This window comes from Coregonus clupeaformis, chromosome 11 (assembly GCF_020615455.1).
Source record: "Coregonus clupeaformis isolate EN_2021a chromosome 11, ASM2061545v1, whole genome shotgun sequence".
Lineage (NCBI taxonomy): Eukaryota > Metazoa > Chordata > Actinopteri > Salmoniformes > Salmonidae > Coregonus > Coregonus clupeaformis.
In genome coordinates, this window is record NC_059202.1 from 2384909 (window position 1) to 2661495 (window position 276587).

At 43.2% G+C, this 276587-nt stretch overlaps 3 protein-coding genes across 6 annotated transcripts; 1 reads left to right on the top strand and 2 right to left on the bottom strand.

Annotated features, from left to right (window-relative positions):
• Positions 1–3630: 3630 nt before the first annotated feature.
• LOC121577003 (inositol 1,4,5-trisphosphate receptor type 2) lies at positions 3631–148445 on the bottom strand. 2 transcript variants are annotated; one of them, XM_041890679.1, is made up of 56 exons: positions 148049–148445; positions 123079–123149; positions 118735–118853; positions 118246–118332; positions 117317–117475; positions 115651–115749; positions 112146–112229; positions 111724–111870; positions 111200–111295; positions 109558–109602; positions 105283–105434; positions 105050–105149; positions 104687–104847; positions 102518–102659; positions 101737–101895; positions 101192–101364; positions 100799–100918; positions 100216–100401; positions 99136–99387; positions 98660–98807; positions 98229–98376; positions 96657–96853; positions 95754–95877; positions 95439–95496; positions 94249–94414; positions 93992–94159; positions 93723–93812; positions 93258–93383; positions 92869–92991; positions 92447–92647; positions 91800–92051; positions 91236–91361; positions 88180–88308; positions 87797–87917; positions 87236–87417; positions 85435–85577; positions 85018–85126; positions 66101–66197; positions 64402–64589; positions 63557–63749; positions 58001–58263; positions 56733–56933; positions 47333–47443; positions 46665–46760; positions 46459–46578; positions 45266–45391; positions 44102–44294; positions 43862–43987; positions 37164–37339; positions 35516–35680; positions 34918–35095; positions 27195–27325; positions 26762–26927; positions 23526–23686; positions 9509–9670; positions 3631–6284 (listed from the first exon to the last, which is right to left on the bottom strand). In XM_041890679.1, exons 1-56 carry the CDS (start codon positions 148138–148140, stop codon positions 6201–6203), a joined length of 7992 nt encoding a protein of 2663 aa, XP_041746613.1. In that variant the 5' UTR covers positions 148141–148445; the 3' UTR covers positions 3631–6200. The 2 variants fall into 2 exon arrangements, with proteins under 2 accessions (XP_041746613.1, XP_041746612.1); XM_041890678.1 differs by having other exon boundaries at positions 109549–109602.
• Positions 148446–167667: 19222 nt separating this feature from the next.
• LOC121577001 (pleckstrin homology domain-containing family G member 7) lies at positions 167668–205040 on the top strand. 2 transcript variants are annotated; one of them, XM_041890677.2, is made up of 17 exons: positions 167668–168118; positions 170121–170906; positions 171773–171795; positions 182536–182645; positions 183077–183117; positions 183716–183814; positions 184259–184411; positions 184723–184818; positions 189424–189531; positions 190510–190623; positions 192501–192675; positions 194732–194847; positions 195372–195459; positions 195568–195647; positions 195821–195932; positions 196988–197085; positions 204349–205040. In XM_041890677.2, the coding sequence occupies exons 2-17, from the start codon at positions 170268–170270 to the stop codon at positions 204460–204462; spliced, it is 2166 nt and encodes a 721-aa protein (XP_041746611.1). In that variant the 5' UTR covers positions 167668–168118; positions 170121–170267; the 3' UTR covers positions 204463–205040. The 2 variants fall into 2 exon arrangements, with proteins under 2 accessions (XP_041746611.1, XP_041746610.1); XM_041890676.2 differs by having other exon boundaries at positions 167669–168118; positions 195779–195932; positions 204349–205038.
• Positions 195869–265768, bottom strand: LOC121577000 (early endosome antigen 1). 2 transcript variants are annotated; one of them, XM_041890675.2, is made up of 29 exons: positions 265304–265768; positions 246774–246851; positions 246511–246623; positions 246188–246242; positions 246051–246116; positions 245744–245783; positions 245415–245519; positions 244913–245034; positions 243925–244080; positions 240622–240738; positions 226882–227220; positions 226520–226669; positions 225800–225919; positions 225253–225456; positions 223809–224009; positions 223495–223608; positions 222454–222609; positions 222155–222294; positions 220235–220565; positions 219798–219899; positions 219415–219609; positions 219155–219337; positions 218616–218801; positions 217546–217677; positions 216863–217048; positions 214741–214979; positions 214251–214371; positions 213539–213637; positions 195869–195950 (listed from the first exon to the last, which is right to left on the bottom strand). In XM_041890675.2, the coding sequence occupies exons 1-29, from the start codon at positions 265325–265327 to the stop codon at positions 195921–195923; spliced, it is 4104 nt and encodes a 1367-aa protein (XP_041746609.2). In that variant the 5' UTR covers positions 265328–265768; the 3' UTR covers positions 195869–195920. The 2 variants fall into 2 exon arrangements, with proteins under 2 accessions (XP_041746609.2, XP_041746608.2); XM_041890674.2 differs by lacking the exon at positions 195869–195950 and adding an exon at positions 212940–213063.
• Between the last annotated feature and the right edge of the window lie 10819 nt (positions 265769–276587).

Sequence of the window (276587 nt, forward strand, 5' to 3'; positions counted from 1 at the left end):
GGAGTCAGACTGGTGTATTATTGCATTTACTAACGACTCAGAGTGGAGTCAGACTGGTGTATTATTGCATTTACTAACGACTCAGAGTGGAGTCAGACTGGTGTATTATTGCATTTACTAACGACTCAGAGTGGAGTCAGACTGGTGTATTATTGCATTTACTAACGACTCAGAGTGGAGTCAGACTGGTGCTAAGAGGAGAGGAGAGAAGGCATGTGGAGGCTATCAACAATACCAGTGGCCTCCAGTCATGACTCAAGCAGCCAGGCAAAACCAAAACTGCTGCAACCACTGGGGGAGGGCTGGGCTGGGGAGGGGTAGGTAAAGGGGTACTCAGACGGACAACTGAACTGTGCCATCCGAAGAGGGAAACTATGTTTATATGGCTCATTGGCTCATTTAGCAGGATAGTGTCCCTCCAATAGTGAAGACAGTACGTTAAATCAGTTGTCTAAAGGTTTGGTGTACGTTGTCTTATGCAAAACTAACTTTGGTGGATTGTAAATCACATTTTAGGTGCTGGTAGTGGACAACATTTGCCTTTGACACATCCAGAGACTAGAGCAGCATGAAAAACAGAAGCGTGAAGCAGAATACATGAGGAGAATTAGAACTAATGAGTATTGGGTGGTAATATGGTAATTCCTGTGCATTAGAGATACTATAGTCAAGTCTTTGCAGATAATCCATGAAGAGAAGTGTTTGAGAATGGCGAAATCTGAGTTTTATCGTCAACAGAGGCCTTATTACTGGTGCTTGAGCACTTCACGGCATTTACATGTACATTAGAGAAAGAACTACTGCCGATGTACCTGTGTACATTTTCTTTTCCTTTTAATCATGGTCTCACTTTTACTTTTAATAAATGGTGTTGACTTTTAAGTCCTTAAATCGCAGTTGTATTATTTGTGTTGCATGCAATCTTACCTCAACTATTCTTAAGCCAATCCTGAAATTCTGTTGATGAAAAGTATGTGAATGAATGCGTTTTGCCTGCGAGCTACAGTATCACACTAGCTACCACTGAAGACAGACCGCTTGCGAGGGAAACATAACTATTTGAGCCGGAATCTTTTCATTCTATCACTGGAAGGGATAAGGCTGTACAAACATACACTACAGTAGCGTGTTATCAGATTAAGTGAGAAAGTTAGAGGGCCTGGGCCGTGTTCATTAGGCACCAAACGGAAGAAAACAGGGAGGGACTACCTAGATTTGTCCATTTTCTGTTGAAAAACACTAAAAACTATTTTGCTATGGTGAATATAGCCCTGATGTTTTTGATAGGCTTGAGGGTGTTATGAACTATCCTGTGACAACACTGCATCATTATTCATGACAGCATGACATAGGAAGTCACATGCGGCCCATCACAAGGGGGATGTATTTAAACAAATTACAGTTAAAATAGTTATTTTCCTCCCACAAAATCTGTTTTCCTTCCTTTGAAACCACAAACACCTGCTTGAAATTGCCATAGATCTGCGAGGGGTAAAAACAGAAAGGTATCTGATCTGTTGTCCTGTGCATTTCTTCTGACCCTTTGAGAGAGGAGATGAATGTAGAAGATAAATGAGGTGATCAATTTCTGTATTGGCACTTTATTGGATCAACCTTCACTTAGTGGGAGCAGAACACTTTCAAGTAAGTCAAATTCAATGAAAGTGACATAACCAAAGGTGTGACTAATACGATTCTGTTATAGAGCAGTTTCACTTCAATAATGGCCACCTGCAACTGGCAAAACTCAAACTGTACAAAAAAAAAAAAAGTCTCCAAATTACTTGGGAAACAGAAAAAAAATAGCATTTGGGCAGAACAAAATCACCTATCAGTTGCTCAACATAGCATTTGAAAATACTTGTTTTTCTTTTGTCACACTACAACACTTGCCTCCAAACACAATAAACACAGCATTCAATCATCACCGTCCCAGAGGTGTTTGTGGCATAATGTCCTGTTTATTGTCCTACTACTGTTGGGTGGGTCTGAGTTCACGCTGACTTTGGTCGGGGACTGCCAGTGTCGAGAGATTCAAAGATGTCCGGTGTCCAATTTTGTCTAAGGTTGTGTACATTAGCAAATCACACACAGCTCAAGCGCATGCAACGTGTTGTTCACATGCACAAAACGTGTACTATACAATGTTCACTGTAGAATGGACAACACAACGGAAATACAGTGTACCTGACCCATTCCACTACTAGTGAACTCAGTCATACAGTCATATCAGAGACTAAGAATTCGAAGTCATTCTAATTCCAGCCAGTTCCTCACAATCACAGTGAGTCATAAGAGTACAGTAACACTACATCGACCTGGGGGTGGTAACGCATTACATTACAGCAGTATGTTCTCAGACTCCGAGCAGCACTAGTGGAAAGACCGTAGTTATTCTCTTTCTGATCCTGACACAGCACCTTACACCACTACTAGCTACTAAACAATACATTAGTCCAATGGCAGTTAGGACATGTTCAACAGAAGCAGTAGATGAACTATGGCGGCATCTGCCATGCCATTTTAAGTGTGTGAGAAATGATTGAGGAATATATGGCTGATCATTGGAATATAAGTCATTGGAATATAAAAATAAAGAAAATAAAGAAAGCAGTGGATGTTTGCGTATGAATGCACCATACAGTACCGACAGAGCCAGGGGTGGCATGTCCCATCGCCTCCTCTCTCCTTCCCTCCCCCCTCCTAGTCAGAACATTCCAGATCTGCTGGACTTTCCCCTTTCCTGCCTTGCTCGGTGACAGCTGTGGGCTATTATGGTACCGCGTGCAGCTAATTTTAATGGCTGTGTCACAGAGGCGGCGTGAGAGAATGCAGCCCCGCCAGCGTCAACATTAACAGAACAGAACAGGACCATCTCTGGACATGAGCCCTGTTCATTTAGATCAAATATGGGGGGGCAGGGGGATTAGGTGTCTGGATTATAAAACAACTTGGAAACAATTCAAGCCTTTCATTCATTCATTCATGACCTCGCACGTGTTGTGTTATCCAACTGTACACGGATTCCTTGTCTGTCCTATCACTTTAAACCATTTAATTTGATATGTTTAAATCAGAGAAAATGAGGTCATTTGGAATTAAGGTGAATTTGAGTCACACAGCCATATTTCCAGTCATTCATCTTGATCTTTCCAAAAAGGCTAAAGTAGAACATGACTAAAGATAACGCTGATCCAAAGTCCACATCAGGCTTCTTATGAGTGTTAACTGCTTGTTCTTATCCAGCTAAGCAGATGTTGTAGATATACTGAGCAGAATGGCTGCAGTGTGATGGTTAAAGCATGATGTTTACTGTGAGCATTATTCAATAGCAGATGACCCCAGTATCTGACCATGAGGTGGATTGTGACACTGCCTGATGCCACTGAGCCACTGGTCCTGTTAGGGAGACTAAAGTTCCCATTCTGTGATCACAATCCCTGGCATCTACTGGGTGGCTCTGGAGTCTGGATCAATGTGATTCAATTAGTGTGTGTGTGTGTGTGGCATGAGAGAGTGATAAAATGGTGTGTGTACTGTGTACGTGCTTGAGTGTGTAGGTGGGCCACAATGGTAGGACAAACATTAATTTAACCCCAAGACTGCTGACTAAATACACAGAGACAGTGATCAACTGAAGGCAGACATATCCAGTCTGATCTTATCATAGATTTATTACAATATAACATCTGAACAACATTAAATACACTATCTGTTTAGAGAAAAGTGTCAAAGGGCATTCCCCTCTGGAAAGCATACATACTGTCATGTGATTGTGCAAAATTAAACTTTTACACATGTATTGAATTGCATTCCATGTGACTGAGTGAGATTACTTTACATGGCTGAGTAAAAAAAAAAGAGAGAATGAATACAGTATGAGATTGATTCCCATGGTTGTGTCCCAACCCATATGGAAAAGGTTGCCATTTGTGATGAAGCCCATGATTACAGTATTATGCAACATCTCTATCAACGTGAGTGACTGTATCTGGGTCGTTCCACGAAATGAGTCCCTTTTTCCTCCCTTAGTAGAAATTGTGTACCAATATTGAATTTAAATGCTATAATAAATGAAGTGCCATTTTTATATGAATAAAGACTTGCTAAAGTCAGCATATTGACATGTCCCCTCTGACTTCTAGGACGATTTTAACCCACTTGACCCCAAAATGGCTCTAAGTTGTCGCAATCATTCTAAAGCCCTAGTTATTTTGTTGCTTTGACGAAGTCCTTTCTGAAGATTATTGTTTATTTCAGGTGATTTCGTGATTCATTTTAAAGGTAAAAAACCCTGTCCCTCATTTTAAGGTCAACCCCGTTACGTGAACTGAACTCTCATTTTAATATGGTAATATGATAGTGAAAAAGCAGTTGAGCTGGTTCTACTCTTTTTGATCATTTTCTGGTGTTTTGTGGTGGAAAACCGAGTGGGTCCTGCATAACAAGTGAATCCTGTTACCATAGATAGACAGGATAGAAATGTTTAAACAATTAAAAAACATTTGTGAAGCTTGCATTCAATTGCCCCTCCCTGTATACAACAAGCTTCCATTACTCCTGTCACAAGGGGATTTATGTCTGATTTAAGATAAAATCGTCAACCTTGTTACTTTATTTGGTACTTAATAGGCACTTACTAGTCATTTTTTTATTTAACCTCTTCAGATACGAAAACATGTTTTTTAATTAAGTTGAACATGACAGAATGTTAAAATTAGGTGAAATCAGGTTGTGGTTTTTTTCAGCAAGTTATACTAGCCAAAAGGGACTCATTTCGTGGAACGACTCATCTATCTACTGTATTGGACACAAGCACATTATCTTTAGACAGTTGTGAATACATTCTGTACCAATATAAGACTGACTCACAAGGATTTTCAAGTAAATTCCACAAAGATAATCTGATTATCTTCATATACATATTTTCATTCCGTTATTTATAGACTATGTACAACATTTGTAGAAAGGCACGTAATGAGGTGCAGCGATTGCATTACCACAGATGACACTACTTTGAGAGGAAAGGCAGTAATACTTTACTTGAACTCGGCGCCATAACGCTTCATAACAATGTCTTAAACATGTCGTGAAGCTTCATAGTACTGCAATATGTAAATATATGTGTCATAACATTGTCATAGTATATCCTTGAGAAATGACATATGCTATTAATCTTTACTACATGTTTATGACACAGCTATGAAGCATTATGGCGGCTAATTCAAGTAAAGTGTCACCAAAAAGGCAAAGTAATGTCACCGCCAATCCGTTTCTCCAGTTGTATGTTAACATTTATTTTAAAAAATATTTTTTTTAATTGCAGGACATTGAGAACATTGACTATCACGATCATTATGATTGAGATGATGAAGCAATGTTACCACATAAGGCAGCCACGCGGTAAGTTCATCAATGTTCTATTTCTATTCCACATGTATTATACTCCAGTTACATTAATGAGTTAACAGATCATATTAAAACATATCAAAAGAGAATAAATAGCCTGGTCCCACATCTGTTTGTGCGGTCTTGCCAACTCCTACTATCATTGTCATTGGAGTTGGCAAGACTGCACAAACAGATCTGGGACCAGGCTAGGAAGAAAATACTTCACCTTAAAATTACACGTATACCCTTTCCCAAAAGGGCTATTCAATAATACAAGGAGCAACCCCTCCAAAGTCAAAACAGAGCTGAACAACACCAACCCCCCCAATGTACCAATAGCTGACCTGTGTATAGCCCAGTCTTCATCGGTCTCAGACAGACACAGTGCACTGAGAATACTGAAGGAAGAGTGTGGCTGCCCACAGGGCCACAGTACTTAACCTTTAACCCTCTCCCTTGACCTCCAGGCTGCTGCAGCCTGGCATAGTGACGCATGCCTGGCATCTCATTCAGCCTCACTCATAGAGCAGCAGGACTTATATGGGATGATCAGAATGACTGTGCAGCTTGTGTTGTTCTAAAAGCACAAATCACAGTACTGTTCTATGTGGGAAGGTGATGCTGGGTGAGGAGTCAGGACACTCGCCGGGTGAGTAGTCTGAGGAGCGAGGCACTGATTGCTTTGAGTACAAGGCACTGTTTGAGTAAAGGCTCCATAATAACAGTGTGTGTGTGTGTGTGTGTGAGAGAGTGTGGTTACGGTGTGTCCCTCCAGCAGAGTTCTCTGTGATAAGGGGGCCCCGGGTCCCTCAGTGTGCTGGGATATGGTGGTTGTTGACTCCATGAGTCCCCAGGAAGCCCAGCCTCTGTTTATTCTTCCTCTGTTCTGTCATCTGGGGAGAAGAGAAGGAAAAAATAACTTGTTCAATATAAGCTACAAACAGCATTGCCAGTTTGGGCAATTTTCAATGGAATCAGCCTACAAACAGTCAAGAGTCAGCCCAGGTTACACCTACAGTAATCTCAGAATGCAGAATCAAATCTCGGCCTTACTAGTTTGTGTAAATATTAGGCAATTTGTCGGATAGTTTCTAAACTGAAATGTCCAAATGAGTCCATTTGAGATGATGTCCATCTTTCCAGGATAGCCTTTCACTGTCATTAGTTTACACTTCATAACATTATTATGGGCCTGATATTCATCATTAGTGAGAAGAAACACAATGTACTGGTCGGTATCTGTAATCTCTGTACTGAAGACCTGGCTCAGCTCTCGGTGTTCACACATGGCCGGAAAAAGCCTCTGTCCTTAATTAGCCTCGATTTCCTGTCTGCACAAAGTCATATTTCAGAAACAATTGTCTGACTTGAGACAAGTCCATAACAACCCTCCTAGGTAAACACAGTGTGGTCTGTGATACCATGAACACCAGCACTCTGATTGATGTGCCATGACTCCTGTCCTGTTCCAGCTCTGTTTTTACTGTGAAGTTGTTTTCTCTATCGGAGTATAAGAGGGCTAAGATCACAAACAACATGCAGGAGTTCAATGTTCCAGTTCTGTTTTAACCACGGTTGTTCTTTTCTCTATCTGAAGTGTGACCCTCTATGTGGTTGTCCCACCTAGCAATCGTAAGATGAATGCACTAATTCTAAGCTGCTCTGGATAGGAGCGTCTTCTAAATGATTACAATTTAACATGGGGTGTTGTTCACACAGACATCTAGGCAGCAGAACAGGAACAAACAAGGAGAGGCCTGTGACTGCACGGAGATCACATGCAGGAGAGGCAGGTGATGGTGTAATGATCAGGTGATGGTGGAGTGATGATGATTGGTCAAACTACTTGCTGCATCATGACTAGTCAGCCCAACTGCCACAGGCTCTCTGGGAGGTCAGGGAGGGACATGGCATTGTACACAATTGTAACATCAAGGAAAAGGACAAGTGCATGTGAACTGACAGGAACGATTCACAATGGGAATGAACACCTCCCTTGGCAACTGGACTTCCTGACGGTCCGCCCCCAGGTGGTGAGGGTAGGCAACAACACATCCGCCACGCTGACCCTCAACACGGGGGCCCCTCAGGGGTGCGTGCTTAATCCCCTCCTGTACTCCCTGTTCAACCAAATTTTGCGTGGCCAAGCACGACGCCAACACCATCATTAAGTTTGCTGACGACACAACGGTGGTAGGACTGATCACCGACGACGATGAGACCGCCTACTGAGAGGTCAGTGACCTGGCAGTGTGATGCCAGGACAACAACCTTTCCCTCAAAATCAGCAAGACAAAGGAGCTAATCGTGGACTACAGGAAACGGAGGGCCGAGCACGCTCCCATCCACATCGACGGGGCTGTAGTGGAGCGAGTCGAGAGTTCCTCGGTGTCCACATCACTAAGGAATTAACATGGTCCACACACACCAACACAGTAGTGAAGGCACGACAAAGCCTCTTCCCCCTCAGGAGGCTGAAAATATTTAGCATGGGCCCTCAGAGCCTCAAACAGTTCTACAGCTGCACCATTGACAGCATCTTGACTGGCTGCCTGGTAGGGCAACTGCTTGGCATCCGACCGCAAGGCGCTACAGAGGGTGGTGTGTACGGCACAGTACATCACTGGGGCCGAGCTCCCTGCCATCCAGGACCTCTATACCAGGCGGTGTCAGAAGAAGGCCCTAAAAATTGTCAAAGACTCAAGCCACCAAAGTCACAGACTGTTCTCTCTGCTCCATATAGCACGTGGTACCGATGCACCAAGTCTGGAACCAACAGGACCCTGAAAAGCTTCTACTCCCAAGCCATAAGACTACTAAATAGTTAACCAAATAGCTACCCGGACTATCTGCATTGACCCTCTTTGCACTAACTCTTGACTCATCACATCGACTGTGTACTGGTACCCCGCGTATTTTGGCAAGTTATCATTACTCATTGTGTATTTATTCCTTGTGTTATTATCTTTCTCTCTGCATTGTTGGGAAGGGCCCATAAGTAAGCATTTCACTGTTAGTCTACACCTGTTGTATACGAAGCATTTGACAAATACAATTTGATCTGATGTTTTGAGGGAGTTGAGAGCCTCTTGGTCAAGGAGGAGAGAGATGGCTGTATGGTTGAGGATAGAAACTACAGGGTTGCTGATAAAAATAAAATAAAAATAAATATGTACTGAAATCAAATGTAACTTTGGATAATACACTAAGTTAAAGACAGTGGAAGGCTGGGTGCATAGAACTGGTCCTCAAAGGCCACAGTGGATGTTGGTTTTGACCTTTTAACCCCATAAGGTCGAAGTCCTCGCCCCCACTGAAATCTAATTAACATAATAAAAACATCCCCATACAAATCCGTCAGTTTAAGCGAGAGACATCTGTTTTTTTGCATTGAACGCGTCTCAATCCATCACATATGCGGTGAAAGGTGACAGAGCTAGAGTGGTGTTTGTCAGACCATGAGACATACATCAAATCGTTCTCACAAAATCGTCTGTAGTGTCCGAACGGTTTGGCCTACAAACTATTATCACCCCTCTATGAAAAGATGACTCACGAACACAATGGTGTTCTCCGTTTTGCTCTACGACCCCCACAAGCGTCTTGGGACTCGTCTGAAGTCGGTACAGCCAATCTGCCAACTTCGTCTGTAGCATACAAACAGTTTGGGCTACACACTAATATGACCCCTATGTGGAAAGGTGAGACTCTCACAAACACGTACATTGTTTTGCTCTAGGACGCTAACAGGCCTCACAAGACTCATCTGAAGGTCCCCCGGTACAAGTAAAACAAATTATAATGGAAGTATATATGGAGACTGTTTAGCGACAGAAATAAGGGGTTAAATACATGTAAAAAAATAATTACAAAATCCTGATCTTTCATATATCTCTCAGATATAGGAAAAGACACTTCAGAACAAACTTTGTTTAGATTTAGTTTCCGGGACTATCTGTTGTTCCATGTAGTGAATATGTTATTCAATGCTGACAAGGGACTATATGGATAAGAAGCGCTCATTAAACGTTGAGTGCCACTATGAACGCGACACTTGAGTTGTGCGGCCATGTCTTAGGTGTCTAAACTAATGCCTTGTTCAACAGCAGTGCTGTACCTTCTCCTTTAGCTCGTACAGCTGGGAGGACAGCAGGGACACTAGTTTGACGGTGCCGTCCAGTTTCTCCTGTAGGGAGCGCATCTCATTCTGCTCAGTCTCCCCCTCGCTGCTCACCAGAGACATCGCCCGCATCCGGGGGAACCAGTCCAGGTTCATCTCCTGGAGAGAGAGGGAGGCAGGAAGGAAGCGAGAGAGAGAGAGGAAGAGAGGGTGCGAGGAAGCGAGAGCGAGAGAGAGCGAGAGAGAGGGTGGGAGATTTGATTTCAAAACAACATTGGCACAAATTAAATGTATTTACATAGCAGACTCAATGCCTATTCAATTCGGAAGTGCAACACTGCACAGCATTGTTTACTGAGCTAAAACCAGAGGGAGGGAGAGGGTATGAGAGGGTAAGAGAGCACAGCAAGTTGAGAAACAATGAAAAAGGGAGGGAAAAGCGAATGGGATGGGAGAGAGAGAGGGGGAAAGACAAAGGAAAAGTGTGTGGGAGGGAAGGGGAGGAAAAGGATAGATGAAGACAGACAGAGTGAGGGAGACAGGAACAGAATGTGTGTGTGTGTGTGTGTGTGTGTGTGTGTGTGTGTGTGTGTGTATGTGAGTGAGAGAAAGCCGGGATGGATATATTAAGCAGTACGTCCGAGGGAATTGGTCCAAGTTCCTCACTTTAGAGGAGTGTGATTACTTTTAACCAGGCCTGTTGTCTCCCTGCCAGACACTGCAGTAAGCTGTACAAAGAGCTGCTCACATAAACTGTCTGGGTACTGCAGTAAGCAGTACATTAACAGTATAGCTGCTCAGACAAACTGTCTCCAGATCAGCCTCCAGGAGCTCAAACACAGAAACATTGTTTTTCTAGTGAAGCAGTGAATAAAATGAGTAGGCCTATGGCATTGTTGTAATTGCAGATACGGGGGGCTCACGTGTTAGTCTTTAGTAGACACACTAGACATATTTACTATGCTGAACTGCAACAGAGAGAGCTCACTACCTGCAACAGAGATTACTACCTCAAGTGGCCGTATAGGACAAAATACAGAGGAAAAAACAGACAGAAAAACATGCACCTATAGCAGCATTATATAATGGGCTTAAGATGTGCACGTGTCGGTTTGCCGTGAGATAGATAGATCTCCATCAGCTGATGTTACGTAAGATCTTGTTGCCAGTTTGGCTGAAAAACACTGTTTAAAAGGTGCTGATATATATGGCTGGCACAACGTAGAGGTAGGAAAAGGAGGATTTTATCCCACCGCTTATGTAAAAACTGAGATACTGTATGGGAAAAAGAGGAGAGATCATGAAGAGACAGAAGGTGAGGGAGAGGTAGTGTTTCTTTAAACAGCAGTTTTTCAGTGAGCTCATCTCTCATAACGGCAGGTAGCCTATAGGTTAAGTGCGTTGGGCCAGTAAACGAAAGGTCGCTGGTTCAAATCTGACTAGGTGAAAAATCTGTTGACGTGCCCTTGCGCAAGGCACTTAACCCTAATTTCTTCTGTAAGTCGCTCGGGATAAGAGTGTCTGCTAAATGACAAAAATTTCAAACTTTTTCCCCCCATTGCTCAAATAAAGTTTATAGATATGTTTAAGCAATTGAAACATACAGTATGTAGGCATATAATTTATTCAGCAGTTTCAGCAGCATGAAGTTGAGTGTATAAACTAGTTTCTCTTTTTTATAACAAGGCCCTACTTTGGTCAATTGCAGGTACAAGTCTGACTAGGATGTATTTTGCCAGCAGTGGTCAATACAGTTGACTTGGTCAAAGGAAATGCAGTTGAAACTTTGTTCAGTCTTGACAGTCACTGAGTAAACATTGGAAATGGCAGGGGAGTGATTGCATCATGCATCCATATTAAAGCCTATCCACCAGTGTCAATCAGGCTACTCAGCGACCATGAATATACTGTCACGTCCGAAATTATTGACACCTTTGATAAAGATGAGCAAAAATTACTGTATAAAATAAATAATTAGAATACTGAGCTATATTGTATCCTCAAAAAAAATTGTGAATTATATTGTTGTATACTAACACAATTGCTAAGAGGAAGAGATTTTGTTTAACAAGTAATCTTTTTTTTACTCAAAAAGGTAGGGGTGAAAATTATTGACATCCCTGTTTTCAATACCTTTCAGTATTTCACCTTGCGAGGAAAACAGCACTTAGCCTTTTTCTAAAATGTTTTATGAGTTGGAGCACACATTGGGAGGTATATCTTAGACTGTTCCTCCATACAGAATCCTTCCAGATCCTTGATATAGTTTGTCTGCGCTTATGGACTTCCCTCAACAATTCAAAACACAGGTTTTAAATGGGTTTTAAGACCGGAGACAGATGGCCATTGCAAAATGTTGATTTTGTGGCCAATTAACCATTTTTTTGGGATTTTGATGTGTGCTTGGGATTATTGTCCTCTCCTTTTCCTGTGGTCCACAATCATCTCCTTTGTCTTGATCAAGTTGAGGGAGAGGTTGTTGTCCTGGCACCACACGGCCAGGTCTCTGACCTCCTCCCTATAGGCTGTCTCATCGTTGTCAGTGATCAGGCCTACCACTGTTGTGTCATCGCCAAACTTAATGATGGTGTTGGAGTCGTGCTTGGCCATACAGTCATGAGTGAACAGGGAGTACAGGAGGGGACTGAGCACGCACCCCTGCGGGCCCCCCGTGTTGAGGATCAGCGTGGCGGATGTGTTGTTACCTACCCTTACCACCTGGGGGCGGCCCGTCAGGAAGTCCAGGATCCAGTTGCAGAGGGAAGTGTTCAGTCCCAGGGTCCTTAGCTTAGTGATGAGCTTTGAGGGCTCATCATTAAGCTATTTTAGAAAAAGGCTCAGTACCGTTATCCTCGCAAGGTGAGGTATTACTCCTTTCATTTTGTTATTTTCATACAATATAGCTCAGTATTTGAATTATTTATTGTATAGAGCCATATTTTCTCATCGTTATCAAGGGTGTCAATATTTTCAGACCCCATTGTAGAAGTGTGTTTAGTCACTGAGTGTGAAAGGGGGAGAGAAAGAGAGGAAAGAGGCATTGAGCAACAGCTGAAGTGAGGACAGACCACAGGAGCCTGACACGACACGCTAATTCAGTTAGCCCTGAAGTGGGGCAAAAATTACTTCAAAACAACAGCCCCTTCTTTCAACATACAGAGGGAAAAGAGGGCCACTGTGGGGAACAAATACATTTTCTCATGAACATCTGCAAAAACAACTAGGAACAACTGGTCCTGTTTTAACCCAGACTCAAATGTGACCGATTGATTAAGCATGCCCATTAAATCCAATTAGAAATGAACGAGAAGGGACATAATGTACCCTTTGACTATAGTTTAGTTTAGTTTATTTGGATAGGGACAAGTACAAACACATTGAACAAACAATCGTCCAATGCACTGCAGTACAGTGTTTCTAGCTCACGTTAATTTTCAACACCCTTCCCTAGATGGACTTTAATGGAAGCAAAAGGAAAGAAAGAAATACATAACCAATGTTTAATAAATATATAATAATAATCACATAAAATAACATATCTGTACATTATCATAACTATATCACAAAGCAGATGTCAGTCTACAATTAGATGCACAAAGCAAATCTCATACATATACAGTACCAGTCAAAAGTTTGGACACACCTACTCATTTGAGGGTTTTTCTTAATTTTTGTACTATTTTCTACATTGTAGAATAATAGTGAAGACATCAAAACTATGAAATAACACATATGGAACCATGTGGTAACCAAAAAAGTGTTAAACAAATAAATATATTTTATATTAGAGATTCTTCAAAGTAGACACCCTTTGCCTTGATGACAGCTTTGCACACTCTTGGCATTCTCTCAACCAGCTTCACGAGGTAGTCACCTGGAATGCATTTCAATTAACAGGAGTGCCATGTTAAAAGTTAATTTGTGGAATTTCTTTCCTTCTTAATGCATTTGAGCCAATCAGTTGTGTTGTGACAAGGTAGGGGTGGTATACAGAAGATAGCCCTATTTGGTAAAAGACCAAGTCCATATTATGGCAAGAACAGCTCAAATAAACAAAGAGAAAACAACAGTCCAACATTACTTTAAGACATGAAGGTCAGTCAATCTGGAAAATTTCAAGAACTTTGAACGTTTCTTCAAGTGCAGTCGCAAAAACCATCAAGCGCTATGATGAAACTGGCTCTCATGAGGACCGCCACAGGAAAGGAAGACCCAGAGTTACCTCCGCTGCAGACAATACGTTTATTAGAGTTAACTGCACCTCAGATCGCAGCCCAAATAAATGCTTCAGAGTTCAAGTAACAGACATCAACATCAACTGTTCAGAGGAGACTGCGTGAATCAGGCCTTCATGGTCGAAATGCTGCAAAGAAACCACTACTAAAGGACACCAATAAGAAGAAGAGACTTGCTTGGGCCAAGAAACACGAGCAATGGACATTAGACCGGTGGAAATCTGTCCTTTGGTCTGATGAGTCCAAATGTGAGATTTTTGGTTCCAATCGCCGTGTCTTTGTGAGACGCAGAGTAGGTGAACGGGATGATTTTTATTTATTTTACTAAAATAATAATAATAAAGTATGCACTTACTAACTGTAAGTCGCTCTGGATAAGAGCGTCTGCTAAATGACTAAAATGTAAATGTAATGATCTCCGCATGTGTGGTTCCCACCGTGAAGCATGGAGGAGGTGGTGTGATGGTGCTTTGCTGGTGACACTGTCAGTGATTTATTTAGCATTCAAGGCACACTTAACCAGCATGGCTACCACAGCATTCTGCAGCGATACGCCATCCCATCTGGTTTGCGCTTAGTGGGAATATCATTTGTTTTTCAACAGGACAATGACCCAACACACCTCCAGGCTGTGCAAGGGCTATTTGACCAAGAAGGAGAGTGATGGAGTGCTGCATCAGATGACCTGGCCTCCACAATCACCCGACCTCAACCCAATTGAGATGGTTTGAGATGGTTTGGGATGAGTTGGACCGCATAATGAAGGAAAAGCAGCCAACATGTACTCAGCATATGTGGGAACTCCTTCAAGACTGTTGGAAAAGCATTCCAGGTGAAGCTGGTTGAGAGAATGCCAAGAGTGTGCAAAGCTGTCATCAAGGCAAAGGGTGGCTACTTTGAAGAATCTATAATATAAAATATATTTTGATTTGTTTAACACTTTTTTGGTTACTACATGATTCTATATGTGATATTTCATAGTTTTGATGTCTTCACTATTATTCTACAATGTAGCAAATAGTAAAAATAAAGAAAAACCCTTGAATGAGTAGGTGTGTCCAAACTTTTGACTAATATTTACAACTTGGATGTACAACGGTCTTCAATGGGACTGTTGATAACACACGACTGTCGATAACACACAATTAGGCTAGTATATCTAATTATTCATAGTGAGTGGATACCATCTTAGCCTTCGGTGCAATCAGACCTTGTGGAAAACCATGTTTCAGGAGAGATTATTTTGAACTCAAATTTGTAATGGGGATTGAAGTGAACTTGACTTTGGTGTGTAGTCTAGTCCAGTGGTTCCCAACCAGGGGGTACTTCAGGGGTACTCCGGGCAGAGCAACATTCAGTTGGTAGTACAGTAAGTGAAAAAGGTTGGGAACCACTGGCTAGTCATCAAATGCCTAACATAGCCCAGACCTCAATAATGATAAAAAATATATGTTAAACTTCCCTTCTCGTCACTGAAATAGAGTAAAAGAGTATGACGTCTTGTTGTCTTAGTTCGTTTAACTTACACGTGATTTGAGTCATCTAGAATAACATGAGTAAATGTAATCTAACATTTACAAAACATGTACAGTTCACACACTAACATTTGAGATGTGTGTATGGGCTAGTATAAACAATCACAGCCTACCTCTGATGTAACAAGTCTTTCCCGAAATATCCCCACAGTGTAAACATTAACTTAGGCACAATCACCTGCCAAAACAATAACAGTGTACAGTACGAGGATGAGTCTGGGGTTCAGTACTTCTTCACTGAACCATTCTGACACCACACTACATACTGCATCACTCTCAGTAGCTCTCCAGTGGTTGCCTGTTGGAGAATTGCTGTGAAGCTTTTCACCAGGCACACAACAGAACATGGACAAAGCACACGACTCAGCATGATGGTGACTAGGGGAATAACCATTTTAGGCTTACATTTTTGGGCCTGCAGTCTAGCGGAGAAATCTACACTACTGCAACACAGAGAGAAAAACAGAATGATAGAGACAGTATGAGTGTGTGAGAGTCAGAGAGGCACAGACAAACAGATAAAGGAGAGTTATAGGGACACACTGACACTCTTAAGACCTGTAAAACCTGCTCAGAGGGATGACTAGTTAATGATCAATGACTAAGCTCCAGAGTATGTTTGGCGTATAGTCAGGTCAGGTGTCCTCTGTATGGCCTTTGCTTATTTGGCTAGACACTCTGACATAGCACCACCCGTAGCGTACACGCTATGGATGTGACGAATGGGAATATTCTCTTAATGTTTAAACAGACATTTTTGTATTGGTTTTCCGTAAAAACGCTAAGAAAAATTCATGAAATTCCACAATGCAGATGGTCTACATCGCGCTTACCACAGAGAGAGAGAACATTTTATTATTTATGCTGCTGCTGCTCTTGCTTTTCACAAGAGTGGCGCGTGTAGCTTGTTATTGTCATCCAATCACAAGTCATCAAACCGGCACTAGGCTACAGTCAGAGCTAGAGGCTCCGTGTGGCAAGATATTAAGAGATATCTAGGCTAATCAATGGAAGACAGAAATTATACTTAATAATCTGAATGGAGTTATTTACTGTAGGAAGGGGAAAGAGCACACAGTTAAAGTTACATAGACTCAATTATGTTAGCTAGCTAGCTGGCTAGCTTTAGCTTCTATCGGTTTGATGCAGTCAAGACAGGTACTAGGTAATCAGATGAGATGATAAATAACTAGCAATAAGTTAGCAACCAAGTCGACTTGCTCTGGTAGACTATCTCCCCCTCCCTGCTCCCCTTGTCACTCACAGACACACACCGCATGGCCCCTCCCCTGCTCAGTGTTTGAGCTGCTGCTCTGCATCCCTCTCACTTGTGCATTACAGGTTCAGTAAATAATGTAGCTCCTCCTACTAAAGTTACAGCATTGTTGCATTAGGTATTTGTTTAATTTGTATTTTTCCCTTTTATGATGATGATCAGGATCAGGTAGTTTTGTGATAACTGCACTGCGTTTAAATTGTGGAGAAAAAAAAAACGGTTAGTTAAAACATTTAAACATAATTGGGATTGTTAACGGTCACACCCCTAGTGCACAGGCACATGTGCATACATTTTATCACATGATCCATCCACCTCCATAATCAACCCTAGTGGCCTGTAGTACACTACACTGCTATCAAACTAAGAAAACCAAGCAGCACATGATTGTGTTATCCAGCATCTTGAGAAAGAACACCAATGTTGTTCAATTCATGCAACTCTGCTGGAGACTGTTCAACAGTGCTGCCTTCTGCTTGACTCACCTAGGTAAACACTGACTGACTCAGACAGAAAGAGAGGAGTGTGTATGTGTGTGTGTGTGTGTGAGAGAGCGAGTGTGTACGCGTGTATGCATTTGTGTGTATGCCCCACCAGGACATGTTGACCTATGGCCTCTCTATAGATCACGAGTTCAGAGGCCCATCTCCGCACGTCTTCCCCTCTCCTGTTGCCATCGACAACCGACGAGTGACGGCCACGTTGCTAAGGAATAATTGACTCGTGGCGTGATAATGAGTGTGCGTGTGTGAGCGTGAATGACAGGAGACAGGAGAGCACGTGCCAGGCAGGGCTGAGCTATTAGAGGGCTACTTGAGATGGGTTATGTAACAGAGCTGTGGCTGCAGTGTCTTCAGAAAGTATTCACATCCCTTGGCTTTGTATTAAATATTAAAATGTTGTCACTGGCCTACACACAATACCCCATAACTTCAAAGTATAATTAAGTTTTTCGAAATGTTTACAAATTAATAAAAAATGAATAGCTGAAATTACTTTAGTCAATAAGTATTCATCCCCTTTGTTATGGAAAGCCTAAATAAGTTCAGGAGTAAAAATGTGCTTAACAAGTCACATAATTGTGTGCAGTAATAGTGTTTAACATTATTTTTTATGACTACCTCATCTCTGTACCCCACACATACAATTATCTGTAAGGTCCCTCAGTCGAGCAGTGAATTACAAACCCAGATTCAACCACAAAGACCAGGGAGGTTTTCCAATGCCTCGCAAAGAAGGGCACCCATTGGTAGATTGCTAAAAATAAAAAGCAGACATTGAATATCATGGAGCATGGTGAAGTTATTAATTACACTTTGGATGGTGTATCAATACACCCAGTCATTACAAAGATACAGGCGGTCCTCCTAACTCAGTTGCCGGAGAGGAAGGACATCGCTCAGGGATTTCACCATGAGGCCAATGGTGTTTTTAAACAGTTATATAGTTGAATGGCTGTGATAGGAGAAAACTGAGGATGGATCAACATTGTAGTTACTCCACATTACTAACCTAATTGACAGAGTGAAAAGAAGGAAGTCTGTACAGCAGTGGTCACCAACCTTTTCTGAGTAAAGATCACTTCCATAGTCAAAAAAGCAAGCAGAGATCTACCGCTCAGATTTGTTTTAAAACATGACTTAAAAAAGGTGACAACCTAATAAAAACAGTTCTGTGGGAATGAGGTTTGTGCAGTAGGCAGGCCTAACACATTATTGCAGCATATTGGCTATATGCCTGGCCTGTCAATATTGTTCTTCTCAGACCATATTATATTTCAAAACTTGAGCTTAGATAACAAAATAGATCAGTTGGTGTAGCACCTGCGAGGCAGAGCAGAGTATAAATTGAAATAATTAGCTTTTTTATTTTACTGAACTGATGGTAAACTACATGTGGACACCCTCTCAAATTAGTGGATATGGTTATTTCAGCCACATTCGTTGCTGACAGGTGTAAAAAAATCGAGCACACAGCCATACAATCTCCAAAGAGGTAAAACAAAATAGGTAAAATCGTGACGTCTGCGATGTTCAGGTCGGAAACTCAGGGCTCTAGAAAGATGCCAAAGTTTCAGATTTGGAATTCCGAGTTGGATGACCCTTCAAAACAAATTTTCCCAGTCGGATCTCGTTTTTTTCAGAGTTCCCAGTTGTCTTGAACGCACTGAAGTCGGTAATGTCAGTTTCCATTTGTTTTGAACACTGCCTTAGTCTCAGCGGAGGGAGGGAGAGAGCAGCAGAGGGTCAGCCTCTCGCGGTCACTGCTCTCTCCTTCCTTTCCTCTGGTGAGACTGACCAGAGAGAGGGGACACAGTCTTCCACCTGATTGCAAAACTCAAGTTGCACGGCATCCGCCTCAAGCACAAATTAATGTTGTTCCTATGACCAGAGAAAGTGAAATACTCCTACGATAAAATAGACACGACGAGCTGCTAATAATAATAAAAACGCAGGGCTACTCATTCATTGCAGCTGCAGCGCAAGTGGGAGTAGGTATTTCATGTTTTGTAATAGTGTTGAATAAAAACAGTTTTGACAGTGCTGAATAAAATATTTAACATGAACTCATTCATAAAAACAGCAGCTCTTTGCTGTATTCTTTGACAGTCTCTCTGGTCATGGTTAAAAAAGTTATGAAATCTCACGTAGGCTAGTATCAAACTTGTAGGCACTGTGATTTGAGCTATCAGATTGGCCAGCACAGTAGGCGCACTCGATTTAGCCACAGATCTCCCGGTCCGCCTGGTAGGTGGAGTTTGTCATTTCAGACAAAATAAATGGTTCAAAATGGGAACACTTTGCTTACCCGGTGCGCAGGGCTTCGGAATCAAATGCACCTACCGCCAACAGCGCAAAAAATATATATAAATCGACCGGTTGGTGACCACTCCTGTACAATATTCCAAAACATGCATCCTGTTTGCAACAAGACACTAAAGTAATCCTGCAAATATAATTTGGCTAGGCAATTAACTTTTTGTCCTGAATACAAAGTGTTATGTTTGGGGCAAATCCAATACATTACTGACTACTACTCTCCATATTTTCAAGCATAGTGGTGGCTGCATTATGTTATGGGTATGCCTGTAATCGTTAAGGACTGGGGAGTTTTTCAGGATAAAAAAACCCGGGAATGGAACGAAGCACAGGCAAAATCCTAGAGGAAAACCTTGTTCAGTCTGCTTTCCACTGGACACTGGGAGAGGAATTCACCTTCCAGCAGGACAATAACCTAAAACACAAGGCCAAATCTACACTGGAGTTGCTTACTAAGAAGACAGTGAATGTTCCTTAGTGGCTGAGTTACAGTTTTGACTTAAATCTAATTGAAAATCTATGGCAAGAGCTGAAAATGGTTGTCTAGCAATGATCAACAACCAATTTCACAGAGCTTGAATATTTTTTTTTATGTTGCACAATCCAGGTTTGGAAAGCTCTTAGAGACTTACCAGAAAGACTCACAGCAGTAATCGCTGCCAAAGGTGCTTCTACAAAGTATTGACTCAGAGGTGTGAATACTTACGTAAATGAGATATTTCTGTATTCAATTTCAATATATTAGCTACATTTTCTAAAAACATGTTTTCACATTGTCATTATCGGGTATTGTGTGTAGACGGGTGAGATTTTATTTTAATTTAATCAATTTTGAATTCAGGCTGTAACAACAAAATATGGGGTAAGTCAAGGGGTATGAATACTTTCTGAAGACACTGTACGTGCTGGCTCTGTGCTTGCTGTGATAATCACACACCATTTTTTCTACTTTTGCTCAGGGCCATTTACAGTGCATTCGGAAAGTATTCAGACCCTTTCTCCACATTTTGTTAGGCTACAGCCTTATTCTAAAATTGATGAAATACATTTTTTCCCTCATCAATCTACACACAATACTCCATAACGACAAAGCAAAAACAGGTTTTTATAATTTTTTTGAAAACAGAAATACCTTTGAGACCCTTTGCTATGAGACTCGAAATTGAGCTCAGGTGCATCCTGTTTCCATTGATCATCTTTGAGATGTTTCTACAACTTGATTGGAGTCCACCTGTGGTAAATTCAATTGATTGGAAATGATTTGGAAAGGCACAGACCTGTTTATATAAGGTCCCACAGTTGACAGTGCATGTCAGAGCAAAACCCAAGTCATGAGGTCGAAGAAATTGTCATTAGAGCTCCGAGACAGGATTGTGTCGAAGCACAGATCTGAGGAAGGGTACCAAAAAATTACTGCAACATTGAAGGTCCCCAAGAACACAGTGGCCTCCATCATTCTTAAATGGAAGAAGTTTGGAATCACCAAGACTCTTCCTAAAGCTGGCCGCCCGGCCAAACTCAGCAATCGGGGGAGAAGGGCCTTGGTCACGGAGGTGACCAAAAACCCAATGGTCACTCTGACAGAGCTCCAGAGTTCCTCTGTGGTGATGGCAAAACCTTCCAGAAGGACAACCATCTCCGCAGCACTCCAACAATCAGGTCTTTATGGTAGAGTGGCCAGACGGAAGCCACTCCTCAGTAAAAGGCACATGACAGCCCGCTTGGAGTTTGCCAAAAGGCACCTAAAGGACTCTCAGACCATGAGAAACAAGATTCTCTGGTCTGATGAAACCAATATTGAACTCTTTGGCCTGAATGCAAAGCGTCACGTCTGGAGGAAACCTGGCACCATTCCTACGGTGAAGCATCGTGGTGGCAGCATCATGCTGTGGGGATGTTTTTCAGCGGCGGGGACTGGGAGACTAGTCAGGATCGAGGGAAAGATAAACGGAGCAAAGTACAGAGAGAACTTTGATGAAAACCTGCTCCAGAGCGCTCAGGACCTGAGACTGGGGGCGAAGGTTCACCTTCCAACAGGACAACGACCCTAAGCACATAGCCAAGACAACAGTCTCTGAATGTCCTTGAGTGGCCCAGCCAGAGCCCAGACTTAACCTTATCGAACAACTCTGGAGATACCTGAAAATAGCTGAGACAGGGAGGGAGAGAGGTGGACAGACACTGTGTTAATTAGCTAGTCCACCCATCAGACTGAGTAAGGACTGCTGTGTGCGTGTTCACCTAAAGCAGACTGCAGAGAACACAGTCTGAGCTCCACAATGCACTTTAGTACACGGTCCCATGTAGCTCAGTTGGTAGAGCATGGCGCTTGCAATGCCAGGGTTGTGGGTTCGATTCCCACGGGGGGCCAGTATGAAAATGTATGCACTCACTAACTGTAAGTTGCTCTGGATAAGAGCGTCTGCAAAATGACTAAAATGTAAAATGTAGTGCTGTCTAATACAGCAACTAATGACATGTCAACAGGATATACTTTTAAATACTTACATTTCTCAGAGCTTAATGTACACAGATCTTGATCTTATATTGTTCAGAAGAGATACAGATCTGGGACTGACTATTGTCTATAAATCCAGGTTGTTTTCTGCCAATCACAGTGCTTATAGAGCCAACATCTAAAGAGGTGTAAATCTAAAATTCCTGACTCACCATGACGTCACCATGCACCAGTACCTTAGATTGACTGGCCATCAGAGGATGCATCACCTCTTTAAAACGTGTTAATTACATTCACTCGTCAACTATTTGTTATGCAAATAGTTGTTTGAACCCACCGCAATGATGTTTGAATCCATTAACCTCTTGGCAACAAACTAAAACACCTTCTGGTAAAGCTTTATTTAAAGCATCCAGCTATAATGCTTTATAACGTGTTAAAATCATGTATGAGCTTTTATAATGTCTTATAACAAGATAAATAATATATGTTATGTATCTCTTTGTTTCAACATTTCAACAGATTGAAACTCGCTGGTATTAGTCAGGATCATTACGAGATGATCATAAGGGGGTTAAGACATGGGTATGACAAGTCTAACAAAGCATTATAACTGCATCATAATACCCCATACATAAATGCCTCCTCTGTATGGCTTCTTTTCCAGACAGGTTGCGGCACTTATTACCATACAGTGAGCGGACGTTGCCACCCTTAGTGTATCACAGTACTAAAACCCTAGGGGGGAGAAAGATCAGAGTAGCAGTCAATAGTTTCTGAGAAGTGCACTGTAGCTTTATAACCAAGTCTAAGAAGAGAAAGGGAATGGAAGAGAGGAGAGGGGAGATTGTGATGCTGGGCAGTGGGGAAGAGAGGCTCAGTCATGTTTTGGGGTGTTTTTCTCTCACTCTTTTTTTTTGGCTGAGTCTGCTGCAGAGGCTGAGGATTCACAGTCAGACTGGAACACATTTATACATTTAGCAGATTCTCTTATCCAGAGCAACTTATAGGAGCAATTAGGGTTAAGTACCTTGCTCAAGGGCACATCGGCAGATTTTTCCTGTGTCTGGCTGCTGAGGATGAGGAACGCACACCTTGAGATGCTACGGCTACTGCATACACTGCCAGGACAAACTGTGTGTTTGTGCGAGTGTGTGTGTACTCATAACAGACATGAGATCCTGGTTCGAATCCAGGCTCTGTCGCAGCCGGCCGCGACCGGGAGACTCATGGGCGGCGCACAATTGGCCCAGCGTCGTCCAGGGTAGGGGAGGGAATGGCCGGCAGGGATGTAGCTCAGTTGATAGAGCATGGCGTTTGCAACGCCAGGGTTGTGGATTTGATTCCCACGGGGGGCCAGTATAAAAAAAAAATAAAAAAAAGATGTATTCACTAACTGTAAGTCGCTCTGGATAAGAGCGTCTGCTAAATGACTAAAATGTAAATGTAAAATGTAAATGTAAAACAGCCAGTACTTTTCAAATGGTAATGACAGCAAGGAGTCTGAATTCAACGTTCCAACACTGTTTTCACATTCAACACAGATGAGGTTCAAATATAAAATCCTGACTCATCATTGCATCACCAGTACCTTGGTGATAAAATAGACACACCGTTCTATCATGCAACACAGAGGTGTTGAGGTGAAGACCTGTGTAGAGCATGGAGGAGGTAGCTAACTAAGTACCCACCTTGATCATCTGGGCCACGTAGCTCTCTGGGCCGGTGTACTCCGTGGGGTCCTTCACCCTCACCAGAACCAGGAAGTACAGGTAGTGCCACATGTTGTGTTCCGACGTGATGTGCTCCTCAAAGGACACCGTCTTGTTGTCAAACTTATCCCTCTCCAACCCTGAACGAGGAGAAACAGTACTTATACACTGATACACAAATTCACTTTACCTTTGTTATATCCTGCAGTTTCTTTGGCGTTCTTAATTATATTTTAGAGCCTCTCTATTAGGGGTGTGCTGAGTACTCGGACAAAACAAGTATCGTAACGGATATGGAGAACTTTCCGAATACAATTATGTCAAGTATTTTTTGTAATTATCCGTGATTTGAAAAAAGTAAATTTTCAGCTGACAGCTCAAACAGTGTGAAGTGCTGTGTGCTCTAAACAACTATTGGGTAATTATTCTGTCTGTAAAGAAACGGGCGGCTATTATTTATTCTCGCCCAGGCATTTTTACAGAGCGACAGATCATTACAAAATAAAATGACAAATGTAGATAGTTTATTTTGATTGTACAAATGTTGTGGCATAAGTGTCGGGAGAGAAAAGTTTTGCTCCTCACAAAAGTGAAACAATATATGGTCATTACCTCAACTACCTCAACTAGCCGGTGCCCCCGCACATTGACTCTGCAACGGTACCCCCCTGTATATATAGCCTCCCTACTGTCACTTTATTTTACTTCTGCTCTTTTTTCTCTCAACACTTTTTTTGTTGTTGTTTTATTTTTACTTTAAAAAAAAAAAAAAAATGCACTGTTGGTTAAGTAAGCATTTCACTGTAATGTCTGCACCTGTTGTATTCGGCGCATGTGACCAATAAAATTTGATTTGATTTGATTTGATATGGGGCACGTTAGCCTACATTCATCTAAATCTGTGTCTAGAATAAATGCAGGCAGTAGTAGCCAGCCATGCATTAGGCTATACATATTAGCCTATTTCATTGATCACTGAATAGGAATAAGTAAGTTAATCATGTGCATTTTCACTTGTCGGGGTTGTTTAATAATGTGTGTGAATGAGCGAAGGAACATAACAATGCTCTCTGAGATGAAGTCTGAGTGATAGCGCAGTAATGCGCACTTGAGGTATAGGCTTTAAAACGCACTTCCGGATTTTCCCATCACGAGTAAATCCAAGTGCGAGTATTAAGTGTGATAAACGGATCCGATTATGAATACAAGTATGAGGAGATCGTCACACCCCTACTCTCTATACTGTCTTGTTGTATATCTACAGCACATACTTCATAGTATTGTTCGATATGTACAGGCAGCAAGCACAAAAGCAAATTAGATTTCATTCTAACATTGCAAGACAGTAGAGTGAGTATTGCTATTAAAGTTGCAAGAAATGTACCGTAGAACGTCGCCATTTACTGAATTTGCATCAGGACGATACAAATACCCACACATATTTCGCGCTGAAGGGTAACAAATAATGCGACAGAATTGAAAATTGAAAATACAGTGGGGAGAACAAGTATTTGATACACTGCTGATTTTGCAGGTTTTCCTACTTACAAAGCATGTAGAGGTCTGTCATTTTTATCATAGGTACACTTCAACTGTGAGAGACGGAATCTAAAACAAAAATCCAGAAAATCACATTGTATGATTTTTAAGTAATTAATTTGCATTTTATTGCATGACATAAGTATTTGATCACCTACCAACCAGTAAGAATTCCGGCTCTCACAGACCTGTTAGTTTTTCTTTAAGAAGCCCTCCTGTTCTCCACTCATTACCTGTATTAACTGCACCTTTTTGAACCTGATACCTGTATAAAAAGACACCTGTCCACACACTCAATCAAACAGACTCCAACCTCTCCACAATGGCCAAGACCAGAGAGCTGTGTAAGGACATCAGGGATAAAATTGTAGACCTGCACAAGGCTGGGATGGGCTACAGGACAATAGGCAAGCAGCTTGGTGAGAAGGCAACAACTGTTGGCGCAATTATTAGAAAATGGAAGAAGTTCAAGATGACGGTCAATCACCCTCGGTCTGGGGCTCCATGCAAGATCTCACCTCGTGGGGCATCAATGATCATGAGGAAGGTGAAGGATCAGCCCAGAACTACACGGCAGGACCTGGTCAATGACCTGAAGAGAGCTGGGACCACAGTCTCAAAGAAAACCATTAGTAACACACTACGCCGTCATGGATTAAAATCCTGCAGGTCCCCCTGCTCAAGCCAGCGCATGTCCAGGCCCTTCTGAAGTTTGCCAATGACCATCTGGATGATCCAGAGGAGGAATGGGAGAAGGTCATGTGGTCTGATGAGACAAAAATAGAGATTTTTGGTCTAAACTCCACTCGCCGTGTTTGGAGGAAGAAGAAGGATGAGTACTACCCCAAGAACACCATCCCAACCGTGAAGCATGGAGGTGGAAACATCATTCTTTGGGGATGCTTTTCTGCAAAGGGGACAGGATGACTGCACCGTATTGAGGGGACGATGGATGTGGCCATGTATCGCGAGATCTTGGCCAACAACCTCCTTCCCTCAGTAAGAGCATTGAAGATGGGTCGTGGCTGGGTCTTCCAGCATGACAACGACCCGAAACACACAGCCAGGGCAACTAAGGAGTGGCTCCGTAAGAAGCATCTCAAGGTCCTGGAGTGGCCTAGCCAGTCTCCAGACCTGAACCCAATAGAAAATCTTTGGAGGGAGCTGAAAGTCCGTATTGCCCAGCGACAGCCCCGAAACCTGAAGGATCTGGAGAAGGTCTGTATGGAGGAGTGGGCCAAATTCCCTGCTGCAGTGTGTGCAAACCTGGTCAAGACCTACAGGAAACGTATGATCTCTGTAATTGCAAACAAAGGTTTCTGTACCAAATATTAAGTTCTGCTTTTCTGATGTATCAAATACTTATGTCATGCAATAAAATGCACATTAATTACTTAAAAATCATACAATGTGATTTTCTGATTTTCTGGATTCTCTCACAGTTGAAGTGTACCTATGATAAAAATGACAGACCTCTACATGCTTTGTAAGTAGGAAAACCTGCAAAATCAGCAGTGTATCAAATACTTGTTCTCCCCACTGTATTTTCCTGCTATGTAGTTCCATGTACTATTATGTAGTGCTATGTAGTGCTGTGTAGTGTTATGTGGTGCTCTGTAGTGTTCTATGTAGTGCTACATAGAGTTATGTAGTGCTGTGTAGGGCTGTGAACCCACCACAGATGAAGCAGGTGGTCTTCAGTATCTCCTCCTTCCTCTGCTTCTCGCTCCTCAGGTCGGCGAACGTATCGATGATGACGCCGAAGATAAGGTTGAGGACGATGATGATGACGATGAAGAAGAACAGCAGGTCATACACCACACGGGCCACAAACAGAGGATCCTGGGTAACGAGTGGACCGGTGAGGAACAATGAGAGAGTGATCCTCAGCATCAAAGTATCATCACTATCCACATCATCATCGTCATCCCAATTAATACCATCATTATAATTATAATCATCACCACCAGCATCATAATGAAAAAGAGTTAGCCTTTTGTTTTCTATATTTTTTGTTTAAAAAAAAAGTATATTCACCCCCCCATCCATCAATTACTGACTGACTGGTTCATTGATCAACTGATTGATTGATTGGACCAGGTCACTTACGTCTTTGGAGGGCTTCCTCAGCACGTCTCCCACTCCCCCTCCGTTCCTCAGGCCCTGGTTCAGCACCGTCACGATACACATCAGCAGAGTGTCACACACACGCTCTGTTCCATCGTCCTCCCCCGCCATCACTGGACACACACATCAAAACAACATACATATGTGGAGAGTGTGTGTGTGAGACGCAGCAGAGCAGGCCATTTCCCCCTCCTGCTATTCAATACTGTGCGTTACGTAACTAATGATAGATGTACACATCAAAAGGTGGCAATGTCTTAAATCTACTTGACAATGAGTGGAAAGTGACAATTCAAAAACATCCAGGCAATTTCTTTACCAGTACGTCTATATCGGATTCAGGTTGAAATCCCCTCACAATAGTAGATGTGGGACTTCAACAAAAGCTTGTGCTCACAACACTGGATGAAAGAGTTGGAACACTGAAACATGGGATGATGTGACTCCTCTACGTGACAGAAAAAAATATAAAGAAAAGAGGGGAGGAGGGTTGTAACGAAAACAGCGAGAGAGAGATTGAGAGGGTGAGAAAATAGCCAGAGAAGGAGGGATAGAGATAGAGAGGAGCCGGTGAGGTCACGTGTAGAGGCCCCTGTAGTGCAGGTGATCCATAGACACACACTGGACTAGAGAACACAGATGAGTCATCCACTTTCTCCCTCTCCAGGATTACTGAACACTAAGGACTGAGAACTGCCTCAACTAGCTATGGTCTGAAAGTGCTGAAAGAGCGGTGGACCGGATTCGAACCAATACTGGCAGCGCAGGGTTTCCATTAGGAAAATGTGGCGCCGGACATTTGACCGGTAGCATTTTAATTTACCGGACCCATATGCATTGGTTGCGTAACCTGATTAGGGCGTCCACCCACGGTTCTCAAAATGACAGAAATCACATTTAGTTTATGGTAATGCTCCTTAACAGAACATACAACTCGGATGCAACGGCTTGCATCATTCTTAATTAATTTCGATAAGCAATTTGAAGGTGTTAGAATACATAGGTGGCTCCTCCATAAGGATAGGGAAGCTTTCCCTTAAGTAAATGAAATTAAATTGCCAAAATTATATAGCCTAATTAGCTTACTCCTGTCTATATAGAAATAAATCAAATCAGTCAAAATAGGCTTCTACACCAGAAAGCATGATTTGGCCACACAGGAGCATTAGCTTAACAAAAAAACCTGTGGATTGTTTTAACTCGCATAGACTATAGTCAGAAGGGCCCACAATTTTAGCAGAGCTTGCGGCAAAAACCAAATAGATGATTGTTGAGTTACGACTCAGTGAAAAGCAGAGAGCCAGGCATATCGCAATATTTAAAAATACAAATCTCGAAAAAACAGTTTGGACTCCAATCTGTATTTTAATTATCAAGATTCTTAACTTAATTGAGCGAAAAGTAGTATCTTATTGGCTGGCACCAGCGGAGAACATCGGCCATATCCCTGGTGAGTGCGCATATTCACTGTCTTTATCTTTGGATCTGTGCCACTTTTGTTTGTTTTTGGACAATAATTTCCTCCTCCAGGTTATATGGACGTCATATTGTATGTGTCTTCCCTTTTCGTAGTCCTAATATACAGATCAGACAACGTCGTTTTTATTGATCTGTTTGTCAGTGTCAGAAGAGTAGGCTACCCTGTCATTTTTGTCGTATTAAGAAATATTCTGCTAATGTCTCCAGTCATATAAAGTGTAGTAGAATTGTATGAAATGTGTTTATAAAAGGCCAACATTTTCCTCTGCAAAAAAAAGGAGAAGAAATTAAGGCTATCTGATATAGCCTAGGCCTACCCTAAGCCACTACGACTATCCAATTTAATCATCACATTAGGAATAGTAGACTATCTTACATAAGTCTGCAAATGCGAGGATGCATGGAATGCCTGCCATTATAAACTTGCATTTTTATGGTGAAAATGAGCTTAGCCAAACTTGAAACCCACACGCCGCCTATGTTAGAATAACTGCCCACATTTACTTTTCCTCAGCCAACAAGACGAGTAACGAACAGCAACATCAATAGCCTATGTCAATCTACTATCCCCCAAAGTAGAAAAGTTGACCTATTCTATTGGTCAGCTTGTCGTTTGGTGCAAGAAAGAAATAGCCTATTCCAAACAGACAGTTGTGGGATGATAGATCCAACCAGTAGGCCTAGGCTACAGCGCAGCAATGCACAAGGCAGTAGGCTACGTGTGAATGTTAGTTCCATAACGCAATTAGTGGGAAAACACCATTGTGAAATTTAGAAAGAGGGGAGATTTTAATACGCAACAACTAGCATGGGTTGCTAATCTAACAAGCATGGATTGTGCCTTTGGCTACTGGACAATGAAAGAAAGTTGATTTGAAAACCAATAGAACATGAGAGAAAAAGGCTATTGGTTTCAATGCCATATGGAAGTCTTTATAAAATAACTGCCTGAACGTTTGGTTGGATTTTGCCTAGGCTACTTTGAAGCAAGGTAAGACATGCCTCACAATATGTAGCAAGACGCTCAGGTTTCAAACAAGTAAGGATATGTTTTCAAAACGCATACTGCCTCCAGCTCGTTGCAAAGTGGTGTGTGACGCGGTGTAGCCTGCCTAGTTACCTATGCACTTGAATGGCAAACGGGAAGCACACTTCAATTACCAGCTGAGAAATAAAAAGTCATTTTAAATCGTGGCCATTGTTTTTTTTAATGCAATTGCCTTTAGAATTGTTGCGCAATGATTGGTCTTATTAAAGCACGTTTCACTACAGCAGCAGCTGTATCGGCAGCTCTCACGCTGTATCGGCAGCTCTCACGCTGTATCGGCAGCTCTCACGCTGTATTGGCAGCTCTCACACTATCAGCAGCTCTCACGCTGTATCAGCAGCTCTCACGCTGCATCGACTGGTATTTCAACCAATGAAGGCTAAAAAGCATTATTTTGCAATGGGATTTTTTTTTTTTACTAGCAGACAGAACAATAAAAACACACCCCAGCCCAGCCGGTTACATAAGAGCGCCGCTCTGTGCTGCGCTGCATGGCCACCGCGCCAGATTATGCAACAGGTGCACATGTGCTGGCAAGTTGTCTCTCCCTGACTGCCCGAATGCTGTGCAAGAGGACGCCCACACTCTTGTATGCATGCACTCCCGCTCTGGAAAGCTCACACACATTGCCTAATGGGGAAGTGTGCAACGACACAGGCTATTAATGTTCCACGCACAGATGCATGAACGTATAAGCGTGCACGCACACACAGTCAGTGAACCGAGACAGAGGTTTATCTTAAATCTATAGTCTTGTAAACAATGTTTAGTAAAATAGTGTTTACTAGTCATTACACATAGCTGTTGTGACACAAAGCAAAAAGTCCATCCTACTGCTCAAAGTCTATATTCCTGTCAGTTCCATCTGACAACACTAAAATCTATTCTGTTTACTCTCCAGCCCTATTTCACTATTGATAAGCAGAGAGTCTGTGAAGCGAGAACAGCGGGTAATGATTAAAGGAACCAGCACTCATTTCTGTCATCATGAAGTGCTTTGAGAGGCTAGTTAAGGATCATATAACCTCTACTTTACCGGACACCCTAGACCCACTTTAATTAGCTTACCGCCCCAATAGATCCACAGACGACGCCATCGCACTGCCCTATCCCATCTGGACAAGAGGAATACCTATGTAAGAATGCTGTTCATTGACTATAGCTCAGCATTCAACACCATAGTACCCTCCAAGCTCATCATTAAGCTTGGGTCCCTGGGTCTGAACCCCGCCCTGTACAACTGGGTCCTGGACTTCCTGACAGGCCGCTCCCAGGTGGTGAAGGTAGGAAACAACACTTCCACTTCGCTGATCCTCAACACAGGGGCCCCACAAGGGTGTGTGCTCAGCCCACTCCTGTACTCCCTGTTCACCCATGACTGCGTGGCCACGCACGCCTCCAACTCAATCATCAAGTTTGCAGACGACACACAGTAGTAGGCCTGATTACCAACAATGACGAGACAACCTACAGAGAGGAGGTGACGGCCTTGGGAGTGTGATGCCAGGAAAATAAAACAAAACAAAGGAGATGATCGTGGACTTCAGGATACAACGGAGGGAACACGGCCCTATCCACATCGACGTGACCGCTGTGGAGCAGGTGGAAAGCATCAAGTTCCTTGGTGTACACATCCCAACAGTGCCTCTTCAACCTCAGGAGGCTGAAGAAATGTGGCTTGGTACCTAAAACCCTCACAAACTTTTACAGATGCACAATTGAGAGCATACTGTCGGGCTGTATCACTGCCTGGTACGGCAACTGCACCGCCCGCAACCACAGGGCTCTCTAGTGGGTGGTGCGGTCTGCCCAACGCATCACCGGGAGCAAATTACCTGCCCTCCAGGGCACCTACAGCACCCGATGTCACAAGAAGGCCAAAAAGATCACCAAGGACAACAACCACCTGAGCCACTGCCTGTTCAACCCGCTATCATCCAGAAGGCAAGGTCAGTACAGGTGCATCAAAGCTGGGACTGAGAGACTGAAAAACAGCTTCTATCTCAAGGCCATCAGACTGTTAAATAGCCATCACTAGGCGGCTTCCATCCGATTACATAACCCTGCATCTTAGAGGCTGCTGCCCCATATACAGTGGGGAGAACAAGTATTTGATACACTGCCGATTTTGCAGGTTTTCCTACTTACAAAGCATGTAGAGGTCTGTAATTTTTATCATACGTACACTTCAACTGTGAGAGACGGAATGCAAAACAAAAATCCAAAAAATCACATTGTATGATTTTTAAGTAATTAATTTGCATTTTATTGCATGACATAAGTATTTGATACATCAGAAAAGCAGAACTTAATATTTGGTACAGAAACCTTTGATTGCAATTACAGAGATCATACGTTTCCTGTAGGTCTTGACCAGGTTTGCACACACTGCAGCAGCGATTTTGGCCCACTCCTCCATACAGACCTTCTCCAGATCCTTCAGGTTTTGGGGCTGTCGCTGGGCAATACGGACTTTCAGCTCCCTCCAAAGATTTTCTATTGGGTTCAGGTCTGGAGACTGGCTAGGCCACTCCAGGACCTTGAGATGCTTCTTACGGAGCCACTCCTTAGTTGCCCTGGCTGTGTGTTTCGGGTCGTTGTCATGCTGGAAGATCCAGCCACGACCCATCTTCAATGCTCTTACTGAGGGAAGGAGGTTGTTGGCCAAGATCTCGCGATACATGGCCCCATCCATCCTCCCCTCAATATAGTGCAGTCGTCCTGTCCCCTTTTCAGAAAAGCATCCCCAAAGAATGATGTTTCCACCTCTATGCTTCACGGTTGGGATGGTGTTCTTGGGGTTGTACTCATCCTTCTTCTTCCTCCAAACACGGCGAGTGGAGTTTAGACCAAAAAGCTCAATTTTTGTCTCATCAGACCTTCTCCCATTCCTCCTCTGGATCATCCAGATGGTCATTGGCAAACTTCAGACGGGCCTGGACATGCGCTGGCTTGAGCAGGGGGACCTTGCGTGCGCTGCAGGATTTTAATCCATGACGGCGTAGTGTGTTACTAATGGTTTTCTTTGAGACTGTAGTCCCAGCTCTCTTCAGGTCATTGACCAGGTCCTGCCGTGTAGTTCTGGGCTGATCCCTCACCTTCCTCATGATCATTGATGCCCCACGAGGTGAGATCTTGCATGGATCCCCAGACCGAGGGTGATTGACCGTCATCTTGAACTTCTTACATTTTCTAATAATTGCGTCAACAGTTGTTGCCTTCTCACCAAGCTGCTTGCCTATTGTCCTGTAGCCCATCCCAGCCTTGTGCAGGTCTACAATTTTATCCCTGATATCCTTACACAGCTCTCTGATCTTGGCCATTGTGGAGAGGTTGGAGTCTGTTTGATTGAGTGTGTGGACAAGTGTCTTTTATACAGGTAACGAGTTCAAACAGGTGCAGTTAATACAGGTAATGAGTGGAGAACAGGAGGGCTTCTTAAAGAAAAACTAACAGGTCTGTGATAGCCGGAATTCTTACTGGTTGGTAGGTGATCAAATACTTATGTCATGCAATAAAATGCAAATTAATTACTTAAAAATCATACAATGTGATTTTCTGGATTTTTGTTTTAGATTCCGTCTCTCACAGTTGAAGTGTACCTATGATAAAAATTACAGACCTCTACATGCTTTGTAAGTAGGAAAACTTGCAAAATCGGCAGTGTATCAAATACTTGTTCTCCCCACTGTACATAGACTTGAAATCAATGGCCACTTTAATAATGAACACTAGTCACTCTAGTCACTTTGTATATACTGTATTCTATTCTACTGTATTTTAGTCTATGCCACTCCGACATTGCTCAACCTAATATTTATATATTCCTTAATTCCATTCTTTTACTTTTAGGTTGTGTGTATTGTTGTGAATTGTTAGATATTAGTGCACTGTTGGAGCTAGAAACACAAGCATTTCGCTACTCCCGCAATAACATCTGCTAAACATTTGTATTTGTGACAAATAACATTTGAGTTGATTTGAATTGATCAGTCTCATGCAGTACTGCCCGGTGATAACTACCACCTGGTGATAACTACACAGTGGGCAAAAAGGATTGCACTGACGTCATTAGGACGTCTTTTATTAATTTGTGGACAGGTTGTATACTGGCTGTATAAGGAATTTCTCACAACCGAGGGACACAGAATTTACCTGAATATGACTGAGGCCAGTCAGCCAGTCAGTATTGAAGGGGGCCAGTTAGGTGTGGATGGGGGCAGGGTAGGCCGAATGGGAAGACTATGGGGCCTCAGTCTAGTGTAAAAGGAGTGCTGACACCTCAAATCACTGACATCTCATAGCTTTATGAGTTTGGGGGCAACATCAGAGATCATGGACCTTCTAATTGAGCAGTGACTAGATCAGCGATCAGCAGGACAGGCTGAGGAGGGTGGGGTTCTGCGGGGGAACTGAGAGGGCGACTGAGCAGAGTAAATGGGCAGAGATGCCAAGGTAACCTGCCCAAATGACTATCGCCCCCACAGCACACATCTATAGCCATGAAATGCTTTGAAAGGCTGGTCATAGCGCACATCAACACCATCATCCCAGACACCCTGAACCTACTCCAATTCGCATACCACCCAATAGATCCACAGATGATGAAATCTCTATTGCACTCCACACTGCCCTCACCCACTGCCCACCGGGACAAAAGGAACATCTTTGTAAGAATGCTGTTCATTGACTACAGCTCATCATTCAACACCATAGTCCCCTCCAAGCTCATCACCAAGCTGGGGACCCTTGGACTGAACACCTCCCTCTGCAACTGGATTCTGGACCTCCTGACGGGCCGCCCCTAGGCGGTGAGGGTAGACAACAACACACCCACCACGCTGACCATCAACACAGGGGCCCCTCAGGGTTGTGTGCTTAGTCCTCTCCTGTACTCCCTGTTCACCCACGACTGCGTGGCAGTGCACGACTTCAACACCATCATTAAGATTGCAGACGACAGGATGGTGGTAGGACTGATCACCGATGACTATGAGGCAGCCTATAGGGAGGTGGTCAGAGACCAGGCAGTGAGGTACCAGGACAACAACTTCTCCCTCAACGTCAGCCAGGCGAGGAGCTGATCGAGGACTACAGGAAACAAAGGATGTTCCTCAGTGTCTAGGATAGAGTATAGGGTTCTGGGATGAAGAAGAGAGGGCGTCTATGGGCACCGACCTGACAGACGTTGCACGTCCATGCGGAAGTCGTCCTTGAGGAAGAGGAAGCCCACGATGGAGAAGAGGTAGACAAGGATGAGGGCCAGAACAGCCGTGAGGACGATGGAGCGCCCATTACGCGTCACACTCTTGATCACGTTCAGCAGGGTCTCCTCACGGTTCAGCAGGTCAAAGAGCTAAGGGGCACAGACACACAGTCAGACGCAGACACACATGAACACACACACACACACACAGCTTTAGGAGAGCTGTAGAGGAACCATACATCAAAGCTTCCGATTGGCACCAATAGCAAAAGTAGTCTTTCTGCAACTGTGTCAGAAAATCCTGGTTCAAGGAGGAACAAGGAAACCACAAAGCTAAATGACGTAACCACACAACAACCACCTGCCGTCATCTCACGGCACCAAGAAAGGTCCAGACTTAATCAAGGTCAATGTCAAACACCAATGTTATGTTTTCCGAATAATAATCAAGTACTTTCAAGTTCAATTAATCCACTTTATGGAATTGAATGGATAATATCAAGCCTGGTCTTTACATTTAATGGTGAAGTGCTGCAGAGAAGACCAGACAGAGAGATTGTTTCCACTAACCAGGAAGCTGTAGAAGAACTCGTGGACGAAGAGGCCCAGCATACAGACGATGACATAGCCCACGTGGTAGAGGAAGGGCATGTCCATGACCACCGGCTTGTAGCCCCGCGTGAACGTTCCCTGGTTGCCCACGAAGCTCACCAGGAACACCATCTTATTGAGGAGCTGGAGAGAGGAGAGAGGAGAGGACTGAGCAATGGCTTCAATAGAAGACAATGCTGAAATCACAAGAAAATAGTTGTACACTGTTGGCTTGGGCAGTAAACCATATACAGGGGTATTTGGAAAAAGCGATGGTTTTTCAATACCGTTGAAACTATTTATTTGTTTTCTTTGTTGAATATTTGTAGCTACTTTTTAAGTAAATACCTGCAGTCAACTTGTGCAATACGTTAGGAGATAAAGAACATTGCGTTCTTCATTTCACCTCACATTATTATGAAGCTTACAGTAGTCCCCAGTCACATGGTGTTTGTTTACGAGCACAACGAAGAGAGACCGGAGCCTTGTGAGTCACTCAATGTTGTGCAGCATGCTCGAGGTGATCTAATTACAGTATGGAATTGCCAGCTAGATGACTTATAACTTATAACTATTAAGTTAACTGTCTAAAATGTGCTAAATGCTCTGCAGTTGTGCATTTGGTTTGCTAATTTAGTGGCTAGTTAGCTATCTAGCTAAGTGGTTAGCTTCTTCCAAAATCAACCATTCGCTTGGTAACAGCAGAGAATCCCCTCCTGGATCAAGAGCCTTGCTGGCTAATATTTGTTTTGTGCGTGCAGCAAACTGCGAGTAGCATTTTTGGGTTACTTGTATACTTTAGGTAAGAAACTGCACAAAATGCTCGCAACGCGTTCATCAGCATTTAGTTAGCATTCTCTATGGGATTTTAAATGTACTTGCTAACCTTCGGATTACAGAGTATTTTATTTTTTATTTAACCTTTATTTAACTAGGCAAGTCAGTTAAGAACAAATTATTCTTTACAATGACGGCCTATACCAGCCAAACCCGGACGACGCTGGGCCAATTGTGTGCCGGACTCCCAATCACGGCCGGTTGTGATACAGCCTGGAATCGAACCAGGGGGTCTGTAGTGACGCCTCAAGCACTGAGATGCAGTGCCTTTGACCGTTGCGCCACTCGGGAGCATCAGTGGGGTTTGAAAACAGCGCCCGTTGTGTTCACTACCAAATATCCCAGTATGGCACAAGGTCGGTATGAAGGTATGATAATCTGGATACCACCCAAGCCTAGTACACTGTACATTTACTTAAAAATATCTTGTCCATATTTGACTTTGCTGTACATTTTGCAAACAAATTGCCTCTTGGGAATAATAAAACCTCTATAATATAATCCATTAAAAGGAATTCTTATTTCCTGCTGTAACAGTGCCAAAACCGGGAGCATCACAGCTGTAGAGGGGTTTGGGTTAAGGGGTTGGCGTTAAGTGTCTTGCTCATGGGCACACCGGCAGTAGGTAGGTAGCACATGGGATATTGATGCTAGCAAACCTCCGGCTGCCGGGTCACTGCCACCAGATTTACCCCGTCTGCCCTGGGATTCGAACCTAGTACACTGCCCGCCTCTCTAACATCAAGGATATTTTTGCCCCCTGTGCCCTCGGTAACTCTACTGTACTTACGTTGGCGGCCCCCAGTAGCAACAGGGTGGGGCCGAGGCCCAGTGTGTAGATAGAGCGCAGTATGACAGAGACCAGGAAGGGCCGGACACTCCCTGGTTTGGGAAGGATGAAGAGCATGGTGGTACACACCACCAACGCCACCCACAGCAGGATGGACAGAAAGGGGGGAAGGATGCCTGGGGACGGGTATACAAGCAAATGTCAACAACAACAAAGACAGATTAAGACATTAGAGAGGTGGCATTTGGAGCATTTGGGTTAATGTATTATGCAACAGAGCTGAGTGCTTCATTATAGCCTGGTCCCAGATCTTGCCAGTTGGGGACAAGGCTATAGCTAAGTTGCAACTGCCAACTGGCAAGACAACACAAGCAGATCAGGGACCAGGATAGCACTTAGTTACACTTGGCACAACAGAGAGAGAGAGAATCACAATGGGCAACAGTGTGGAATGTCAAACAATGGACCAAAGGGAAGGCTGGTGATATCCAAACCACTGACCTCGTGCCCCTCTTAAATGCTGTCTCCCTCTTGCCCCCGAGAGATTATTTTTATAAAATGACTGTGAGAAGATCACTTCTGGTGACTTTTTAAAATGGCATTCTACTCCAAAATGCATGAAAATAAAATAATGTTGACACCAACTTAAATATATATAACTGGTGCGCTGTGGGGAGATGAAGAGCAAGTGGTGGCTGTGCACTCGTGGCTCATTCGTGCCACTGCTCTCTCGGTTTGCTACAAATATACATTGTAACTTTTAACTTTGATCTTAAAGGGATATTTAGAGATTTTGGCAATCAAGCAATTTTTCTACTTAACCAGAGTCTGATGAACTCATGGATTCCCTTTTTATGTCTCTGTGTGCAGTTTGAATGAAGTTGAAAGTAGTTTTGTGAGCCATTGCTAACTAGCGTTAGCGCAATGACTGGAAGACTATGGTAACAGCTAGCATGCTGTTGGAAGGTAGTTTCATGAGCCATTGCTAACTAGCATTAGCGCAATGACTGAATGACTATTGACTTCCAGTCATTGTGCTTAAGCTAGTTAGCAATTGCGCTAACGATAGTTAGAAACTTCCTTCAAACTGCATGCAGAGACAAAAATGGTATCCTTGAGTTCATCTGACTCTGGGTAAGTAGGAAAAGGACTTGATTGCCAAAATCTCACAATATCCCTTTAAAAGCGTGTCTTGGCAGAAACACACACACACCAGTTTATTAGGTACACCACCCCTTTCAAGAAAATTGATTGCTCCTTCAGACAGTGAGTCACATGGCCATGGCTTGCTATATAAAGCAGGCAGAGTCATTCAGTGACTGTTCGATTGAACGTTAGAATGTGGAAAACAAGACCTGTGACTTTGAACGTGGTATGATCGTCGGTGCCAGGTGCACCGGTTCCAGTATCTCAGAAAGGGCCGCCTTCCTTGGCTTTTCAGGCACAACAGTGTCTAGGGTTTACTGAGAATGGTATGACAAACAAAAAACATCCAGTCAGCGGCAGTCCTGTTGATGAAAACAGCTTGTTGAAGGAGAATGGCAAGAATCGTGCAAGCTAAAAGGCGGGCCACAAACAGACAATTAACGGCGAAGTACAACAGTGGTGTGCAGAACGGCATCTCAGAGCGCACAACTCATCAATCTTTGTCACAGAATGGCTATTGCTGCGACCATACCGGGTTCCACTCCGATCAGCTAAAAACAAGAATAAGCGGCTCCAGTGGGCCACGTGATCAACAACACTGGACAACTGTAGCCCTGTGTAGCTCAGTTGGTTGAGCATGGCACTTGCAATGCCAGGGTTGTGGGTTCGATTCCCACAGGGGGCCAGTATGAAAAAAATAAATATGTATGCACTCACTAACTGTAAGTCGCTCTGGATAAGAGCGTCTGCTAAATGACTAAAAATGTAAAAATTGAGTGGAAAAACATTGCCTGGTCTGACGAATCCCAGTTCCTGCGGTGTCATGCTGATGGCAGAGTCAGGATTTGGCGTAAGCAAGATGAGTCCATGTGGAGAATGTTTTTCTGGCACACGTTAGATCCCTTTATACCAATTGCGCAATGACTGAACGCCACAGTTTATCTGAACATTGTTGCTGACCAAACCCAATAGAGCATCTTTGGGATGAGATGGAATCGGCTGTTCGGAAAAGGCTGTTCCCATGAGATGGAATAGGCTGTTGTACCTCCATCCAATCTGCAACAACTGCGTGATGCCATTGTGTCAGCATGGACCAACATCCATGTGGAACGTTTCCTACACCTTGTAGAATCCATGCCCTGAAGAATTCAGGCTGTTCTGGTGACAAGGGGGGGTCCGATCCAGTAGGAGATGGGTGTAACTATTAAACTGACCGGTGAGTGTATATGTATGCATGTACAATTGAAGTCGGAAGTTTACATACACTTAGGTTGGAGTCATTAAAACTTGTTTTTCAACCACTCCACAAATTTCTTGTTAACAAACTATAGTTTTGGCAAGTAGGTTAGGACATCTACTGACACAAGTAATTTTTCCAACAATTGTTTACAGACAGATTATTTCACTTATAATTCACTGTATCACAATTCCAGTGGGTCAGAAGTTTACATACACTAAGTTGACTGTGCCTTTAAACAGCTTGGAAAATTCCAGAAAATGATGTCATGGCTTTAGAAGCTTCTGATAGGCTAATTGACATAATTTGAGTCAATTGGAGGTGTACCTGTGGATGTATTTCAAGGCCTACCTTCAAACTCAGAGCCTTTTTGCTTGACATCATGGTAAAATCAAAAGCAATCAGCAAAGACCTCAGCAAAAAAAAAAATTGACCTCCACAAGTCTGGTTCATCCTTGGGAGCTATTTCCAAACGCCTGAAGGTACCCCGTTCATCTGTACAAACAATAGTACGGAAGTATAAACACCATGGGACCGCGCAGCTGTCGTTATGACCATCGTTATGTTTGGAGGAAAAAGGGGGTGCCTTGCAAGCCGAAGAACACATTTTTACATTTACATTTTAGTCATTTAGCAGACGCTCTTATCCAGAGCGACTTACATGAGCAATTAGGGTTAAGTGCCTTGCTCAAGGGCACATCGACAGATTTTTCACCAAGTCGGCTCGGGGATTAGAACCAGCGACCTTTCGGTTACTGGCACAACGCTCTTAACCACTAAGCTACCTGCCACCCAACCGTGAAGCACGGGGGTGGCATCATCATGCTGTGGGGGTGCTTTGCTCCAGGAGGGACTGGTGCACTTCACAAAATAGATGGCATCATGAGGAAGGAAAATTATGTGGCTATATTGAAGCAACATCTCAAGATATCAGTCAGGAAGTTAAAGCTTGGTTGCAAATGGGTCTTCCAAATGGACAATGACCCAAAGCATACTTCCAAAGTTGTGGCAAAATGGCTTAAGGACAACAAAGTCAAGGTATTGGAGTGGCCATCACAAAGCTCTGACCTCAATCCTATAGAAAACATGTGGGCAGAACTGAAAAGGTGTGTGCGAGCAAGGAGGCCTACAAACCTGACTCAGTTACACAAGCTCTGTCAGGAGGAATGGGCCAAAATTCACCCAACTTATTGTGGGAAGCTTGTGGAAGGCTACCGGAAACATTTGACCCAAGTTAAACAATTTAAAGGCAACGCTACCAAATACTAATTGAGTGTATGTAAACTTCTGACCCACTGGGAATGTGATGAAAGAAATAAAAGCTGAAATAAATAATTCTCTCTACTATTATTCTGACATTTCACATTCTTAAAATAAAGTGGTGATCCTAACTGACCTAAGACAGGGAATTTTTACTAGGATTAAATGTCAGGAAATGTGAAAAACTGAGTTTAGATGTATTTGGCTAAGGTGTATGTAAACTTCCGACTTCAACTGTATGTATGTGCGTATGTATGTATGTATGTACAGTGAGGGAAAAAAGTATTTGATCCCTGGCTGATTTTGTACATTTGCCCACTGACAAAGAAATTATCAGTCGATAATTTTAATGGTAGGTTTATTTGAACAGTGAGAGACAGAATAACAACAACAAAATCCAGAAAAACGCATTTCAAAAATGTTATAAATTGATTTGCATTTTAATGAGGGAAATAAGTATTTGACCCCTCTGCAAAACATGACTTAGTACTTGGTGGCAAAACCCTTGTTGGCAATCACAGAGGTCAGACGTTTCTTGTAGTTGGCCACCAGGTTTGCACACATCTCAGGAGGGATTTTGTCCCACTCCTCTTTGCAGATTTTCTCCAAGTCATTAAGGTTTCGAGGCTGACGTTTGGCAACTCGAACCTTCAGCTCCCTCCACAGATTTTCTATGGGATCAAGGTCTGGAGACTGGCTAGGCCACTCCAGGACCTTAATGTGCTTCTTCTTGAGCCACTCCTTTGTTGCCTTGGCCGTGTGTTTTGGGTCATTGTCATGCTGGAATACCCATCCACGACCCATTTTCAATGTCCTGGCTGAGGGAAGGAGGTTCTCACCCAAGATTTGACGGTACATGGCCCCGTCCATCGTCCCTTTGATGCGGTGAAGTTGTCCTGTCCCCTTAGCAGAAAAACACCCCCAAAGCATAATGTTTCCACCTCCATGTTTGACGTGGGGATGGTGTTCTTGGGGTCATAGGCAGCATTCCTCCTCCTCCAAACACGGCGAGTTGAGTTGATGCCAAAGAGCTCCATTTTGGTCTCATCTGACCACAACACTTTCACCCAGTTCTCCTCTGAATCATTCAGATGTTCATTGGCAAACTTCAGACAGCCCTGTATATGTGCTTTCTTGAGCAGGGGGACCATGCGGGCGCTGCAGGATTTCAGTCCTTCACGGCGTAGTGTATTACCAATTGTTTTCTTGGTGACTATGGTCCCAGCTGCCTTGAGATCATTGACAAGATCCTCCCGTGTAGTTCTGGGCTGATTCCTCACCGTTCTCATGATCATTGCAACTCGGCCCCAGGCCGAGGGAGATTGACAGTTATTTTGTGTTTCTTCCATTTGCGAATAATCGCACCAACTGTTGTCACCTTCTCACCAAGCTGCTTGGCGATGGTCTTGTAGCCCATTCCAGCCTTGTGTAGGTCTACAATCTTGTCCTTGACATCCTTGGAGAGCTCTTTGGTCTTGGCCATGGTGGAGAGTTTGGAATCTGATTGATTGATTGCTTCTGTGGACAGGTGTCTTTTATACAGGTAACAAACTGAGATTAGGAGCACTCCCTTTAAGAGTGTGCTCCTAATCTTAGCTAGTTACCTGTATAAAAGACACCTGGGAGCCAGAAATCTTTCTGATTGAGAGGGGGTCAAATACTTATTTCCCTCATTAAAATGCAAATACATTTATAACATTTTTGAAATGCGTTTTTCTGGATGTTTTTGTTGTTATTCTGTCTCTCACTGTTCAAATAAACCTACCATTACAATTATAGACTGATAATTTCTTTGTCAGTGGGCAAACGTACAAAATCAGCAGGGGATCAAATAATTTTTTTCCCCTCACTGTACATACACACACAGAACAAAAATATAAATGCAACATGTAAAGTGTTGGTCCCATGTTTCATGAAATAAAAGATCCCAGAAATCTTCCATACGCACAAAAAGCTTATTTTGTCACACAACACAATGCCACGGTTGTCTCAAGTTTTGAGGGAGCGTGCAATTTGCATGCTGACTGCAGGAATGTCCACCAGAGCTGTTGCCAGAGAACTAAATGTAATTTATCTAACATAAGTCGCCTCCAAAGTAGTTTTATAGAATTTGGCAGTACGTCCAACCGGCCTCACAACCGCAGACCATGTGTAATCACGCCAGCCCTGAACCTCCACATCCGGCTTCTTCACCTGGGGGATCATCCGAGACCAGTCACCCGAACAGCTGATGAAACTGAGGAGTATTTCTGTCTGTAATAAAGCCGTTTTGTGGGGAAAAACGTATTCTGACTGGCTCCCAGGCACACCCATTGCTGCGCCCCTGCCCAATCATGTGAAATCCATAGATTAGGGCCTAATGAATTTATTTCAATTGACGGATTTCCTTATATGAACTGTAACTAAGTAAAATCGTTGAAATTGTTGCATGTTGCGTTTATATTTTCTGTTATGCATGTATGTATGTATGTATGTATGTATGTATGTATACAGTACCAGTCAAAAGTTTGGACACACCTACTCATTCCAGGGTTTTTCTTTATTTGTACTATTTTCTACATTGTAGAATAATAGTGAAGACATCAACACTATGAAATAACACATATGGAATCATGTAGTATCCAAAGAAGTGTTAAACAAATCAAAAAATATATTTGAGATTTGAGATTCTTCAAACAGCCACCCTTTGCCTTGATGACATCTTTGCACACTCTTGGCATTCTTTCAACCAGCTTCATGAGGTAGTCACCTGGAATGCATTTCAATTAACAGGTGTGCCTTCTTAAAAGTTAAAAGTTAATTTGAGAAACACTGGCAACTGTGTGCCCTAATGAATAAGGGCTCCCGAGTGGCGCAGCGGTCTAAGGCACTGCATCTCAGTGCTAGAGGCTGTATCACAATCCGGCCGTGATTGGGAGTCCCATAGGGCGGCGCACAATTTGCCCAACGTCGTCCGGGTTTGGCCGGAGTAGGCCGTCATTATAAATAAGAATTAGTTCTTAACTGACTTGCCTAGTTAAATAAGACCCTGCTGTAGGCCAGTAGGAAATCTCACCTTCATCTTCGTCGTCACCGAAGGGGTAAAAGAGAGCCACGGCCACATTGACCAGTACGGCCAGGTAGAAAGAGATGCTTCCCCACAGAGAGATGTGCCGAGAGAACCAGAACAGAGCCAGGTTATCTGAACAGACACAGGGGACATCTGGTTAATAGCCATATATCACAATAACCCTGGAAATTTCACCTTAGAAAGAGATTCCAGAATCTTTTGTCAGTGTAAAACCTGGTCTCTTACTGCGTATCTTCTTCTGCCAGCGCATCTCGTTGTAGAGGTCGTCGAACTGCGTGAAGAAGTCATTGACCTTGCTGCCTTGGTCGTCCCTCTCGGTGGTGGTGAACACGCGTGTTTTGGACTCCTCTGTCAGGTACTCACAGATGTTGGGCACCGGGAACACTATTTGCTCCATTGTGCGGTCGTGACGCACAATCTGAAGAAAGCACATGATATGATGATACCTCTAAGACTAAGAACAAAAGTAGCTGTACTTTCAGGTAGGCTTGGGTGGTATACCGTATACCAAGGTATTTACTGATGGTATGATTTCAATACCGTCAACAAAAACAAACAAAACACTTTCTTTTAGTTGTTTTGTTTTGGGGTGTTTGCGTGATACACCACTGTTTATAACTAAGTTAACTATCTAAGATGTGCCAAATAAATTATCTCCAGCTCAAGGCTCTAGCTACTGTATGCATTTAGTTTGCTTACTTGCTAGCTATGTGACTCGTTTGAAGATCAAGCTTCTTGGTTTCAGTAGAGACAATCAATCTCCTCCTGGATCAAGATTTAACATTTTAGTAATTTAGCAGACGCTCTTATCCAGAGCGACTTACAGTTATAGTGAGTGCATACATTTTCATACTGATCCCTGCTGCCTACATTTGTTTTGTGCATAAAAACAAAAAAAAATTACTGCTGGTTGTACTGTATGCCCCGGTATGGTAAGGAACAGTATGAAGGTATGAAAATCTGGATACCACCCAACCCTACTTTCAGAGGTAAATCTAATAGCATGTTCTAGCATCAATCGGACAAACAGCAAACTTTCAGACCACAATCACTCAAAGACAGACCACTAGTTATCTGCTGGCATTATCTCAATGAATGCTTGTTACCATTGCATAATAAACCCCTTTGGATTCATTGCTGATTAAGCCACCAAAGAATCAGCTAAATATGATACCCTTAGACCAGGTACAGCATAGCTGTACCTTCAGGGGTATATATTATCTAATAGCCTGTTATAGCATCAACAAAAAATAAATAAATGTAAGGGCAAAACAGGCCTGTAGCTTTCCAGTGGGCAAAACCGGTTGTCATTATGATGTCATTTCAACCAGTTTTCCCTGCTGGGTTGGGACAATGTGATGCGATGACCACTGTCTGGATGAGGCCTACCTCTATCTGAGCGGTGTGGTTAGCATAGTAACCGAGGGCGTCTTCTCCCTCTGGGTCATGGTTCAGCAGTAGCCCCGTCGCTGGCGGCCTCAAGCTCTGTTGCAGGAACTTACTGTGTCTGGCCAGCTGGAACACACATAGTACAGCCAATCAGTCAACACACAGTACTTTCACTATGTATTACAGCTCTGTCAGTGGTCACAAAAGGTGGAAGGGGTGAGTTACCCCATCCATTTGATCATCTGATTTGTTTGTAACTTCGTAACAAATGTCTAGCAAAGTAATATGTATACAGAGTATACCAAACATTAGGAACACCTTCCTAATATTGAGCTGTGCCACCAAGTCTCTGTTATTGACACTGTACTACTTATCCACTCTATCCAATGATGGATTTGGCTGCCTGCCTATTGCTCATTCTGTGGTGATATAGACATCAGTGAGCGAGACAAATTATACAGTTGTCAGCTGTGATGGGGGTGATTCTCAGCTGACTATGTCAGACACAGCAGACGTTCAGAAGTGTGGTGGCTTGTACTGATAAACAGGTAGAAAGAAATGCTTGGGTTGTGTGTGTTATGTGTGTGTATATGAACACTTGAGGCAGGAGTGTGGTATCTATGGTATGTTCATTTGTATATGTGGGGTTATACAATGGGGTGGAGTGTGTGTGTGAACTTCTATATGCGCTCATGTGTGTATGTATTATTTTGGAAGTAGAAACAGCCAGCCCCCAGAGACCTCGTGGTCATGATGAAACCATGGTGGGGCAGAAATACCCTGTCTGTCTGACACTCGGCTCTATTGTGAGTAAAAGACAGAAGTGAAAACACGCTTGACCTAGTCTGTCCTTTCTACAGAGACAGACACACGTCTGTGTGTGTGTTTTCACTATGACTCAACACAGGAACTGAACCATCTATTCCACTGAAAGTCACATCCATGATCACGTACTGAAATTACATAAGACTAGACTATATAACCACACCTACAGACAAGAATCATTAGACTTACCTGGCGGGGCAGTAAGAGTGTGACACATAAGTGAATTACCGTCTATTCTGTGACATTGATGTACTCATTGGGCCCTTTTTAAAGCATGAATATACATGGTTCACAAAATCTCTCCCACACACTCAATTATGTATGTTAAAAGAAACACACACACACACACACACACGTCATGGTGTTACCTGGTGGGCCAGGATGTAGATGTTGTGTCCCACGTCTTTAGGTTTGATCTGGTCTGCTAAAGCGTTCTCCTCAGCCTCACTTTCCAGCCCCTGGGCATATGCCTCCTTCATCACATTCACCTGGAACACACATTGTCAGTACGGTGTGTGTGCTTGTCTTTGTGTGCTTGATGTGTGTGCTTGTGTGTGTGTGTAGAGCCACTCACCAGCTCCATGGGCCTCATCTTGTAAAGGATCTTCTCTGCGTTCTCACTGTCATGGCGACTCTCCATGATGGCCAGCAGCAGCTTGGAGGCGTTGTTCTATCACACAGAGACCATGTCACATTACCATCACATCCTAACCCACTACACAATCATCTATGTTACTGGGAGGAAACAGACTTCAAAACTAGTACTAAAGGAATGAATGAACTGATGGATAGTCCATTACACCTACATGAATATTGTATAGGTATCCTATCCATCCAGTCCATTTCTTGTTAAAAGTCCCATTTGTCCTTGTGTGGTTATGGCCTTACAATGTGATATCCGCTGAGATGTTAGTGAGGGAGGAAATACATTTATTTTTTAAAGAAAGGAGGAAAGAAACAGTGCATTCCTCCCTCACTAACATCTCAGCGGATATCACATTGTAAGGCCATAACCACACAAGGACAAATGGGACTTTTAACAAGAAATGGACTCTCAAATGACTGCCATTGATAGTGATAACTTTGTATGTGAAGTATGAACGGTCAATTTACTGTATATAGGGCTGGATAGGATACCTATACAATATTCATGTAGGTATAAATGAACTATTTATCTGCTGCTTATCAAGCCATTGACTTCCACTGAACACACAAAGGGGTCTCGTATAGAGGCATGCTAACCTTGAGTTCCAGCACCAGGTCCAGTCGATGCTTCCCTAAAGGGTTGACGGGGTTGACTATTAGAGCTATGATGATGTCGATGCCGTTAGACTCGTGCTTGGCTATACAGGACTGGGACAGCAATAGGTTAGTTAGTGAGTGAAAAGCAAACTTTAAAATGAGAACAACTTTCCATTGGAGGTATAATAGTGAAACCAACATTGATTTAAAGAGATAGTTCAAATGACAAAACCCTAGGTACAGTAAGTTGACAATAAGCTTAGAGATTCTTGAAAGTCGGGACAATCCTTGTCCGGCAGGGGATTAAAAAAAAATTTGTGGCATTATTTGAGCTAAAATGTTACATTTAGGGCAATTTTATAAGGGGAAAGATTTGTTTTTAGAATGTTCTAAATATTTTCAATATTATGAGCTTCCATGTCGGCTCTATGACCGGAAATGGCCTTGTCCGAAGCAAATGATCCCAATTTCAAACTCTCCAAATAACGGTTTAAAATTCTAAAATCAGACAATAATTAATATTAACTGAAAAAGGATCTTATGGAGTTTATTGCAATATTCCTCTCTGACTTTAAAGAATATTCCTCTCAAAACTGTGATTCCTAAAAATAAATGTCTGGAGATTGTCAACTCCGTCAGGTTTGTCTAAAATCCTAAATTAAATCAGGAATAAGCAGGGCCAACTATATCATAAGGACCCCTTCTTCATGTCCTGATTACATGAAGTGCAACAAGACTACTCATGGTCTGTAAAGTTTTCTACTTTTGATAGATTTAAACAAACAATATTAAAATCACCATGGGTCACAACCATAAACGGTCAACTCCATCAACCGGGTAGATTAAGATAGGCTGTGAATTTTGGGACAAATATGTTTACCGTATTTTCCGCACTATAAGGCGCACCGGAGTATAAGCCGCAGCAGCTAAATTGAATGATATTGAATGATGTGTACATATATAAGCCGCACTGGACTATAAGCCGCAGGTGTTTTAATGTTTAATTACCATACGTAAGGGTTCGTGCACAGAGGGGATTGTCGGGAAAGAGAAACTGTCTCGCTCTCGTAATGTCTGTCTGTCTTGCTCTCGTTCTGTCTCTCGTTCTGTCTCTCGTTCTGTCTCTCGTTCTGTCTCTCGTACCACTCTCGGTTCCACTTTTACTTTTGTGCGCTACCTGTCTCACTCTTTTCCGGCCTCCAGCTTGTCCTGCTGGAGCCCGCCGCTTAAAGGTGGGGGGCGCGGACCGGTCATAGAGCCCATAGAGTTAAAGTTGGTGGACTGTAACCTGTAAAATCCATAGATTTAGGAGGTCTTCTAGTGGCCGTTAGCTGTAAAAATCCATAGATTAGCCGCACCGTTATATAAACCGCAGGGTCGAAAAATGGGAAAAAAGGCGTGGCTTATAGTCCGAAAATTACGGTATTTTAAATTAGGTTTTACAGTCATAAAGCAACTGAGGAAAGACAAGATTGCTACTTTATATACACCACTTGAATGAAGAAAAATGACATTTTTGTCAACGCCGTTAAACATCAACATCAGATTTTTGTCTAACGTCAATTCCTGGAAGAGTGCTGGAAGATCTGATAGAATGATTGATTTTACTGGGGATTTTAAAATGAATAATTTTCTCCATTTTACAAATGTTTGTATTCGAGGCAAAAATATGTCTGTTTTGAGTATTTGTTGTCAACTCCGTGAGTGGCTTCTCAACTCCATCACTGATGGCTAACCCCCTTAAGATATATTTCCCCCCCAAAAAAACGTTCAATCACTGTTCTGCAACATATGCTTAAACTATTGAAGTATTTGCTGTGCTAGATCTAAGGGATAATGTTTGCTTTAGAAATGTTGTTTTAAGTTCTGAATTTAAAAAAACATGCAAAAATGCTAACGAAATTAGCCCTGGAGCATTATATAGCGCTATAACACAAAACAAAAATAAGTTTGGAGATTTATATAACATATGCTGAACAAAAATATAAACGCAACATGCAACAATTTTAAAGATTTTACTGAGTTACAGATCATAGAAGGAAATCAGTTAATTGAAATAGATTCATTAATTCAAGCCCTTATCTATGGATTTCACATGATTGGGGAGCCAGGCCCAGCCAATCAGAATTAGTTTTTCCCCACAAAAGGGCTTTATTACAGACATAAATACTCCTCAGCAGCACCCCCCTCCTTAGATGATCCCGCAGGTGAAGAAGCCGGATGTGGAGATCCTGGGCTGGCGTGGTTACACGTTGGACGTACTGCCAAATTATCTAAAACGACGATGGAGGCGGCTTATGGTAGAGAAATGAACATTCAATTCTCTGGCAACAACACTGGTGGACATTCCTGCAGTCAGCATGCCAATTGCACACTCCCTCAAAACTTGAGACATCTGTGGCATTGGGTTGTGTGATAACGTGGCCTTTTATTGTCCCCAGCACAAGGCGCACCTGTGTAACGATCATGTTGTTTAATCAGCTTCTTCATATGCCACACCTGTCAGGTGGATGGATTATCTAGGCAAAGGAGAAATGCTCACTAACAGGGATATAAACAAATTGGTGCACAACATTTGAGATAACTAAGCTTTTTGTGCGTATGGTAAATGACTGGTATCTTTTATTTCAGCTCATGAAACATCGGACCAACACCTTACATGTGTTTATATCTTTGTTCAGTATATTTTAATTTTCTAATGTTAGAATTAAACAATCAAGGCCTTTAAATACTTGTTAGGCAATAAATGAACAAATGAAATGCCTTTTATGGAGCCTGACGAAGTTATCATAAATCCAGTTAGTTGCATTATATGATTTATTTATTAGGACATTGTTGCTTTTGACATGGTGTGACAGCTGATACTTTGATCTATCAAAATATACATTTCAAATGTTGTTAATATTAAGAAATATGTTTGTGAGAAAAAAGTAGAGATTGTCCCATCTTTCAAGAATCCCTGAGCTACAACTTCCAAAAAGTGAACTATCCCTTTAAGATGTTTTAGACTCAATTAGACAATACTGTTGTCTGTTTGGCAGGATCGTAGGCTAATAGTGTAACTTCCCAACCCCTTCATAAATTGACATGAACAGCATGATTCACATGTTACTGAACACCCCCACATTTGCTGTACATTCATTTAAATGGTTTACATGGCTACACTTGAACCACAAAATCAACGCACTACCATCAATGTGACATACATCAGGGATTTTTCCTGTGCTGTTGCCAACTGTGAAAGTGCTGATGTATGATTAATGTGAGTGGGAGCTGTATGTGTATCTTATTCAAACATGCATGGCTGTTACTGTCCATGGTTGTCACATCGATGTCATGCTCACGTGTTGGACAGGCCTCCTGACCAAATTTAAACCTTTGGGAAACACTGGTGTAGCATACAGTTATGATCTTGCATGGTATTAATCCAACTCCAAAATAGCAACACTATTCATCATCTTCCATGGTAAAGTGAACACAGCAACCTACATTTTCTGGTGTAAACGGTTGGTGACTCCAAGGGCCTAATTTATAACCGTTGTGTAAATGTAACACTAAATATCTGGGTGTGCCATTGAGATTTATAAACATGGCGCACGCCATACGCATAAATCAGACCTGTTGTAAAACTGTGCGATTGTGAACGAGCATTATAACACCCATCATTCACCTTTTATGGTGACAATAATGCCCTTACTTGCTGTATACCTTGGAAGTATTGACCAAGACAGTATCTAAAGGAAATCGCATTGCATGGCGCACTTGAGAAAATATCTTTGGAGGTGTTAGCAGAATGATTTATTTTGCGGTAACATTTGCTGTATGTGACCGTTTCTGATAAAAATAATTGCAAATTGTTGTGGACCTGTAAACAGATCGTTTGAATGCAATAATGCTTTAACTTTTTCCATTTTCTAAATATGCTGCAATGCCCACGAACTCTGAAACGTTGTCTACTAAGAAGAAAATGAAAACTACAGTAGGCCTACTTACAGTGGTAGCCTACACCAGGGTTTCCCAAACTCTGTCCTCCCCCCCCTACACGCAAAATATAAACTCTCTGTTCACCTGTTAAATTCTACTGTATGTTATAAACCTCGCTCCCTGTCAGGGGAAAATTGCTGGAAATTTAATTTAGCCTATCTAATAGACCCAATTAAATGAGGGATGCACATGGTAATATGTTGTATGGCTACTTCGAGAATATGAACTCATCATGGCCAGAAAAGGTGATGAATTTATTCTGCAATGATACAGTATATACAGTGGGGGAAAAAAAGTATTTAGTCAGCCACCAATTGTGCAAGTTCTCCCACTTAAAAAGATGAGAGAGGCCTGTAATTTTCATCATAGGTACACGTCAACTATGACAGACAAATTGAGAAGAAAAAAATCCAGAAAATCACATTGTAGGATTTTTAATGAATTTATTTGCAAATTATGGTGGAAAATGAGTATTTGGACACCTACAAACAAGCAATATTTCTGGCTCTCACAGACCTGTAACTTCTTCTTTAAGAGGCTCCTCTGTCCTCCACTCGTTACCTGTATTAATGGCACCTGTTTGAACTTGTTATCAGTATAAAAGACACCTGTCCACAACCTCAAACAGTCACACTCCAAACTCCACTATGGCCAAGACCAAAGAGCTGTCAAAGGACACCAGAAACAAAATTGAAGACCTGCACCAGGCTGGGAAGACTGAATCTGCAATAGGTAAGCAGCTTGGTTTGAAGAAATCAACTGTGGGAGCAATTATTAGGAAATGGAAGACATACAAGACCACTGATCTCACCCCGTGGGGTCAAAATGATCACAAGAACGGTGAGCAAAAATCCCAGAACCACACGGGGGGACCTAGTGAATGACCTGCAGAGAGCTGGGACCAAAGTAACAAAGCCTACCATCAGTAACACACTACGCCGCCAGGGACTCAAATCCTGCAGTGCCAGACGTGTCCCCCCTGCTTAAGCCAGTACATGTCCAGGCCCGTCTGAAGTTTGCTAGAGTGCATTTGGATGATCCAGAAGAGGATTGGGAGAATGTCATATGGTCAGATGAAACCAAAATAGAACTTTTTGGTAAAAACTCAACTCGTCGTGTTTGGAGGAAAAAGAATGCTGAGTTGCATCCAAAGAACACCATACCTACTGTGAAGCATGGGGGTGGAAACATCTTGCTTTGGGGCTGTTTTTCTGCAAAGGGACCAGGACGACTGATCCGTGTAAAGGAAAGAATGAATGGGGCCATGTATCGTGAGATTTTCAGTGAAAACCTCCTTCCATCAGCAAGGGCATTGAAGATGAAACGTGGCTGGGTCTTTCAGCATGACAATGATCCCAAACACACCGCCCGGGCAACGAAGGAGTGGCTTCGTAAGAAGCATTTCAAGGTCCTGGAGTGGCCTAGCCAGTCTCCAGATCTCAACCCCATAGAAAATCTTTGGAGGGAGTTGAAAGTCCATGTTGCCCAGCGACAGCCCCAAAACATCACTGCTCTAGAGGAGATCTGCATGGAGGAATGGGCCAAAATACCAGCAACAGTGTGTGAAAACCTTGTGAAGACTTACAGAAAACGTTTGACCTGTGTCATTGCCAACAAAGGGTGTATAACAAAGTATTGAGAAACTTTTGTTATTGACCAAATACTTATTTTCCACCATAATTTGCAAATAAATTCATATAAAATCCTACAATGTGATTTTCTGGAGAAAAAAAATCTCATTTTGTCTGTCATAGTTGACGTGTACCTATGATGAAAATTACAGGCCTCTCTCATCTTTTTAAGTGGGAGAACTTGCACAATTGGTGGCTGACTAAATACTTTTTTTCCCCCACTGTATGTATTATGTTTATAAATGAAATATTGTTTACTGGAGAAATCTGACGTTACAGTATTCAAATGTAGTAGCCTACAAACGTCAATGGAAAAGGTGAACCATCTCTTCTACCATTAAAATGCGCTTTGGATCGAATATAGCAAAATACTTTAAATGGCTTATCAATTTACTACTGTGAAGTGGGACCAATTAAATGAGAGATGGGACGAATGGTAACCTAACTTGTTGTAGGTCTATAGGCTATTTCGAGAGTAGAAAGAAAAGGAGAGGAATTTCTTCTGCAATGGAAATGAAATAAATAATTGGAAACGTATGCCTATTTCTAATTATTTTAGAATGCAAAGATAAAATAAATAGATTTTCGCTCTTCTCACTAATGGCAAATGATTGCATCTTGTTATTATATTTAGCTACCTGTGGCAGCGGTTACAGCCTCGAGTCTTCTTCGGTATGACGCTACAAGCTTGGCAAACCTGTATTTGGGGAGTTTCTCCCATTCTTCTCTGCAGATCCTCTCAAGCTCTGTCAGGTTGGATGGGGAGCGTTGCTACACAGCTATTTTCAGGTCTCTCCAGAGATGTTCGATCGGGTTCAAGTCTGGGCTCTGGCTGGGCCACTCAAGGACATTCAGAGACTTGTCCCGAAGCCACTCCTGTGTTGTCTTGGCTGTGTGCTTAGGGTCATTGTCCTGATGGAAGGTGAACCTTCACCCCAGTCTGAGGTCCTGAGCGGTCTGGAGCAGGTTTTCATCAAGGATCTCTCTGTACTTTGCTCCGTTCAGCTTTCCCTTGATCCTGCCTAGTCTCCCAGTCCCTGCCGCTGAAAAACATACCCACAGCATGATGCTGCCACCACCATGCTTCACCGTAGGGATGGTGCAAGGTTTCCTCCAGACGTGACGCTTGGCATTCAGGCCAAAGAGTTCAATCTTGGTTTCATCAGCGGGCTGTCAAGTGCCTTTTACTGAGGAGTGGCTTCCATCTGGCCACTCTACCATAAAGGCCTGATTGGTGGAGTGCTGCAGAGATGGTTGTCCTTCTGGAAGGTTCTCCCATCTCCACAAAGGTACTCTGGAGCTCTGTCAGAGTGACCATCGGGTTCTTGGTCACCTCCCTGACCAAGGCCCTTCTCCCCCGATTGCTCAGTTTGGCCGGGTGGCCAGCTCTAGGAAGAGTCTTGGTGGTTCCAAACTTCTTCAATTTAAGAATGATGGAGGCCACTGTGTTCTTGGGGACCTTCAATGCTGCAGAAATGTTTTGGTACCCTTCCCCAGATCTGTACCTCGACACAATCCTGTCTCGGAGCTCTACGGACAATTCCTTCGACCTCATGGCTTGGTTTTTGCTCTGACATGCACTGTCAACTGTGGGACCTTATATAGACAGGTGTGTGCCTTTCCAAATCATGTCGAATCAATTGAATTTAGTTGTAGAAACATCTCAAGGATGACCAATGGAAACAGGATGTACCTGAGCTCAATTTCAAGTGTCATAGCAAAGGGTCTGAATACTTACAGTGGGGAAAAAAAGTATTTAGTCAGCCACCAATTGTGCAAGTTCTCCCACTTAAAAAGATGAGAGAGGCCTGTACTTTTCATCATAGGTACACGTAAACTATAACAGACAAATTGAGAAAAGAAATTCCAGAAAATCACATTGTAGGATTTTTTATGAATTTATTTGCAAATTATGGTGGAAAATAAGTATTTGGTCAATAACAAAAGTTTCTCAATACTTTGTTATATACCTTTGTTGGCAATGACACAGGTCAAACGTTTTCTGTAAGTCTTCACAAGGTTTTCACACACTGTTGCTGGTATTTTGGCCCATTCCTCCACTCCTTCGTTGCCCGGCGGTGTGTTTGGGATCATTGTCATGCTGAAAGACCCAGCCACGTTTCATCTTCAATGCCCTTGCTGATGGAAGGAGGTTTTCACTCAAAATCTCACGATACATGGCCCCATTCATTCTTTCCTTTACACGGATCAGTCATCCTGGTCCCTTTGCAGAAAAACAGCCCCAAAGCATGATGTTTCCACCCCCATGCTTCACAGTAGGTATGGTGTTCTTTGGATGCAACTCAGCATTCTTTGTCCTCCAAACACGACTGAGTTGAGTTTTTACCAAAAAGTTCTATTTTGGTTTCATCTGACCATATGACATTCTCCCAATCCTCTTCTGGATCGTCCAAATGCACTCTAGCAAACTTCAGACGGGCCTGGCTTAAGCAGGGGGACACGTCTGGCACTGCAGGATTTGAGTCCCTGGCGGCGTAGTGTGTTACTGATGGTAGGCTTTGTTACTTTGGTCCCAGCTCTCTGCAGGTCATTCACTAGGTCCCCCCGTGTGGTTCTGGGATTTTTGCTCACCGTTCTTGTGATCATTTTGACCCCACGGGGTGAGATCTTGCGTGGAGCCCCAGATCGAGGGAGATTATCAGTGGCCTTGTATGTCTTCCATTTCCTAATAATTGCTCCCACAGTTGATTTCTTCAAACCAAGCTGCTTACCTATTGCAGATTCAGTCTTCCCAGCCTGGTGCAGGTCTACAATTTTGTTTCTGGTGTCCTTTGACAGCTCTTTGGTCTTGGCCGTAGTGGAGTTTGGAGTATGACTGTTTGAGGTTGTGGACAGGTGTATTTTATACTGATAACAAGTTCAAACAGGTGCCATTAATACAGGTAACGAGTGGAGGACAGAGGAGCCTCTTAAAGAAGAAGTTACAGGTCTGTGAGAGCCAGAAATATTGCTTCTTTGTAGGTGACCAAATACTTATTTTCCACCATAATTTGCAAATAAATTCATGAAAAATCCTACAATGTGATTTTCTGGATTTTTTTTTCTCATTTTGTCTGTCATAGTTGACGTGTACCTATGATGAAAATTACAGGCCTCTCTCATCTTTTTAAGTGGGAGAACTTGCACAGTTGGTGGCTGACTAAATACTTTTTTCCCCCACTGTATGTAGATGTGATATTTCTGATTTCTTATTTTAATAAATTTGCTAACAATTCTAAAAACCAGTTTTTGCTTTGTCATTATGGGGTATTGTGTGTAGATTGATGAGGGGAAAAAAACAATTTAATCAATTTTAGAATAAGGCTGTAACGTAACTAAATGTGGAAAAGGGGAAGGGGTCTGAATACTTACCGAATGCGCTGTATATTCAGGCTACAGTACTTTTGTTTTCATGCAATGCAATACTTAAACCACTAGAAACTGTGCGTATGCATAGTCTAAAGTTCGCGGGACGATAAGCACACTCTCCAGTCAAGTTCAGTTTTTATAAATGCAAACTTTTGCGTGAAAACTTGCACACGCATGTTTTGGGGCATATTTTGTGCGTACACAACGTTTATAAATGAGGCCCTAGGACTCCTGTTCAACGTCTTAAACATTAGACAAAGAGGAAATCCTTGTGGTACGAGGGTTACACTATATTGTATAATTTGGGTTTACAAGTTTCAGGCAGGGACACCTCATCACAAGAGTGTGATTCCAAATGACCTACTCTATACTGGCACAGTTTTGGGGTGACCTGGTTGGTAGTGGTGGTCCCCTACCTGGTTCTCGTGGCAGGGTCCCTGGCAGTACTCTGTGATGGTCTCCAGGGTCTGCCGGACCAAGTCCACGTTGCCCTCATTGATGTAGAGTCCCAGCAGGCCCAGGCCTCCAGTGGTGCTGCCACACATGATGTCCAGGAACTGCAGAGTTTCACACACCAGGTTGTAGTTGGTCTTGTTGTTCTGGTTCCGCAGGAAGTTCTGGATTCAGGGAGGAACCAGGAGGGGGAAAAAAGGTGGTTCATATTCATAGGATACTTGCATGATATCCTATCGGAGTGTGAGCACATCTGATCTGGGTTTAAAGCAGGGTGTGTCAACATTTCAGAATAAAAGCTTGAGACATACACTGAGTGTACAAAACATTAAAGAACACCTTCCTAATATTGAGTTGCACCCCCTTTTGCCATCAGAACAGCCTCAATTCGTCAGGGCATGGACTCTACATGGTGTAGAATGCGTTCCACAGGGATGCTGGCCCATGTTGACTCCAATGCTTCCCACAGTTGTGTCAAGTTAGCTGGATGTCCTTTGGGTGGTGGACCATTCTTGATACAGTCGGGAAACTGTTGAGCGTGGAAAAATGCAGCAGTGTTGCAGTTCTTGACACAAACCGGTGCGCCTGGCACCTACTACCATACCCTGTTCAAAGGCACTTAAATATTTTGTCTTGCCCATTCACCCTCTGAATGGCACACATACACAAACCATGTCTCAATTGTCACGAGGCTTAAAAATCCTTCTTTAACCTGTCTCCTCCCCTTCATCTACACTGATTGAAGTGGATTTAGCAAGTGACATCAATAAGGGATCATTGCTTTCACCTGCATTCACCTGGTCAGTATATGTCATGGCAAGAGCAGGTGTTCCAAATATTGTGTATACTCTGTGTGTATTGACAATAATACCCTGTAAACTGGATATAAAACCCAGATGGTTGCATAAACGCTGGATTCCTATCTAGAGGTGGTGCTATGATAGGCTGCCGTAAGATCTCTGTGGCGGTTGTGACTCATAATGGGGATGAGAAGAAAAATTATAATGCTCAACTCATCTCAGAATCGAATCTGTTTCCTCAAATGCAGTAGGACTACCTGCTAATCCCTTTTGAGATGATTCACTTATGATTCACTCATCAGGTGAACATGGTAAACACCATGAAGTTCAGCTTGTGGTCAGAGGAACTATGATCTCTCCATACAGTGCCAATGCTGGTGACAAATCCAATATCCCCTCTGGGGATCAATAAGGTTTATTCAATTCAATACCTGCAGGTCCCTGTTGTGGTTCTCACAGAGCAGCTGCAGGTATCGCAGGATAGGCTTCATGATGGTGATGGACCGGCTCATCTGGGTCTCCTCCTCCCTCTCCTCGGCCACTCCCCCGGGCCCCTCACCGGCCTGGCCCTCCAGCACCTCCAGGTCCGTGTCCCGCTCCTTCCGGAAGGAGACAAAGGCCTTGGAGGTGGCCGAGGACGCCTCCTTCAACTGGCCACGCATGTTGTCTATCATGTGCAGGGAAGAGTCTTTTGCTAGAGGAGGAGGAGGGGGTGGGTCACTGAAAGGTTGCAAAATTCTGGAAACATTCCTAGACATTCACAGGATTTCCAGAAATGTCGAGGATTTCTGCGGACCAGGGTTAAAGGTTGATTTTGAAGTGGAATTACAATTCATGATATGAAAATGTTGCATAATTTTTTCGATTATGTCATCACTTGAATTGCAATACACTTCCTGACCTGATATGGTTATATTGAAATTAAATCGACCCCAACCCTGGAGCTCACTGTGAGCCAATCGAATGTCATCAGTGTTTTTCAATGCTTCCCTCTCAGTGAAACTGATAGCAAACTCATATGAAATCTTATGAAACAAACACTTCTTTGTAATAATTCTGAAATTACCGTAACTGAGTAGTTGGGGTTTTTGGTCAAAACAACTCGTCTGGGTAGAATGGCCCTTTGAAAGACTAGTTTTGGATTTAATGGCGCTGGAGTGGATGGCTGTCGTTTTACATGCTCCTAACCAACTGTGCTATTTTGTTAGTTTTTCGCATTGTTTGTAACTTATTTTTTTAACTTATTGTGTAGATAATGTTGCTGCTACCATCTCTTATGACCGAAAAGAACTTCTGGACATCAGAACAGCGATTACTCACCTCGCACTGAACAAAGATTTTTTCCTCTAACGAGTCCGACGCGAAGGATATACTGCTTTCTCGGGAACGGGCCCAAATCCCCGACATTTGCGTGAAGAAAAGATGGAGAAAAAGGGGGCGGGGTCGGGCTGCCTTCTGAGAATTCGTAGGCGAGTGAGTAAACTTCCACTACCATCCATTCTATTGGCCAACGTGCAATCATTGGAAAACAAAATGGATGATCTACGATCAAGAATATCCTAATAACGGGATATTAAAAACTGTAATATCTTATGTTTCACTGAGTCGTGGCTGAACGACGACATGGATAATATAGAGCTGGCGGGATTTTTCATGCATCAGCAGGACAGAGAATCTGTGTGTGTCTATTTGTCAATAACAGCTGGTGCGCAATGTCTAATGTTAAAGAAGTCTTGAGGTATTGCTCACCTTATGATAAGCTGTAGACCACACGATCTACCAAGCGAGTTCTCATGTATATTATTCGTAGCCGTCTATTTACCACCACAAACCGATGCTGGCGCTAAGACCGCACTCAACGAGCTGTATAAGGCCATAAGCAAACAAGAAAATGCACATTCAGAAGCGGCGCTCCTTGTGGCCGGGGACTTTAATGCACTAATTTCTACCAGCATGTCACGTGCAACCAGATGAGAAGACCACCTTTACTCCACACACAGAAATGCATACAAAGCTCTCCCTCGCCTTTCATTTGGCAAATCTCACCATAATTCTATCCTCCTGATTCCTGTTTACAAGCAAAATCTAAAAGCAGGAAGTACCAGTGACTCGCTCAATATGGAAGTGGTCAGATGACGTGGATGCTACGCTACAGGGCTGTTTTGCTAGCAGAGACTGGAATATGTTCCGGGATTCATCCAATGGCATTGAGGAGTATACCACCTCAGTCGTCGGCTTCATCAATAAGTGCATCGACGACATCGTCCCCACAGTGAACGTACGTACATATCCCAACCAGAAGCCATGGATTACAGGCAACATCCGCATCGAGGCTAGAGTTGCTGCTTTCAAGGAGCGGGACACTAATCCGGACGCTTATAAGAAATCCCGCTACGCCCTCAGACGAACCATCAAACAGGCAAAGTGTCAATACAGCGGCACTGACGCTCGCCGGATGTGGCAGGGCTTGAAAACTATTACGGACTACAAAGCGAAACCCAGCCGCGAGCTGCCCAGTGACGCAAGCCTACCAGACGAGCTAAATGCCTTTTATGCTCGCTTCGAGGCAAGCAACACTGAAGCATGCATGAGAGCACCAGCTGTTCCGGACGACTGTGTGATAACGCTCTCGGAAGCAGATGTGAGCAAGACCTTTAAACAGGTCAACATTCACAAAGCCGCGGGGCCAGACGGATTACCACGACGTGTACTCAAAGCATGCGCGGACCAACTGGCAAGTGTCTTCACTGACATTTTCATCCTCTCCCTGCCCGAGTCTGTACTACCTACATGTTTCAAGCAGACCACCATATTCCCTGTGCCCAAAGAAGCGAAGGTAACCTGCCTAAATGATTACCGCCCCGTAGCACTCACGTCGGTAGCCATGAAGTGCTTTGAAAGGCTGGTCATGGCGCACATCAACAGCATCATCCCGGATACCCTAGACCCACTCTAATTCGCATATCGCCCCAACAGATTCACAGATGACGCAATCTCAATAGCAGTCCACACTGCCCTTTCCCAAATGGACAAAAGGAACACATGTGAGAATGCTGTTCATTGACTACAGCTCAGCATTCAACACCATAGTGCTCACAAAGCTCATCAGTAAGCTAAGTACCATGGGACTAAACACCTCCCTCTGCAACTGGATCCTGGACTTCCTGATGGGCCGCCCCCAGGTGGTAAGGGTAGGCAACAACACGTTTGCCACGCTGATCCTCAACACTGGGGCCCCTCAGGGGTGCATGCTTAGTCCACTCCAGTACTCCATTCACCCACGACTGTGTGGCCAAACACGACTCCAACACCATCATTAAGTTTGCTGACGACACAACAGTGGTAGGCCTGATCACCGACAACGATGAGACAGCCTATAGGGAGGTCAGAGACCTGGCAGTGTGAGCAAGACAAAGGAGCTGATCGTGGACTACAGGAAAAGGCGGGCCGAACAGGCCCCCATTAACATCGACGGGGCTGTAGTGGAGCGGGTTGAGAGTTTCAAGTTCCTTGGTGTCCATATCACCAACAAACTATCATGGTCCAAACACACAAAGACAGTCGTGAAGAGGGCACGACAACACCGTTTCCCCCTCCGGAGACTGAAAAGATTTGGCATGGGTCCCCAGATCCTGAAAAAGTTCTACAGCTTCACCATCGAGAGCATCCTGACCGGTTGCATCACGCCTGGTATGGCAACTGCTCGGCATCTGACCGCAAGGCACTACAGAGGGTAGTGCGTACGGCCCAGTACATCACTGGGGCCAAGCTTCCTGCCATCCAGGACCTATATACTAGGCGTGTCAGAGGAAAGCCCAAAAAACTGTCAAAGACTCCAGTCACCCAAGTCATAGACTGTTGTCTCTGCTACCGCACGGCAAGCGGTACAGGAGCGCCAAGTCTAGGATCAATAGGCTCCTTAACAGCTTCTACCCCCAAGCCACAAGACTGCTGAACAATTAATAAAATGGCCACCCAGACTATTTACATATCAAAAAAAAAATTACACTTCTGTTACCCGCTGTCTATGCATAGTCACTTTACCCCTACCTACATGTACAAATTACCTCGACTAACCTGTACCCCCGCACATTGACTCGGTACCGGTACCACCTGTATATGTCCTCGTTATTGTTATTTTATTGTGTTACTTATTTTTACTTTAGTTTATTTGGTAAATATTTTCTTAACTCTTTCTTGAACTACATTGTTGGTTAAGGGCTTGTAAGTAAGCATTTCACGGTAAGGTCTACACCTTATTTGGCGCATGTGACAAATAAAGTTTGATTTGATGTGACCCCTCACATGGCCCCTGACATGTGACCGCAGGCATGGGGGCGAAACAGGAACAACACAACCACAGAATCACCCCAGACTACTGGGTCAGTGATACTACAGGGGAAATCACACATATTACATTTACTGTAGTCACACTGCTGATTAAATGGGTAAATGACCCTGCCAAGAGGGATCAACTGGGCACCTGGAGTCTGATGTCAGCAAAGAGAGAAATGGAAGCAACCTTTGACCTTATGAGTCCCTTCCTATTGCTATGTAGTCCTGGCTGGAGTTGTAAACCTTTGAAGAACAATGCATATACTACACAGTTTTACTCCTACTGTATATTACAGTATTAAACAATATTACATACTACTCAAATTCACACTCAAGGCCTATTATCTGTATGTCTGCATTGAGAGCCCTTTTCTGATCTCAGTGGCCTAAGCCCCATCGTCTCCATGGAGACTTCTATGGTCATGTTCAGGGCATGATCCTATGACTCAGCAGCTTTGAAACTTAGCTCCCTCTCCACCTCCCACACTCCTCCCTGGTCCCTTGCTATTTAATTCACTCAACCTTCCACACCTCTGATTCTTCAGTCTGTGGAGCGCTGGACAGTGGACATTTTACAATATCTGCTGCTTCACAGACAACATGTCTGGACTTGTTCTCCCATGAAACAAGGGGAAGGCCAGTAAGGAGGGGAAAGACTGCAGCTGAGGAACTAAATAGAGAACAGGTATTGGAACCGAATAAATGTTATTGACCCCCAGAGGGGAAATAGAGTTTTCCACCAAAAGCAGACACAGACAAAACATTCCAGACACACAGGTATACATCAGAACACATAAGTACAGATGCTTAATGGAACCAAGTATGGGGTATGGAGGAGAGGACCATTTAAATCAAATTATTAGTATGGCCAGAGTAGTGTTGTCATGATACCAGAATTTTGACTTCGATATAGACACCAGGCTTAGTATCACAATACTAGACGCCATCACGATACTCGATACCAAAATGATACCACGACAATAAAAATCTAGCCGTATTAGCCAAAGTCACCGAATGGCAATTGATCCAGACAATCTTTTGAGATCAATATCATTACATTTTAGGTAAATATTTCAGAGACAGCCATGTATACATTAATGAATCAACTATACAATCAATTTGACTTTGTTTTTACCGAACTACATAACAACATAATGCTAATCATTTATTTGAATGGTAAATCTCTATTGATTAACTGGGTAAATCAAGATGTAGCCCAGCCCTATTCACAATACAGGTGAATGCATATTCAATAGGAGTGTGTGCATGCATTGAGTTATTGAGCTTGTTTTGGCTGATTTCATGGGGCTATAGATTAAAAACATTTGGGATTTATTTTATTGTACTGATGAAAAACATTTGCATAGAAGAAGCAACCTCTTCTTTTATATAAGTGTGCGCTGCATCTTATTTGACAGAAGTACCGAAAGTAACAAATTCTACTACCAAACTGTTTTTCATGTTCTAGTATCGAAAACGTACCGATGTTTTGGTATACCGTGCAACACTAGGCCAGACCAGGGCAATTTGAAAGTACACTTGTGGGGACACTCAATATGGCCGCCGTCCCACCCATCATGCAACAACGACGACTTGAAAGAGAATGTCAGTTCCAGTCATTCTATTTCTATGGAGACAGAATTAGAACATACGTGTTCTCCTGAGCCGGATGCCACTGTGACTGACGTCGACGTCCTCGTCTCTCTTCCTGCAGGTGCTGACCTCGAACATGTTGACGGACACAGTGGCCCGGATCTCCTGCTGGGCCAGACGCATGCGGTCGTAGAACACCTTGAAGAAGTGCTCCGACTTCTTCTGCTTGTGCAGCTGGTGGTAGAATGAGTTCTGAAGGGGGAAGAAGTGTAATCGACCATTAGATAGAACAGTGGTTCCCAAACTATGGGGCTTTCAAATTACTCTTGAAAGTTGTACTAGTAGAATGCACAAAGTGCAAAATTGGGTAGTGCATCATTAGTTTTCCTCTTGTCATATCAGTCATTGCATAACTTCGAAAGCTTGTCAGAAATGTCCAGATCAACTAGCCCATGTCAGCTAAAGTTTTTTAGCTTGGTTTTTTAACCCGTAGATTTTGTTATAATGTTTGAGTCACTCAAATATGACATGAATACACATAAGACATGGCAAAATGTGTAGAATTGCAGGAAATTAGCTTTAAAAAACGGCAACATTTTCTCTCAGCCAACAAAAGGGGTGTGAACAGTTTGTGTCATGAACTGTGCTTGTGCCCATAGAAATCGACGTGGCGCATGTGCGTGCGTGCGGGGGAGGGGGTGGGATGTTCCTCAATGCTGGAAACAGGTCCTGAGTGAAAAAGTTTGGGAACCCCTCAGATAGAAGATAAACACTGGTATCGGAGTGTGTGTCTGGGTGTGTGTGCACGTTTAACTAAACCATCTGATTGCCGTGAGTGTGCATCCACCCACCTGTGTGTGTGTGAGTGAGTGTGCCCTTCAACCTTCACCTCCTCCCCACCCACCTGTATCTGAGTGTTTCCCCCCTGGAGCAGGGCGTTGCCTAGCAGGATGCTCTCCTCGAACATGCGGTCGTTCTTGGTGCTGACGATAAGGTCTATGACCAGCTCTGAGGCTCCCTCACTGTCTAGCAGACACTGGATATCTACCATGCTGCTGCTCGGCTTGTCAGAGTCCTGCACCAAAGAGCCACCTGCAGATGGACATATAGATCAGACTGATTGGATTGGGGAAATGGCAGGACATGATTTGGAACAGACCTGTGTCATGACTTGCCCTCATGGGCTGAGGATCAAAGATGCCAGCTAGACAAAAGTTTGAACACCCCCTCTCCTGGGGGCCAGTTTAATGACCGGTCGTAAATACCGTGTAGACTTTCTCTTCCTTGCCATGAAGTATTGGGAGAAAGGACCCCTTTGTTAACACAGAGAATCTTCCTGCCAAAACTCCAACATCCATATAATGAATAATGAAACAATATTTCTACCACAAAGATTGTGGGAAATGGTCGGTAGGGACTTAAAGAACAATCATGTCGAATTCGTTACTATGTTGTGATGTCATTAAAGACGGTGGAACAACATAACTATCTCTGTTATCGATATATAACATATATCTTCTAAGAGTTTAATTCGGGAGATTGTAACTCTTTAAACAACTTCTTCCGCGGTGCCCCAAATTCCTAATTAGTTAATTGTTACATTATTAATTTAATCGAGTGACAATTAAACATAGTTAGTTGATTCGATAAATAACAGTCACCATATTAATATGTCACGTCACGACACCTGGGTTCAACTACTATTAGTTATTTGTATTGTTCTTTTATTTTTCTTAAATCCCATTTTAAAACGTGTACATGACACTGCAAAACAATTTCAGTATAGGACTTATCTATTGGGCCGTCTTTGGTAATTGTCCTTTTGGGCACGGCTTCAGCTAAACTACAGTGGAAAACGTGCTTCCAGACCGGAACCCTGAACCTAAAGCAAACGCTAAAAGTGATTGAAAGAATTCAAATATTATTTGAACCCAGGTCTGATTTGGAACCGAGGGTTTGTATGTGTATGTCTTATATCCTCTTATATAGCCCCGTGTAGCTCAGTTGGTAGAGCATGGCGCTTGCAATGCCATGGTTGTGGGTTCGATTCCCACGGGGGGCCAGTATGAAAAAAAAATGTATGCACTCACTAACTGTAAGTCGCTCTGGATAAGAGTGTCTGCTAAATGACTAAAATGTAAAATGTAAATAACTATCAAGAATAAATAATAGCCGATGGTTTTAGCCAATACTGCATGTTATCTGCTCACTCCCTCTGAGTAACAGGGAGTATTGTTAAAGGGAAACTTTGGGATTTTGGAAACGATGCCGTTTATCTACTTCCCCAGTCAGATGAATTTTTATGTCTCTCTGTCCAGTATGAAGGAAGTTAGAGGTAGTTTCTTGAGCCAATGCTAACTACTGTTAGCAAAATCTATGGGTATCTACAGGCCTGCTAGCAGATGACTGATAGTCTATGGGTAACACTAGTTAGCAATTGGGCTAGCACTAGTTACAACTTCCTTCAAACTGCATGCAGAGACATAAAAATTGTATCCACGAGTTCATCTGACTCTGGGGTAGTAGATAAAAGGGCCTCATTACCAAAATCCCGAAGTATCCCTTAAGGTATAGTTGAGGTTTTTCGGGGGCGTGTTCAGTACCTCCAGCTGAGCTGTTCCCGCTCCCAAACTCTGATTTGGAGTGAAGCCTTTGATTTCCAAAGTAGCGAGTGAGGAGAATCTTCCTTAACACGTTTCCCTACGGGAGGAGAGAAATGAAAAAGATTAAATCCAGATCCGACTCTGAACGTGTCTGTTGTACGCCAGACAGAAACACATGCACGCAGACACACACACACTTTCTCTCTCACTATCTGTGTGTAACAGAGAAAAACTAAATTCTCCATACAGCGGGGTTCGCTCAGGTAACATTGTTTTTACTTCCCATCAACACTCGGAGACACCAAAGAAAAACACATTTTCCATGCATTCTTTTTCAGTCACGACACAAAGGTTGCATCTCAAAATGACACCTGTTTACCAGGGCCCATAAGGAAATAGGGTGCCATTTGGAACACAGTCATATATATTCAGTCTTTCTATTTTTATTAAATGGAATCTTTTGCAAAATATATAGAATTATAAAACCATATAGACCATTTTGAGTGTCTCCATGAGGGTGCAGTCCAATTGTCGTGGTCCGAGGGGCCTTGGCCATTCTAGTAAGTCTATTTCTATGGCTTTTACGTCTGGTGAGACGAGATGTCACCCGTTGTTGGCCTTTTCACGTTACACAACTCTGTGGTACATCCTACACATATTCAGTACACTGTGGCTATAGGGTGCCAATACTCAGCTAATGGAGTCATATAATAAGACAACGTCACAAGGGAGATCGTTACATAAGCAACATGGATTGATGTAATTGTTAAAATTACATTCTGAGAAGAAGCGACTCCTTCCACAGAGACAGAGAGAGACAGCGTGGGAGACCGAGAGAGAGAGAGTGGGAGACCGAGAGAGAGAGTGGGAGACCGAGAGAGAGAGAGAGTGGGAGACCGAGAGAGAGAGAGGGGGAGACCGAGAGAGAGCGAGGGAGACCGAGAGAGAGAGAGAGGGAGAGACCGAGAGAGAGAGAGGGAGACCGAGAGAGAGAGAGGGAGACCGAGAGAGAGAGAGAGAGATACCGAGAGAGAGAGAGAGACCGAGAAAGAGAGAGACAGAGAGACAGAGAGAGAGCGAGAGAGACCGAGAGAGAGACCGAGAGAAAGACCGAGAGAGAGCGAGAGAGAAAGACCGAGAGAGAGCGAGAGAGAAAGACAGAGAGAGAGAGAGAGAGAGAGAGAGACCGGAGAGAGAGAGAGAGACCGAGAGAGAGAGAGAGAGACCGAGAGAGAGAGAGAGACACCGAGAGAGAGACCGAGAGAGAGAGAGACCGAGAGAGAGACCGAGAGAGAGAGAGACCGAGAGAGAGACCGAGAGAGAGAGAGACCGAGAGAGACCGAGAGAGACCGAGAGAGACCGAGAGAGAGAGAGACCGAGAGAGAGAGAGACTAGAGAGAGAGAGAGAGAGAGACTGAGAGAGAGAGAGACCGAGAGAGACCGAGAGAGAGAGAGAGAGAGAGAGACCGAGAGAGAGAGAGAGACCGAGAGAGAGAGAGACCGAGAGAGAGAGAGAGAGAGAGACAGAGAGAGAGAGAGAGAGAGAGAGACCGAGAGAGAGAGACCGAGAGAGAGAGAGACCGAGAGAGACCGAGAGAGAGAGAGAGAGAGAGACAGAGAGACCGAGAGAGAGAGAGAGAGAGAGAGCGAGAGAGACCGAGAGAGAGAGAGAGAGAGAGAGAGAGAGAGAGAGACAGAGAGAGACCAGAGAGAGAGAGACCGAGAGAGAGAGAGACCGAGAGAGAGAAGAGACGAGAGCCGAGAGAGAGAGAGACAGAGAGAGAGAGACCGAGAGAGAGAGAGAGAGAGACCGAGAGAGAGAGAGAGAGACCGAGAGAGAGAGAGAGAGAGACCGAGAGAGAGAGAGACCGAGAGAGAGAGAGACCGAGAGAGAGAGAGAGAGAGAGACCGAGAGAGACCGAGAGAGAGAGAGACCGAGAGAGAGAAAGAGAGAGAGACCGAGAGAGAGAAAGAGAGAGAGTGGGAGACCGAGAGAGAGAGAGGGAAAGAAAGAAAGGAAAGAGAGGAAAGAAGGAAATTGAAGCGGAGCTGAAGGTACGGTACACTAGCTACTGATCCTGTGCTTCCCGTGGGAGAATGTGTTACATAACGCCTGGTGGTTGCTGGCTTGGAAATGACAAGGGAAGGCAAACAGAGAGAGTGGGGATGTTCTCTCTTTTTCTCTTCCTCTAGTCTGCCTCGCTGGGGAGAGACGCCCCCACTCGTGACCTTCGCCCTCTCTAGTGCGAGCCACTGAAATAACGACCCCCTCTCTCTGATTGCGCAATACAGTATGTGTGTGACTGAAGTATAAACCAGTCCTGCAGGTAGAATACTTGTAAGCTCTAGATTCCCCCTCCCTTTTTTACCCCCAATATGTATTGGGAGGGTACAGCAAAGGAGGGATTGATAAAGGGAGGGAGGGAGCGATGAACTGACACAGGGGTCAACCCATTTCCATGGCAACCGCCACAGAGGACCACGTCATGACAAACGACAGATCCTTTCTCGCATGGGATACCACAGAGGGGAAAAACGGACAGAGTGCACACCAAAAACACAACAGGATCCATTGGAGTTCCAAAGAAAAGTGAAGTTGAGCTGAAGCCCTTCAAATAAGTATCCTGAGGAGAGGCACGGAGAGGAAAGGAGCAGCCTTCTGGTGGAAAGAGAGCACGTGCAGCTGATGTTCCCTGTCTCAGTAAACACTAACTCATCTGCAGTCAGCAGAGACAGCCGTCTACCTGCACCATCTGGCTAAGAGCTGAGCTGAGCCCTCACACACGCACACACCACACACACCGGCTTGTGCACAAGTGCAGGCACGCACACACACGCGTGAGCACACAGGCTCTCACACAAATACGCGCACACACACACCCTTCATGGACTGCAGGTGATGATTCAGTGAGCCAACTCGGCTCATTCCCACTCAATCAGACATTTATACATATATGCACAGAGTGCAAACTAACACGCCAAGCTGTGTTTTAAGGTAACTCAACAGCAATTAGTTTATTTTTGATTGATTGATTTCCCTTTTTCTAAAAAGGCGATGTCGGTCTCTCGCCACTCTCTCTCACATCCTAAAAGAGAGGGATAGTGCAGCCGGGCTCCCCCTGTCTCTCTCCCTAGCTGCCTCCCCCTCGGGTGATGTGGTCTGCTGGCCAGCTCTGCAGAGGGACGAGGAGAGAGAGCGCACAAGCGATAGAGAGAGAGCGCGAAAGAGAGAGAGCGAGTTGTGCCAGCCTGACTTATTGGTCTGCTGCTGCATGGAGTCTGAAAAATTCCAGTCAGGTGATGTGAGGACAGAGCTAGAGAGTGGGAGCGAGAGAGAGGGAGAGAGAGAGAGGGAGAGAAAGAGCGAGCGAGAGAGGAAGATCTAGCTGTGTGGGCTTTTAAAACGTGCGCAGGCACGCCACACTGCGGATCTGGTTGTCCGAGGTGAGGCTGTGCAGTTCGGGCTGAGCTCCCCTCTCCTCCATGCATGTTTGGGAGGTCTCACCACTCAGGCAGGAGGCTGAGAGTAGAGCCCCAGCCCAGACAGACACAAAGAACCAGGCACTCAGGGGAAGCTAGTGAAAGCTAAGCCTATCAACAGAGCACACTCCCTGGGTCAGACCACGGTCAATTACAGGTGGTACTACTGGGGCCAGCTGGGGAGGGTAAAGTTAGAGAATTTTGGAATAAAACATTGGCTGAAAAGTTTCCAATCTGAGTTCTTGTTTGTGGGAAGTGTGAAAGTCTCACCACAACAGACACTTGAAGTCTCGCCGGCCAGGGCCTGTATTCATAAAGCGTCTCAGAGTACAAGTGCTGATCTAGGATCAGTTTTGCCTTTTAGATAATAATGAATTATATGTGGGACCTTATCCTATACTGAATAAAAACATAAATGCAACATGTAATGTGTTGGTCCAATGTTTCTTGAGCTGAAATAAAAGATCCCAGTAATGTTCCATACCCACACAAAGCTTATTTCTCTCAAATGTTGTGAACAAATTTGTTTACATCCCTATTAGTGAGAATTTCTCCTTTGCCAAGATAATTCATCCACCTGACAGGTGTGGCATATCAAGAAGCTGATTAAACAGCATGATCATTACACAGGTGCACCTTGTGCTGAGGACAATAAAAGGCCACTAAAATGTGCAGTTTTGTCACACAACAAAATGCCACAGATGTCTCAAGTTGAGGGAGCGTGCAATTTGCATGTTGACTGCAGGATTGTCCACCACAGCTGTTGCCAGAGAATTTAATGTAATTTCTCTACCATAAGCCGCCTTCAACGTCATTTTAGAGAATTTGGCAATATGTCCAACCGGCCTCACAACCGCAGACCACAGGTATCCACGCCAGCCCAGGACCTCCAAATCCGGTTTCTTCACCTGAGGGATCGTCTGAGACAAGCCACCCAGACAGCTGATGAAACTGAGGGGTATTTCTGTCTGTAATAAAGCCCTTTTGTGGGGAAAAACATATTCTGATTGGCTGCACCCCTCCCCAGTCATGTGAAATCCATAGATTAGGGCCTAATTAATTTATTTCAATTTACTGATTTCCTTCTATGAACTGTAACTCAGTAACGTTGTTGAAATTGTTGCGTTTATATTTTTGTTCAGTATAGATAAGCACTCCTACTCCGAGACGCTTTATGAATATGGGCCCAACTAATATAGAATCCATTTTTTGATTACATCATAATGAATACGATTTTATGGGTAGGGGGGGGAATCTGATAGTGGAGGGGAAACACTGGTCTAGCGTTACACTAGAATACAATGTTTCCACCTGTGCTCGCATGGCTGAGCAGAAGCAGAGACCGGAAGCAGGGTGGATCTACTTAACTATAATTGGAGGGAAGTCTGTGTGTAACTAGCCCTATGGTATACTGTATCATAGCACTATTCAACAGGTTACTAAAGTATAGGCCATTACTACAATACAACCATGAAAAGCACTGAAACGAAAAGCAGAACATCAGAGGACGTCAATGCCAGATAGAACGTTCGACAGATCGTTTGATTTACCATTATTTCCAATGCTCCATTTCCTAAGTCTTAGATCATCGCAAGTTTACAAAACTCAAATCCGATTCAACTTACTCTAGGCCTACAGTACATATGTACATGCTCCTTATATCCATATGAAATTGGTAAGAAGGAATGTGATCTATCACTGATCTGTCACATTTCATATAACAATTGTTGCCAATGTCCGATACTTTCTGGGTAATGAAAGAGTTAACAGCCAAACGCCACCCTCTCAGCCCAAACACAGAGAGAGAGAGCCTCCTGCCCATCCATATCACCTAGCTGTGAGACGCTGCTTCAAAGACAGGCTTCTTTTCACAAAGGGAGGGAAAATGACTACATGGGAGGAGAAAAATCAATGCACCTAAAATCTCTTCAAGTTGTCTAAGCATGAACACTACAGCAATGCTATAGCAGCTGTTTACTCTCTTTTATTTTCCGTCTCCCTCTCCCTCAGTGTCCCCTGCCTGCACCCCGTTCTATAGCTGCAGTCCTACAGCGCTCCGCTCCCTTCACGTGGCAGATGACACGCCCCCGTTCTCACCCACGCCGTTTTCTGGTAAACAACCCCCCCCCACCCCCCCCCACCCACCCACACACACACCCTGACACCGCATGCATGCAAAAACATTTCTTTATACTGGCTCAAACCCCATTGCCATGCTCCTCTACCACCGTTTTAAATGCTTTCCACCGCAAAGAGGTGCAGTAGCAAAACAACTTAACAGCTGCATGTGAAAGCAATTGGTGAGATTTGTGATTTTCAGGCAAATAGAAGACAAATAGCAGCATGAGCGCATAAACAAGCATTCCTTCAATGGCTGACCCTTTGCCGGCGGGTTCACTTTGGAAGTGGCGCATGTGATTTGCTAAAATTGTTTGATCGGTTCCTGGCACAGCGGTCTGTTTTTGTCAGGAGGACTGTGTGATGTCCAGAGGTTATATGGCAGGGCACCAAGCAGCAAGGCTTGTTTGCCTCTCATGAAACACATCTATTGATAAACACTGTATGAAGGGGGGGGGTCACATGCTTAGGGCTGTTACGGTGACCATATTACCGACAAACCGGCGGTAACAAGTCATGACCGTAGTCAAATTCCAGGTGACCGTTTACCAAACTTGCTAACTGCCTGTTACTCAGCACTCTATTGTCCCTCTAATCACTCTCACATCACTCTCAATGCAAATATGATTGAAAATCAAATCAAAACACTTCATGAGAGCCCATGAGCTCATGTGGCCCAACATTTCTATAGACTATGCAAGAAAACAGAGTTTTGATGTCCTCTATTAAAGAGGACGATCCCTACAGCTTTCTATAGGCTAGGCCTACTATATTTATAGTAAGCTGTTAGCAGACCATGTGCCTCACCCTAATAATCTGGTCTATTTTCCCCTCATATTTTAGCCTACTGTTCTGACTTGGTGGTGCACATGTAGCCTATAACCTGTTTTTGAGAAATGTAATCATCGAATATTGGAAGAGCTTTCATTGTCTGCTTATATGCCCCCTTTATTTATCCTACGGTTCTGACTTGGTGTACAGGGAGAATAATGTACGGCCCATGTTCTGAATTCTGTCGCTGTACATTTCAAAAGTGCTGAACAAATAGTTATATTGACTACGTCTGTCCTAGCTCGCTCATTAATGTCTTAATCGAAATTACGGATTGCCTCTTATCCGCTTGTCGTCCCCTTATGCCATAGTTGTACACAGGAAGCGGCACAGGTCCTAATCCAGGCACTTGTCATCTCCCGTCTGGATTACTGCAACTCGCTGTTGGCTGGGCTCCCTGCCTGTGCCATTAAACCCCTACAACTCATCCAGAATGCCGCAGCCCGTCTGGTGTTCAACCTTCCCAAGTTCTCTCACGTCACCCCGCTCCTCCGCACACTCCACTGGCTTCCAGTTGAAGCTTGCATCTGCTACAAGACCATGGTGCTTGCCTACGGAGCTGTGAGGGGAACGGCACCTCCGTACCTTCAGGCTCTGATCAGTCCCTACACCCAAACGAGGGCATTGCGTTCATCCACCTCTGGCCTGCTGGCCCCCCTACCTCTGTGGAAGCACAGTTCCCGCTCAGCCCAGTCAAAACTGTTCGCTGCTCTGGCACCCCAATGGTGGAACAAGCTCCCTCACGACGCCAGGACAGCGGAGTCACACACCACCTTCCGGAGACACTTGAAACCCCACCTTTTTAAGGAATACCTGGGATAGGATAAAGTAATCCTTCTACCCCCCACAAAAAAAAAAAAAAAAAAAAACATTGTTAAGTGGTTATCCCACTGGCTATAAGGTGAATGCACCAATTTGTAAGTCGCTCTGGATAAGAGCGTCTGCTAAATGACGTAAATGTAAATGTACATCTCAATTGTCAGTAGAAACCACATTTGTTTAAGCAAGTCAGCCATATCAGCTGTTTTTTTTAAAGGCAGTAAATGAGGCTGAATGAACTGTTTCACTGCCAGACAAGGCTCTGCTGATAGCCAGGTGTTGCAGTGGTAAGGTGTTGGGACTGATGTTTGGACAGCTTTATGTAGTCCCTAAAAGTTTGTGGGCACTGTTTGTTACAGTTATAGTGCAATTCATGTATTGGTTAGTGTTGTGTTGTGTAGTGGCTTTGCTGGCATCCATCCCCAAATATTTTTTTCCCACCAAGACTTACATGCTAAAATCGACATATATTTTTTTTCCCTGCCTCTGTTCCGAGACAGGTGCATGATAATGGTCAAATTTTTTTATCAAAAAACTAATTTCACACATATATTATTTAGTATATGTAAAGACACGATTAAATTAAGAATAGTCTGATAGGTGACAATATTATCCCTTGTGAATGATGCCCAGTGTGTGCAGTAAGGAAAGAAAGAGCACATGCATTTTTTTTGCATCTTTTTAAATCATAGTTGCACACCTCATGTAGCCTAGCTCATAAGCCTATGTTTTCATAAGGTTTGTATCACAACTAAAGTGGCCAAATAACTTCTTAAAATTAAGCACATGAATCCGCTTTATAACTGGTGTAGAGCCTAACTAACTGGCATACATAGGCAGTGCGTGAGTTTCTAGTTTGGGGAAGAACATTTTCACCATAAAAATGCACCTTTATAATAAAGCATTATAGGCATAATCGCATTTGTGGTCACTTTTGAGAACAGTCTTGTGAAGAAATAGCCTAAAGGTTTATCAACATTTTAAGCTAAACGTTCTGATCTGTTGCATCAGCCTCATTGCTTTTAACGTTTTTTTTTTTACGTGAGTGGTTGTTTTCATTTGGGATCTATCGCATCCCACAACTGTCCCAGAGTATGTTTGGAATATTTATTTCCTCGCACAGAAGGACAAGTTTAACAATATAATAAGTCAACTTTTGTACTATGGGGGATAGTAGATTGACATAGGCTAGTGCTTTTGCTGTTCGTTAGGCCTACTCATCTTGTTGGCTGATGAAAAGTAAATGTGGACAGGTCTTCTAACATGTTCAATATGCACCTCGGAATTTGATAAGAAGGACATGTGCAGTTGCGTCCCCGATGTGTCTGTCTCCACTTGTAGCCTACTTCAGAGCTGAGATGCCTGTGAGAAGGACCGATCACGTGACGGGTATTGGCTAATAAGAATTGAGATATCTGAGAGAGCCATGTGAGTGAGAGGTGTTTCAGAGCACAGCAGCCGGGATAAGTGAATTATAATTATTATATTCAGCCCAAGGGCACAACGGCCACACAAGGGGGATGCCGCCGGGAAATTCGAGGCCTGGTGAGAATATTATCAAGTGCTTGTCAAATTGTGAATGAGAGACTGATGAAGTGTGTGCAGCCTGCGCAAGAAACGGAGCAGAACATGCCTTTCATGTGACTTTTTTCAAATCATCATTAGAGTCGCATCATGCAGCCTTACAATGTATTAAAAATCTAAACATATATCCCAACGTTTGAATCACAACTAAACTTGCATAAATAACTCTAAGCATATAGGAGGACCTGTTACTTTGTTAACCGCTCAACACAGAATAGCCGCATGTGTGCACTCCCTCAAATCATTCGGAGAAAATATCCTTTCTATTTTATTCAGCTATGTTCAATTGTATTCTTCATACAATAAAATACTATAAAATAATGCCACGGAATTGTAAACAAATCTTGTCTGCTAAATGAACTAGTGTATCCCACAGCCATATGGCATAGCCAGATCAGGGCCTAACATAATGTCTGAGTATACTATCATGTTCTTCTGAAATAAACTACATCTTTCTCTATATATCATGTTTCTTTAGACCGGTCTAAAAAAATAATGGATTTATTGTGATGGTGTAGGCTATATTAAATTGATTTATTATACTTTTTAATATGTAGATGTTCCAAAGGTCAGCATCAGTGGCTTGTAGGCTATGCCTGGAAGCCAGGAGATGCTAAACGTGTTCATGTTAATTAATGGTCAATTACCATGAAACCGGCAGTTATTTGCTTGACAATCACCGGCTGACAAAATGTAATGACCGCTACAGCTCTACACATGCTTGAATGTTGTGTCAACTAGTTAGGTAATGTAATTGTATGTCAATCAGCTGTTTGTCAGCTTTTTTAAAAATGGAATCCACGGCCTGTAATCAAGCGTCTCATAGTAGGAATGCTGATTGTTGCCTTTTAGATCGTAGACCTTTACACTCGTACCCGAATACAGGTTGAAAATGGCAGATTTGGGCACTGATAAGCCCCTACATTGGAACGCAGTAGCTGTACAGTAACATTCTATAATTGACGTCAGAGCTCAGGCTCTGTTCTTCACAGTGCTGTATGGGTTTTGACTGAGAGCCGTCCTGAACTTTGATGTCATACAAGCAAGCCAAACACCCGTGAGTCCAATATGCACTTCACATTTCCGTATCATAAAACTCATGTCATATACAGTGTCAACGTTTATGATCACTATGTTTGATGTACAGTTACAAGATGACATGGCGTCGTACCCTGGGTTGTTCTGAACAGAATGAGCCCGTTTGTCGATTTTGAAGAAAATTTGGCGTTGAACACGCACCTGAATGCACTCGACTCCTTTCTATGCACACCAAAATTACAATCTGTTTCTCTGAACTGCCTTGTGAAAGCCTAACACTGAAGGTCACATTTTATAATTTAGCTAGTCATGTTGGCGATAGAACAACCTTTCAAATGATTCCCACCAGACCCAGATTGGGATTTATAAATGGGACGTTTTTGGATTGCGTAAACAGTAATTGTGTGATGGCAGGGATGCAGGGTTGTGTTCCAAACAAAACAACTACAAGTGTGGTTGCTCTAGTTCCTCAACGGCACAGCTAGGAGAGCTCAAAAATGCACCTTATAGTTGAAGACTCTTCTACGAGTCATGAAAGTGCATTGAAATTACTTAGGAACTGTGCACACTTTGGAGAGGTGTGTGGCCACCTGGAGACACCAGTTTGTCCTATCACTAGAATTTATCAACAAATGCGGCGAAAAGTACAATAAAATGTCAAATAAACATAAAATCAGTGTAATGTTTGGATTCAGCCTTGTCATGTGAACGGTTCTGGCCTCAACTTTGGTCTAATTGTCCCATAATTTCCAAACTGTTTCCTTTAAATTGCTACCATGCTTATGCATTTCATATATTTTCTGTAAGAAACATTTCAATTTAGACCATTACTCTTCAAATTCTTCAAGCTCTGTCAAATTGGTTGTTGATAATATAATAATAATATATGATCATTGCTAGACAACCATTTTCAGGTCTTGCCATAGATTTCCAAGTACATTTAAGTCAAAACTGTAACTCGGCCTCTCAGGAACATTCACGGTCTTATTTGTAAGCAACTCCTGCGTAGATTTGGCCTTGTGTTTTAAGTTATTGTCCTGCTGAAAGGTGAATTCATCTCCCAGCGTCTGGTGGAAAGCAGACTGAACCAGGTTTTCCTCTAGGATTTTGCCTGTACTTAGCTCCATTCCGTATCTTTTTTATCCTGAAAAACTCCCCAGTCGTTAACGATTACAAGCATACCTATAACATGATGCAGCCACCACTATGCTTGAAAATATGGAGACTGGTACTCAGTAAAGTGTTGTATTGGATTTGCCCCAAACATAACACTTTATATTCAGGACAAAAAGTTAATTCCTTTGACACATTTTTTTGCAGTATTACTTTAGTGCCTTGTTACAAACATGACGCATGTTTTGGGATATTTGTATTCTTCGTTTCACTCTGTCAATTAGGTTAGTATTGTGGAGTAACTACAATGTTGTTGATCCATCCTCAGTTTTTAAACTCTGTAACTATCACAGCCATTAAACTCTGTAACTGTTTTAAAAGTCACCATTGGCCTCATGGTGATGTCCCTGAGCGGTTCCCTTCCTATCCCGCAACGGAGTTATGAAGGACGCCTGTATCTTTGTAGTGACTGGGTATATTGATACACCATCCAAAGTGTAATTCATAACTTCACTATGCTCAAAGGGATATTCAATGTCTGCTTTTTTTTCTTCTTTTTTTTCATCTACCAATAGGTGCCCTTCTTTGCAAGGCATTTGAAAACCTCCCTGGTCTTTGTAGTTGGATCTGTGTTTGAAATTCACTGCTCGACTGAGGGACCTTACAGATAATTGTATGTGTGTGGTACAGAGATAAGGTAGTCATTCAAAAATCATGTTAAACACTATTATTGCACATAAAGTGAGTATCATGTGACTTGTTAAGCACATTTTTGCTCCTTAACTTATTTAGGCTTGCTATAACAAAGGAGTTGAATACTTATTGACTCAAGACATTTCAGCTTTTACATTTTATTTTATTTGTTTTTAAAAAGAAAATCGAAAAACATAAATCCACTTTGACATTATGGAGTATTGTGTATAGGCCAGTAAAAAAAAACACTAAATTGAATCCATTTTAAATTCAGACTAACACAACACAATGTGTAAAAAGTCAAGGGATGTGAATACTTTCTGAAGGCACTGTAAGCCAATTCCCACAAGTGTAAAGGGTTAATGAATACGAGTACATGAACCTGATCCTACTGTAGAGCAGCACTCCTACTCTGAGGGAACATACAAGACCCCCTGTGCCCACTGAGTAATGGGTGAGACGGGTAAACACGTGCTAGTCCATCACCATGTAGACCACACACCTCCAGTCACAGGCACAGGACTGATAAAGAACTGAGGAGGAAGAGTAGGTGGAATAGGACCCCAGCCTAAACACACAAGTACACAAAACACATCGACACAAAAGCCCACACACATCTCTGATCCCCCTTGAAAAAAACATCTCAGTCCATCTCCTCTAGAAACTTCACTTAAAAATATGTAGCGTGGGTATGTATGTAGTTCGTAACATTGATGTTGGGCTGCAGGTTTCATGATGGAACACACGAGACAGCAGGACTAGTTTCAAGTTTATTTTGATTTAAAGTGTATTTTACACATTGTCTGGATACAGACTAGGGGCAGTCAGGGGTTAAGGCCTGTCTGGTATCAGTGAGCTGAGCTCACGCTGCCCTGGTTGGCTGCATGTGAATGACAGGATGAGAGGATGAGTGCAGGGATGTAGCTAAGCCATATTCCACTCTCTCACACTGGGAAAACCCCACAGGATGAGCTGAGCCAGCGTAGTGCTGCGTACATGTGGTGTGTGTGTGGGTGTGTGTGTGTGCGTGCGTGCAACTAGCTTAGCGGTGAGAGATGCTGGTAAGCTGTAAAGCTGCTTTGCCTAGGGCGGCTGGTGAGAAACTTGCCAAGAGTGACGGAGAGAGAGCGGAGGGAGGAAAAGGAGGAGTGGGAGAGTGGGAGGGAAAGAGATAGGTTGTGAGAGATTACATAAGAGGCTTTTTCCTTTCCTTTGTCAACAAACACAGGAGCCATGTTTACACACACAGGACACACATGCACACACGTGCATGCACACAGACACACGGGGGAACGTGAGATAATTCCCTCCTTACATGTCCTGGTTGTCATAACCTAAAAGCCGTCGTCTCACATTTATTGCCAATGGCCAGATTGCACAGCAGACAGGTGTTTTCCCTGGTTATGACTTCTGCCCCTGATTAGATACTGTGACATCGTTAAAGAGTAACTCATTAGGTTTTAATATAAAGACACAGGTACTATCATATAGTTATGTTCCTGCACTGCAGTACACATTTTATGAACAATAATTTCAGCAATATTCTAAATCCCAATTGTCAGTTTCACCTGACTACAAAACATTTCAACACATTTTCAACAAAATTGATTGACTGGCTCTAAACTATTTATAAATTACATTATATAATTCCAGAGCATTATCGTCGCTACTACTCATCCCCGTACACAGAACTTGTCCCAAACTCATCCCTGTCCCATGCAGTGCCTTACTCACAGGGAGCAGGCTCTAAACATGAACACTGTCCTCATTATTCCTGACCCAAACAAATTACACTACACTCCAATATGCCAAACAACAGCAATCCTCCTTTGCCTACTGCAGATCCCTCAGTCAGTTCACTGTCTGCCCCTGCCACAAACCCAGAGAGAGAGAGAGAGAGACCCAGAGAGCGAAAGCGAGAGACCCAGAGAGAGAGAGAGAGAGAGACAGAGAGCGAGAGAGACCCAGAGAGAGAGAGAGAAAGAGAGAGACCCAGAGAGAGAGAGAGAGAGAGAGAGAGCCCCAGAGAGAGAGAGAGGGAGAGAGAGACCGAGAGAGAGAGACCCAGAGAGAGAGAGAAAGAGAGAGACCCAGAGAGAGAGAGAAAGAGAGAGACCCAGAGAGAGAGAGAAAGAGAGAGACCCAGAGAGAGAGAGGAGAGAGAGAGAGAGAGAGAGAGAGAGAGACCGAGAGAGAGAGAGACCCAGAGAGAGAGAGAGAGACCGAGAGAGACCCAGAGAGAGAGACCCAGAGAGAGAGATAGAGAGATAGAGACCCAGAGAGAGAGAGAGACCCAGAGAGAGAGATAGAGAGATAGAGACCCAGAGAGAGAGAGAGACCCAGAGAGAAAGAGAGACCCAGAGAGAGAGAGAGAGAGACCCAGAGAGAGAGAGAGAGAGACCCAGAGAGAGAGAGAGAGACCCAGAGAGAGAGAAAGAGAGAGAGACCCAGAGAGAGAGACCCAGAGAGAGAGACCCAGAGAGAGAGACCCAGAGAGAGAGAGAGAGAGAGAGAGAGAGAGAGACCCAGAGAGAGAGAGAGAGAGACTCAGAGAGAGAGAGAGAGAGAGAGAGAGAGAGAGAGAGAGAGATGGCGAGAGAGAAAAAATTGAGGCAGAAGGGCATTGTGATAGAAAGAGAGAGACAAAGCAAGGGAGGGAGAGAGGCTCACACTTGTTTGAGTGAGAGAGAAAGAGAGAGGGAGGGAGGGAGGGAGGGAACGTGACGGTCCGCGTGACGCTGGCTCAGACACTGCAGGCGGTTACGTAAGTGCACCCCCTGCCCCGTCTCCTCATGGACTGAGCAGACGCCGCTCTCCTCCAATCCCTCACACTGTAGCCGCGGCCAGCTTTTTTCCCCTCGGCTCACATGGCTCCTCACATGCTCCCTCCCTCTCTTACTCGTTCTCTCTTCTCCTCCCACTCACTGTGCCCCAGGGGAGCCACCAACCTCTGCTGTCGCTTTTCTCTCTCTCTCACTCTTTCTCTTTCCTCGCTCGCTTCTGTGGAGTGAGACAGCAGCTCCACGCTCAGGGCAACAGGGATATGACACACACACAAAGAATGACAAATACACACTCAAAACACTCACGGAACATGCAAATGGACGCACGCACACACATCATTCTTAGGCTTTTTAAAACATACCAATATCCAATATGTTTTGGCACAATATGTCAATGTCAGTGCTTTTGACTGCATAATTTACCCTGTGAATGATATCATATCAGAGCACAACCTCTGGCATAGCCACGTGTGTATTTGAGTATGATACTGATTGACATTTAGCAACAGGACATGATCTCAATACTATTGCCAGTGCTATTCTTCAAAAGGCAGCACTACTTTTACTGTATGTAAACTCTTCAATGTCTCATCTCCCTATCCTCCTCTAAGACTTGCAGCTGACATGCTTCACTTTACCCTCCAGAGTTGATCACCAGCCCTGGAACTTTCTCTACTTTTCCAACAACCCTCCCCTCATATCACTCCCCCTCTGCCTCCACTCTTTCCCCACCCTCCCAACCCCTCCCCAATTCACTGGCCCATGGTGGAGAGAGAGAGAGAGAGAGACGGGGAGAGAGAGCAGGAGAGAGAGAGAGAGAGAGAGAGAGAGCAGGAGAGAGAGAGAGAGAGAGAGCAGGAGAGAGAGAGAGAGAGAGAGAGAGAGAGAGAGAGAGAGAGAGAGAGAGAGAGAGAGAGAGAGAGAGAGAGAGAGAGAGAGAGAGAGAGAGAGAGAGAGAGAGAGACGGGGAGGGGAGAGGTGCACTCCTGCACCCGCACTCACTGCAGTATTGATTTGTTTGTTCGGCATTTGCCCCCCCCCCCTCCCTCCATCTATCCAACCCTTTCTCCCTCACAGTGTGAGCTTGTCCTCGAGTGCCTCCCTGCCTTACATAAAAGCATGGAGAGGCCCACAGACTACTGATGATGAGGAGTCTGGGCTCAGGGCCCACAGAGAGAGAGAGAGAGAGAGCGAGACAGAGAGAGAGCGAGACTACAGCACTGTGGGCAACAACTGATCTGAGTCAGCCCACCTGGTCCATCATGACAGTGCAATATGAACCAACCAATCTTCAACTTAATTTGCTTTCATCTGTAACTGTAGCCAAATAGCGTGGTTGATACAATACGGTATATTCACATTGCTGCTACACTGGGAAAGTTGTTTATCCTTCTAAAAACGGTAATGACAGCAACACCCAAAGATGAACGCAACAACCAAAGTCATTAGTGTGACACCTACTGTAAGTCTGTGACAATACATCCATTCATGAAAATCTCAGTACACAGTATTTTGTATCGTGGGCTTTGGTATTGGCTACAGAGGGTAGTACGTACGGCCCAGGACCTCTACACCAGGTGGTGTTGGAGGAAGGCCCTGAAAATTGTGAAAGACTCCAGCCACACAAGTCATAGACTGTTCTCTCTGCTACCGCACAGCAAGTGATAACGATGCACAAAGTCTGGAACCAACAGGACCCTCAACAGCTTCTACCCCCAAGCCATAAGACTGCTAAATAGTTAACCAATAGCTACCCAGACTATCTGCATTGACCCCCTTTTGCACCAGCTCTTTTGATTCATCACCTACGCAGCTGCTACTATTTATTATCTATCCCGTTGCCTAGTCACTATACCCCTTTGGGCCAATGGTGACTTTAAAACAGTTACATAGTTTAATGGCTGTGATAGGAGAAAACTGAGGATGGATCAACAACATTGTAGTTACTCCACAATACTAACCTAATTGACAGAGTGCAATGGAAGCCTGAACAAATTAAAAATATTCATGTTTGTAACAAGGCACATAAGTAATGTGGCAAAGCAATTCACATTTTTGTCCTGATTACAAAGTGTTATGTTTGGGGCAAATCCAATAAAAAACATTACTGAGTACCCCTCTCCATATTTTGAAGCATAGTGGTCGCTGCTCATGTTATGGGTACGCTTGTAATCGTTAAGGATTGGTGAGTTTTTCAGGATAAAAAAATTAACGGAATGGAGCTAAGCACAGGCAAAATCCTAGAGGAAAACCTGGTTCAGTCTGCTTTCCACCACACACTGGGAGATGCCAAACACAAGGCCAAATCTACACTGGAGTTGCTTACCATGAAGACGGTGAATGTTCCCGAGTGGCCGAGTTACAGTTTTGACTTAAATCTGCTTGAAAATCTATGGCAAGACTTGAAAATGGTTGTCTAGCAATGATCAATAACCAATTTGACAGAGCTTGAAGAATTTAAAAGAATAATGGGCAACTATTGTACAATCCAGGTGTACAAAGCTCCTAAGAGACTTAACCAGAAAGACTCCGCTGTCATCACTGCCAAAGGTGATTCTAACATGTATTGACTCAAGGGTGTGAATACCTATGTAATCTAGATATTTCTGTATTTAATTTTCAATAAATTTGCAACAATTTCTAAAAACATGTTTTCAGTTTGTCATTATGGGGTATCAATTTAATCCATGTTGAATTCAGACTGTAACACAAAATGTGGAATAAGTCAAGGGGTATGAATACTTTCTGAAGGCACTTTAGTATTCATTTTCTATATCTGTGACCATATTGTCCATGAGTTTCTGGTGGATAGACCATATAGTTCAAGAGAAAATGGCCTAACTAATGAAAATAGCATCTAATCAACAATGGCATTATTTTCAATTAACTCTGCAACTCTTCCAATAATTGACTTTTTTCACAACTGCCACCAGTTTTGCAATTTATAACAAACACATCTATTTTACTAAGTGTGTAAAAAATATATATAAAGGATATTTAATGTTGAAACCCTCATTAAAACACCACCGTTATTCACTAAGTTGATACTGTATTTAGTATAATGTTTATAGCTTTGTTATAAAACATTTTATTGTAAATGTTTTATTTATTTAAATTATTTTATATGTGATAAGCAATGTCCGCTCTAAACTGCGCACGTGCACATTCGCGCACTTCTTCCAGAAGTGCTGCGCAGAAGAAATGCCATACTGCGCAGAAACCCAAGAGATTGAACTTCACTGAGTTCGCCCCATTAGTTTGCACTATATAGATCAACGTTTTTTCTGTGATCGAATCAACATTATATGAGCCCCCTTTTCAATGCAACAAACCAAACCAAAACAAATCTAACTTTGCAAGATTGAGCGCAACGGAGTACAATTCTATTGGGGGGTAACCCACAAGCGGCCTTTCAATCACCCGCAAGTGAATGGCTTTTCAGATCCGTTCAGATCAGAGCGCAGAGCCGCAGGTGTGCACATTTGTTGATATTCTTTACTAGTTAGCGAGTTATTAGCCCAGTTATAGATAAGTATAGGTCAGCAATGGGGAGTTACTGCTTCCTACAAGAGCACAAAACATGTAGGCTACATTTCAATCTGTCTTTGAAAAGCCAGTCAGGTAAAACGCTTATGTCTTAATTAAAGGGGCAGTGTTGTATTCTGAGACCGGCTTGAATATGAAAACAAGCCAATAGGCAGAGTGGTAGTCTTCATTGTCTAATTCTCTGTATGGTAATAATAATACATTTTATTTTGTAAAGTGGTTTCTTGCATCATAAAACAAAATACAATGCAATTTACAGTCACCTATTTTGCCCATGGTGTTACAGGCCAAGTAAAAAATCATGAATTAATGTCAAGCCCTTCATAATGTAAAAACGTTTTTAAAAGTCTCATGCAATGTAGGCCTGCATTGAACACCACATACAGTATATGCTACTGTAGGCTATATCATAGAAATCAAAAGCTATTTCCACGTGAAAATGTTATGGGATTTGCTCCATTGGTTTTGTTGCTCAAATAGCCACAATAGCCTATTAGCTACTGTCTAAAACTGTAAGGGTACAGCCTCAGTGTTCACTGTAAACGTGCACCGGAAGTGGCACAAAATTCTCACAATGTTCAAGTTTCTGCTCACAAGACCTACAATTTGCTCAGTGCCCCCAAAAATGTGAGGGAACATTGGTGATAAGGCCACAAAGCGGGCCAGAGAATTACAGACGCCTGTGATCATCTGAAGTACCCAAAACGGCCACTAGATGTCATATTATAAAATTGCCCCCCAAAATGTGAAAGTTAACAAAATTCTGTCAAGTTTACTGATAAACTTAGAAAGTTTCCAGTAATATACCCTCCCTTTGCAACCCTAGTATTGATACAGTATCCTCCTGTTGTCCTGTACATCCCTAACACCCTGTATGTAACACACCCTTGTTTTGTCCGGTTCAGTACTCACAGGCTCATCGAAGGCCTCCTTCTTGTCCAGCATCTCTCTGAGTGTCTGCAGGATCTTAATGCACAGCTTTTCCTCCTTGTCCATCAGCTTCTTGGTGTGTTTGATCAGTCTGAATGACAAAGGGAAGAGTACAGGCGGAACATCAGTACCATGGCTTTAAGTCATCTAAGCACACCAACAGACGTGTGACCTATGACTTATGACTGGAAAATCGTGAGGACACAAAATATTAAATGAGACAATTTATTTTTGGAAACATTTTGGAAGTCTAAAGTAAAACACGAACCAGAACAATGGACGGCCAAATGCAAACTTTGCACTGGTGTAAATGCTCAGTAAATGCAGCCCATAGATCGTGTTTGTGATGGTGTGTCTGATCAGTGTCTGTGACTGCATCTGTACCTCTGCCACACTCACTTGGACATGAAGGCCCCACTCTCACAGCGCAGTCTGGCAGCCTCTGGGAACAGCAGCTCAGGGCTATGTAGTACATCCACCAACACAGAGAACTCAGCCTGCACCATAGGACTGAACTGCTCCTCTAGACACGCCACCACACCCTGGACACATGACACAATGTATACAATACCTCTGCAGTATAGCGTGTGTGTGTGTGTGTGTTCATGCACGTATACATATGTGTGTGTGTATTCCAGTGGAGGCTTCTCAGAGGAAGGGGAGGATAATAATCCTACGCAGTGAAATATTGTTTAAAACTATACTAAATATATTTACATGTCACCAAATAACTGATTAAAACACACTGTTTTGCAATGACCATCTACAGTAGCCTCAACAGCACCATCTAGAATAGCACAATTGTGTAGCCGGAGAACAGATATTTTCCATCCTCCTCTGGGTACATTGACTTCAATACAAACCTAGGAGGCTCATGGCTCTTACCCCCTTCCATAGACTTACACATTAATTATGACGACTTCCAGAGGACGTCCTCCAACCTATCAGAGCTCTTGCAGTATGAAGTAACATCTTGTCCGTCCAATCAAAGTATCAGAGAATGAATCTAGTACTGAAAGGCTACAGCTAGCTAGCACTGCAGTACTTAAAGTGTGGTGAGACGTTGACTCAGAGAGATAAAGACAATAATTGAACAGTTTTGATTTTGAAAAAACTATTTTCTTCAAAAATGAAGGAGAAGCAGCAGAGAGTGCGAGAGCTAGCTATATTTTGTTGTATTTTTTACCTTCTTAGTTTACCTTTCACTTACTTAGATAATGCAGTTAATTTTGCCTACTCAACCTCTGACTCAAACAGAGAGGAATGCTATTTATGTTAGCTTGCTGGCTAAGGCTATCCAACACTGCAACTCTTCCAAGTCAAGGTAAGCTTTCGTTTTATAGATGTATTGCCACCGGGCCCGCCGGTGTAACTGCTAAACATTTTGCTGTACACTGTACTGCATGATTGTACATATGGATTGGATTGTGGGTTTACGAGTTAGTTCTAGTTTGTTGACTATAAACTTTAAGATGGTAACAACGATGTAGGCTGTGTAGCGGTTAGCGGTCATAGAATGAAGGTTTGGCTTGGAGAGGTTTTTTGCATCTGGTCAGAGACAGCTGTTGTGTTGTGCACTGAAGTCCACAAGCGAAGGGAAAAGGTGAAAGGAGGAGTACGTGTAGATGCGAGAAGGAATTATACAACAAGCAAAGTGATGATGCTGTATGTGGCTGCTATGAAAGTGAACTGTGTGTGCGGGTGATCAGGGGTGTATTCATTCTGCCAATTCTGTTGCAAAACGTTTCTTAAATGGAAGCAAACGGAATGGGGATGGACCTACCTGAATTTGTCCAATAGAAACTCTTGTTTTGAACAAATGATTACACCCCAGATCAGCTGGATGCAGGCAAGAGTGTGCAAGGCGGTATTGAATGTTTCACTGTCTCTGTCACCTTGATCACTCCAATTTGTCTCTCGACCTGTGCACCTACATTATAAACTTTAATTTTTAAGCTAGGTTGTAGCAACCTCATGATGGGTTTTATATAGGGCAAATTCGAGTATGATGTAGTAGCCTAAACCTATGGATGTTCCATTGAACTGGGTGAATGGAATATGAATGACAGTCATCCAATATGCTGTAACAGAAATAAGGCCATGCTCATAAATATACAAAACCGTCCCCCCTAATCTTGAACGGCAAGAACCGCCAGTGGCGTATGTGTGTGCATGCATATTTGTGTGTGTTTGTTATCACCTGCAGCTTCTCGATGATGCTCTTGTAGTCAGGCCCTCCCAGGAGCTCCTTGCGGAGCCGGGTGCGTGCGGAGATCCTCCAGTCCTTGACAGCACGCTCCACCCTGTAGGTGTGGGCCTTCAGAGACAGAGTGTTCACCTGGCTGTCCAGATCCACCGGGATGGCTATGGCACGCGCCTTGGCTGGAGAGGAGACAGGGCGGAGACTTTATAACTAGGAACTGAAGGAGCCTCAAAGTAGGAGTGCTGATATCAGATCAGATTAGCCTTGTAGACCATATTGAATCGCTTTCTGAAGATGGGCCCATATCTCTCCCAGACACACACATTGACACAAGCTGACATGACACCCAATCAACCAACAGAGAAAGGAATATAGGCCTACTTTCTTTCAATATTGCCTGCATACACAGTGGTGGCAGACTAACACATACAGGGTTTATTGGATGAGATTTAAAATACTTGCAATGTCTCCATGTCATTATAAAAATCACTGACGTTTCCAGTCTACCAACCTTAGTCAAGGCCTGTCAAAGTGCAATCATCGGGCTGCGAGACTCACCCACGTCAGCCAGTGTTTTGATGCAGCCCTCGATGTTGTTCTTCTGGGCTGAGCTGATCCAGGTGCAGTTGTAGATCCTGAAGGAGGACTGGAGCAGCTGGATGAAGATGGGCTGGTGGGTCTGACATAGGAGAGAGAGGAGGGGATAAACAGTCACTAAAACACTCCATCAACAAATCCTTCAATTGCACTCAAAACTGTTGTGCAAGCACCTACCAGATGGATAAGCATTTGCCTGAAGTGCCTGAACTGACTGAATTGAAACGCAAATGACCAACTCTGGTCCACTGTCCACTACTCTTAAGTAAATCCAACGTTTGGAAGTGACCTGGGGAAGGTATTTAAATGCCCATGTACAAGGTTAACCTCTCTCCCAGCCGTACCTGCAGGTTGGAGTTGTTGACAGGGAACTGGGAGCTAAAGAAGCCCTTGACGATGGCCATCACTGTCTCCGTCACGTACCTCTCCAAGGGAACGTTGGCATGGTTACGGTCTGTGGTGCTGTTGCACACCTAAAACCATAGATGAGGAGAGGGGGATGTGAAGTCTGTCACTCAGGAGTGAGGGGGGAGAGACTTACCTGGGGTATCTCTCATTTTGTTGTTGTAATATTTTATATGACAAACAAAAACATGCATAGACAAAAACATTAGACAACTTAACATTTACATACATACTGTACATATCCACAAACATTAATGACATCACACTTTCTCAGACCCACATGTTCCCACACCCAATGTTTCTAATGCTTGTAAGACTCAGCCTCATATGACTTCAAATTGTGTTCTGTTGTTTTTGTCTGTAGCCAGATTTTTTTCCGTATTTAAATAATAAAGCATTTGATTCTTCCATTCTCTTAACGTTGGAGTATCATTTCACTTCCAGTATTTAAGTAATAGCTTCTTCATTATAAGTAACGGAAAGAATATTGTCCAACCCATTGGCTAGCGCACTGCACCCCCATATGCCATGTCTTGAAATATGCAGATAGACGGATTAAAAGTCAACTTGAATTGTACAATTTCTGACAGCCAGTTTATTGTAATTGATAGTACTCCCAAAAGGCATTAATTATTGAGTCATTGTTAGTTTTACACTTAAGACATGACTCTGCCATTGTGCTGTAGAATGTGTGAATTTTATCTCTTGTATAATAAAATCTATACATTAGTTTATACAGGATTAGGCGTACATTTTCGTTAATTGTAATTTCGTTCGTTATGTTCCAACACTCCCTCCATTTTTTGCCAATATCAGTTCTTTTTAAGTCTTGTTCCAATAGTTAATATTTTTGAATAAGAGATTGTCAGTTGGATATGCTCTCTGCAGGGTTTGGTATACATCTTACCTATCATATAACTTTATTTTTCCGACTCAAATAGGATTGCCTCAACATCGCTCTGATGTACAAAAGCTTTCAGGTCAACATTTTGTGATATAAAACTTTTAAGTTGCATATATTTGAAAATATCTACATTGGTCATTGCTTTTTAATTTGGTAATGGAAATGATTATACATGTATTTCCTATTACCAAGTCATTTACGGTTTCTATGCCTTTAGGTTTCCATGTGGACCAATTTATCTGTGAATTCTGAAAGCTATCCAAGGATTGTTCCATAGGGTTGTGTTTTTAGGGAATGATATTGGTTCTTGTAGAATCAGTTTCATTTTCTTCCATGTTGTTATAGTGTTGTTAATTATGAAGTTGTTAATGTTCTTAGCTACATCCTTTGAAAACAGACACGTGAAAAGATGATGGGGAAGAGCATGTGCATCTTCAATATTGTTCCTCTTTAGTGCATTTAACAATATGTCACAAGTAATTGCCTTGGGTGGCGAGTTGATACAATTCCAAATCTGGAAGGTTAAAACCACCCTCAGAATAAGGGACAACTTTGCTATTTATTCTAGGAGTTTAGTCTGTTATGGCCGAGTATACTTTTTTTAAGAATGTCTTCGGTGGGGTAATTGGTATTACTGAACTTTGGGAGCCTAAAAGAGGTTTATTCTACCTGTAAGACTTATGAGGAGATTGTTCCATTTAATTAGATCTACATTCATGTTGTTGAGTAATGGGATAAAGTTATCTTTATATATTTGTTGTCACTTATTAAGCATCCTGAGGATTTAATATTTTTTTGTGGTCCACTTAAAGGATTGCTGTAGATCATGAGTTATCCCTTTTCATGTTGCCATAATTTCAGAAGTAGTTCAGAATATATTTTTTACATTTACAAAAAATATTTTAGTCATTTAGCAAACGCTCTTATCCAGAGCGACTTACAGTTAGTGAGTGTATACATTATTTTTAAATTTTTCATACTGGCCCCCCGTGGGAATCGAAACCACAACCCTGGCGTTGCGAACGCCATGCTCTACCAACTGAGCTACATCCCTGCCGGCCATTCCCTCCCCTACATTGGACGACGCTGGGCCAATTGTGCGCCGCCCCATGGGTCTCCCGGTCGCGGCCGGCTACGACAGAGCCTGGATTCGACCCAGGATCTCTAGTGGCACAGCTAGCACTGCGATGCAGTGCCTTAGACCACTGCGCCACTCGGGGGGCATTGAGTTAACAAGGGGGGCATTGAGTTTTCCATATTATTCTGGTGTATAAAGGAGATCGTCATTAAATACGTTTAGTTTACCAATACCTGTTACGTTTGGGTACTGTCTAATTATTTCTGCAAGCGGTTCAATTCCCAGTGCAAACAGGAGGGGGGAGAGAGGACATCCCTGATAATGTATGTGTGTATATTTTTGCTTTAGGACATGATATAATATTTTTATTAAATGTATTATTTCAGCTGGAAAGTTGAATGCTTTCAAAGTGTAGGGACTGATCAGAGCCTGAAGGTAAGGAGGTGCCGTTCCCCTCACAGCTCCGTAGGCAAGCACCATGGTCTTGTAGCAGATGCGAGCTTCAACTGGAAGCCAGTGGAGTGTACGGCGATTGTGTATGTGTGCCATTCAGAGGATGAATGGACAAAACAAAAGATTTAAGTGCCTTTGAATGGGTTATGGTAGTAGTCACAGTCGTAGTAGAAGTAGTAGGTGCCAGGCACACCGGTTTGTGTCAAGAACTGCAACGCCGCTGGGTTTTCCACACTCAACAGCTTCTCGTGTGTATCAAGAATGGTCCACCACCCAAAGGACAACTTGACACAACTGTGGGAAGCATTGGAGTCAACATGGGCAAGCAACCATGTGAAACGCTTTCGACACTTTATAGAGTCCATGCCCGACGAATTTAGGCTATTCTGAGGGCAAAAGGAAGGTGTTCTTAATATTTTGTACACTCAGTGTATATTTTGTGTTCATATCAGTGCAGATGAGGGAGAGGACACAAGGAAACTGAGGAAAAGGAACCGGTTTTGAACTATTGAGACACACCCCTGGTAGTGCTATGAGGAGGACCTTAGTGAGGACGTTACCCGTGCCATGTCCACCAGGAAGTTCTCAAAGAGCTTCCAGATGTGGTGGCTGGTGTAGATCTCCTTCATCTCCACCTCTGTGTCCACGTAGCAGTGGATCACAAAGTTCACGTAGGCTGTCTTCACCTGGGGAGGGAGGCCCAATAGAAACAATGTATTCAGATGAATGGCAGGTGTGAAAGATTACACTGAGGTGAATGAATGCTAAGCTATATCAAGGCTGGCTGTTCTGGAATCAAATGTTATGCATGGGTTTGAATCAACGAAAATAAACCTCTGACCACTCTCTGTATGCAAACAATGGGTGCATGCCAATTATCTATAATGAAATACTATCCTGTATTACTTTCCCTCATCTGCACTGATGCGAAACAGCTGAACAGATTAATTCCAATTCACAGTAAGCGTTTACCAAGCATCATGCCACTTTTACCTATCCTCTGTATATTCAGATTAGTACAGGTGAGGCTGAATACAAGGGTAGTAAATCACATTAGAATACTGAATCACACCACAGCACCCAATAACACAGCCTCTCAATATGACCCATCCCTTCTCCCGTACCTCAGGGATGCAGTCTTCGTGGGTGACCACTTTGACGATGTCGTCGAGGGGCAGCAGGGAGTTACATTTCAGCTCGGTGTAGACGTTCTTGCCCTCGGTGCAGACGGCGAGGAGCTCTACCAGGGTGTTGTGGTAGGCCAGGGCGCCGCTCTCGTCCCCACGCTCCCGCTCGCAGCACATCATCTGGAACAGCACCGGGAAGGAGGAGCGGTCGTTGTAGAACACCAGCACGTCCTCGCCACCGTTCACCAGCTGGGGGTGGGATGGACAGAAAGGGAGACAGACGAGTGGAGGTTAGACAGGGAATACGGGGTACCAATATTGACCATTCGATATGATATTGATAGTTTGCTATTGATATGAGCAAGACATAGTGTGATATTGGTTCATTCTTCCTGTTAACCTAAACTGAGACTCAACATGCAATGACTTCCTGTAACGCCCTCAACCAAGATTCCGACCAACGTCAATGGGAGTGGCAAATTCATTAATTCATCCACAAGGTATTTTCTTTAAGTAGTCACATTTTAAGTCTCTCGTGTTTGAAACATCTCTAGCAAGCCCTGGCTAGTTTGGAGATAACCATGCTATTGCGTTATGTCTCCACAGCAAAGACAGCATCATCATCATCATCATCCCCCTCTCACCTCGGTCATGACCTTGTCCTGGCACTTTTTCACGTACTTCCCGTCGGCCTTGACGATGGTCTGGAGGAACTTGAGGTACTGGACGTGTCGGCCGTGCGTCTCGATGCAGTGGACAAAATGGTGGACCACGCGGTCGCTGATCTCGTTGCACAGGTGGAAGTTGTTCATGAAGATGTGGCGCATGGTCTCAGCCTCCAGGAGCTGGAGAGAGGGAGAAGATGTGTACAGTGAATTCACATCTGGATCTCCAGTAATAGAATGCATTTATTGAGTTGAATAATATTAAGACATGTGAACAAACACGTATGTCCCGTGTATGTGTTTGTGAGTGTGAGTCAGTCCATGCATGCATGCATACAGTGTGTGTGTGTGTGCTCACAGTGTGTGTGTGAATGAGTGTGTGTGTGATCGTGTGAGCGTACCCCTGGTGTAAGGAACAGGTTGAGGTATTTGTGGAGCAGAGCCTGGTTCTGGCTGTTCCCTCTACAGAAGTTCTGCAGGAACACATGGGCCAGTGTCATGATCTCATTCATCTTCTCATCACTCTGGGGACAGACAGGAGTCACAACACTGTTTCACAACTGCATCACCACAAAATCAATCCATACAGACGGTCCAACAAAGCTCCAGGCAGCGTTTATCTATCCAGTCAAGCTTTATCCAGGTAAATTCTGGTTAGTGAGCATGACAAAATCCATGTAAGGCTTTGAGGCGCCTCATTTGAAGCATTTCTTTTATAATCCCAAATGGACTCGGTGTGTTTGACACTTACTGTAATTACTGAAATCTCTAAACGTGATGATGTGCTCACCTTCTCATAAGGTATCTGGAGCAGGTCCAGCACCACAGAGTGAGCCCCCATGTTTTTCAGTAGCCTCTGCTGCTGCACACAACTCTTCTTACTGGGGTAACACAGCTTACTGAGCCGCAGCAGGATCTACTGACCACACACACACAGATCAGACAAACATACAAGCATTTAACGGCTACATAGCAATAAGTCTAAAAAACACTTGATTTTTCAGATGTTACTGAACCTCATTCAATTCAATTCTATGTATCCCCTCAGGAGCATTTAAGAAAGGCAAGTCAGGTTACAAGTCAGGCAAGTCCAGCTCATGTTGGCCACACATTGGCCAGTAATGTGAGGTCTGTAAATTGTCAGTGGGCAATCAATGACCCCAGCATCATGATGTATATTCAAAGACTGCACTGACTGTAATTGATTATGCTGCCAATACCAAACACAGTATAAGGGGACAGAATGGCAGCCCACCTCTTTGACGATGTTGTAGTTGTTGGCTTTGTTGCTGTCTATATGGGGCTTCACATCCCCATCCTGTACTGGACTCAGGATCCCCGCCTCCTGTCAATCACACACCACACAAAAATACATTTGGATTTTTGACTTGGATATCGAGTTAGGATTCAGACCACCCTTAGCCATTAGTCCTCTATGATGTGTGGCCTGTAGGGGGCATACTATACCGTACTGTACTATAGTGTACTGTGCAGTATAGTGTACTGTGCAGTATAGTGTTGTACCTCCATGGTCTGCTCCTTGCCCTGGCTGTCTCCTATGTCCTCACTGCCGTAGCCTCCACTCTTCTCCACCCACAGTTCAGACTTCTCCACAGTCAGCCTGAGCTGGTCCAGGTCGGTCTTGATCTGATTGTAGTTCTCCACATCCTGCTCCGACACCAGCAACTGGACCTGCAGGAGACCACAGCAACACACACAGTGAGATGAGACACACACACAGATCAGGCGGACGCACACGCACGCACCAACTGTGCCTTTACCTGTTTGAAGGCCTGTAGGACCTCGGCTCTCTGGCTGAAGTGTTTGAACATGAGCTGCAGCGAGCCGGACACCAGCGGGGGGTAGTCCTGCATGATGAGGTGGATCAGAACCCTCAGAAAGGTCCTGCCTCCCTCGTCATCCAGCTCCACAGCATTACACTCTGACCTAGAAGTACCAGACACAGGGTTAGACAGAGACAATGTTAGACACAGAACGACGCTCTGAACTGAAAGCACCAGACACAGGGTTAAAATCAAATCCAATTTTTTTTTTTTCGTGCCGAATAGAACGGGTGTAGATTTAACGTGAAATGATTGCTTACGAGCCCTTCCCAATGATGCAGAGTTAAAAAAAGAACAAAACAATTGTAACACAATAGGAATAAAAAACAGGGGTATGAGGTAATTGAGGTATAATGGTGTGTGTGTGCATGTGTGTTGTGTCGGTGTGTGTGTGTTGTGTGTGTGTGTGTGTATATATGTAATGTACAGTGCATTCGGAAAGTATTAAAACGCCTTGACTTTTTCCACATTTTGTTACGTTACAGCCTTATTCTAAAATGTATTAAATCGTCACGACTCCTGTGGCTGTGAGTGGACCATGTTAAGTCCTTAGTGATGTGGACGCCAAGGAATTTGAAGCGCTCGACCAGCTCCACTACAGCCCTGTTGATGTGGATGGGGGCGTGCTCTCCCCTCTTACTCCTGTAGTCCACCATCAGCTCCTTGGTCTTACTGACGTTGAGGTAGAGGTTGTTGTCCTGGCAACACACTGCCAAGTCTCTGACCTCCTCCCTGTAGGCAGTCTCATCACCGTCGGTGATCAGGCCTACCACCGTCGTGTTGTCATGAAACTTGATGATGGTATTGGAGTCGTGCAATGCCCACGCAGTCGTGGGTGAACAGGGAGTACACACACACACACACCTGAGGGGCCCCCGTGTTGAGGGTCACTCCGAAACATTACCCGCCAAACCGCGCTTCTTAACACCCGACCGCTTAACCCGGTAGCCAGCTGCACCAATGTGTCTTAGGAAATACCGTCCAGCTGGCGACCGAAGGTTTTAGACAGACACTGGCACACACATACATATACACTCACAGACAGCACTTTTCTCTGAACTAAAACCACAGTGCACCCTTTTTCTCACACACACACACACAAATGCATATGCACACAGCTTACTTACCTTCCAGCAAACATGGTCTCTGCTTTTGCTGCAATCTCATCAATGTCTGGATCTGAAACTGTGCAAAATATTGTGAAATCACTGAACCCAATTATAGAAAGCCCAATTACAGAAAGTCATTAGTGACTGTGACAGCACAGCGCAAACAACCGATTACAACAGTAATCAACAAACCAGCAGGATTCCCCTCAGGTATTAACTGAAACACTCAAGATTCCCCTAGCCTGGTCCCATTTCGAGCATAGGAGTTGGCAAGACAGTACAAACAGATCTGGGACCAGGCCAAGATGTCCTTATGTAATGGTAGAGCATTACCTGACATTGAGGGGAATTCAGATAATGACATAGAACTGTCCGATAGATTACTGTCCCCAAACTCTTTCTTATAGATGGACAGCAGGTAGGTGATCCTATAGTCCAGTCGCACACTCAGAATGAACTAATGGGAGAACAAGATGGAAGCAGATAAAAGGATCACAATGTTAAATACCTCAAATGTATACAAAGCTAAAATAGGGAAATCAGAGACCTTAAACAGTGGATACCAACTTTTTGTTGTTGCGTTACCACACATGGTATATATCAGGGGCAGGCAACTAGATTCAGCCGTGGGCCGAGTTTTGTCGAAGCGGATGGTCGGGGGGCAGGAACAAAATTATAATAATTTGTACACTGCAAGTAGACCACAACTAAGCCCAAAAATAAATTGCATTTGAAAATAACAATAATGGCATACCTTGATTGCATTGAGTCACGATCACGTCTCTTTTTCTATTTGTGGGAATACTTGGGAACAGATTTCCTAAATGAAACTCATTTCTAGCTGAATTCCTGGTGATTTTTTCAACAAAAAATTATCACTCGCAGGCCAGTTTTGGTCAGCCTGTTGCCGACCCCTGGTATACACCATCCAACTAAATGCTTACTTGCAGGTTCCTTCTCGACAATGCAACAATAAGAAATAATAAAAGTTAAGAATACAAACATAAAGTAAATGGCCCAGTAGAATAGAAAACATTTTAGCATATGTATAATACAGGAAGGAACCATTTATAGTACAATATTGTACCAGAAGTATACAATCAATCACTTCCCCTCAAGTATTCAAAAGCATTGGAGACAGGTATAGAGAATTTGACCACAGCCAGCCTCAAGCCACTACATTACAACAGTTACAGGTAACTGGCCCTCCAGACCACATGGTGGCGCTCCACTCACCTGTAGGATCTCAATGATTTTGAGCTTGGTGTCCATGACCATGACATCCTCGTTGTCGGGCAGACAGAGAGGTTGTTTTCCATCCTGGAGGGACGGGGGCGTGTTCGGGAGGTGGTGAGGCTGGACTTGCCCTCTACTCAGCACCATTTGAGTCATCATCTCCCCCACGCCGTGGATGGTACGCAACACATTGTTCCCTGGAGGACAGCGAGACCATGGAGGTGTTCATTGGGCACCAAACATAAGGAAACAGACTGAAAAAGAGAGGGACTACCTGGCAACATTTTCCATTGTGTGTCCCGTGTAGCTCAGTTAGTAGAGCATGGCGCTTGCAACGCCAGGGTTGCGGGTTCGATTCCCACGGGGGACCAGTATGAAAATGTATGCACTCACTAACTGTAAGTCACGCTGGATAAGAGCGTCTGCTAAATGACTAAAATGTAAATGTAAAAATGTGTCCTAATGAACACAATCTAGGACATACAAGCTCTTTAGACTACAGTAGGTTTCATAAAAAGATGGGGAGCAGAACCCATGTCTCTTAAAGTTGTTTCTGATTGTGATCTGGACACTGTCATCTACACTGAACAAACATATTAACACAACATGTAAAGTGTTGGTCCCATGATTCATGAGCTGAAATAAAAAAATCCCAGACATTTTCCATCCGCACAAAAAGCTTATTTCTCTAAAATGTTGTCCACAAATTTGTTTACATCCCTGTTAGTGAGCGTTTCTCCTTTGCCAAGATAATCCATCCACCTGACATGTGTGGCATATCAAGAAGCTGATTAAACAGCATGATCATTACACAGGTGCACCTTGGGCTGGGACAATAAAAGGCTACTCTAAAATGTGCAGTTTTGTCACACAACACAATGCCACAGATGTCTCAAGTTTTGAGGGAGCGTGAAATTGGCATGTTGACTACAGGAATGTCCCCCACAGCTGTTGCCAGATAATTTAATGTTCATTTCTCTACCATAAGCCGCCTCCAACGTTGTTTTAGAGAATTTTGCAGTACGCCTCAAAACCACAGACCACGTGTAACCACGCCAGTCCAGGACCTCCACATACGGCTTCTTCACCTGCGGTATCATCTTAGGGGGTGTGAGGGGGTCCTGAGAAGAATGTCTGTGTGATAATAGCGTCTGCTAAATGACTAAAATGTTAATGTAAAGCCCTTTTGTGGGGATAAACTCATTCTGATTGGCTGGGCCTGGCTGCCAAGTGGGTGGGCCTATGCCCTCCAAGGCCTACCCACGGCTGCAACCCTGCCCAGTCATGTGAAATCCATAGATTAGGGCCTAATGAATTTATTTCAATTGACTGATGTTCTTATATGAACTGTAACTCAGTAAAATCATTGAAAATGTTGCGTTTATATTTTTGTTCAGTGTACTCATATAACATATCTACTGATGTACCATGTCATATACCTATCTATATTGTATTAATCAATATGAAATGTGCATGCTTAATAAATGTGGTAAACAAATAAATAGTTTTGTGTTTTAATTAGATGTTTTAATCCATTAATTAATTCACTCATTCATTCTCTGTGAGACTGACCTGTCTCGGGGCTCTTGCTGAGCTCGGCCATGTAGGTGAGTGGGTGCTGGACAAAGTCCAGGATGGCCAGCAGGGTGCGCGTGAGACGCAGCAGCTCACTGAAGCTGTAGAAGCCAAAATAAACCAGGTTACGGGCCAGGTGCACCACCTACAAGACAGGAGATGAGAGGGATGAGGATTTCCCCACAGAGACCAGAGTTAGACAACTTGAAAATCAGAAAGTAATCATGTCTATCACCATCTTTGTGATGGGTAGGGTGGTCACCACTGGGTGGGGTGGGAGAACGACTGTTGTAAGAGTTGTATTATTGTGTATGTGGTGTTGTATTGTAAAATGTATTGTGAAAAACACAAAAAAAGAAAGTGAGCATGTCTATATCCATAGTTTGGATTACAACCAATCACACAAATAGTTGTGTACCATCTTTTACCTCCAGAGTCAGTTCATTCTTCTCTTCGTCTCCAAAGGGAAAGGGCTGGCTGACCACGTCCTTGAGGTATTCCTCTACAAACTCCATGGTGGGGGCAAACTTCCTCTTCATCTCCTCTCTGGAGGTGTCAGTGAACTCATACTCATACCTGGGGTGACAGTTATAGAGGATAGTTATGGTATAGCATAGCAACTCTAGTCTTTACATGAGAAACGAATGAACAGAGAAATCACTTGTTCAAGTTGTTTAAAACTGTGAAATAGACCTTCAGCCTAGAAAATCTGACTGCAATGATTCTGTAGAGAAAAGAAAGTGCTGTCGCTACCTACATGCATTAAAAAATGTAGCAAACTGAAGATGCAATTAATCTGCGATGATTCTCTACCCAGAGGTCATTTTCTTTCAGGTGGTGTGCCAGTTACAGATACGTTATTGCCAGATCCACAGATCCCAAAGCCACACATAAACACACTCACTCGTGGATGGTGATCTTGGAGGGGATCTCGGTCCAGAGGCGGGCGTAGCGCACGGCCACCACGGCCTCCTGGGGCTCGCGGTTCACGTGCATGTGCAGCATGAGGCGGCAGAAGGAGGCTCGCAAGTTGTAGGGCAGGTAGTCGTCAAACATGCAGCGCAGGATCAGGTCCACAGGCAGCTGGCTGGACACCTGGTTGATAGCCAAGTACTGGCGGTCCAGACACATCTTGGCAAACAGGTTGAGCTGGTATCTGGAAGGTGGATGGGGGAGATAGAGAGGAAATGGATGGAGAAGAGGTGTCATAGAAATGTAAAAGGAATAGCGCCTGCACACTCATAAGTCCCATAGAAATATGACATACTGTAGTATAGGGATCATCAACTAGATATAGCCTATTTCTACTAGAGTGGATTGTCAGGGGGGCAGAACATAATTACAAATAATTTGTAGACAGCAAATTGACCGCAAAAAGCCCAAACAGATATAATATTTGACTAAAACAATAATTTCACACCTTGCTTTGTATACGATCACATCTCTCTATTATGCGTGGGAATACTTTGGAACAGATTTCCAAAATTAAAAATCACTTGGAGCTGATTTGCTGGTCCAACAATTAAAAAAAAATTTTTGCTCAGAAAACTTGAGGCCAAATAAAATAACCCTGGGCCAAATACGTCCAGCCAGTTGTTGAACTGTGACAGTAAATGTGTTTCAATCAATCAATGGTAAGGAAAAAAGTGGGACTCATTATTTATTCACAATGTAGGAGCTGAAAACGCATACCCAAATGGTTGACAAGGTGGTAGCTCAATTGGTAGAGCATGGCGCTTGTAACGCCAGGGTAGTGGGTTCGATCCCCAGGACCACCCATACGTAAAAATGTATGCGCACATGACTGTAAGTCGCTTTGGATAAAAGAGTCTACTAAATGGCATATTATTATTATTATTATAGACTAGACTAGACTAAAGGACCATGAATACTTGATACATAAATAAATTGGAGAACCAATGTTTCGGCACTTAGTGTCTAATAAAGATTCCCAGAACGCCCTGCTGCAGTAGCTGTCTAGTACCTGTAGTAGGTGATGACGTCGTTGTCCAGCTTGTGGTTGCCCTTGGCGTCCTGGGCCAGGTGGCGGATGGACTTGCCGTGTGGCTCCTTGTGGCTGTCAATCCAGTAGAGCCACACCTCCTCGTCCTCCTCGGTGTCCTCCTGCAGCACGGACGACTGCAGGGTTGTATCCATGTTGGGGATGAGCCTGGGGGGAGGGGGAGAGGGGTGGAAGATGGCCAAAGGAGATGAAGCGCAATACAGAGCATTCTTTCTGCAGCTTGTACTACATGCATAATCTGCCAATTCTCTTCGCTGCTTACATCTGAACACCTTGCCTGGATACTTAGTGCCTACTATGTACTATACTGTACTATATTTGAACTGTGTACAATTCTGCATACACTAGCTAACTGATATTCATCCAAGCTGTCTTTTTATACAGATGTGCCAGCTGAATGTGAATTAGTGTTTAACAGAGTCATGCCCATTGCACAGTAAAAAGACAGGTAACAGTCCCCAATCTGAGAAGCTGATTCTGAACAGACTTCACCTGCACTACAGTGTTAGGTAAAGAGAACAGGGTGTTTGTGTGTGTGACTCACTTGGTCTGGATGAGGATTTCAGCGTTGGCGGGGTTCAGCATGAATTTACAGATGAGCTCCTGTGTCACTGGGATGGCCGTCTTATTGGACACACACAGGTCTGACAGGTAGTCCAGAAACCTGATAGGAAGACAGAGGACAACCAAACTTATTGGACTAAATCTGCTCAAAGACTTTGAACCCAGTACAGTGGCTTTAAAATATCACGCAACCATAGGCAACACAAATATACAGTATTATACTTTTTTTTTTTGGCACATTGTGCGTTATAGCCCCAGTTTGTATATCTAACCCAAACGTTGGGATCATTGTGGATCAAATGTGTTTTGTGTCATATGCATGTTATAATGTGTGTTATGTATAGCACATCCCTCCTCCCTGCTCTGCCCTGACCTGGGCTCTCGGTTGCGTCGCAGCAGATTGACGAAGGTCTCGATCTCCTTGGCTGTGATGTGTTTCTCCAGCAGCTTGCGGTTGTTGTGGAGCAGGGCAGTGATGGTGTCCTCAGCCAGGATCTCGTAACCGATCTGAGACTGCATGATGGAGAACTTCTTGGCTATGTACTCCTGGAGGGCAGAATGAGACCAGTTAATCGCAATCGATACCATCACAGGAATACATATGTTCTAGTGGGATAGCAGGGTTAAGAGCATAGCGTTGGAACTACTAGAATGGGAAAGCACCTCAGACCACAACAATTTGACTTCACCCTCATGGGCATACTTTAAATGACAGACATGGTATTCTATTTCTACTTGAGCTACATTAACCAAAACACAACAAAGGATTTTCATCTCTCACATTCATGTGACTGCATTAACTAATGATGAGTTCTGAGATATGCTAACACAAATCCATACACTAGTATGGTACTATAGTCACTGAATTTATTGACCAAGGAAGGTAGGTTTTGAGGACAACTAGGGAGGACTACTAACCTGATTCTTGCGGTAGTCTTGTTGGGAGTGGCGCAACACTCGGTAGCACAGCCGCAGCATGTACTTAAAGGGAGCGTAGCGCTGGTCCCCCAAGTCCTCCAGCTTCAGCATGGGACCCTCCCCCAGGTCTGTGAACGGGGCCTTCAGAATACCAAAAATCTGGAGACAGACACAGTGTGAGAGAGAAAGAGGCATTTCAGAGGTTACAAGATTATGAAACGATAACTTGTTGATGCCAAAGCAATTGCACCTCAAACGGAGATTTTGTTGATGTTGTCTGTATCCTCCCTAATTCTGATAATGACCACTGCCAGCATCATTAGTGCTAACAATGCTATGACAATGCTATTAGCATAGCCTTTGGCATAATGGACTTGAGTTATTGCTCCCTTTAATTACTGCTATCAGATGGACCGCCTACTCTCTGCACTCTAATCCCCATAAATCACAGTGTAATGACCATGAGGAAGAGAGAGTGGAATTCACCTTCCTCTAGCTTGCGTGCCAGTCTGCTTCTGCATTAGTCAATATGTCTATGACGTCAAAAGAAATCTGCACAGTTGTTGTTCAATTTAACAGCTGTTGTAGATGTAAATCTAAACTGGTCAATGAAGAAAAAGAGATCAAGGTCTGCATGCTTCTCTTTGCCATCATTACCCAATATATTTGTTAAGACAACGACAGACAATACAGGAACTGGCCAAAGCAGAAGCAAGACCAAAGCTAGACTTGTTTAGGTAATATTCTGGGAGAGTGTGTGTGAGTGTATGATTGAGCTGACCTGGGCTAGAATGTTCTGTTCCCTCATTAGTTTCTGCCTCTCTCTGTTTGGGTTGGAGATGACCACAGACAGTACGTCCTGACCGTTGTTGGGGACCTCGCACACAAAGAAGATCAGGTCCTCCAACAGCTTGGTCACAAACCTGGGAAACATGGGCCCGCAAAAGAGCATTGGTACACTTGCTTCAGCAGTCTGAAAGTATGTTTTATGGTAGCAGGAGAAGAACATTGGTGGATATGACAGTAGTACACAGAACAGATTGTCTGTCTGAGAGCCACAGTTGTTGTGGACATAGAGCAGCCACAGGGAATGAGGAAATTAAAACGGAGACTCATTTAAACCTGATTGGATCACATAGTATTCTAAATAAACCAAATACACAATGTAACCCTCGGATGTGTCACTAGGGGGCATACTGTCCCTCCTAAACTGATTGTAGGGCTATCACATGTATTGTACTCAGGAGCTATTTTCAATTGCATTGCTCTGTCTAAAATCGTTACTAGCCGTCAAATAATTGCTTTCTCCGTCCCCATTTTCTTAATTCTCAGATTCTGCTCCATCTCAAAGCAAGGAAGGAGAGGATCCAAAGTCCCTCCCCTCCGACATCCAATGCGCTTTAAGAAAGGCGATTGGCGGAAACAATAAAAGAGGAAGCAAGGATTTGACGTCTAGTAACATTTTCAGACACAGACAGGATGTCTTGGAGCATGGTTGTCCTAGACGGTTAGAATGTGGAGCCTGAAAATGTTTTAGGGGGGTACTTGTCCAATCCATCCAGATTGTATAATGTGTAGATATCTGTAAAGAAACCATATGAGCCTAACTTTTCTCCAAACTGGCACCTACAGTATAACTCGGCTGGGGAAAACAGTGGTAGGCTTTGCGGAAGAGTGTCTTTCGTGCTGTCTACTACAGCTGAGTTATAGGTGCCAGTTTGGAGAAAAGTTAGGCTCATATGGTTTCTTCACAGATATCCACACATTATACAATCTGGATGGACGGACAAGGAGTTACGGATTATAGATATGCCTTCAGTAAAAGGATTATCGTTCTGAGCAGCGTCCTATATAGGGCTAGACTGTTCTGTACCTCCTATCGTTCTGAGCAGCGTCCTATATAGGGCTAGACTGTTCTGTACCTCCTATCATTCTGAGCAGCGTCCTATATAGGGCTAGACTGTTCTGTACCTCCTATCGTTCTGAGCAGCGTCCTATATAGGGCTAGACTGTTCTGTACCTCCTATCATTCTGAGCAGCGTCCTATATAGGGCTAGACTGTTCTGTACCTCCTATCGTTCTGAGCAGCGTCCTATATAGGGCTAGACTGTTCTGTACCTCCTATCATTCTGAGCAGCGTCCTATATAGGGCTAGACTGTTCTGTACCTCCTATCATTCTGAGCAGCGTCCTATATAGGGCTAGACTGTTCTGTACCTCCTATCATTCTGAGCAGCGTCCTATATAGGGCTAGACTGTTCTGTACCTCCTATCATTCTGAGCAGCGTCCTATATAGGGCTAGACTGTTCTGTACCTCCTATCATTCTGAGCAGCGTCCTATATAGGGCTAGACTGTTCTGTACCTCCTATCATTCTGAGCAGCGTCCTATATAGGGCTAGACTGTTCTGTACCTCCTATCGTTCTGAGCAGCGTCCTATATAGGGCTAGACTGTTCTGTACATCCTATCATTCTGAGCAGCGTCCTATATAGGGCTAGACTGTTCTGTACCTCCTATCGTTCTGAGCAGCGTCCATATAGGGCTAGACTGTTCTGTACCTCCTATCGTTCTGAGCAGCGTCCTATATAGGGCTAGACTGTTCTGTACCTCCTATCATTCTGAGCAGCGTCCTATATAGGGCTAGACTGTTCTGTACCTCCTATCATTCTGAGCAGCGTCCTATATAGGGCTAGACTGTTCTGTACCTCCTATCATTCTGAGCAGCGTCCTATATAGGGCTAGACTGTTCTGTACCTCCTATCATTCTGAGCAGCGTCCTATATAGGGCTAGACTGTTCTGTACCTCCTATCGTTCTGAGCAGCGTCCTATATAGGGCTAGACTGTTCTGTACCTCCTATCATTCTGAGCAGCGTCCTATATAGGGCTAGACTGTTCTGTACCTCCTATCGTTCTGAGCAGCGTCCTATATAGGGCTAGACTGTTCTGTACCTCCTATCGTTCTGAGCAATGTTGCCGTTCTGCAGCTGCCTCACGGTCGACTCCAGGACCTTGTTGGCATCGTTAGCAAAGTCCAGGTCTCGGACCTCAGACAGGGGCACAGAGACAATGGCAAATGCCTCCTTGTCCTCCTTCGTAAGGCACGTGCCAATCTGTGTGTAGAGGGCATTCAGTATCAGCCAACAGACTCAAGCACAATCCTTCCAAACTCCACAACAAACCCTATTTCTAATAGTAATTGACAATGGGGAAAAGTTGGGGGGAGGAGTTTGTGACTACGTTGCGATAAGTGAGTTTTGATGCACAAAAAAACAACAATAGTGGAACTTAAAAAGCAGGGGGGTAATGTGGGACCTTGAGCATGACGGGGCGCTCCTCCTCAGTGTCGATGGGAAAGTTGGCGCTAGTCACCCAGGTGTTGGTACACAGGTGTCTCAGTCGTACGTACGAGTTCCTGAGGGAAGGCAAAGTGTGTTTTAAGTGTGTTTATAGTTAATTAGGCTGTAATTGAGATCTCTTCCAAGAGTCCTTTAAAAGTGTTCGAAGTGTTTTAGATATCTTAAGTGTGTTTTAGGGGCCAGTCTGACCTGGGCACCAGACAGTCAACCCTCTGCAGTGTGGTGGCGTCCAGCTCAAACAGAGAGGCGATGTCGTTGCCATGGGGCACAGACACCAGGGTGTAGGCTATCTTCTCTGCAGCCTGACGCTTCCTCTGGGAGTACACTGTATTCATCTCCGTCTGCAGACAGACAGATAACACAGACACACACAAGGAGGAGAATACCAAAGTTCTTACAACTACCATTCTCAATGCTCATATCAATAAGCCTGTGCCACAGATCCATAGCACTGAGAAAAAAAACTATGGCAGCTTACGTAATAACAATGAGACTGTGGATGAGGTTTGGACTGCACTGTGTGGATGCTGCAGACAGATAATCAGACAGTACTGAGAGGGTTAACCGCTGCAGCGCTCTCTGCATGTCAATGGGAAGCAGCTCCTCTGAGCCGCCCCCGTGTCTCCGCACCTCTCCTCCACTCTCCTTTCCTTTCCTCTGGTGACTCACTCCATCCAGCAGCATATAACAGCAGAGCAGACAGCACGTCTGTCTCCCCTCCCTCTCTCACAAGGCACCCCCACACCCAGACTTTATGTAAGGAGCCCCCTGAGCGTCTGAGCCGACTGTGTGCGCGCGCGAGTGCTCCTTGCGGAGGCAGAATACCAATGCAGAAGGTAGCTTTGTGCAGAAAAAAGCTGTCTGGAAATACGTTTTGTACATTGTGTGTGTGTGTGTGTGTTCGCATGTGAGAGTGAGTGAGATAAAGTCTAAAGTGAGCGAGAGAGAGAAGAAAGGAAGAAAGAGAGAGAGTGCACGTGACCAGAAGCATATGTTCTTGCTGGTGAGTGTGAGAGAGGATTGTGTAATAGGAGTTTGAGGTGGTGTGAGAGAACAAGGTGCCCCGGCAGGAGGCCCAGTGTTTGACAGGCACACTCCCTCTACCACTGCAGAGAAACACACACACGCAGAGTTGCTCTCTTAGCAGTAACACACTGTTTGTAGAGGATTCACAGGTCCATTAGCTTTTGATCTACCCTTTATGCAGTATTGTTTGTATTTGATTTTCTAGGAGAGACCATTGTCATGCGTTGTTCAACTGCTCTAAACAATCTATTGAATGACCTTCATTATCATTAAGTAAACATCACACATAGCAGAATACTCATAGACCCCCTTCACTTTTTCCACATTTTGTTACGTTACAGCCTTACTCTAAATTGGATTAAATCTGTTTTTTTTTCCTGATCAATCTAAACACAATACCCCGTAATGACTAAGCAAAAACAGCTATTCAGACCCTTTACTCAGTACTTTGTTGAAGCACCTTTGGCAGCGAATACAGCCTCGAGTCTTCTTGGGTATGACGCTACAAGCTTGGCACACCTGTATTTGAGGAGTTTCTCCCATTCTTCTCTGCAGATCCTCTCAAGCTCTGTCAAGTTGGATTGGGAGCTTCGCTGCACAGCTATTTTCAGGTCTCTCCAGAGATGTTCGATCGGGTTCAAGTCCGGGCTCTGGCTGGGCCACTCAAGGACATTCAGAGATTTGTCCCAATGCCACTGCTGCATTGTCTTGGCTGTGTGCTTACGGTCGTTGTCCTGTTGGAAGGTGAACCTTCACTCCAGTCTCAGGTCCTGAGCGGTCTGGAGCAGGTTATCATCAAGGATCTCTCTGTGTTTTGCTCCGTTCATCTTTCCCTCTATCCTGAATAGTCTCCCAGTCCCTGCTACTGAAAAACATCCCCACAGCATGATGCTGCCACCACCAAGCTTCACCGTAGGGATGGTATTGGCCAGGTGATGAGCGGTGCCTGGTTTCCTCCAGACGTGACACTTGGCATTTAGGCCAAAGAGTTTAATCTTGGTTTCATCAGACCAGAGAATCTTGTTTCTCAAGGTCTGAGAGTCCTTTAGGAGCCTTTTGGCAAACTCCAAGTGGGCTGTCATGTGCCTTTTACTGGAGGAGTGGCTTCCGTCTGGCCACTCTACTATAAAGGCCTGATTGGTGGAGTGCTGCAGAGATGGTTGTCCTTCTGGATACTCTGGAGCTCTGTCAGAGTGACCATCGGGTTCTTGGTCACCTCCCTGACCAAGGCCCTTCTCCCCCGATTGCTCAGTTTGGCCAGGCGGCCAGCTCTATGAAGAGTCTTGGAGGTTCCAAGCTTCTTCCATTTAAGAATGATGGAGGCCACTGTGTTCTTGGGGACCTTCAATGTTGCAGACATTTTTTTGTACCCTTCCACAGATCTGTGCCTCGACACAATCATGTGGCTTGGTTTTTGCTCTGACATGCACTGTCAACTGTGGGACCGACCCGTAGCACTGACGTCTGTAGCCATGAAGTGCTTTGAAAGACTGGTCATGGCTCACATCAACAGCATAATCCCAGAAACCCTAGACCCACTCCAATTTGCATACCGCCCCAACAGATGATGCAATCTCTATCGCACTCCACACTGCCCTTTCCCACCTGGACAAGAGGAACACCTACGTGAGAATGCTATTCATTGACTACAGCTCAGCATTCAACACCATAGTGCCCTCTAAGCTCATCACTAAGCTAAGGATCCTGGGACTAAACACCTCCCTCTGCAACTGGATCCTGGACTTCCTGACGGGCCGCCCCCAGGTGGTAAGGGTAGGTAACAACACATCTGCCACACTGATCCTCAACACGGGGGCCCCTCAGGGGGTGCGTGCTCAGTCCCCCTCCTGTACTCTCTGTTCACCCATGACTGCATGGCCAGGCACGACTCCAACACCATCATTAAGTTTGCCGACGACACAACAGTGGTAGGCCTGATCACCGACAACGATGAGACAGCCTATAGGGGAGGAGGTCAGAGATCTGGCCGTGTGGTGCCAGGACAACAACCTCTCCCTCAACGTGACCAAGACAAAGGAGATGATTGTGGACTACAGGAAAAAAAAGAGGACTGAGCACGCCCCCATTCTCATCGACGGGCTGTAGTGGAACAGGTTGAGAGCTTCAAGTTCCTTGGTGTCCACATCACCAACGAACTATCATGGTCCAAACACACCAAGACAGTCGTGAAGAGGGCACGACAAAGCCTATTCCCCCTCAGGAGACTAAAAAGATTTGGCATGGGTCCTCAGATCCTCAAAAAATTCTACAGCTGCACCATCGAGAGCATCCTGACTGGTTGCATCACCGCCTGGTATGGCAACTGCTTGGCCTCTGACCGCAAGGCACTACAGAGGGTAGTGCGTACGGCCCAGTACATCACTGGGGCAAAGCTCCCTGCCATCCAGGACCTCTATACCAGGCGGTGTCAGAGGAAGGCCCTCAAAATTGTCAAAGACTCCAGCCACCCTAGTCATAGACTGTTCTCTCTGCTACCGCACGGCAAGCGGTACCGGAGTGCCAAGTCTAGGTCCAAAGACTTCTCAACAGCTTCTACCCCCAAGCCATAAGACTCCTGAACAGCTAATCATGGCTACCCGGACTATTTGCACTGCCCCCCACCCCATCCTTTTTACGCTGCTGCTACTCTGTTAAGTATTTATGCATAGTCACTTTAACTCTACCCACATGTACATATTACCTCAACTACCTCAACTAGCCGGTGCCCCCGCACATTGACTATGCAACGGTACCCCCCTGTATATATAGCCTCCCTACTGTCACTTTATTTTACTGTATATATAGCCTCCCTACTGTCACTTTATTTTACTTCTGCTCTTTTTTTCTCAACACTTTTTTGTTGTTGTTTTATTCTTACTTTTTTGTTTAAAATAAATGCACTGTTGGTTAAGGGCTGTAAGTAAGCATTTCACTGTAATGTCTGCACCTGTTGTATTCGGCGCATGTGACCAATAAAATTTGATTTGATTTGATTTTATATAGACAGGTGAGTGTCTTTCCCAATCATGTCCAATCAATTGAATTTACCACAGGTGGACTCCAAACAAGTTGTAGAAACATCTCAAGGATGATCAATGGAAACAGGATGCACCAAAGCTCAATTTCGAGTCTCATAGCAAAGGGTCTGAATACTTATGTAAATAAGGTATTTTTTTATACATTTGCTAAATTTCCTAAAAACCTGTTTTCGCTTTGTCATTATGGGGTATTGTGTGTAGATTAATGAGGGGAAGTTGTTTTATTTAATCAATTTTAGAATAAGGCTGTAACGTAACAAAATGTCAAAAAAATCAAGGGGTCTGAATACTTTCCGAATGCACAGTATACCATGTTAAAATCAGTGGACCTGAGGTCCAGACTAAGGTCCATCAGACAGGAATCTGAAAACATGAATAGTGTATCACTGACCTGACTCACCTCTGTTTTAGAATCCACACTCTCATCCCGGAAATCAGGATTAATCTATAGGAAGAGAAGAAACTCAGACCCACACACACTGCACACCATTGTCTGAGAAACTATTCTAGAAGAACATATTGTTGATTGTGATTAAGTTGACTGATTTGATCAACTTTCTTATCCCCTTTGGGGAATTCTTCTTGCAGTGCTGCACCTGTACAACACAATACAGGACATTGCAGAGAGAGGGCCATAACAATGGGAACACTGCCATCTACAGCACATCTGGAACATCAACATCTGCTCACCTCTCACTACTAGCCTTCTCCCAGATGTATAATGTACATAAACACAGTCTGTAGCTAGAGGCTATTGATATTGACAGGGAGGACCTGATCCTAGATCAGCACCCTCACAGCCTGACCACTGTGAGGACTGACATAAGAGACAGCACAGAGACGGTACAGAGACTGAGTGCTCCATTGTGGTGTGTTGGCATCTCTCAGTTCCATGTAAGGTAGGCATTATTAACCAGTAGTGACAGGATGTTAACCCGAGTTGAAAACACCCATACGCTGGCAATCAGTCAAGTCAGAAAAAAAATCGAACAAGGGTTGGTAATGTCGGTCATTTGAATAATTCCACGTATTTTGTCAAATATCATGTGATGTGATAAGGAAAGCAATGTACAAATATCATGTGATAGGAAAGTAATGTACGTGAACAACATCCTGTATTACTGATGAGTAATTCATGGTTAGTCTTTACGTAGGAAGTATACCTTATACCGGGGTATTTGGAAATAGCCATGGGATGGTTTTTCAATACCGTCAAATCTATTTCTTTAAAGTTTTTTTAATACATTTTAATATTTGTAGCTACTTTTAAATGAAATACCTGCCATCAACTTGTGCAATACATTAGGAGATAAAGAACATTGCGTTCTTCATTTCACTTGTCACATAATTTTTCATTCTGAAGCTTACAGGTAGTCAGTCCCCAGTCACATGGTGTTTGTTTACAAGCACACAGCGACGAGAGACCGGAGCCTTGTGAGTCACTCACTGTTGTGCAGCACGAGTCAGGTGATCTAGTTACAGTATGGAATTCACAACTAAATGTTTGCCAGCTGGATCTCTTATAACTATTAAGTTAACAGTCTAAACTGTGCTAAAAGCTCTGCAGTTGCACATTTAGCTTGCTAATTTAGTAGCTAGTTAGCCATCTATCCAAATGGTTAGCTTCTTCCAAAATCAAACTTTGCTTGGTAACAGCAGAGAATCCCCTCCTGGATCAATAGCCTTGCTGTCTAATATTTGTTTTGTGCGTGCAGCAAACTGTGAGTAGCATTTTTGAGTTAATTGTATAACTTTATGAGCTGGGATGTCTGTCCTGCAAATAGTTCAGGTCAGACTGTATAAGAAAATTCGCAATGCGCTCATGAGCATTCTCTATGGGATTTGACATGTACTTGTTAGCATTGCTAACCTTCGGATTACAGTGGCTCAGTGGGGTTTGAAAAACAGCGACCCTTGTGTTCAGTGCCGGTATTACCGAATATCCAAGATGGCACAAGGTCGGCATAAAGGTGACAATCTGGATACCGCCTAAGCCTGTGTGTGCGAGTGAGCGAGCGAGCGAAGAGAAATTAACAGCCTACCTCTGCTGCCAGGTAGTTCCCAGTGGCCAGGTGTTTGAAACGAAACAGGCTGTTCCACTGGCCGGCACCCCCTCTGCAGGGGTCGTAGTGCACAACCTACAATGGAGAAACACATTTAAAAACACAATAATCATAATCATACCAGAAAGCTCCCACAAAACCACTCACAATGGCCGATAACGGTCATCACTAGTCAGCCAATTCATAACACTACGATGTATGATTTCATGTATTTGTTCAAGAGGAAGACACTCGTTTAAATCTCCCTCTGTGATACTGCCTATTCAAAATAGGTGTTTCTACTCGTCCTACCATATCAAGAGCTAAATTCAGAGCAGACAAAGTACTTCTCGCTCTGTCTCAATTCTATGTCCTAAGTATGCACTTGTTCAATTGTCTTTGTTGATTTAAAGGAAAAGGAATGCTGTAAGAAATATGGTGGAAACTCCCTCCAACCCACACTAATACATGTGTGGGGAGGAGTGCACTTTGGGAGAAATGGGACGCAATCATTGTGCAGGTACCTCTATTTCCCAGAGTGCTTTGGAACTGGTGGCGGAGGTAGCAGACTGTCGCAGGGTAGTCCTGAGGAAGATGTGCTGCTGATTCCTGTACTCGTCACATGTCAGGAACTTCTCCTGCTCGGCGTGGAACAGACGCACCACATCACCCTGACCAAGAGAGAGACGACAGCATGGTTTAGCTGTTTGGGCTAAGGAACTGAAAAGAAACACTTAGATTAAATGAACACATTATTTGAGTGAGCTCTTATAAACTGAGCAAAAATGGTATAATGATGCTATAACCATTTGTAAATCAAACATTTGATGCCTAAATGTGGGTGTGCAAGCAGAGAGCACCAATCAACACACTGTGTATACAACCCTCTGCACAAAAGGTAGGCAGTGATGGGAAGCATTTAGGTAAGATGAAAAAGAACACTCACTCCTTTGAGGACGTCCTCTCTGTAGTCACTGAACTTCATGAACAGAGTGACCTTCCAGCTGGTGTTGCAGTTCACAGCGTTCACCTACAGTTCAACCAAGGAGAGGAGCAGGAAAGACCAACAGACTGTCATGACTACACACATCTTTGCAGAGCCTCAGATACACTATATACACAAAAGTATGTGGACACACCTTCAAATTAGTGGATTTGGCTATTTCAGCCACACCCCTTGCTGACAGGTGTATAAAATCGAGTACACAGCCATGCAATCTCCATAGAAAAACATTGGCAGTAGAATGGCCTTACCGAAGAGCTTTGTGATTTTCAACGTGGCACCGTCATAGGATGCCACCTTTCCAAGAAGTCAGTTCGTCAAATTTCTGCCCTGCTAGAGCTGCTCCGGTCAACTGTAAGTGCTGTTATTGTGAAGTGGAAACGTCTAGGAGCAACAACGGCTCAGCCGCAAAGTGGTAGGCCACACAAGCTCACAGAACGGGACAACCGAGTGCTGAAGCGCGTAGAGCGTAAAAACCGTCTGTCCTCAGTTGCAACACTCACTACCGAGTTCCAAACTGCCTCTGGAAGCAATATCAGCACAAAAGCTGTTTGTCGGGAGCTTCATGAAATGGGTTTCCATGGCCGAGCAGCCGCACACAAGCCTAAGATCACCATGCGCAATGCCATGCGTCGGCTGTAGTGGTGTAAAGCTCGCTACCATTGGAAACGCGTTCTCTGGAGTGATGAATCACGCTTCACCATCTGGCAATCTGACGGACGACTCTGGGTTTGGCAGATGACAGGAGAACGCTACCTACCAACTGTAAAGTTTGGTGGAGGAATAATGGTCTGGGGCTGTTTTTCATGGTTCGGTCTAGGCCACTTAGTTCCAGTGAAGAGAAATCTTAACACTACAACATACAATGACATTCTAGATAATTCTGTGCTTCCAACTTTGTGGCAACAGTTTGGGGAAGGCCATTTCCTGTTTCAGCATGACAATGCCCCAGTGCACAAAGCGAGGTCCATACAGAAATGGTTTGTCAAAATCGATGTGGAAGATCTTGACTGGCCTGCACAGAGCCCTGACCTCAACCCCATCGAACACCTTTGGGATGAATTGGAACGCCGACTGCGAGCCAGGCCTAATCCCCCAACATCAGTGCCCGACCTCACTAATGCTCGTGGCTGAATGGAAGCAAGTCCCCGCAGCAATGTTCCAACATCTAGTGGAAAGCCTTCGCAGAAGAGTGGAGGCTGTTATAGCAGCAAAAGGGGGGACCCACTCCATACTAATGACCATGATTTTTTCGAATGAGATGTTCTACGAGCAGGTATCTACAGTCGTGGTCAAAAGTTTTGAGAATGACACAAGTATTGGTCTTCACAAAGTTTGCTGCTTCAGTGTTTTTAGATATTTTTGTCAGATGTTACTATGGTATACTGAAGTATAATTACAAGCATTCCATAAGTGTCAAAGGCTTTTACTGACTAAGACTAAGTTTATGCAAAGAGTCAATATTTACAGTGTTGACCATTCTTTTTCAAGACCTCTGCAATCCGCCCTGGCATGCTGTCAATTAACTTCTGGGCCACATCCTGACTGATGGCAGCCCATTCTTGCATAATCAATGCTTGGAGTTTGTCCGAATTTGTGGGTTTTTGTTTGTCCACCCGCCTCTTGAGGATGGCCACAAGTTCTCAATGGGATTAAGGCCTGGGGAGTTTCCTGGCCATGGACCCAAAATGTCGATGTTTTGTTTCCCGAGCCACTTAGTTATCACTTTTGCCTTATGGCAAGGTGCTCCATCATGCTGGAAAAGGCATTGGTCGTCACCAAACTGTTCTTGGATGGTTGGGAGAAGTTGCTCTCGGAGGATGTGTTGGTACCATTCTTTATTCATGGCTGTGTTCTTAGGAAACATTGTGAGTGAGCCCACTCCCTTGGCTGATAAGCAACCCCACAAATGAATGGTCTCAGGATGCTTTACTGTTGGCATGACACAGGACTGATGGTAGCGCTCACCTTGTCTTCTCCGGACCAGGTGTTTTACGGATGCCCCAAACAAACGGAAAGGGGATTCATCAGAGAAAATGACTTTACCCCAGTCCTCAGCAGTCCAATCCCTGTACCTTTTGCAGAATATCAGTCTGTCCCTGATGTTTTTCCTGGAGAGAAGTGGCTTCCTCGCTGCCCTTCTTGACTCATACCTGCCTGCTGCCATTCCTGAGCAAGCTCTGCACTGGTGGTGCCCCGATCCCGCAGCTGAATCAACTTTAGGAGACGGTCCTGGCGCTTGCTGGACTTTCTTGGGCACCCTAATGCCTTCTTCACAACAATTGAACCTCTCTCCTTGAAGTTCTTGATGATCCGATAAATGGTTGATTTAGATGCAATCTTACTAGCAGCAATATCCTTGCCTGTGAAGCCCTTTTTGTGCAAAGCAATGATGACGGCATGTGTTTCCTTGCAGGTAACCATGGTTAACAGAGGAAGAACAATGATTTCAAGCACCACCCTCCTTTTAAAGCTACCAGTCTGTTATTCTAACTCAATCAGCATGACAGTGATCTCCAGCCTTGCGTTAACGAGAGAATCACTGACATGATGGCAGCTGGTCCTTTTGTGGCAGGGCTGAAATGCAGTGGAAACGTTTTTGGGGGATTAAGTTCATTTTCATGGCAAAGAGGGATTTGCAATTAATTGCAATTCATCTGATCACTCTTCATGACATTCTGGAGTATATGCATATTGCCATCATCAAAACTGAGGCAGCAGACTTTGTGAAAATTCTCAAAACTTTTGACCACGACTGTACATACTTTGTCATGTAGTGTAGCTGCTGGTCAGCAGGTTTCCCATACCTGCAACTTTGCCAGTTCTGCAACCAGGAAGGGTCTTTTTATGGACAGTGATAGTCGGAAGGTAGAGGGAGAGACAGAGTAGGGGCAGAGGTGGCATTCGTAACCCCGTTACCAGCGGGTATGTGTGGACTGTTGTCTGCAGCGCTACCACTAGACTTAACGTTCTTAATACCAAAAACCAGGCAGGTTTCCAAACGCATGTTATGATACAGTTGATTTAGCAAGTGGTTAGGGTTAGACGTTAGGGTAAGGTTATTGTTAAGGCATGCTAGCGAGTGGTTAAGGTAAGGGTTGGGGGTTAGGGTAAGTTTAGGTATACTAGCAAGTAGTTAAGGTTAGGATAAGGTTAGAAAACAAAGACACGCCTAAACAAAAACATGCCTAGATTCGAATTGCCGCCTGGATTCGAAATTCTGCAACTCGCATCTCATCATACACGCTTAGAAGACAAACCTGCTGACCAGCAGCTTTTTTTGGAGTCTTCAAAAACACAACAATGCAGGAATTGTTGGAGATTGCATGCTGGGACAGATAACATAGCCGTCATCCTTCTGCACCGTTTTGCCATGCATTGTATCCAGTATATTTTTACATAGTCAATCAGTACTATAGCTCTAATCAAACAGTTCAATGGATCTTACCTCCTTGCAGCCGGGGTTGTCTAACAGCTCAATGTTGCTGGCATGGAGAGGCTGCCCTGCGTTCACAGGCATCAGGACCACCTTGTCCCCCACCACCACCTAGGGACCAACCACACAGGTCAGACACTAGCATACACATTATTACAAATAGAGTAAAGTAGAATAAAATATAACACACATATAAATGAGGCAAATCACAGCACAGAGGAATGAGAGGATCTGACACACATCAAACAGCAAAGGTCCACAGTCACACCCTGTCCCATGCAAAGTGTACCATCTATCTAGGGATAAGCATTCCCCACAACAATGCAAGCCAGGGAGATGGGCTTTTTCTGTGTGCCGTTTTAAATAGCAGATGAGCACAAACCATGGTACAATGAAGGAAGTGTAGCCTGTGGGGTGTACACAGCGCATTGACATTCATTTATACAGTAATGTGTTTTAGTAGCGGGAATTGCTGAATGCAGTGTACTGTATGCACCATAGTCTCAAACATCTACATTCAAACTCTACTCTACATTCAAACCACATACATATCATAATAAACAGACTGTAAATAGACTCAACAAAATAACAAGAGAAGAGTTTCACTTAAATGCAGGCAATTCCAATACAATAACTAAGAATCTATATCATTGCTGTAATCTAAATCTCCCAGATCTTGTTAGTCAATAAGAGTTAAGGGAAAAAATTGCAAATTGTAGAAGAGTAGTGGAAATGCCAACACGTACTTCAGTTTTTCAATGCTCATACAAGGCTAGTGCTACCATGCTTTCACAGCAATGCTCATACAAGGCTAGTGCTACCATGCTTTCACAGCAATGCTCATACAAGGCTAGTGCTACCATGCTTTCACAGCAATGCTCATACAAGGCTAGTGCTACCATGCTTTCACAGCAATGCTCATACAAGGCTAGTGCTACCATGCTTTCACAGCAATGCTCATATAAGGCTAGTGCTACCATGCTTTCACAGCAATGCTCATACAAGGCTAGTGCTACCATGCTTTCACAGCAATGCTCATGGCCTAAACACACACACACCATGCACTTCAAACAAGAAGAATACCTTCCACCATAGGATGCTAAAGCAAAGGAAAGGAGACAACCAGTCGAGTTATTTCAGCAGGATGAAGACATTACCTTGACATGGACATAATACCAATGTAATTAAAACAGGACATTTGCAATATTAAGACAGTCCTTAAAGAAAAAAACATCCTCTCACAACTTAAACATCTCAACAATACTGAGGTTCATTATGAGGTTTGGTATGCCATAACATATCTATGGTAAGTAGGGCTAGGAGTTTTTGTTCGGGAAAAACTCCTGGCCCTAGTTATAGGGCATCTTCAAAGCAGTGGCCTGTAGTTACAGTTAGGTCAAGCTCCTTTTCATAAAGAGTCTCAGAGTAAGAGCGCTGATCTAGGATCATGTTTTGCTTTTCAGATCACAATGATTAAGATTATATAGACAGGGAGGACTTACATTTACATTTTAGTCATTTAGCAGACGCTCTTATCCAGAGTGACTTACAGTTAGTGAGTGCATACATTTTTCATACTGGTCCCCCGTGGAAATCGAACCCACAACCCTGGCGTTGCAAGCGCCATGCTCTACCAACTGAGCTACACAGATCCAAGATCAGCACTAAAGGTACCTACATTATCGCCCTCGCTGCGGAGCTTCCAGAAGGGCTGGATGTAGAACCAGGAGCCCTCATTGCCGGCTGGGTCCAGAGACACACGCATGGCGTTCTTCTCCAGCAGCGCCGGCAGACGCTTGTTCACTGTCAGGTACTTGTTACTTTTTATATGCAGAAGCTGAGGTGAAAATAAAATGGAGCCAATTCACTAGGACACTTCATTCACAACACAAGGTCATACACAAGGTCCCTGGTTCAAATCCCACCCCAACACCTAACTCTAATATTTACCAATCACATGTATTTATTGCTAAGAAACAGTTACCGTTAGAATTTGGTTTCTTTATTAAAGTGAGATGTAGGGCTAATTTATTCAATCATCAAACCAATTTGTTATGAGCTCAGAATTTGTCTATACTTTATTTGGAATTGACTTCAAAAGCCTTTTAATTTAGTTTCTGCTTGGTATTAGGGATCAGAACATTACCCAAATTCTATTCTCATCATATAAAAGAGTCTCTTTTCTGGATAGATCATTCAAATTGACTTTAGCTTTAAAGAAGCACACAGAGCACTAAATGAAAAAGCCTCATCTTTTAACAGCCAAATCATGTGGCGAGACTGGAACTGACCAAACCAATTCCTTTGAAATCCTTCAATACGACGGTTTTAAGCAGAGTTAGAGGCCACAAGCCTCATGAAACCACATGGAACAAACCTGCAGTTAACTGAAAATTGGAAATGATACAAGCTTAATTTACTATGTGCCATTCAAAATGTAGTCTGTCAAATCACCTCATTGGCAATGTGAGGCTCTACAGGCCAGACTACAGACAGAAAGGCAGCCTTTTGGTGACCAAGTGAAAACATACACAAGGTTACGGGCACAAAGCAAACAGAGAGATCGTCTCTGATAAGAAAGGGGAGTTGGCTGTAGTTGGCCGTTACCTGGATGACATTACTGTACTTGACCACCTCTCCCAGCAGCTTCTTATTCTCTGTGTCATTTTGCTTCTGTTCCAGTTCTGCTGCATGCTGGGAAATGAAGACAAACATGCTTGAGGCTAACTACATTGTAGTCAGATTGCACAGAATCACAGATCTACAAATCACGTTGCATCACGTTGCATCCCAAATTACTACTTATTATGTGATCAAGATCAGCGAATCTGTGCCTCGCCTTGCTCAAACTGATCCTGTTTGCCTTAAAGCAGTGCTTTTCAATCCAGGTCCTTGGGACCCACAGGGTGTGCAGACTTTTGTTCTAGCCCAGTACTAACATACTTGATTAGACCAATCAACTATAATAATGATCAAGCCCTTGATTAGGTGAATCAATTGTGTTAGTACTAGGATGGATCGAAATCCTGCACACCCTGTGGGTGTCGTGCCCAGGACCGTGAATGAATTACACTAGGACTTGGAGAAAGGTCATACCTGTAACTTCTTGAATAGGTCTCCTTCTGTGTCATTGTTGCCTTGTTTGCCCTGTTTGGCCTTCCAGAACTGCTTCTGAGCTGAGTACCTGTTCATCGGACATACCTTGAACAGGCAGTCTGGAGAGAGAGAGGAAAAGAGAGATGGATAGGGGAGAAAAAGACAAAGAAAGATCAAGAAATAGAAACAGGAAGGGAGGTGAGTGAGCGAGAGTGAGGAATACATACAGTTGAAGTCGGAAGTTTACATACACCTTAGCCAAATACATTGCAACTCTGTTTTTCACAATTCCTGACATTTAATCCTAGTAAAAATTCCCTGTCTTAGGTCAGTTAGGAACACCACTTTATTTTAAGAATGTGAAATGTCAGAATAATGGTAGAGATAATTATTTATTTCAGCTTTTATTTCTTTCATCACATTCCCAGTGGGTCAGAAGTTTACATACACTCAATTAGTATTTGGAAGCATTGCCTTTAAAATTGTTTAACTTGGGTCAAACGTTTCCGGTAGCCTTCCACAAGCTTCCCACATAAAGTTGGGTGAATTTTGGCCCATTCCTCCTGACAGAGCTGGTGTAACTGAGTCCGGTTTGTAGGCCTCCTTACTCGCACACGCTTTTTCAGTTCTGCCCACAAAATGTTCTATAGGATTGAGGTCAGGGCTTTGTGATGGCTACTCCAATACCTTGACTTTGTTGTCCTTAAGCCATTTTGTCACAACTTTGGAAGTATGCTTGGGGTAATTGTCCATTTGGAAAACCCATTTGCAACCAAGCTTTAACTTCCTGACTGATGTCTTGAGATGTTGCTTCAATATATCCACATAATTTTCCTTCCTCATGATGCCATCTATTTTGTGAAGTGCACCAGTCCCTCCTGCAGCAAAGCCCCCCCACAGCATGATGATGCCACCCCCGTGCTTCACGGTTGGGATGGTGTTCTCCGGCTTGCAAGCCACCCCCTTTTTCCTCCAAACATAACGATGGTCATTATGGCCAAACAGTTATATTTTTGTTTCATCAGACCAGAGGACATTTCTCCAAAAAGTACGATCTTTGTCCCCATGTGCAATTGCAAACCGTACTCTGGCTTTTTTATGGCGGTTTTGGAGCAGTGGCTTCTTTCTAGCTGAGCGGTCATTCAGGTTATGTTGATATAGGACTCGTTTTACTGTAGATACTTTTGTACCTGTTTCCTCCAGCATCTTCACAAGTCCTTTGTTGTTGTTCTGGGATTGATTTGCACTTTTCGCACCAAAGTACGTTAATCTCTAGGAGACAGAATGCGTTTCCTTCCTGAGCGGTATGACGGCTGCGTGGTCCCATGGTGTTTATAGTTGCAGATAGTTTTTTGTTTAAAGGCACAGTCAACTTATTGTATGTAAACTTCTGACCCACTGGAATTGTGATACAGTGAATTATAAGTGAAATAATCTGTCTGTAAACAATTGTTGGAAACATTACTTGTGTCATGCACAAAGTAGATGTCCTAACCGACTTGCCAAAACTATAGTTTGTTAACAAGAAATTTGTGGAGTGGTTGAAAAACAAGTTTTAATGACTCCAACCGAAGTGTATGTAAACTTCCGACTTCAACTGTACACATGAATCACACAGACAAACATACTACACTGAACAAAAATATAAAAATGCAACATGAAACAATTTCAAAGATTTTACTGAGTTGCAGTTCATATAAGGAAATCAGTCAAGTGAAATAAATTAATTAAGCCCTAATCTATGGACTTCACATGACTGGGAATACAGATATGCATCTGTTGGTCACAGATACATACAGTATCTCACAAAAGTGAGTACACCCCTCACATTTTTGTAAATATTTGAGTATATCTTTTCATGTGACAACACTGAAGAAATGACACTTTGCTACAATGTAAAGTAGTGAGTGTACAGCTTGTATAACAGTGTAAATTTGCTGTAACCTCAAAATAACTCAACACACAGCCATTAATGTCTAAATCGCTGGCAACAAAAGTGAGTACACCCCTAAGTGAAAATGTCCAAATTGGGCCCAATTAGCCATTTTCCCTCCTCAGTGTCATGTGACTCGTTAGTGTTACAAGGTCTCAGGTGTGAATGGGGAGCAGGTGTGTTAAATTTGGTGTCATCGCTCTCACACTCCCTCATACTGGTCACTGGAAGTTCAACATGGCACCGCATGGCAAAGAACTCTCTGAGGATCTGAAAAAAAGAATTGCTCTACATAAAGATGGCCTGGGCTATAAGAAGATTGCCAAGACCCTGAAACTGAGCTGCAGCACAGTGGCCAAGACCATACAGCGGTTTAACAGGACAGGTTCCACTCAGAACAGGCCTCGCCATGGTCGACCAAAGAAGTTGAGTGCACGTGCTCAGCGTCATATCAAGAGGTTGTCTTTGGGAAATAGACGTATGAGTGCTGCCAGCATTGCTGCAGAGGTTGAAGGGGTGGGGGGGTCAGCCTGTCAGTGCTCAGACCATACGCCGCACACTGCATCAAATTGGTCTGCATAGCTGTTGTCCCAGAAGGAAGCCTCTTCTAAAGATGACGCACAAGAAAGCCCGTAAACAGTTTGCTGAAGACAAGCAGACTAAGGACATGGATTACTGAAACCATGACCTGTGGTCTGATGAGACCAAGATAAACTTATTTGGTTCAGATGGTGTCAAGTGTGTGTGGCGGCAACCAGGTGAGGAGTACAAAGACAAGTGTGTCTTGCCTACAGTCAAGCGTGGTGGTGGGAGTGTCACGGTCTGGGGCTGCATGAGTGCTGCCGGCACTGGGGAGCTACAGTTCATCGAGGGAACCATGAATGCCAACATGTACTGTGACATACTGAAGCAGAGCATGATCCCCTCCCTTCGGCGACTGGGCCGCAGGGCAGTATTCCAACATGATAACGACCCCAAACACACCTCCAAGACGACCACTGCCTTGCTAAGAAAGCTGAGGGTAAAGGTGATGGACTGGCCAAGCATGTCTCCAGACCTAAACCCTATTGAGCATCTGTGGGGCATCCTCAAACGGAAGGTGGAGGAGTGCAATGTCTCTAACATCCACCAGCTCCGTGATCCAGAGCATCCCTAACATACAGAGCATCCCAAACATGCTCAATGGGTGACATGTCTGGTGAGTATTCATGCCATGGACGAACTGGGACTTTTTCAGTTTCCAGGAATTGTGTACAGATCCTTGCGACATGGGGCCGTGCATTATCATGCTGAAACATGAGGTGATGACTGCGAATGAATGGCACGATAATGGGCCTCAGGATCTCGTCACGTTATCTCTGTGCATTCAAATTGCCATCACTAAAATGCAATTGTCTTTGTTGTCCGTAGCTTATGCCTGCCCATACCATAACCCCATCGCCACCATGGGGCACTCTGTTCACAACGTTGACATCAGCAAACCGCTCGCCCACACGACGCCATCTGCCCAGTACAGTTGAAACCGGGGTTCATCTGTGAAGAGCACACTTCTCCAGCATGCCAGTGGCCATTGAAGGTGAGCATTTGCCCATTGAAGTCGGTTATGCCGCCGAACTGCGGTCAGGTCAAGACCCTGGTGAGGACGACGACAACACAGATGAGCTTCCCTGTGACGGTTTCTGACAGTTTGTGCAGAACTTCTTCGGTTGTGCAAACCCACAGTTTCATCAGCTGTCCGGGTGGCTGTTCTCAGAAGATCCTAAAATGCTAAAATAACAACAACAACAAAAAAAAAGATCCTGCACATTTTAGAGTGGCCTTTTATTGTCCCCAGCACAAGGTGCACCTGTGGAATGATCATGCTGTTTAATCAGCTTCTTGATATGCCACACCTGTCAGGTGGATGGATTATCTTGGCAAAAAAATAAATGCTCACTAACAGGGATGTTAACAAATTTGTCCACAACATTTTTGAGAAATAAGCGATTGAAAAACTCTGGGATATTTTATATCAGCTCATAAAACATGGGACCAACACTTTACATGTTGGCAATGTGTCACTTTAACTGTCACTTGAGTCTGTGTGACTGGGTGGGGGTATATACCATGTTTGTGGTTAATGGCTGTTTACTCAATGGGATTCTGTAAAGTCAGTTAAACACTTAAACCTCATCCTGTAAACCACACTGTTAAAACAACATGGAGCTATAGTGGCCTGCTCAGCCTTGGGAGGGTGTTTGTGTGTGTGTGTGTGTGTGGACTGCAGTAACCATGGCATGCTGCACTACTAGACTGCCCCTCACTGCTAACTTGGCAGAAAAGTTGTGAGTTAATTCATTCAAATACAACTATATTAGTAAGGACTCAGGACTCTGTGGCTGGCCAGCTAGTCATTGACTCCTCCCACTCACCTCTGAACTTTTTGGGCGGAATGGCCAGGTCTCCTGCGTCCGGCTGCACCACACACCTGTCATCAACAAGCCTGGGAAGAACACAAAAACATCCTACATCACACACACCATTTCAGTTTTTTTGAAAGAGGTTGATTGTTGGGGCACATTTGGCAGGAGCTTCAGTGACGAAGACTGCTCAACTTGCTGATGTTTCACGATATGCCATGGCCATTTCAGTCACCAGATCTCAACCCAATTGAACACTTATGGGAGATTCTGGAGCAGCGCCAAAACACCAAATGATGGAATATCTCGTGGAAGAATGGCGTCGCATCCCTCCAATAGAGTTCCAGACACTTAGTAGAATCTATGCCAAGGCGCATTGAAGCTGTTCTGGCGGCTCGTGGTGGCCCAACGCCTTATTAAATTAAGACACTATGTTGGTGTTTCCTTTATTTTGTCAGTTACCTGTAGCATGTAAGGAAGAAATCGGCACGCATCGCATGAGATGTGATCATCCTCATTGGATGTCATGTTGAATTCAGAGCATTGCCAGGTTTCATTATTGTGTAACTATAACAGCAGATGGTTACTGTGTTCTACAATGATAACAGGGCCAGTATTCAAAAAGCGTTAGAGCATGTGTGCTGATCTAGTATCAGGTTGACCCCTATTCCATGTAATCATATTAATTCTGATCTAAAAGACAAAACTGATCATAGATCAGCGCTAATACTCTAAGATTCTTCGTGAATACAGGCCCTGGTCTAGTTGAAAAGGAAACAGTGGATTGTGTACATGCTATGGTGGGGCACAGGCTGGTGCGGCCACAGGAAACGCTCGTGGCTTCTGTGTGTGGGTGATAAGGCCTACATGTTGATGTTCCACACCGCATGCCTGGCTTTTATAGTCAATGTCTAAATTTGCTATGTGACTATGCCACCAGCCTCCCACAGCAATTGTTTTGCTGACAATTTACAATAAAAACATATTTAGAAAAATTTATCTTTGACTGTAGAACTACACAATGAAATACTGTCCATCCACACTGAACTAACACACTGCTATGTGTCTGTTTTTACTAAATTCTCACAGGCTTTGAAGCCACAAGATCAACTAAACATGATTCTGTTGGCAGAGAATGTGCCTCTGTTCTTCACTTCCAGCTTTTATATGACCTGGCTACATCCTGTGAAAGACAGTGTGTTATTCTAAAATGTGTCACATCTCATCTTATGCTAGCCTCATCACATATCTGTTTGTGCTCTCTTGCCAACTCCTTTGGTGGTCATTGTCATGCCCTATTGACCATATACAGTGCATTTAGAAAATATTCACACCCCTTGACCTTTTCCACATTTTGTTGTGTTACAGACTGAATTTAAAATAGATTAATTGAGATTGAGTCACTGGCCTCCACACAATATCCCATAACGTCAAAGTGGAATTGTTTTTAGAAATGAAACGCTGAAATGTCTTGAGTCAATAAGTATTCAACCCCTTTGTTCTGGCAAGCCTAAATTAGTTCAGGAGTATAAATGTACTTAACAAGTCACATAATAAGTTGCATGGACTCACTCTGTGGCAGTAATAGTTTAACATGATTTTTGAATGACTACCTAATCTCTGTACCCCACACATACAGATAATTGTAAGGTCCCTCAGTCGAGCAGTGAATTTCAAACACGGATTCAACCACAAATTACAGGGAGGTTTTCCAATGCCTTGCAAAGAAGGACACATTGGTAGATGGGTAAAAAAACAAAACAAAAACAGAGATTGAATATCCCTTTGAGCGTGGTGAAGTTATGAATTACACTTTGGACGGTGTATCAATACATCCAGTCACTACAAAGACACAGACGTCCTTCCTAACTCAGTTGCCGGAGAGAAAGGAAACCGCTCAGGGATTTCACCATGAGACCAATGGCCGTACGTACATACCCCAACCAGAAGCCATGGATTACAGGAAACATCCGCACTGAGCTAAAGGGTAGAGCTGCCGCTTTCAAGGAACGGGACTCTAACCCGGACGCTTATAAGAAATCCCACTATGCCCTCCGACGAACCATCAAACAGGCAAAGAGTCAATACAGGACTAAGATTGAATCGTACTACACTGGCTCTGACGCTCGTCGGATGTGGCAGGGCTTGAAAACTATTACAGACTACAAAGGGAAGCACAGCCGCGAGCTGCCCAGTGACACAAGCCTACCAGACGAGCTAAACCACTTCTATGCTCGCTCGAGGCAAGCAACACTGAAGCATGCATGAGAGCACCAGCTGTTCCGGATGACTATGTGATCACGCTCTCCGTAGCCGATGTGAGTAAGACTTTTAAGCAGGTCAACATTCACAAGGCCGCAGGGCCAGACGGATTACGAGGACGTGTACTCCGAGCATGTGCTGACCAACTGGCAAGTGTCTTCACTGACATTTTCAACATGTCCCTGACTGAGTCTGTAATACCAACATGTTTCAAGCAGACCACCATAGTCCCCGTGCCCAAGAACTCTAAGATAACCTGCCTAAATGACTACCGACCCGTAGCACTGAGGTCTGTAGCCATGAAGTGCTTTGAAAGACTGGTCATGGCTCACATCAACAGCATAATCCCAGAAACCCTAGACCCACTCCAATTTGCATACCGCCCCAACAGATCCACAGATGATGCAATCTCTATTGCACTCCACACTGCCCTTTCCCACCTGGACAAGAGGAACACCTACGTGAGAATGCTATTCATTGACTACAGCTCAGCATTCAACACCATAGTGCCCTCTAAGCTCATCACTAAGCTAAGGATCCTGGGACTAAACACCTCCCTCTGCAACTGGATCCTGGACTTCCTGACGGGCCGCCCCCAGGTGGTAAGGGTAGGTAACAACACATCTGCCACACTGATCCTCAACACGGGGGGCCCCTCAGGGTGCGTGCTCAGTCCCCTCCTGTACTCTCTGTTCACCCATGACTGCATGGCCAGGCACGACTCCAACACCATCATTAAGTTTGCCGACGACACAACAGTGGTAGGCCTGATCACCGACAACGATGAGACAGCCTATAGGGAGGAGGTCAGAGACCTGGCCGTGTGGTGCCAGGACAACAACCTCTCCCTCAACGTGACCAAGACAAAGGAGATGATTGTGGACTACAGGGGAAAAAAAAGAGGACTGAGCACGCCCCCATTCTCATCGACGGGGCTGTAGTGGAACAGGTTGAGAGCTTCAAGTTCCTTGGTGTCCACATCACCAACGAACTATCATGGTCCAAACACACCAAGACAGTCGTGAAGAGGGCACGACAAAGCCTATTCCCCCTCAGGAGACTGAAAAGATTTGGCATGGGTCCTCAGATCCTCAAAAAAATTATACAGCTGCACCATCGAGAGCATCCTGACTGGTTGCATTACCGCCTGGTATGGCAACTGCTTGGCCTCCGACCGCAAGGCACTACAGAGGGTAGTGCGTACGGCCCAGTACATCACTGGGGCCAAGCTTCCTGCCATCCAGGACCTCTATACCAGGCGGTGTCAGAGGAAGGCCCTCAAAATTGTCAAAGACTCCAGCCACCCTAGTCATAGACTGTTCTCTCTGCTACCGCACGGCAAGCGGTACCGGAGTGCCAAGTCTAGGTCCAAAAGACTTCTCAACAGCTTCTACCCCCAAGCCATAAGACTCCTGAACAGCTAATCATGGCTACCCGGACTATTTGCACTGCCCCCCCACCCCATCCTTTTTACACTGCTGCTACTCTGTTAATTATTTATGCATAGTCACTTTAACTCTACCCACATGTACATATTACCTCAACTAGCCGGTGCCCCCGCACATTGACTCTGCAACGGTACCCCCCTGTATATATAGCCTCCCTACAGTTATTTTATTTTACTTCTGCTCTTTTTTTTCTCAACACTTTTTTTGTTGTTGTTTTATTTTTACTTTTTTTGTTAAAAATAAATGCAATGTTGGTTAAGGGCTGTAAGTAAGCATTTCACTGTAATGTCTGCACCTGTTGTATTCGGCGCATGTGACCAATAAAATTTGATTTGATTTGATTTGACTTTAAAACAGTTAGAGTTTAATGGCTGTGATAGGAGAAAACAGAGACTGGAGCAACAACATTGTAGTTACTCCACAATACTAATCGTAATGTGAATAGAAAGAAGCCTGTAAAATATACAAATATTCCAAAACATGCATCCTGTTTGCAATAAGGCTCTAAGGTAAAACTGCAAAAAAAGTGGCAAATAAATTAACTTTATGTCCTGAATACAAAGCGTTACGTTTGGGGAAAATCCAACACAATGTCACGGAGTACCACTTTTCATATTTTCAAGCATGGTGGTGGCTGCATCATGTTATGGGTATGGTTGTCATCAGCAAGGACTAGGATGTTTTTTTAGGATAAAAATTAAACAGAATAGCGCTAAGCACAGGCAAAATCCTATAGGAAAACCTGGTTCAGACTGCTTTCCAACAGACACTGGGAGACAAATTCACCTTTCAGCAGGACAAGAACCTAAAACACAAGGCCAAATACACACTGGTCAAATCAAATCAAATCAAATTTTATTGGTCACATGCGCCGAATACAACAGGTGCAGACATTACAGTGAAATGCTTACTTACAGCCCTTAACCAACAGTGCATTTATTTTAAACAAAAAAAGTAAGAATAAAACAACAACAAAAAAGTGTTGAGAAAAAAAGAGCAGAAGTAAAAATAAAGTGACAGTAGGGAGGCTATATATACAATAGAATAAAGTGACAGTAGGGAGGCTATATATACAGGGGGGTACCGTTGCATAGTCAATGTGCGGGGGCACCGGCTAGTTGAGGTAGTTGAGGTAATATGTACATGTGGGTAGAGTTAAAGTGACTATGCATAAATACTTAACAGAGTAGCAGCAGCGTAAAAAGTATGGGGTGGGGGGCAGTGCAAATAGTCCGGGTAGCCATGATTAGCTGTTCAGGAGTCTTATGGCTTGGGGGTAGAAGCTGTTGAGAAGTCTTTTGGACCTAGACTTGGCACTCCGGTACCGCTTGCCGTGCGGTAGCAGAGAGAACAGTCTATGACTAGGGTGACTGGAGTCTTTGACAATTTTGAGGGCCTTCCTCTGACACCGCCTGGTATAGAGGTCCTGGATGGCAGGGAGCTTTGCCCCTGTGATGTACTGGGCCGTACGCACTACCCTCTGTAGTGCCTTGCGGTCAGAGGCCAAGCAGTTGCCATACCAGGCGGTGATGCAACCAGTCAGGATGCTCTCGATGGTGCAGCTGTAGAATTTTTTGAGGATCTGAGGACCCATGCCAAATCTTTTTAGTCTCCTGAGGGGGAATAGGCTTTGTCGTGCCCTCTTCACGACTGTCTTGGTGTGTTTGGACCATGATAGTTCGTTGGTGATGTGGACACCAAGGAACTTGAAGCTCTCAACCTGTTCCACTACAGCCCCGTCGATGAGAATGGGGGGCGTGCTCAGTCCTCTTTTTTTTTCCTGTAGTCCACAATCATCTCCTTTGTCTTGGTCACGTTGAGGGAGAGGTTGTTGTCCTGGCACCACACGGCCAGATCTCTGACCTCCTCCCTATAGGCTGTCTCATCGTTGTCGGTGATCAGGCCTACCACTGTTGTGTCGTCGGCAAACTTAATGATGGTGTTGGAGTCGTGCCTGGCCATGCAGTCATGGGTGAACAGAGAGTACAGGAGGGGGACTGAGCACGCACCCCTGAGGGGCCCCCGTGTTGAGGATCAGTGTGGCAGATGTGTTGTTACCTACCCTTACCACCTGGGGGCGGCCCGTCAGGAAGTCCAGGATCCAGTTGCAGAGGGAGGTGTTTAGTCCCAGGATCCTTAGCTTAGTGATGAGCTTTGAGGGCACTATGGTGTTGAATGCTGAGCTGTAGTCAATGAATAGCATTCTCACGTAGGTGTTCCTCTTGTCCAGGTGGGAAAGGGCAGTGTGGAGTGCGATAGAGATTGCATCATCTGTGGATCTGTTGGGGCGGTATGCAAATTGGAGTGGGTCTAGGGTTTCTGGGATTATGCTGTTGATGTGAGCCATGACCAGTCTTTCAAAGCACTTCATGGCTACAGACGTCAGTGCCACGGGTCGGTAGTCATTTAGGCAGGTTATCTTAGAGTTCTTGGGCACGGGGACTATGGTGGTCTGCTTGAAACATGTTGGTATTACAGACTCAGTCAGGGACATGTTGAAAATGTCAGTGAAGACACTTGCCAGTTGGTCAGCACATGCTCGGAGTACACGTCCTGGTAATCCGTCTGGCCCTGCGGCCTTGTGAATGTTGACCTGCTTAAAAGTCTTACTCACATCGGCTACGGAGAGCGTGATCACATAGTCGTCCGGAACAGCTGGTGCTCTCATGCATGCTTACCAAGACGACATTGAATGTTCCTGAGTGGCCTAGCTACAGTTTTGATTTAAAAATCGGCTTAAATCTATGGCAAGACTTTCAAATGTCTGTCTAGCAATGATCAACAACCAACTTGACAGAGCTTGATTTTTTAATTGTTTTAATATAATGCAAATATTGCACAATCCAGGGGTGCAAAGCTCTTAAAGACTTACCCAGAAAGACTCACAGCTGTAATCGCTGCCAAAGGTGATTCTAACATGTATTGACTCAGGTGTGTGAATACTTATGTAAATGATATATTTCTGTATTTCATTTTCAATAAATTTGCTAACATTTCTTAAAACATGTTTTCACTTTGACATTATGGGGAATTGTGTAGATGGGTGACAAAAAAACAAAAGTATATTTGATCCATGTTGAATTCAGACTGTAACACAAAATGTGGAATAAGTCAAGGGGTATGAATACTTTCTGATGGCACTGTAGTTGGCATGACAGCTTAAACAGATCTGGGACCAGGCTAACCTTATGCCAGCCTGAGACAAAAACAGAGCCATCAGGCAACGTGAAGTTAAGTTCCACCCGGTATGTGAAAGGAAGCCCAGTGTGAGGCATCCTCTTATTGTGTTGACTCTAGCTCCTCGTGGTCCATTTCATCCTTGGTGTGTGTGTGTGTGTGTGTGTGTGTGTGTGTGTGTGTGTGTGTGTGTGTGTGTGTGTCAATCAATCATCTCTGCTAGTCTGCACTGCTACAGAAATCACCTGCAGATTATTGTATCAAATCACATTTTATTTGTCACCTGCTTCGTAAACGGGTGTAGACTAACAGTGAAAAGCTTACTTACGGGTCCTTTTTCAACAATTCAGAGTTAAAGATAAAAATAACATGGCTATATACAGGGAGTACCAGCACCAAGTAGCTGTGCATGGGTACGAGGTCATTGAAGTAGCTATTTGCATACAGTATAGGTCGGGATAAAGTCACTAGGCAACAGGATAGATAAGACAGTAGCAGCAGCGTATGTGGTGTGTGTGGCGTCAGTTATGTGTGTATGTGTGTGTGTGTGTGTGTGTATGTATGTGTTGGGGTGTCAGTGTAAGTATGTGTGAGTGTGTGGATTAAGTCCAGTGTGTGTGCATAGAGTCAGAGCAAGAGAGTCAGTGCAAAGAAGGGTCAATGCAGGTAGTCCGGATAGCCATTTGATTACCGGTAGCTATTTAGTAGTCCTGTTTAGCAGTCATGGCTTGTGGCGTAGAAATTGTTCAGGGTCCTGTTGGTTCCAGACTTGGTGCACTGATACCGCTTTCCATGCAGTAGGGTGGCTGGAGTCTGACCATTTTTTGGGCCTTCCTCTGACACCGCCTGGTATAGAGGTCCTGGATGGCAGGGAGCTCGGCCCCAGTGATGTACTGGGCCGTACTCACCACCCTCTGTACCGCCTTGCGGTTGGGTGCCTTGCAGTTGCCATACCAAGCGGTGATGCAGCCAGTCAAGATGCTCTTAATGGTGCGGCTTTAGAACTTTTTGAGGATCTGAGGGCCCATGCCAAATCTTTTCAGCCTCCTGAGGGGGAAGAGGCGCTGTCGTGCCCTGCAATGCAACTATCCAATGCAGTTCGATGCCCTTGACCTACAATTGAAAAATATTTACAAATAGCTTATCGTCGTCACCTAGCAAAAGTCTGGGGTGTTTTCATTTTCCGCATGTTACTTCTAGCACACTCAGTAACTTTTGTATCGCTCCTCCTCTGTGAAATCCATATCCTCATTTGACTCCAGATTTGAACACATTCATAGATTTAAGCTCAGCCCCTGATTTAAACAGCAGTGGTGTATTTAGTGATCTGGAACATTCAAAACATAGAGCTTAGACAATTACTTATTCTTTCAGACAGACAATGAAAGAAATATATTGTGTATAACAATCCTGTCAATCTCAACATTCTGCACCCTCCTGAACAGGCCCCTGGCATCTACATGCACTAATAGCCTATGTCATAATCACATTCATCCTAGGGGTGTGAACGTTTAATTACACAAAATTGGGATCGTTAGCGTTAAGAAAAAAATCCCTAACATAAAAACTGTTTTTATGTCACAGTGCAGTTATCACAAAACCTATTATTTGCCGTGTTATAGCCTAACTAGACAATCAGGCTATAAAGGCCTGGGGAAAGTTGTGTAATTTAAATAAAACCAGAGAAGAGGCAAACTTTTGGCTACTTTGGTAAATTTGCAAGACAAGACATCAAGGGTATTATGGTAAACTAAAACAGAAACTAAAAATAATAATGAAAGAAAGATTTAAGTAACTGAAACAAAATAATTTAAAAAACAGTTTGAAAAACTAGAACTACACTGAAACTATTATATTTGACTCCAAAATAAACTAAAATTAAATTTAAAAAACGTAAAAAATAATTTATGTTTTCATGCTACTGAATCTGGCGGGTAAATGCGGCCAGGAGATGGCAATGTTGCAAATAGACCTAGCTTATGCATCACTGTCAGTAGCTATCACTAGCTAACAGGGGAGGGGGAATTGTCTAGGTCGCTAACTTCATTCTTCTTACATGTACTACTAAAGTTAAAACTGTGGCTGTGGAGCCAATTTTCTGGACCCCTCTTCCTGACAGCTAAAGGTCCCGAAGCTTCTGCGCATGTGCAGGATTCTCTACTTTTCGCACAGTCTCTGCTCTACTCATAAAGAACAGGCTACTCTGGCGAATGGGCTTGTTTAATCAAGTTAGATCAAAGCTGAATCAATGTCTGCAAGATCACATTACAGCATTCTACATAACAGACCTGAATATAACAGCACAGTATAACGTTACTGTAAGACAAAACACACCACCTAATTTCTAATGAGATTTCAGGATGATTGTGTGAATTGTCGCATTTTTCTGCCATGTGGCCAAAACTCAACAGAGCGCCACTAGGCAAAATATGTGCTTTGATTGAAACTAAAACACAAGTAGGCTATGCTACAGTTAACACCATCTGCTCCAAAATGCACTCACTGTATACACTCAGTGGCCAGTTAATTAGGTACACCACCCAGTTCATGAAAATGGTTCGCTCCTACAAAGTGAGTCACATGGCCGTGGCTTGCTTTATAAAGCATCCAGTTACTGTTCGATTGAACGTTAGAATGGGCAAACCAAGTGACCTAAGCGACTTTGAGCGTGGTATGATATTCAGTGCCAGGCGCACCTGTTCCAGTATCTCGTAAACGGCTGGCCTCCTGGGCTTTTCACGCACAACCGTGTCTAGGGTTTACCGAGAATGGTGCGATAAACAAAAAACATCCAGTCAGTGGCAGTCCTATGGGCTGAAAATCCGTCTTCTCACTTTAACGTCTGTAGTGTCCGAACAGTTTGGCCTACAAACTATTATGACCCCTCTAGGCCAAATTCAATGTTTCCTCAAATAATATATTTTTTTACAAATTATACCTTAAGGCAGGGTTTCCCAAACTTGGTCCACGGGACCCCAAGGGGTGCACTTTTAGATTTTTGCCCAAGCACTACACAGCTGATTCAAATAATCAACTAATCATCAAGATCTGATCATTTGAATCAGCTGTGTAGTGTTAGGGCAAAAAACGAAACATGCACCCCTTTGGGTCCCGGGAACTGAGTTTGGGAAACGCTGCCTTAAGGGGTTCTAAAATTCTAAATCAAAAAGCCAAACGATCCTTAGTATGACCATCTTAAAACAATTCCACGTTAGCTTAGTAGAACCCCCAACCAGTGATGCCAACTTAGCAATTTTGTTGCTAGATTTAGCAACTTTTCAGACTACCCTGGCAACTTTTTTTTCAAACAGCACCTAGCAACAAATGTAGCTACTTTTAAAAATGTATTTTGAACTTTTAGCAACTTTTGAAAGGTGACTCAAACGCTAAAATGCACACATTTTCCCTCTAAATTACAACAAAACCGATTTTCTCTGTCACACACTCAGTCACAACACACGTGCCTGGCTGAAAAGGTGCATTGTGAGTGACGTCAGCAGCAGGGGCTCAGCTCGTGCACAGGCAGCAGCAGGCCAGCCAAGCAGCACAACAACCTGTAGAGTGCTGGAGAGAGATGCCTAGCGCACACATCATTATTTGAGTTAAGTTGCTTGTTCAATAAGATAGCATATATACCTTGTTATTAGCATGTACCTATAATTGTTGATCAGTTAGGTTGCATGTTAACTACCAATACACAGCTTAAAATTATAATTGTTCAGAATGTGTAGGTTTACTAGTTAATAAGAAAAGTAAATGTAATTGTTCAATAATGTGTAATTGTTCAATAATAAAATGTGTTGTGATTATATTACTTTTGCATATAAAAATATATGTGATAATAAACAAACAAATCTAAACTAACAAATGTCAAATCATATTTGTCGCCGAGATGGCCAGTCAATTTGAGTAACGTTATTGTGTATTCTACGTAATTACGCAGTTTCACGTTATTACGTAATGCTGTCATCACGCAATGACATCACAACGTAATTTAGCAACAAATCGACCTGCCTCTAGCAACTTCCTCTGAAAATTAGTTGGCAACACTGCCTCCAACCCCAGCTTAGACTCCTAAGGATTAAACAGTGGTGTGCAGAACGGCATCTCGGAACGCACAACTCGTCGGTCCTCGTCACGGATGGGCAATTGCAGCAGAAGACCACACCGGGTTCCACTCCTATCAGCTAAAAACAAGAAGTAGCAGCTCCAGGGGCACGCAATCACCAACACTGGACAACTGAGGAACAGAAAAACATTGCCTGGTCCGACGAATCCCGGTTCATGTTGCGTCATGCTGATGGCAGAGTCAGAATTTGGCGTAAGCAGCATGAGTCCATGGCCCCATCCTGCCTGGTGTCAACGGTACAGGCTGGTGGCATAATGGTGTGGGGAATGTTTTCCTGGCACACATTAGGTCCCTTGATACCAATTGAGCACTGTTTCCATTCCCCAAAGAATTAAGGCTGTTCTTGAGGCAAAGCGGAGTACGACCCAGTACTAAAACTGATTGAGATAAAATGGTTGGTATGCAGATGCTGCATTGATGTTTCACCAACAAAATTACTATTCACGATTGACAGGCCACACAAGCTCACAGAACGGGACCGCCGAATGCTGAAGCATGTAGTGTGTAGCGTGTAAAAAACGTCAGTCCTCGGGTTGCAACACTCACTACCGAGTTCCAAACTGCCTCTGAAAGCAACGTCAGCACAATAACTGTTAGTCGGGAGCTTTATTAAATGGGTTTCCATGGCCAAGCAGCCGCACACAAGCCTAAGGTTACCATGCACAATGTCAAGCATCGGCTGGAGTGGTGTAAAGCTCGCCGCCATTGGACTCTGAAGTGATTAATAACGCTTCACCATCTGGCAGTCCGACGGACTAATCTGGGTTTGGCAGATGCCAGGAGAACGCTACCTGCCCGAATGCATAGTGCCAACTGTAAAGTTTGGTGGAGGAGGAATAATGGTCTGGGGCTGTTTTTCATGGTTCGGACTAGGCCCCTTAGTTCCAGTGAAGAGAAATCTTAACGCTACAGCATACAATGACATTCTAGACAATCAGAGCTTCTACTTTGTGGCAACAGTTTAGGGAAGGCCCTTTCCTGTTTCAGCATGACAATGTGCACAAAGCGAGGTCCATACAGAATTGGTTTGTCAAGATCAGTGTGGAAGAACTTGACTGTCCTGCACAGAGCCCTGACCTCAACCCCATCAAACACCTTTGGGATGAATTGGAACGCCGACTGCGAGCCAGGACTAATCGCCCAACATCAGTGCCCGACCTCACTAATGCTCGTGGCTGAATGGAAGCAAGTCCCAGCAGCAATGTTACAACATCTAGTGGAAAGCCTTCCCAGAAGAGTAGAGGCTGTTATAGCAAAGGTGGGACCAACTCCATATTAATGCCCATGATTTTGGAATGAGATGTTTGACGAGCAGGTGTCCACATTCCCCCTCTCTCTCGACCTCTCTCTCTAGACCTCTGAATGCTCCGCTATGAAAAGTCAACTGACATTTACTTGTGGAGGTACTGACCTGTTGCATCCTCTACAACCACTGTGATTATTATTTGACCCTGCTGGTCATCTATGAACATTTGAACATCTTGAAGAACAATCTGGCCACCCCTCTGAGCCTGGTTCCTCTCTAGGTTTCTTCCTAGGTCCCTGCCTTGCTTCTACATCTGCATTGCTTGCTGTTTGGGGTTTTAGGCTGGGTTTCTGTATAAGCACTTTGTGTAAAAAGGGCTTTATAAATCAATTTGATTTGATTTAGTGGGTGTTACTGCCACCCCAAGTGACATCCCAAAAAACAAAACACAAATGGCTCCTACCCTCCCACACATGCTTTCTGTCCCCAACACCAAAACTGAAACTAAATAATATAAAACTAGATATAAATATTTTGATACAACTTCAACTAAATAGAAACTAGCAAATCAGGTCTGAAAACTAACTGAAACGGAACTTCTAATAAAAATAAACTAATAGAAATAAAAAAGAATATAAAAACACAAAACTATAATAACCTTGCAAGACATTGCGAGATACAGATTACAATATGATCACGTTTCTTTCTGCCTGCCTCCTTTCTCTCCCTCGCCTGCTCTTTCTCGTCACTAATGATGCGAGTGTGTGTTCAGTCTTTGGTCTGTTGCGTGTAGAATATCCTAGCCTATTCATTGATGATAGGTCCTGATTTACTGAAGTTGTGAGACATTGCAAGCCAAGAAATCGCAAGATACAGCATTCAATTGCGAGATCCAGCTTTTGATTACCGATAGATATGCTTTGTGCGCGGTTCTGACTGTCTGCCTGGTGGCCGACCTGCCTATACTGTGCCCCTCCCCTCTCGCTAGCTCGCTATGCAAGATGTGAGTGTTCCTGTTCTCGGAAGTACGGAACTAAATCAGTCTCCTCCTTTCCAAAAATACTGAATCTTCTGAGTCCATTCCTAGCGGACTCGAATCTTAACACTCAGAAATGGGAGTCAATGTGCAAGGAATCGAGGAATCAATTATTTTGGAGTCAACTCTCCACCACTACGTCATTGTTGTTAACAGTTGGGAAAATGGCAGCAAAGTCCTGTATGGCCATACTTTGAGAAGTTAAATGAGAAGGTGATGAAATGGAATTGAGGTACAGTAATGGTAGTACAGGTGCAATGCTTAACCCTCTGAAAGGGACGCACCGTTAGACCCAAACCTTTGCTGGCAGCAGTGCAGCTGCATTGTGAATTCACATGGAATTCTATGAATTTCTTTCTTTTAACGGGAAACAGATTTAAAAACAATTGTTGTTTAAATGTTAAGAAATTGTTTTTAATTTGTCACATCCCTAATTTAGCTTAGACACTTTACTGGATTTAATGGATTACACGGACATAGCCATTAATCTACTCTACTAAGGGGAAAATGCAAGGCACGGTCCCTCTGGTTCAGACAAAGCTAGCAGTCCTGTGCAGTGAGTCAGTCAGGCAGTTCCTATTGCTGCCATGGCTCTTGATCATTAAGTCCTAACTGGCTGGCTGTGGCTGTGCATATTTCCTATTCCTCAGCTCCCATATCAAAGTCCCATCTAAATGAGAAACAATAGGATGTCACATCATGTGCTACACCTCAAAACCGGAAGACTCAAGATAAACTAAAGACTACTCAATAGTCTGTTTAGCGCATAAATGAGTAACCTCAAGTTCCCAGAGAGCCTGAGGTCGCATTCATTAGGCACCAAATGGAAGAATTACGAACTGAAACAGGGAGGGACTGCCTGAACCTTGTCCAATAAGAAACCCATTTAAATGTTCCGTTGCAAAATGTTTTGCTAGTGTGCCCTAATGAATAGGCCTACGACTTTGCTCAATTGAAACAGTGGGCCTTTGACCAGTGCCATGACAGCCAGCGCATTTCAAATAGCTGGGTCATATTCATTAGGAACCAAATGGAAGACACCTAAACAGGGTAGGACTACAATAAGAAACACTTTCCAATGCATGACCTAATGAATGCGACCCTGATCCTGGAACTCAGTTTAAAAAAGCATCAGCAGCACATCCAGCTGACAGGATACAGACAATGTAGGCCAATTATCGCTCCATTACACATTATGGCAAGGCAAAAGACCCCAGACCGTGACAAGGCTGAGAAAATCAACAATGTGTGACCACACTGAGATCTTCTGATAGTAAAAAGCTGTAGAATGGCCAAATTACCGCTCAATGAGAGTTTTGCAATCTATCGATAACAGATCTCTGTCATAAGGACACGCTTCAACTGTGCTGGTGATGACATCTGCAATTATAAGACTGACATTACATCCTTACATGTAGGGTCCCGTGTAGCTCAGTTGGTAGAGCATGGCGCTTGCAACGGGGGGCCAGTATGAAAAAAAGGAATGTATGCACTCACTAACTGTAAGTCGCTCTGGATAAGAGTGTCTGCTAAATGACTAAAATGTACACTACAAATCAGATAACATTTAGTGCATGCCCAAGGATGACGTTAACCGCAGTCATTTATGCTATGTAGCTGAAATACTGGTGCATGAACAGTTACCTTATGCGTCCAAATTAGCTAGTGCTACTAAACTAGAATGTGTGGACTTGTTTGGTCTGTTTGCTTGACAATGTCAGCAAGATAAGCACAGCAGCAGAAGACGATTGGACTTAGGCAAAGAATCAGCCTGAGGGGAACTCTTGAGTGTTTGTAAAAGGAGGTGTGAGCTGAGGAGCTTATTTCAAGAAAGAGGTTATACGTTACTATCATGTGTCAATATGGAATTATAGACTTATCAAAGCCAGTCGGGCTGAGGTTGCATGTGACGCATACAGTAATGGCAATGCCAGCCAACATTCATGATACCATTCCTGTGTCTGAAAAAGTTACTAGTCGTCAAACCATTGGTTTCCTCAAATCTTGGATCCTCTCCTGCAATGTGTTTTGAGGGGGAGGTGAGGAATTGGAGGGTACACTATATAGGGTGCCATTAGGGACAGACAATGTTTGAGTTCCTGCCCTAATAGATGCGCAGACGTTGCATGCATCAACTAATGGTTACGTACCATGTCAGACTGTGCAGTCGGGCACCAGATTGCTATAAGATAAGATATGGGGATGGCGTTCCTCTGCTCAGATGTTGCTGACACCTGCCAGATCATACAGCACCTGGATAGGTATTTTACGTATCAACTAACCACATACAGTATTCAGACCCCTTGACTTTTTCCACATTTTGTTACATTACAGCCTTATTCTAAAATTTATTAAATTGTTATTTTTCTTCATCAATCTACACACAATAATACACCATAATGACAAAGCAAAATAGGATTTTATGAATTTTTGCAAATGTATTACAAAACCCCCCCGGAAATATCCCATTTACATAAGTATTCAGACCCTTTTCTCAGTACTTTGTTGAAGCACCTTTGGCAGCAATTACAGCATCGAGTCTTCTTGGGTATGACGCTACAAGCTTGGCACACCTGTATTTAGGGAGTTTCTCCCATTCTTCTCTGCAGATCCTCTCAAGCTCTGTCAGGTTGGATGGGGATCGTTGCTGCACAGCTTTTTTCAGGTCTCTCCAGAGATGTTCAATCAGGTTCAAATTCAGGTTCTGGCTGGGCCACTCAAGGACACTCAATCTTGTCCCGAAGCCACTCCTGCGTTGTCTTGGCTGTGTGCTTAGGGTCGTTGTCTCCCGAGTGGCGCAGTGGTCTAAGGCACTGCATCGCAGTGCTAGCTGTGCCACTAGAGATCCTGGTTCGAGTCCAGGCTCTGTCGCACCCGGCCGCAACCGGGAGACCCATGGGCGGCGCACAATTGGTCCAGCGTCGTCCAAGGTAGGGGAGGGTTTGGCCGGCAGGGATGTGGGTTCATTTCCCACGGGGGGCCAGTATGAAAAAAATAAATAATGTATGCACTCACTAACTATAAGTCGCTCTGGATAAGAGCGTCTGCTAAATGACTAAAATGTAAATGTTGTCCTGTTGGAAGGTGAACATTCACCCCAGTCTGAAGTCCTGAGCGCTCTGGAGCAGGTTTTCATCAAGGATCTCTCTGTACTTTGATCTCTCATCTTTCCCTCGATCCTGAATAGTCTCCCAGTCCCTGCTGCTGAAAAACATCCCCACAGCATGATGCTGCCACCACCATGCTTCACCGTCGGGATGGTGCTAGGTTTCTTCCAGACGTGACGCTTGGCATTAATGGTCTGAGAGTCTTTAGGTGCCTCTTGGTAAACTCCAAGCGGGCTGTCATGTGCCTTTAACTGAGGAGTGGCTTCTGTCTGGTCACTCTTCCATAAGTGCTGCAGAGATGGTTGTCCTTCTGGAAGTTTCTCCCATCTCCACAGAGGAACTCTGGAGCTCTGTCAGAGTGACCATCGGGTTCTTGGTCACCTCCCTGACCAAGGCCCTTCTCCCTCGATTGCTCAGTTTGGCTGGGCAGCCAGCTCTAGGAAGAGTCTTGGTGATTCCAAACTTCTTCCATTTAAGAATGCTGGAGGCCACTGTGTTCTTGGGGACCTTCAATGCTGCAGACATTTTTTGGTACCCTTCCCCAGAGCTGTGCCTCGACACAATCCTGTCTCGGAGCTCTACGGACAATTCCTTCGACCTCATGGCTTGGTTTTTGCTCTGACATGCACTGTCAACTGTGGCACATTATATAAAACAAGTGTGTGCCTTTCCAAATCATGTCCAATCAATTGAATTTACCACAGGTGGACTCCAAACAAATTGTAGAAACATGTCAACAATGATCAATGGAAACAGGATGCACCTGAGCTCAATTTCGAGTCTCAGAGCAAAGTGACTTATGTAAATTGGGTCTTTTTTTTTTTTTTTTTTTTTTATACATTTGCCATTTAATACAAAAATGAAAAGTTCTCGCTTTGCCATTATGGGATATTGTGTGTAGATTGCTGAGGATTTTTATTTATTTAATCCATTTTAGAATACGGCTGTAACGTAACAAATCTGGAAAAGGTTAAGGGGTCTGAATACTTTCCGAAGGCACTGTATGTTGTAGCAATCTGGTGCCCGACTGCACAGTCAACGATGTGGCACGCAACCATTGGTTGATGCATGCAATGTCTGAGCATGGGATGCGACCATGATGTGATTAGCTGACACTATGCCTGGATAGGTTTTTTACGTAAGATCTGGCATGCATCTGCGACATCTAAACAGGAAAACAACCTAAATTATATGATTAGGGCCATGCTTTTTAGTGTGTAAACCAGTATTTCCAGCATTATCCACCATTGTTGCTGCAGGTAGAAAATCCTAGGAAATGTTCTGTAATTGACACAAGCTGTCTCCAATAAATCAATCAATGTCTGGTTGTGTGTGTTTGACGGAGTGGGATCGCCTAAGCCAGGGGAGGCATAGCTCTGCTAATCTTAAAAATCACACAAAACCTATTATTTGGCAGGGAATACTATTTGTAGATCAGTGATTCTACGCCTCACTTTGCTCAAGCTGATCCTCTCCAACGGACTTGGAAGTTGTAGCTAAACATGTGTCAAATAGCAGCAATTAATGGGGAGAGTCAATGGAAGTATATTGTAGTGAATTCCCGACCGGGTATCATTTTCACATTTACATTTTAGTCTCTTATCCAGAGCGACTTACAGTTAGTGAGTGCATACATTATTCTTTTTATATATATATTATTATTTTTTTTACTGGCCCCCCGTGGGAATTGAACCCACAACCCTGGCGTTGCAAACGCCATGCTCAACCAACTGAGCTACATCCCTGCCGGCCATTCCCTCCCCTATCCTGGACGACGCTGGGCCAATTGTGTGCCGCCCCATGGGTCTCCCGGTCGCGGCCGGCTACGACAGAGCCTGGATACGAACCAGGATCTCTAGTGGCACAGCTAGCACTGCAATACAGTGCCTTAGACCACTGCGCCACTCGGGAGAACCCGCTCGTATCGAACCCTCGTTCAGTTTGTGTCAAATACAGAACATTTACTAGGATGTTCTACCTGCAGCAACACTGGCATAGTATGGATAATGCTGGAACAGTCGAAGCACAGTGCCTCCATTTCCGTACCAAAAAGCATGGCCTTACATATGAAATGGTTAGTTGATATGTTACATACAGTGAGGGAAAAAAGTATTTGATCCTCTGCTGATTTTGTACGTTTGCCCACTGACAAAGAAATGATCAGTCTATGATTTTAAATGGTAGGTTTATTTGAACAGTGAGAGACAGAATAACGACAAAAAAAATCCAGAAAAACGCATGTCAAAAATGTTATAAATTGATTTGCATTTTCATGAGGGAAATACAGTGGGGAAAAAAGTATTTAGTCAGACACCAATTGTGCATGTTCTCCCACTTAAAAAGATGAGAGAGGCCTGTAATTTTCATCATAGGTACACGTCAACTATGACAGACAAATTGAGAAAAAGAAATCCAGAAAATCACATTGTAGGATTTTTAATGAATTTATTTGCAAATTATGGTGGAAAATAAGTATTTGGTCACCTACAAACAAGCAAGATTTCTGGCTCTCACAGACCTGTAACTTCTTCTTTAAGAGGCTCCTCTGTCCTCCACTCGTTACCTGTATTAATGGCACCTGTTTTAACTTGTTATCAGTATAAAAGACACCTGTCCACAACTTCAAACAGTCACACACCAAACTCCACTATGGCCAAGACCAAAGAGCTGTCAAAGGACACCAGAAACAAAAATGTAGACCTGCACCAGGCTGGGAAGACTGAATCTGCAATAGGTAAGCAGCTTGGTTTGAAGAAATCAACTGTGGGAGCAATTATTAGGAAATGCAAGACATACAAGACCACTGATAATCTCCCTCGATCTGGGGCTCCACGCAAGTTCTCACCCCGTGGGGTCAAAATGATCACAAGAACGGTGAGCAAAAGTCCCAGAACCACACGGGGGACCTAGTGAATGACCTGCAGAGAGCTGGGACCAAAGTAACAAAGCCTACCATCAGTAACACACTACGCCGCCAGGGACTCAAATCCTGCAGTGCCAGACGTGTCCCCCTGCTTAAGCCAGTACATGTCCAGGCCCGTCTGAAGTTTGCTAGAGTGCATTTGGATGATCCAGAAGAGGATTGGGAGAATGTCATATGGTCAGATGAAACCAAAATATAACTTTTTGGTAAAAACTCAACTCGTCGTGTTTGGAGGACAAAGAATGCTGAGTTGCATCCAAAGAACACCATACCTACTGTGAAGCATGGGGGTGGAAACATCATGCTTTGGGGCTGTTTTTTCTGCAAAGGGACCAGGACGACTGATCCGTGTAAAGGAAATAATGAATGGGGCCATGTATCGTGAGATTTTGAGTGAAAACCTCCTTCCATCAGCAAGGGCATTGAAGATGAAACGTGGCTGGGTCTTTCAGCATGACAATGATCCCAAACACACCACCCGGGCAACGAAGGAGTGGCTTCGTAAGAAGCATTTCAAGGTCCTGGAGTGGCCTAGCCAGTCTCCAAATCTCAATCCCATAGAAAATCTTTGGAGGGAGTTGAAAGTCCGTGTTGCCCAGCGACAGCCCCAAAACATCAATGCTCTAGAGGAGATCTGCATGGAGGAATGGACCAAAATACCAGCAACAGTGTGTGAAAACCTTGTGAAGACTTACAGAAAACGTTTGACCTGTGTCATTGCCAACAAAGGGTATATAACAAAGTATTGAGAAACTTTTGTTATTGACCAAATACTTATTTTCCACCATAATTTGCAAATAAATTCATTAAAAATCCTACAATGTGATTTTCTGGAAAACATTTTCTCATTTTGTCTGTCATAGTTGACGTGTACCTATGATGAAAATTACAGGCCTCTCTCATCTTTTTAAGTGGGAGAACTTACACAATTGGTGGCTGACTAAATACTTTTTTTCCCCACTGTAAGTATTTGACCCCCTCTCAATCAGAAAGATTTCTGGCTCCCAGGTGTCTTTTATACAGGTAACGAGCTGAGATTAGGAGCACACTCTTAAAGGGAGTGCTCCTAATCTCAGTTTGTTAACCTGTATAAAAGACACCTGTCCACAGAAGCAATCAATCAATCAGATTCCAAACTCTCCACCATGGCCAAGACCAAAGAGCTCTCCATGGATGTCAGGGACAAGATTGTAGACCTACACAAGGCTGGAATGGGCTACAAGACCATCGCCAAGCAGCTTGGTGAGAAGGTGACAACAGTTGGTGCGATTATTCGCAAATGGAAGAAACACAAAATAACTGTCAATCTCCCTCGCCCTGGGGCTCCATGCAAGATCTCACCTCGTGGAGTTGCAATGATCATGAGAACGGTGAGGAATCAGCCCAGAACTACACGGGAGGATCTTGTCAATGATCTCAAGGCAGCTGGGACCATAGTCACCAAGAAAACAATTGGTAACACACTACGCCGTGAAGGACTGAAATCCTGCAGCGCCCGCAAGGTCCCCCTGCTCAAGAAAGCACATATACAGGGTCGTCTGAAGTTTGCCAATGAACATCTGAATGATTCAGAGGAGAACTGGGTGAAAGTGTTGTGGTCAGATGAGACCAAAATCGAGCTCTTTGGCTTCAACTCAACTCGCCGTGTTTGGAGGAGGAGGAATGCTGCCTATGACCCCAAGAACACCATCCCCACCGTCAAACATGGAGGTGGAAACATTATGCTTTGGGGGTGTTTTTCTGCTAAGGGGATAGGACAACTTCACCGCATCAAAGGGACGATGGACGGGGCCATGTACCGTCAAATCTTGGGTGAGAACCTCCTTCCCTCAGCCAGGGCATTGGAAATGGGTCGTGGATGGGTATTCCAGCATGACAATGACCCAAAACACAAGGCCAAGGCAACAAAGGAGTGGTTCAAGAAGAAGCACATTAAGGTCCTGGAGTGGCCTAGCCAGTCTCCAGACCTTAATCCCATAGAAAATCGGTGGAGGGAGCTAAAGGTTCGAGTTGCCAAACGTCAGGCTCGAAACCTTAATGACTTGGAGAAGATCTGCAAAGAGGAGTGGGACAAAATCCCTCCTGACTACAAGAAACGTCTGACCTCTGATTGCCAACAAGGGTTTTGCCACCAAGTACTAAGTCATGTTTTGCAGAGGGATCAAATACTTATTTCCCTCATTAAAATGCAAATCAATTTATAACATTTTTGACATGTGTTTTTCTGTTTTTTTTTGTTGTTATTCTGTCTCTCACTGTTCAAATAAACCTACCATTAAAATTATAGACTGATCATGTCCTTATCAGTGGGCAAACGTACAAAATCAGCACGGGAACAAATACTTTTTTCCCCTCACTGTACCTGTCCAGGCTTTGTAAGATAAAGCATGCGCCTGCAATGTAGTCGGGCAGGAACTCTGCCAATGACTTCCTGGGCCTTGAATTAGGCTTATTTTTAGGTGTGTGTAGTGCTGATAAAGCACACCACACAGACCTGGCTGCGTCAGACTGCATTCGTTAATTAATCACTGATTCATTACTGACTTTATGCCTTTCGTTCAAAACAGCAGAGCTCTCTACTATCCACTTTACGTTTAGACATTTTATGGCCCTGACATTTGCATTGAGATGGGCCTTGACCAGTTATCTGACTGCATCGACTTTTCAGTAACACAAAGTAAGTCATGATTCATATTGTTGGCACAGGTCCATTTGTGGCCTTTATAGGCTTCATCTGCCCAGGTTACAAGCCAGTCTGTCCCCATCTAAACATTGGCCCCGTCTCCATTCCTTCCTGCTTGGCATTGCTAATCTGGCATAGTACGATTGGTGAAAGCAATGAGATTTCACTTATCCACTCACTTTACAGATCAGTGGTTATCGCAAGGAAACATTTTGAAGTTACTGGAATGAGGCTGTTGTGTCTCATGAACACAATGGGGTTCCGAGTTACCATCATGATCGTCGACGTCAAGAGAGTGGAATTCAGGAGTGATCCACTGCTCATGCTAGCCTGGAAACCCGACGTTAAATTGCATTGGATTCAACGTCACGCAGAAAGGAGCGTTTGGATCAGGAAAGTTTCCTCTCACGACCTCTACAAACCAGAATGTTGAATAAAATGATATTTTAAAGGCCGTGTGAAGTCAAAAATGGGATTTTCCTGTGTTTTATATACATTTCCACACTGAGGTTGGAATAATACTGTGAAATTGTGAAAATTATGATAATGCCCGTTTAGTGTATGAGCTGTTTGAAAAGACCGGCTGAAATTACAGCCTGTTTTGGTGGGATGGAGCTTTGGCCTGCCTGGTGATGTCACAGCTACTTTTCAGTTATCATTACAGCTACTTTTCAAAGCGAAGATTTCCATCACCTGAAGCATGCGCAGAAGTATGCATGCGTCTCGTGTATGCATTTTCATATTGTGCGCATGCTCCAGTTGATAGAAATCTGAACGTACAACCAGTGCTTTGAAAAGTTGATGTAATCATACTTGTCTGTGGATAGATTGTCTCACATTCCTACCTGCATAAGGACCAACCACACGGACAACCGGTAAAGTTAGTTAAAATATCATTTTATTCAACATTCTGGCTTGTAGAGGTAGTGAAAGGAAACTTTCCTGATCCAAATGCTCATTTATGCCCGACGTTGAATTCAACGTCAGGTTTCCAGGCTCATGCCTGCTTAGCCTCTTTAGAATCCCAGGTAAATACTTGCACACTCGTCTCTAACATGTAGGCTCAGCATTCACAAACAGTCCCATTACAAGTCAGAATGTTAAACTTCATTTCAACTTACTTTACCTGTTGTCCGCCGATTTTGTCCCTATGTCGGAGGTAATCTGATACAAAATATCCACAGGGAAGTGTTATCAACCCGACCTTCAGTACGCTGGTCTGTATATCGTTTGTATTTCCGGTTTTTATTTTCAATACTGATGCAATTCGCACCTGACCAACACTTGCACAATATGGCCAAGCCTAACCGAACAGCACACACTTCCAGCTGATTGCGAGGAAACACGTGTCGGTCGACTACATTCGGCTATTGTTTATATATTGTGCATCACGTGCAATGGGTCAACAGATTGAAAATACAAGCGACAGAACCTACCGGCGCTGCAAAATGTCAGGTAAACAACACTTTCCTGGGGATACCCAATTTCCACCTCATACCGCCAAAATGACCAACAGCATGTACAACCGGTAAAGTGTAAAAAATGTATTCCACATACTGCCTTGTAGAGACTATTGCGTATTTTTTACAGTGACTTCTTTCAGACCGATATCCATGGAGTAACCATGGTAACAGTCTGATGGATAGGCAAATGCCTGCTATGCTTTTGGAGTGGCTGTTTGAAAGCACAGAAAGAGAAAGTAGATAGAGATCGCGAGAGAGCGAAGTGGGTAGGGCAGACTCATTCCACAGAACAAGTGTCTATTCACACCTGCCTGTTCTGGGGCCAAGATGGCAGCGCTTCGAAATTCTCTAAAGTGCTGGAGCCACATTTCAACTTAGCACTATAGTGATTAAAAGAAGAAACTCCTTTGCTGTCTTTCTGGTGCATTGTTGGTATAGGATAATATCAAAGCAGATGTCCATTAGTCAATTATCTTCTGAGAGTCAATATTTGTAGAAAATCTCAGATGGTCCATGGAATTAGCTGTTATTCCTAATAGTAAACTTTCAATGGCTTAAAAAAAAAAAAAAAAGTGTACAATAGTACACCATTTCACAAAGTCCTCTTTAGGCCTGCTCTGGGGTTCAGCAACCAGTACTCCCACACTCAGAGTACAGGCTAGTCACTGATCTTCTGTAATCACAGAAAGCCACGCATTTCCTCTAGACTAGGGTGCACCTGTAGGCATACCTTATTCGACCCTTCACTGTTTGGTAAAACACATGAAAGTACCTCTGTCAATTCTCTGTACATTTGGAAAGGTATTCATTGCCCCATAGTAAAAAATGTGATGAATAAAAAAAAAAAGGAACAGTTCTTGAAAGTTTTCTATCATTGGCCACAATAGTGCATTCAACAACCTAACCATTATTCAAGTTGCATTGGGGACACCCTGGTGAACATATACAAATTCCCAACATTACAGGTCAAGCGAGACATGTTGATCAAACAGGTGTGAGCAATCAAGTGGAATTCTTCAGCTGTCTCACAGTGCGTGTTGTTCTGCCAAAAGAGCCACAACCTTTTGTGAAAACGATTAATACTAGTTTGAGTATGTCATGATTACAGCACGATATTTTCCCAGTAAAACATTTGGCGCCCAAAGACTAATAACGTGTCTGACAGCATGTGTGACTGGACATTACACACGTATTGTTTACACTGGAGAGGTACAGGCCTACTAACATGCAGTTTACTTCATTATAATGCTTTGTATTCCTGTTATATTTGCATAACTGTGCAAGGTTTCTAGGCTGCATTTCCTCCTTGATGGAATCGCTTGTGTTAGGCCTTTTCTTCAACTTCCGACTTTTGAACCCCACACCCACTGACACTGCCATGTGTTACCTACATTGGCTAATTTAATGTATTGGCCAACAAATGAAGCTGTAGGCCTACATGCCATGGTTGTCACATTTTAATAAAACATGGTTTAGATTTACATAATATTTAATTAGAGGGAACATACCCCAATGTACTGATGAAGCCATTGATAGTGCCTTCCGCGTAAAGCGACACAATGTCTCCAATATGAAGAAAACTAGATCTGTTGTCTGACATTTTCGCTTAATTCTGTCCAAAAGTCGGCTTTCCAGGTAAGCAGGACATGCAGTAGTCTTGGTTTGATGAAGTTGTCCGCTTACACGTTACAATGTACCTTGGCAACAAACCTGCGTTTCACTCGTCAAATTGCGAAGACTAACGCCCCAAAACGAGACATGTTTTGCTGTTTTCCCCAGTCCAAATTAGAAAAAGACGACAATGCAAAAACTTTTGAGTTATTATATATTTTTTTCAACTGTCGTTTTAGTTCATGAATCCAACTTCTTCCCGTGTGACAGACAGCATAACGTCCTCTTTTTCACATCAACTTTGGGGGAGGAGACTGGTTCTGTCAGAGTTGCAGATAGAGAGCAGCCAGCCTATCCCGTCTAAAGGGTTACCACTGTCACAAAGTCAAAATTAGCTTTTTGGTCTTCATTTAAGGTCAGGTATAAGATGAGCAGTGTGGTTAGGTTTAAAATAGCATTTTAAGAAGATAAATTGTAGAAATGGGGTTTATGACTTTGTGGCTGTGGTACCTACTGACGATCCGTCTAAAGTAGCCTAGGTTAGGGTGTCTTGAGGTAAAACGCCCCCTGCCAGTAATTTTCACAGAAACCACTGTCACTTGGCTGCCACTACTCTTTTTGTACTCAACAAAACATTTATTAATCTCTCTCATCTCAACTTTTTAAGTCACACCAACAAAACGATTGAGGTAAATGTATGTAATATTTGCCATTTAGAAAATGTTGTGTGTGTGTATATATACACTACTGTTCAAAAGTTTGGGGTCACTTAGAAATGTCCTTGTTTTCGAAAGAAAATCTTTTTTTTTTGTCCATTCAAATAACACCAAATTGATCAGAAATACAGTGTAGACATTTTTTATGTTGTAAATGGCTATTGTAGCTGGAAACGGCTGATTTTTAATGGAATATCTACATAGGCATACAGAGGCCCATTATCAGCAACAATCAGTCCTGTGTTCCAATGGCACGTTGTGTTTGCTAATCCAAGTTTATCATTTTAAAAGGCTAATTGATCATTATAAAAATCATTTTGCAATTATATTAGCCCAGCTGAAAACGGTTGTGCTGATTAAAGAAGCAATAAAACTGGCCTTCTTGAGACTAGTTGAGTATCTGGAGCATCAAATAGTACCCGCAAAACACCAGTCTCAGCATCAACAGTGAAGAGGTGACTCCGGGATGCTGACCTTCTAGGCAGAGTTGCAAAGAAAAAGCCATATCTCAGACTGCCCATCTTAATATTTTATTTTTATTGGCCAGTCTGAGATATGGCTTTTTCTTTGCAACTCTGCCTAGGTCAGCATCCCGGAGCCGCCACTTCACTGTTGACGTTGAGACTGGTGTTTTGCGGGTACTATTTAATGAAGCTGCCAGTTGAGGACCTGTGAGGTGTCTGTTTCTCAAACTAGACACTCTAATGTATTTGTCCTCTTGCTCAGTTTTGCATTGGGGCCTCCCACTCCTCTTTCTATTCTGGTTAGAGCCAGTTTGCGCTGTTCTGTGAAGGGAGTAGTACACAGCGTTGTACAATATCTTCAGTTGCTTGGCAATTTATTGCATGGAATAGCCTTAATTTCTCAGAACAAGAATAGACTGACGAGTTTCAGAAGAAAGTTATTTGTTTCTGGCCATTTTGAGCCTGTAATCGAACCCACAATTGCTGATGCTCCAGATACTCAACTAGTCTCAAGAAGGCCAGTTTTATTGCTTCTTTAATCAGCACAACAGTTTTCAGCTGTGCTAACATAATTGCAAAAGGGTTTTCTAATGATCAATTAGCCTTTTAAAATTATAAACTTGGATTAGCAAACACAACGTGCCATTGGAACACAGGACTGATGGTTGCTTATAATGGGCCTCTGTACGCCTATGTAGATATTCCATAAAAAAATCTGCCGTTTCCAGCTACAATAGCCATTTACAACATTAACAATATCTACACTGTATTTCTGATCAATTTGATGTTATTTTAATGCACAAAAAAATTGCTTTTCTTTCAAAAACAAGGACATTTCTAAGTGACCCCAAACTTTTGAACGGTAGTGTATATATATATATATATATGGAAGTTAGATCTATAAACTTGTATATATACGAGTAGGAGAGCCTAAAGATAACCACTTGTTTAGAGAGAGAAATTGTAATCAGTTTTTTATAGTGATGTGGAGGTATTTAACTGTTGAAAGATAAAACCATCTAGGCATAGTTAATGTTGCTTTATCATTCCCATGTGTAAGCAGATGTGTGTCGATGGAGAGGAAGCTAGCCTGATCCCTCATCAACTCACTTGGCATGAATAGTAAAGTTATTACTCAATCACAACATAAGCAAAAAAGAAGCACCTGGTTTCCTGCCCTCTGAAGAACTGAAGCCCTATTCATTACTGTATGTAGACTAGATAACATTTTCAGTTCTGATTAATTTGTAACTCCGTGTATCTGCTATTTGTGTTTACAGCTAAGACCCCTCATGTTCCCTAATTAAGAGGTGATGACCACTCCACTACCAGTGCCATCTCCTGACATGAACTGATGCCATGTCCCATGTGCCCTCATCCACTGGAGCATTTAATATTTCCTCTCCAAACACTGTGATTAGCCCTGATTAGCCCTTTTTTCTCATTACTGTATGAACAGTAAATAAAATTCACTAACACATTATTACTCATCAATTCGACTTCACACCCTGCTTGATCTTGCCCCATCCCGCTTTTTGACCTCATGTGTGATCCCTCCCCTCTCAACACTGAGCCTGTCTTGCACTACTACATTCCACTGACACTTTTTCCTCTTCATCATCATGAAGGAGTGTCAATTTCAATTGGTCTCTATGTCTATCTCTACAGAATTGAGTGCTTATCTCTCTCGCAGCACTCGGACTGGTCAGACACCAAAGGATATCCTGTACCTGGCAGCAGCTTCCATGGTCAACTTGGACAACCTGATCCCCCAACATCTGTCCATACAGTACCATCTGCTAACTTGTGAAAAATAAAGACCCTTTGTACCTTGTTTTCTGTGTTTCTATGAACATGATACTCATTATGTGAAGAACCTGTTCATTACTGTTTGGTTACATGAGGATGCAACAGACAAACTACAAATGATTACTTTTACAATAACACCAATAGTTTATTCCAGATGTAATACATTCACTATACTTGCTTATACAGTACTCTCAGATGCAGTTATGTGAAGAACCTGTTCACTTAGTTACATGAGGATCATTGATGCAACATTATTTTATTTTTTTAAATTACGATAACATCAATCTTATTCCATTCAATGCATTCATTATACTTACTTATTCAGTCCTCTCAAACTCAGTTCTCCATAATCTTACCTGTACACACTGAGTACAAACATTAGGAACACCTGCTCTTTCCATTACATAGACTGATCAGGTGAAAGTTATGATCCCTTCTTATTGATGTCAACTGTTAAATCCACTTCAATCAGTGTAGATGAAGAGGAGATGACAGGTTAAAGAAGGCATTTCAAGCCTTGAGACATGGATTGGGTATGTGTGCCATTCAGAGGGTGAATGGGCAAGACAAAATATTTAAGTGCATTTAAACGGGAATGGTAGTAGGTGCCATGCGCACCGGTTTGATTGTGTCAAGAACTGCAACGCTGCTGGGTTTTTCACGCTCAACAGTTTCTCGTGTGTATCAAGAATGGTCCACCACCCAAAGGACATCCAGACAACTTGACACAACTGTGGGAAGCATTGGAGTCAACATGGGCCAGCATCCCTGTGGAATGCTTTTGACACCTTGAGTCCATGCCCTGGTGAATTGAGGCTGTTCTGAGGGCAAAAGGGGGTGCAACTCAATATTAGGAAGGTTTCCCTAATGTTTTGTACACTCTGTGTATGTTCATGACATGTTGTAATGCATACCCATTAACACAGAATGTCACAAGACCAGGGTGATTGTCACGCCCTGGCCTTGAAAGGCCGGTGGTCTTTAGTTGGTTTGGTCAGGGCATGAGGATCTATGTTATTATTTCTATGTTTAGATTCTAGATGTGTATTTCTAGGTTTGGCCGGGTGTGATTCCCAATCAGAGGCAGCTGTCGCTCGTTGTCTCTGATTGTGGATCATACTTAAGTAGCCTGTTTGCCTACCTTAGTTGTGGGATCTTGTTCCGTGTGTAGGCTTGTATTTGTATAGCCTGAGGACTTCACGTTACGTTGTTTTTGTATGTTTATTCTAAAAAATAAACATGTTCGCATACCACGCTGCACCTTGGTGTGACCCGTCTCTCAACGATCGTGACAGAAGATCCCACCAAACGGGGACCAAGCAGCGTGGCCAGGAGCAGACATCCTGGACATGGGAGGAGATCCTGGATGGTAAGGGATCTTGGACATGGGAGGAGATCCAGGCTGGGATGGATCGCTGTCCTTGGAAACAGACAGAGGAAGCCCGGGTTAGAGAGGATCAACGGCGACATCAACGAAGCCGGCAGAAGAGGAAGCCCAAGAAGCAGCCCCAAGAAAATGTTGAAGGGGGGCTCACGGGGTGGACGACGAGGCAGCAGGAGGCCGGGAAAGGGCTGACTAGAGAGGAGGTCCTCCAAGACCTGCGGATCGAGAGAGAAGAGCCCCGACCACTGCACCCGGTGGGGGTTCCAGTTGGAGTCCCTACGACCATGGGAACAGGAATGGGAACAGTTTTACACTGAGGAGTCGGAGGATGACGACGACGATGAGTTTCTGTTCCCTAACTCGTGGGGGCTCCCGGAGGAGTCCTCACTGGAGGAGGATTGGGCGCGGAGAGAGAAGGACTGGAACAGTCGTACATATTTAACGCCAGTTCCCAGTCCGGCACGGCCCGTGCCTGCTTCTCGCACCAAGCCAGTGGCGGGTGTTCCCAGACCGGCACGGCCCGTGACTGCTCCCCGCACCAAGCCAGTGATGTTTGTTCCCAGTCCGGCACGGCCGTTCCAGGACAGAAACACGCACCTAAAATGGAGTCAGCAGGTACAGTCGGTCCGTCCGAATCTTGGGAGGAACGTATCAATCAATCAATCAATCAATTTTATTTTATATAGCCCTTCTTACATCAGCTAATATCTCGAAGTGCTGTACAGAAACCCAGCCTAAAACCCCAAACAGCTAGTAATGCAGGTGTAGAAGCACGGTGGCTAGGAAAAACTCCCTAGAAAGGCAAAACCTAGGAAGAAACCTAGAGAGGAACCAGGCTATGAGGGGTGGCCAGTCCTCTTCTGGCTGTGCCGGGTGGAGATTATAACAGAACCATGCCAAGATGTTCAAAAATGTTCATAAGTGACAAGCATGGTCAAATAATAATCAGGAATAAATCTCAGTTGGCTTTTCATAGCCGATCATTAGAGTTTAAAACAGCAGGTCTGGGACAGGTAGGGGTTCCATAACCGCAGGCAGAACAGTTTAAACTGGAATAGCAGCAAGGCCAGGCGGACTGGGGACAGCAAGGAGTCACCACGGCCGGTAGTCCCGACGTATGGTCCTAGGGCTCAGGTCTCTCAGTTGGCTTTTCAACGGCAGGCGAGCAGGATCCAGGCGCTTGGCAGCGCAATGGTGCGCATGGTGAGTACATTGGAGCGACGGGAGAGAGGTGGCGTTTCTACACCTCCTCCAACCACACAACTCACCCGACCTCCAGCGACGGTCCCTTGCAGGGAGCTCCTAAACGTGTCGGTGCCCAGTCTGGGACCAGCAACCAGTCCTATTACAGGGCTGGAATTTTCCTCTGCATCGGTGTCCAGGGTGGGCACGGCGTTTAGTCCTGCTCCAGAGATGGGGATGGATACGGATACGGAAGTTTGCTCCACTCTGGAGCCAGAGCAATCCGCTCCATCGGTGCCTGATCCAGCTCCGGTCGGTTGCTCCACTCCGGAGCTAGAGCAATCAGCTCCACCGGGGTCCAGTCCTGCTCCGGTCAGCGTCTCCACTCCGGAGCCAGAGCAGTCCGCTCCACTGGTGCCTGATCCAGCTCCGGTCAGCGGCTCCATTCCGGAGCCAGAGCAGTCCGCTCCACCGGTGCCAAGTCCAGCTCCGGTCAGCGGCTCCACTCCAGAGCCAGAGCAGTCCACTCCACTGGTGCGTGTATCCAGTCCGGCACAGCCCGTACCTGCTCCCTGCACCATTCCAGTGGTGCGTGTATCCAGTCCAGTACGGCCCGTCCCTGCTCCTCGCACCAAACCGGTGGTACGTGTCGCCAGTCCGGTACCCCCCATACCTGCTCCCCGCACCAGGCCAGTGGTGCGTGTTCCCAGTCCGGCCCGGCGCGGCCCGTTCCTGCTCCTCGCACCAGACCTGTGGTGCGTGTCCCCAGTCCAGTACGGCCCGTCCCTGCTCCTCGCACCAAACCAGTGGTGTGTGTCGCCAGCCCGGTACGCCCCGTACCTGCTCCCCGCACCAAGCCAGTGGTGCGTGTTCCCAGTCCAGTACGCCCCGTCCCTGCTCCTCGCACCAAACCAGTGGTGCGTGTCGCCAGCCCGGTACGCCCCGTACCTGCTCCCCGCACCAAGCCAGTGGTGCGTGTTCCCAGTCCAGTACGGCCCGTCCCTGCTCCTCGCACCAAACCGGTGGTACGTGTCGCCAGCCCGGTACGCCCCGTACCTGCTCCTCGCACCAGACCTGTAGTGCATGTCTCCAGTCCGGCCCGGCCCGTTCCTGCTCCTCGCACCAGACCTGTGGTGCGTGTCTCCAGTCCGGCCGGCCCATTCCTGCTCCTCGCACCAGACCAGTGGTGCGTGTCCCCAGTTCCACCGGTGCCTGGTCCAGCAACAGTCAGCGGCTCCACTCCAGACCCAGAAGTCAGCCCCTCTCCAGGGTCGGGGCCTCCCACACCAGGGTCCAGACAGGGCTTGGTGCATCGTGGGGGGATTGGCCGATCCAGGCCCAGACGTCAGCCCCTCTCCAGGTTCGGGGTCTCCCACACCAGGGTCCAGACAGGGCTTGGTGCATCGCGGGAGGATTGCCGATCCAGGCCCAGACGTCCGCCCCTCTCCAGGTTCGGGGTCTCCCACACCAGGGTCCAGACAGGGCTTGGTGCATCGTGGGAGGATGCAGAGGGGAAGCATCGCGCCGAGGTCCAGACCAGGGGCGCAACGGGGAGGCCGAGAGGAAGAGGTCATCACGCCCAGAGCCGGATCCACCTCCGTGGCTGAAAGCCCACCCGGACCCTCCCCTAATGAGTCAGGTTGGTGCGGCCGGAGTACGCACCTTTGGGGGGGGGGGGGGTACTGTCACGCCCTGGCCTTGAGAGGTCGGTGGTCTTTAGTTGGTTTGGTCAGGGCGTGATGATATGTTATTATTTCTATGTTTAGATTCAAGATGTTTATTTCTAGGTTTGGCCAGGTGTGATTCCCAATCAGAGGCAGCTGTCGCTCGTTGTCTCTGATTGGGGTTCTTATTTAAGTAGCCTGTTTGCCTACCTTAGTTGTGGGATCTTGTTCCGTGTGTAGGCTTGTATTTGTATACGTGACGTTGTTTTGTTGTTGTTCTATAAAATAAACATGTTCGCATACCACGCTGCACCTTGGTCTGACCCGTCCCTCAACGATCGTGACAGAGATCTACCATGCAATGGCATGGTTCTTCTGGAGGCACCTGCCGACATCTGATAAACTATTGAAATAAGTTATGCTGTAATATTGAATGGTAACGCTGATAAAGTATCTCTTACAATGAACTACAAAGTATCCTACACAAACCTGTGGAATCTCCTGGCAGCTGACGTTCTCCACCTCGGTTGGTATTGTCTGACAATGCCCACAGGTACACCTACATAAAGAAAATTAACATCAGACATAAGACAGCATGTCTGTTGCTCACTGTCCACAATTTCTGGTAAGGACACAAAAATTCCAGGCATTATCGTCCTATAACACTGCTGTCCACCAAATGCTAAATTATAATGCTAACATACTGGGATGCTGACGGGAGAGGTTGTGTTTTCTCTAGCAGGAGGTAAGCTTGGCTTCTTATATGGTGTTGAGTAAAGCTTAAACCATGTATTTAGATTGTAGGTAGGTATTGTAGTTAGGTATTATAGGTAGTTTACTCAGGTAGTTATTGAAGGTTATTGTAGGTAATTATTGTAGGTAAGGACTGTATTCGGCGGACTCCGGCGAAGCACGAGGCTAGCCTACCCACTACTTGGACCAACAAAGCTAGCTAGCTAGCGGGTAGCTACCGGTAACTTTTAGCAACTGTGGTTAGCTGTTTCCAATGTTATTTCACGCTTAAGAGTACCTGTAATTGAGCCAGCTAGCTGCCACCTTCAGCTGTTTTTCTAACCTCATTATCATTAACGTTAGGTGGTTGGTAGCTGCTGTACTTAATTTCGGCTACTGATTGCAGTCTGCCAGTTTGGCTTTATACATAGCTTGGGCTTTGTCGAGTAAGGCTTAAACTATGTATTTAGATTGTAGTTAGGTACTATAGGTAGGCATCGTGGGCTGTATATTATTAAGTAGTATAGGTAGGCATCGTGGGCTGTTGTGGGTAGCTGTTGTGTAGTTATTGTAGGTTACTTTTGTATTCGGCGGTGCCGGATGTAGCACAAAGCTAGCTAGCTAACTCACCTCCTGGATTAGCTGGCGAGTTGCTATTAGCAACGGTTGCAACTAAAAACAATATCCTTTTAGCCAGCCACATTCGTTCGCAGCGACGCCGTTTTTCAAACAAAGTCAACACAGTAGCCATTGCTAGCCAGCCAACACTACCAGCAGGCTGTGGTAGCTAAATACAATATCTTTGTGCTAGCTACCCAACGTTTAATCGTTGCTGCGTTATGAAAGGTAAGCTTGGCTTCTTATATGGTGTTGAGTTAAGCTTAAACCATGTATTTAGATTGTAGGTAGGTATTGTAGTTTGGTATTATAGGTAGCTTACTCAGGTAGTTATTGAAGGTTATTGTAGGTAATTATTGTAGGTAAGGACTGTATTCGGCGGACTCCGGCGAAGCACGAGGCTAGCCTACCCACTACTTGGACCAACAAAGCTAGCTAGCTAGCGGGTAGCTACTGGTAACTTTTTGCAACTATGGTTAATTGTTTCCAATGTTATTTCATGCTTAAGAGTACCTGTGATTGAGCCAGCTAGCTGCTACCATTCAGCTGTTTTTCTAACCTCATCCGAGGCATTAACGTTAGGTGGTTGGTAGCTGCTGTACTTAATTACAGCTACTGATAACAGTCTGCTGTAGTTTACAACAATTCTAATTTCTAAAGTGGAAGTTGGGAGAGTTTTACTCGGGTGGTTCAGTGAAACAATTATAGTTTCTGAGGTGGAAGTTGGGAGAGTTATATATATATATTTTTTTTGGTGAGGGAGGCCTGCTCTCTCCTTTCCCTGATGTTTAGTTCATTTCATCCCGATCTCCTCTGCATTATTGTAGCCATCTGCTGCAGCCTGTCAACTATGCCTCTGCCTATCCCTGTTCTCTCCTCTCCGCACAGGCTACACAAACGCCTCACACCGCGTGGCTGCTGCCTCTCTAACCTGGTGGTCCCTGCACGCACCACACACCTGGAGTTCCAGGTCTCAGGCAGCCTCTGGAACTGCCGTTCTGCCGCCAACAAGGCTGACTTCATCCCAGCCTATGCCACCCTCCAGTCCCTCGACTTCCTGGCACTGACGGAAACATGGATTACCACTGAAAACACTGCTACTCCTACTGCTCTCTCCTCGTCTGACCATGTGTTCTCGCATACCCCGAGAGCATCTGGTCAGAGGGGTGGTGGCACAGGAATCCTCATCTCTCCCAAGTGGTCATTCTCAATTTTTCCCCTAACCCATCTGTCTATCTCCTCATTTGAATTCCACGCTGTCACAGTCACTAGCCCATTTAAGCTTAATATCCTTGTCATCTATCGCCCTCCAGGTTCCCTTGGAGAGTTCATCAATGAGCTTGACGCCTTGATAAGTTCCTTTCCTGAGGATGGCTCACCCTTCACAGTCTTGGGGGATTTCAACCTCCCCACGTCTACATTTGACTCATTTCTCTCTGCCTCCTTCTTTCCACTCCTCTCCTCTTTTGACCTCACCCTCTCACCATCCCCCCACTCACAAGGCAGGCAATACGCTTGACTTCATCTTTACTAGATGTTGCTCTTCTACTAATCTCACTGCAACTCCCCTCCATGTCTCCGACCACTACTTTGTATCCTTTTCTCTCTCGCTCTCCTCCAACACTACTCACTCTGCCCCTACACAGATGGTAACGCGCCGCCGCAACCTTCGCTCTCTCTCTCCCACTACTCTCTCCTCTTCCATCCTATCATCTCTTCCCTCTGCTCAATCCTTCTCCCTCCAATCTCCTGATTCTGCCTCCTCAACCCTCCTCTCCTCCCTTTCTGCATCCTTTGACTCCCTGTGTCCCCTATCCTCCCGGCCGGCTCGGTCCTCCCCTCCAGCTCTGTGGCTTGATGACTCATTGCGAGCTCACAGAACAGAGCTCCGGGCAGCTGAGCGGAAATGGAAGAAAACTAAACTCCCTGCCGACCTGGCATCTTTTCACTCCCTCCTCTCTACATTTTCTTCATCTGTTTCTGCTGCTAAGGCCACTTTCTACCACTCTAAATTCCAAGCATCTGCCTCTAACCCTAGGAAGCTCTTTTGCCACATTCTCCTCACTGCTGAATCCTCCCCCCCTCCTCCCTCTCTGTGGATGACTTTGTCAACCACTTTGAAAAAGAAGGTTGACGACATCCGATCCTCGTTTGTTAAGTCTAATGACACTGCTGGTCCTGCTCACACTGCCCTACCCTATGCTTTGACTTCTTTCTCCCCTCTCTCTCCAGATAAAATCTTGCGACTAGTGACTGCAGGCCGCCCAACAACCTGCCCGCTTGACCCCATCCCCTCCTCTCTTCTCCAGACCATCTCCGGTGACCTTCTCCCCTACCTCACCTCGCTGATCAACTCATCCTTGACCGCTGGCCATGTCCCTTCCGTCTTCAAGAGAGCGAGAGTTGCACCCCTTCTCAAAAAACCAACACTCGATCCCACTGATGTCAACAACTACAGACCAGTATCCCTTCTTTCTTTTCTTTCCAAAACTATTGAGCGTGCCGTCTTTAGCCAACTCTCTTGCTATCTCTCTCAGAATGACCTTCTTGATCCAAACCAGTCAGGTTTCAGGACTGGTCATTCAACTGAGACTGCTCTTCTCTGTGTCACGGAGGCTCTCCGCACTGCTAAAGCTAACTCTCTCTCCTCTGCTCTTGTCCTTCTAGACCTGTCTGCTGCCTTTGATACAGTGAACCATCAGATCCTCCTCTCCACCCTCTCCGAGCTGGGCATCTCCGGCGCGGCTCACTCCTGGATTGCGTCCTACCTGACCGGTCGCTCCTACCAAGTGGCGTGGCGAGAAGCTGTCTCCGCACCACGTGCTCTCACCACTGGTGTCCCCCAGGGCTCAGTTCTAGGCCCTCTCCTTTTCTCCCTATACACCAAGTCACTTGGCTCTGTCATATCCTCACATGGCCTCTCCTATCATTGCTACGCTGACGATACACAACTAATCTTCTCCTTTCCCCCTTCTGATAACCAGGTGGCGAATCGCATCTCTGCATGTCTGGCCGACATATCAGTATGGATGACGGATCACCACCTCAAGCTGAACCCTGGCAAGACGGAGCTGCTCTTCCTCCCGGGGAAGGACTGCCCGTTCCATGATCTCGCCATCACGGTTGACAACTCCGTTGTGTCCTCCTCCCAGAGTGCGAAGAGCCTTGGCGTGACCCTGGACAACACCCTGTCGTTCTCCGCCAACATCAAGGCGGTGACCCGATCCTGCAGGTTCATGCTCTACAACATTCGGAGAGTACGACCCTGCCTTACACAGGAAGCGGCACAGGTCCTAATCCAGGCACTTGTCATCTCCCGTCTGGATTACTGCAACTCGCTGTTGGCTGGGCTCCCTGCCTGTGCCATTAAACCCCTACAACTCATCCAGAATGCCGCAGCCCGTCTGGTGTTCAACCTTCCCAAGTTCTCTCACGTCACCCCCCTCCTCCGCACACTCCACTGGCTTCCAGTTGAAGCTCGCATCCGTTACAAGACCATGGTGCTTGCCTATGGAGCAGTGAGGGGAACGGCACCTCCGTACCTTCAGGCTCTGATCAGTCCCTACACCCAGGCGAGGGCATTGCGTTCATCCACCTCTGGCCTGCTGGCTCCCTTCCTCTGCGGAAGCATAGTTCCCGCTCAGCCCAGTCAAAGCTGTTCGCTGCTCTGGCACCCCAATGGTGGAACAAGCTCCCTCACGACGCCAGGACAGCGGAGTCACTCACCACCTTCCGGAGACATTTGAAACCCCACCTCTTTAAGGAACACCTGGGATAGGATAAAGTAATCCTTCTACCCGCCCCCCCAAAAAAAAAATAATTGTAAAGTGGTTATCCCACTGGCTATAGGGGTGAATGCACCAATTTGTAGTCGCTCTGGATAAGAGCGTCTGCTAAATGACGTAAATGTGCCCTTGAGCAAGGCACTTAACCCTAATTGCTCCTGTAAGTCGCTCTGGATAAGAGCGTCTGCTAAATGACTAAAATGTAAATAATCACGTATAGTTTGCTATGGAAAGCATATTCAGACGAAATCATATGTAGCCAAGATGCTAGCTAGCTCGCTATAACGTTAGCTTATTGATTGAGATCTAGTATAGTTTATTTGTTGAGATACAGTATAATGTCCAATCTAACAATTAGCCATCTAACAAGCTAATAGGCATGCATGCTGTTTCAGCTTTCACAATAGCATCACAACAAATGTTCATATGAAGGATTTTTATTTTTTATTTTTATTGTCCACTTGAAGTTTCAGGTGATGTAAAATGTAGCATGCACTGGGATCAAGCTAAGCTAGCTAGCTATAGCCACATTAATGTTACGGGTTGCAACGATTTCCAAATAAATTTACCACTGTGTTACGTACTGCATACCTCTTGGGTTTTGCAATGGCTCATTATCTTCCTCATTAATTTCATGGTCTTGCACAACTGCTGGGCTAATGTTACAGTAGCTTTTTTGATTAAGTAGCCATGTGGTGAGTTTGTTTTGGTTTGCATCAGCCAATTAGAATTAAAAAACATTCATATTTATAATGTTATCCCCACAGCTAGTGTGTTTCCAGGAGAGACTCTGGCTTCAGTAAAAGCAGTTTTAAAAATACTTATTGATGAGTATGTAACAGCTTGATGATACTTCGAGATCATTGTTTATCGAAATCAAGTGGATCTAAAACGGCTGCCGTGAACCTTTAATGAAATAGTAAAATTTAAGATGAGCATGTTTGGGGCAAATGCCCCTATAAGTAACATTTTTAGAAACTTTAGGATTATTTGGACAGGTAGGGCAAAAATGAAAAGAGGGACCTTACATCAAAACCTCATCAGAGTGAGGATATTAATAGTGAGATGTGCAATGCCATTTTGTTTCGATATTTGCTTTATTTAATTAAAATTAGATACCTAGACTTTAGCTTTTAAGAGTGAATTACAAAAAAATTGGATTTTAACACGTTAATCCTCAGGGAGCATTTTGCCAAATAGAGGGGCTGTTTTGTAGTGTTTTGTTGTGTGGCAAAACGCCCCGTTTCAAAGTTTATGTTTTTATCAAATAACAAAAAACTATTAATTATGCCCACTTATTTCCATTCTAAATTTGTTTGCCTAAGGATAGCCAATATGCACATATCTAAATCTTTGAAAACGTAACTTTTTTGTTTCAGAAAATATACATTTTCCTTAAGGGGGCGTTTTCCCCCAACATACCCTACTCATGGGGGGAGCATGGTCATGCATTAATGTAAGTGAACAGTTGCATTCTGAATAGGCCTGTAAACGACCGCAAAGCTAAATATAAAATGTAATTCCTGACAGAATTAAAGATATCCTGCTTCCATGGATTTTGCTTCAAAGTGTGTGTGTGTGTGTGTGTGTGTGTGTGTGTACTGCATCACATGATCCATAAAGATAAAGGTATTGACACTATGTGAGTTGAGTCACACCTAGGCCTACTGTATACTGTATGTATGAGAGGTTGAACTTTGAAGAATTAGGTTTAGAACCATTTATATGTCGTAAAAGTCAAACTCTCTGAAGGATATTTGCCATTGACTATTTAACCTTTAACCTCTTGGTGACCCCTGGTGTTCTCCAGTGAGTCTGGGGTCCATTGGCCAGCTTGCACATTTGGAGATGGAATGTGTTGATCTGTGACCCCTCCCTTTTCTCATTAAGGACTAATCAGGTTCAGGAGAGTGCAATGTAACAGAACCTCCAGATACAAATTATTTGTGTAGAACTAATCTCTAGTAGACAGATGCAAGTAACATAGGATGGTATCGAACATCTGACGCAATTACGCAAAATTGTAGTATGGGTTTCCGAGGTAAGTGTAGAACAGACATGATTGTCTTCCATGTAGAATAAGGAATTGTGTCTGCTCTATTCATTAAATGTATATCTCTTGCAACTGAATACACCTCTGTTCTCTTCACCACTCTGTTCTCATAACTATGTAGAAAGATGATGATGCTGCTGCGGAAAATTATAATGATGATGATGATTATTCTTCAGAACAGTGGTGAATGCATGACAAATACTGAAACCAAAGGATGCCAATATTGACACCAAAGGACGCCATGGGGGCATCACTGATCATTTTAAACCAAACAGCCAGTGGTGACATGGTGATATAATCTAGCCTACATTGCCATCTAGTGTTCAGCAGGCTATAACAACAATCACCTGCTAGTGAGGCAGGGCCAGTATAGAATACATAACTATAGCTATAACAACAATCACTCTCTCTCTCTCTCATACACACACACACACACACACACACACACACAAGCAGGGCCGTGCACAAACATTTGGGGGGCCGTGCACAGGTGCTCAAAATAAAAAAGGGCAGCCTCCCACCCTTTCATAATTCATCATTAAAAACTAATAACATACCAACTGCCTCTGTAGCCAAAATGTCAACATTTATATGCCTATTTATTTTCTACAACAACACACTCACCCATCACGACACAGCGCAGTAGAGGTTGACACAGGAGTGAAAATTAATTCCTGCCCCATTTTGTCCTGTCAATTTGTTCCCGGTACTGTCCTGAACCCGCAACAGTTCTGTAACCTCGGAACTTTCCTAAAAATCACTTCCGTCCTGTCCCGTGCAAATTTTTACAAGCAGAAATCAGATGTAACTTCCTCCGTTAGCTGCTCATCTGTCTGTCCCCCGCTCTGCATGTGAGTAGCCATAGCAACTGCTTCATTTGGCTGCTGCTCAGCGCTCATGAGAAAGTTGCCTGTGTGGACTTGCTTCCATTCAGCCACAAAAGCATTAGTTAGGTCAAACACTGACGTTGGGCGATTAGGCCTGACTTGCAGTCACCGTTCCAATTCATCCCAAAGGTGTTCAATGGGGTTGAGGTCAGGGTTGTGCAGGCCAGTCAAGTTCTTCAACACCGATCTCGACAAAACATTTCTTTATGGACCTCGCTTTGTGCACAAGGGCATTGTCATGCTGAAACAGGAAAGGGCGTTCCCAAAACTGTTGCCACAAAGTTGGAAGCGCAGAATCGTCTAGAATGTCATCGTATGCTGTACCGTTAAGATTGACCTTCACTGGAACTAAAGGGGCCTAGCCCGAACCATGAAAAACAGCCCCAGACCATTATTCCTCCTCCACCAAACTTTACAGTTGGCACTATGCATTCGGGCAGGTAGCGTTCTCCTGGCATCCGCCAAACCCAGATTTGTCCATCGGACTGCCAGATGGTGAAGCGTGATTCATCACTCCAGAGAACGCGTTTCCACTGCTCCAGAGTCCAATGACGGCAAGCTTCACACCACTCCAGCCGACACTTGGCATTGCGCATGGTGATCTTAGGCTTGTGTGCGGCTGCTCGGCCATGGAAACCCATTTCATTAAGCTCCCGACGAACAGTTCTTGTGCTGACGTTGCTTCCAGAGGCAGTTTGGAACTCGGTAGTGAGTGTTGCAACAGAGGACAGATGATTTTTACGTGCTTCAGTGGTCCCGTTCTGTGAGCTTGTGTGGCCTACCACTTCGCGGATGTGCCGTTGTTGCTCCTAGAAGTTTCCTCTTCACAATAACAGCACTTACAGTGGCTGAAATAGCCGAATCCACTAATTTGAAGGGGTGTCCACATACTTTTGTATGTATAGTGTATGTACATATAGGTAGGGATAAAGTGACTAGGCAACGGGATAGATAATAAACAGTAACAGCAGTGTAGGTGATGAGTCAAAAGAGTTAGTGCAAAAAGGGTCAATGCAGATATTCCGGGTAGATCTATCTATTTAGCAGTCTTATAGCTTGGGGGTAGAAGCTGTTCAGGGTCCTGTTGGTTCCAGACTTTGTGCATCGGTACTGCTTGCCGTGTGGTACCAGAGAGAACAGTCTATGACTTTGATGGCTGGAGTCTGACAATTTTATGGGCCTTCCTCTGACACCGCCTGGTATAGAGGTCCTGGAAGGCAGGGATTTCGGCCTCTGTCTGCACTACCCTCTGTAGCGCCTTGCAGTCATATTTCAAGCAGTTGCCATACCAAGCGGTGATGCAGCCAGTCAAGATGCTCTCAATGGTGCAGCTGTATAACTTTTTGAGGATATGAGAGCCCTCTTCACGACTGTGTTGATTTGTGTGGACCATGATAGTTCCTTAGTGATGTGGACACAAGGAACTTGAAGCTCTCGACCTGCTCCACAACAGCCCTGTCGATGTGGATGGGAGCGTGCTCTGCCTTCTGTTTCCTGTAGTTCACGATCAGCTCCTTTGTCTTGCTGACGTTGAGGGAGAGGTTGTTGTCCTGGCACCACACTGCCAGGTCTCTGACCTCCTCCCTGTAGGCAGTCTCATCGTCGTCGGTGATCAGGCCTACCACCGTTATGTCATCTGCAAAGTTAATGATGGTGTTAGAGTCGTGCACGGCCACGCAATCATGAGTGAACAGGGAGTACAGGAGGGGACTAAGCACACACCCCTGAGGGGCCCCCGTGGCGGATGTGTTCTGAGAACCATATGTTTCTTAGAGCAGGGTTTCCCAAACTCGGTCCTGGGGCTCCCCCTGGGTGCACATTTTGGTTTTTGCCCTAACACTACACAGCTGATTCAAATAACCAACTCATCATCAAGCTTTGATTATTTGAATCAGCTGTGTAGTGCTAGGGCAAAAACGAAAACGTGCACGCAGGGAGGGCCCCAGGACTGAGTTAGGGAAACCCTCTCTTAGAGTTTGGTGAGAGCATGGTTGTCCTATGATTATTTTGAATAGAACCTTCCCACAACTTTCTGGGAATGTTGCCGGATCGTTGCTTGACTTTCGAACATTCTCAGCACATTTAAGGAACTTGACCAAAAACTGTTATTTTCTTGGTATTTTATTACTTTGACAGAACATTTCCTAAAAGTTCAAACATGGTAACATTTAGTTTCAATTTTGGTAATGTTCTAGGAACGTTCTCCAACTGGTTTGACATTGGGAATGTTCTAAAATAGCTCAGAGAATGTTAAGAAACATAATTCTTCTGTGGGAATTTCAGTACTTCAGCATAATGTTTCCTACAGGTTTCCTCATGGTTCTTTTTAAATTCACGTTCTCAAATTGTTCCAAGAAAGTTAAGAAAACTTTCCATAGAAACCACAAGAAAACATCCAGAGAACGTTCTAAGAATGTTATTTAAAAATATACATTCTGTTCACAGAACTTTAAGAAAACTTTCCATAAAAACCACAAGAAAACTTTAGCAATATTCAGAGAATGTTCTGAGAACGATATTTAAAAACATATACATTCCGTTCTCAACATTTCTCTGTCGTCTATCTTATTAAGTGTGTTCAGGTGTGTTGGCCGCTCCCACTAAGTGGCCACACCTGATCTTAATGAGTGCTTGTTTCCTTGGAAACGGGGTCTGTTTGAATAGACTAAAATTAGCAGCTTTGTATGTGTAACAAAACATGGCATGCTAGCTCCATCCTGGTGGTGCAGTGGACTAATTCCATGGATAATGACCAGAAGATTATAGGTTCAAAACGTACAAGTGTCGTGTCACAATAAGCATATGTTTGCATGATTAATACCTAAGGAAATTAATTTCCATGTGTCCTATCTATGCTTGGAGTTCAAACAAGATAACACAAAATAAGATAGCAGTGTTATTAAAATATTTAAGGAAGTTATTCAAAAACCTCCAAATAACATATAATTTATATTCTCAGAGCATTAATAAAATGGAAAACTTTTAAGGAACCAGAGTAAAAGGTTCTCAGAACCTCCCTGCAACCTAAAAATAAACATTCCCAGAACATGCAACATTTTCATTTCTGTTCTCAGAATGTTTAAAAAACTCTATTACTCCTATTATTCCCACAGAGCGTTATTTCTTAACGTTCTCTGAACTATTTGAGAACATTCCCAATGTCAAACCAGTTGGAGAACGTTCCTAGAACATTACCAACATTTTAATTAAATGTAACCATGTTTGAACTTTTAGGAAACATTCTGTTAAAGTAATAAAATATCAAGAAAATAAAAAATGTTGGTCAAGTTTCTTAAATGTGATTAGAATGTTCCAAAGCCAAGCAACTATCCTGCACCATTCCCAGAAAGTTGTGGGAATGTTGTATGTAAATAAACTATAGGACAAACATGCTCTCAGCAAACACTAAGAAAAATATGGTTCTCAGAACGTTATGTGCTAGCTGGGTTGTGTGCGGACAACTGTCTCATGACCAGCAGCAGCTGACAGAGGAAGTTATCTCTGATTTCTAAACGTAAAAAATTGTACGGGACGGGAGTGATTTTTATCGGGTACGGGACAGGAATGTTCCAGGGTTATCGAACTATTGCGGGATCAGATCAGGACAGTACGGGGAAACATTTGACAGGACAAGTGGGGACAGGAATACATTTTCACTCCAGTGTCATCCTGTTTCCACTAGTTACCACAGCCACAACGTCAAAATTGGGTATATCGAAAAATGTATGAAAACAAAAATAAGCTTGTTGGTCTTAATTTAGGGTTAGCTATAAGGTTAGCCGTGTGGTTAGGTTTAAAAACACATTTTAAGACGATAAATGGGTGGGGTTTATGACTTTGTGGCTGTGGTATGAAAAAATGTATGCACTCAGTAACTGTAAGTCGCTCTGGATAAGAGCGTCTGCTAAATGACTAAAATGTAAATGTAAATGGTAACTAGTTACGACCGTGTCAACGTCACCTGCTTACACTGTGTAATGACAAGTGTTTGTTGTAGAAAATAAATAGGCATATGTTGACATTTTTGCTACAGAGGCAGTTGAGATGTTATGAATTTGTAGTTATGAATCATGAAAGTCGATTTTATGTTTTTTGGGGGGGAGGCTGTCCTTTTTTTAGTTTGAGCAGCCCCCAAAGGTCTGTTGCACGGCCCTGCTTTCGCACGTGATGTAACGGATCCTCTCTATGTTCACACACACACACCTTTACCTCAACTCAATGCTGGATAGAAAAAGACTAGTATGCCTACATATTAACGGTCCTTTAGTTCAGTCCCTCCCACTAATTATACGGTACTTGTCACAATAGCATTGCGTACATATCCATTGTCTGAACTAAACTTTCTCGGTGACTCACAACACCCATTCAAATTTCGGGTAGGAAACAATTGGACACGCACTCATGAAATCTTTCCGAGGCATTACACATGTCTCTGAGCTTTGTCATGTGAAAAGGAACAGAATGAACAGTATGAACAGTGGCCGAGACTAGTGCCGGGAGTTGGCTCCACTTTTTTGTTTCACAAGGCGGTCGGATTGGCATGAACAACCCGAAGCGCAGCACCCCAAAGTCGTCGCTACAGCGCCAGCGCAGCGGAGGAGCCATTGCGAAATAGAGAGGAAACACAGCTGGATTTGCTCTTCTTCAGTCGACTCCTTTTTAACTTTTGTCATGTGAGTAATTTGTTGTTATTTAGCCTATCATTGGGTGATGATAATTGTAGCCTAGATAATGTAGTTTATAATGTTTTTCCCACTGTAATCACCTCGTGGGTGTGCGGGGTTTCTCTTCTGAAATCCGCACACGGCGACAACGCTAAAGAGCTCATAGGTCTGTAATTGTTTTTATTGTTGGGAATTCTGATGTGTTTATGAAACAATCCTACCTGATTTGATTGAATATCACTTTACATGGCCTGGAGGGGCCCAATGTAAACGTCTAAATGGAGTATTGGAAAGTTGGATCAGGTGTTTGTGTCGTTCTTTGTTTCCCACGCGATAAACTGTCAATGGATGACACTGAACTGATACAATGTTGCAGTGTAGTGCAGCATCACTGTTCTACTGTATTCAATAATACAATATTTGGGTTGTTTTAAGTAGACTTTAAACCCCATAGCTATCGGCAATGACGAAGGTAAGACTACAGTTTTTTTTTTTTTTTTACAGGCAACGATAGCTACAGATTGTACGCCAAGATTTTTGGTATCCATTACTGGGCATTACAGGATAGGTACTGTTTGGCGTAGCACAGTACATTTTCGACCAACTTTAACTTCGCGATAGTATAGTATCTATGTTCTCGATTCGGCCAAACATGTACACTATATATACAAAAGGATGTGGACACCCTTCAAATTAGTGGATTCAGCTATTTCAGCCACACCTGTTGCTGACAGGTGTATAAAATCGAGCACACAGCCATGCAATCTCCATAGACAAACATTGGCAGTAGAATGGCCCATACTGAAGAGCTCATTGACTTTGAAAGTGGCACCACCGTAGGATGCCACCTTTCCAAAAAGTAAGTTAGTCAAATTTCTGCCCTGCTAGAGCTGCTCCGGTCAACTGTAAGTGCTGTTATTGTGAAGTGGAAACGTCTACAACAACGTCTCAGCCACTCTCACAGAACGGAACCGCCGGGTGCTGAAGTGCTTAGCGCATAAAAATCATCTGTCCTCTGTTGCAACACTCACAACGGAGTTCCAAACTGCCTCTGGAAACAACGTCAACACAATAACTGTTCTTCTGGAAACGCATTCTCTGGAGTGATGAATCACGCTTCACCATTTGGCAGTCCGACGGACAAATATGGGTTTGGCGGATGCCAGGAGAATGCTACCTGCCCCAATGCATAGTGCCAACTGGAAAGTTTAGTGGAGGAATAATGGTCTGGGGCTGTTTTTCATGGTTCGGGCTAGGCCCCTTAGTTCCAGTGAAGGGAAATCTTAACGCTACAGCATACAATGACATTCTAGACGAATCTGTGCTTCCAACTTTGTGGCTACAGTTTGGGGAAGGCCCTTTCCTGTTTCAGCATGACAATGACCCCATGCACAAAGCGAGGTCCATACCAGAAATGGTTTGTCGAGATCAGTGTGGAAGAACTTGACTGGGCTGCACAGAGCCCTGACCTCAACCCCATCGAACATCTTTGGGTTGAATTGGAACGCCAGGCTTAAACGCCCAACATCAGTGCCCGACCTCACCAATGCTCTTGTGGCTGAATGGAAGCAAGTCCCCGTAGCAATGTTCCAACATCTAGTGGAAAAACCTTCCCAGAAGAGTTGAGGCTCTTATAACAGCAAAGGGGGGACCAACGCCATATTAATGTCCATGATTTTGGAATGAGATGTTTGACCATGTAGTGTATCACATTATCTGGTGTGCAATCTGTAGCTAAGGCAACAGTAGTCTTGGAGCTTGTTAGAGACGGGGCCTACTTTCTGTACATTATGAACACCAACTGTAAGCTAACTTCCCCTGCCCCCACCCTCTGTTGACAAAACATGTGATAAGTATGCAGCTCACAAATCCATAATTTCACTGTTTCACAACGTGGTCTGAACTCTGAACAAAAAAGATTGACTTGACTGCACGCCCAGACTGCTTTGTGTTTAACTTGTAGGCTATTGTATTAGACCTACCTAATACAGATATTTTGTTTATTTCCCAGAAACGTGTCTGAAACGTGGTTGCTTGCTGCTAAACTGCCAGTGGAATGCACCTGGATGATCTGACCCCAACACACCTGGTAAAAACAAGGACCAACGGACCAACGTTTTTCTGACATAATTAGGTCTACAATGCCATCTTGGTCAAGATGTCTACTCTGAAACAGGTTATAGTGCACGAGGATGGCCAGGACACTGAGAAAAGTTTGGACTGGAGTTACATTCAGTGGCTAGAGAATGAGAATGAGGCTGTGACGGGGGTGACCAATGTTGAGACGCAAACGGTCTCAAAACTCACCGAAGATAAGGAGACGCAGACCAGCAACCCCTTTATCATGCATATAGATTTGGCCAGAACGCACTCCAAACTGAAACACGAGACCGACGGCTTGCTCACCCAGTTTGACCGACAAGCCCTGGCTCGTATCTCCACATCCCCTACCTTGAGGAGGATGAGGAGCACGCGACGTCCGCAGGTGGACTTCCGGGACCCGATGAGGATGAACAGCACACAAGAGGAGTCGGGTACGGAAGAGACACCATCCCTTTTGAGTCCCCTCTCCCCAATACACAGGCACAAGTCTCCGCTGGCGGCCTGCCCACCTCCCGATGGAGAGAACCACCACGATAATCAGCCCAATTCATCTGCAGACCTGGGGAAAAGCAGATCACATAGATCAAATACTTTTGACAATGGTATCACTTGCACGAGACAAGAATCTCTGTGCGCACGTAGTGTGCAAAGTGTTAGTAAAGACTTTGAATTTCCTGATAATAGCGATGATCAGGTGAGTTTAATGTTATAATCACCAAAATGATTCAATTGCACATGAATTGCAGCCGTATGCCACACTGTGGCTTTATAATGAGTTTTTATCTGAGCCTTGTAAATCAGATGGCCAGTAGCTCCTCCACCACATTCCTCCTGGGTAGTAGCCCTCTCATTCTCCCTGGCCTCCTGTGGTGGCTGCTCACAATGCCAGCTTTTGACAGCAAATGAATCAGCAGTTACACTGACAGCTCAGCGTAGCCCCACCACCCAGCAAGCCTCAGTCTTTCACTCACACACACACACACACACAGGCCTCCTATTCACCACCGTCAGCAATCATCCAATAATAGATAGAAGAAGATATTGGGTGGGGGGTGGGGGGTGGGGGGTGGGGGGGGATCTATTCATTGGGCTCCCAGCATTCAACCTGGGCCATTCTCAATAGAGCCCCGACATTCTCTGCAGATATTAGAGGGCTATTCTAATTCAAACGACCACATGAAAAACACTTGTTTGTAAGAGATATAGCCATGTTATGTAGGACCAGGAGGCCTGTGTAATGTTGATTTGTGTTATGTACACTGCATGAGTTTGTGCACCTTTCAAATCACACCCAAGGCTCTAAAATCATAATTGAACCCAAATGAATCTTAGTCCTGGACTAAAAAGCACGTTCAATGGAGATTCTCTGTTTTGAAAGTTCTTCTTAGTCCAAGACTATGGTTAATCTGTGTCCAAGAAACCGATCCCTAATGTTTAGATAGATGTACTGTACTATCGTTCACGGTCTGTGTTTGCTCTTTCACATTAGTATCTGCTGTATAACAAGCCATGTTCAACATATAATTATCCTAACCAATGCTCTTTCGTCTCTTTTTACAGGACAAGGAGGCTTGCCATAATAGGTAAGTGTGTTGCCTGCAACTCCACAGAGTGATTTGAATGTTACAGTGAGGGGAAAAAAGTATTTGATCCCCTGTTGATTTTGTACGTTTGCCCACTGACAAAGACATGATCAGTCTATAATTTTAATGGTAGGTTTATTTGAACAGTGAGAGACAGAATAACAACAAAAAAATCCAGAAAAATGCATGTCAAAAATGTTATAAATTGATTTGCATTTTAATGAGGAAAATAAGTATTTGACCCCTCTGCAAAACATGACTTAGTACTTGGTGGCATAACCCTTGTTGGCAATCACAGAGGTCAGACGTTTCTTGTAGTTGGCCACCAGGTTTGCACACATCTCAGGAGGGATTTTGTTCCACTCCTCTTTGCAGATCTTCTCCAAGTCATTAAGGTTTCGAGGCTGACATTTGGCAACTCAAACCTTCAGCTCCCTCCACAGATTTTCAATGGGATTAAGGTCTGGAGGCTGGCTTGAGCCACTCCTTTGTTTTGCCTTGGCCATTGTCATGCTGGAATACCCATCCACAACCCATTTTCAATGCCCTGGCTGAGGGAAGGAGGTTCTCACCCAAGATTTGACGGTACATGGCCCCGTCCATCGTTCCTTTGATGCGGTGAAGTTGTCCTGTCCCCTTAGCAGAAAAACACCCCCAAAGCATAATGTTTCCACCTCCATGTTTGACGGTGGGGATGGTGTTCTTGGGGTCATACGCAGCATCCCTCCTCCTCCAAACACGGCGAGTTGAGTTGAAGCCAAAGAGCTCGATTTTGGTCTCATCTGACCACAACACTTTCACCCAGTTCTCCTCTGAATCATTCAGATGTTCATTGGCAAACTTCAGACGGCCCTGTATATGTGCTTTCTTGAGCAGGGGGACCTTGCGGGCGCTGCAGGATTTCAGTCCTTCACGGCGTAGTGTGTTACCAATTGTTTTCTTGGTGACTATGGTCCTAGCTGTCTTGAGATCATTGACAAGATCCTCCCGTGTAGTTCTGGGCTGATTCCTCACCGTTCTCATGATCATTGCAACTCCACGAGGTGAGATCTTGCATGGAGCCTCAGGCCGAGGGAGATTGACAGTTATTTTGTGTTTCTTCCATTTGCAAATAATCGCACCAACTGTTGTCACCTTCTCACCAAGCTGCTTGGCGATGGTCTTGTAGCCCATTCCAGCCTTGTGTAGGTCTACAATCTTGTCCCTGACATCCTTGGAGAGCTCTTTGGTATTGGCCATGGTGGAGAGTTTGGAATCTGATTGATTGCTTCTGTGGACAGGTGTCTTTTATACAGGTAACAAACTGAGATTAGGAGCACTCCCTTTAAGAGTGTGCTCCTAATCTCAGCTCGTTACCTGTATAAAAGACACCTGGGAGACAGAAATCTTTCTGATTGAGAGGGGGGTCAAATACTTATTTCCCTCATTAAAATGCAAATCAATTAATAACATTTTCGACATGTGTTTTTCTGGATTTTTTTGTTGTTATTCTGTCTCTCACTGTTCAAATAAACCTACCATTAAAATTATAGACTGATCATTTCTTTGTCAGTGGGCAAACGTACAAAATCAGCAGGGGATCAAATACTTTTTTCTCTCACTGTATGTGTCCCCACTTGGCTTAGCCAAAAACTACCACAATGCCTGTACATTATTTCATGGCAGGAGGGGAATTTGCCTATAACCGATTAGCTCTGAACTACAGTTGAAGTCGGAAGTTTACATACACCTTAGCCAAATACATTTAAACTCAGTTTTTCACAATTCCTGACATTTAATCCTAGTAAAAATTCCCTGTCTTAGGTCAGTTAGGATCACCACTTTATTTTAAGAATGTGAAATGTCAGAATAATAGTAGAGTGATTTATTTCATCACATTCCCATTGGGTCAGAAGTTTACATACACTCAATTAGTATTTGGTAGCGTTGCCTTTAAATTGTTTAACTTGGGTCAAATGTGTCAGGTAGCCTTTCACAAGCTTCCCACAATAAGTTGGGTGAATTTTGGCCCATTCCTCCTGACAGAGCTGGTGTAACTGAGTCAGGTTTGCAGGCCTCCTTGCTCGCACACGCTTTTTCAGTTCTGCCCACACATTTTCTATAGGATTGAGGTCAGGGCTTTGTGATGGCCACTCCAATACCTTGACATTGTTGTCCTTAAGCCATTTTGCCACAACTTTGGAAGTATGCTTGGGGTCGTTGTCCATTTGGAAGACCCATTTGCGACCAAGCTTTAACTTCCTGACTGATGTCTTGAGATGTTGCTTCAATATATCCACATAATTTTCCTTCCTCATGATGCCATCTATTTTGTGAAGTGCACCAGGCCCTCCTGCAGCAAAGCACACCCACAGCATGATGCTGCCACCCCCGTGCTTCACGGTTGGGATGGTGTTCTTCGGCTTGCAAGCCTTCCCCTTTTTCCTCCAAACATAACGGATGGTCATTATGGCCAAACAGTTCTAATTTTGTTTCATCAGACCAGAGGACATTTCTCCAAAAAGTACGATCTTTGTCCCCATGTGCAGTTGCAAACCGTAGTCTGGCTTTTTTATGGCGGTTTTGGAGCAGTGGCTTCTTCCTTGCTGAGCGGCCTTTCAGGTTATGTCGATATAGGACTAGATTTGCTGTGGATATAGATACTTTTGTACCTGTGTCCTCCAGCATCTTCACAAGGTCCTTTGCTGTTCTGGATTGATTTGCACTTTTCGCACCAAAGTACGTTCATCTCTAGGAGACAGAACGCGTCTCCTTCCTGAGCGGTATGACGGCTGCGTGGTCCCATGGTGTTTATACTTGTTGAGGTCTACACATTTTTTTCTGAGATCTTGGCTGATTTCTTTTGATTTTCCTATGATGTCAAGCAAAGAGGCACGGAGTTTGAAGGTAGGCCTTGAAATACATCCACAGGTACACCTCCAATTGACTCAAATGATGTCAATTAGCCTTATCAGAAGCTTCTAAAGCCATGACATTATTTTCTGGAATTTTCCAAGCTGTTTAAAGGCACAGTCAACTTAGTGTATGTAAACTTCTGAACCATTGGAATTGTGATACAGTGAATTATAAGTGAAATAATCTGTCTGTAAACAATTGTTGGAAAAATTATTTGTGTCATGCACAAAGTAGATATCCTAACCAACTTGTGGAGTGGTTGAAAAACTAGTTTTAATTACATTTAACATTTTACATTTTAGTCATTTAGCAGACGCTCTTATCCAGAGCGACTTACAGGAGCAATTAGGGTTAAGTGCCTTGCTCAAGGGCACATTTACGTCATTTAGCAGACGCTCTTATCCAGAGTGACTTACAAATTGGTCATTCACCCTATAGCCAGTGGGAAAACCACTTTTTTTTTTTTTTTTTGGGGGGTAGAAGGATTACTTTATCCTATCCCAGGTATTCCTTAAAGAGGTGGGGTTTCAAATGTCTCCGGAAGGTGGTGAGTGACTCCGCTGTCCTGGCGTCGTGAGGGAGCTTGTTCCACCATTGGGGTGCCAGAGCAGCGAACAGTTTTGACTGGGCTGAGCGGGAACTATGCTTCCGCAGAGGAAGGGAGCCAGCAGGCCAGAGGTGGATGAACGCAATGCCCTCGTTTGGGTGTAGGGACTGATCAGAGCCCGAAGGTACGGAGGTGCCGTTCCCCTCACTGCTCCATAGGCAAGCACCATGGTCTTGTAACGGATGCGAGCTTCAACTGGAAGCCAGTGGAGTGTGCGGAGGAGGGGGGTGACGTGAGAGAACTTGGGAAGGTTGAACACCAGACGGGCTGCGGCATTCTGGATGAGTTGTAGGGGTTTAATGGCACAGGCAGGGAGGCCAGCCAACAGCGAGTTGCAGTAATCCAGACGGGAGATGACAAGTGCCTGGATTAGGACCTGTGCCGCTTCCTGTGTAAGGCAGGGTCGTACTCTCCGAATGTTGTAGAGCATGAACCTGCAGGATCGGGTCACCGCCTTGATGTTAGCGGAGAACGACAGGGTGTTGTCCAGGGTCACGCCAAGGCTCTTCGCACTCTGGGAGGAGGACACAACGGAGTTGTCAACCGTGATGGCGAGATCATGGAACGGGCAGTCCTTCCCCGGGAGGAAGAGCAGCTCCGTCTTGCCAGGGTTCAGCTTGAGGTGGTGATCCGTCATCCATACTGATATGTCTGCCAGACATGCAGAGATGCGATTCGCCACCTGGTTATCAGAAGGGGGGAAAGGAGAAGATTAGTTGTGTATCGTCAGCGTAGAAATGATAGGAGAGGCCATGTGAGGATATGACAGAGCCAAGTGACTTGGTGTATAGGGAGAATAGGAGAGGGCCTAGAACTGAGCCCTGGGGGACACCAGTGGTGAGAGCACGTGGTGCGGAGACAGCTTCTCGCCACGCCACTTGGTAGGAGCGACCGGTCAGGTAGGACGCAATCCAGGAGTGAGCCGCGCCGGAGATGCCCAGCTCGGAGAGGGTGGAGAGGAGGATCTGATGGTTCACAGTATCAAAGGCAGCAGACAGGTCTAGAAGGACAAGAGCAGAGGAGAGAGAGTTAGCTCTAGCAGTGCGGAGAGCCTCCGTGACACAGAGAAGAGCAGTCTCAGTTGAATGACCAGTCCTGAAACCTGACTGGTTTGGATCAAGAAGGTCATTCTGAGAGAGATAGCAAGAGAGTTGGCTAAAGACGGCACGCTCAATAGTTTTGGAAAGAAAAGAAAGAAGGGATACTGGTCTGTAGTTGTTGACATCAGTGGGATCGAGTGTTGGTTTTTTTGAGAAGGGGTGCAACTCTCGCTCTCTTGAAGACGGAAGGGACATGGCCAGCGGTCAAGGATGAGTTGATCAGCGAGGTGAGGTAGGGGAGAAGGTCACCGGAGATGGTCTGGAGAAGAGAGGAGGGGATGGGGTCAAGCGGGCAGGTTGTTGGGCGGCCTGCAGTCACAAGTCGCAGGATTTTATCTGGAGAGAGAGGGAGAAAGAAGTCAAAGCATAGGGTAGGGCAGTGTGAGTAGGACCAGCAGTGTCATTAGACTTAACAAACGAGGATCGGATGTCGTCAACCTTCTTTTCAAAGTGGTTGACGAAGTCATCCACAGAGAGAGAGGAGGGGGGGGTGGGGGGAGGATTCAGCAGGGAGGAAAATGTGGCAAAGAGCTTCCTAGGGTTAGAGGCAGATGCTTGGAATTTAGAGTGGTAGAAAGTGGCCTTAGCAGCAGAAACAGATGAAGAAAATGTAAAGAGGAGGGAGTGAAAAGATGCCAGGTCGGCAGGGAGTTTAGTTTTCTTCCATTTCCGCTCCGCTGCCCGGAGCTCTGTTCTGTGAGCTCGCAATGAGTCATCAAGCCACGGAGCTGGAGGGGAGGACCGAGCCGGCCGGGAGGATAGGGGACACAGAGTCAAAGGATGCAGAAAGGGAGGAGAGGAGGGTTGAGGAGGCAGAATCAGGAGATTGGAGGGAGAAGGATTGAGCAGAGGGAAGAGATGATAGGATGGAAGAGGAGAGAGTAGTGGGAGAGAGAGAGCGAAGGTTGCGGCGGCGCGTTACCATCTGTGTAGGGGCAGAGTGAGTAGTGTTGGAGGAGAGCGAGAGAGAAAAGGAAACAAAGTAGTGGTCGGAGACATGGAGGGGAGTTGCAGTGAGATTAGTAGAAGAGCAGCATCTAGTAAAGATGAGGTCAAGCGTATTGCCTGCCTTGTGAGTAGGGGGGGGGACGGTGAGAGGGTGAGGTCAAAAGAGGAGAGGAGTGGAAAGAAGGAGGCAGAGAGAAATTAGTCAAATGTGGACGTAGGGAGGTTGAAATCCCCCAAAACTGTGAGGGGTGAGCCATCCTCAGGAAAGGAACTGAGTGTATGTGTATGTAAACTTCCGACTTCAACTGTATGTCACAGAGTTACGAAACCAGGATCGTATTCATTAGGCACCAAACTGAAAAAAACCGGACTGTTTTCCGTTGCAAAATGTTTTGCTACGGTGTGCCCTAATGAATATGACCTAGCATGAATGGGATAAATACATTCAACCACTGAAAACCCTCCTATTTGCTGGCCAACAGATTTTCTTGTGGAGTTTTCATTCAATAGGGGTTTTACTACATTTATCTTAAGCCATCCCTTTAAACCTTTAATTGGAATTTTGTCAACAGACACAAAGCAAATAAAATTGTATTTGTCACATGCTTTGTAAACAACAGGTGTAGACTAACAGTGAAATCCTTACTTACGGGCCGTTCCCAACAATGCAGAGAAAAAAATATAGAAATAATAGAAAAATAATAACACAAGGAATAAATACACAATGAGTAACGATAACTTGTCTATATACACAGGGTACCGAGTCGATGTGCAGGGGTATGAGGTAATTGAGGTAGATATGTGTATATATACTGTACGTAGGGAAAGTGACTAGGCTACAGGATAGATGATAAACAGTAGCATCAGCGTATGTGAAGAGTTAGTGCATAAAGGGTCAATCCAGATAGTCCGGGTAGCTATTGGTTAACTATTTAAGTAACTATTTAGCAGTCTAATGGCTTGGGGGTAGAAGCAGTTTGGGTCCTGTTGGTTCCAGACCTGGTCACTAGAATACATTGAGAGAATGGGTTCACAATATTAGGGATCAATGAATGAAAGCCATCTAAATAAATGCATATTTGTCTCAGTTTCAACACCAACTGGTAGATACTCTGATTTTTTTAGATTATTTAGACAAAGTTTAGGGTTAGGAAAGTATCTATGAATCATAAACAACTGGTTTGGAGAGCCTTTATGCACAAAAATGCAGTGGTTCGACTAATCCATATTCAAGTTCAATCCATTAAATATTGGAAGGTGAAAAAAGTGTACAGTAGTGGTTGAACAATAGGCTAGTCCAATAACTCTTCCATAATCCTCACTAATCATGGAACTGTAATGACAACGGTCCAGACGTCGTGAACTCTGCTCCAGGTTTAAACTGCTACGTGTGGTCTGAATTCTATAATGATTCAAATACGCTACGTTATTGTACAACGTTAGCCTAATATGATCCACTATTGCTAGCGACCCTCAGGAACAACTACACAGACATGAGAAAGAAGGGTAAACTAAATGGAATTATGTAAAATGTAGGCTACATATTAAAGGAAATGAACACTGAAGTGACAGTTATATATATGTGGGTATTACTGACGGTGGCTCCCGATAGTGGCTAATATTTAACATGATACAAATTGTTAAATAAAACTGAGGTAAGCCTGGGCATAATAATTAAAACATTCTAAAGCGCATAAATCAACTCTATGTTCGGCGCTACAGAAGCCTATAGTTTGGGTCTCCAAATTCCATCCCCGCAAATTATGAGGGCATACAATTAAAATGTTGAATAACGGCACAGCTATTTATAGCCTACTTTACTGTGGAAAAGGGGCCGCAACACATGTCAAGTTATGATTTTCTGTTTGCTTCCAAATGACTGTTCTTATCATATCAATTTATAAATTACAGTGCATTGAGAATGCTGTTATTTCTATTGGAAAAAAGAAAGTAGATGCTTTTTCCACTTGGAACTGGCAGGTTCGCTCAACCTTATTCAACTGTTTCCCTGTGCGTAAAGGTGGTGGAATTCTTAGGGAATTAAGTCAAGGTCAGAATACGGTGTAGACACACCTCCGCCACGCATCTTTCTTTGATCTCCACCCCAAATGTGTAACTTGGTGGCACTGGCAATTTCCCCCTGCTTAAGTTCAAGGTCAGAATACGCGTAGAGAGAAAAGTACATAAAAAGTACCATTTACTTGTGCGTAACTGTGGTCTGAATTTCCCCCTAATCGCTGCCAAATATGAGTCTAACATGTATTGACTCATGGGGTTCAATACTTTTGCCATGAATAATTTTATTTTTGTATGATTTATTTTGTCTAGAACTTTTAGGGAAAAAATGACAATTAAATACTTTCTACCATAGCAAACTACATAACTAATGCATAAGATGTCAACAACACATCAATTCCTTAAAGGTGCGATGCAGTTAAAAACAAGATTTTCCTGTTAAAAAAAGAAGATATTTCCATCAAAAAAAAAGTTTAAAAAACACTTTAAAATTGTGAAAATGATGATGCCCTTTTTGTGTAAGAGGTGTAAAAAAAGAAAGAAAAAAAGCTGGAATTTCATGATGTCACAATATGACCAATGACTGTTCATCTGGGTATGGGGTGGGTGCTAGACCATCCTATCAGCCAATCAGAGCTGTGTATGTCAATATAGTAATATTTGTTTCCTAACGCCTACATGATCAGACTGAGCATTTCACGGGCCAAAGGAGGCTCAGGGAAATAAATGATAAAATTTTTATTTTTAAGTTATTTTCATAAACACACACAATGATTTATTAGACATACAGTGATGATTTAAAAATACAATTACAAAGACTGCATGGGGGCTTTAATTGGCAGTCTTTAATTCATTAATTCTGCTTGATTTGAATTGATCATTTGGGTATTTACCTTCTGTGTTTACCTTCAGTTTACCCTTAACAACAACACGCGAGAGCTAGGATGACCTGTTAGACACTACTTGATGTAACCAAGCTGGTTAGGACAATGAGGCCCACCACTTGCTCATTTGACCCTATCCCCACTTCCCTTGTCAAGACCTGCTTACCTGCTCTGGAGCCTTTCTTCACAGAAATTAACAAGTCCCTCATCACTGGTTGTGTCCCTCCTCAGCTCAAACTGTCCGCAGTCACACCAGTACTTAAAAAGCCTGGATCTGACCATGACAACCGCCAGAACTACAGGCCTATTTCCAACCTGTCCTTCCTGAGGAAGGTCCTCGAACATGCTGTTTCTAGCCAACTCCAAAACCTTCTGGCCAATCACAACCTACTTGAGCCCTTCCAGTCGGGTTTCAGAGCTAGACACAGTACCGAGACTGCCCTGGTAAGGGTAACCAATGACCTCCTCATGAATACTGACTGGGGCTGCCAGCATCCTCATACTGCTGTACCTCAGTGCAGCATTCGGCACGGTCAGCCGAATGTCGCTGGACCGCATGGAGAAGCTCCTGGGCCTGTCAGACACTGTCCTGGACTGGCCATCGGTCCTAGTAGGTCAGACACAGTTGTGGTCCGACAGGGGGTCCCTCAAGGCTCAGTCCTGGGGCCACTATTGATTTGTATCTACATGCTGGCACTGGGAAACATCTTGAGGAAACAAGGACTGGGCTTTCACTTTCATGCTGATGACACTCAGCTGTATGTCTCCACAAACACTGACACTGCCAGTGCCACTGCACTCCTGTGCACTTCTGGTCAGCTGCCTACAGGACATCAAAGCGTGGATGCAGTTGAGTTTCCTGCAGTTAAACTGCAAAAAGACAGAGGTCGTCCTGATTGACACGCGCACCATCATACACAACATCAGCAGCTACAGCCTCAATATTGATGATGTCAAGGTCCTCCCCTCCAGTGAGGTTCACAACCTGGGTGTGATATTTGACAGTCAGCTCTCATTTGAGGCCCACATCAAAATTGTGACCAGTCTAATTTTTCAATCTACGGAACATTGCCAGGTTACGACCTATGCTATCACACCCTGCAGCTGAGCGACTCATCCACTCCTTTATTTCATCCCGTTTGGACTATCGTAATGCCCTTTTTGTTGGCACATCTGCCAAGTGCCTAAAACAGGCTACAATATGTCCATAACTGTGCTGCACGTGTCCTCACCCACACCTCCCCCTGCGAGCACATCACTCCAGTGCTGTTTAACCTCCACTGGCTTCCCATATGCTCACGCATAGACTACAAAATCCTGGTTCACACCTACCAAGCTATCCACAACTCTGGACCCAAGTACCGGTCTGACCTCCATTCTACCCTCCTGCCCCACACGCACCCTTCGCTCCTCCAGATCCGTCTCCCTTCAGCAGCCCCGCAGCAGACTAAAATCTATGGGTGCCAGGACTTTCAGTTGCATGGCTCCGCTGCTGTGGAACGCACTTCTAGACACTATTACGGCCGCAGAGTCTCTGTCCTCCTTTAAGGCACAGCTCAAGACTGTGCTGTTCAGAAAAGCTTTCAAGGACATCTGCTAATTCTGTTCCCATGTCCTCCGGATCTGGCGACACCTGTATATAGTTTTGTTTGTGTTTTATATTCTGGATTGTTTATTATAATTTTTGAGCACCTTGGGGGTAACAACAGTTCTTTACATATTAAACGTATTATTATTTCTATCCACCCATATTATGGAGGCAAATCCTGCCACTGTTCCATACAGTAGACTCTAGTTCTCATGCTTTTATGTTAATATTTATCACAAACCCTCATTCGCTTGCTTGTTCACAGTGCAGTGAGTACACATGGTATTTCAATAATGTAGAAATGCCAAAAGGAATTCAGTTGTTTCCGGTTAAACAGTCTTCTTGGCAGTCTGTTGACCCCATTATGTTGATTAATGTACCTCCATTTATTACACCATTACTCATTGTCATTATTACAACGGTATTATGCTGTACCTCACTGACATGCTCTATTCCTCACGTTGTATTACACCTCACTTATTATGCCATTACTCACTGTTATACCTTTTTATATGATGATATACCTAATTTTGACATACTGTATACCTCACACCTAAAATACTGTTAGTCACACTAGTTAGAAAGTCCTTGGTTACTATTGGGCCTTATTGGTCAGTTTTGTATAGAAACTGTCCTTTATTGGTCAGAATGTTCTACAAACTTTCTCCCTCTTCATACCCTGATCTCTTCCTGTTCCCCCAGACTGCAGGAGAGGAGGCGGAGTTCTGTGGTGGTCAGTCTGCCCGGATTGGATGTTTCGCCGGGGGACCTGTTTGTGTCCAATGGGGCGGCAGACATACTCAACTTCTCAGGTTAACGCCAAAGCTGCTTTTCTTCACTTTATTGATACATTTTTGTCAACAGCTTGTTTTTGATTACTTTTAAGACCAGATTTTAGGCCTACAGTGTTATTTGTTATAGATATTATTTTACAGTTACCTACATAGAGATCCTATTAAATTACTATTTAATATTAGGAATTAGTTAGGAAATAGTATTCTAATTATATGGTTACCTAGCTATGATGTTAGTACCTGCATCAGAAGTTCACTTACACAAATATATAAGCAACATTCCTTAACTATTTTCAGATTATTGCCACATTCAGGCAAAATGATAAGGCTGTTTGCACTTAAAGCGTCATTTCCTGTAAAATCCTATCTAATTTACATTTTCTCAACAGCAGACCTATGAAGCTAGGCCTTTGTAGATAATGACAATACTGTGTTCTCCGTTTCCACAGACACCAAAAAACCCAAGTGGCCTTTCTCCATACGTGGCACGGTATGTGTGCTGTCTGTTTGTTGTTTTCCACCTGCTACACGCCCTAGCTAGCCTGCCCTGCCACCAGTCAGTCTAGTTGTTTGTGGTTTGTTTGCTAGTGCGTTGAAGCTGCCAGTGTGCTCAGGCAAGCTGCAATGGAATTAAGGATATTGTTCTCTGACCCACTTTTAATCAAAGCATATTAATGAATACACTTTCTTCCCCTCTGTTCTCATGGCCTCCTGAGATTTCATAATGTGTCAACACACTGAGCCAAACCAATTCAATCCAAATCAATTCATATTAAAGGTGTTTGACCAGACTGATAGATAGATGGGCAAATATATGAACAAAACACTATTTGTGTGTACTGTAGTTCACTGTTCCACTGTTCACTTCCATAAGTGCATGACCGTGCACACAAGCGGGCACACACACACACACGCTCGTACTCATACACATACGCTCGTACTCATACACACACAGATACATACACACATTCACTCTTACTATACACACACACACATTCCCACTTAGACAAACAGACACTCATATCTATAGTAAAAAGAAAACGGATTGATTGTTCAAGTAATGTTTGACCTGTATTTGTTCCTCTCAGACTAAAGGGAAAACAACACGCACTTCATCTGATATTGAGAAATGTCTATTGAAGGAACGGATTCAAGACTGGAGGGACACAGACTTCCAGAAGTACAAGGTGAGGAAAGGCATATGAACACCAGAGCTGAAGAAGCCCTTTTCCCTCCTAGCTGTGTAATGTCTAATTGTTACATGTCTGCATTTGTAACTTGGGACCCAGTCATAATTGAGTCAGTGCTCCTAAGAATTACTATAGGAACAAGGAAGCCCATGAAACCTATAAATGACACATTGGAAGGGAACAAGACTTTATTGTTGGCCTACGCACATGACAACCATACATTTATAAACTTTATCTAGACAGCAGACGATAATAGAGTTACAGCATTGAGGATAGTAACAAGACAGGTTACAGAATGCTGTCGCCTTGTACTTATGACCGCACCGGCACAGCCGTGTTAAAACCACAATGAATCAGCCCCCCCGTGTATTATGGTTTTAGTATTATTCAAATAACATATATCCAACCATCCATCTGTCTTATCATTCCCTCCATCCCCAGGACTGTTCTCTAGAGGAGTTCCTGAGGAACTGTGATTCGTCTCAGCTGATGTCTGACTGTGACCCTCAGGACTACAAGAGACAGGAAGCCATCTGGGAACTCTTCACCAGCGAGTGTGTTTACTTCCTGGATCAGCTCATGGTGCTCAAAGAGGTGACTTACTAGATATACGCCTCCACACACACACACACACACACACACACACACACACATACTTTTGAACAGGAATGGCGCCTCACCACTGCAACCAAACACCTTTGCTTTGTGTGGCTTTGTTGGGGAACTCTTTCTTCAGCTTTAGATGAAATGTTACCTCATCTCTACTATGAAATCGAATACAGCACAAACAGATCCAACCCCTCCCTTTTGTTTGTGTTTCTTTGTGTAATATCTAATATATTTCTAATGTGTTTGTGTTTTTAATGTGTTTAATTAAAAATAAATATATATATTGTGTCCTTCAGGTGTTTCTGGCCACGCTGACCAACTTGCAGATGAAGGACTGCCTGCCTGACGTGGACTCTTGGAGGCTGTTTGCCAACCTCAACGAGCTGTGTCTGGTGAGACCATAGAGCTACATACTGTATATTACATTAGGTTGGATTAGTAGGGCTGTGACGGTCATGGAATTTTGGATGGCGGTAACTGGCCAGCCGAATGACTGCAGCTCCTTAATAACCGTTTGAATACTTCTTATTTTCCTCTCCTGACTGCATGTGCTGATATAGAAATAGAATGAATAGAACGGGCCTCCCCATTCAAGTCAATGATGGCGTAATGGGACTGGCAGCCATTGCGAGTGTACCCATTGGAGCGATGCAGGAAATAAAAGCAGGAAGTGTAACCATCAATTTGTGCTATGATTTGTTGACATAAAAAATATACATTCCATTGCATGAGCCACATCAGTTTACATCATTTGAATGAACATTCTACATTACCATGGACATTTTTGCATCACAATACCAGGCAGACATTGCGAGTGTACCCATGTAATGAGTTTACCAGTCAAATTGCCAGGGTTAGAGCTTCCAAGCCGTTCTATTCATTCTATTTCTATGTGTGCTGCTGCTGCACTGTGGGGGGCGTTGCCTAGGCAACCGAAGACTTGTTTGCTACAACACCTTGCTTGTTTTAGCAAGGAGCAACAAACTTTCTTCACGTTGTTGAGTCCATTACCGCAGAAACCATTACATCTTCAGTCATCTGTTCATTCCTAAAGTATGATCTTTTTTAACCCCCTAGAGTCGATTGACACAACAGTGCGTCAATCTAAGTAACATGATAAAAAAATCCCCATCAAAATCCATCGGTTTTAAGCTAGAGATATCTGTGTTGAAAGGTGGCAGAGATAGAGTGGTGTTTGTCAGACCATGAGACATCCCGAAAATCGGTCTTCTCACGAAAACGTATGTAGCGTCCGAATGGTTTGACCTTCAAACTACTATGACCACTCTATGTAAAGAGGAGACTCACGATGGTGGTTTCCGTTTTGCTCTACGACCCCCCACAAGTGTCACGGGACTTGTCTGAAGGTGTGTGTGTATACATACATACATACAGTACCAGTCAAAAGTTTGGACACCTACTCAAGGGTTTTTCTTTATTTTTACTATTTTCTACATTGTAGAATAATAGCGAAGACATCAAAACTATAAAATAACACATATGGAATTATGTAGTAACCAAAAAAGTGTTAAACAAATCAAAATATATTTAAAATTCTTCAAAGTAGCCACCCTTTGCCTTGATGACAGCTTTGCACACTCTTGGCATTCTCTCAACCAGCTTCACCTTGAATGCTTTTTCAACAGTCTTGAAGGAGTTCCCACATATGCCGAGCACTTGTTGGCTGCTTTTCCTTCACTCTGCGGTCCGACTCATCCCAAACCATCTCAATTGGGTTGATGTCGGGGGATTGTGGTGTCCAGGTCATCTGATGCAGCACTCCATCACTCTCCTTCTTGGTAAATTAGCCCTTGCAGAGCCTGGAGTGTTGGGTCATTGTCCTGTTGAAAAACAAATGATAGTCCCACTAAGCCCAAACCAGATGGGATGGCGTATCGCTGCAGAATGCTGTGGTAGCCATGCTGGTTAAGTGTGCCTTGAATTCTAAATAAATCACAGACAGTGTCACCAGCAAAGCACCCCCACACCATAACACCACCTCCTCCATGCTTTACGGTGAGAAATACACATGCGGAGATCATCCATTCACCCACACCGCTTCTCACAAAGACACGGCGGTTGGAACCAGAAATCTCCAATTTGGACTCAAGACCAAATTACAGATTTCCACCGGTCTAATGTCCATTGCTCGTGTTTCTTGGTCCAAGTAAGTCTGTTATTCTTATTGGTGTCCTTTAGTAGTGGTTTCTTTGCAGAAATTCGACCATGAAGGCCTGATTCACACAGTCTCTTCTGAACAGTTGATGTTGAGATTTGTCTGTTACTTGAACTGTGAAGCATTTATTTGGGCTGCAATTTCTGAGGCTGGTAACTCTAATGAACTTCTCCTCTGCAGCAGAGGTAACTCTGGGTCTTCCATTCCTGTGGCGGTCCTCATGAGAGCCAGTTTCATCATAGCGCTTGATGGTTTTTGCAACTGTACTTGGAGAAACGTTCAAAGTTATTAAATGTTCCGTATTGACTGACCTTCATGTCTTAAAGTAATGATGGACTGTCATTTCTCTTTGCCTATTTGAGCTGTTCTTGCATAATATGGACTGTTACCAAATAGGGCTATCTTCTGTATATCCCCCTACCTTGTCACAACACAACTGATTGGCTCAAACACATTAAAAGGAAATAAATTCCACAAATTAACTTTTAAGAAGGCACACCTGTTAATTGAAATGCATTCCAGGTGACTACCTAATGAAGCTGGTTGAGAGAATGCCAAGAGTGTGCAAAGCTGTCATCAAGGCAAAGGGTGGCTATTTGAAGATTCTCAATTACAAAATATATTTTGAATTGTTTAACACTTTTTTGGTTGCTACATGATTCCATATGTGTTATTTTATAGTTTTGATGTCTTCACTATTATTCTACAATGTAAAAAGAAAGAAAAACCCTTGAATGAGGAGGTGTGTCCAAACTTTTGACTGGTACTATATATATATATATATTACACACACAGTGGGGAGAACAAGTATTTGATACACTGCCGATTTTGCAGGTTTTCCTACTTACAAAGCATGTAGAGGTCTGTAATTTTTATCATAGGTACACTTCAACTGTGAGAGACGGAATCTAAAACAAAAATCCAGAAAATCACATTGTATGATTTTTAAGTAATTAATTTGCATTTTATTGCATGACATAAGTATTTGATACATCAGAAAAGCAGAACTTAATATTTGGTACAGAAACCTTTGTTTGCAATTACAGAGATCATACGTTTCCTGTAGGTCTTGACCAAGTTTGCACACACTGCAGCAGGAATTGTGGCCCACTCCTCCATACAGACCTTCTCCAGATCCTTTAGGTTTCGGGGCTGTCGCTGGGCAATACGGACTTTCAGCTCCCTCAAGATTTTCTATTGGGTTCAGGTCTGGAGACTGGCTAGGCCACTCCAGGACCTTGAGATGCTTCTTACGGAGCCACTCCTTAGTTGCCCTGGCTGTGTGTTTCGGGTCGTTGTCATGCTGGAAGACCCAGCCACGACCCATCTTCAATGCTCTTACTGAGGGAAGGAGGTTGTTGGCCCATCCATCCTCCGCTCAATACGGTGCAGTCGTCCTGTCCCCTTTGCAGAAAAGCATCCCCAAAGAATGATGTTTCCACCTCCATGCTTCACGGTTGGGATGGTGTTCTTGGGGTTGTACTCATCCTTCTTCTTCCTCCAAACACGGCGAGTGGAGTTTAGACCAAAAAGCTCTATTTTTGTCTCATCAGACTACATGACCTTCTCCCATTCCTCCTCTGGATCATCCAGATGGTCATTGGCAAACTTCAGACGGGCCTGGACATGCGCTGGCTTGAGCAGGGGGACCTTGCGTGCGCTGCAGGATTTTAATCCATGACGGCGTAGTGTGTTACTAATGGTTTTCTTTGAGACTGTGGTCCCAGCTCTCTTCAGGTCATTGACCAGGTCCTGCCGTGTAGTTCTGGGCTGATCCCTCACCTTCCTCATGATCATTGATGCCCCACGAGGTGAGATCTTGCATGGAGCCCCAGACCGAGTCGATTGACCGTCATCTTGAACTTCTTCAATTTTCTAAAAATTGCGCCAACAGTTGTTGCCTTCTCACCAAGCTGCTTGCCTATTGTCCTGTAGCCCATCCCAGCCTTGTGCAGGTCTACAATTTTATCCCTGATGTCCTTACACAGCTCTCTGGTCTTGGCCATTGTGGAGAGGTTGGAGTCTGTTTGATTGAGTGTGTGGACAGGTGTCTTTTATACAGGTAACGAGTTCAAACAGGTGCAGTTAATACAGGTAATGAGTGGAGAACAGGAGGGCTTCTTAAAGAAAAACTAACAGGTCTGTGAGAGCTGGAATTCTTACTGGTTGGTAGGTGATCAAATACTTATGTCATGCAATAAAATGCAAATTCATTACTTAAAAATCATACAATGTGATTTTCTGGATTTTTGTTTTAGATTCAGTCTCTCACAGTTGAAGTGTACCTATGATAAAAAATGACAGACCTCTACATGCTTTGTAAGTAGGAAAACCTGCAAAATCGGCAGTGTATCAAATACTTGTTCTCCCCACTGTGTGTGTGTATGTATGTATATATATATATATATATATATATACTTTTTTTTTAAAGCTTTCTTATATTTACGTTTTACATTTTAGTTATATCTCCTAGATATAGGACAGACACTTCAAAACCTTGTTCTTTGAATGTCTTTTTTGCCATTTATGAATGTGTTATTCAATGCGTTTCTCTGGGCTATAGTAGTAAAAGCCAAATTCATTTTTTTTCAAAAAAAAATTGATACCTAAAAGGGTCCTAAAATTATAAATCAAATTGCTAAATGATCCATTATGACCATTTTAAAACAATTCCAAATGTCAGCTTAGAACCGATCTCTATTATACTCTATTATATGACTACACAGCAATAGTCTATGGCATGACATCTTCATGTAGACTTTGTCTATCTATGATATTACATTTTCTTGTGGACTCTGTAATGTGATGTGTTGTTCCCCAGGTGAGCTTTGGCTTCCTCACCAGCCTGCTGCATGTCATCAAGGAGTCCTGGAAGATTCCAGTAGCAGGGGGCGGGCCCACCCCCACCCTGCAGGAGCTCCTCCTCAAGGTATGGACACACACACAAACACACACACGTTCAAATACTTGAATGCACAAGCACACGCGTTTACACACACAGAGAATATTCTATTCTACTGTAATTTACTTTACATTTGTATTCTTAGATTGTATTATTTTGTTGCGTTGTCGAGAAGGAACCTACACGTAAGCATTTCGTTGGACGGTGTATGCCATGTGTATCCTGTACATACGACTAATAAAACTTGAAACAGGCGCGCACACACACACTCATTATAAACCAGAGAACAAGTATAAAATCATAAGTATCAATATAATTAGTCATGTGTTGTTTTAAAAAGTGACCTACTCAAATATGGTATACTAGACGTAAATCTCTATCACCCTCCATGAAATTATCTATGAATAAGTAGCACAGTTTTTCCTGTGGCCCAGCAGCTTTTTTTCTTTTCCAAATGATATACTGTCTATACACACCACATATTTATATTCTGGATTCCTACACTCTACTTTGGATTGTTATTTCTTGATGAGAATTGTAGCATTATTTATGTATTTTAATTGTATTAAACATTCTACTGCACTGTTGGAGCTAGTAACATAAGCATTTCGCTGCACTTGCTATAATAGTGGTTCCCAACCAGGGGTACATTTTTTACATTTGATTCATTTAGCCGACGCTCTTATCCAGAGCGACTTACAGTTAGTGCATTCATCTTACTAGGACCCCTGGGGGTACTTGGCCTATCCATAGGGGGTACTTGAGAAGACCCATGAGACCATAGGCTTACTGGTAAAATGCACATGAGGGGGTACTCCAGGGGTACTCCTGGCAGAGCAAAATTCAGTTGGTGGTACAGTAACCCAAAAAGGTTGGGAACCACTGTGCTATTACACCGGCAAATCTGTGTACACGACCAATAAACTTTGATGAGATTTTTCTGTTTCTCTATGAGCTTACTGCTTAGCTAACCATTTACATATATCTCTCTCTATCTGTTGGCAGGCGATCCGGGAGAGCATATGCCACTGTCTGCAGAAATACTGCCTCAACTATTCCACTGCACTCTTTTATCTGGACAGCCTGAAGCACAGAGAGGACTTTGGCTCCTACGTGAAGGTACACTGTACTGCAGGCCGGAGCCGCCGAGCGCTGCTTATTTGGAACTATAAATCAGGGTTGGTTGGGGCAAGGTTGCGCTGTACCTTGTCCCTAACAACCACACACAATAATGCAGTAAGGTAGGATAGAACCCGGGTCAAGTGTGAGCGAACAGAGTCACTGGGGCTCGCTGACAATTGGAATGTGACAATTAGTCTCCTGCGATTGTGACTCTTTCTTTTTTGCAACCCTGCTGTTTTTTTGCTCTCAGCTGAGATCATTTTTCTTCCTCACAACTTCCCTTTCCCTCCTACCCTACCCCATCCCTCAGTTCTCCCTAATACGTGCTCTCTTTCACCCTTACTTCCTGACCTGTCTCTTCTCTTTCTCTTATTTTCTCCCACACTCTTACTCAATTGCTTTCTCTCTCAATATCTGATTTTGTCACAGACTTACTTATCAACCTACTTATAGTGCTTAATTTGGCTTTAACTCTCTCTCCCCTCTATGCTCTCTCTCTCTCTCTCCCCTCTACGCTCTCTCTCTCTCCTCTCTACGCTCTCTCTCTCTCCCCTCTACGCTCTCTCCCCTCTATGCTCTCTCTCTCTCCCCTCTACGCTCTCTCTCTCCCCTCTACGCTCTCTCTCTCTCCCCTCTACGCTCTCTCTCTCCACGCTCTCTCTCTCTCCCCTCTACGCTCTCTCTCTCCCCTCTACGCTCTCTCTCCCTCTACGCTCTCTCTCCCTCTCCCTCTACGCTCTCTCTCTCCCCTCTACGCTCTCTCTCTCTCCCCTCTCCCCTCTCTCTCTCTCCTCTACTCTCTCTCTCCTCTACGCTCTCTCTCCCCTCTACGCTCTCTCTCTCTCCCCTCTACGCTCTCTCTCTCTCCCCTCTACGCTCTCGCTCTCTCTCTCCCCTCTACGCTCTCGCTCTCTCTCTCCCCTCTACGCTCTCTCTCGCCCCTCTACGCTCTCTCTCTCGCCCCTCTACGCTCTCGCTCTCTCGCCCCTCTACGCTCTCGCTCTCTCTCCCCTCTACGCTCTCTCTCTCTCCCCTCTACGCTCTCTCTCTCTCCCCTCTACGCTCTCGCTCTCTCTCCCCTCTACGCTCTCGCTCTCTCTCCCCTCTACGCTCTCGCTCTCTCTCCCCTCTACGCTCTCGCTCTCTCTCCCCTCTACACTCTCGCTCTCTCTCCCCTCTACGCTCTCGCTCTCGTCCCTCTATGCTCTCTCTCTCTCCCCTCTACGCGCTCTCTCTCTCTCCCCTCTACGCGCTCTCTCTCTCTCCCTCTACGCGCTCTCTCTCTCTCCCCTCTACGCTCTCTCTCTCTCCCCTCTACGCTCTCTTTCCCTCTCCCCTCTACGCTCTCTTTCCCTCTCCCCTCTACGCTCTCTTTCTCTCTCCTCTACGCTCTCTTTCTCTCTCCTCTACGCTCTCTCTCTCTCCCCTCTACGCTCTCTCTCTCCCCTCTACGCTCTCTCTCTCTCCCCTCTACGCTCTCTCTCTCTCTCCCCTCTACGCTCTCTCTCTCTCCCCTCTACGCTCTCTCTCTCGCCCCTCTACGCTCTCTCTCTCTCGCCCCTCTACGCTCTCTCTCTCGCCCCTCTACGCTCTCACTCTCTCTCCTCTACGCTCTCTTTCTCTCTCTCTCCTCTCTACGCTCTCTTTCTCTCTCTCTCGCTCTCCCCTCTACGCTCTCTCTCGCTCTCCCCTCTACGCTCTCTCTTTCTCTCTCCCCTCTACGCTCTCTTTCTCTCTCCCCTCTACGCTCTCTTTCTCTCTCCCCTCTACGCTCTCTTTCTCTCTCCCCTCTACGCTCTCTTTCTCTCTCCCCTCTACGCTCTCTCTCTCCCCACTACGCTGTCTTTGTCTCTCTCTCTCCCCTTCCTTCCTAGTGGTGTGAGAGGAACCAGGAGTGTCGGAGACTGCAGTTGCGTGACCTGTTGGTGGCGCCGTTGCAACGTCTGACCCGCTACCCCCTGCTGCTGAAGAACGTGGGGAAGAGGAGCCGGACGGAGGAGGAGGAGAGCGCCCTGCAGAGAGTGGTGGACCAGGTGGACACCTCCATATGTGAGCATCCCCCTCCTTCACCCTTGCCACTGAAACACTGTATTGTAAAACCCCATCACTACACAGGCTGCTGTACCATATCTCCTATTTGCCTGGCCTTGAACAGATGCATCTGGTGAGGCTCTTTGATGTTTTCAGCATGATGCGTCAATCATGAAGGGGGCTGTGCGTTTATACTGGTTGGTTTTCCTCTGAGTCTTTTTCACTCAAACACCCACACAGCCCCTGAACACTGCCCGCTTCACAACTGTTCATTTTCAATTAAAAACAGAAAGTCTTATTTCCCCATAACATCCAATGAGAATAACAAAATAGTTTTGCCAGACCATTGCCTACAATGTGTACAACATGGTCAGGATCTCAGGCGAATCTGATATTTCTACAAAACAGTGCAACCTTACCACACTACTTTATTGCACATTCTTACTGCAACACATGACTACGTTACGTTACCCCTCACCACCACACTGACTCTCTATAGTCAGTGGATCATCACACATATTATTAGTGTAAATAAATCTGACTTGGAATTCTGTGAAGCCATTATTGGATTATCTGGGTTATTTGCATAATGGCTGATGTTATCAGCTGAGGTGACTCATCTAAACCTAATTCAACAGTAGTTAGTCATCACTAGTGGCTCCTCTGTCTCTAACCACAACATGAACGTTTTTGCCATGTAAGGAAACTTTAACATACACAAGCAGAGTCAGTCAGCTATCCTCTCCTGTGTCTTACTATGGAGGAAAACATAGAAATAGAATTCTAAATGGCCACCGGTCCTCCTATCACCCCCATTGACTTGAATGGAGATGCCATTCTAGGAGTTCTATTTCTACGTAGGAAACAGTAGCCCTGCCGTTCAGGCCATCAGCTCTAGGGGTTTTTCTGACAGAGCTATGTGGGCTTTTGTCAGCCACTTACACATCTCCTGGCTTAACTCACATCTTCACGCCCATTACAAAATATACACTGTGGAAAAGTTAATTTGCACACAGTCTTCTCAGCAAATACAACCAAGGGGGGATATACAAATACATGTATTTTAGAAATGGTAACAAATAGGCAGTTTGTTTGTTTGTTTGTTTGGGCAGCAACCAAAATCTGTGACAGTTGAAGTCTTCTCTGCGTGCCTGTACTTGCAGACGCGTTTTGGTGGTTCACTCTATAAGTAGATGGACAGGACCGGCTGTGGGGAAATGTGTACCAGTATTGTACCTTGAATGTGATTGTTATTGTATATCGAACCTGTTTTTCTATTCCAGTGCTTTTACTGTGTGCTTCAAAGTTATTTCCCATAGCCAGGGTGTGACTGTACAGACAATAACAGAGGTATACAGTGAGTTGATGAGGCCTGGGAATAGCATTGTCACAATGGCAGGCTGGGCTGAATAGGTCAATGTTTAATGGGTGCGGTGGGTGTTCACAGTAAGAGGTGGGCGCAGTCTAATCTCTGAATGTGAATGTTGCATCATAGATCACACCTATATTGAGACACACAGACAACTGTCGTCATCATTTAATGATATCCGTATCAGCAACTTTTGAGATGCAACATCAGAGATACAATTTCAAATTGCTTTGTTTCATTGCCAATGCCAGACAAATTGATAGTTCAATAAAAATTGTGCACATAGCTGAACATTTTACAAAGTACATTTACGTCATTTAGCAGATGCTCTTATCCAGAGCGACTTACAATTAGTGAGTGCATACATCTTTCATACTGGCCCCCCGTGGGAAGTATGTACTATAGTACTATATTATTAAACTAATATGAAGTTACATAAATTATATTAATATAATCTGATGACAACAAAGTGACATCCTTGTTAAGACTGTTATGTGTGTTCCAAAGCCAGGAATACGCCAGCCAGAATCGATGTTCCTAATTAGTGTGCACTGCTCACTATCAAACAGTGGTGGAGTGGAATGCAGTTTAGTGTCCTTGTTGGTTTGTTTGTGTCACACACATCCCTCCCCCTCTGTGTGTGGGTGTGTGTTGTGTGTGTGTTGTGTGGGTGTGTTTTGTTGTGTGTGTGGGTGTGTTTTGTAGGTGATCTGGAGGGCAAAGTCAAATGGCTGGACAACTACCAGAAGGTGAAACAGCTGAGAGATGCCCTGGTGTGGCTGCCAGTGTGGGAGAGAGGCAAGCGGGCCTTCGTCCCTGAGGTAAGGGTCCATTCACAATAGTGAGAGAGTTGAGCTTTGAATACCAAACTGGGTTTGCACAAATACATAATAGAATATAATTCACTTAATTGACTTAATCCTCTTAGTTCCTGGAGGAACATGGGCCTCTGTACTTAAGCTTTCCAATGATGCTGGTCTTGGGTTGGTGTCTTTACCTCTGGCCACGAAAAATTGATATTCTTTGGTTTGGATTAGAATAGAACAGATCATATGGTTAACGTTTGATACACAAGTCAGATACAGTACAACAACAACTTGAATGATATCAATGCATTGATGTAAAGTAAAGAGAAAGCTGTCTGAAGCATCTTAGTTTTTTCAGATAAAAATCTAGTGATATCTGAACATCATGATCCGCAAAGCTACATATGCATGCAAGAGATATAACGGTGTGATATGATAAAAATAAAATATACTCCCACCACATATGAACTCGTAAGAATGCAAATAAATTATGCGTCTACCCACAACCTAACCTCAGCCCTTAATTTGGCTATGAACAGAATCTGAAGCATCTCCTGAAAGCAGTCACCCTGGAAAACCTCATCGCTCGTCGGAGCCTCCTGCACGAGGGCAAACTAGTGCTCACAGGTCGGTGACATACAGAGTAATCAGACAAGACTAATTAAAATACGTTTGAAGTACTGTAGTTTTACATCGGCCATGTCCTGACATCATCTCTATATGTGTTACCACCAGAGAATGCCAAGCTGCATGATGTGTACCTGTTTCTCTTTGACGAGTTCCTCCTCATCACCAAGATCAAGAGGAACAAGAAGGTAGGACCCATATCTATATGATTTTCTCACATATATACTTACCTACATATGTATTATAACTTACTTAACAACTACCTACGTATAGTACTTAAAACAACTACTTACGTATAGTACTTAATCCCCCCGTTTAGAAGTCCACAGGTCCTGAACAGAATCCTTTGCGCCTCCCTCAGAACCAGGAGTTTGACCAGCTGCTGAAGGAGGGCTGTACATTCACCGTCCTGGACCAGCCCGTCTCGCTGGACCGCCTCCAGCTCAAGAGCGTCGACCAACTCAACGCAGCAGGTGGGGAGGGATCAACACCTGCATGATATATTAATTGAAAAAGGCCAGCACTCAATTATATAGTTTCCACAGTTTAAGGAACATGTCCTAGTAACACACACAAGCATTTTGGCTTTTGTCAACCTTAATGTGATTGTCAAATCAAAGTTTATTTGTCATATGCACAGGATACAGCGGGGAGTAAATGGTAAAATGACATGCTTAGTTGCAAGCTCTCCTCTCAACAGTGCAGTAATTTAACAGTGTGTATGTTTTTATGGAAAATAATGTACAACCTGATCCCAGGACCTCATCACTGATTTAAACATAGGCCTATGAACATCTACTAATCTATTACATTTGGCTATTTGGCACTTGTTCACACCTCTTGCTTTACTTCAGGGTTTCCCAAACTCAGTCCTCGGGACCCCAAGGGGTGTACATTTTGATTTGTGATCTAGCACTACACATCTGATTAAATAATCAACTAATCATAAACTTTGATCATTTGAATCAGCTGTGTAGTGTTGGGGCAAAAACCAAAACGTGCACCTCCAAGGGATCCCGAGGACAGTTTGGGAAACGCTGCTTTACTTACTGATAAGATACTGACTTGATATCAATAATGAAACCTATGATAAAAACATATTGTGCAATCCACAGTTATCTAAACCGCAGATTAGTAATCTGTAATCGATTACAGTATCAGTCCTGAGTTATTTGTTCAGTACTCTTCCTTCTGTACTGCTTATGTGTGTTTGCAACAGAACTGGTCCCGTGTGGCTCAGTTGGTAGAGCATGGCGCTTGCAATTCCAGGGTTGTTGGTTCGATTCCCACAGGGACCAGTACGAAAATGTATGCATTCACTACTGTAAATCACTCTGGATAAGCGCATCTGCTAAATGTAAACTGAGTTGTATTCATTAGAAGCAAAAGGGCCAAAACAGGGAGGCACTACCTGAACTTCCAATAAGAAACGCTTGCTTTCATTTTCCGGGACAAAACTTTTTCTATGTTTTTCTACGGTGTGCACTAATGAATATGACCCTGCCATGTTTCCTCCTTCTCTTCTCAGCGTCAGGGCTACCCCAATCCTTCATCATCATGCACCAGAACCGCTACCAGCAGTGTATCGCTGCCTTCGTTCTACAAGCGCCGTCCGAGGCCGTCAAGGTACAGTAAGAGCACTCTGAACTTAAAGTAAACACACTGTACGTGTTGTAGGCCTAACAAAAACACTGTATTTTTACATTGTATACCGATTTGGTTGTTCATGTGTAAATGCACCATGGTGTCTGGCAACATTTCGTTATGTGGTATCTCATGTTACGCTATCTTATGTAAGGCATGGATCTATCATTATCATGAAATTCCCATCTCAAACAGCAGGGTCAAAGATTATTAATTTTAGATGAGTTGCTAGTTGAATACTGCCATATAAAATCCTTCATTCATCACCATGTTTAATTCCCATGCCTGATAATAATCATTGTTGAGCTATTTACAGTCTATATTTGTCTAGGAGATTTTCTCTGAGCAAACATACAAATTGCTATCCTCCCAGAAATCAAGTGACTCGCTCCAGTTAGTGTTTGTCATAGTGCTGAGCGATTTAGTGCTTTTTGAGGTTGTTTCGGTCCGATTATTTAAAAAAGAATCATGGCTTTCGGTTTAAATGTATTTTTGACATTAAAAGCACTGTGCATTATGTGGGTTGAATGCTGTAACAACACAGAATAAAACAATTAATTTAAGTCCCATGATGGTAGTGACTGCCCATTACTGCTTATCACTTATGAACCATAATTTATTCACATCACTTTAATAAAATATTTGTTTTATTTGATGACTATTTCATTCCAAGTCATCTCATCTCTAAAGAGCTGCTGCCTATGCTGTCTTACAAAATCACTATTTTTGTAGTTGTTCAAAGTAAATAAGGCATACTTTTATGACTTCTGAATACCAACTATCAAGATCAACTGCTTTCTATCCCTCTCGATTGCTAGTTCTCTCTTCTCTGTCTGTGTCCTGCTCCGCACAGATGGACAAGTTTAAGCGGGCCCGCAATGGATTAGGGTCATTGTAGTTAATTACCCTGTTTTAATTTACTAAACTATGTAAAATATTGGCCTGTTGGAAACTACAACTCCCTACTACATTGCACAGTTCAGGCTGGATCTGATTTATCTCTACAGAAACTGCACATCGAGCTCACAGAAAAAAACAGAACGAAATGGAATTCAAATAATTGAACAGACTTCAGTCAATCAAATAACCTACATTTCGGGTTAATTGCTCAGCACTAGTTGGTCATCAGACGATCGGACACAAGCAGAGAAGTGTGTATTCCAATACCTTGCTCGTTGATACATCTAGGTTAGGTGGAATATCCTTCATTACTAGGCATGAGTGAGGTTGCAAAGGGTGGGTATATTACTGGAAACTTTCAAAGTTTACCAGTAAACTACCAGAATTTTGGTGTCTTTCAATGATTTTATGTAATTATCACGACATCTAGTGACCCTTTTGGGTACTTCAGATTATCACAGGTGTCTAATCTCTGGCCCTCTCTCTGGCCTTATCACGTGGAAAATATATTTAATAATTCAATAAGATTATTTTTAAAATAAAAAATATTAAGCTGTAAAACATTATCCTTAATATAAACCAACTTAAGTCCCGATTCCAATTTAGGAAATTATGCCTTTCTCAGTAGTTGGTATTCAGACTTACCTTGTGCAGGTGCAAAACAGGCTTTGCAGGCGTGGTTCCCTTGCACACTCTGATTAAATGTAATTAAACTGTTGTAAACCCTCCCACTTGCTGGCATCAGATTTTCTCCTGGAGTGTTCATTCAATAGGGTTGTCAGTAAATTTATCTTAATGGTGTACCTTTTTATTTGAATATTGTTGACAGACTAGAATACATAGAGAGAACAGGTTCAGAAAATAGGGATCAGTTCGCTGCAGCTAGCGACTGGAGTGAGCTGCAAAAAAACACTCAAACTGGACAGTTTTATCTCCATCTCTACATTCGGACTCAATCATGGACACGCTTACTAACACTTGTGGCTGCTTCACGTGATGTATTGTTGTCTCAACCTTTTTGCCCTTTGTGCTGTTGTCTGTGCCTAACAATGTTTGGACCATGTTTGTGGTGCTAACATGTTGTGCTAATGCCATGTTGTCATGTTGTGTTGCTGCCATGCTTTGTTGTTGTATGGAGTGTTGTGGTGTCTCTCTTGTCGTGATGTGTGTTTTTGTCCTATATTTTTATTTTTAATCCCAGCCCCCGTCCCAGCAGGAGGCCTTTTGCCTCTTGGTAAGCCATAATTTTGTTCTTAATTGACTTGCCTAGTTAAATAAAAATACAAAATAAAAATATAATATAATATAATAATAATATAATATGCCATTTAGCAGACGCTTTTATCCAAAGCGACTTACAGTCATGCGTGCATACATTTTTTTTTGTGTATGGATGAAGAAAGCCATCTAAATATATGCATATTCATCTCCGTTTCAACACCAACTGGTAGATGTAAAAACTCTGATCTTGTAGATTATGTAGGCACATTTTGGGGTTAGGAAAGTATATATGAATCATTAAAAAAAAGCAGGTTTAGAGCCTTAACGCACTAAATATATTGATGAATTAAAAATAGTGGTTTGATTCATCCTGAAAGTTGTCATATTCAAGTTCAATCCATGAAATTTTGGAAAGTGGATGAAAGTGTACAATAGGGGTTGAACAAGTCCTATAAATCTACCTTAATTCTCACTAATCATGGAACTGTATGACAACGGTCCAGTCGTCATGAACCATCCGCCAGGCTCCAGGTTTAACCTGCTACGTGTGGTCTGAGTACCATAATGATTCAAATAGGCCACATGTCCCAAATTATTTCACAACGTTAGCCTAATAAGATCCACTAATGCTAGTGACCCTCAGGAACAACTTACACGGACGTGACAGAGGAAAGAAAGGTAAACGGAATGGAATGATGTGAAATGTAAGTTACAAATAGAAGAAAACGAACACTAAAGTGACAGTTATAAATGTATGTGGGTGTTACTGACGGTGCCTCCCGATACTGGCAAATATTTAACATGATACAAATTGTGAAATAAAACGGAAAAATGCATGGACATAGGCTATAATTAAAACATTCTAAAGGCATACATCAAATTATGAGGACACACACAATTACAATTCTGAATAAAGGCACAGCTACAGTGGGGAAAAAAAGTATTTAGTCAGCCACCAATTGTGCAAGTTCTCCCACTTAAAAAGATGAGAGGCCTGTAATTTTCATCATAGGTACACGTCAACTATGACAGACAAATTGAGAAAAATTTTTTCCAGAAAATCACATTGTAGGATTTTTAATGAATTTATTTGCAAATTATGGTGGAAAATAAGTGTTTGGTCACCTACAAACAAGCAATATTTCTGGCTCTCACAGACCTGTAACTTCTTCTTTAAGAGGCTCCTCTGTCCTCCACTCGTTACCTGTATTAATGGCACCTGTTTGAACTTGTTATCAGTATAAAAGACACCTGTCCACAACCTCAAACAGTCACACTCCAAACTCCACTATGGCCAGCTGTCAAAGGACACCAGAAACAAAATTGTAGACCTGCACCAGGCTGGGAAGACTGAATCTGCAATAGGTAAGTAGCTTGGTTTGAAGAAATCAACTGTGGGAGCAATTATTAGGAAATGGAAGACGTACAAGACCACTGATAATCTCCCTCGATCTGGGGCTCCACGCAAGATCTCACCCCGTGGGGTCAAAATGATCACAAGAACGGTGAGCAAAAATCCCAGAACCACACGGGGGGACCTAGTGAATGACCTGCAGAGAGCGTAGTGTGTTACTGATGGTAACAAAGCCTACCATCAGTAACACACTACGCCGCCAGGGACTCAAATCCTGCAGTGCCAGACGTGTCCCCCTGCTTAAGCCAGTACATGTCCAGGCCCGTCTGAAGTTTGCTAGAGTGCATTTGGATGATCCAGAAGAGGATTGGGAGAATGTCATATGGTCAGATGAAACCAAAATATAACTTTTTGGTAAAAACTCAACTCGTCGTGTTTGGAGGACAAAGAATGCTGAGTTGCATCCAAAGAACACCATACCTACTGTGAAGCATGGGGGTGGAAACATCATGCTTTGGGGCTGTTTTTCTGCAAAGGGACCAGGACGACTGATCCGTGTAAAGGAAAGAATGAATGGGGCCATGTATCGTGAGATTTTGAGTGAAAACCTCCTTCCATCAGCAAGGGCATTGAAGATGAAACGTGGCTGGGTCTTTCAGCATGACAATGATCCCAAACACACCGCCCGGGCAACGAAGGAGTGGCTTCGTAAGAAGCATTTCAAGGTCCTGGAGTGGCCTAGCCAGTCTCCAGATCTCAACCCCATAGAAAATCTTTGGAGGGAGTTGAAAGTCCGTGTTGCCCAGCGACAGCCCTAAAACATCACTGCTCTAGAGGAGATCTGCATGGAGGAATGGGCCAAAATACCAGCAACAGTGTGTAAAAACCTTGTGAAGACTTACAGAAAACGTTTGACCTGTGTCATTGCCAACAAAGCGTATATAACAAAGTATTGAGAAACTTTTGTTATTGACCAAATACTTATTTTCCACCATAAATTGCAAATAAATTCATTAAAAATCCTACAATGTGATTTTCTGGATTTTTTTCCCTCATTTTGTCTGTCATAGTTGACGTGTACCTATGATGAAAATTACAGGCCTCTCATCTTTTTAAGTGGGAGAACTTGCACAATTGGTGGCTGACTAAATTATTTTCTCCCCACTGCATTTATAGCCTATTACACTGTGGAAAGGGGCTGCAATACGTTATGATTTTCAGTTTGGTTTCATATGGCTGGTTTCACATTCGTCTCCAGGGATAATAAGGAAAGATCTTCTAAAACAATTGCTGTGTGTATTTACAATCCCCTTCTCCAAACGGATTACTCATTTACCTATCTCTAATCAATAGCTCCTGTCCATTTAATAAATTACAGTGCATGGAGAATGCTGTTATTTTTATCGGAACAAAGATACGGTTTTTCCACTTAGAACCGGCAGGTTCGCTCAACCTTATTCATGGTTTCCTCGCGCATAAAGGTGGTGGAATTAAGTCAAGGTCAAAATATGGCTTATCAGTAGACGCACCTCAGCCACACCTTCATTTCTTAGATCTCCACCCCAAACAAATAGTGGTTGAATAGCATGCTATTTTCATGCTTAAATTCAAGGTCAGAACGCGCATAAAAAGGAACGTTCCATTTACGCGCGCTTAACCCGGGTCTGAATCGGGGCATAGTGAATACCATTTGTGTTTTAATATGAGTGTTTCGGCATGGAATATAATTTATATATTTTTTACACTTTAATTTATTAGTCCATATGTAGAGTACCAGTCAAAAGTTTGGACACCAACTCATTCAAGGGTTTTTCTTTATTTTTTACTATTTTCTGCATTGTAGAATAATAGTGAAGACATCAAAACTATGAAATAACACATGGAATCATGTAGTATCCAAAAAAGTGTTAAACAAATCAAAATATATTTTATATTTGAGATTCTTCAGATAGCCACCCTTTGCCTTGATGACAGCTTTGCACACTCTTGGCATTCTCTCAACCAGCTTCACCTGGAATGCTTTTCCAACAGTCTTGAAGGAGTTCCCATATATGCTAAGCATTTGTTGGCTGCTTTTCCTTCACTCTGCCGTCCGACTCATCCCAAACTATCTCAATTGGGTTGAGGTCGGGGGATTGTGGAGGCCAGGTCATCTGATGCAGCACTCCATCACTCTCCTTCTTGGTCAAATAGCCCTTGCACAGCCTGGAGGTGTGTTGGGTCATTGTCCTGTTGAAAAACAAATGAGAGTCCCACTAAGCCCAAACCAGATGGGATGGCGTATCGCTGCAGAATGCTGTGGTAGCCATGCTGGTTAAGTGTGCCTTGAATTCTAAATCAATCGCTGATAGTGTCACCAGCAAAACACCCCCACACCATGACACCTCCTCCCCCATGCTTTATGGTGGGAACTACACATGCGGAGATCATCCGTTCACCCACACCGCATCTCACAAAGACACGGCGGTTGGAACCAGAAATCTCCAATTTGCACTCCAGACAAAAGGACAAATTTCCACCTGTCTGTCCATGCTCGTGTTTCTTGGCCCAAGCAGGTCTCTTCTTATTATTGGTGTCATTTAGTAATGGTTTCTTTGCAGCAATTCGACCATGAAGGCCTGATTCACACAGTTCCCTCTGAACAGTTGATCTTGAGATGTGTCTGTGACTTGAACTCTGTGAAGCATTTATTTGGGCTGCAATTTATGAGGCTGGTAACTCTAATGAACTTATCCTCTGCAGCAGAGGTAACTCTGGGTCTTCCATTCCTGTGGCGGTCCTCATGAGAGCCAGTTTCATCATAGCGCTTGACGGTTTTTGCGACTGCACTTGAAGAAAGTTCTTGAAATGTTCTGTATTGACTGACCTTCATGTCTTAAAGTAATGATGGACTCGTTTCTCGTTGCTTATTTGAGCTGTTCTTGTCATAATATGGACTTGGTCTTTTACCAAATAGGGCTATCGTCTGTATACCCCCCCTACCTTGTCACAACACAACTGATTGTCTCAAACGCATTAAGAAGGAAAGCATAGAAGGCACACCTGTTAATTGAAATGCATTCCAGGTGACTACCTCATGAAGCTGGTTGAGAGAATGCCAAGAGTGTGCAAAGCTGTCATCATGGCAAAGGGTGGCTATTTGAAGAAAATCAAATATAAAATATATTTTGATTTGTTTAACACTTTTTTGGTTACTACATGATTCCATATGTGTTATTTTATAGTTTTGATGTATTCACTATTATTCTACAATGTAAAAAATATTAAAAATAAAGAAAAACCCTTGAATGAGTTGGTGTCCAAACTTTTCACTGGTAGTGTATTTGTCAAACTCGTGGCAGTTGTAAAAAAAAAGTATATAGTTGGTTGAGTTGGAGGTAATAGAAAATAATCCCATTGTAGATGTAATTTTTATTAAATAGGCTATTTTCTCTTTAACCATATGGTCTATATACTAGAAACTGATGGACAATATGGACACAGATAAAAAAAGGATATATATTTAATACTTTTTTTTTTTTGTTATTCAAGAATAATGACCAAAGTTACGATAATTGCCATAGACATTGTTAATTAACAAAATTTCTGGTCGCTTTGCAACCCTAGGCATGAGTTAGTGAGCCAAGTATCCTCATGGTACCCTCTGTGTGTCAAGTTTAATTTCAAGTGCATTTCAAAGGTCACAACACACTTTACATGATTTAAAAAAGAACAAAACGATGTAGAAAGGGGAACAATATCAACCACAATACAAATGTGTGCGTTTCCAGAGGGTGTGGATCTCAGAGATAGAGGGCGCTGTGACGACACTGCTGAGACTGGATTCCCAGCAGCCTCCCCGGGTGAAGAGCTCCTCACTGTGGCTAGAGTCCTCCCAGATCTGAGACATCTGACGTTCACTACAACAGGGGACCACAAATACTGCTTCTGGGGCCTCCCACTATAGGTCCTGAACCATAGGCTATGATATTTTATTTTCACATTGTCCTTTCCAGCAGAGTTCCAGAAACGTGGTGGATGTGTAACCAGGCCAGCCCAGTACAACTAGGCTGGTTCTAAGTACAGACCAACACAAATGCACTTGATTAAACTAGCTCGTTGTCGATACCTTTGATTAGTTTAATCAGGTGTGTTGGTTGGTGCTGGGCTGGAATGAAAACCTGCACTCTTGGTGAATCTTTCCAGTACCAGGGTTGGTGAGCACTGCCCTAGACTAAAACAAGGACTACTATTACTGTGTCATGCACTGTGGTTCCTCCTAAGCCATTTTAAAATACTAGATGGATAATTTCTAAAATTCAGGTTTGCTTTGAAAGTGCATTGTGTTACCATAAGATGACAATAAATTGTTGAAAATGAGAAGTGTTGACTTTGTCCTGTGTTGCTGATGGGTGCTCAGAATACATTATAAATGTATGCGGCTAACAATACATCACAAGTCAGAACAGTACAACTGACCCATGTCAATATCATCCAAGTGGGTGAGAAATCATACTCTAGTTAACACACTGGTATAAAACAGACACTGACCACCAAGGAAAATAGAAACACCTAGTTTTATTTAGTCTAACTCATGATGGAACATTTGAAAACAAACAAATGGTACATCTGGTCAATTTATATTATTCTTTCTTTAATCACACACACATCCCTCCTTCAAGGTCAGGCGGTCAGTGACAAACTGTGTGGTGGCAGTGCTCCAGGGGAACACAGGGTTCCTGACTGTCAACATGACAATTAGCCTGACAAACAAGGACCGCGTTCCAGAGCTTAGACTTCGCTGATGCCTGACAGATCTAACACTTGGATAGGTATTTTAAGTATCAGCTACACACATCTGTTATAGCAATTTATCAGTCGATGACGTGGAACGCAACCATTGGATGTTGCGTCGACTCACCTTAGCCTTGGAACGCACCCATGACCTTGGGCTGGTCCTCTGCCCAGGCGTTGCTGACGCATGCCAGATCTTACAACGCCTGGATAGATATTTTACGTATCAGCTAACCACGTCAGAGAAATCTGTCAGTCGATGACGTGGCACGCAACGTTTGAGTAGGGTAACGCGACCTTTGGCTTAAGGCACACCCACTACATACGAGCCCTGTTGCAATACACCAGAAATGTATCCTTCCTTCCTTGAAGTCACAGATCGGTGGAAGTGAGTGTTAACCTTCCTTTCATCTATCCATCCACTTATAGATTTGTGCTTACCTGAAGGAAATCAGGAAAGACTAATTTCTAAAGTATACGAACGGTGCCATGATATCCTCTAAAGTGGAGGAAGAAGAATGAACTATAAAGCCAATAGTAACATCATGCATGATGACGGCCGACATCCACGTGAAATAAACCACAGATTAATTTGTGTAGTAGTGCCATTCCCTAAAATGAATTCAGTAAGACAATGGACTTTTTTTTACATTACATTTGTCGACGTTTCTTTATATACAAGTGTTAACCTTAAATGTTCTTATGGAAGAAAAAAACTAAACATTTTACAAAGATAATTACAATAGCCTTGGTATTAGTAAGTGACAATGTCGTACAATAAGATGGTAAACCCTATGACAGAGTTACAGGGGGGCAGGTTTTTGCTCCAGCCGAGCACTGAAACACCCGTTTCAACTTAAAGTATTGATGAGCAGTAGCTATGAAACAGAGGTGTTAGTGATGGGCTGGAACAAAAGCCTGCACTAACCTTGTAGCCCTCTCCAGGACCAGGGTTGGTGACCACTGCTCAACTGTAAGGGTGGAGTTAGTGGGGCGATACTTGGCACAGAGAGGCTGTGCCTGTGACGGCTCTTAACCCAGAATATGTTGAGGTGCAGCCTAGACCTCCAATCTCTTGGCCTTAGTGACAACTTAAATTAAATACATCTATCAAGCTGGGGAACTTGATCTGTAGGGACTGGGCAGCAGGGAAAGAAGAATCTTTCAGGTTAACCATAGTGCTATTTATATGCCTGTACCAATCTGAGGTAGACAAAAAAAACAAAAACAATGCAGAGATGGATGCTAACGACACGAGTCTACTTGATCAAAGTGACCTGGTACAAAGCCACGTGTTTCAGAATGACCTTCTTCTCTGGAACCCAGAGTAGAGGGAGGACTGGCATAGAGAGAGTAAAGGGTGTTCAGTCCTTCAAAGAAAGCTAGACAGACACACAGCCAGCTAAATAGACACAGCTAGCTAGCCAGACAGACACACCCAGACAGCTATATCAGGGTTTCCCCAAACTCTGTGTTGGTTATTTGAAACCAAAATGTGCACGGGGGGGGGGGCTGGACCGAGTTTGGGAAACTCTGAGCTAGATGGACAGTTAGACATACAGCAAACCAGAAGCCAGACAGCTAACCATGCCACACAAACAAGTCACTCACAATAACATGGCAGTCTTTAAACTAAGAGCCTGTATCATTGACTGTGGATTGACCAGACAGTGCAGGAGCAGTTCAAATCAGTACAGTGCCTTCAGAAAGTATTCACGCCCCTTGACTTTTTCTACATTTTGTGTTACAGCCTGAATTTAAAATGTATTAAACTGAGTGTCACTGGCCTACACACAATTCCACTTTCAAATGATGGTGTATTATGTTTCACTGTGTACAATAAGTGTTTAACATGAGGTAGTCATTCAAAAATCATCTCTGTACCCCACACATAAAATTATCTGTAAGGTCCCTCAGTCGAGCAGTGAATTTCAAACACAGATCCAACCACAAAGACCAGGGAGCTTTTCCAATACCTCAAAGAAGGGCACCTATTGGTAGATGGATAAAAAAAAAAAAAGTATATCCCGTTGAGCATGGTGAAGTTATGAATTACACTTTGGATGGTGTATCAATACACCCAGTAACTACAAAGATGCAGGCCTAACTCAGTTTCCAGAGAGGAAGGAAACCGCTCAGGGATTTCACCATGAGACCAATGGTGAGTTTACTGGCTGTGATAGGATGAATCAACAACATTGTAGTTACTCCACAATACTAACCTAAAGGACAGAGTGAAAAGAAGGAAACCTGTACAGAATACAAATATCCCAAAACATGCATCCTGTTTGCAATAAGGAACTAAAGTAAAACTGCAAAAAATTTAGCAAATAAATGAACTTCATGTACTGAATAAAAAGCGTTATGTTTGGGGCAAATCAAACAACGCATCACTGAGTAACACTTCCTATTATCAAGCATGGTGGTGGCTGCATCATGTTATGGGTATGCTAGTTTCCGGCAAGGACTAGGGAATTTTTTTGGATAAAAATATAATGGAATAGCGCTAAGCACAGGCGAAATCCTAGAGGAAAACCTGGTTGTCTGCTTTCCAACAGACACTGGGAGACAAATTCACCTTTCAGCAGGACAAGAACCTAAAACACACGGCCAAATATACACTGGAGTTGTTTACCAAGACGCCATTGAATGTTCCTGTGTGGCCTATTTACAGTTTTTACTTAAATTGGCTTGGAAATCTATGGCAAGACTTGAAAATGGCAGTCTAGCAATGATCAACAACCAACTTGACAGAGCTTAAAGAATTTTAAAAAGAACAATGTGCAAATATTATACAATCCAGGTGTGCAAAGCTATTAGAGACTTACCCAGAAAGACTCACAGCTGTAAATCGCTGCCAAAGGTGATTCTAACATTTATTGACTCAGGGGGTTGAATACTTATGTAATCAAGATATGTTTTATTTTTCACAATTGTTTTTACAAATGTTAGAATTTTTCTTACACTGACAGAGAATTTTGTGTAGATCGTTGACAAAAAATACAAATATATTTTTTTATATCCCACCTTGTAACAACAAAATGTGGAAAAAGGCAAGGGGTGTGAATACTTCCTGAAGGCACTGTTTTTAGGTTCATTCTCATGAAACTGACGTGACAAAACTCAAGTGTAATTTTTTAATAAATTTCCTCTTGAATCACCGAGATTAGGATCTGTACTTATCTATTTCATAATTATTCTTGTTTTTTGATAATGTATTTTACAACTACCAATGCAAAATTTATAATTCTCGCAACACTTTTTTAAGTCCATAAAAGTAATAAACAAATCAATTATATTTTTTAACATTGCTTCCCTAATGAAAAGGCCTGAGTTAAACACACTAAATGTAATTATTAAAATGTATTTCGTAAAATCGTATCACCGTAACACAACCTTTGAATCTTTTGTCATAATCACTTGTGTATACATTTATTATATTTTATTTATGTTCACATATTTGGATAAAGAACAAAAGTCACTGTCAGATTATGCCAAAATTTTATAAATTTGTCCTAATATTTCCTAAATATTGGTGCATTACAGTAATGATGAGCAGGTTTCGGAGATTAGACTGCATGTTTCGGTAATGAGTGTTGCATAATTGCCATTAAACCTGTACTGATCTCTATCAGAGCTTCAGTAACCCAACAAATCATCAAAGTGTGTCATTTGTTAATCCCAAATGACTTGCATAATACTAAAATCACTCATCTTAAATGTAATTGACTAATATACCACTTATTTCAGTATAAGTACTGTAATTATATGCATGTATTTTCAAATGTCAAAACTGGACTTAAACATAACTGACTTTTTGGGGGGAGGGGGGAAATATTTATCCAAGGTCTTTACAGGTAATATTGGTGTATTAGGACATGGATATTTGTGGTTGTAAGATATTTTAGAAGTATTTCTGGATTGAATGGGATCCTATGGGCAAATGGCATAACACAATATGCCTATAAAGTACAGTATCTAAATACGTGACATATGGACTAAAAACTGTCTTGGGATATTCAACCACAGTATAGGTAAGTGTGAAAACAGGTACACATGTCAAAATGGGGGATATTCTTCTTTAAGTGGTGGGGTTGCTCTTTGCTGAAACAAACTGCTAATTGTGGCTTAAAGTAAGTTAAACAGGGTTTATACACCCCATATATCTTGACAAAACCTACTTAATCAAATAACTGTTTTACAAAAACTATTTTCAACAGGTTTAAGGAGTGGTCCTAGTAAAGAAATAAAGTTACCAGCACAGCACTTCCATTGACTATACATTAGCTTAGTATCATTATCGAAATTAAGGTTCTCATTACTGAAACGGACCTAAAAATGACATGGTAATGAGACATTTATGTTTCGGTAATGAGAGACCCTTAGCTCAATCTACCCATTCATACCTCAATGTTTACAAGGTAATGATATCTGCATTTTTCCCAATTTTAGCTTTTTAACTTGTGTTCTTCTAAAGACTACTTCTCTAGATCAGGGTTTCCCAAAGTCGGTCCTGGGGCCCCACCTGGGTGCACGTTTGGATTTTTGCCCTAGCCCTACACAGCTGATTCAAATAACCAACTCATCATCAAGCTTTGATTATTTTAAAATCAGCTGTGTAGTTCTAGGGAAACCCTGCTCTAGATGATACGGTAATGAGACATGCCGACAGACAGTTTTTACGTAATAAATATTATAGTTTAATGTAAGCTTCAACTAGTATAACAATTGTATGATTTATGGACCAACATTTATGATTTACAGCAAGTCTTTTACTCAACTAAGTTTTTTATTGTATAAAATGACCTGATATTTAATATGGACGCATTTCGGTAATGAGAATTTGGGGTGAAAATGAATTTAAAAATAAGACTTTTTGTCTTCAGAATGATAGTTGATTTTTGCAGATGCATTATGGTTTCGTAACTGAATTTGCTACAGACATGTTTAAAACTAGTTTCATGAGAATCACCCATTAAGAGCTTGTCAGCAAGACAATAAAATACTTGAACGAGGATTACATTTATTTAAGTGTTATCAGTTCTGTTTGACAGGTCTTAAAGAGTTAGCAATTAGTGTAAATCAACATTGACATGTACAAAAGTGTCGTAGAGAGAAGGTTTAAACAGTCCACCATGCAGACATACAAACTGACAACACTGCAGCCACACACACACACACACATTCCTAAAGCACCACATATACACGTGCACGCATACACGTGGACAGTTATTGCTTCAAAGCAGAGCACACACAGCTCCTGCAGTAGTCATGATGTTGAATGGGATACAGGCCATGATGTTGAATGGGATACAGGCCATGATGTTGAATGGGATACAGGCCATGATGTTGAATGGGATACAGGCGACAGAAACAGCACATGCAACCAACCACGTGGACGGTCGATCATGTCTACATTCACTGAGAAAAAGAAGCAACACAAGTAGTCGTTTGCAAGAGATCACAACGGTGCAAAACAAAAAAGTAATTCAGTTTTGTACAAAGATGAGCAGCATTGAAAAAAAATCTGATGTATATCATGCATGTCTGAATTCATGATAAAATGTATGACCTTACGAGTCAAAAATTTAAAGCTTTCAGCTAAATTTAAAAAGTAATTGAAATGAAATAAAGGTATAAAAAAATCCATGCTTTCCATTTTGCTTCATATCATGCCATCTCAGGACAGTTAGACATTCTTTGGGTCGTGAACAAAATACTTCTAAAACAAAACAGAACCACTGCTTTCTACCTTTCAAGGTAACTCTTTATCCTTTCGTCGGTATAACCCCCGTCTTACACCTGCCTTCACAACCCTTCTAGACACTAACAGTCAACTGATGGCCGCTGTTCGAGGTACAGTGCCTTGCAAAAGTATTCATCCCCCTTGGCGTTTTTCCTATTTTGTTGCATTACAACCTGTAATTTAAATTGATTTTTATTTGGATTTCATACACAAAATAGTCCAAATTGGTGAAGTGAAATGAAATAAATTAGTGGTGCATGCATATGTATTCGCCTCCTTTGCTATGAAGCCTCTAAATAAGATCTGGTGCAACCAATTACCTTCAGAAGTCACATAATTAGTTAAATAAAGTCCACCTGTGTGCAATCTAAGTGTCACATGATCTGTCACATGATCCCAGTATATATACACACACACACCTGTTCTGAAAGGCCCAAGAGTCTGCAACACCACTAAGCAAGGGACACCACCAAGCAAGCGGCACCATGAAGACCAAGGAGCTCTCCAAACAGGTCAGGGACAAAGTTGTGGAGAAATACAGATCAGGGTTGGGTTATAAAAAAATATCAGAAACTTTGAACATCCCACAGAGCACCATTAAATCCATTATAAAAAAATTGAAAGAATATGGCACCACAACAAACCTGCCAAGAGAGGGCCGCCCACCAAAACTCACGGACCAGGCAAGGAGGGCATTAATCAGAGAGAAAACAAAGAGACCAAAGATAACCCTGAAGGAGCTGCAAAGCTCCACAGCGGAGATTGGAGTATCTGTCATTGGACCACTTTAAGCCGTACACTCCACAGAGCTGGGCTTTACAGAAGAGTGGCCAGAAAAAAGCCATTGCTTGAAGAAAAAAATAAGCATGTGGGAGACTCCCCAAACATATGGGAGAAGGTACTCTGGTCAGATGAGACTAAAATTGAGCTTTTTGGCCATCAAGGAAAACGCTATGTCTGGCGCAAACCCAACACCTCTCATCACCCCGAGAACACCATCCCCACAGTGAAGCGTGGTGGAAGCATCATCATACTGTGGAGATGTTTTTCATCGGCAGGGACTGGGAAACTGGTCAGAATTGAAGGAATGATGGATGGCGCTAAATACAGGGACATTTTTGAGGGAAACCTGTTTCAGTCTTCCAGAGATTTGAGACTGGGACAGAGGTTCACCTTCCAGCAGGACAATGACCCTAAGCATACTGCTAAAGCAACACTCGAGTGGTTTAAGGGGAAACATTTAAATGTCTTGGAATGGCCTAGTCAAAGCCCAGACCTCAATCCAATTGAGAATCTGTGGTATGACTTAAAGATTGCTGTACACCAGCGGAACCCATCCAACTTGAAGGAGACGGAGCAGTTTTGCCTTGAAGAATGGGCAAAAATCCCAATGGCTAGATGTGCCAAGCTTATAGAGACATACCCCAAGAGACTTGCAGCTGTAATTGCTGCAAAAGGTGGCTCTACAAAGTATTGACTTTGGGGGGGTGAATAGTTATGCACACTCAAGTTTTTGTGTTATTTCTTGTTTCACAATAAAAAATATGTTGCATCGTCAAAGTGGTAGGCATGTTGTGTAAATGAAATGATACAAACCCCTCCCAAAATCCAATTTTAATTCCAGGTTGTAAGGCAACAAAATAGGAAAAATGCCAAGGGGTGTGAATACTTTCGCAAGCCACTGTAGATGTGTGGAGTAATGGATGGTGCTGTTGAGCTCTCCCCATTACCATACTCTGTCCGACCGACTGACATGGTCGACTTCAGGTCAGGAGCGGCAAAGGCACTATACAGATGCGCCCGATTCCATCCCATTCAGTCCCATAGCTCAGGAATGGGGGGGTCAGCCCTGGAGATCCTCGAAGCATGTCTCACAAACCCGCACAGGCTTCTTGGAGGAGGGTATGAGGGCGTTCTTGGCGGAGCACTCTGCACAGAAGATGTTGCCACAGTGTCTGCAGTGGTGCTGCGCGGGGGGGGAGTAGAGAGAGAGTCAGTTAGCAGGATGGGCAGTTAGGTTATGCTGACTACTCTTTTGTTCTATATGTATTTTTAGGGTATTTTCACTTTGAGAGAGAGTTTGGAAATCAAAATGGGTTACAGGCAACTGGGAGAAATAGTGGGAAGGGTGGACAGGTGGATTGAACACTGCTCTCTGGTGGGGAGATTTGTACATGGCACGTGTCGGGAGCGTTATCATTCAACCACGGCTCTGCACAGCAGTTTAGAAAAAAACTAAAAGTTTTTGTTAGTTAACTCCTTTGTGGCTCCTCCAACGTTTACCATGGTCGTGTTCGTGAGGCAGCAAACAAAATAAAACCGACTGAAACAGGGAGGGACTACCTGGACTTGTCCAATAAGAAAAATTCATTTGTTGTTGCAAAATATTTGCCCTAATGAACACAACCCAGATGAACAGACCGACGTGTAATACAACTCACCTTCCTAATGGCGAGAGAGAAGCCCTTCCCACAGTCCATGCAGTTCTGTACCTCGTGGTCCTCCGCCCACTTCCTGGTCAGAGACTGTGACTGCTTTATCTACAGACAGGGACAAGGAGAGGGGTTAGAGCACATGCATACACACAGCATGAAAACCAGCTCCACTAACACGCATGCACACTCCAACACACACAGCTCTATTGACAAACTATTAATCGAACGCATCCTACAGTGTTCGAAGCTGCAGAGCGGCGCGGTCTATTGTGACATACAGTAAGTCCACGACTCGATAGCAGCCTATTAAATGAGATTAATACAATTATGTAATAATGGGTCGTCGGACTGTCGGGCTCCATGGATGTGGACTCTGTATTGTACTTAATAATGACTGAGTTCAGCTACAGGTCATATAGAACGATGCATCTGAAGTCCTAATACATGTAGACTGGTGTATGTGTGTGTGTTTTATTGTCTAGTTCAGCTACAGCTCAGCTGGTAGAGCACGGCGCTTGTAACGCCAAGGTAGTGGGTTCGATCCCCGGGACCACCCATACACAAAAGAAAAATATGTATGCACGCATGACTGTAAGTCGCTTTGGATAAAAGCGTCTGCTAAATGGCATATTATTATTATTATATTATTATATAGAATGTTGCAGCTGACGTCATAATACATGTGTCTAACATAGTGTTATGTATCGTGTATTGTTACCTGTAGTGACTGGTTCTCTCTGCCCAGCTCTTGCATGGCGGCTGTCGTATCATCCAGTTTCCTCCTCATCTCCACTACCTTGGCCTGCAGTTTCTCCATCTCCCCCTCACCATTCACACACCTGAAACACAGCCATAACACAGTCAAAATGGTTGAAGGCTAAAAGCTACAATAGGAGGAGAGAAAAAGAGGAAAGAGGGAGAGAGAGAGTTAAAGGGGGAAAAAATACAAATCAAAGCACTAATCACCTCCAAAGCAACTTCTGCTGCATTACAGGGCGGTTATAACGGGCACAAATTCTAGCAGTCAAACTACCGGTAATCAGTTAGCTTTGACACCTTGCTGGATAGGCTAACAGCCAACCTGCCCTTTTGTTTCGAAGACACCCACTAGGGTAGATCTAGGCGATTTTTGCTATAAGGTAGTTTCTGGTATAAACACGTCACATGGTAATTCTGGAGACAACTTCACACCCACTCCTCTCTCTCACCTCTCCAGCAGCACACGCCTCTCGTCCTGGTTGTTCTGCACAGTGGCCTCCAGCACGGCGATCTCGCCCCGCAGTTCGTCGGTCTGCTTCTCCAGCTCGACGCAGTGCCGCTGGCTCCCCTGCCACTCCCTCTTCAGCGTGGCCACGTTCTCGTTGAGCGCCGTCACCTGTAGGCCCAGCCGCGCCTCCGCCTCCTCTCCCCGCTTCGCCTGCCCCTCCCGAGCATTACGCTCTGACGCCTGGGGAGGCGGGGCGGGGGGAGGAAGAAGGGGGAGAGGGAAAGATAACAGGGTATTTAGAAGTTTAGAAGAGAAAAGCCACACCTACAGGAGGTCTACAACACATCTGAGTGACGATCCCTAAAAGACACCACCACACAGTGAAACACAGCAAGTGACAAAAACATTGCTTGTCTACAAAACACAGCATGTAAAAGCACTAGGTGCTTTTGTGTGTGTGTTTTCTGTTAAGAGAGCTACTGTACATATGATACATTTCCACCAGCAAATAGCATTAAAATGCCAAACATCTCAGTGCATTCGGAAAGTATTCAGACCCCTTCACTTTTTCCAAATTTTGTTACATTACAGCCTTATTCTAAAATGGATTCAATTAAATGTTTTGCTCATCAATCTACACACAATACCCCATAATGACAAAGCAAAAACAGGTTTAGACATTTTTGAAAACAGAAATACCTTATTAAACGTAAGTATTCAGACCCTTTGCTATGAGACTCGAAATTGAGCTCAGGTGCATCCTGTTTCCATTGATCATCCTTGAGATGTTTCTACAACTTGATTGGAGTCCACCTGTGGTAAATTCAATTGATTGGACATGATCTGGAAAGGCACCCAGCTGTCTACATAAGGTCCCACAGTAGACAGTGCATGTCAGAGCAAAATCCAAGCCATGAGGTCGAAGGAATTGTCCGTAGAGCTCCGAGACAGGGTTGTGTCGAGGCACAGATCTGGGGAAGGGTACCAAAAAATTTCTGGAGCATTGAAGGTCCCCAAGAACACAGTGGCCTCCATCATGGTTAAATTGAAGAAGTTTGGAACCACCAAGACTCTTCCTAGAGCTGGCCGCCCGGCCAAACTTAGCAATCTGAGGAGAAAGGCCTTGGTCAGGGAGGTGACCAAGAACCCGATGGTCACTAACAGAGCTCCAGAGTTCCTCTGTGGAGATGGGAGAACCTTCCAGAAGGACAACCATCTCTGTAGCACTCCACCAATCAGGCCATTATTGGTAGAGTGGCCAGACGAAAACTACCCCTCATTAAAAAGGCACATGACAGCCCGCTTGGAGTTTGGCAAAAGGCACCTAAAGGACTCTCAGACCATGAGAAACAAGATTCTCTGGTCTGATGAAACCAAGATTTAACTCTTTGGCCTAAAATGACAAGCGTCATGTCTGGAGGAAACCTGGCACCATCCCTACGGTGAAGCATGGTGGTGGCAGCATCATGCTGTGGGGATGTTTTTCAGCGGCAGGGACTGGGAGACTAGTCAGGATTGAGGGAAAGATGAACGGATCAAAGTACAGAGATCCTTGATGAAAACCTGCTCCAGAGCGCTCAGGACCTGAGACTGGGGCGAAGGTTCACCTTCCAACAGGACAACGACCATAAGCACACAGCCAAGACAACGCAGGAGTGGCTTCGGGACAAGTCTCTGAATGTCCTTGAGTGGCCCAGCCAGAGCCCAGACTTGAACCCGATCGAACATCTCTGGAGAGACCTGAAAATAGCTGTGTAGCAACGCTCCCCATCCAACCTGACAGAGCTTGAGAGGATCTGCAGAGAAGAATGGGAGAAACTCCCCAAATACAGGTGTGCCAAGCTTGTAGCGTCATACCCAAGAAGACTAGAGGCTATAATCGCTTCCAAAAAGTACTGAGTAAAGGGTCTGAATACTTATGTAAATGTGATATTTCATTTAATTAAAAAATTGCAAACATTTCTAAAAACCTGTTTTTGCTTTGTCATTATGGGGTATTGTGTGTAGATTGATGAGGGGGAAAAACTATTTAAGGTGTCTGAATACTTTCCGACTGCACTGTAGCTCCTTTAAGTGTTGATGCCATCTGGAGCATTATTGGGTAGGTGAACGACTAAGCGTACCAGCTGGGCCTGGACCTCCTGGGTCTCTGCCCGTAGCTTCTCCTCTTTCTGGGTAACACTGTCTCTGGTGGCCTGGTGCTGGGTCTTCTCCTGCTCCAGGGCTGCCTGCACCTCCTCCACCCGGCCCTGCGTCTCCAGCTTCTGCTGGATCAACAGTTGCTTGGATTCCCGCAGCTCCCTCAACTCCTGGGGGGAGAGGGGTGAAGAAGAGGGGGATGACGAGGGGGGGAAATGGATAGGTGTAAGCCAGAGGTTCAAAATCTTTTTTCGTTACTGTACCAACAACTGAATTTTGCTCTGCCAGGAGTACCCCTGAAGTACCCACTGATGTGCATTTTACCAGTAGACCTATGGTCTCATGAGTACCCGCTATGGATAGGCCAAGTACCCCTGGTTGGGAACCACTGGTGTAAGCAATATGATAGCAGTTCCATCTTGTCCTCAGAGGTCAGATGGAATTGTGGCTATTTTGCTTATACCTATCCAATAATCTCAGATCTACAGGAGTACCTAGAGGATAGGGGCTGATATGGGATTCAGTTGGCTCAATTCAGAATCAACCCCTCCCCCTTCCACTCAATGGAGTGACTATCCCTGTGACCTGTTCAATGATCCTAGATCGAGGACCACTCGTGAATCAAAATAGGGGATTAATAAATGCATCAGCCTAAGGAGGGCCTCACCTTGTCACTCCTCTCCCTGAGTGACTTCAGCTCAGAGCCCAGTCTTATCGTGTCCTTCTCCAGGACAGCCTTAGTCTGGCTCAGCTCCTCCGCTCTGCCCCTCTCCTTCTGCAGCTCCTCCTGGGTCACACCCTAGGTGGGGGAGGGGAGGGGGTAAGAGATGGCGTCAGAGATTGATCAAAGTCCCCAAAACACGACGCTCTGACTAGGATTGCAAAGGGAGGGAATATTACTGAAAAGTTTCTAAGTTTACCAGTAAACTACCAGAATTTTGGTATCTTTCAAGGATTTTGTGTAATCTGTCACAAGACATCTAGTGGCCCTTTTGGGTACTTCAGATTATCACAGGTGTCTAATCATCTTTTGGCCTTACCACATGTAAAATATCTGAAATAATTAAATAAGATGATTTTAAAATAAAAAATGGAATGACAAAGCTGTAAAACATGATCTTATATACAGTATAATCCATCAATTTAGAGAATACCATTGGTGTTTAATGAGGGTTTAAGCATGAGATATCCTTTATATTATTTTTTACACACTTATTTGTCAATATGTATTTGTTGTCAATGTCTTGGTGTCAAACTGGTGTCAAGTTACAGAGGTAATTGAAAATATGGTAATTGTTGATTAGATGCTTTTTTCATTGATTAGGCTGTTTTCTCTTGAACCATATGGTCTATCCACTAGAAACTCATGGACAATATGGTCACAGATATAAAAATGAATACTATATATGAATAACTTTTAAAAAGTATAAATTACCAAAATTATGATAGATTGACGTAGTTTCTGTTAATGACCAAAATGACTGAAGATTTCAGTAACTTGGTAAATTACCGGTAGCTTTGCAACCCTAGGTCTGACTATGGGTTGGAATTAGATGTTCAACAATTATAGCAAGAGATTCATTACACAAAACAAAATGGGATACCCCCGAGTGAGACAATAAGTCTTCCCTCCTGGCTCTCATAACGAATATGATTATATGGACAGGGAACTCAGTTGCTTTTGAACAGGACCCTGGGTCTGTATGTACTGTGTGCAAATAAAATCAATCAATCAACCTGTTGTTTCTGCAACTCTTTGAGGGCTGTCTCCTGCTGGCCAAGCCTCTGATCCCGTTTAGCCAGCTCCTGCTCCAGGGAGGCCCTGGCAGCCTTTACCTCCTGGACCTGCCCCTCTAGACCAGTCAGCTGGGTCCGGTTAGCAGCCAACTCCTCCTGGAACAGGGTCAGCCTCTCCTCAGACGCCTGAACAGAGAGTACACACAGGCATGGGTCATATACAGTACACGGTTCATACACACAGCAAACAGGCACGGGTTACACACTTGTCCTGGTAGACCGTTAGGCAGACACTTGTGTCAGATGATGATCAATATGTACATGCGGTCTGACACGGTCTCTGGTATCTCCATTGATTCCTCTTAACTACCTTTGTCTTCTCACATATATTCTCCTCTCACACAACGATTCTTCTTCTCACACAATGATTCTTCCTGTTTAACTCCCACTGACCCTGACCTCCATCCATTGAAATATAATTGAATGTGGATGCCCGTTCTAGTAATTCTATTTCTATGCCTGCATGGTCTCCCACCCACCTTGAGGTCCTGTCTGAGAGATGACAACTCTGACTCCTTGCCGTAGTAGTCAGACTGCAGCTTGGCCAGGCCTTCTTGACACTGCTCTAGAACCTTCTGCAGCTCAGTGGTCCTGGTCCTCTCAGAGCTCAAATCCTGGCCGAGGCCTGACACCTGCTCCCTCAGACGACCCTCCTCCTCAGCCTGGAACACACACATTTAGTCCAAAACATGGAGATACATAGAATTAAGTGTGTGTGTGTGTATGTATGTCATCTTACCTTCTTGGCATGTGCTCCTTGCAGCTCGGTCACTTGGCTCTCCAGCTTCTTCTTTTCCTGGCTGAAGGACCCCTGGGCTGTCTTCAGCTGTGCCTGCAGCTGCTGCACCCCCTTATCCTTCTCTTTCAGGGCCTCCTGGGTCTTGGTGTGCTGCTCTGTTAATGCTGTCAGCTGCATCTTCAGCCCTTTTTCTGCCTACAAAGGCAGACACAAAATAGAACCCATTGTGAGGGCATGGACAATTGGTATCTGGGTCGTGTTCATTAGGGCACACCATAGCAAAACATTTTGCAACTAAAACGAAGATGAGTGTTGTCAGTCAGTTTTCTTCCATTTGCTGCCTAATGAATGGGACCATGTATTCATGTCTATGGGTTGCTTACCTCTATGATCTTGTCCAACTGCCCTTTGACCTCTGCCATCTCCTTGGTGGTGGCCTCTGTGGCCTTCAGCAGATCCTGTCTGGCCTTCTCATGGGACTTCTCCTAAAACAAGAAAACATTTTCATATTAACACAGATATATTTATGTTGGATTTGACCTAGAGTCTAAGAGACTTCTGGTGATAACACTGACAAATACAATTCTAGAAGAACAGGGCCCCTATACATAAAGAGTAGGAGTGCGGATCCAGGATCCGGTCCACCCGTCAATGTAATCTTATTCATTATGATCTAAAAGGCAAAACTGATCCTACAGTATATTAGCATTCCCACTGTAACACTTTATGAATATGGGCCCAAGGAGCTTCCTGACTCCTTCACGTTGCTGTCTGTGCCTTCCACATGGAGGTCAACCACGCCACAACACATTAAACCCACCCTCTCCTCCATAACTGCCTTGCTGCTCTTCCTCTCCTTGTCCAGCTGGCTCTGGCTGTCCTTGATGGCTTTGGAGGCCTTAGCCAGGCCATCCTTGACCACCAACAGCTCCTTCCCCTGGGCCTCCTTCTCCTGCTGGGCCTTCTGGAGCTCCCTGGCCAAGCCCTGGGCTTTCCTGTCCAGCTCTGCCTGCTGCGCCTGCCCCTCCTGGGCTAGCTTTTCCAAGTTGGCCTGGAGGGAGGTCTTCTCCTGCTCACATTGCTCCAGCTGCTGTCGCGTGTCACTCAGGGAGGAGGTTTTTCTCTTCAGCTCCTCCTGTAACGCAACAGCCCTGAAAGAACCATTGAAAGATGCAGAGACCGGTCACAAAGAGTACTGGATGTGGATCAATGACTAACAACAAGGAAATAAGCTTGGTTTATAGTCGATGGCCAGAAACACATTTAATTTATTCTCAGGTGGACTGTCTGTAGACGGTTGCTGCAACAGTCATTTTCCCTGTCGTAGGGAGATGATACAGTGCATTCGAAAAGTAGTCAGACCCCTTGACTTTTTCCACATTTTGTTACCTTACAGCCTTATTCTAAAATTGATTAAATTGTTTTTTTCCCTCATCAATCTACACACAACACCCCATAATGACAAAGCAAAAACAGGTTTTTAGAAATGTTAGCAAATGTATGAAAAAAGAAAACTGAAATATTACATTTACATAAGTATTCAGAACCTTTACTCAGTACTTTGTTGAAGCACCATTGGCAGCGATTACAGCCATGAGTCTTCTTGGGTATGACGCTACAAGCTTGGCACACCTGTATTAGGGGAGTTTCTCCCATTCTTCTCTGCAGATCCTCTCAAGCTCTGTCAGGTTGGATGAGGAGCGTTGCTGCACAGCTATTTTCAGGTCTCTCCAGACATGTTTGATCAGGTTCAAGTCCAGGCTCTGGCTGTGCCACTCAAGGACATTCAGAGACTTGTCCCAAAACGACTCCTACCTTGTCTTGGTTGTGTGCTTAGGGTTGTTGTCTTGTTGGAAGGTGAACCGTCACCCCAGTCTCAGGTCCTGAGCAGGTTTTCATCAAGGATCTCTCTGTACTTTGCTCCGTTCATCTTTCCCTTGATCCTGACTAGACTCCCAGTCCCTGCCGCTGAAAAACATCCCCACAGCATGATGCTGCCACCCCCATGCTTCACCGTAGGGATGGTGCAAGGTTTCCTCCAGACGTGACGCTTGGCATTCAGGCCAAAGAGTTCAATCTTGATTTCATCAGACCAGAAAATCTTGTTTCTCATGGTCAGAGTCCTTTAGGTGACTTTTGGCAAACTCCAAGTGTGCTGTCATGTGCCCTTTACTGAGGAGTGGCTTCCGTCTGGCAACTCTACCATTAAGGCCTGATTGGTGGAGTGCTGCAGAGATGGTTTTCCTTCTGGAAGGTTCTCCCATCTCCACAGAGGAATTCTGGAGCTCTGTCAGAGTGACCATTGGGTTCTTGGTCACCTACCTACAGGTGTGTGCCTTTCCAAATCATGTCCAATCAATTGAATTGACTACAGGTGGACTCCAATCAAGTTGTAGAAACATCTCAAGGATGATCAATTGAAACAGGATGCACCTGAGCTCAATTTCGAGTCTCATAGCAAAGGGTCTGAATACTTATGTAAATAAGGTTTATTTTTTATTTTTTATTAAATTAGCTAACATTTCTAAAAACCTGTTTTCGCTTTGTCATTGCGTGTAGATAGATGAGCATTTAAAAAAAAATCCAGTTTAGAATAAGGCTGTAACGTAACAAAATGTGGGAAGAATCAAGGGGTCTGAATTCTTTCCGAATGCACTGTATGTTGAACTTTGACCCTGTCGTGTCCATTGGCATGGTAAGCTGACTGTGACAGCATAAAGAAGCTGCAGTAAGTTCTCACCCAGCCTTCTCAGTCTCCAATTGGCAACACAGCTCCTTCAGCTTTCCCTTGACTTCTGACCCCTGCTTCTGGAGCTTCTGCACTTCCTGCTGGGCCTGCTCCCTGGCAGCACGCAGCTCCACCCCCTCCGCCTCCGCTTTCTGTCACAGGCACAGAGAACACACACACACAGCCATTTCAGTGACCTCACAGTGACTGTCTACTGCAACCCTGATAGCAAGATGTGTGTATGCTCTAAACCCCCTTCATATCGTAATAAACACAAATCTTGTGTGTGTGAATGCGTGCATTTAACTTACCTTGGCCCGCACCTCCAGCTGCTCTACGCGCTGTTCTGAGATCAGTAGTTTGTCTTTGACCTCTTTCAGACTGGCCTCCAGCTGGCCACACTGCTCCTGTCTCTCCTGCAGCCTCCGGCCCTGCTCCTCCCCACACGCCTGGCTCTTACTCAGCTCCTATAAGGACAGGAGAGATGAGGTGTTACTAAGGCCCCATTCAAATTCTCTAAAAGTGCATCCTTCTTTCCTTGAAGTAATCATTGACTAGACATGATTGGACAAGAGAACACAAGGGCTCCACCACATTACTTTCCCCTGTCCTGTCTAATCAGTGATTACTTCAAGGAAGGAAAGATGCCCTTTTCCTCCCCAATTTCGTGGTATCCAACTGGTAGTTACAGTCTTGTCCCATCGCTGCAACTCCCGTACGGACTCGGGAGAGGCGATGGTTGAGAGCCATGCGTCCTCCGAAACACGACCCTGCCAAGCCGCACTGCTTCTTGACACACTGCTTAACCCGGAAGCCAGCCGCACCAATGTGTCGGAGAAAACACTGTACAACTGTGTCAGTGTGCATGTGCCCAGCCCTCCACAGGAGTCGCTAGAGCGCGATGGGACAAGGACATCCCGGCCGACCAAACCCTCCCCTAACCTGGGCGAAGCTGGGCCAATTGTGCGCCGCCTCATGGGTCTCCCGGTCGTGGCCGGCTGCGACATAGCCCGGGATCGAACCCAGGTCTGCAGTGACGCCTCAAGCACTGCGATGCAGTGCCTTAGATCACTGCGCCACTCGTGAAGCCCCCGGAAGGATGCACTTTTAAAGAATTGGAATGGGGCCTAGCCCTCAGCTAGGACACATTGTCTCACAGACTCAGGTTCATTTGAGAAAAGAAATCAATCAGTGATATTATGTCAAGAGACGGGTCTCCATTGAAGGAGTATTCTGGTAGATCAGATTTTCATCTAGTATGAGCCTATTCTGCTGACGTCATCCATCTTAGCCTGCAGTACTATGAGTGAGCTGACCTCAGACATAGAACAGAAATAGAAACTATGGCTGACCTGCTGCTTGTCCTGCAGTGCATGCTGGGCCGTCTCCAGGTGGTTCTCCAGGTCTACTCTCTGGGCTGCCTTGGCTGCCTCGGCCGACAGCAGCATCTCTGTCTTAGCCTTCAACTGGGGAAACAACAAGACAACTTTTCAGTGCTGGAATCTGGTTGAGTGGTTAACACTCTTCACATGCCCGTCTGGCGACGGGGGTTCGACCCCCAGCTCGGCCACAATCTGCCTGTGCTCCTATTTGTATGTCCCTCTCTCCAGTCAAGGGTAAAGGGGGAGGTAGAATATTTATCCAGCCATAAGTCCATTCACCCTACCTGTGTGTCCAGTTGGGCCACCTTCTCCCTGCTTTCGGTCAGCTGGGCGTTCAGTTCCTTTAGAGAGGTCTCCACAGCCTGGGCTTGGTCCTGTGCCGCCCGCAGGAGGGTCTTCTGCTCCTGCAACTGCTTGTGGAGGTTGTCCTGGGCCTGCTTGTGGCTCTCCGATTGGTTCTTCAGTTTGTCTGTCAGGTGTGTGACCTATAGCTCCCAAAACAGAAAGAGAGAGACAATGAGTTGTTTTTCAGACAATGATTAGGCTACTGTATGTTTTTACTGTGGTACATTGTATCACGTCAGTAGTGTTCTTTGAACTACATCAAAGCAAATCAAAGTTTATTGGTTGCATACACAGATTTGCAGATGTTATCGCAGGTGCAGTGAAATGCTTGTGTTTCTAGCTCCAACAGTGCAGTAACACCTTGCAATACAAAAAAATACACACAGAATCCAAAAAGTAAATATTAAGAAATGTCGGAACAAATCCAATTACCAACCCATAAAAGCACTGCAACAGTAATCCAAATGCAATCTATACGTATCTACACTGGATGAATTTACACCTATGCACATTAATTGAATAACACACATCTACGGATCATTGTACCGCACTACGTGTGCCCTCTGTATTATGTGTTTGTATACGTCTGTATGTGCATGCACGTGTGTGTGGTCTTGCTCCTACCTGCGTCTAGGGCTGGGCGATATAATCCCAATATTTTTAAAAAATTTTACGGAATTACGTTATTTTATGTTTTTGAATAATACAAGTTCTAAATATGCTTCATGAGTAGTGCATTACCCTAGGTTGGCAACAAATACATTCTAAGTGGTTTTAAATGGGGCCTTCTCTTTTCTGATTGTTTTAGATTGTTCAAACTACAACCCAAAATAATTTTCAGCATTTTCATCAATTTCTGCATTCCTTCACTAATTTGTTATCATTTCCACACTGTACCACACTTGTTTTGTGTTTGTATGCCTCTATTTTGTAAAAAAAAAAAAAAAAAAAGTCACTTTTCCTTTATCAGAATAATTATTCTTCTCTTTGACAAAGTATTTTCAATAGATTCAATGTCAGTTCTTACTTTCGCCACAAGGGGCATTGTGCCGATTTCTAGGGTGCTTTTGGCACCAGAACTGCCTCACAGGCAAGATTCATGGCAAAAAAAAGTGCATGTGCGCACATTCGGCACTAGTGCTGCCTCACAGGCCCTATTCATGAGAAAAAGCTCTTGCTAGCAAATTAGCAGTTCAACTGTTCGTTTTTTACTGGCGGTAAGAACGGACGATTGCCACCCTTTTTATCACTCAGTTTTTACATGTATATTACATTTAACAAACCAAACATTGTAATACCGTTATGTAAGGTAAAGTAAATATCCAAACCGGTCCGTGCATCAATACCGTATATAGTAAAATACGGTTTACCGCCCAGCCCTACCTGCGTCTGTAGTGTGTGGTTCTTCTCCTGTAGCTGGTTGAGCACGGCCGCCTCTCCCTCCCCAGCCTGGATTTTGGCCACCAGGTCCTCCCTCTCGGCCTCCAGCTGGCTCACACTGTCCTTGCTCTTCTGCAGCAGGGCATCCAGGTTCTGGATCTTCTGGTCCTTGTCCCCAATCTGACGCAGCACCTGCTCCAGGTCATTCTAACATGACAGGGACAAAGCGGCAGAGGGAAAAGAGTCAAACAAACGTGCTGTCTGAAGCACTTTCTAAGCAGAAGTCCTGGGTCCTGTTCATTAGACATCAGACAGGAAAAGAAATGGACTGAAACGGGGTGGGACGACATGGTCTTGTCCAATAACAAATGTTGTTTTCTGTTTTGCTAAGGTGTGCCCTAGTAAATACGACCTTGTACTAATGTGTGGTGGGTTTTCTGGTGCTGAGCATCACTTCACATAGGTTCTACTATACACACACAGTGAAAGAGGTGAGTTGTACTGACAAAATACTTTTCTTTAACTGCTACGTTGACATGTCCGGTAGTACCTGTGCCTCTCGCAGCTTGGTGTTGGTGTTCTGCAGCAGGCCCTGGAGCTCCTGGTGTTGCTGCTTAGCTTTCTCCAGCTGGTGCTGCAGGTCCAACGTCTTACTGCTGTTCTCCTTCAACTACAGCAGGACACACATACAGAGGTCAACCCCAATACAGTACCTCTGTTTATGGCCTCATTCCGAACCCCCACCTATAGAGAGACAATTCTACTAGGCAGGCCAATCTATAAAGGACCTTGTGCAACATATAACAGTATCGGTCTCTGTTCAACTCTACTGCTCCCATAAAAATACATGGTCGATATCACAGCTGGTCCACCCATCAGGGAACATGGACTTAAAGGGACACTTCAGGATTTTGGCAATGAGGCCCTTTATCTACTCCGATGAACTTGTGGATACCATTTTTATGTCTCTGCATGCAGATTGAAGACATTTGCTAACTAGCGTTAGCGCAATGACTGGAAGTCTATAGGTATCTGCTAGCATGTGCTAGGAGATACCCATAGACTTCCAGTGATTGTGCTAACGCTAGTTAACATTGGCGCACGAAACACTCTCTAACTTCCTTCATACTGGACACAGAGACATAAAAATGGTATCCACCTGCCTCTGGGGATCATTGCCAAAATCCCGAAGTATCCCTTTAAATGGGAATGTCTGTTCTAGTAATTCTATGTCTATACTCATCTTTTATGGAACTCGTGGTGTCCCTACCTGTTCCTCTGAGCGGGACAGTTTGATCTGCAGGTCGGCGGCTTGCTGCTCGCGGTCCTTCAGTTTCTCCCCAGAGAGCTGCCTCTGCTCCTTCAGACGGCCCTGCACCTCCCCCAGCTGGCGCTCCGCCTCCAGCAGCTTAGCATGCAGCTACAACACAGAGGAGGAGGGGAGGAAGAGAGGGAGGCTTATACCTAATATACAGTATCATTAATGAGCAAAGACTTGTGTGCGTCTGACCTGTGTGTGTGCACGTGTTTGCCTGTGCGCGTGTGTCTCACTGGTGTATGTTTATATGTATGTGTGAGAGTCTGACACGTAAGTTATTGGTGTCTGACCGTGTGCATGTGTTACTCACTAACCTGGCTGATCTCACTCTGCTGCACCAGGCCCTGGCTCTCCCTCTCCTCCCTCTGCTGCTGCAGCTGCTTCCTCTCCATCTTCACCTCCCTGTGCTTGGCCTCCAGCTCAGCCACCTCCCTTCGAAGCCTCCCGGCTTGGTCCCCCAGCTCCCCCAGCTCTGCCTGGGCTCTCTGCAGGCTGGCCTCGGCAGCCGCCGCCCGGGCCTGGAGCTCTTGCACCTCCAGCTCCCTCTGGTGCAGGCTGGCCTGGGCTGTCTTCTTGGAGACCTGCTCAGCCCTCAGGCCCTCCTCCAGCTCCTGAAACTCCTTCTCCCTGCGCACCAGCTTCTCTGAAAGCATCTGGAGGAGGGAACCAGAGGGGGTAAAGTGATTAGCTAGTGATTATGGTCCTGTGTGGCTCCGTGTGTAAGACTGTGGTGCTAGCAACACCAAGGTCGTGGGTACAATTCCGGCAGAGATCATCACAAACACATAGATGTATATGCTTACATAAGTTATATAAATTGCTTTGGATAAAATAGTCTGCTAAATGGCATATTAACAGGTTGTGAAGAGGCATTTCAGAATGTTTTGAAATACAGAAACGGATACTCTAAGGGGCAATCTGCTAAAGGGCGTAAGAACCTTCCCGCTTCTGATTTCAAGGTCATGTGTAATAGAAAAACTAAATGGAATGGAAAGTGTTATACACACACAGCTCCTTAGAATAGTTGCCATTGGGAGATGTTTACCAAAGTGAGGATATGAGGATTAATTTAATAGGACTCTTATTAACAGCTCAGTTCCTGTTAAACCAAACAAAATGTACAGATGCCTTCTCACGTATCATAGTGACGTTGGTCGTTCAACCTCTGAAAAGAACACTGCATCCCTACAGACCTGCAGAGGGGGGTGGAATTACATTTCCGAGGAATATGTTTTACGACAGAAACTTGAATACCGGGGTGTGTGTGTGTGTCTGTATGACGTGTGTGTGTGTGTGTGTAGTAAACTTGGCACAAGGGCAATGATATAGGATACAATTGTGTTAATGACAATGCTGCTAACTGGGGGACATGACTGGGATATAGAACATCCCAGACACTGATCTTTTGCCGCTCCTCCTCCTGTCCCACAGCAGCTGAGCCTCGTTTACGAGTGGCTCTATCGCTCCCTCTTCTTTCAAACCCTCTGTCCATCCCTCTCCTTCCATGTCCTAGTTTCAACCTTTGTTCATCTCTCCCCGATTTCTCGCTATCTCCTGTCTTTATGCATATTTTCCCTCCCCTCCCTCGTTGTTTCACTCTCTGTCCAGTATCCACCTCTTCTCTCGGTTTCTACTCAACTTAACTCTGTCCTCCCGTCTTTTCTTTTCTAAATATTTTTGAGCAGATAGGGAGAGGATGACAGTTGGGAAGGGTGGAGAGGGGTTGTATCATAGGGCAGTAGGCCGGATTCCAACCCATGCCAACACTGTAGACATGCGTTTAAGCACAGAGGCTGCAGCTTAGACAGCTACACTACACCTGTCTATACAATACATCCCCTCTTCTTTCCTCTGTCTAGGTAGCATATGTGAGTATCCAGACAAGACACCAAGCAGACAGGTTTGTTTTATTATTTATTTTAGACCAAGTTTTTATTTGTTTAGTCATTTTTTGTTGGGGGGGGGTTACAGGTACAATATCAATTAATATATTCCGTTTATATAACATGTACCGGTTGGCTGCCACTCAAAAGACAAACAAAAATAAGAAACACACACAGATAAATTATCATATTGATCAAACAGGATTTTGTAATAATACACCTCCAACTCCCCATCCCATTCCCCCTAGCCCAACATGTCTCCGTCCAACACCCCGCATCCGGAAAACATGTTTACCACCCCTTCGCAACTCAGGTTGGTTGTCAGTAGTGCTGAGCGATTAGTGCTTTTTGAGGTCGGTTCAGTTTCGGTTAGACTATTTTTAAAAATATCACGGTTCCCTCCTCAGTCTCTGTGTATGCTCCGCACAGACTGGACAAGTTTAAGATGGCACGCAATGGATTATGGTCATTGTAGTTCATTACCACGTTTTATGAGCTAAGTAGAATATTGGCCTGTTGGAAACTACAACTCCCTACTACATTGCACAGTTCAGTCTTGATCTGATTTATCTCTACAGAAACTAGCATGTCTTGTGGGTATGATACTGTTTTTGTGCGTCTAACTCTCGCTCATCAGTCACGATTCATTCAGGATTATCCGTAATCATGGTAGCATCCACATTAATGTAGAAGTGTTTAGAAACATATTCTATTCTTATTAACAATAAAAGTGACTCCAAAATGACACAATACATTATTTACCATTAATTTCTATTGGGCACAAAATAATCTGAAACACAACCAAAACAAACAGCAAATGCATCCAACAAATATGTAGAATCACAAGCATGCTACGAATATGGGACCAAATACTTAACTTTTTACTACTTTAACACACAAGTGAATTTCTCCCAATACTTTTGGTCCCCTAAAATGGGGGGACTATGTACAAAAAGTTGTGTAATTTGTAAACGGTTCACCCGATATGGATGAAAATACCCTGAAATTAAAGCTGACAGTCTGCACTTTAACCTCAGTCATTGTATCATTCCACAGTCATGTATCAAATCCAAAGTGCTGGAGTACAGAGCCAAAAACAACAACAAAAAACGTCAGTGTCCCAATACTTTTAGAGCTCACTGTGTGTGTGTTACATTCCCACAAGACAAACTCAAAATGTCGCTCACAACAAAGGGAACTAAAAAAGAAAAATCACTGACAACCAAACAAAACAGAAAGGGGTTCAAAAGGGGTTCTGAAAGGCACCCATATGGGTGCCCACTGAAAGTTGGTAAAGCCACAAGTAAGGGGTTCTTAAAGACACCCACCATGGATGCCCACTAGGTTTGCCTCCGAAAATACAAACTAAAACAAAAACCCACAACAACTTAGGATAGAGTAAAAGGAATATGGAGCAAAACAAACAGGGGAAACAAACACCAAAACTCAGCTTCTTTCCAACATCAATAGGTTGAGCTTGAAATAACACCACAGCTGATGTAAAGTGTAGCTCTCCCCAACATCTCTCAAGCTCAACTGGAGCACTGGGCCAGCCACTCCTAACTAGCACCTGGGCCAACACAGGTGAAACACCTTCCCACTAACGAGATGGCAACCAGCACAGGAGTAACACTTACTGACTGACGAGGTGACGCCAATCGGTGCGCCCTACGAGCTATACGTGCTAAAGTCCAACCTCAAAACATAAATGGAAAAACCAAAGACTAACACTGTACACGTACACACAGTGCATTCGGAAAGTATTCAGACCCCTTTACTTTTTCCACATTTTGTTACGTTACAGACTTATTCTAAAATTGATTCAATTATTTCCCCCCCCTCATCAATCTATACACAATACCCCATAACGACAAAGCTAATTTGTGCAAATAATTCGGGCTCCCGAAGACACTCCTGCGTTGTCTTGGCTGTGTGCTTAGTGTCGTTGTCCTGTCGGAAGGTGAACCTTTGTCCCAGTCTGAGGTCCTGAGCGCTCTGGAGCAGGTTTTCAAAGATCTCTCTGTACTTTGCTCCGTTCATTTTTCCTTGATCCGGACTAGTCTCCCAGTCCCTGCAACTGAAAAACATCTCCACAGCATGATGCTGCCACCACCATGCTTCACCGTAGGGATGGTGCCAGGTTTCCTCCAGACGTGACACTTGGCATTCAGGCCAAAGAGTTCAATCTTGGTTTCATCAGACCAGAGAATCTTCTTTCTCATGGTCTGAGAGTCCTTAAGGTGCCTTTTGGTAAACTCCAAGCGGGCTGTCATGTGCCTTTTACTGAGGAGTGGCTTCTGGCCACTCTACCATAACGGTCTGATTGGTGGAGTGCTGCATAGATGGTTGTCCTTCTGGAAGGTTCTCCCATCTCCACAGAGGAACTCTGGAGCTCTGTCAGTGACCATCGGGTTCTTGGTCACCTCCTTGACCCAGGCCCTTTCCCCCCAATTGCTCAGTTTGGCCGGGCGACCAGCTCTAGGAAGAGTCTTGGTGGTTCCAAACTTCTCCAATCAAGTTGTAGAAACATCTCAAGGATGATCAATGGAAACAGGATGCACCTGAGCTCAATTTCGAGTCTCATAGCAAAGGGTCTGAATACTTGTGTAAATAAGGTATTTCTGTGTTTTATTTTTAATAAATTTGCAAACATTTCTAAAAACCTGTTTTCGCTTTGTCATTATTGGGTATTGTGTTTAGATTGATGAGGAAAACAAATAATTTAACCCATTTTAGAATAAGGCTGTAACGTAACAAAATGTTGGGCTTTATAGATTGTTTATTTGTATGGGTTGGGCTTTAGTGGAGATTATTCTTTACAGAGTCAATTATATTTGTCCAGGCCTTCATTATTCCTTGACTAGCACCATTAAATTCTCGCTGTCGATAATTCTAATGTTATCACTTCTAATAGTAACTGTATCCACTAGCGAATTGGGAGAGAGTGGGGGGATTGCCATCTAAGAGCCAACACATTTTCTTGCGGCAGAGCTGCCTGCCAGCAGTAATGGAAATACAAGTTTGGTACGGAGAGTCCTCCTACGTCTTTCCTTTTATGTAAGTTTAATTTGATCCGGGATCACTTACCTTGCCATATGAATTTTGAAACCACAGTATGAACTGTATCCCAATAGCCAGAAGGGGTAGACATTTGAAGCATTGAACTACAAAAATTCCACCTTTAGAATATATTCATTTTGACAATAGATATTCTGCCGTTTGAAACATCTACTGAGGTCAGATCGAATTGATTTGAGCATTGTGTTAAAGTTTCAGGCAATGGTATAATCTAAAGGAAGGAAATATATCTACTCCCAAATATTTAAAATGGTAAATGATTGGGATTCCATAAGTAGAGATGCAGTAGGGCTGATTTAGTTAGATTCATTTTATACATTTAGCTTCATCTCAAGTTATCTATGATTTTCAATGCATTTGGGAGTGATTGAGATACAGTGTCTAGATATAGTAAAATATTGTCTGCGTGTAATGAGATGAAGTGATCAGTAGATTAAGGAAATGTATGTTATTTCCTTTGATTGACCAATTGCCTGGGCCAGGGGTTCAATGTATAATAAAAATAGCTCACCTTGTCTGCTGCTTCTAGTGATTCTGAACAGAGAAGAGCAGATATTGCCTGTTATAGCCATGGCTGAGGGATTGGCATATAGAATTTTAATCATATTAATGAAATTGGAGCAAATTCCCATATGTTCCAAGACAGACAAGAGATATGAACATTCTAGTCTAAAAAAGTTTTTCTGCATCGAGAGATAAAACAGCCTAAGGTGCTGTTGTTTCTGATAAAGCATTTAAGATATGCAAGTCAGATTATCAGAGTATAAATAAATAATAATAATAATAATAATAATAATATGCCATTTAGCAGACGCTTAAATGTTTAACAAACCTGCTTTGGTCCGTGTAGACCAATTTGGGTAAGTAAGTCTTGAGACGGGACAACAACATTTAGGAAAACAGTATAATATCTGTGTTTATCAAAGATAGGGGGCAATAGTGAGAACACTGGGTGGCATCCTTACCTTTTTTTTATAAAAGCGAAATTAGTGCTGTATTTACATCTCTCCCAAATGAAACTTTCTAAACGTCTGTGTTAATAATTGAGAAATAGTGGACCTAATTGATTCCAACATTTTAAATAAACCTCAGGAGGAATACCGTCCCATCCAGATGATTTGACTTTATTCATGCTATCCAATGCTTTTGAGTTCATTGAGAGAGATTTGGGCTCCCAGCGAGGCTGCTTCCTCTGTTGAGAGAAGAGAAGTTCTTAATTAATTTTAGAAAGGACTTAGTCTGGGTTGATGTGGATTTACAATCAGAGGTGTACAGTTCTTTATTGAAGCAGAATAATCTTTGATTAATTTGGGTTCTGATAGTGATTCTCCTGTTTCAGATTCAATAGTTGCTATATCAGCTAATTGATAATTACTTCGTAGCTTGTTGGTTGAGTAACTCGATGGATGGCAAATTCTGCTCTTTGTCTTATCAACAAATTAAGTTCCGTCTTGACTTTGGAAAGAGTAATAGCTACCTGGTCTGAAAAACGTGTTTGTTGAGAACACTACAACGGAGTTAACATTTCCAATTCTGATATCTTCTTCAATTGTGATTTATTCAACCCAGATCCAAATGCAGTTGCATTATTTTTTATATAACCTTTGGTGGCATCCCATAGAATCCGAGGGTTAGACTGATTTTTTTAAATTATCATTATGAATTAATTTAATTACATTTCAAATCGATCACAGAATGTCAGATTTTGTAGTAATGAAATGTTCAAACTCCATCTTGTGGCTCTTCTAGGAGATTCTGAAATGTGTAGTTGGCAGTAGTAGGCATGATGATCAGACAAGCTCATATGTCAAATTCCTATTTTCTTAATTTTTGTAAGTAGAGGTGTAGATAATATAAAATCGCTTCGTAACAATGTTTTAAATCTGTTTGAGTAGAAAGTGTACTCTTTTGCTTTTGGATTATGTGCTCGCCAGGCATCAAATGAGGTTGCAATCAGAGAGTACATGTTGAAGAGCCTTGGTTCCGTGTGGATTGTAGTTGGTCTTATTAGACTTGTTCCCCATGTCCAAAATGGCATTAATGTCTGTCCCAATAACCAGTTGGAATTCAGTTAATTCTGACAATATTCTGTACAAAGATTTAAAAAAACGTAGGATCATATGAATTTAGAGCATACACATTAATAAAAGCAATTTCTTTCCATTATGGATACATTTAAGGAAAGTGATTCTGCCTTCTTGGTCTTCGCCTTTACCCAAGATGGTGATTGAGTTTCTTATGTATCATTATGGATTACACCTTTAGTTTTGGTTGGGGCTGATAAAAAAAGCAGCCAGTTTGTACAAATGGTTCTGCATTCTATCTGCATCCATTTGGGGCAGGTGTGTTTCTTGGAGCATTGCTATATTAATATGGTTTCTTGCTAGGATATCAAGACAGCTGGAACATTTTGATAGGACAATTAAGCCCTTTCAAATTCCAAGAGAGAATATTAATTATATAATTGTTATCTTTAGTGTTGATAAGTCCATGGATGTGTAACAAAAATAAGGATTGGGATGCACATTTCTGTAAATTTTGCTGCTGACTGACTCATTAACCGGTCAACAAAAGGTAAAACAATTTCCAAACAGTAAAATGACGTGACCAACAGAAAATACTATCAAAGATCTGTATATAATGACGAGATGCTTATGTTTCCACCCTAAAAATGGGAGTCGTCCCAAGGCAGGTGACAAGCTTAGGCCCAAAATAAGCCCATAGAAACACATTGGACTTATTATGGACAGATTTAGGCGATAGTGAAACCTCTCGCTTCGCCTCTTCCTCCCCGATAGTATGCATGCATACAAGGACCGGACATTTTTCATTAAGAGCTTAATGGAAACATGCAACAATAGCAAGCCTATCGTCTTACTGTCAAAAGGCTATAGCCTATTATTGAACATGCAACTCCTGTAACGAAGCAGCTCACAAAACGTAATTTTCAAACATTTGCCCAAATGCAATTTGCGGAAAACACAGTTCTAAACTGCGCACCTAATGCGAGCAGTTCCATATGTGACAGAGATGAAAATCTCTGTTAGAAACTTAGAAAGAGGGGGAATCTAATAGCAACTACTATGATGGGCTGCTAATTTGACTAGGATTGTGCCTTTGGCTTCTGGACAACGAAAGAAAGTGGATATGAAAACCAACAGAACAGGAGAGAAATGTTGGTTAATGGCATGAGGAAGTCTTTATAAAATTGCCTCCACATTTCTACGGATGGATTTTCGCAAGGCTACTTTGAAGCAAGGTAAGACATGCCTCATTATTTGAAGTAAAGTAAAGTAAAACGTTCAGGTTTCAAACAATTATACTGCCTCAAGCTCACATTGCAAAGTGGTGGGTGACGCGCTGATAGTCAACGGTAGGCAGGCTTTAGCCTATACACCCGAATGGCGAATGGGAGGCGCGCTTTACACGGTCTCCTATAGACCGATAAGCATGACTGGTCAAATGTATTTTCGGCAGCTAACTGAATAACGGTTAACCGTTAACACCCTCCCTCTAAACCATTCCCCCCTCCCTCCCCAGTTCCCCCCACTCTGCATTATCACTACAGGGTTGCGAGTGGCAGCCTTACCTATGGAGTCTCTTAAGACTAGACCAGTCTGTCCTTTCAGCCTATAAGCATCCTCTAGAGAACGTTGCCGGGCGTTCCTTTAGCATATGCATATCAACCATCAAGGTGCAGCTAACATAAGCACCAACGCTTGATAAATAGAGCATAAACTATTGTAAAGGATGAATTGCATGAATAAATATTTGTGAAAATATATCAATCAAAAAATATAACAATAGTTATTTGTTTAGATATAGTCAAGGGTGTTTTGTATAATTCTACAAAGTCCTAGAAAAAAACAGTAGGCCTATAGCCTATTTTAGTTTCCCTTACAATAAAAACAGTAGGCCTATAGCCTATTTTAGTTTCCCTTACAATAAAAACAGTGTAATCCATTTGATCAACTTCATTTGAAGATTCGATTAGAGTTATAGTATTTTTTTACATCCAGTTACAGCTTCTTTTAACAAAGTAGAATTGAAAAATATAATAATAATAATAATAATAATATAACCAGTCAGGTGCGCAAATAACATTATTTGCTTTATTGCTAAACAAAAGCACCAGTGCATGAACAATTATAAAAAGGATGAATTGCATAAATAAATATTTGTGGAAATCTAAAAACAGTCATTTGTTGATTGTCTCGGACACTACTGTGCCCTTATATTCGTGCCTTTACGCATGAATCAATCTCGTCTTCTCTTTATGCTTTGGGTCCACAGTCAGCGTTGGGGCTTTGTGTAAGCAAGCCCCACAAACAAATCGGTTGCACTGCACACAGTTTTCATGGGCCTTGTTTCGTGTGCACCTGCCGCAGGTGTCGCATAATCTCTCTGAAGCGGTTGCATGGCATGGTCTCTCTGAAAAAGTCCACCCCATACCCATCAGACCAAAATGACTCCACATCCATTCTCTTTCCACCATATGCCCCAAGGATATACAAGATTGCAATAAACGATTAGAGTTCTTCCATAGACGTATCCCACACTGTTTCCTTTTCTGTGCGCATGAGCAACAGTACAATCTCTGATGTCACATAAATTCGTCACTCTTTTCTTCCCAAACCGTGCCATCCCTCCCAGACTCTTGTCTCACCGTGGCAGTTGGCTCTGTTCTGGTTTTTCTGCGGCAGAGGCTCAAAGTCAACATCAGAATCAGATGAAGACCCTTCATCGGCAATGTCGATTTCAAGCTCAATATCTGATCCTCCATCCGATTCCAACTCATCTAAATTCTGCAGCATTTGCAATGCTGTCAGTGCGTCCATTCGTTTGGTTCGGCTTGCCATTGTGAACTACACACATTGTATGTTGTACTCATTTTACATTTTAGTCATTTAGCAGACGCTCTTATCCAGAGCGACTTACAGTTAGTGAGTGCATACATTATTTTTAATAAAATAAATTCATACTGGCCCCCCGTGGGAATCGAACCCACAACCCTGGCGTTGCAAACGCCATGCTCTACTAACTGCGCTACATCCCTGCCGGCCATTCCCTCCCCTACCCTGGTCGACGCTGGGCCAATTGTGCACCGCCCCGTGGGTCTCCCGGTCGCGGCCGGCTACGACAGAGCCCGGGTTTCGAACCAGGATCTCTAGTGGCACAGCTAGCCCTGCGATGCAGTGCCTTAGACCACTGCGCCACTCAGGAGACTCTGTGTCTGATTTGATTCTGAGGGGAAATTGTATACCATTTCCAGCCTTTCATAATAAAATAATTAGACCGCCCACAATTCTTCATCATTACACTACTGTTCTAAATTCAATAATCTTCACCCTCATCATTCAGATCAAATCAAATTCAAATCCTCCTCTTCACCCTCATCATTCAGTTCATTGAAGTCACATGCACCATTATCAGTTTCTAACTGGTTTCTATTGCCCATTCATCCATTGACGACAGAATAGCATATTTTAATTTTAATTGTATTATGTTACCAGCTTTTGCTTAGTAGCCAGAGCAATGCTGCCACGCGAGTGGTCATGTGCTGAATGCATGGACAGCACAGATATTCTTGAAAAAAGTTACATTTGGAATTTTGAAAGTTTATTTGACAAATGTAAGTGTCATAGAAACTGCATAATATGCTATTTCTGATACTATATAGAAATCTAAATATTTTACTGCATGTGACTCTGAAGGAGGATTTGATAAAGAGATGCTCTTTTCCCTCCATCTGTAAATTACAAGATGCACCCATCTCTTCATGTACAATTTGACAACTGACAAGCCTAATATTGTCACTCATCAGAATATTGCCAATTTTATCTTGTCTATAGGCTAACTCATTCTGTGTGAAATTAGTTTTGGTATAGTTTAGGTGTAGTTTCAATGGGCCGGCTGTGCAGGCTGACTGGCATCATTTGTTTCCCGCTTATCAACTTGGATAGAGTCAAGGATATATTTTGTATTATTCTTAAGGCCTATTGCAACACATAGCATGTTTTTGTTTCCCCTTACAATAAATCTGATTAATAATAGAGTTACAGTAAATAAAACAGTCCTGTAAAACGTCAGATACAATGATATCAACGCAGTCAAATTATTAACATGAGCGCCAACGCTGATAAATAGGCATAACAAACTCATCATTACACTGTTGTTCTAAATTAAAATCAACCTCTTCACCCTCATCATTCAGTTAGGCCTAATTTCAATTTGATTGTGAAGTAACTTGCACAATTATCGCCCATTCCATACATTTGTCATTCATTCAGTAGTCTGGTATCGTTTGCGTCGCTGGATAGAGTCAAGGATATGTTTTGCATTATTCTAAAAGACCTACCGCAACATGTAGCATGTTTTCATTTCCCTTACAATAAATTAAAATTAGTAATAGATTTATAGTAAATAAAACTGTCCCAAAACAGCTTATTTTTACAGGTATCAAGGCTCTAAATACTTTTCTGTTTGTGATTTCAAAATTCTAACAAATAAGCAGTGTAAAATACAAACATTTAGGGAAGGAGCAGGAATTATTTAAATTTTTTTGCAATTTTATTTATTTATTCACAAAATCAAAACGTCAGTGGCCGTTGGCCTATGGCGGTTCTAGTGTTAAGCAGCATATTTTTTGGGGGGGGTCTTTAAGGTATTCAAAAATAAATAAAATTAAACAAAATAAGTAACAATTTTCAGACCTTTACATTTTAGTTTGCATACTTGATGAGTTAGGGTGGCTAATGAAGAAAAAAAAGACAGAAAAGGAAAAAAGTTGGCTAAATATAACTGGTATGCAAGCCTAAACAGTCAAATAGGATGGCTGTAGGAGAAAAAGCTCTTGATTCATTATTATTAGCAATATGGTTTAAATGACATTAAACAAATAAAGTCATTAGCGTAAATGGAGGGGGACAGCAATCAACATAAAAATATTAAGGAATTGTGTGGTAGCCCATATGGGACTGGCCATCTATCCTAAACAGTAGTACAATAACAATTGTAGGGGAATAGCTTCCAATTTATATTGCCATATTTAGAGCATAGGGAAGCAATGCGCTGTAGCCCCACAAGGAAGCAGCCTGTATGACACTTCAATATATTTCAGTCTGTATGACACTTCAATATATTGGCAATTTTTTATTCATAAGTGTGGCGTCATCATTGTCTAAATGGCCTGGACCATAGGCAATATAATAATAAGTCCAATGTTTAGCAATAATAAAGTGTTCCTTTTACCCAATTGAGGGGGTGTCTTCATCATTGTCTTAAGCTGTGGGCAGCATCATAGTCATAGGCTAGAATGTGTGATTGTGCATGGAAAGCGTACCTGAATATTGAGCCAGTCAAATTGGGGTTAGCATAGATCTGTCAGTTCGTCCCCTTGTGTGTTGGCCTTGATGTGCTTTTTGAGGTCTTGAGTCTCCTTGGCAGTGGAAAGTGTGTGTGTTGTATTCTGGAAGGTTTGAGTTTTGTCGGGTGGATGAAGCCGCATCTCAGGTTTAGCTTGTGTAGCTGGGATCTCACCTTGTAGGTCGCCCTCTGTTTCAGCAGTTCGCCGTCTGACTACAAAACTGTGGATTCGTACAATCATACACAGAGATTCGTTGTGGAGAGGACACGTGCGGTGCACAATGTTTATCAGTGGCATGGGACCCAGCTTCTCCAGCCCAAACAGTTCATAGAAAAGACTGCTCATTAAGGAAGTTGGGTTCCCATGTCCACACCAGTTTCCAGTCCTGTGACCCGCACATTGAATTTCCATTAACTATTTGAGTGATTCTGTTGCCTTTTTTAGGAGATAGATGACCATCTTATTTCATGCTATTTCCAGGTCATGGAGTCGCCCCTCTGTCACATTGGCTGCTGTCTCCAAATGTTCCACTTTAGTTGAGTAGGTATCCACTTTAGAAGTGAGCAGTGCAAGAGATTAATTTACCGGTTTTAATTGCAAGTTGAGGGGAGAGGTAATTTCCTCACGAACAATCTCTTGGACAGTACCGGCCAACTCCTTCTGTTTTCGGGTGTTGAGACGCCATTTTCCCCACAGGTGAATTGTGAACGGACAGATTATGCTAGGTGCTGGAGAAAAATAGACCTGCTAGTTGTTCCTTGTAATACAGTGAACATCCCACACCTTAATATGGTGTTATATGTTGACAATTAACTGAAAATAAGTATCTTATTTCAGAGTTATATTGTAAAAAGAAAGCCACAAGAAAGTCACACGTTTCAATGCATGCCACCGGAAAATCACGTGATTTTTCTTTTATTTAACCAAGGAAGTCAAATTGAGATTTACATCTCTTTTTCAAGTGAGCCTGAGTGGGGGTTCTGTGGTGGGCTACCATCCAGCTCCCTAATCCCCCCTCTCTCCCAGACACTTACTTGGGGAACAGAGAGCAGCTGTGTCGGCAGCACGACCAACACGCCGGACATTTACATTTACATTTTTGGGCTTTAATTCCTATCTGGCAACCCAAACAACAGCCCTTAAAGCTGAAAGCCCCACCGGGCACATCGCTGCGGTTACCTGCAATTGTATATTTCAGCCCAAAGTGACAGGTTGCCATGGCAGGGGTATGGCAGAGATTAACCCCCGGCTGGTTTAATTATAGGCCTGTGGTTGTGTGTGTGCATGCGTGTTTTGTCAACATGTGAAGTTGCCAATGAAAGCTCATCACAGGCTGGTGACAGCAGAGCATTGAGATGGAGAGGGTGGTACGTGCGGAGGCTGGGTTAAGATACTTAGAGAATGGCCTTGCAAGGCTACCACGTTTTAGCGAGGGGCAGTCGGTATGGCATGTTAAAATGACTGCAGTCACCGTAAATTGGGGACTTAGTGTCTATTGCTATTTCGGTTGGCACATCCATAGGTGGAAGCGCAAGTGTTAGTGTTTCATCTGTTGTTAGGATTGTAAAGGTGTCAAATGAAGGTGTCAAACTAAGTGTCTTAACGGGAGGTCAATACCCTGAATTTGTGATGGTGGTGACATGGACTGATGGAGCATCGATTAAACTATGGGAGGGGAAGTATTAGTTGTGTGAAAGTGTGTGTGTGTGTGTGGAATTGTGTGTTACCTGGATCTGTTGCTGCAGGTTGTTCAGAGAGCTCTGGAGTTGGTGGATCTGCTGGGTGTACACGGCTGCCTCCTGAGGTCCCTTTTCTAGCTCTGCCTTCAGCTGGGAGATGGTCATCTGGAACATACACAAAAACAATGTGAGATACTTTACTTTGTATACATGAAAAACATTCACATGCCTTTGTGTCAGATTCTGGACGAGTGGTCAACACTCCAGATTCAGGAGAATTACACACCCACTGGCGACATGGAGTTTAACCACAAATAAAAAAATATTTTAAAAGCATTCACATGCCACGACTTGGCATTCTTGAAAAGACAAAACAGCAAGCCTACAGAGCATCCATACAGAACAAAGAGCGAGCCGAGCAAAGAATCACAATTTGTATGCAGTCACATAAAAACAAACATACAGGGAGCAGGGACACCTCAAATAAAGAAATCACATTCCTGATAACGAAATCTGCACATCGTCCAGCTAGGTGACCCTCGGGAGCAAGCAGGAAGCGGTTGTTAGTGTTACAAAGTTGGGGTTATTAAGCGGATCTACTAAAGTCGGGGTGGATGGGTCGTGTAGTCTAGCACAGTTAAAACAGGTTGTGGACAGGGTGTGGTGTAGTCTAGCCCAAGTAGGACAGGGGAGGATGGGTAATGTAGTCTACTAGCCCATGTAGGACTACAGGATGAGCCAGGCAAGATCTCCATGAACCTATGAGCTTTATTCACAATTTATTATTCCGTTATAAAAGGTCATGTGAGTCCTTAACAGTAGCGACCTTCAACAAAATGTATTCATATGCAAAATACTTCAGCTTTTTATATTCTGAAGTGATGCAAGTTGTGTCATCTATTAGGAGAGCCAATTAAAAGTAGTTTGTGCGTGTTTGTGTATAAAGCTCATTTAGCATATTTCTGCCTAATTATCTATGTTTGGACTGCTGTTGAAATCCCGAGAGATTAAAGCGATTGAAACAGAAAACAAGAGGCTGATGTGTCACCCAGAAGAACCAGTGGGATTCTAAACTACTGTCCCAGGCAGTTAACTCACCACAACAGCAGCACTCGTTAATTAATTACAGCTGAAGGCTATTACGTAATTAAAAGAATAATAAACAAAAAACAGAGCCAAGGTCTTCTAATATTTGAATGTATTCATTCAATCCCTTATTGTGCAGTTGAATATATCAACCAGAGGTCTGTATTGCAGTCCAGAGAGGAGACTGATGGGAAATGGGGACTGGCAGAGAGAGATAGAGATTGAGGGGGAGCTGGAGCGGACACAGGTTTCATCCAAAATAACACCCTATTCCCTATTTAGTGCACCAGGGACCTGCCCAAAAGTAGTATACTATGTAGGGAATAGGGTGCCATTTGGGATGAAACCACAGTCAGAAATACTCCCTGCTAGTCTTCTCCTTCTCCTCCCAAAGTCAATAATGCATGAAATATCGCTGAATTATGCAGAGACAGACACTGCAGGATCAAACATCCCTTTATCTAAAAACATTGAATATGAAGTTTATTGTAGCCAATGTAGAGCGTGTTTTTAAGTGTAGGTGCTAGGTGAGGGAGAGTCAGTGTAACGTCTAATCAGTGTTTACGACTAGGCAAAGGTTGTAGAACGAGAGTAAAAGGGTTTCTGGTTAATGAGAAATGGTTAAACAAAAACTTCATATCCACTTGGAGAACCCTTCTATGATGTCAACGCGATGTGAATGAAGTACGCGACAATTCAACAATTGTTAAAGGGCATATAAAACGTTTCCTTTTTCATTCACTTATTTACATAGTTTTCTGACTGTGTATGTGATAGGGATGTGCTTCTCTCTTTACAAGCACGATTCGATACGAATCTATACTAAACAAAAATATAAATGCAACAATTTCAAAGATTTAACTGAGTTACAGTTCATATAAGGAAATCAGTCAACTGAAATAAATGTATTAGACCCTAATCTATGAATTTCACGACTGGGAATAAAGATATGCATCTGTTGGTCACCGATACCGCAAAAAAATTAAAATGGGCCTCACAATACACCTCAGGATCTCGTCACGGTATTTCTGTGCATTCAAATTGCCATTGATAAAATGCAATTGTGTTCGCTGTCCATAGCTTATGCCTGCCCATACCATAACTCCACCGCCACCATGGGGCACTCTGTTCACAACGTTGACATCAGCAAACCGCTCGCCCACATGACGCCATGAACGTGGTCTGCGGTTGTGAGACCGGTTGGACGTACTGCCAAATTCTCTAAAATGACATTGGAGGCGGTTTATGGTAGAGAAATGAACATTCAATTCTCTGGCAACAGCTCTGGTGGACATTCCTGCAGTCAGCATGCCAATTGTATCTGTGGCATTGTGTTGTGTGACAAAACGGCACATTTTAGAGTGGCCTTTTATTGTCGCCAGCACAAGTTGCACCTGTGTAAAGATCATGCTGTTTAATCAGCTTCTTGACATGCCACACCTGTCAGGTGGATGGATTATCTTGGCAAAGGAGAAATGCTCACTAACAGGGATGTAAACAAATTTGTGCACAACCTTTGAGAGAAATACGTTTTTTGTGCGTATGGAACATTTCTGGGATCTTTTATTACAGCTCATGAAACATGGGACCAACACTTTACATGTTGCGTTTATATTTTTGTTCAGTGTAGATACATGGGCTCAGATACCATGCAAGAATGATACTTTTAGTTTGAAACAATTCGGTGTGATTCAATTTGATTCGTGAAACGAATCGATGCGGTAAGAATACGATTCAATGCACTAACAATTGTTGCATGAACATATTCATTTTCCATTTTTAATTAATATCTTATAGTGATGGAGGTCAGGAGCTGGATCTGTCTGAGTCGACTTCTCTGAGCTGAGTGGCTGTGTGTGTGTGATATATATATATATATATATATATATATATATATATATATATATATATATATATATATATATATATATATATATATATGATGCATGTTTCATTTGGATCGGTTTGGGCTCCCGCGTACCAATGTACTTGCATCTTAAGCATTTGAACCGGGGACGAAGCATATCGGTGAATCGTTACATCCCTAGTACGTGATTGTGTGAGTGTGTGTATAGATGATTACAAGCATGTTTACTAAAGTCTCCCTTGTGCAAACAGAGGAGCCAAAGCACTAGTTGACTAGCTGCCCTAACCCCTTGGGCCTGCCTTGCACTGAGGAATAGTGAAGATACTAGCAGTAAATACTGGACCAGTAACACAAAACTAAACCAACATCAAGATGGGCCATTCCCCCTGCAGCCTTACCTCTGAGCTGGTGTGGTCAGCCTGCAGCTGCTCGTATTTGCTCTTGAGGCGTTCTGACTCCTCCTCCCTCTCACGTGTCATGCTGTCCATCAACGTCTGCACCTGAATCAGCTCCTTCCGCAGTACCTCCACGTCCTCCACTCCTGGCCGCTGCAGCTAGGGGGCAGAAGGTTAGAGCAGAGGGGAAGAGGTTTGGGGGAAGTGAAGAGGGGTTAGGGGACCACTTTAGAGTTAGGGTAAAGGTTTGGGGTGAGGTTCATAACATCATAAGTGTCTTTTCTGCCCTCTCCTCTCTGACATAGAAATGAATGACAATGAAAACTAGCTGAACTACCTAGAAAGAGATGGTAACCCCAGCAATCCCAGTCATGACTAATTCAACTTCCTTCATCATAAAATACATGGTTATATACACTATACACAAACTCCATGTATCCATAACAACAGTGAAGAAAGGACCCTATTAGGTGCAAACATCTATGAAGGCTCCAGGATATCCAAACAGACAACAACAAATTGCCTTAATTTCAGTGTTTATCAGTGAAACCCTCTATTAGCTTTATCGGTCACTGTCATCTTTGTTGACAAATGGGTTTCCCAGAAACTAAGCCCAACATCCAATGTGTTTACTAACAACAAGTACTGAGTACGAGGTGAAAATAAAACTCTGGGAATATAGTCTAGTATGGAAGTTAAAATATAGGCTACAAGCAAATGATATAATCAGTGCAAGTTAGCATTTTCTCAAAAATAACATTGTGTTTATTTTTGTGCACTGTGACATGTCTATAGCTGTACAGTATGTGTAGAAAGGTTCCTATCTGTATGTGTGCCTGTGCGTGTGTGTGTATGTATATACACACACACGCACAGTGTGTGTGTGTGTGTGCCTGAGTGTGTGTGTATGCATGACTGTATATGTCTGAGTGTGTGAATGCTTTTATGTATCCATGTCTGAGAGTGTTTACACCCAGTCTCTGTTAGTTACCAGTTCAGTGTGGAGCTGGTCCTTGTCCTGCCTCTCTCTCTGCAGCTCCTGGCTCAGGTTTGCCAGCCTCTGGTCTGCAGCCTCCCTCAGGCTCTTCTCCTCATCATAACGAGACTTTACGGCTATCAGGGTCACCAACACACATTAAATAGAATTTCCCTTTAGGGATCAATAAAGTATAAATATGTCTATTTATCTTCTATCCTAACCCTTACCTCAGAGCTACCTGCCTATGGAACATCCATTTCCCAAAAAATATAAATTTACACAATGAATAGTGAAATAGTGTTGTTCAATCAAAGCAGCTTTAGAGGAGCTAAATGAACTATTCCTCAGACTCCCTACTGAACACAACACAATAGATTCACACTATGGCCCAGATATGAAGTGTGGAGAAGAACTTCCACTGTGGTTTCCAACAGAGTCAGCCAGCAACACACAGTGCTCCCAGTCACACCCACCACACTGACGCTGGATATAAAGATGGCCGCCACACACTAACCCACTATATCTGTGGCCAGCTGGGCAGCCTTCTGCTCAAACAGGTCTTTCATCTGCTTGATGTTGAACGTCTCTGTCTCCGCCTCGTTTAGCTTAATTGCCAGGGCTGCACGGGGGAAAGGGAAAGGAATGAGCATCAATATGTCAGTGATTAAAGTCCATAGGAATTCAAGAACTGGGATGTGTTCATTTGAGCACACCATAGCAAAACGTTGTGCAAGGGAAAATGAAAACAAACATTTCTTATTGGACGATTACATAAAGTACTTATTAGTTTCTGAATGTTTTCTTCTGTTTGGGGCCTAATGAACATGATCTTAATTCACTCACCAGAATCCTCTGAGCCCGTCTGGCCATCGTTCTGTGGAGCCTGAAAAGAGAGGAATACTGATGTCACACCATACCAGCTAAGCGTTGTATCAAGCATTGCCTAACTGTAAAATGCATTTGACTGTAGTTTGTTATTTTATTATCGCTTGACTGCTACCACATCCTTATTTCATGTCAATTCCCCAAGGCATTCTGGTACAATTTGAAATGAAAAATGAAAATGTATTGGAACTGAGGAGGGCTTTAATTTCTGAGGAAGTGACCGTCATAAGATATTATTTGATATTAGGCATCTTAGAGAAATTACTTGCTTCAGGTGTCCTTGCACTTTGTCCAGTTCCTTCTTCAGCTCCCCAGAGAACCATTTCTCCTCCTGAAACACACACAATCAATAAACCTAATAAATGATCTATATAATCTCTTCCCAAAAATGTATGTTCGTACCTTGAGCGAAGTCTGCAGTTCTTGCAACTCTTGCCGGAGAAGCACAAGGTCTTCACTGAAGGAAAAAAGGAGGACATTTACCTGAAATGTACTTTAAATGTTCTTTATTCATCTGTACTTCTATAGAACACTTTGTAATTACTGTAAGTATATAAGGATAAGATAGACTGAGGAAGAAGAAAATGTGTGGGTGTCCTGGTAAATGTTATGACTAGGCGCCATAGGAGGAAAAAGGTATAGGATAAGTCTAGTATTCTACAGGCCTAGCTCAAGGACAACGAAGTATAACCCTTATGTTAAACAGTAGAGAAAGGGGTTCTTACCGGCCAGGGCCCATGTGGGAGGGCTGGTCTCCCGAATCGTGGTATAGTTCATAGTGCTTGAACAGCTCCTCTGCTGAGTTGTGGGACTTCATGCACTGGGGACAGATGAACCCCTACATACAGACATAGATGTTATCAGGCTACAGGATACAGGAGAGGGATCATGGCCCTACAACTTAATGTTCAGTGGAACAGTAGCCCAGGGGTTCCCACTTTGGTAGGCAATACAGTCAGTCAAGTGAGTTACACGAGACAATTGTTACCTCGGAGGTCTGGTCATTGTTGAGGTCTGCACTGGGCTGGTCTGAATCAGAGTTCTGAGCGCCTCCTTTCCCAGGAGTCTGTAGGAGGGAGGCAAAACAAGGGAGGGAGGTAACATGGTCAAATGTGAGTCACAGCAGTGGGCATCTTGTTAGGCCATCCATTCGCTGAAATCTACCAAAACGAGTAGCGTTGGCATGTTATGGGTATTGAAGAACAGCTCCGGTATGTTATTTTCTTCCACAGTTACGCTAGCTTAAACTGAATAGCCTAGACTAGGGCTGGCACAATTACCATAAAACCATGTAACCGACAGTTATTGATGAAGACTATCATGAAAATAAAATAACCATAATAACCGTTTTATTTTCAGAGCCTTCAGAAAGTATTCACACCCCTTAAGTTTTTCCACATTTTGTTGCGTTACAGCCTGAATTTCAAATGGATAAAATTTAGATTTTCTTTTTCACTGGCCTACACCCAATACCCCATAAATGTCAAAGGGGAATTATGTTTTTAGAAATTTTTACAAATTAATTACAAATGAAAAGCTGAAATGTCTTCAGTCAATAAGTATTCAACCCCTTCATTATGGCAAGCATAAGTAAGTTCAGGAGTAAAAATATGCTTAACAAGTCACATAATAAGATGCATGGACTGTGTGCAATAGTGTTTAACCCTCTAAACCCTGTCTAAGCCAGGGGAGGGGTGGTGGTGGTGGTGGTGGGGGGGTTCTATAAAGCTAAAATCTGGAATTGTTTTAAGATGTCATACCAAGGATCATTTAGCTATTTGATATGGAATGTTATGACCCTTTAAGGTATCAAGAAAACATGTATACATTTTTTATGAAACATTGAATTTGGCATTACTGCTATTAGACCATCGAAATGCATTGAATAACAGATTCACTACATGGAACAACAGACAGTCCTCCACAAAAAATCTAAAGGAAGTTTGTTATGAAGTGTCTGTTCTATATTTGAGAGATAAGAAAGATCAGGAAACATTTTACATGCATTTAACCCCTTATTTTAGGCACTAAACCATCTCCATACAAACTTCCATTCCTTTTTTAAAACTGGTACCTGGGAACTTCAGACTAGTCTTGTGAGGCTTCTGGGCGTCCAAGAGCAAAACAACTGACATGCATGTGTTCGTGAGAGACTCAATAGTGTGTAGTCCAAACTGTTCGGACGCTACAGACAGAAGTTGGCAGACGAGGCAGTACCAACTTCTGTGGGGGTCGTAGAGCAAAACAGAAAACAACGTGTTCGTGAGTCATCTTTCCACAGAGGGGCCACGTTCGGACACGTTCAAAATTTTCTTGAGAAGACCGATTTTCGGGATGTCTCATGGTCTGACAAACACCGCTCTAGCTCTGCTTTAACAGACGGACTATGATGGGGATTTTGTTTACTATGTTAATTAGATTTAGCTAATGATGCGAGTGTGTGTTGTTGAAGAAAGGGTTAACATTTTTCATCTCTGTACCCCACACATACAATTATCTGTAAAGGTCCCTCAGTCAAGCAGTGAATTTCAAACATATTTAACCACGAAGACCAGGGAGGTTTTCCAATGCCTTGCAAAGAAGGATACCTATTGGTAAAAAAAAAAAAATCTAAAAAGCAGACATTAAATATTACTTTGAGCATGGTGAAGTTATGAATTACACTTTGGATGGTGTATCAATACACCCAGTCACTACAAAGATACAGCCGTCATTCCTAACTCAGTTGCCGGAGAGCATGGAATCCACTCAGGGATTTCACCATGAGGCCAATGGTGACTTTAAAACAGTTACAGAGTTTAATGGCTGTGATAGGAGAAAACTGAGGATGGATAAACAACATTGTAGTTACTCCACAATACTAACCTAATTGACAGAGTGAAAAAGAGGAAGCCTGTACAGAATGAAAATATTCCATAACATGCATCCTGTTTGCAATAAGGCAGTAAAGTAATACTGCAACTAACCTTTTGTCCTGAATACAAAGTGTTGTGTTTGGGGCAAATCCAATACAACACATTACCGAGTAGCACACTCCATATTTTTCAAGCATAGTGGTGGCTGCATCATGTTATGGGTATGCTTGTAATTTTTAAGGACTGGGGAGTTTCAGGATAAAAAAAGAAGCAGAATGGAGCTAAGCACAGGCAAAATCTTAGAGGAAAATCTGGTTCAGTCAGCTTTCCACCAGACACTGGGAGATGAATTCACCTTTCAGCAGGACAATAACCTAAAACATAAGCCCAAATCTACACTGGAGTTGCTTACCAAGAAGACAGTGAATGTTCCTGAGTGGCCAAGTTACAGTTTTGACTTAAATCTACTGGAAAAACTATGGCAAGACCTGAAAATGGTTGTCTAGCAACGATCAACAAGCAATTTGACAGAGCTTGAAGAATATTGAAAAGAATAATGGATGAATGTTGCACAATCCAGGTATGGAAAGCTCTTAGAGACGTACCCAGAAATACTCACAGCTGTAGTAGCTGCCAAAAGGTGCTTCTACAAAGTATTGACTCTGGGGTGTCAATGCAAATAGTCTGGGTAGCCATTTGATTAGATGTTCAGGAGTCTTATGGCTTGGGGGTAGAAGCTGTTTAGAAGCCTCTTGGACTTAGACTTGGCGCTCCGGTACCGCTTGCCGTGCAGTAGCAGAGAGAGCAGTCTATGACTAGGGTGGCTGGAATCTTTGACAATTTTTAGGGCCTTCCTCTGACACCGCCTGGTATAGAGGTCCTGGATGGCAGGAGGCTTGGCCCCAGTGATGTACTGGGCCGTACGCACTACCCTCTGTACTGCCTTGCGGTCAGAGGCCGAGCAGTTGCCATACCAGGTAGTGATGCAACCAGTCAGGATGCTCTCGATGGTGCAGCTGTAGAACCTTTTGAGGATCTGAGGACCCACCTTAGGGGGAATAGGTTTTGTCGTGCCCTCTTCACGACTGTCTTGGTGTGCTTGGACCATGTTAGTTTGTTGGTCATGTGGACACCAAGGAACTTGAAGCTCTCAACCTGCTCCACTACAGCCCTGTCGATGAGAATTGGGCAGAATATACCTTATTTTTCCTGTAGTCCACAATCATCTCCTTTGTCTTGATCACGTTGAGGGAGAGGTTGTTGTCCTGGCACCACACGGCCAGGTCTCTCACCTCCTCCCTATAGGCTGTCTCGTCGTTGTCGGTGATCAGGCCTACCACTGTTGTGTCATTGGCAAACTTAATGATGGCGTTGGAGTCGTGCCTGGCCATGCAGTCATGACTGAACAGGGAGTACAGGAGGGGACTGAGCACACACCGCTGAGGGGACCCGTGTTAAGGATCAGCGTGGCGGATGTGTTGTTACCACATGGGGGCGGCCCGTCAGGAAGTCCAGGATCCAGTTGCAGAGGGAGGTGTTTATTCCCAGGGTCCCAGGGACCTCAACCCAATTGAGATGGTTTGGGATGAGTCGGATGGCAGAGTGAAGGAAAAGCAGCCAACAGGTGCTCAGCATATGTGGGAACTCCTTCAAGACTGTTGGAAAAGCATTCCAGGTGAAGCTGGTTGAGAGAAATATATATATATACACACACACACATATTTTTTTTTAATTAACAGCTGACGGAAGATGGGACGGCCGGGCATTCATGCGGTTGAGTTCGTTTATGCGATAACATTGACTCTTAACGTGATTAAACTTTGTTTGTCCCTTGCTGAAACAAGCAAGGTGTTGTAGCAAACAATAAATAAAATTGGCTTGGAACCTCTAACCCTGGCAATCATGGGTACACTCGCAATGGCTACCTGGTATTGTGATACAATAATTCCCATGGTAATGTAGAATGTTCATTCAAATTATGTTAACTAATGTTGCTTAGGGGTGTGAACGTTTAAATGAAATTGGGATCCTTAACACATAAAAAAAAAAAAAAACTCACCGAAAACCCTTTTCCCCCACCATTTTTAATCACAGTTCAGTTATCACAAAACATATTTTCCGTATTATAGACTAACTAGCAGTAGGCTATAAAGGCCTGGGGAAAGTTGTGTAATTTCAATAAAACCAGAGAGGAAGAGGCTAACTTTAGGATACTTATGTGAATTTGCGAGGCATGCAAGACAATACATTGCGATAAACAGATTACCAAGACATTTGCGCACGGCCAGTTCTTTCTGCCTTTCCCCTCCTCTCTCTCCCTCACGCTGGCTCGCCTGCTCATCCTCTTTGCTAATGATGCGAGTGTGTTCAGTCTTCGGTCTGTTGCGTTTAGAATATCCTAGCCTATTCATTGATGATACGCCCTGCTTTAATGAAGTTGAGACATTGCAAGTCAAGAAATTGCAAGATACAGCATTCCATTGCGAGATACAGCGTTTGATTGCCAATAGGCCTAGTGCACGGTTCTGACTGTCTGCCTGGTGGCCGTCCAGCCTATACTGTGCCCCTCCCCCCATCCCTCGCTATGAAAACATTTGTGTTTGTGTTCTCGGAAGTACGGCAACTAATCAGTCTCCTACATTCCAAAAATACTGAATCTCATTGCGGAATATAATCTTGACACTCAGAAATGGGAGTCGACGTTATCTCACTGGTCATCCCCAAAGCCAACACCTCCTTTGGCCGCAATTCCTTCCAGTTCTCTGCTGCCAATGACTGGAACAAATTGCAAAAATCTCTGAAGCTGGAGACACTTATCTCCCTCACTAACTTTAAGCATCAGTTGTCAGAGCACCTTACCGATCACTGCACCTGAACACAGCCCATCTGAAATTAGCCCGCCCAACTACCTCATCCCTATATTGTTATTTATTTTGCTCATTTGTACCCCAGTATCTCTATTTGCACATCATCTCTTGCACATCTATCATTCCAGTGTTAATACTAATTGTAATTATTTTGCACTATAGCCTATTTTATTGCCTTACCTCCATAACTTGCTAAATTTGCACACACTGTATATATATGTATTTCTGTTGTATTTTTTTGACTTTGTTTTGTTTTACCCCATATGTAACTCTGTGTTGTTATTTTTATCGCACTGCTTTGCTTTATCTTGGCCAGGTCGCAGTTGTAAATGAGAACTTGTTCTCAACTGGTTTACCTGGTTAAATAAAGGTGAAATAAATAAATAAATAAATAAAAAGAGTTATTTTGGAGTCGACTCTCCACCATTACGTCATCGTCGTTAACAGTTGGAAAAATGGCAGAGAAAGGCAACCGACAGCAGTGAAGTCCTGTATGGCAATACTTTGAGAAGTTACACGAAAATGTGATGAAATGCAAACTTTGCAATGTGGAATTGAGGTACAGTAATGGTAGTACAGGTGCAATGCTTAACCATCAAAGGGAGGTACCGTGAGACCCAAACCGTTGCTGGCAGCAGCGCAGATGCATTGTGAATTCACCTGGAATTGTATGAATTTTTGTAACGAAAAATTGATTAAAGAACGGCAGTTTAAAGGTTAAGAAAAATTGTCTATTTGTCTTATCCCCAATGTGGCTCATTCAATGGAATGTATTTTTGTAACGTTAGTTGAGTTGAATCAACAAATCACAGCACATATTGATGGGTACACTTCCTTCTTTTACGTCCTCTTCGCTCCTACGGTAGGCTGGACAATAGAACGAGTCAAAAATTCACCCAAGGCTGAAAAACGGCAATAGAACGTTGGCAAAGCTGGAACACTAGCGCGAGCCCATAGCAAATGAATTGAATCAAACGTTCGCAGAGTCTATTTTGACTGGAATTATGCTTAGAATTCCATTTCTGAAAGGCAGAATTTTTTTTATCACTTTTCATATTACCACTGTTCTTAGGACGAAACTGAAAAAACCCAAATCGTGTAGAAAGTAAACATCTGCACCTCGAAGGTGTCAACTGTGCTTATGTCTGCGTAATGAGGAAGTAGGGGAAAAATGAACACCCAGACTTACATAATTACAAAGAGGAGATTCTCATGATTAAAATGGTGCCCGACTTGAAAAAATGTAAATATACATATTGCGAGATATTTTCCGAAATAGACATACCTATATTTCCCCTAAAGAAAACAATGGGACGACCTCAGAAACCATGAGTATTTTTTTGTTGTTGTTGACGTTTTAACTACCAGCGTGGGCAGGTCTCATTGCCAATAATAGCGAAGCAGGCATTGTGACGTAGAACAATGGGCTGGGAATAAAACATTCGGAAGGCGAGTTGGTGCCACGGTGCTCAATAGAACTAATAAGAGCTGGCAGGGTGAAAAATGCCCTAAAATAAGGCCTGTTTTTTCGTGATTACTTCAAAACTACGACAAGCTGCTGGGACATATGGTAATATTATGAAACTGGGCTCAACGGCAGATGCAATGAACTAGTTTTTATCAGAAAAAAGCGTTTCAATTTCAAGTGTCCAGCCTACCTATGGGCATGCCATTGTCTCACGACGGCAGTCTGCACTGATCGGTCTGATAACTTACAAACACTAATGGGATAGCTAAAAAGAAGTTCAGCTTAAATATGCTGTCCTAACACCAAGGTGACATCGTCCACTGAACCCCCTTTCATCCTCAAGAGTCAGACTTAATCTTACCAAAAACTATAAACTTGTAGCTAATATTGACAGTTTTCTTTAGCAAGTCTTCACTACCTAATTCTACATCAAGCTTCGGTGCTTTGTTGTGGTAGAATCAGAATGTATAAAATGTTAAAATGTGCATAAAAATGTGCTAGCTAACGCATTAGCTAGCTAGTGTCTGCTTGCTGGCTGAACCAGTCTCAAATCAATCCATATGAAGTGAAAAGACAACGATGCTAACAACGCCAGTTAACACTCACACACACAATGCTGAATACTCTCTCCCTCTAGCAAGCTATCGTAGTGAAGTTCTAGCTAATGCATAAATTAGTTATGATATCTGTTCTGCCGTGATTAGTGCACCGAGTTCTACAGCACAGTTAACTGGGTCATTCTACAGATTCGGTGACATTTCAGTATTGTCAGTGTCCCAAGATGTACTAGTTTTATAACTTGTCAGAACATTTATCAAACTACACTTAAATTACAACATTTCAAAGTTTTACATGTTTTTAATATGGAGTAGAGAATATGATTTTAAACAGAGATGAATTTCAATACTTATATGTTTGCTTTTCTTAGGAGTATTAAGAATTTCGCCTGTCCCTATTGACCATCATGCAAATGGCGTGACTCATTTTGAGTACACAGTGTTAAATAATAATGCTTTTTTTTGTTAAATTAATTGTATATGCCCCCTTATTATGCATAATCCATTTTCTCAGCATAAGACATTTTATTTTCTGAGAAATTCAGGCTTTTACCCCTGTCCTTGTATTTCTTTCAACCCCGTAACGCAACAATACCCCCACTCACAATTAAATAATGGTTTGATCCTGTGGACATCATTTATGAGGAAGTGACATCATACAAGTCTTCAGAGAAGCCTGGTGTGACAAGTGGTAAGCTGCTTTCTCACTTTTTATAAATATTTCATGTTTTTTAAGCACATATGGGCTTTGTCAATCTCAGGTATTTAAGATTTTACCAAGAATTGTTTTTATAGCTATGAAGTATAACAATGTCTTTTGTTGAATAAGTCCATGTGGCACACTGCTAGCTGCTAGCATCCCGAATTAGCAACAGATTAGCACAAAATCTTCAACCCTGTCACATTCAACCCCATCACATTTTTCAATGTTACGGGGTTGAATGGCTGTTACAGGGTTGAATAGCTGTTAAATCTTAGCAATATTTAATGTATATTGCTTAATACCAATCATATTTTCTTGTTGAATGTTTGTTGTTTACGGTTTTACAGTATCAACTAAAAGTAAGAGGAATTTTTGAAAATAATAACTTAAAAAAAGTGACAATTTGTTCTCTCTCCTATATACATTGACATATTTAGGAGTATTATCTGCAAGTTCATGTTCATTTTACTACATAGTGATTAAAAGGATACAATATTTAGTCTTGAAGAGTAAACAGGTCATTGACTTGACCTTGACCTACAATTTCAGATTCAACAATGGAAAAAACAGCAGCAGAAAGGAAACACACATAGAGAGGAAGGTGAGGGACATCCGCGCGCCGGTGGTCAGGTAATTCTCCTGGAAATGTAAGATCTTTAAGACACGAGGTGGTGGTGGTCATGGACACACAATCAACAGAAAATAAAGTTTTGTTGCTTTAAAGCATAATTTGGTAATGCATAAAAAGACTAGAGAATGTAAATGAAGACTAGTCTAAAAAGACATACAGTATACTGCCTTGGCAACTGGTGCGTGAGGGGTTCATGTTCACTAGCCGACTGGTTTGTACTGACATATTTAGGAGTATTATCTGCAAGTTCACGTTCATTTTACTACATAGTGATTAAAAGGATACAATATTTAGTCTTGAAGAGTAAACAGGTCATTGACTTGACCTTGACCTACAATTTCAGATTCAACAATGGAAAAAACAGCAGCAGAAAGGAAACACACATAGAGAGGAAGGTGAGGGACATCCGCGCGCCGGTGGTCAGGTAATTCTCCTGGAAATGTAAGATCTTTAAGACACGAGGTGGTGGTGGTCATGGACACACAATCAACAGAAAATAAAGTTTTGTTGCTTTAAAGCATAATTTGGTAATGCATAAAAAGACTAGAGAATGTAAATGAAGACTAGTCTAAAAAGACATACAGTATACTGCCTTGGCAACTGGTGCGTGAGGGGTTCATGTTCACTAGCCGACTGGTTTGTACTGACATATTTAGGAGTATTATCTGCAAGTTCACGTTCATTTTACTACATAGTGATTAAAAGGATACAGTAATTAGTTTTGGAGAGTAAACTGGTCATTGACTTGACCTTGACCTACAATTTCAGATGTTGTTACTGTTATTAGTTCATTAATGTGTTTTACTCTGTCTAGCTTTCATCTAGATTCTTTAGATTTTAAAAGCTATGTTGACAGTAGGTTTAAAAATGTTTAAAATGTTTAAAAAATGGCAACATGTTAGTGATCTCAAAAGATAAAACATATGACACGTGATGCTTTTCACTCAACCCTGTTACATGATTTTCAACCCTGTTGCGGTGCATTCATCCCCGTTACGAGATTATTTTTTTACATTTTTTGTATTAAATACACAAAATATAACATCAATAGTGTTTTTATTGTGTGTATTAAATCAGGGTAAATAAGGCTATTTCAATTTTGTCAGGAATTACGCAGCATTCTTGCACATTTCTTGCGAAAATGTGGAGTTAGATTAGAAATTTCTTCATCGTAAACTGGAAAGGATGGTGCTGGTCAGTTTTTCTTGATTTTCTCTTTAATTACAATATGCCATTATTTACAAGGGACATCTAAACTGTGAGATTATGCCAGAAGCTGATCTCAAGCTTATTGGAAAAATGAATAGTTGAATAACAAAATGACTGTGACGGGGTTGAATTAAATTGGGACTTGTTTGAGAAAATAATACAGAATAATAACTTAATACTCTACATTGAGATGGGAAAAGGTATTTTCTATCAAGTACACACATTACTTTGTCACATCAAATAAAAAAAAGCTTAAGATTTTAATGTTCATTGTTTCATCCTCCTCAATCACAAAAGGCACCGAATCTGTAGAATGACCCAACTGCTCTCTGCGAGGTTATCGCATTGGCCAAATGTTACAAAGTAGCAAGGCACAGTGACAGCTGTCAGATACATGCTGATTTCAGAAAACAGTCCCATAACTTTGATGCCATACAACTTCATCAACAAGCTTTCAAACTATACTGAAAAAAAAAAAAAAAATCAACAATTTCACTGAGTTAGTTCATAAAAGGAAATTGGTCAATTTAAATAAATGCATTAGGCCCTAATCTATGGATTTCACATGACTGGGCAGGGGCGGAGCCATGGGTGGGCCTGGGAATCAGAATGAGTTTTATCCCACAAAAGGACTTTATTACAGACAAAAATACTCCTCAGTTTCATCAGCCGGATGTGGAGGTCCTGGGCTGGTGTGGTTACACATGGTCTGCGGTTGTGAGGCCGGTTGGACATACTGCTAAATTATCTAAAACAACGTTGGAGGCATCTTATGGTAGAGAAATTAGTATTCAACCATCTGGCAACAGCTCTGGTGGACATTCCTGCAGTCAGCATGCCAATTGCACGTTCCCTCAAAACTTGAGACATCTGTGGCATTGTGTTGTGTGACAAAACTGCACATTTTAGAGTGGCCTTTTATTGTCCCCAACATAAGGTGCACCTGTGTAATGATTATGCTCTTTAATCAGCTTCTTGATGTCAGGTGGATGGATAATCTTGGCAAAGGAGAAATGCTCACTAACAGGGATGTAAACAAATTTGTGCTAAATAAGCTTTTTGTGCGTATGGAAAATGTCTGGGATCTTTTATTTCACCTCATGAAACATGGGACCAATACTTTACATGTTGCATTTATATATTTTTGTTCAGTATATGGCCATTCAAACAAGCTTGCACTAGACTTCTAGCTGGAGAAGGTTTGCTCAGCTGAACGAGCATGGTTTGCCGTAGTACTAAGGAGCTAGTGAGTCATAGCTACCGAGAGCAGAGTGATTTTCAGAATTAGGAACTAGTGATAGGCGGATGAGTAAAATCTAGATTTTTAAAAGAAGAGTTCCACATCCTACAAGACAGATCGGTTGAGGGACGAGCGTCGCGTAGGAGTGATGCCATCTGACGCGAGATGTTGGGTACGCAAATGTTTTTTCTCTAACCAAGTTATGCCAAACCACGCCCCCTTTCTGCTAGGGGTGTATGCCAGCCTCATACGTCATTTGTCAACAGGATGAGAGTGGTAATTGGATAAGCCTCATCCAGGCCAGTGCTGTCTAAAGACAAGCAAAATGCCATAGAAGTCCCAAGTTATTTATGATATGTTTTAGCTTTAAATTTGGCACATTATTGTTGGATAAAGTACAAACATAATTCTGGCAAGCACAGACCAGAGTAAGAAGGGCCTAGTTTGCTCTGCCTGTTCCACCTCCTCAAAGATGTGTGGAGATTGTGGAACAAATTATGTATATTCTAAAGGGAAATTACTTGATCACATGATAGGTTGTTTATTCTCTGTTTTTCTTCCATGTGAATACCAGGCTGCTGTGGTGTGGGCCTATGGGTGTCTATCAACTTCCAGAAACACCAGAAATCAACTTCCAGCAACACCAGAAATGGGAGTCAAGCTTCTAAAAATCACATCTAGAGGTAAGGCAGACAGTTTCATGTTAACATTGTGCCATTGATTCTTATTTTTGATTAGCAGATGTCTCAATCATACACTATTAAAGATCCATTCCACTGGAATTCCTAAAATCAATGCAGTAAGTGCAACTCCAGTCAGTCAGTAAACGGTAAATGACAAACAAATAAACAAGGGTAACATCCTAATATTCTAAGTGGCTACGCCTCCTTGTCCTTCTCAATCAGGATAGACTGCTAAATGTGAAGTGCTAAATGTGTACATGTAAAATAATATTCGAAGAAAATATAGATGGCGCCATTTTACTGTACTTATTTATATTAACAATATTTTGAATAGGACTTTGTTTAGGCCTACTTGTCAGATTTGACGATTGGCATACACCAAGATGAAACGTCTAGTACAGATGAGGCTGTGACGACCAGCAGGAGGAAAGTCAGAAAGAAAGTGGTGAGTGAATAACCATTTCAAACTCACACATTTACTTATGCTGCTTTTATGTTGATTCAATTGAAGTCCAAGGTCACATATTGTGAATGCAATATCCAGAGTAATGCAGTCATCTGAGTGAGTGGATGCATGTGTTTATGTATTGATACTTAACTGAGACTCAGCAATATGTCATGACACAACAAGCAGTGTGAACCAAATATATTGCAAATTGCTGCACTCAACAGCAATCACACAGATACTGGAAAGCATCTGCGCTTCTGCACAATAGTTTGGTTCACTCTCTTGTAGCATGATAGTCGTGTGACAAATGCTGACGAGCTTAAGCTCTCGCGTCACTTCTCTTTGTTTGTTGCAGAAGTCGCCCCACTGCTCATTGTAACGTCACATTGCTGAATCTACCTTTATCTTGTAATGGTCATTGTATACTATTATCATTTATTTCCATTGTATTCAGTTGCTTACATCTATTTATCATGTCACCCAGTCATGTCTATTACCTAAGTATATTGGCGTAATTATGTGATGGTGTTTCTGCCTGACTACATTGCTGATGTTGCATTACATCAACCAATGATTGTGTGCCACGTCATCGATTGCACAGTCGAGCATCAGATTGCTATATCATATGATGTGGTTAGTTGATATGTTTAACACCTACCACTGTGTGGCCCTTCGTCAATTCCTCGCATCCTCTCTCCTCGCCTTTTCAAAATGCATTGGAGGAGAAAGGTTGAAGGGAGCAACCTCCGATCCAACCCTCTAATCCATTTTGAAAAGGAGGTGAGGAAAGAGAACGTGAGGAATCTAGGTAAGATAAATTGACACTTCCGAATCCCAATCAAACCCTAGCCCCTACTTGTTAGACCTGAGAGTGTTGGATAGATGAAAGCAATATGGTGACAATTCCACCTAGCCTATCAGCGAGCAAGATGGAGCTACTGTAGCACAGTGCATGTGAGAGTACTACTGTCTCAGAGGACCAGGCTTTTCTGGTTGCCTCTGCACTGCAGACCCCTGTTCAGATGTTCTGACTCCTGTTCACATGTGGGGCCTGTGCGTGACAACACTTTCATAGAGGTGGAATACTGTAGCGCGGTGTATGCGTCTTAATACGGCCTCTTACCATAGGCCTGGCATCGCTCCAGCCAATGTATTGAGAGAGTGGGATCAGCTGAAGGGAGGCTCGATCCTATGATACTGCGGTGCAGAGGCATGCACTCTATCCCATGCACTACAAAATCTCGGTCCTCGAAGACAGTAGTACACTTACATACACTGTGCTATTCTTCCATCATATACCTTCCAATCCTTACAGGTGATGTACTGCACTTGTCTGGGGGGAAAAGATTGGGTGTGCCCAATTCTTACCCGGGTGGGCAGATATTACACCATTTCATCTGTTTGCGCGTAGTGGTATATGCAGAAGGACCTGCTCACAAATGACAGCAATGCCGACTGTGAGGGTCGAGTTAAACAAAATAACAACGAAATGCACGTGAAGATAAACTAACTTCTGATCATTGATTAACAAACATTTTCACAGCCAACAGGCAAATGTGATAGTGTTATGTTTAGGGCTGGGAATTGCCAGGGACCTCACAATACTGCGATTCTCACGATTCTATATGGATTTGCGATTCGATACTGTGATTTTATTGAGATTCGATGTTTCAAATATATTGCTCACCATATGTCTGCTGCAGAGGGACAAGAGAGAGCCATGAAAAAAAGAGTTTCGATCAATCATGGAAATAAGAAGTGCTGAAAACAAAATGGCTCCTTATTTAAAAAGATGGAGCACAAGCTATAAAGGAAAAATACTGGAGTTTTGGTGCAGGTACAGTCAACTAGCGCAAAAATAATATTGCGATATTGTCAAAACTATACAATATAGCGCCGATATATCGGCCCTCTCTGTGACAACAAATCATTGATCAAAATTAGTGTGATGTTCCTCTAATTTTTTTCTATTGTTTGTAAATATTCTCTTCTCTTTTTGGTCTGATTGAATATCTATAAATCTACTGCTGGGTTTCTCCCATTGTATTTGTAGTACACGTGCATCTTAATGTATTGCATACATTAGGGGTCGTGGGCTACATAATTGACCAAAATGATGATCCCATCCCTGTGCTTTCCAATGTTTATGCCGAAGACCAAAACGAACAAAACCAGCACAAAACATCGTCATAATATATCAAATCAAATCAAATTTTATTGGTCACATGCGCCGAATACAACAGGTGCAGACATTACAGTGAAATGCTTACTTACAGCCCTTAACCAACAGTGCATTTATTTTAAACAAAAAAGTAAGAATAAAACAACAACAAAAAAGTGTTGAGAAAAAAAGAGCAGAAGTAAAATAAAGTGACAGTAGGGAGGCTATATATACAATAAAATAAAGTGACAGTAGGGAGGCTATATATACAGGGGGGTACCGTTGCATAGTCAATGTGCGGGGGCACCGGCTAGTTGAGGTAGTTGAGGTAATATGTACATGTGGGTAGAGTTAAAGTGACTATGCATAAATACTTAACAGAGTAGCAGCAGCGTAAAAGGATGGGGTGGGGGGGCAGTGCAAATAGTCCGGGTAGCCATGATTAGCTGTTCAGGAGTCTTATGGCTTGGGGGTAGAAGCTGTTGAGAAGTCTTTTGGACCTAGACTTGGCACTCCGGTACCGCTTGCCGTGCGGTAGCAGAGAGAACAGTCTATGACTAGGGTGACTGGAGTCTTTGACAATTTTGAGGGCCTTCCTCTGACACCGCCTGGTATAGAGGTCCTGGATGGCAGGGAGCTTTGCCCCAGTGATGTACTGGGCCGTACGCACTACCCTCTGTAGTGCCTTGCGGTCAGAGGCCAAGCAGTTGCCATACCAGGCGGTGATGCAACCAGTCAGGATGCTCTCGATGGTGCAGCTGTAGAATTTTTTGAGGATCTGAGGACCCATGCCAAATCTTTTTAGTCTCCTGAGGGGGAATAGGCTTTGTCGTGCCCTCTTCACGACTGTCTTGGTGTGTTTGGACCATGATAGTTCGTTGGTGATGTGGACACCAAGGAACTTGAAGCTCTCAACCTGTTCCACTACAGCCCCGTCGATGAGAATGGGGGCGTGCTCAGTCCTCTTTTTTTTCCTGTAGTCCACAATCATCTCCTTTGTCTTGGTCACGTTGAGGGAGAGGTTGTTGTCCTGGCACCACACGGCCAGATCTCTGACCTCCTCCCTATAGGCTGTCTCATCGTTGTCGGTGATCAGGCCTACCACTATGCACAAACTCTTCCGAAGTGTTTGGGATGGGAAGCATGTGGACGCCTTTAGGCCTACTAGACTAGAGGCTACTTTCTGACTGTGTGACTGACTCATTTTCAACATTGTGTGTAGAGTCCTTCAGTACACATGATGATGATTAACCAAAAGAACAAAGCAGTGTTATCTTCCACATTGTAAGGAATTCAGGAAATCTATACGTTTGTGTATTTTTTGAAGAAGATAACATTTAATCAAAATCCATTTTGGCTGGCTATGGTTGGTGGGTTTGTGCCGATCATTTGTGTTGAGGGTTCTCTACACAAGCCAAAATATAACTTCTGTGAGGTTCTAACATCGGAGCACATCTTTGGCGGGAAACTGGCCTGCCAGTGTCATAATATACAATTTAGGGCTGTCTGTTTTTTTGGGTGGTTTTCACTGAGGTCCAGAACTCTACATGGCATACCACGCTCATACAGTGTTTGAAACATGGAAAGTTGACAATGTGGATCACATTGAGGGAGTATCTCCTAGAACTGATTGTCTTCATCTTTACCTAATTTTTTAAAACCCATAACCTCATGGTGTCCTAGCCAGCATCCAACTTTACTGAGTATGTATCTTTCCTTGACAATTCCAAATAACATAGGGGAAAGACCTAATGTGAAATACAAGTGAAATGCAGTATGTGACAGAATTAGCAAACAAGATCAAGTGTAACTGACCAAAACGGTTGTGGTGATTGACAAGTAGGCTAGAGATAAATATCTGAATATCATCAAAGAATCCTCTCTGATATCACTGAATTAATGTCCATCTGTGGTTTAGCATGGACAAAGACTGTTCTGCTGTCTGACCACTACAACAGAGGTCATGCAACATGAATTGTTGGAATGGGGCTAGCTAGCTGTAGCTAACTTTTACAACATTCGGTAGCTTTGATTCCACCAATGCCTCGAACTACATTTTGTTTTGAACATGTTGGCAATCACGGATTGGTCAAAGAATGTCAGAAAGAAGGACTGATCACCCCAATCCACAAAAGTGGAGACAAATTTGACCCCAATAACTACTGTGGGATATGCGTCAACAGCAACCTTGGGAAAATCCTCTGCATTATCATTAATAGCAGACTAGTTCATTTCCTCAGTGAAAACAATGTACTGAGCAAATGTCAAATTGGCGTTTTACCAAATTACCGTACGACAGACCATGTATTCACCCTGCACACCCTAATTGACAAAGAAACAAACCAAAACAAAGGCAAAGTCTTCTCATGCTTTGTTGATTTCAAAAAAGCTTTTGACTCAATTTGGCATGAGGGTCTGCTATACAAATTGATGGAAAGTGGGGTTGGGGGAAAGACATACGACATTATTGGTTAAAATTGGCAAAAAACACATTTCTTTCCACAGGGCCGTGGGGTGAGACAGGGATGCAGTTTAAGCCCCACCCTCTTCAACATATATATCAACGAATTGGCGAGGGCACTAGAAAAGTCTGCAGCACCCGGCCTCACCCTACTAGAATCTGAAGTCAAATGTCTACTGTTTGCTGATGATCTGGTGCTTCTGTCACCAACCAAGGAGGGCCTACAGCAGCACCTAGATCTTCTGCACAGATTCTGTCAGACCTGGGCCCTGACAGTAAATCTCAGTAAGACAAAAATAATGGTGTTCCAAAAAAGGTCCAGTTGCCAGCACCACAAATACAAATTCCATCTAAACACCGTTGCCCTAGAGCACACAAAAAACTATACATACCTCGGCCTAAACATCAGCGCCACAGGTAACTTCCACAAAGCTGTGAACGATCTGAGAGACAAGGCAAGAAGGGCCTTCTATGCCATCAAAAGGAACATAAAATTTGACATACCAATTAGGATCTGGCTAAAAATACTTGAATCAGTTATAGAACCCATTACCCTTTATGGTTGTGAGGTCTGGGGTCCACTCACCAACCAAGAAGTCACAAAATGGGACATATACCAAATTGAGACTCTGCATGCAGAATTCTGCAAAAAGATCATCTGTGTACAACGTAAACCACCAAAGAATGCATGCAGAGCAGAATGAGGCCGATACCTGCTAATTATCAAAATCCAGAAAAGAGACGTTAAATTCTATAACCACTTAAAAGGAAGTGATTCTCAAACCTTCCATAACAAAGCCATCAACTACAAAGAGATTAACTTGGAGAAGAGTCCCCTAAGTAAGCTGGTCCTGGGGCTCTGTTCACAAACAAACAGACCCACAGAGCCCCAGGACAACAACAACAACACAATTAGACCCAACCAAATCATGAGAAAACAAAAAGAGAATTACTTGACACATTGGAAAGAATTAACAAAAAAAACAGAGCAAACTAGAATGCTATTTGGCTCTAAACAGAGAGTACACAGCGGCAGAATACCTGACCACTGTGACTGACCCAAACTTAAGGAAAGCTTTGACTATATACAGACTCAGTGAGCATAGCCTTGCTATTGAGAAAGGCCGCCGTAGGCATACCTGGCTCTCAAGAGAAGACAGGCTATGTTCACACTGCCAACAAAATGAGGTGGAAACTGAGCTGCACTTCCTAACCTCCTGCCAAATGTATGACCATATTAGAGACACATATTTCCCTCAGATTACAGAGATCCACAAAGAATTCGAAAACAAACCCAATTTTGATAAACTCCCTTATCTACTAGGTGAAAAACCACAGTGTGCCATTACAGCAGCAAGATTTGTGACCTGTTGCCACAAGAAAAGGGAAACCAGTTAAGAACAAACACCATTGTAAATACAACCCATATTTATGTTGATTTATTTTCCCATTTGTACTTTAACTATTTGCACATTTTGTAGACTTTTCCATTGGCAAAGTTGAAAAAATTGCGTTGTTTAGAAGGAACGCATGAGCGAAAAGTTATTGCACACGCGCACTTCACAGAGTAGGCGTTCCCTCCTTGCTTGTTCTGCCCGTTACATTAGAAACGACAGGCTGTGGTTTATCTTGGGTTAGTTATAAAAATCTTTGGAGGGAATGTCTGATATTGCCATTAATTATTTGCTACAAAGCTAATTATCTACCCACATAGCTAAACGAGAAGGCTAACGTTGGCCATCTAGGTAGCGGTCCTAGGTTAACTTAGCTAGCCTGCTAGTCTTGGGCATCCTCCAGAGAACTAGGTTAGCTGGCTATCTAACTAGTAACAATTACAACCGCTAACCTGTAGCGCTAGTTAGCTGGCCGGGCATGTTGCGTAACGTTAGGTACCGTCGCTAGGTAGTTAGCGAGCTAACTACATTTTAACCATCAGCCATAGCATGAGCCAAACTATCATCTTCAGCTAAGTTAGTAGTAAATGAATTGTAACAACACGCTAAGTTAACTGTCTACTGACTGTTCAGACTGACTGTTTATATACGTGGACATTTGAGCCAGCTAGCGAACCTTAAATAACTAGCTAGCATCAGAGCCATGTATCAATAGGCTGGTTTTGTTGTGTCGGCCTCGCTGGCTGACAACAGACAGACACAGAAGGGAAGGCCTGTACAACACAAGAAAACGGACTTGGTTTCACACTGCACGCCTGTCGATTTGATTCTGGAATCTTACCATTTGAAGTATCCGTCTAAGCATGGTATCGATTTGTGTTTGTCAGTCAAATGAAATACGATCGGTTTTCCAAGGGGAAAGTTTACGCCGTTGTTAGTTACTCCGTACACCTGACAAGCCCACTGCTTGATACAGCAGCTTGAGCTTCAGCAGCTGTGAGGGGGCGGGACGCGAGAGGGCTGGGCTCTGTAAGAACTATGTTCAAGACATTTCATTGTTTTAAAACAGTGGCCACCAACCTTTTCTGAGTAAAGATCACTTTCGCAGTCAAAAATCAAGCCAAGATCTACCGCTCAGATTTTTTAAAAACATGACTTACATTTACCTAATAAAAGAGTTCTGTAGGAATGACATTTGTGCAGTAGGCAGGCCTAATACATTATCACCGCATATTGGCTATATGCCTGGCCTGCCAATATTTTTCTTCTCAGACCCTATTATAGGCTATTTCAAAACTCGAGCTTTGATAACAAAATTAATCAGTTGGTGTAGCACTTGCGAGGCACAGCTGAGTATAAAATGAAATAATTTGCTAATAATTTGCTTTTTTATTTTACTGGACTGATGGTCCTGGTGCTTTCATGATAACTGGGAACTCGGGAAAAAAATACTTGGTTAAATCATGACGTCAGAATGTCGGGGCTCTAGGAAGATGCCCGAGTTTCCGAGTTGGAATTCTGAGTTGGATGACCGTTCAAAACGATTTTTCCCAGTCGGATATCTTTTTTTTTGTTGTTGTTGAGTTCCCAGTTGTTTTGAACGCACTGAAGTAGGAGATGTCCGAGATCCCAGTTGTTTTGAACACGGCATTAGTCTCAGCGGAGGAAGGGAGCAGCAAAGGGTCAGCCTCTCGCGGTCTCTGCTCTCTCCTTCCTTTCCTCGGGTGAGACTGACCAGAGACAGGGGACACCGCCTTCCATCTGATGGCGAAACTCGAGTCGCACCGCATCCGCATCTGCCTCAAGCACAAATTAATGTGGTTCCTATGACCACAGAAAGTGAAATATTCCTCGATATTAAAATAGACACGACGAGCTGCTAATAATAATAAAAACGCAGGGCTATCGATACACTTGTCTTCTCATTCATTGCAGCTGCAGCGCGAGTGGGAGGGAGAAGGCGTTTTATGTTTTGTAATAGTGTTGAATAAAAACAGTGTTGACAGTGCGTAATAAAACATTTACCATGAACTCACTCATAAAAACAGCAGCTCTTTGCTGTATTCTTTGACACTCTCTCTCTCTCTCTGGTCATGGTTTTAAAAGTTATGAAATCTCACGTTGGCTAGTATCAAACTTGTAGGCACTGTGATTTGAGCTATCCGATTGGCCAGCGCAGTAGGCGAACTCGATTTAGCCACAGATCTCCCGGTCCGCCGGGTAGGTGGAGTTTGTCATTTCAGACAAATGAAATGGTTCAAAATGGGAACACTTTGCCTACCCGGTGCGCAGGGCTTCTGAATCAAGGTTCCCTACCGTCAACAGCGCAACACGAATAATAATAAAACAAGGAGCGCAAGCCTTTATCATTGGCTTTTCTACAGAAATGTTTGGTGATCGATTAGGAATGCCTTGAAGATTGACCAGTCGATCGCGGTCGACCGGTTGGTGACCACTGTTTTGAAACGTTGGCTAGATGACTTTACTGTACTTCAAAGGGCAATGGGGCCACATACAGTGTGCATGTTTTTGATCCAGCAATGTGTCTAAAACCTGATTCAATCAATTTACCATGGGTTTCATTTTCGTAGTATCCTTTTTTTCCTCTTCGGTATCAAACAGCGGGAGTGAGGATAACAACTGGGGTTTCTGACCCAGGGTTGCCAGGTCGATCCCTCAAAGTTGCCCACAATGCCTGAAAACCAGCCTAAAACATGTTTTGAGTAGAAAGAGAGGAGTTGCCACATTTAGCTTATCCAATAAACCCCTTTTCCATAACGTTATCGACGTACCTTGTAATAACGTAAGAAGCTAAATTCGGTTTTCCATTAAAATAATAAATTATTGCGAGCTAACGTGATGTAATAAAGGAATTTTTAACATGTCGCGAGAGAAAATACAATTCGCCCTTATTAAACTCGCCAGATCATTTTCCATCAATGGATCTCGATTTCACTCGTTTGACTGCTGTGATTGAAAATAATTCCCCTTTGCGCATGTGCATAACTAACTACATAAATCCGACAGGAGAGTTTGAGTGATGAAAGTCGTACAGAGGATTTCAATCTCTGCGCAAGAAACTGTAGTGCCTAAAAGAAACACCTTTGCTGGTCCATGCTTGTGATGATAAGAAGATCCGCCGACACTGTACTTTGATTATAAAGGTTTATTATAACAAAGAGTTTACAGCATCGAATTTTGACAGACACCTGCAGATGTCTGGAGATAGCAACAGCCAAATCAATAATTCGCTATTCCACCTCTCTGTTCAAGACATGGCATTATATCGTACATGGCCAGAGCATGGCGTGATTCTAACATCCAATCCCTGGCCATTACATATCCTCTTTTCCAGGAATTTAGTAATGCTTTCCAGATGTTTCAGCAAAAAGAGCCACGTTCAGCTGTTACACAATTTTGTAAACGTCAGCACAATCCTAGACTCTTAAGATACTACATATTTCCCCCCTTCGAGACTAATTAAGTCTCGAAAACAAAAAGAATAGGATTATGACAAATAACAATTGTGTTAGGCCTACTGCTGCTAGGTAGCTCTCTCTCTGCTCTTCCCCTCCCCTCTGTTTGTCCTTGATTGCAGGAGTGAAGTCTGGTGTGCGGGAGTCAGGGTTCCAGCTGCAGCTCATTCACCATAATCACCTCAGCCCTTTAAGACCCGGTCAAACTTGCCACTCATCGTCAGATCATAGTCAAGACAACCATGTTAGTCTCGCTGCCGACTCAACCTGTCTGTTTTCGCTCTTGTGTTTTTTGGACTGTTTATTTACTTTTTCTCCTGTGCCACAGATATTTGGAACCTGACTCCTGCCTCCGCTTCACTCCTGCCACCACCATCCTGCTCTCCACTATCGGACCTCTCCTTTGGACTCCCCACGGACACTAGGACATTACGGTACCACACCTGCCCTGACCTGGATCTGTACCCTCACTGTAACCTGGACTTGCTCTTCCCCATTTATTGGAAACCTGGACTATTGAACATTATAATAAACCTGTTAAAACTTCTCTGGCTTGGTGTACTTGTCTGCATTTGGGTTCTATCCAGTTAAATCATAACAAATTGTTGCTCTTGAGTAACTTTAACAATAAACCAAATTTATGGAGATTAAACACATGTTTATATAGACACATTTTTGTATGTAGTGTAAATACATTATTATGGAGTGTAAATAAATTGTCATGGAGTGTAAATAAATTGTCATGGAGTGTAAATAAATTGTCATGGAGTGTAAATAAATTGTCATGGAGTGTAAATAAATTGTCATGGAGTGTAAGAGCGAAAAACCTGTCTGGCAGCTTTCATTCCAAATATCCATCAGTCAGTCAAGACAGGAAAATTCTCTCACGGCCCCTCTGCCCTAGGCGACCACCTAAGTACTCCAGATCAATTCATACATCTTCATGAATACATTTTAAGCTATGATGCAATTGAATACATATGAAAACCCCAGCAAACAAAATACAATCAAAAATGTCCACATTCAGGCTGGTCGACCCATCGGACCCTCCTGTGGATTCTCTCTGTCCTTGCCTAGACCCCATATCCCTAAACTTCAACGAAATAAACAAAAACATCTGAGGTCCCCACATGTACCCAACACAGAAAACATAATTGTTCAGAAATTAATACAGAAAGAATATAACACTGGAATGTAGTAAGAATATAACACTGGAATGTAGTCCACTACACTTCATCTCCTCCACAGTGTCGTCTTTCAATGCGACGTTGATGATGGAATCGGAACATTTCCACTCCTTCCTTGTTCCACTTCCTCCAGTCCATTCATATTGTCCATGTTTGAGTATTTGAGTCCCTCTACTTATTCCCCCATATGCTTCTGGAAGAAAAGAAAATACCAAACAGTATCTTTTGCAAAACAACACATGCAAATTAAAACATCAATATCAGCAATAATATAAGAATTCCAAAAATGATATGAATTCCATTTCCCCCCTTTGATTCATCACAATAATATAATCATCCCACAATCAGATATTCCAAATTTCCTAGAGTTATTTCAACCCTAGTTTTCATAACATTTTAGTCTGACTTTTTCCAATTTTTTCTTTCTCTAATTTTTCAAAAACCATTTCACTGATTTATTCACAAAACTCTTTCCCATTTTCTGAGTATATTAAATCGGGAAATTCCCACCTGCTGATGACTTCTTTACACAATAACTCTGCAACCGACTGAGCATCTTTTAGCTTAGTTGAGCATCTTATGCACCTCTTGGTATATGAATGTAACCAAGAATAACAATCACACATTATTTTTCAGACAGATTATGCACCTACCTATGACATAGTCTATTCAAGAAAATATGATTCCAAAAACTCTACTCCTTTGTGATCTTTATCCTAATCTCCCCTTTTACAACATTAGCTAACCCATAGCTTCCTAAATCATCATGGTTTCTCCAAAACAATAATTGATTGCTACTCTAACGATTTTTTCTATTTCATTGTCTTCAAAACACTTGCTTTCGAAAGTCCTTCAATTTATGGTTCAATCCCTTGACTTGCTTCATCTTTCAATGGATACTGATTCTTCCAAGGAGGTCTTCCTCCTCAACTTTCACCTCAATTGGGCTGATTTCACAAATCCAATATCAGTACTACTTTGATATCACAAACATTCTTGAACTTTTTTCAACATCTCTTCTTCCATAGATTCTCAATCCATCTTCACACTTCAAACACATTCATTTATCTTCCGTATAGCTTATGACTCTCCTTGTCCTTGAGCCAAAATCATCATTTTCAGAAATCGCTGATTTTCACTCCTCCAAATCCTTCTCATAATTAGTTGATTTGACATAGTGAGATGTGTAACCTCTTCAGGCTGAACACAGATAAAAGCCTTTCTGCTATCCATCATCACTTCCCATAGTCCATTGTTTATTTTCACTTCCATTGTTGGATCTTTTTCTCTTCTTCTCTAATCGGTGCTATCAGTTGAAACTCCTCCTTTCGGATCTTCTGGGCACCTCTAGAATTCTTGCTCCTTTCCTCTAAAGGGTTCACCTGTCCTCCAGATGATCTTCACTTGCTCCTGTATCTTCCTCTGAAATTATTTCTTTCCAGAAACTATCTATGGATATGAAACAACTTGTACCACTAGTTGTGGCTGGTACAGTTGCATTTGACCTTGTTCAGTTGAAACTGTAGCAGTGATTGTTGATTTGGTTCACACTGATTCTGCATAACCAAAGCTTCTCTTCTCCTTCTTCTTCTCCACCAGTTGTATTTGATTGAGTTTTCTGAGAGTTTCTTGGTCCTGTTCTTTCTGGTTGTGTTCCTTTTTCCGGTACAGATCCACTTGATGGGCTATATGATCTGTATAGACACCTTTTGTCATGCTCCCAAGTCCAACCACTTCTGCCAGTTTGCTCCTTACCGGTAAGGGCAGTCCCATCTGTAGTTTAGCTCTCAAGATTGACTGCTCAATTTGACTCACATCTGGATCATTTCCGGTAATATTTCTCCACACTTGATGAACTCTTGACACGTAGGCTCTTGGATTTTCTTGTTGTCCTAGTGGGTCAATCAGAATGTTGTCAGGATGCACATTTGTTGGAAACGTATCCTTCAGTGCTCTCCACAGCCGATTCCTACTTGCAGCCAACAATTCAGGATCGTTCACTGCAGTCCCCACATATCTATGAAGTCCAGCTCTCTGAAAAATTTCTTCCATGCCTGGAATCCCAAGGAGATTAGCCAAAAGTCTCTTGATGTCTCCTATGGCAGACTGTGTTCCCACCGTAATTTCTTCCAACTTTGAAATCCAAGGATATGCTCCATCTTGAAGAGTAGGCAGCTTCTCAAGTATATCTGACATATCGGTATTCTGCAAAGGCTTATATTCTAGGTTTTGTCCTCGAATGATCACCGGCATAATTTTCTTACTAGTGCCATCTTTCCTTGGCCTCAATGTATATCTCTTCTCAGATTCTTGGGATTCTTTTCTCAGCAGCTTCTTTTCCTTCATCTTCAGCTTCTCGAGTCGTTCTTCCAGTTCTTTTACTTCTTCTAAATCATTGGCCTTATACAGGAATGATACGCATCGGTCTATATCTCTTTCTATTTCTTCTGTGTTAGTCATTGGAGGATAAAATCCTCTTGAACATGAAGCACCTTTAGTCTCCAAATCTTCATCGTTGTCTCCATCTTCGTTTTCATCAGAGCTCGAATCGCTTGTATTCTTCTTCTTCCAACTTCCATCACCCCTTCTTTCCGCTCTGGCCAACCTCTGTCTGATGACAGGGTCATATCCACCCATGATCTCTTCTGAATCACTCTGATCATCATCATCATCATCATCAAGTTCCATCCTCCTTGATCTCATTCTACCCTTAGTCTCCAGACATCTCGTTGTCTTCCTGCCTTTGGAGTTTGGATTCATCTTTATGGTCGTTTCTGCTTGTCCTCTCTCTATTATTCGTTCATCCTCATCTCTGATGCAATAATCACCTTCCTGAATGATCACTGGAAGCTGAGGATAAACGTCCTTAAACTTGGCTTCTTTCTCATAAGGTGGGGGTGTTTTTGCTGAATCCATATATGAGAAAGGTGTATTGACTTCTGCCACTAGTTTTTCTGTCACCTTCACCTCTTTTGCCATTTTCTCTGTACCTCTGTCTCTCTTGTCTTTTGTATCTTTTATCAGTTTTTGTCCTTCATTTTCAAACAGCTTAAGAACACCCAGCTCTTTTTGTCTTTTTTCTTTGCGAAGTTTTCCCTTCTTCCCCTTCTTTTGTTCTGCCTTATACGTGGATACAAGCACTTGCATTATCTTGATGACGTCTGGGTTAAGAGTGCCTTCCAATGGCCATGGTTGTTCAATGTCAGGCCAACGTTTATTCCATTTCTCAGATAGTTTTGCTATACCATTAACTAGAGGATTACTATTCTGTACTACATGAAGAGAAGTAATTGCTTTTGTAGTTTTGATGTCCTTTTTCCCCATTGTAATGACTATGTTATGTGTTTCCCTCTTGTTTCCCTCCTTTTTTTTTTTTTTTTTTTTTTTTTTTAAAAAAATAATTAATCAATTAATCCAATCAATCAATTAACCAATTAAATCAATCAAAAAATCAAATCAATCAATCAATCAATTAATTAAACCAAATCAATCAATCAATCACTAATCAATCAATCAATGAATCGATTACCAATGAAATCAATCAATCAACTAATTAAACCAAATCAACAAATTTAACCAATCAACTAATCTGATCAATCAATAATCAACCCAACTCAATCAAACAAACAATCAATCAATTAACTAAATCAATCAATCCAACTAATCAATCAAATCAATCAATCAATCACTAATCAATCAATCAATCAATCGATCACCAATGAAATCAATCAATCAACTAATTAAAAAATGAAATCAATCAACTAATTCAATCAATAAATCAAATCAATCAATCAATCAATCAACTAATTCAATCAATAAATCAATCAATCAATCACCAATCAAATCAATCAATGAATTAATCCAATCAATCAATCAATCAATCACCAATCAAATCAATCAATCAATTACCAATCAACCAATCAATTAATCGATCACCAATGAAATCAATCAATCAATCAATCAAAAAATGAAATCAATCAACTAATTCAATCAATATATCAATTTGTTTGTGAATTTTATTTTACCAAATTATTGATTGGTGGCAGTCTTACCACATCCGATCAGGAAAGGTAAAGGAAAGTAGTCAACTCCAGAGCAATTAAAAATAAAAGATCTGTACCAACTCACAACCCAATTGCTTAATAAGCACCTAATTACCTTAATTTTACAGAATAATGTTAATGCTGGATTTCCAACACAACTCTAATCAATACAAGTCATTCACGGAAACTGTAATGTGCAATTATCAATTACATAAAGTCATCAGTCTGTTGCCAAGCTCTTGCGAAATGGTCACAACATGAAATATTCTATGTAAACACAATGTATCAATTATATCCTGTAAGGGAAAGTAGATTTGTGAATAATAACAGCACTGGCCTTGATTTGGACAGGGTTGCCGTCACTGGTGTCAGTTGATGTCAGCCCCTCCTCTCTCTCTCTCTCTCTCTGTCTCCTCCTTCTCGTCTCTCGTATGACATAAAGACAAAAGCACAAAGAAGAGTTTAGTGTATATATTTATTTTTTTCCACATTCACGCTAAGAAATAAGCAAACAGCTTAATTCAGGAATATTATAAATAGCTCAATAACATTTTATTTTATTCATTTATTTTATTATTATTATTATTAATCCGTCAATATATCTGTCATTCACCAACTCAACCGATTATCAACAAAACAGTTTTACAGTCAAGCAATAGTTAATTCAAGAGAAGATTTCACTTGTGTGCAAAATTCCCCCTCCCGTTTTCTATTTTGTCTGCACTGAAAACGGACTCTCCCGTTCTCTCTCCAGTTCAGTGCAGGGGAGTGGCTAAACTCATGAATCCTACGCGTGCGCAGTTCAGTCACCAACGTGATTTCAGAGTGGAAGGAGCTATAGACAGTTGCTCCGTTCTCTTCTCCCATAGACAATAACACTTAAGACTTTAACAGAGCTCACAAACTGAACACATAGAACATACAGAACACAGAACACAAACCCACTACCAAGCTTGTTATCTTTCACTTATCTGCAGATTTATAGTTATGCTGTTATCAATTACAAAACATCTCTATACACTCTTAAAAAGTCCTCCCTGTAGGCTCATGATTCGTTAGTAAACGTTCTCTTTTTATAGAGACTCATAAGATCTTTAAACTTATAGTCCTTCCAGGGGGCTCATAGTTTATATAGTTTAAGAATTACAAACGTTCTCACAAACAGAGACTCATAAGATATTTAACCTTAACTGTGTTGTAGGGGTTTTAACTTTTTACTCTAGGGGCTTAACTTTTGAAAAGAAAGATACCTAACACATTTATTTACAAGAGACTAAAAAAAAAACTCTGGTCCAAGCCTTAGTCGACACACATCTGGAAGTAATCAGTGACGCAGCCCCCTTTTTTTTTCGTCTCTCCGTTTCACACACACAGACAGACACAGAGAAATTGGCTGTCGTTCTCTCACACACACACACAGTTACATACAGGATCCATTAATACAGAGCAAGCTTGCTTATCGCCGTTCCTTTTGTCTTTTAAATTCTTTTGCTAAATTTCTGCTACCTTAAGTTGCCGACATTAAATGAGAGGTTACATTGGACATACAATCCGTCAACCATATTCCAAGAGGTAACATACAATTTAATATATGTCGTACAAACTCACTGTTCCCAGAACAGACCCGAGAGTCAATCTAACAACTCTCCTGGTTTCTACGGCCATCATATGGATGCCTTGGTCTCACAAGGGCTTCCTTAAATTAACGGCGCCCTAAAAGTATACTGTTGACTCATATCAAGCGTTATCCTCTAAGCCTTTCATTGGACACTCCTTTCACTTTTATTCAAGGCAAAATATGTGTGTCCAAATCGGTGTGCCCTACAGACACTCCCCACTGTTTGCGTTGTTCTCAACGCAAACTAATTCAGAAAATTTAGAACGGAACTCCTACCACACAGCAAACACCAGCATAACGCACGCACAAGTAATTTAACGGTACATCTCTAACGCACACACTCTCTGGACTCACAAAACGGCCAGCGCCCAATGTAAGGGATTAAACTCACCTTATATTTGCCGGCTTCTTTGAGCGGTAGTCGTTTTGTAGCCCAGGAATGGAATGCAAAGAAGAGACGTAGCACGCCCCAAAGAACAATAAAACAAAAACCTCGTCGCCATTAATGTAGTGCCTAAAAGAAACACCTTTGCTGGTCCATGCTTGTGATGATAAGAAGATCCGCCGACACTGTACTTTGATTATAAAGGTTTATTATAACAAAGAGTTTACAGCATCGAATTTTGACAGACACCTGCAGATGTCTGGAGATAGCAACAGCCAAATCAATAATTCGCTATTCCACCTCTCTGTTCAAGACATGGCATTATATCGTACATGGCCAGAGCATGGCGTGATTCTAACATCCAATCCCTGGCCATTACATATCCTCTTTTCCAGGAATTTAGTAATGCTTTCCAGATGTTTCAGCAAAAAGAGCCACGTTCAGCTGTTACACAATTTTGTAAACGTCAGCACAATCCTAGACTCTTAAGATACTACAAAACACTTGGGCAAACTTCCAAAAACTAATGTTAGGCTATTTGCTGGCAATTGTTTCATTATTATGTGCCAGACTACAAACCGTTATAAATTGCCTATTTGTGAGATTGGTTTATCATTTCAGTAGGCATAGGCTACTGACTAAAATATGGGTTTATGATTGTAATTCAATTTTGCCATGGTTTTGTTTGCTAGATGCATGTAGCCTATAGCGTCTGATAAGCCTATATCTCATGTTAAGCCTAGGCGAGATGTAGGCAAGATGTAAGGTGAACGATTTAGCAGCTTGCTTAGTTCAAATTGACAGACTCATTTATTCAACATGAATAATGAGGCGATTTCGAGGTAAGAAGTGCTTGTGTTGCCCAATAGCCTGCTGGAATAGGCTACTAAGGATGGGGTCATAATTTCAATCACTGAATCAAATATTAATAATATGGATATGAACTAATATGCTTGTCAACAATAGCCAGTGTTTTATGTTTACCTGCAGCCTAGTCTGACTGACTGTTACAGTGGGGAGAACAAGTATTTGATACACTGCCGATTTTGCAGGTTTTCCTACTTACAAAGCATGTAGAGGTCTGTAATTTTTATCATAGGTACACTTCAACTGTGAGAGACGGAATTTAAAACAAAAATCCAGAAAATCACATTGTATGATTTTTAAGTAATTAATTTGCATTTTATTGCATGACATAAGTATTTGATACATCAGAAAAGGAGAACTTAATATTTGGTACAGAAACCTTTGTTTGCAATTACAGAGACCATACGTTTCCTGTAGGTCTTGACCAGGTTTGCACACACTGCAGCAGGTATTTTTTGGCCCACTCCTCCATACAGACCTTCTCCAGATCCTTCAGGTTTCGGGGCTGTCGCTGGGCAATACGGACTTTCAGCTTCCCCCAAAGATTTT

What these genes read in the sequence shown, in the direction of transcription:
- LOC121577003 (XM_041890678.1), bottom strand. Translation starts at nt 148,140, where the DNA reads ATGTCAGACAACAGATCTAGTTTTCTTCATATTGGAGACATTGTGTCG. An exon ending in GAAATCCTCATCCAGACCAA is followed by an intron (nt 100,402 to 100,798) that starts GTGAGTCACACA and finishes CCCTCCCCCCAG; the next exon opens with GCTCATCCCCAACATGGATA. An exon ending in GCATCATCGAGAAGCTGCAG is followed by an intron (nt 85,578 to 87,235) that starts GTGATAACAAAC and finishes TCATGTGTCCAG; the next exon opens with GGTGTGGTGGCGTGTCTAGA.
- LOC121577001 (XM_041890676.2), top strand. Translation starts at nt 170,268, where the DNA reads ATGTCTACTCTGAAACAGGTTATAGTGCACGAGGATGGCCAGGACACT. An exon ending in ACTTTGGCTCCTACGTGAAG is followed by an intron (nt 190,624 to 192,500) that starts GTACACTGTACT and finishes CTTCCTTCCTAG; the next exon opens with TGGTGTGAGAGGAACCAGGA. An exon ending in AGATCAAGAGGAACAAGAAG is followed by an intron (nt 195,648 to 195,778) that starts GTAGGACCCATA and finishes CCCCCCGTTTAG; the next exon opens with AAGTCCACAGGTCCTGAACA.
- LOC121577000 (XM_041890674.2), bottom strand. Translation starts at nt 265,327, where the DNA reads ATGCTTAGACGGATACTTCAAATG. An exon ending in ACCAGCTCCACACTGAACTG is followed by an intron (nt 244,081 to 244,912) that starts GTAACTAACAGA and finishes TCTGCCCCCTAG; the next exon opens with CTGCAGCGGCCAGGAGTGGA. An exon ending in AAGAGTTGCAGAAACAACAG is followed by an intron (nt 217,678 to 218,615) that starts GTTGATTGATTG and finishes TCCCCCACCTAG; the next exon opens with GGTGTGACCCAGGAGGAGCT.